The sequence below is a fragment of the Lampris incognitus genome, chromosome 4 (assembly GCF_029633865.1).
Source record: "Lampris incognitus isolate fLamInc1 chromosome 4, fLamInc1.hap2, whole genome shotgun sequence".
Lineage (NCBI taxonomy): Eukaryota > Metazoa > Chordata > Actinopteri > Lampriformes > Lampridae > Lampris > Lampris incognitus.
The window spans coordinates 34,180,906-34,469,263 of record NC_079214.1 but is presented as its reverse complement, the minus strand read 5'-3'; the positions used below and the strand labels follow the sequence as shown (position 1 = coordinate 34,469,263).

The 288,358-nt window shown below is 44.0% G+C and overlaps 5 protein-coding genes across 9 annotated transcripts in view; 3 read left to right on the top strand and 2 right to left on the bottom strand.

Annotated features, from left to right (window-relative positions):
• Positions 1–57,853: 57,853 nt before the first annotated feature.
• LOC130111721 (uncharacterized) lies at positions 57,854–65,423 on the top strand. Its single transcript, XM_056278988.1, has 10 exons — positions 57,854–57,953; positions 59,356–60,247; positions 60,688–60,829; positions 60,974–61,117; positions 61,819–61,877; positions 62,375–62,565; positions 62,746–63,146; positions 63,498–63,597; positions 64,518–64,707; positions 64,854–65,423. Exons 2-10 carry the CDS (start codon positions 59,458–59,460, stop codon positions 64,988–64,990), a joined length of 2,154 nt encoding a protein of 717 aa, XP_056134963.1. The 5' UTR covers positions 57,854–57,953; positions 59,356–59,457; the 3' UTR covers positions 64,991–65,423.
• A 21,822-nt stretch (positions 65,424–87,245) lies between these two features.
• On the bottom strand, positions 87,246–95,315 carry LOC130111801 (uncharacterized). Its single transcript, XM_056279089.1, has 8 exons — positions 95,214–95,315; positions 95,043–95,109; positions 94,899–94,931; positions 94,471–94,528; positions 89,729–89,941; positions 89,518–89,642; positions 89,166–89,432; positions 87,246–88,992 (listed from the first exon to the last, which is right to left on the bottom strand). Exons 2-8 carry the CDS (start codon positions 95,075–95,077, stop codon positions 88,617–88,619), a joined length of 1,107 nt encoding a protein of 368 aa, XP_056135064.1. The 5' UTR covers positions 95,078–95,109; positions 95,214–95,315; the 3' UTR covers positions 87,246–88,616.
• Positions 95,316–96,572: 1,257 nt separating this feature from the next.
• On the top strand, positions 96,573–196,999 carry ppfia1 (PTPRF interacting protein alpha 1). 3 transcript variants are annotated; one of them, XM_056279455.1, is made up of 29 exons: positions 96,573–96,933; positions 97,707–97,749; positions 107,852–108,118; positions 144,217–144,318; positions 148,421–148,585; positions 148,830–148,904; positions 150,033–150,134; positions 151,042–151,269; positions 153,060–153,206; positions 156,292–156,426; positions 160,005–160,088; positions 160,204–160,335; positions 161,617–161,679; positions 164,236–164,315; positions 164,691–164,841; positions 166,005–166,228; positions 171,038–171,269; positions 176,168–176,295; positions 176,763–176,935; positions 177,084–177,177; positions 179,038–179,119; positions 179,268–179,468; positions 183,329–183,391; positions 188,714–188,889; positions 191,202–191,299; positions 192,902–193,077; positions 194,241–194,309; positions 194,534–194,702; positions 195,331–196,999. In XM_056279455.1, exons 1-29 carry the CDS (start codon positions 96,920–96,922, stop codon positions 195,390–195,392), a joined length of 3,735 nt encoding a protein of 1,244 aa, XP_056135430.1. In that variant the 5' UTR covers positions 96,573–96,919; the 3' UTR covers positions 195,393–196,999. The 3 variants fall into 3 exon arrangements, with proteins under 3 accessions (XP_056135430.1, XP_056135432.1, XP_056135431.1); XM_056279457.1 differs by lacking the exon at positions 183,329–183,391; XM_056279456.1 differs by lacking the exon at positions 183,329–183,391 and having other exon boundaries at positions 194,241–194,345.
• A 13,009-nt stretch (positions 197,000–210,008) lies between these two features.
• LOC130111244 (src substrate protein p85-like) lies at positions 210,009–248,747 on the top strand. 3 transcript variants are annotated; one of them, XM_056278355.1, is made up of 16 exons: positions 210,009–210,098; positions 211,327–211,436; positions 213,461–213,534; positions 215,910–216,039; positions 218,136–218,246; positions 230,634–230,688; positions 233,250–233,360; positions 234,493–234,603; positions 236,404–236,514; positions 241,951–242,061; positions 243,556–243,611; positions 243,758–243,827; positions 244,120–244,400; positions 244,995–245,130; positions 248,159–248,227; positions 248,456–248,747. In XM_056278355.1, exons 2-16 carry the CDS (start codon positions 211,353–211,355, stop codon positions 248,590–248,592), a joined length of 1,647 nt encoding a protein of 548 aa, XP_056134330.1. In that variant the 5' UTR covers positions 210,009–210,098; positions 211,327–211,352; the 3' UTR covers positions 248,593–248,747. The 3 variants fall into 3 exon arrangements, with proteins under 3 accessions (XP_056134330.1, XP_056134329.1, XP_056134331.1); XM_056278354.1 differs by having other exon boundaries at positions 210,026–210,143; XM_056278356.1 differs by lacking the exon at positions 241,951–242,061 and having other exon boundaries at positions 210,026–210,143.
• A 24,773-nt stretch (positions 248,748–273,520) lies between these two features.
• The window catches only part of LOC130112029 (SH3 and multiple ankyrin repeat domains protein 2-like), a 195,137-nt gene continuing 180,299 nt past the window's right edge, over positions 273,521–288,358 (bottom strand). The window contains exons 22-25 of the mRNA XM_056279335.1: positions 288,231–288,343; positions 286,920–287,025; positions 283,638–286,146; positions 273,521–274,049 (exon numbers count right to left, since the gene is read on the bottom strand). Coding sequence (XP_056135310.1) covers positions 273,521–274,049; positions 283,638–286,146; positions 286,920–287,025; positions 288,231–288,343 — 3,257 coding nt within the window. The remainder of the gene's footprint in view (positions 274,050–283,637; positions 286,147–286,919; positions 287,026–288,230; positions 288,344–288,358) is intronic.

The following is a 288,358-nucleotide window of genomic DNA, read 5'->3' as shown; positions in this document are numbered from 1 at the left end:
GAAGAATGGATAAATGGGGATGTAAGCAGCCATGCACAGAACCAATTGCGCAACAACAAAAATTTAAAACAAAATCTACAAACATCGTGATAGCATAGCACACAAAAGGGCCGTTGGAGTCGCAGCAACCAAGCAAAAGCAGATTCTGCCAAGCAAGGTATTCGAGATCCATTCCAAGTGAATGGAAGAAACGGCAACTTCATTCAGATCCGCCTATATGGTGGCCAAGGAAAGGCTGGCTTATAAAAAGCTCCCTTCTTCGATGAAGCTTCAGGAGCTAGAGGGAAAAGAGATGCGGACAATGTATTTTTAGACATTGCAGACTGACACGGGGCACAGATGCAGAATCAATTTACAACAGCCTTGAGACAGCTTTCCCCACAAGGGATTAGATGAGTTTTGGGGGAAACGCCTCATCAGCGCCGCCACAGATGCTGATGTTCAGTTCTCACTGGCAAAACCACTGAAGTGACTGCAAGGCTTAAATGCGATTTCCCAAATATTCAGTACATACATTGCCTGGCCCACCGCCTTGAACTGACAGTCCTTGACTCTCTGAAAGAGGTTGCTGGATGTAACCACTTCGAGTTTTTTTATCTCCAAGCTTTATTGTCTATCACCAGTCCGCAAAGAACGCGAGATTGCTCGAGGAAGCAGCTGCAGATCTAAATATGCAAATTTTGAGACTCAGACAGATATTCAACATCAGGTGGGGGATGAGTAGTTTTAATACTGTAAAAGCAGTCTGGAATAACTACCCTGTTTTAGTGCGCCACTTCAAAACAGCAAGCAAGGACGCATCTCGTAGTGACACCAAGAGGAAGAAATTCCAGAGGCTATACAAACACCTCACAAATTCTGGGTTTTTACTGGATCTGGCTTGCATGAAAGACATACTCCATGAGCTGCAGGGCCTCTCACCGAAACTTCAGCAAAGAGAGATGTCTCTAGTGGATGTCAGTCGCCACATTCAGCAGACTATTGATATACTGACAGCCATGAAAGCGAGTGGATGTAAATCCACACTGAAGGCCAAACAGCACATGTCCCTGGGCCTGTTTAAAGATGTTGAACTCCTTGAGGGCAGGGGCAAGATTAACCGGAGTCAGTTTTATCAATCTGTGATTGACAGTCTCACAAAACGAATGCCAGAATCTGACTTTGTCCAGATCCTGAAACCTCTGGATAAGCACTTTTGACCACAGGACCACAATGCATTGATCCTGTATGGAGGAAACGAGGTACGGGCACTTGCTAAACCCTTGGCAAACCAGCCAGAGAGGCAGTTTAGGAGTTCCGTGATTGGAAGTTATAAAATAAAGCACCAGGCAAAACACTAAAAGAGCTTTGTACAGCAAGCAGAACATACCCTCCCACCTCATCTGAGTGTGAGAGGGGGGTTTCTGCAGTTAATAATACTGACAGCAAGACCCACAATAGGTTGTGTGAAAACAGCTTCTCATTGCTCCTTTTTGGGTATCTTAATGGACCCCTTTCGGAGAGATTCGACCCAACGCCCTTTATCACGTCTTAGATTAAATCAGGTCATCGCCAGTCCACATCATGAGCCTGTGGACAAACAGTAAAGGCAGCTGATCCCAGGCCTCTGTGGTCACTTCTGTTTTAAGGTAAGGGTTATTCCCAATTAACTGTGTTATTCACTGTTTGCACTGTATTGTATGTGATGGGCGTTGATTAGGACTGGATCCCTTGTAGGCAGCCTGGCCTATTTCCGTTGGTATTTACAATGCTCATGCAAGTGTGTGTTGTTATAGGCTGGTTTGCTGATACGTGACCCTTGCATTTGATGTCTTAATTGTACCAAGATAGTTGTGCTCATCTGTATGTGATGGGTAACTTTAACTGTTGTTGATGAGGACTCCATCCCTGGAAGGCAGACTGGCATGCTCTGTTTTTGATTTAATGCTCATACATGCGTGGGTTTATAGGCTGTTTATTTGACCTATCTGTGATAGGTGTCTATGACACGAGAAACTATGCAGAGTATACTGTGCCCTGCTTTAGTTGGCCATATTGTAGCATACTGTGATGTTTGGTTTTGATACCTGTGTGTAGGTTTGATGTGGTCATTAACTGATTATGGTGGATTACGTTGCTGTTGTTGAATTCATGGTTCACCTTATCCAGATGATATGGAACTACAAGACAGTAAAGCCAGGCCACATTACATGAGTCAAAATGAATTTATTTTGAGTGTTTTCAATGAACAGATTGCTCATAGATTGCTTTGTTAAGGCTGTTGTTTACATTTTTTTATGTGTCTAACAGGGCACATTCCTAACAAGATGACGCCTCCATTGCAACATACAATGCGGGTGATGTACCTTCACATTCCCTATATACCAAATGTGCTGACATAAAGCAAGTAGGCCTACATGCTTGCAGCTATAAATGTTTCTTTGCAACAAGAGTCGCAGTCAGCCCTTTCTTTGAGGCATGCGCAAGCACCCCCGGTAAAAGAGTGAGCTCCCCCGAAAGCCATGGTATAGTTCACACACTGGCTGCAATGAGTGTTTTGTGTGACATTTTTTCCTGCTTAAGATGCACTTGTATGAATGATCATTTGCTACAATCTTTTCCAAGTGTCATAATATGCTTAGAGAGAAGCACCTCACAAAGTAAAGAGGCATTGTAAGATGGATGTGATGGCTGTCTCAGCCTTAAGATTTCCTTTTAGGAAATGAGGCCCCAGGACTCTTAAATAGTCTAAAACTGGCAGAACCAAAGTCCACAAAGGGCAGCTATCTGACAGTTTGAAGCAATGTAGGAAAGTAGGTTAAGCAGTCCAGCATTAAACTGTGATGAACAGACAGCCAAGCAGAGATACACAAGAGACCTGAGCTTAGTTATGGAGCGGCACTATCCCTTTGTTTTTTGTGTAGGGTCCTCAGTATACTGAGTTAGACGTTTTTGTTTCAGCACCCTGCATGCATGAATTTGGATGGACCATTGGGTGAACACTTAAAATAGCAATTGCCTGCAGTGAGTAACTCCCTTGTAAAAGCGTAAAAGCTAATGTGTTTGTGTCTGGGCAATGGGGTTGTTGTGTCAGGTTGTGCTGGAGAGAAGCATGAGTGTGTGTTTGTGTGTGTGTGTGTGCGTGTGTGTGTGGTGGGGGGGGGTTAAGCGTTAGACTCCATCTATATAACAACTAAACATACTCAAATACATTTGAAAATGAATACTTTGACTTTTGTCAGCATGTTTGTGTGTGTTTAGTCCCTTGCTTTTATTGTAAATTAAGCATACTGAGGGGCTACTAAAGCTGTCTGCAGTGTCTAGTGTCGTAGAAACTGCAGAGTGGAGACTAGTTTTTCGGGGTAGTTAAACAGAGAGGCTTCTGGACACTACATATGATGAGGGGTGGATGTTATTTTGCGTGTAACATGCTAACTGAAGATTCACATGGTATAGTGCTGCCCAGCCTCTATGTACTTATTCAAATGTGCCATGGCCTGTTGGGAAACCTCAAGGTTGCGTGAAGGGTAATATAATAAAACGGGTAATGACCCTGGTGTGGACAGAAAAAAAGCAGGAGAAGGAATGTCCTTCTGTTTAACCAACTTCAATGTCATACCTGAATCTCTGACACACACATACTCACACACCAATGACTGAACTCACCATGGCCTCTTTTTGTCAATCATATTTGTTGAACTTTCTTGAGGTGTTGCGGGCTTAACATCCACAAATACACCGATCAGCCAAAAAAATTAAAATCACCTGCCTAATATTGTGTAGGTCCCCTCATGCATCCAAAACAGCTCTGACTCATTGAGGCATGGACTCCACAAGACATCTGATGGTGTCCTCTGGTATCTGCCAGCAGATCCTTTAAGTCCTGTAATTTGTGAGGTGGGGCATCCATGGATCAGATTTGTTTTTCCAGCACATCCTACAGACGATGGATTGGATTGAGATCTGGGGAATTTAGAGGCCAAGGCAACACTTTGAACTCTTTGTCATGTTCCTCAAACCATTTCTGAACAATGTCTGCAGTGTCCCAGGGTGCATTATCCTGCTGCAAGAGGCCACTGCCATCAGGGAATACCATTGCCATGAAGGGATGTACCTGGTCTGCAACAATGTTTAGGTAGGTGGAACATGTCAGAGTACACAGTAAAAAACTGAGTTTTAATTTAACTCTGAGAGTGTACAAATGGATCCTTTCGGGTCCATTTGTACACTCTCAGAGTTAAATTAACACGCAGGAAGTTAAATTAACACTCAGGATTTTACTGTGTAACATCCACATGAATGTTGGGTATTCATGTGGATATACATCTAATTCTGTATGGACAATACAGTGTCCCTTTAGATCTCTAAATCCCACTTTTTACTGTATGCTTGCTGAACCATTTCTTTTGCAACTTCCCATGGCTACTACTTTATATGGTACCAACGTAGGTAGATGTGGGAAAAATAGATGAAAGGGAACTTCTAATGCTATTAAATATTAAATAAAGTATCTTTGATTCTGATTACTCCTTACACTGCTAATGTAGGATAAATAAAAGATAAATACTTGAAGGGGGACTTGGACAAGGGCAACAAATGTACAAATATAACCATATACAGTGCTAATGTAGGACAAATGAGAAGGACTAAATCCATGAATGGGAGTTTATAAAATGGCTATTGTATATTACACTCTTACTTAACTGTGGTTTTTAGTGATGCAGATTATCCCATTCACCTGGATTTGTTGATGCGTTTAGATGTTGTAGCTATATTTGTTAATCCTGCAACAAGCCTAGAACCAGCACCTGTTCCGGCGCTGCTCGGCAGACAGAGGGCCCAATAGGGACACTGTTGTTACCTCCTGTTCCTTTTGAGGCTTTGAACCAGGGCTTGAAGTGATGTGATGACATTGCCTCTTTCTCTGTTGTTTATGTACTATTTTTAAGTGGTCTTTGTACAGTGGCACTACATAGCGCTCTCATGGGGCCCTTTTGACAGGCATCATGATAGTCATGCTCAATTGCATGCATCATGGTTGGGGACCCGGCGGCATATTTATAACCTTCCAAATAAACCACATCTAATCATGTCATCAGTGAAGCAATTACAGACATTTGTATTTTTAGATCCAAAGCACCTTGGGAACCTTGCTTCTAACTTGCTCACACTCACCCACAAACTGACATTTAGTCTTACATTTAATACTATCATCTGTATAGAGTCAGTGGGGGTTGTGACCCCCTCCAAAAATGTATGAGTGAGTGCATCTGAAATTGTATTATGGTGTAAGACATTAAAAATGTAGCTTTTTTTCCTTCTTTAAATCAACATTATAATCCTTGGTTAGAAATTTGGCAAAATATATCTTTCATCATCCCCCTCACTATACTCTCTTAGCCTCTCCCTCATGCTCTATCACTTGGTATTGTCTATGCTGTTTCATCCGTGGATTTCACAGAAACACCATCAACAGAGATGCAAATAAGATCAACTTTAACATGTTCAAACAAATCAGGCTTTTGGTAAATTTTTTGAGGGTTTCTGATGGGTCAGCATGCTTCTCTGGGTTGTTGGTTGGCTAAAAACATGATTAAGACAAGGTAACATCAGCTCTGTGAACTGGTACAAAAGCATTTATTTTACAATGTCAATGTTAAGCATTCAGTCAGTACTTTATACAGATAAGATGTAATGTTAACTACTCTGTTGAAAATATGCAGTCCATACTACATTTACTTGAGATTACAAATTTAAGACGATAATCCTTTATTATTCTGTTCACAACCAAGTCGCACAACAGTTGTACTTTGCATCTATGACATTGAGTCCTTGTTTTCAGGATTTGATGCTTTTATGTTGTTTCATTTATTTGGTTGTTTACTCCAGTTAGCAAGTTGTAAAATGGATCGTAAAATGCTAGCTTTGGGAAATGAGGTAAGTAGGGAAGCTGGTAGCATTGCTTGTAGCTTGGCCCTACTATTAACTGTATGGCTTGTTTGACTCTGTTACAATGGTGGAATGGCTTAAGTCAGCAGGTGGCTTTCTTTTGAGTCAATGTGCATTCTTTATTGGGATCACGTAAATATTTACAAAGATGGAAACAGGATAATCACTAAAGTGGCCTCAGAGTTGTCCTATCATGTCAGAATTGGTCGTAATAATATGATAACCGTGATTATAATATTTTGATTAGGGATGCACGATGATATCGGTATGACATCAGTATCAGCCGATAAAAACTGAAGAAGTTAATTATCGGCATCGGAAAATGACGTTATTTATGCACACGTGACGACGCTAAATCAGAATCAGAATCATGGTTATTGACCATGTAGGTGGAATTTGACTCCGGTTTCGTGGCTCTCTCAGTGTACTTAACATAGAAAAACAACACATCAGCACAACAATCTTCAGCTATACACACAAGGATTGACTTATACAGGTGAAATAAGAGGTGATAAAGTGAAATGGTGCAGAGAAGATATCAGAGATGCTAAAATAGAGTTTTGTGTAATGGATATGGAGATGTGTTTTGATCACTCTGGGCTTCCGTATTTTTCCTGTGGGGGAAGGGGAGCGTGTTGCTCGCAGCTGTTCATTACAGGAGGGTTTCCATGCAATGTCATCACAGAGATGCGTGCGCAACTAGGGGGCAGAAAGCAGCTACAGTGCAGAGATTTTAACCAAGATAGAGCTCAGATACAGCAGAGATGACTCGCGGTTGTTGTGCAATAAACTGCACAAACCGCCAAAAGGATGGGTGGGAAATGTTGAACATTTTCATTGTTGAACCGCTTTGGTAGCTCTCAAAAGATTATGCATCTCATAATCTTTTGAGAGCTACCAAACCAGTTTTGCCCCCTGGCTGTGCACGCACCCAGTACTGTTTGTAAACAGGAAACCCGACTATACTTTGGACTGGAAGCCAGCAACATCATGTCTGCCTCACTTCCTTTCATCTCCTCTTACAGGTAAAAATAACGGTTGTACGTGGCTGATCTAAGAGGTTTGGCTAGCTCATGCAAATTTGAGGCGTTAAAAGATGAAATGATCAGAGACCACCTCATATCGCACATGAACTGTGACAAGATTAGGGAAAGACTGTTGCAAGAAAACGCTGACCTGACACTGGCAGCAGCTCTACAAACTAGTGGTTCAGGTTGAATCGGCTTTGGAATGCACTGCTAGTTTGTCTGCCTCTTCCAACTCGCCAGCACAGGAAACAGGCGTGCACAGTTCACAGACGCAACCCCTCAGCGTGAGTGCAGAGTCTGCAGACAGCAGCAGGGAGAGGGTACTACTAGCCTCTCAGTCACGTGACCGCCTGCACAAGACATGTAGGAATTGTGACTCTTCTACACACAACTCCAGAGCTCAGACCTGCCTTGCCCATGGTAAAACATGCTCCAACTGGGGGAAACTGAATCATGTCCACAAAATCTGTAGGTCTGCCCTGGCTAAAGCCTCCCAGCCATCTACCACCATCATCCACAATGTCAGCTCAGGACGAGTGCCATTTAAAACATGAACACTGATGGTTGGTGATGTCACCCTGCCCCTCCTCCTGGACACTGGAGTCACAGTGTCCCTTCTGAACCTGGCCACTTGCAGTTCTTCTCCCACGAGCCACTGGGGCCACCCACCACCACCCTGCATGGTTATGCTAACTCTGAGATTGACATCGTGGGCTCCCTCCAGCTGCTGGTGAGATATGGAGAGAAGACACTGCCAGTCTTCAGGTTCAATATTACACGCCACGGGACCAACATCCTAGGCCTCGACCTATTCAACGGCCTCAGTTTCGCCCTGTTAGACACCACTGGCTCAGAGATTCACACCGTGGCCATCCCATGGCAGCAACAGTGGCCCGTGCTGTTCAGTGGTGTGGGCTGCCTGGAGCTCTTCACTCACCAGCCCCTGTTAGACCCGAAAGTGACACCTGTCATCCAGCCTCTCCACCGCTCTCCCCTGGCTCTCCACGACGACATCTCTGCTGAGCTACAGAGCATGCTGGACGGCGACATCATTGAGCAGGTGAACGCATCGTTCTGGATCTCCAACGTGGTGGTGGCGAAGAAGAAGACTGGGGGTCTGTGACTCTGCGTGGACTTGAGAGCTCTCAGCCCCACGGAACAGAGTTACTTGGTGGGAGAGCAGGGGGCCCTAGCTTGCCTCTGGGCATGTGAGCGCTGGCACATGTATCTCTACGGATGCTTATTCATGCTGAGGATGGACCACCAGGCCCTCACCACCCTGCTGGCCACATCTTGCACCGGCCACAAGCCACTCTGTCTCCACCGTTGGGCCGACCGCCTGCAACAGTACACCTTCCGCCCGCAGTTCACAACAAGCCGGGACAACATGGTGGCTGACCTGCTATCATGCTTGATCCTCAGCCCCATCTCTGGGCCCCGAATGGGACCAGGCCGAGCATGACCTCGTCCAGCTCCTCCACACACCCCTTCAGGAGATGGTGTCCCTGCAGGAGCTCCAAGATGTCTCAGCTGACGACCCCACCCTCTCTACACTCTTGACCTACATCAGGCAGGGCTGGCCGGCGAGGGTACCAGACGAGCTGCTCCCCTACTTCAGGGTCAAGGACGAGTTGTCGTGTTGGAATGACACCTGCATCGCTCTGCACTGTGGTCCCAGGTGCCCTTCAAGCGCGTATCCTTGCTATGGCACATGAGGGCCACTTGGGCATAGTCAGGCTCAAACAGCGATGTTGTGTGGTGGCCAGGCATCGACAGGGAAATCGAGACCCTGGTCAAGGACTGCACTGCCTGTCTCCTCAGTGGTAAGACCAGGGCCCCAGCCCCACCCCCACCCATGCAGCCATTGGACCGGCCGTCCCAACCCTGGGAACACCTGCAACTTGACATCTGCGGTGAGCTGCATGGGGTACCGCATCACCAGCGCTTCCTCATCGTGGTCTATGACCTCCACTCTAAGTGGCCTGAGGTGACACCCGTGGGCTCAGTCACAGCCAAGGCATTGATTGATATTCTTGACGCCCTGTTCGCACGTTAGGGCCTGCCCAAGAGGATCACGAACGACAATGGCCCCCAAATGGTCTCCCACGAGCTGTCCTCCTATCTGGCAGGGAAGGGGATCCGCCACATCTGCACAGCCTTTTAAAACCCTGCTGCAAACGGGGGTGTTGAACAGCTGAATCAATCACTAAAAAATGGAATAAGGGCCCACCTAGCACAAGGGTGCATGCTCACCAACAGCCTCCTCCAGGTGCTGCTGCATTACCGGGCCACCTGACATGCCACCACAGGAATCTCCTCAGCTTCCTTCATGCTGGGGCGGGAGCTGCAGCTACCTCTGGACAGGCTCCGCCCTACACCGGCTCAGGCCCCAGTCTACCTAGTTCAAGCCACAGTTGCCACACGCTAACGCCTGATGAAGAATCGCTTCGACAGAGCCCGAGATGCCAGACCATCTGCCATCGCCATTTCAGTCCGGCGACCCCACCATGACAACAAGCTACAGTCGTTCTGGTCGGATCCTGCTCAGGTCGGCACTCGCTGGCATGCTAGCCGCCTGCGTAAGGTGCAGGTCCCCCCTGGCCCAAGACTGAGTGTGCCAGCCGCACGGTTCGATGCCATAGCAACTCCAGCCCAGCCTGCCGCAGTGGGGCCACTGCCAGTAGTTGCTGTACCCGGTCAGGGCACGCCTCAGGCTCGGGCACCTGCGTGACTTTGAGACTGAGTACCACTCCTAGGTTATGGGAAGGGGGGGGGGAATGTTACATCTGGCACTGTTACGACAGTGCATCATTTTACGTTAATTTCAGTGTTGTGTTTACGTCATCTGTTTGCTTGATGGTCGGTTCCGTATGTTGATTAAATGGAGTAGGTTCAGCTCCAAAGACAGCTCCGGTTTTGTCTGTTATTTCAACATAACAGCGGACTCTTTTTTTTTTTCCTTTTATGTCACAGACTCGCTGAGGTGAAGTTTTGCGCAATGACCAAATCAGCAGTAGAGTAGTATGAACATTTAAAAGAAGCGGCTGGTGACTCCACATGTATCACAGGAGGCATGTGGTAGTCTGCAGCCCTCCCCGGATCGGCAGAGGGGGTGGGACCGGGATGGTCGGGAGAAAAAAAGGGGGTGGGGGGGAATACAAATTACACATAGCATACATTATTCAAACTGAGCGCAGGTGCCATAATATGGAGGAAGCCTAACAAATATGTGATGCAGTGACAATACATGGATGGGAAAAGAGGATGAGATGAATGAAGGATGAGATCTATTTGGATCATCTGCGCCTTTGTTAGGTTTGTTAGGTCTTAATAATAACTGTAGAGTTTACCGGTATCATAGATATTCCAGGTCTTCAGGTTTATCTGCAAAAGACAAGATAAGGGATAAGGATAAGGGAATTAACCCTGAATTTTGATTCTGCTAACCTCATTACCACTTTCCTGTTGCACCAAACAATATCAGAGGATTACATTTGACCTCGCTACTGAAAGTGTGGTACCAGCTGATCAGTGCTGACTAGCTGAAGTTGGGCGATGGGCTCCGGTCCAAACAGGCTGTGACCTTCCCACATCCACATCCAGGCCCATTTCCATGTTAATCCACAACCACTGTATTGAGGCTAAGTATGGCTATCATTCCCATGCTTGATTGTTGCTTTGTCTAAATCAATAGATGAGAACGTTTCAGGATCAACAAGCTCTATGACCTCACCTCAGAGCTGGAAAACAGTTGAACTCAGATTTTTTATTTTATTATATTATTTTTTTAGAAATAAACCAAAAAAATTACTGCTGGGATGGGCTCCAGCATCCCCGTGACCCTGGGAGCAGGATAAGTGGTTTGGATAATGGATGAATGGATAAAAAAATGCTCGTGTTTTTGTCACGACCCATGTCTTTTTTTCCCCTAAATATACAACAGGGATTTAGCATGTTTCACCCAAAATTCCCAAGACTGAATTTTTCACAAAACACGCTCAACAACATTTCAACTCGAGCAATAGATGCAAAACCACGTTTGGAGTAAAAAAAATTTTTCACTGAGAATTGCGACCTCTAATCTCAGATTCAGATAGGATAAATTTGATCCTGATATGATGAATACGCAGGTCAGCACCTCAGCATTTCCTTATCAGTGGGAAGACATTTCCTGAATTGAAGGTCCCCTCAATCAGTGCCATACCTAGACTCCTGTAGAAAGCATTGCCGTGTCCTGCAAGACGTAGCTGATGAAGATGGACCTGAAAAATAGCAGCCCTTGAATGTAAAGACAACAGTCCATTCAGGAATCTGTCTTTTCTGTTATGGACCTTTATTGTACAAGTTTGAATGAAATATACAATAACATCTTATTTTATGGACGCTTTTATGCAAAAGGCTTGGCAGTTCAATGCACACATTCATGTTTAGAATGGATTGCACCAGTGGCAGTAGAGCAAACAAATATGAGAGACAATTAAAGATATGGGGCGTGGATTGTGTGTGTGCGCGCGTGTGTGTGTGTGTGCGTGTGTGTGTGTGTGTGTGTGTGTGTGTGCGTGCGTGCGTGCGCATGCATCACAAACAATTGCAGAGCCTCACGGTTCCAGCTTGTGTGCTGCATGTTTCTGTAAACACTACAGACACACTGAGATTTGCAGGTGCTGTGAACTTATTAGCAGACAGATGGGTAGTAAATGGCAACGTGTGGCAACATATCCATGAATGGCCGTGGCTCTCTCGCGTTGAATGATTAATTTACTTGTTAGATGAATGACAGATTGAGTCTGTATCTAGACCCAATGGTGGGTATTGATATGCTTTCTTTTTTTCTTTTCTTTTTTTTGGGGACTTTTTTCCCCTCTTTACTTTCTAATTGTACTTGGCCAATTACCCCACTCTTCCAAGCCGTCCCAGTCGCTGCTCCATCCCCTCTGCTGATCCGGGGAGGGCTGCAGACCACCACATGTGTCCTCCGATACATGTGGAGTCGCCAGCTGCTTCTTTTCACCTGACGGTGAGGAGTTTTGCCAGGGGGATGTAGTGCATGTGAGGATCACGCTATTCCCCCCCAGTTCCCCCTCCCCCCCTGAATTGGTGCCCTGACTGACCAGAGGAGGCGCTAGTGCAGTGACCAGGACTCATACCCACATCTGGCTTCCCACCCGCAGACACGGCCAATTGTGTCTGTAGAGACGCCCGACCAAGCCGGAGGGAACATGGGGATTCGAACCAGTGATCCCTGTGTTGGTAGGTAACTTAATAGACTGCTACGCTACCTGGATGCCTTTTGATATTCTTTTTTAACTTGACAGTGACCCAATTGTCAAATTTACATACAAGAAAAATTCTAGGTTTTCTCTTCGTTTTTCTTTTGTTCTGAGACACCCCATTTATCAGGATTAAATTTACATCGGCGTCTGCGTGTGATTCAGAGAAACTCCCGGCTTTAATGCAACGTGTATAACAGAGTGCAGTGTTCCAGCACGTAAAGAGGATCCCATGGCCCTGTCAGGAAGCAGGTTTGGCAGAGGGAGGCTTTCTCATTTCCTTTGAGGATCTACTCAGCCGAGCACAACCAGCACAGGAAAGCTTGGGGTGTAAAATGCTGCTGACATTTTGCAATGATACACTATTATTTTCAACATTATTATTTTGGGGCGGCATGGCTCTGGAGGTACAACGGGTCGTCTTAGTGATCGGAAGGTGTCTGTTGCGATCCCCGGCTCCTCCAGAAAGTGAGTCAAAGTGTCCTTGAGCAAGACACTGAACCCCTTACTGCTCCTGATGAGCAGTTTGGCATCTTGCATGGCAGCCTCCACCATCAGTGTATGAATGTGTGTGTGAATGGGTGAATGTGAGGCATACATACACTGTAAAGCGCTTTGAGTTGTTAGTAGACTAGAAAAGCTCTAAATACATGCATTCCATTTAGCATTTATCAGCAGACAACTTCACTTCTGAAAGACGTAAAAAAAATCAATCAAATAATGACGTATAAGAGGATTTTCAAGTTGACTTCTTCTTGCTATCACTGCATTGCATGAACAGGAAATTTGGTTGTGACAGAGAAACTTAAATGTGCGCATGGAGTCAGTCTATAATATGAACCCTGATGCTTCCAAACTTAACCTGGGCTGAATGCGGATACTTCAGTTCCGCATTCTGAATACGTGACACCATTACTTGTATTCTGCTGCAGGAAAGCAGAACAGACAGCACAAGGTAACCAAACACCTTCATGGACAGATACTACAACATCAGCAGCTAAATCTCAACCATGTCTTTAAATTGTTGTTTAGTTCGGCGGTGGGGAAGGTACAGATGCAACAGCACTGTGGACTGATTCATGAATCCAAAATGTATTCATTTAAATGGATCATGTAACTTTAACACAGGCCCCACTGGGAAATCATGAGACAAAAATGACTGCATGAAGCATATGCGATTTAATAGTTACTGTTAAAAAGATGGAGTAATTCTATTTTACATTTTATGTTATAACTTTGAAAAAGAGATTTCAGTGATGATTTATATGTGGATTAAATTTCATGTCCCTTGACCTCTTAAACCATTTTAGACCTATTTGTAGAATTAAAAAAAAAATACACGGGTGTCAGTTAGAAAACAACCATTCTTGTCTTTGTTTGTATCCGGTAATAACATTTCTTGCAGGGAATGTTATTATTTTGTCATTATATCTTATTTGAAATTTATTAAACGCTGCTTAGGCAGGCATGTAGTGTGGGTGGGTGGGTGGGGGTGGGCAGAGATGGAGAGGCGAAGACAGATGGAGAGGTGATTTAAGAAACACAAACAGGTTACAGAGGAACATCTAAATCTAGAGAATCCTTATGTTTGGCTCGATACCTCCTGTAACACCTGAAAGAAACTTCTGTTGAGAGAAAAAGGGCAGTCAGGCAATAAAGCCTTACCAAGCCGCCACGGGTGGGAACTCCAGCTCCTTATTTAGACTCGTTTTGTTGTTGTTGTTTGTTTTGTTGTGGCTAGGGAGCACCTGATAAAATAATCCCCAGCTAAATTACACGCAGCCTGTCCCTCTCAGCCTTGGCAGTTTTGCACAGCAAGCACTGAAGATTATAGCTGCTATTATTTCATATTAAGAAAATTTCCTCATGCAGAGGAGGATACGTACAATCCCACTGAGGACAGCGGCTAAAGAGACGAAAGCAGACAGCAGCAAACAAACAAATCAATACTGATACTGAAAGGTCTTAATGAAGAAAATGTGAGTGGGATTAATCCAACCAGAGAATTTTTGGGTACACACTGACATTTGACTGACATTTGGCTATCACTCAAGGAGAACAATGCTGCCATTGAAGAAGAACGAAACTCATACCTACTTTCTTGCAGTTTATTCTTTCCCTTTCTTTCTAGACTGCAGTTAGCATGGTGATGTACAGCCCTAATTGACTCATTGGTGTGTTGGGAGCCTACAATGATTTTTATTTTCTCTTTATCCAAAAGCAGTGGTACCAATGGTTCACATTTCTGTCTCAAGTGAATATGCTTAATTTTTGTGACATTCAGGACATTTCCCACTAATTTAGCACTTTGGTTGAGCTTTCTTATCCTGATCGTGAAAATTTGTATAAAAAGAAATAGAAAAATAGCTCGATGAAACAAACATTGGAGAGGGATGAGGACAAACTGCTCCCATTTCAGCCAGGTTCGGAACAGGTTTACATTGGAAAGCTTTCGGCACTTTCCTGACAGTCTTATCTGGAGTGACCTCCAAACACTGAGCAGGAAGGGATTCACGGCCTTGCGTGAAGGCATTGTGACAAAGAGACATATGACTTCCTCTCTTGATGACAAGGTGGTCTCTCTTTCTTTCTCTCTCTCTCTCCCTCTCTCTCTCTCTCTCTCTCTCTCTCTCTCTAATAGGTAGGACGGATCACAGCAAGGGGGGTTTTGTTTGTTTTTTCTTTAAAGATTTTTTTTGGGCATTTTTCTGCCTTATTTGACAGCAATACTTGAGAGAGAGAGACATGAAAGGCAGGGGAGAGAGAGGGGATGACATGTAGAAAAGGGCCGGGCCAGATTCGAACGCAGGCCGCTGTGGTAAGGACGCAGCCTTATGCAGTACGCGCTCTACCAGGTGAGCCACCTGGGTGCCCCCTGCAAGGAGGGTTTTTAACAACCGGGCCCCGATTATCCCTCCCTTGCCCCAGCATTGGACTGTATTGTTTAACACATATAGCTACAGATGGACTTGGCCCCGTACTCTAAACCAGCCAACCGCCCTCTACACATACTATAAACTAGAAGGCAAAAAAAACCAAAAACGCTAAACTTGAATATCCTGATACTATCTTTCACAATATTGTCGCGATGTTCAAAACACTGCATCGATTCTTAGTGGCAGCAGCACCACTTCATTGTGTTGTTTATTTATCTGACCACTAGATGGCTTTGTCTGCTGTATTGTACCACACTAGCTCTGGCTCTAATCACTCTGATGTTATGCATATTGATGTTTTCTTCGTGACGTTTCTCCAAAATTTTGATGAAATGTTGCTTCGTATCGCTACATTTGTAATACTATAATTAATTACAATGTATTGAATCGTGACACTTGCATCATGATACAAATCGTACCGCCAAATTCTTGCCAAAACACAGCCCTAATGTGCACGCATTCACACGCGTGCTTTCTTACCCTGTGGTCGGTAAAAACTTGTTTTATTATTATTATTATTATTATTATTTTAGTTTGTTCACATTTAAATTGCATTGCATTCGGTCTGGTTTGTGAAATTTGCGATATGAACAAAGTTTTGATTGGTTAATTTGTAGCTACACTGAAAGTAAACTTATTTACATTGAAAAAAAACCCAAAACAATGCAATATGTACATTTGGGGTCGGGCTCATTTTTCTGAACTTGATATCTGGCAAATCCAAACTTTTTGTCATTTTGTCAAGCGAGGACTGCTCTCCTGAAACAGCAACATAGCCATGAAATGTTGGAAATTTTTTGCGGTACATAATGCCGTATATCTGTGTGTGGATGTCATTTGAGTTATGTGGTGCGGATTAGAACCAAACTCAGACGCACTCGAAAATGGAGGCAGGCTGTGATCAACCTCAGGGCTCAGCAGTTACCAGACAGGTTGCACAAGTCTACCAGCGGGCTTATCTGGGGAACCGAAGCCTCTGAGCTTTGTGTTGTGTCTTGTAGATGAAAGTAGGCTCGCCTTCAAACATGTTGGCAAGATGCAGCGCCCCCTGCTTGGAAGGAAGTGTTTAAACCAAAATCGGAGTGTCCGGTGGGGGTGTATGCTAGCATCACTATCAAGGCTTGCCAGAGAGATAACAATCTTTATGTTTGTCAAGAAAAGGAAGCACTGTCATGTGGAACAAAAGATTAGTTTGCTATATTATATCTATGTATATGTATTATACGGCTTTAATAATCCTAAATTGATTGTTTTTTTTAAAGTCATATCTCAGCTCTCTGCACCCATAATATGCCTCCTGCTTCAATACATACTATGAATAATACAATAATGTTAGCCCACTTGGGCTGGTAGTTGACACTGGCAGCAGAACCATTATCAGACATAATAGGGCCTATAACATGGATTCATATATAGAAACTGTAGCATGGCTGACTGCCCAGCACTGTTGCCTCAAAGTGAGAAGTTTGGATTCAAAACCAGCCCTTATGTGAGGAGTTTGCATTTTCTCCCAGTGTTTACATGAAGAACTATCCAAAGACACGTGATTGTGTACATTGTCCTGTAATGAAGTGACATTCTTTCCAGGAGTGTGATTCTTCTGCTCACTTCGATAGATAGATAGATACATAGATACATAGATACATAGATAGATGCTTAAAGCTCATGAATAGCAGAACAAAGGTAATGTTATAAAGTGTCTTCTCCATATGTATTAATAAAGGCCTATTGTTAACTGTTAGCTGAGAGCAGAGGAATGTATGGGAAGCTCATTTGAGTGTAACAAGGTCTGAAGGAACAGCCCTGGAGAATTACAACTTGGATGATACAGACGAGAGGAGACCTGGCCTATGAACTCTTTGAGCAAGTTCTGCTTACCATTAGGATGACAGTCCAGCAATACATATGAGCTACTTCCTCCAAATAGGATTAGGGAGAAACTCTGGGTACATACCATTGTGACCGGTACAATAAGCAGGTTTGGGCTGCAAGTAATAAAGGAGTGGCCTCTGAGATCAGGGCACACACTTAAGTATGAACATATTAAAATGTGAAAATAGTGTGGGACATTTTTGTCTCGCTCCTCATTTATTGTCAGTGGAACTAAATAATTGCCATGACAATAGATAGATAAATATACACTACCGTTCAAAAGTTTGGGGTCACCCAAACAATTTTGTGTTTTCCATGAAAAGTCACACTTATTCACCACCATATGTTGTGAAATGAATAGAAAATAGAGTCAAGACATTGACAAGGTTAGAAATAATGATTTGTATTTGAAATAAGATTTTCTTTACATCAAACTTTGCTTTCGTCAAAGAATCCTCCATTTGCAGCAATTACAGCATTGCAGACCTTTGGCATTCTAGCTGTTAATTTGTTGAGGTAATCTGGAGAAATTGCACCCCACGCTTCCAGAAGCAGCTCCCACAAGTTGGATTGGTTGGATGGGCACTTCTTGCGTACCATACGGTCAAGCTGCTCCCACAACAGCTCAATGGGGTTCAGATCTGGTGACTGCGCTGGCCACTCCATTACCGATAGAATACCAGCTGCCTGCTTCTGCTCTAAATAGTTCTTGCACAATTTGGAGGTGTGTTTAGGGTCATTGTCCTGTTGTAGGATGAAATTGGCTCCAATCAAGCGCTGTCCACTGGGTATGGCATGGCGTTGCAAAATGGAGTGATAGCCTTCCTTATTCAGAATCCCTTTTACCCTGTACAAATCTCCCACCTTACCAGCACCAAAGCAACCCCAGACCATCACATTACCTCCACCATGCTTAACAGATGGCGTCAGGCATTCTTCCAGCATCTTTTCATTTGTTCTGCGTCTCACAAACGTTCTTCTTTGTGATCCAAACACCTCAAACTTGGATTCATCCGTCCACAACACTTTTTTCCAGTCTTCCTCTGTCCAATGTCTGTGTTCTTTTGCCCATCTTAATCTTTTTCTTTTATTGGTCAGTCTCAGATATGGCTTTTTCTTTGCCACTCTGCCCTGAAGCCCAGAATCCCGCAGCCGCCTCTTCACTGTAGATGTTGACACTGGTGTTTTGCGGGTACTATTTAATGAAGATGCCAGTTGGGGACCTGTGAGGCGTCTGTTTCTCAAACTAGAGACTCTAATGTACTTATCTTCTTGCTCAGTTGTGCAACGCGGCCTCCCACTTCTTTTTCTACTCTGGTTAGAGCCTGTTTGTGCTGTCCTCTGAAGGGAGTAGTACACACCGGTGTAGGAAATCTTCAATTTCTTAGCAATTTCTCGCATGGAATAGCCTTCATTTCTAAGAACAAGAATAGACTGTCGAGTTTCAGATGAAAGTTCTCTTTTTCTGGCCATTTTGAGCGTTTAATTGACCCCACAAATGTGATGCTCCAGAAACTCAATCTGCTCAAAGGAAGGTCAGTTTTGTAGCTTCTGTAACGAGCTAAACTATTTTAAGATGTGTGAACATGATTGCACAAGGGTTTTCTAATCATCAATTAGCCTTCTGAGCCAATGAGCAAACACATTGTACCATTAGAACACTGGAGTGATAGTTGCTTGAAATGGGCCTCTATACACCTATGTAGATATTGCACCAAAAACCAGACATTTGCAGCTAGAATAGTCATTTACCACATTAGCAATGTATAGAGTGTATTTCTTTAAAGTTAAGACTAGTTTAAAGTTATCTTCATTGAAAAGTACAGTGCTTTTCCTTCAAAAATATGGACATTTCAATGTGACCCCAAACTTTTGAACGGTAGTGTATAATTAATACATAATTTGGGTTTTGACCAGATACTTGACTAAGAATTAAGATATGGGTTAGCTCTAAATGTCTGATAAACTTTCCTTCAAATCTAGTGTAAGTGCATCATGGGTGGGATTTCAAATCAGCTGATAGTTTACTTGGTAAGCAAGCTCGGGGGAATGGGAGAGAGCAGGCGGAGTACAGTACACTCTCAGACAAAGGAGAATAAAAGATGGATAGAATTTAACAGTTGAGATCAAACTTTTTGGAGGATAGCTTTTGCAACCACAGGGATCTTTATCCTTTTTAAGGATAAAAGCAATACAAGCTTGATTTGGTGAAGTCGGGAGATTACCTTGTCAAAAGCTTCACTGAACATTTACAGCATGAGCGGTGTAAATTCAGCTCAGTTACACTTGAAGGTTCTGCTGTAAATCCATCCTGGAATGGGACCTTACCTGCTGGCTCTGACACTATAGCATCACTTATCTCCTTCTCTGTAACAGGGCTGTCAATGTATTCATATTATTCCTCGATCTTTTTTTTAAAAAGATTAGATTTATAGATTTATAACTAGATTGTTTAACACAATCCTGGAAAGTGAGAGGATGCCTGAGGAGTGGAGAAGAAGCATACTGGTACCGATTTTCAAGAACAAGGGCGATGTGCAGAACTGTAACAACTACAGAGGTATAAAGTTGATCAGCCACAGCATGAAGATTTGGGAAAGAGTAATAGAAGCTAGGTTAAGAGGAGAGGTGACGATCAGCGAGCAGCAGTATGGTTTCATGCCACGAAAGAGCACCACAGATGCGATGTTTGCTTTGAGAATGTTGATTGAGAAGTATAGAGAAGGCCAGAAAGAGTTGCACTGTGTCTTTGTAGATTTAGAGAAAGCTTATGACAGAGTACCGAGAGAGGAGGTGTGGTATTGTATGAGGAAGTCAGCAGTTGCAGAGAAGTATGTAGGAGTGGTGCAGGATACGTATGAGGGAAGTGTGACAATGGTGAGGTGTGCGGTTGGAATGACGGATGGGTTCAAGGTGGAGGTGGGATTACATCAAGGATCGGCTCTTAGCCCTTTCTTGTTTGCAATGGTGATGGACAGGTTGACGGACAAGATCAGGCAGGAGTCTCCATGGACGATGATGTTCGCGGATGACATTGTGATCTGTAGTGAGAGTAGGGTGCAGGTTGAGGAGAGCCTGGAGAGGTGGAGGTATGCACTGGAGAGAAGAGGAATGAAAGTCAGTAGGAGCAAGACGGAATACCTATGCGTGAATGAGAGAGAGGACAGTGGAATGGTCAGGATGCAAGGAGTGGAGGTGACAAAGACATCTGAGTTTAAATACTTGGGGTCAACTGTCCAAAGTAACGGGGAGTGCAGTAGAGAGGTGAAAAAGAGAGTGCAGGCAGGTTGGAGTGGGTGGAGAAGAGTGTCAGGAGTGATTTGCGACAGAAGGGTACCAGCAAGAGTTAAAGGGAAAGTTTACAAGATGGTTGTGAGACCAGCTATGTTATATGGTTTGGAGACATTGGCACTGACGAAAAGACAGGAGGCGGAGCTGGAGGTGGCAGAGTTGAAGATGCTAAGATTTTCACTGGGAGTAACGAAGAAGGACAGGATTAGGAACGATTATATTAGAGGGACCGCTCAGGTTGGACGGTTTGGAGACAAAGCAAGAGAGGCAAGATTGAGATGGCTTGGACATGTGTGGAGGAGAGATGCTGAGTATATTGGGAGAAGGATGCTGAATATGGAGCTGCCAGGGAAGAGGAGAAGAGGAAGGCCAAAGAGGAGGTTTATGGATGTGGTGAGGGAAGACATGCAGGTGGCTGGTGTGACAGAGGAAGACGCAGAAGACAGGAAGAAATGGAAACGGATGATCCGCTGTGGCGACCCCTAACGGGAGCAGCCGAAAGTAGTAGTAGTAGATTTATAGATTTATAGATTGACATAATCCACAAATGAGATTACCTCCATGCTGGTTGCAATGCACTTTGGGGGATAAGTGTTAACATCACACTTAAAATACATTATTGATATCCTTGGGTTTGCTGAGAAGCATTCCCCGTTGCTATCATTTTATTCCAATGTATAGTTTATATTATTTTGGTTTAAAGACAATGTGAAAGGAAAATGTATTCTTTTTTCATTTCCTCAGTCATACAAAGCACCTGTTCAGGAATGTATGCCCAAAAAATGTACAATAAATTCTGTTTTTTTTTTTTACACCAAAATCTAATCACCCTAACTTCCATTAAAACATTTACAATTGCGTAACCCAGTCTGAGTGGCCAGGCAAGCAACTTTCCAACAATTTATGTCATAAAATGTTTTTTGCACAATTCAATCAAATCCTGAAGGATGAAATCACATCCCTCCCTACATTTTGTCTGGCTAATATCCTACTTGAAAATTATCACATTACTAACATGACATAGTTTTTGTTGAAGATGTGTTTTTTTTTCCTTTTTAGTTTCAGGAGTGACGACGGAGGACAGGATTAGGAACGAGTATATTAGAGGGACAGCTCAGGCTGGACAGTTAGGAGACAAAGTAAGAGAGCCAAGATGGAGATTGCTTGGACATATGTGGAGGAGAGATGCTGAGTACACTGGGGGAAGCATGCTGAATATGGAGCTGCCAGAGAAGAGGAAAAGAGGAAGGCCAAAGAGGAGGTTTATGGATGTGGTGAGAGAGGACATGCAGGTGGCTGGTGTGACAGAGGAAGATGCAGACAGGAAGAAATGGAAACATATGATCCGCTGTGGCAACCCTTAACAGGAGCAGCCGAAAGTAGTAATAGTAGACTAACATCACATCATTAAATTTGCTGATGACACAGTAGTGGTGGGCCTGATCTCCAGTAATGATGAGACGGCCTACCTGGAAGAGGTGAAGGATCTGTCCCAGTGGTGCCAGACCAACAGCCTCTCCTTGAATGCCAGTAAAACCGAGGCACTTGTTGTGGACTTTAGAAAGACACAGCCAATGACCTACACCTCTATCAATGGGATCCTGTAGAGAAGGTGAGCAGCTTCGGGTACCCCAGAGTTCACATCACTGAGGTACCTGAAGGACACTTTGGTGAAAAAAAGGCAAAGCAGCATCTTTATTACCTCAAGCAACTGAAGAAATTCAGTGTCTCCCCAGAGATCCGGAAAACCTTTTATTCTGGTACCATTGAAATTATCCAGGCAGGGTGCCTCACCATCTGGTATGGGAACTGTACCTCTCAAGACCAAAAAGCCCTGCAGAGAGTCTTACGGTCGGCTGAGCATACCACCAGGTCCACACTCACCCTCTTACAGGACTTATACATCAGGCAGTGCAGGACCAGGGTTAAAAGGATTACTATGGCTCCACATCACCCCAATGATCACATGTTTCAGCCTCCACAACCACAAGGCCAACAGAGAGAGACCCAGAAGACACAGTGCTTGTGGCAAGCTTTTCAAGTAATAACTGACAACAAGCCCCCACCCCTGCAGGCATGTCATAAAGATCCCTCCCTACCAGACAAACTAAATGACTTTTTTGCACATTTTGAGGTAACCAACAACAGGCAGACACAGAAACTTCCACCATCACCAAGCGACCAGGTACTCCAGCTGTCTACAGCCGGGGTAAAGAAGGCCTTTGCCAGCGTCAACTCATGCAAAGCTGCGGGGCCGGACAACATACCTGGGCATGTTATTAAGGACTGCACAGAACAGCTGAAATATATTTTTGCAGACATCTTCAACAGCTCGCTCAGTCAAACAGTAGTGCTTAACTGCCTCAAAAGTGCCACTATCATTCCCCTGCCCAAAAAGTCAAACCCAGCCAGTATGAATGACTTCCACCCTGTAGCCCTCACTCCCATAGTTATGAAGTGCTTTGAGCGGCTTATCATGCAGCACATCAAGGCCTGCCTCACTGCAAACCTAGATCCCCTACAGTTTGCATATAGAGCCAACCAATCCACGGAAAACGCAATCTCTACCACACTCCACCTCACTTTGTCACACCTGGAAGGGAAGAACACCTATGCCAAGATCCTCTTCATCAATTTCAGCTCAGCATTTTAACACCATCGTACCACAACAACTGGTGGATAAACTGAGGTTGCCGGATGTGGACACTGGTACCTGTAACTGGGTCCTGGGCTGTCTGCTGCCTACACGGAGGCAGCAGACAGTCAGGGTGGGCAGCCACATATCAAATTCCATCTTAGTGAGCACAGGTTCACCCCAGGGCGATGTCCTGAGCCCCCTCTTGTTCACTCTGCTAATCCATGGTTGTACTGCCAAATTTGACAACAACCACATCATCAAGTTTGCAGATGATACACCAGTAGTGGGTCTTGTCAGCAATAATGATGAATCTACATACAGGATGGAGGTGGAGCAGCTAACAGCGTGGTGTAAATCCCACAACCTCTCCCTAAATATAAGCAAAACAAAAGAGATGATTACTGACTTCAGGAGGGCCAGCAGGCACCATCACATGCTGCTGAACATTGATGGCACCACTGTGGAGAGGGCCAGTAACATCAAGTTCCTGGGAGTGCACCTGGTGGACAACCTGACCTCAACCATTAACATCTTGGCCATCGTTAAAAAGGCCCATAACCAGCTCCATCCCCTCTGTAGACTTAAAAGGGCAAGCCTCCCCATTCCAGCCCTCACCACCTTCTATAGGGGCACCATTGAAAGCATTCTAACCTATGGTCTCACTTCCTGGTTCGGTAACTGCAAAGCGACCGAACAACACCAGCTGAACAGGATCGTGACAACAGCTAGCAAGATAATTTGTGCCCCCTCCCTTCCTGTTTGAGATTTACCATCAACGCTGTGTTCACAGAGCCTCCAGCATCTTGAAGGATCCCCACCACCCTTCTCACAACCTTTTTTCCCTCCTGCCATCTGTGAAGAGGTACAGGAGCATCTGTACTAAATCCAGCAGAATGCTAAATAGCTTCTACCTACAAGCAGTCAGGATTATTAACAAACTGTCCCCCCCCCCCCATACACGGTCATGCCCATCCACCTACCCTCTAACCCCCCTGCATCAGTGCTGGTCACTTGTTGACAGACACCGGCTGTCAACATTTAAACTGAAATGGCTCTTTAATGGACTGTGATGTTAATTGTTTGTGCTTTTTTGTTTTTTTCTCTCTGTTTTTATGTTTTTTAGTGGTATTGTTTTTAGGGAATTTTTGGATGTGTATTTTTATCTTTTCTGCTGCACTGCAGTAGGCTGGGAGAAACTGCATTTAATGTTCATTTATGTGCACAGGTACGTAATGAAAATGACAATAAACTAAATCTTGAATCTTGAATTCTTTATATATTTTATAATTCTGTAACCCACATGATTACATGTACCCTGTGATGTATGTAAGTTCCACTAGTAGCCTCTAAGAGGCACACGAGCTACAGAGTTTAAACCAGAAAAACAACCGTCAACAATAGAGAAGAGAGAATGAATCTGACAAGAGAAAGACTGGAAGAGAAGAGAAATACGGATATTTTGAAATCCGGACAACTTTGACTATGGATACTTGAGTTATTGATATTTGAACTACGGATATTTGAACTACAGGACATTTGAACTACGACATAAAGATCCCTCCCACGAAGCTTCCTTGACAGATGATCTCCTGTTGAAGGAAGAAGGAAGACTCTTGTCTCTTGTACGCTGCTGGAATCCTGACTGGTTTTTTTTAGTACCCCGAACAACCCCCCCCTTGCTACACCTTTTGGAACCCTTGGATACCCCCTTTGGATTGCCCCCATCATCGCCCTGGATTTGGATTCATCATCATCGCCCTCTACATTAACTTGCCCCTGTGATTGTGGTAGGATCTGGACATTGCACCTTGCACAGATTGGAGGACTGAATCATTCCCCCTTTTCTTTTCTTTATTATTTTCTTTGAGTGCACTCATACTTTATTTTGGATTATTTTGTTTAATTTGTTAGTGTAGAATATGGCTGCATAAGTAATATATTAGAAGGGTATAAAATAGAATATAGATAGATATAGACAATAAATAGAATATTAGGAAGAACTTTTAAAAAGTATAATAGAGTAAAATATAGTATATATATATATATAATATAACACATCTCATTTAGTATTGATATTGATATTGAAATAACTTGACTTTGAACTGTTGAAATAAATTGTTTTTTTATTGTAAACTATACCCACGAGTGTGTGTGTTGTCTTTGGGGCGAGTACTAGAATCTGGTCTAGAAAAAAACCTACACCAAACTCCACTGAACTTAGACATTAGACTGTAAACTGTCCCTGCACAAGCATAGGCCCATTCCCCTGTCGTGCAGGTTACAATTCCATTATAATTCTGTTATCCTCTTTCCATGTTGTGTTCTGTAAATTGTGTAAACACAACATCCATTGCATGTTGTCCATGTTGGGAGAGAGATCCCTCCTCTGTTGCGCTCCCTGAGGTTTCTTCCAATTTTTCCTCCCTGTTAAAGGGTTTTTAGGGAGTTGTTCCTTATCCAATGCGAGGGTCTAAGGACAGGATTTTGTATTGCTGTAGAGCCAAATGAGGCAAATGTTTAATTTCTGATATTAGGCAATACAAATGAAATTTACCATTATTAGCTAAATCTGGCTAAAAAGTATTGATTCTGGTGGGGTAAATATTGTTGTTCTCTTCCTCTTCTTCTTTCATCTTCTTCTATGGGTTTTGTGTGTGTGTGTGTGTGTGTGTGTGTGTGTGTGTGTGTGTGTGTGTGTGTATACACAAATAAAATGTATTATCATTAGCTAAATCTGGCTTAAAAGTATTGATTCTGGTGGCGTAAATATTGTTGTTCTCTTTCTCTCTTCTACATTGGGTATGTGTGTGTCTTTGTGTGTAGCTATTATTGACTAAATCTGGCTACAAAGTATTGATTCTGGTAGGATAAATATTGTTGTTTATGAGACATTAAGTCTTTCATCTTATTAAAAATGTTCTTCATTAGAAATATGTGTTGCATCAGTCAGATATATCGAATTCATTTGATTGGTGAAGGGAGAAATATTTCATCACCTTTAAATTTGAAGCTGTAACAGAACAAAAGTGAAAAAGGTGAAAGGGTTGAACATGTTTTGCTGGCACTGTATGACTCGGCAAATAAAGTAAACTTGATTAAGTTGAATAAAAGTCCTTTGTTTAACAGTTATATGATATTCTTGCACCTCTACTTTTCATTTCCTGCATTATCATTTTCTTACAGTGGTGTTTTCAGGATTTTCACAAAGACAGAACTTTTGAAATACAAGTACAGCCCTGATAAATAGGGTTGCATTGCCCACCATCAAAGCCCATACGCTTAAGACGAAGCAAACTTCAACATTACTGTCGTTTCCAATGAAGCCATCCAGCAACACACACGTTCCTTGCTAATGATTTTACTGCCTCCAAACTAGTGCCCATGATGCCATTGTCCTCCTCAAAAGTGATATCATATGGCTACTACACCACATCATTCACAACACAACAAACACATTTGAACATGACTGTGAATGCCTTCAGTGCCTTTGCTGTATTGGTGAGTCTTGCAGTAATATATATTTATAATGTTTATTAGTATACACGTTTTTTTTGTTTTTTTTTTTAGAAAATTGATGCATCTCCTGTCAATAAATTTGTGGCCTACTTCCTCGGGTCAATCAATCAAGTTGCATTTTTTATAGCACTTTTCTAGCTGCAACAGCCACTCAAAGCACATATTTTGAGCAAACAGGAAGTATTGAACCAATAATGAAATACAGTAGGTTATGTTTTTTAATAAGTTCATTGCTGTACCTCTATTTTTTATTTGATAAAGTTGCAAGAATTTACTGTAAGCTTTTTTTTTATGTCATCCTCTGATCCAGCTTAAATATTTTTAGGCTCTAATACCATCAACTAGTATTATACTCTGTTCTTACCATGTGAGCATGCAGGTATGTCAGGGATAATACTGATCCAGTATAGAGAAGACTAGACGGCATAGATATGGTCAGGGTTTTTTTGTTTTGTTTTTTGTTTTGTTTTTTGTTTTGTTTTTTGTGAACTCCTGTAGCAAATTAAATCGAGCAAACTCTTGGGACAAAACTGACTCTCAGGAATCTCGAGAATGAAGGCAACCAGAGCTCATATATGGTGGCCTGGATTGGATAATGAAATAGAATATAAAGTGCAAGCCTGAACCACATGTCAACAGGTACGCAACACCCCTCCCCAAGTGTCAGTCTCACCTTGGGAATGGCCTGGCAAACCATGGACACGCATTCACATAGACTATGCAGGTCCATTTCTGGTCCAAATGAACGACAATGCCGATTGGAGTGAGGGATAAATACACACAGTTATTAGGGCCACATTTCTCTCCCCATTTCCTGTCTGCCTCCACTATCGCTATCTAATAAAAGGTATAAAAAAACCGAAAAATAATTAAAAACTGTTTTCAGACAATTCATTTTTAGAGTACAGTTGCTGAAATATATTTAAGATCGCATATACAAGTATTTTATTTTTGCAGCTCAACCTTTTGCAATTCTGTTGTGTCTTCATTATACAGAGGGCATATATACATTACTATATATGTAAAAAAATGATATAGATGAAGATGTATCATGAAGAATTATCCACAGTATCTAGTTATAGTTTTATACCCTTTTTTTTTATTCTTGAGAACTTAAATCACATCATAACATTCCTCGAACCAGGAAAAGAAACCAAAGAAAGAGAGATGTCTAAACCAACCCGGGTGGAATTTGAGTTTTGCATTGTTAACTCATTTTATAAGAAATGCATTCAGCAGAAACATCCGTGTCTAACCCATCCCTTTATTGGAAATGCTTCCTGGTTCAGAGATGGTTTCAGCTTGAGAACAATGCACGAAAGATATGACACAATGGGAACTGCCCAGATAGTGAATAGAATGGAATTGGATAGTAATGTCTAAAAGGTATGGTGATAGGTGCAGGTGTTTGTGATCATCTACTACTCAAAAACAGCTGAACTGCACTGTATGTTTCATCAGCAACAGGTGCTTTCAGTATATACGATTAGAACAGATGACAGATTAAAACCATATCTGGCATTCATCTAATTAGCTATAATTTAAGGGTCTACTTTGTGCAAGCTCTTAAGGATGAACAAAATACTATGAAAATAAAATAATTTATTTTGTTGGTAGCCAGTACAGCAATCTTAGTGCGAATGTAATATGTTCATATCTCCATGTTCTGGTCAGGCTTAGGCTGTTTTGAAGTGTGCCTTGCCATCAATATCTGCTTATTCCAATTCAGGGTAGCAGAGTGTCAGGCACTGGGCAGAGGACAGGGAAACACTCAAGACAGGTTGCCTGTCCATTGCACAACAGGCAACCTGTCCACACACAGTCACCATTCACACCTATGGATAATTTAGTCATCAGTTGACCTAACATGCATGTCTTGGGTGGGGGGGGGGTCCCATGAGAACAAGTAAATCCCACCCAGATGGACTTGGATTTAACCCAGGAACTTTTTATTTTTTATTTTTTTTGAGAGAATAGTGAGCTGCCATGCTGCTGTTGCTGGATAATAATAATAATAATCATTACATTTATATAGCGCTTTTCTAGACACCCAAAGTGCTTCACGGTGAAGGGGGTAACTCACTTCAACCACCACCAATGTGTAGCACCCACCTGGATGATGCACGGCGAGAACGGGGCCGTGCCTATAGTCCCCGGGTCCTATATTCCCCGGGTCCTATGTTCCCCGATCGGGGAACATAGGACCCTTTCGAAAAAAAAGGGTCCCATATTCCCCGTTTTCCCCTAAAAAGGTCCTATAATCCCAGTTGCAATAGACACCGGGGAACATAGGACCCTCTTTTGGAAAAAGGGTCCTATATTCCCCGCTGTTTCCAGGGGAACATAGGACCTTTTTCCAAATAAAGGGTCCTATATTCCCCGCTATTGCCAATCGAGGAACAAACCGGGGAACTTAGAACCCTTTTTGCAAATTATTTCCTTAACGGGTCCAAAATAATAAAAACTGGGGTCAAGGCTGAGATGTAGGCTACGATAATCTATTCCTCCGCTGATTAAATTAGGCCGTATTACCATTGTTGGCTGTTGTATATCGCAGGCCACCTTGAGTGTGTATCCAAATTCGGCCTATAGAGGAGGCTGTAATTTGCTTTATTGTTATTTCTTACCAATATTTACTGCAGTAGGCCTAGTTAGTTGGCTCTCCGGCTCAGCATGGACAGTCGGCAACCAACGCAAGTTTGTCTTGCAGTAGGCCCGCCTACCAGTATAACCTAGCCATTTCCACCTTCGCTCAAAGTTCAATTTGCACAGCACTGGACACTTCAGCCACTTTCTTGTTACTTTGCAGTTCGTTTTCCATATTAAATCACTTGGCAGACTTTCTTTCAAAAAGACTTTAATGATGAACTTTTTAGGCAGAGAACTTAGACCAGGACTTGAAATTTAGGACCAGCACAAAGTATCCATCAACGGGGGCCGCCTACCTTACACAATAGGCTAATTGCCCAATAATAATAATATGTGCTTCTCAAAAAACTAAAGGCTTGTGGAGGTGCTAAACCAAAAACAAGAATCAAAGACGAACATCAAAGGATGTAAGGTAACACTCACCAAATGGTAAGAAAATAACAGAGGCAGTCCTCTATTTCACCATTTTATTGTCTGGCATCAGTCATTAAGGTTTCTGAAGAAGACCACCCGGCCAAGTTAATGACTGATGCCAAACAATGAAATGGTAAAATAGAGAATTGTGTCTTTTTTTTTCATTTGATGAGTGCTACCTTACATCCTTTGATGTTCTTCTTTAATAATAATAATAATAATAGTAATGGTAATAGTAATAATACCAATAATAATAATAATAAGAAATAATACATAATAATAATAATAATAATAACAGCCTAATAATGATAATAATAATAATAGCCTAATTATAAAAGAGGCCTAATAACAAATAACAATTACAGGCACAATACTATCAATAGTAATGCTGATAATAGGCTATTAATAACAAAATGCTTCTAGTAAAAGCTTGGCTGAAAAAGGGTTGGTCTATGGCAGAAGCCCCCCAGAAAAGGCATGGTCTAAAACAAAAATCTCCAAGGCCTAACTAGCCTAACGTTAAGGCTTTTTTCTTCTTCAAAAAATCAAAATGAGTAGTCCTAGTCCATCAGGCTACTCAACAAAGAGGGGCTAAAACCCTGGATTTGACATTGCCGACGCTGCAGGACCCTTTGCGCATTATAGATCCTTCTGATTGGGACTGTTGGCTCCCTCGCAACTTCTGCAATCACCCCCTGTCGGAATTCTGCACGGTGCACCATTTCTCCGTCAGGGGGATGCACGTGTTCCCCAACATCGTGCACAATAATGTTAGCATCCACGTCCTCCACTTCAAATCTATTTGTGATCAGTGGCACTCTACAGTTCCACCTCCAGCACCTCCATCTAATGGTGTCTTGATTGGTGCGGTGCTTCTGATATCTGAAGTTCTCATGTACCAACACTTTGCCCCCTCGATCACCATCCATAACTATCGCCATTGTTTGTCTTCTTGTAGGCTAATAAGCACATGACAGTGAGTCCACGAGTTATCGCCGATAACAACCGATTGTTGCAAATTGTTGCAAGTTGGCGGGCGGTTTAGACATTGGTGAATTTTGATCATGTGGTTTAGAACGCCAGGAAACTTGCGTGCAGATGACCACACATCCACGACAAGTCTTAAATATTTCCAAACTCGAAATCATGTGTGCATTTGGCTATTTATAAATTATTTTTCGAGCAATATGTGTTTTGTGATTCAGCTTTAGCGTTGTTGATTAGCCTTTCATTCATATTTTGTCAAAAAGGCGTATTCATTAGCCTAGGCCCATGTCCCGTTATTTCTGTAGCATACAGCATCTTAGAATCTTAAGAGACCAGGCAGATATTGTTATTATTTTATTGTTATTACCATGCTATATTAGCCTACTTTATAATTATAAATATTTCAATTATCCAATTTTTAGCATTTCTAATATAAGGCTATATTGTTATTATTATTATTATTATTATCATCATCATCATCATCATTATTATTACGCTATTACTATTATCATTATTATTGTTCTGATCCGTTATTCCCACCTATATGCTTATTTAGGTGTCATTGATTATAAATGATCAGGCACACCGTTATTACACAATGCCTAACGTGGCTTGCTTTATTCCACCGTATTGCAAGACTGCCCGAACAATATTCCTCGCGCTTCTCCCCACGTCAACAGGTGACGTCACATACATACGGGTGCCCTTACATGCAGAACCGGTACATGACAATTATTGTCATTATTATTATGTTATTATTATTATCATTACAATTATGATGCTTAAAGGGCCTTACTGAGCAGATGGTTTCTATCTAATATCTGTCAGATGCTTTTCCCAATAAGCTGGTGTGGTTATAATGGGAACGACGGCTTTCAAGGGAACATAGAAGAAGTGGGTCGGAATTGGCCTCTTGTCGGTATCAGCCAGCTTTTGCAGGAGTCTATCCCTGGTACAATGCGCTAGACCTCTGGGAGATGGACTGCTGAGGACGGAACACAACACCTATCCTCAGCTCCCAGCACTTCTCGCACAATGTGCTACTCATACGCTGAGTTGGCGGCACCCGGGATCGAACTCACGACCTTGCGATCCATAGGCGAGAGCTCTACCGACTGAGCTATGCCCGGGTACAGTTGCTCAAGGAACATAGGCTTACTATATTACATTCAGACACAGACGAGCCAGCTCACCTACTCGGCGAGGCGCATTTTCCTTGATAAGTGACACATTTCACGCATAAATATCAGAGAACTACCGCGGTGGGTTATGCGCCCAAATGTAAGCTATAGCCTAATAAATTGAAATTGGTGTAGTGTCGAAAGTTTCCACATACTTTAGCCAACCTGGACTTTGTGAATTCGTTTTTGTGATATAAAAATAGAAATCATATGATTCATTGTCTTCTTAATAATCTGCCCTAAATAATGCATTATTGAAAATGCACTTTTTGCGCCAAACAGCGTCAAACCTGCTGACCGGGGAACATAGGACCTTTCTTTATAAAAAAGGGTCCTATGTTCCCCGGGTGCCCTAGGGGAACATAGGACCCTTTTTATAAAGAAAGGTCCTATGTTCCCCTGCACATACAAAACGGGGAACATAGGACCCTTTTGGGGAAAAGTGGGGAATATAGGGCCCTCTGTATACAAAAAGGTCCGATATTCCCCGGTCTCATACAAAGCGGGGAACATAGGACCCGGGGACTATAGGACCCGGGGACTATAGGGGGGACCCCGCGAGAACGCTCACCACACATCAGCTTGAGGTGGAGAGGGAGGAATTATTGAGCTAATTACATGGGTAAATGATTAGGTGGCCAGTTGGGGACAGCCAGGTTGGGAGTTTTGCCAGGACACCAGGGAACCCCCTACTCTTTGCAATAAGTGCTATGGTATCTTTAATGACCACAGTGAGTCAGGACCTCGGTTCAACGTCTCATCTGAAGGATGGCATGTCTACAACAGTGTCCCCATCACTGCACTGAATTTTTATTTTTATTTTTTTTTTAGGACCAGAGGGAAGACTGTCCCCTACTGGCCCACCAACACCACTTCTGGCACAAACTCATTTTCCCAGGAGGTCTCTCATCCAAGTACTAGCCAAGCCCATACCTGCTTAGGTTCCATCATTTGGCAGAGCCAGGGTATGTGCTGGTATGGCTGCCGGCATACCGGTTAAGGTCCAGTTACCACCCAATAAGTAAAACTGCCAGTTTCATGTCCACCAGGATGCCATATTTAATCAGTGGCCACTGCGTTACAGAGACAAATTCTGCTTTGAGACAGTTTTAGACTTTGACTTGGGATCCTTAAAACACTGAGTATTATGTAAGGCAGAAGCTAGGTTGGGAGAATTGAATACGAGTGATTATTTATCAGCTGTTATACACTCACTGGCCACTTTATTAGGTACACCTTGCTAGTACCGGGTTGGACCCCCTTTTGCCTTCAGAACTGCCTTAATCCTTCGTGGCATAGATTCAACAAGGTACTGGAAACATTCCTCAGAGAGTTTGGTCCATATTGACACGACAGCATCACGCAGTTGCTGCAGATTTGTCGGCTGCACATCCATGATGCGAATCTCCTGGTCCACCACATCCCAAAGGTGCTCTATTGGATTGAGATCTGGTGACTGTGGAGGCCAGTTGAGTACAGTGAACTCATTGTCATGTTCAAGAAACCAGTCTGAGATGATTCGAGCTTTATGACATGGTGCGTTATCCTGCTGGAAGTAGCCATCAGAAGATGGGAACACTGTGGTCATAAAGGGATGGACATGGTCAGCAACAATACTCAGGTAGGCTGTGGCATTGACACGATGCTCAGTTGGTACTAAGGGGCCCAAAGTGTGCCAAGAAAATATCCCCCACACCATTACACCACCACCACCAGCCTGAACCGTTGATACAAGGCAGGATGGATCCATGCTTTCATGTTGTTGACGCCAAATTCTGACCCTACCATCCGAATGTCGCAGCAGAAATCGAGACTCATCAGACCAGGCAACGTTTTTCCAATCTTCTATTGTCCAATTTTGGTGAGCCTGTGCGAATTGTAGCCTCAGTTTCCTGTTCTTAGCTGACAGGAGTGGCACCCGGTGTGGTCTTCTGCTGCTGTAGCCCATCTGCCTCAAGGTTCGACGTGTTGTGCGTTCAGAGATGCTCTTCTGCATACCTCAGTTGTAATGAGTGGTTATTTGAGTTACTGTTGCCTTTCTGTCAGCTCGAACCAGTCTGGCCATTCTCCTCTGACCTCTGGCATCAACAAGGCATTTTCGCCCACAGAACTGTCGCTCACTGGATATTTCTCTTTTTCGGACCATTCTCTGTAAACCCTAGAGATGGTTGTACGTGAAAATCCCAGTAGATCAGCAGTTTCTGAAATACTCAGACCAGCCCGTCTGGCACCAACAACCATGCCACGTTCAAAGTCACTTAAATCACCTTTCTTCCCCATTCTGATGCTCGGTTTGAACTGCAGCAGATCGTCTTGACCATATCTATATGCCTAAATGCATTGAGTTGCTGCCATGTGATTGGCTGATTAGAAATTTGCGTTAACGAGCAGTTGGACAGGTGTGCCTAATAAAGTGGCCGGTGAGTGTATATTAGAAAGGAAACCTTTCAATAATGCCTGACAAAAACTAAGCCAATCAACCCAATGTTGACACTGCTTTCTTGACAATGATGCAAGAAAGTGTAAAAAAACTTGTCCTGGGTACGAAGTTAAACTGCAACCGCCGGGTCGTCGGCGACTAAACCGGAACTCCCACTTCAACCCTTGGGTTGTTGTGAGGAGGATGTGGACACCCAGTAGGACTAAAAACAAAAGTTCCTCTGTGAACCAACGACCCTCCATACCTGGAGATAGGAGATAGGGACCACCAGGTACTCCCCCTCCTGAAACACAATGATGACTCAACCTGTTGAGGCATCAGCTGTGCTCCTATAACCTCCATAGGTTACGGAACTGATGATGATGATGATGATGATGATTTAATACTTAAGATCAAACCCTTATCTTCACATATATACAAAATAAGCTATCTTTGGCACTGAAGATAAAAACTTTATGGTTTTGGCTGAGGAATAAAATGGCTAACAGTGGGTGTCCGGGTGGCGTGGCGGTCTATTCTGTTGCCTACCAACACGGGGATCGCCGGATCGAGTCCCCATGTTACCTCCGGCTTGGTCGGGCATCCCTACAGACATAATTGGCCGTGTCTGCGGGTGGGAAGCCGGATATGGGTATGTGTCCTGATTGCTGCACTAGCATCTCCTCTGGTCAGTCGGGGTGCCTGTTTGGAGGGGAGGGGGAACTGGGGGGAATGGCATGATCCTCCCATGTGCTACGTTGCCCTGGTGAAACCCCTCACTGTCAGGTGAAAAGAAGCAGCTGGCGACTCCACATGTATCGGAGGAGGCATGTGGTAGTCTGCAGCCCTCCCCGGATCGGCAGAGGGGCTGGGGCAGTGACTGGGATACACACACACACACACACACACACACACACACACACACACACACACACACACACACATATATGTACTACCTTCGAAAAAATGTCATTAATTTACATGGAATTTCAATTTACAGTTTTAAGCCCTCTCTGGATGACAACTGAGTTCCCAGGGTGAGGTCAATGAATTTCATTTTGCGAATTAACATTGGCCATTTCCGGTAGCCTTGTGGCTGCACATGCACATGTAGCTTCATAGAAATCATGCCACAGTATGGCATGGATTATTGAGCATTGGATTATTGAGCATGCACAAAGACATATACCATATTTGTAATAAAAGTGCTGTACAAATATAGTTGCCCCCTTCCTGATTTCTTACATTTTAGTCTTTCATAATCATTTCAAACCCTTAGACAGGTGGTTCTTTTAGACAAAGACTACCCTAACGCAACATAAGTCTTTTGAATTATTATTTTATCTATGTCATGAAAAAGTGAAGACACACTCATATCACCCACGTGAAAAAGTATGTGGTTATGGTTATGCTTGTTGCTGATAAAAGTGGTGCATCAAGCTACTTTGTTCAGGGGGCAAATACTTATTCATGTGGGTCATATGAATGTATGATCGTTGTTTTCATTAGTTACATACAATTCTCATTTAAAACATGTATACTCTTTTGCCTCGGGAATGTCTTTTTCCAATATTACTTCTTATCTACACGTTTGTAATGATTCAATGAGATAACTATGCAATAACAGAGGAAACCAGCAAGGAGGAAATACATTTTGACAGCACTATAGTTCCAGTTGCTAGGTAGTGATGTGAACTATTATGCTAGTTATGCATTTTAAATATACTCGTTTAAAGGCATAATCATTTTACTAGCTTGCACTACTGCCCACTGGTATTCCACATGTACAATTCTACCGCACTGGCTGCACCTGATTACTTACCTGGTTACTTATTGTTTACAACATGCTCACATCACAGTATTTATGACACGATCACTGGCCAGAGGATCAGCAGCCAACAGGTGACATTTCCCTTTCGGCCTGCAATCAGCCTGTATGAGTGGCACCTGCGTACTGGTTGGCCTGTGATTAAGGGCACCTGTCATGGTCTGTGATCTGGGCTCTCCATCTCCTGATTGGTGCTGCGCCCAGTCTCCTTGATTGGCCTGTGATTAGGTGCCCCTGTGCTGGGGACTATTTGACTGGGTGCTTTGCAGCCATACGTCGTCGAGTCTTGGAGAGGCTTCGCGTTGGTTTGCGGAAGCCCGTGTCTCCTGAACCCTCTTCTGTGTGAGGGAGTGTTTCTTTTGTTTAGTATTGTTGAGTCTTACCTTAGTATTTTGTGTTTATTCTGGTTCGCATTTCTGCCTAACCTCTTTGGCAGTGGTTTTTTTGGTTAGTGTGTTTGCGGAAGTCCAGTAAAGCGACTTAGTACTTACCATCTGCCTCTTCTCTGCAATTGGGTCCAAACGCACTGCGTTACAATTTAAATGTATTTACTGCCTGTTTATACGCTGTTTACCAATCACAGTATATATTATCCATCTCCGTATATTTGATCCACCAGTGTACATATATGCTTATCTGTCTAGAAGTTCTCATATACTTTTACCACGTTACTGTACAAGCTGTTTTCTCTACAGTTTACACATCTTACGCTTACCTCGCTGTCACCTGTCTAGCACAACGATTTTATTATACTGTTTTTTTATACTCTATTCTTATATTGTAGCTGCTGTACTATTTCATGTCTTGTGATTCTTTCTCATGTCTTAGATTATAATGAAAATGTCCACTTGTGACTTTATTTATACATATTCTTTCCTATAGTACATATAAGAGCACTGTTGGAGGGAGCAGGCACGTAGCCAGGTAGGTGGTTTTCGTGTCTGAAACCCCCCCCCCCGAAACCCCACGGCCCGTCTGAAATGGCACCAATAATTATTTAGTTATCGTTTTGATTATTTGTCACCGCCCCTCTAGCCTACTCATACACTGCATCTATCGTGACTGACAGGCGTTAAACCTGTCAGTTAATTTGTTTCCAAACATGATGTATCTTATTGGTCTGTTTCGTAAAACAAATAAAATCACACGCTTTTGATTGGCTCAGGGGTCTGACGAGTCAGCTAAGCAACCTGCCACAGAAATGTGATCTCCAACCTCTGCTCCTTACTGCCATCTAAGGTCAGCATGCTGAACGACAGCTCAGCTCACGCGCTCTCCAACCTGTATCCTGATGAAGTGTCACCGCATCTGGAAGTTGTAAAGTCAGAAATTGACACCTGGCGGGATAAATGGACAGATGCAATTTATGTTCCACAAAATGCCATTGAGGCATTAAATGCCTGTAACAGTGAGTTGTTTCCAAGCATCTTCAAGCTTCTCCGCGTTTTGACCACGCTTCCTGTCACCAGTGCCCATGTCGAGAGAAGTTTTTCCCGTCTGGGAAGGATCAAGGACAAAATGCGAAATACAATGACGGAAAGACGGCTTAATGGACTGACATTGCTCTCGGAGCACAGAGACATTGTGGTGACGCCGGAAGAGGTACTGGACATCTTTTGCAGACAAAAAAGACGATTGGACCTGCTTTTATAAGGTAAGACCCACTTTTATTTATTAATGCATTGATGATTATCTATGGGCCATTAATACGTTGACATTTACCGTACGGTTGGGTATTAGGCTATAGTATACAGTGTGGGAATTTTATTTACCGGTAGCTTTCGGCAGTGTTGCCCGACCCCCCCCCCCCCAAAATATGTTTCTGGCTACGGGCCTGGGAGGGAGCCTGAGACTTGCCAAAAACTGCGCGCTGTAATTGATGTGAATATGACAAAGAATTCATAAACTTGTAAACCTCGTATGTCAACAAAAAATGTCTAGTCTATTCTGAGCTATGACATTATCATTCATGTCATGCAACTTGTGTAAGGATGCTAGACAACGTGTTACAATTGCATAATGATTTAAAATGTATGGATTTATGTATGGATCAAGATTTTGCGATTTCTTTTCAAGGTGGAGAATCGTTATACATGGAGGAATCGATGGATTCAGTTGAATGGTCCTGCTCCTCCAAGCTTCAGAAAACAACAGAAGTAGCACTGTGATGGAGCAGCTCGTTCATGCGGTTGATCGATTTGGTGCGTCCTCTACAGTAAGATATGACCATGGTGGAGAGAACAATGACGTTTACCTCTTCATGGTAGTCTTTGGAGGGCCAGCCCGGGGAATTGCATTTAGAGGGACGAGTACTAACAACCAAAGGATTGAAAGACTGGAGACGTTTGGAATGGGCTCTCTAATTTAGTCCTTCTTCACACTGCTGGAATATTGGACTGCAACAATCAAATGCACCTTAAGGCTCTACACTACGTGTACTTGCTGAGAATCAACCAAGGTCTGTGTCTCTTTATCAACCAGTGGAAACGCCATGGGCTCAGGATTGCACGGTACATGTCCCCGTTTCAGATGTTTGTGCGGGGATGTCTTCAACTACAGTCACGAAATCTCAAGGGTGTTTGAGGGGTTCTCGGTGCAGATAAGCAGTAACCCACTGATAAGGTTTTTCCTGTGGCGTTTTTTTTCATAAGGTTTAGGGTCCAAGGCGCAGTGTGTCATATACTGTTCTATATATAAGATCTGCAGATGGAGCCCTGCTGGTTATTCCCAGGTCTTGGTTTGTCACAAAGGGGGATCGGGCTTTTACTGTTAGAGCCCCTAAACTATGGACCTCTCCTCCTGTCGAACTAAGACAAAACAAGTCTCTAGCTTCTTTTAAATGTCTTAAAACTTTTCTTTTTATGAAAGCTTTTACAAATGTCATTTGGTTTTACATATTCATACTGTTTTTATTTTACTCTTATTTGGTCTTGCTCTTATTTTTGCCTTGTCTGGTTTTATTTCTTTATAAAGCACTTTGTAACATTGTTTTAGAAAAGTGCTTTAAAAATAAAAGTTATTATATTGTACTAATTGCAAAGCCCTTTGGGACTATCTTGTGAATTTGGGCTATACAAATGAACTTGACTTGAGAATCCAAATCACCTTTCTTCGCTAAGATACATTACATGCACTAGGAATTTTACTTGTTCTTCATGCAGCTCAGCACCAGACAATACAAGTCGTGCAACACCCTTAATATTGTAGCGAATCGGGGGGGCAACTACCGCGGCCGGAACGCGAACCCGTATCGCCCGCACCGCGGGAGACATCACCGACCGCTCGACTTAGCCAACGTGTCTACTTATCCATGCACGTTACATTACCCCCCCTCCTTCGGGAAAGCGCGTCCGCGCGTATCCCATTTCCGACACCAATGTAGCGAATTCGGGGGGCAGCCCGGGAACCGCCACAGCCGGGACGCGAACCCGTATCTCCTGCACCGAAAGCGACAACGTTAACCAGTCGACTAAAGGGTCCGACCCGTTAGCCAAGGACCGACGTGTCTACTTATCCATTCCCGTTACACTACCCCCTCCTTCGGGAGCATATCAGCTCCCTCACGCCTCTGGGCGCACGCGCTTCCAATGACCTCACGGTCTCACCACCCCACTTCTAACACGAAATGTAGCGAATTCGGGGGGGGGGGCAACCACAGGAACTACCGCGGCCGGGACGCGAACCCGTATAGTCCGCACCGCGGGAGACATCGCTAACCACTCGACTAAAGGGTCAGACCTGTTAGTCAAAGACCAACGTGTCTACTTATCCAAAGAAATTGAATCAAGTGCAACTGGACTGGGTATATATCCATGAAGACGTTTCGCCTCTCATCCAAAAGGCTTCATCAGTTCGTGCCTTTCTGACTAGACCAAGCTAGTCTGACTGGCTGGTGATGAAACTCAGATATTTATCCTCTTTGGAGTCGTTATCAGAGCTATTGATGTGCATGGCTCTTTGTGATCTGATGTTAAGCAGCGACGGTCGTTGGGGGTGTTAGTTTCGACTTCGTTAGTGCTCCATTCAGTGGTCATGAGTCGTTGGAGCCGTTAGTGACCGACTGTTGTTCTTGGAGGCTAGGCTTCTTGAGTCTCCTGGGTAGAGATGAAAGGACGGCATTGTAAGTGGGAGATAGGTGGTGTCACAGACCTCCTCCTCTGTTGAGGGATGGTTTTTCCAGTTTCGCATAGATGGCTTCCTTCACCCCTCTTTCAAACCATCTATCTTCCCTGTCCAAAATGTGTACGTTGCTGTCCTCGAAAGAGTGTGTCTTCTCCTTTAGGTGTAGATAAACTACTGAGTCTTGTCCTGAGGAGTTTGGCCTTCTGTGTTGGGCCATCCGTTTGTGTAGTGGTTGTTTGGTTTCTCCTATGTATAGGTCAGTGCAATCCTCATTGCATTGTACAGCATACACCAGATTGCTTTTTTGGGTGTGTGGTACACGGTCTTTGGGATGAACCAGTCTTTGTCGGAGTGTGTTGCTGGGTTTGAAGTATACCGGGATGCGGTGTTTGTTGAAAATTCTCCTGAGTATCTCGGAGACCCCAGAAACATACGGGATGACTGTGCTGTTCCTTCTGTTCCTTTTCTCCTCGTCGCTCACCTGGTTGGTCTTTTTGGAACATGTTGCAGTTTTCACAAAGGTCCAACTGGGGTAGCCACAGGTTTTTAAAGCTCCCCTCAGGTGTTTGTGTTCTTCCCATTGGGCCTGAGAGCTGCTGGGCACATTGTCAGCTCTGTGTTGCAGAGTTCTGATGACACCCAGTTTGTGTTCCAGAGGATGGTGTGAGTCGAAAAGTAGATATTGGTCTGTGTGTGTAGGTTTCCTGTAAACCCCAATATGGAGGCTCCTGTCTTCCCCAATGTGGACGTCACAGTCCAAGAAGGGCAAACTGTTGTTCTTTACATCTTCCCTTGTGAACTTAATGTTCTTGTCCACTGAGTTGATGTGTTTGGTAAACGCTTGCACCTCTTGTGTTTGGATTTTGACCCATGTGTTGTCAACATATCTGAACCAGTGGCTCAGAGGTGTTCCTCTGAAGGATTTCAGGACCCTGTGTTCTACCTCTTCCATATATAAGTTGGCCACAATGGGAGATACTGGTGAGCCCATTGCACAGCCATGTTTCTGTCTGTAAAACTGGCCCCTGAATTGGAAATATGTAGTGTTTAGGCAAAGGTCCAGTAGTTGGCAAATCTGGTCTGGGCTGAGGTTGGTCCTATCGTGGAGGGTGTCGTCCCATAGCAAACGTTGCCTCACAGTTTCCAAAGCCTCCATGGTTGGGATGCAGGTGAATAACGAGGTCACGTTGTAGGATACCATGGTTTCATTCGGTTCCAGTTTTACGCCTTGGACCTTGTTCACAAAGTCAATGGAGTTTTAGATATGGTGAGGTGTTTCGCCCACTAAAGGGGTCAAGATGTTGGCTATATGTTTGGCAATGTTGTACGTGACCGAGTTTATGCTGCTGACGATTGGCATGAGGGGGGTTCCAGCTTTATGGATCTTAGGGAGTCCATATATGCATGGAATGTTATCTCGTGGGTAGAGACGGTGGTATTGTATCCGATCAATGGTTCCTCCTTTCTGTAGTTTCTGTAGGTATTCTATTATTCTCCTCTTGTAACCACTAGTTGGATCGCATCTCAGAGGTTCATAGGTGTCGGTGTCACTGAGTAATGACGTGATCTTGGCGCGGTAGTCTGTTGTGTTGAGGATAACCGTGCATCTCCCCTTATCTGCTGGAAGGATAGTGATGTTTTCATCCATGCTCAGGGCTGTCACGGCTTTCCTTTCCTCCATGGTTAGGTTGGAAGGAGGGAGTTTTGCATTGGACAGAGCTGCTGATACATCGAAGGGTTTACAGTGATACTCAAAGTGTGGTCCGCGGGAGGATTGCAAAAAATCGTGTTTCTCAAATCACCTTCATCTGCGTTCCAATGCAAAGTTACGAGTACAGCTGTTTTCTAAATGTTTTCTAAATTAAAAGTGAATCAAAATGTAGCCTAAATAAGCCTGAGAATTTTGTTCAATTTGTCTAATGCAAACCTGCGTTTTGAGTCATGTCTCTTCAGTTAGCCTGTGTTACCTAGGTTACCTAGTTAGCTTCCATTCCAATAACAGGATTTTCATATCAAAGACCTCCTGACTATTGTGAAAATTAAGTAGACTCTAACAAAGAGTGAAGTGAACCGTTCAAAATACAAACATCATGGATCGGTGGCTGAAGAGAAAATCCGGAGAAACGACGAACAATGTAAGCAACAAGGTGCAAAGACTTCCTTCTCACATTGAGCGCGTCAGTGTTAGCATGGAGTCCCATAGTGCTAACAGTTTGCAGCAGGAGCTAGCTAGCACAACACTCTGAAAAAGCCACTGCAAAAGTGAAACGTAAATACAGTAGCGGTTACATTCAATTTGGATTTTTCTGGACTGGAGATGCTGAGGATCCAAAACCTCATTGTGTTGTGTGCTATGACATATTAGCTAATGAAGCAATGAAACCTGCCAAACTCAAGCGTCACTTCGAGTCAAAACGCAAGGAATACACCTCGAAACCTGTGCAATTTTTTGAGAGAAAACGTGAAGAGCTTGAGCGACACACGAGAAAGGAAGCCACACAGTTTTTTATGCCAGGGGAAAACGCGAAAGCTACCGAAGCCTCATACAAGGTCTCCCTACTCATTGCGAAAGCTGGCAAACCTCACTCAATCGGCGAGACCTTGGTTAAGCCAGCTGCAAAGGTTATGGCCAACATAATGCTAGGGGAGAAAGCGAGTGAGGAACTTTACAAAGTACCTCTGTCCAATGATACAGTCAAGCGGCGAATAACATCCATGGCTGCAAATGTCCAAGATCAGCTGGTGACACGTCTGCGTCAGAGTCTTTTTTTCTCTCTCCAACTGGACGAGTCCACGGACATCGGTAACGAGGCTATTCTCCTCTGCTTTGTGCGGTACATACATGCGGGTGCTGTTCACGATGATTTTCTTTTCTGTCAATCCCTACCGACCAACACCACAGGAGAGGCGATATTTGAGTCCCTTAATAACTTCACTGTGCAGAATAACATTGATTGGAAGAGGTGTGCTGGCGTGTGCACTGACGGTGCCACAGCGATGACAGCCAAACGCAAGGGCCTGGTTACGCGTGTACGCGCTGTCGCTCCCTCTGCCGCATCGACGCACTGCTGTATCCACAGAGAGCAATTGGCAGTAAAAAAAAATGCCACCCTGTCTTAAACAGGTTTTGGACGAGGCCGTAAAAATTGTCAGCTTAATTAAAAGCAAGGCACTGAACTCACGTCTTTTTAAAGTTCTGTGTGAAGAAATGGGGAGTGAGCACAAAAGACTTCTTTTCCACACAGAAGTTCGCTGGCTATCGCGTGGTAAAGTTCTCACCCGCCTCTTTGAACTGCGCGATGAAGTCAAGCTGTTTTTGCATCAAACTGATGAACTTTATGGCAGAATGCATGACTTTCAATGGCTCGCAAAACTAGCCTTTCTTGCTGATGTGTTCAGCATGCTTAATAACCTGAACTTAGCACTGCAAGGAAAAGCGGTCACGGTTTTTACAGTGCAGGACAAAGTTAAAGCCACTCGCATCAAAATGGATCTGATCGCCAGGAGTTTGACTGTTTCCCAACTCTAGCCGATTTTGTCCTCGAAGCTGAAGAGGTTCTGGATAGCAACACACTTGCAGCCTTCAATGAACATTTGCAAGGCATTCACACGCAATTGGGAAGATACTTTCCAGAATTGGATGTGGAGCTTGAATGGATCAGAAATCCATTTGGAGACCAACCTCACATTGAACGCGTCAGTTCCAAACTATCAGCACGGAAGGTGGATAGTCTTGTGGACATTGCATCAGATGGAACACTGAGAATGGCGTTCAGAGAAAAATGCTTGACAGACTTCTGGGTTCTTGTCCAACCTGAACATCCTGAGCTGGCTGAGTCTGCTTTGCAAGTGTTAATGCCGTTTTCAACCACCTACAACTGTGAAGTTGGGTTCTCCACACTGGTTGGTTTGAAAACCAAGCAGAGGAACAAGATCGATGTAGCCCCCTGTATGAGACTGAAACTCTCTAGCCAGACATTGAGTCAGTGATGCAACAGCAAAAGCAACAGCATTCCTCCCATTAGTTGTTGACTGCTGCTACCTGTAAAGCTGTTATGCTTATTTGAAATGTGTAATTTCATAGATTCATAAGAGCCAGTACAAAGATTTGATTCCTATTAAAACGAATTTTTGCTAAATTAACATTAATCGTTCACTCTTTTAACGATGAATTCACATTGAGTTCACCCTGACAGTGGTATTTCAAATAAATTCCCATGTTTTATTCATCACATCACAACCAAAGGCAATAGCTCTGAACAAAATTAATATGAAACAGTAATTACACATACATCTCACAAAAATCAAGGTCAAGGTATATGGTAGAAGCCTAGCCTAATTTTGCTAGTAGCCTATTTATTACATATTTTGTATTGTAATATTCTGCAGACATAATTTGTAATATAAAACAGAATATGCTATTGTAAACCTAATATACACTCACCGGCCACTTTATTAGGCACACCTGTCCAACTGCTCGTTAACGCAAATTTCTAATCAGCCAATCACATGGCAGCAACTCAATGCATTTAGGCATGTAGACATGGTCAAGACGATCTGCTGTAGTTCAAACCGAGCATCAGAATGGGGAAGAAAGGTGATTTAAGTGACTTTGAACGTGGCATGGTTGTTGGTGCCAGACGGGCTGGTCTGAGTATTTCAGAAACTGCTGATCTACTGGGATTTTCACGCACAACCATCTCTAGGGTTTACAGAGAATGGTCCGAAAAAGAGAAAATATCCAGTGAGCGGCAGTTCTGTGGGCGAAAATGCCTTGTTGATGCCAGAGGTCAGAGGAGAATGGCCAGACTGGTTCGAGCTGATAGAAAGGCAACAGTAACTCAAATAACCACTCATTACAACCGAGGTATGCAGAAGAGCGTCTCTGAACGCACAACACGTCGAACCTTGAGGCAGATGGACTACAGCAGCAGAAGACCACACCGGGTGCCACTCCTGTCAGATAAGAACAGGAAACTGAGGCTACAATTCGCACAGGCTCACCAAAATTGGACAATAGAAGATTGGAAAAACGTTACCTGGTCTGATGAGTCTCGATCAGACATTCGGATGGAAGGGTCAGAATTTTGCGTCAACAACATGAAAGCATGGATCCATCCTGCCTTGTGTCAACGGTTCAGGCTGGTGGTGGTGGTGTAGTGGTGTGGGGGATATTTTCTTGGCACACTTTGGGCCCCTTAGTACCAATTGAGCATCGTGTCAACGCCACAGCCTACCTGAGTATTGTTGCTGACCATGTCCATCCCTTTATGACCACAGTGTTCCCATCTTCTGATGGCTACTTCCAGCAGGATAACGCGCCATGTCATAAAGCTCGAATCATCTCAGACTGGTTTCTTGAACATGACAATGAGTTCACTGTACTCAAATGGCCTCCACAGTCACCAGATCTCAATCCAATAGAGCACCTTTGGGATGTGGTGGACCGGGAGATTTGCATCATGGATGTGCAGCCGACAAATCTGCAGCAACTGCGTGATGCTATCATGTCAATATGGACCAAACTCTCTGAGGAATGTTTCCAGTACTTTGTTGAATCTATGCCACGAAGGATTAAGGCAGTTCTGAAGGCAAAAGGGGGTCCAACCCGGTACTAGCAAGGTGTACCTAATAAAGTGGCCAGTGAGTGTTGACCGTTTTAAAAGGTTTTTTTTTTTGGGCGGGGGAGGGGGGGTGTTGGCCGGCTGGTTAGGTGGTCCACGGAAATTTTTTTTATGATCAAGTGGTCCTTGGTGTGAAAAAGTTTGAGAACCCCTGGTTTAACAGGATACCTAAGCAAGGGCATACTTATTGTTCTTCCCTGGCATTGTGCCCTAGGGTGTCAATTCACCACAAGCCAATGCATTGCAAAGTCAGATGACGTCACATCTGAGATCACGTGACATCAAGTAATAATGATAATAAACTTTATTTGTATAGCACCTTTCATACATAAAATGCAGCTCAAACTGCTTTACATTAAAAACAAGGGAAACAATAAAACTCAACAACAATACAAAGTAATAAAACACAGACCTAGGCAAAAAACAAAACAAGGCAAGAAATAAAACCACTGTGGTGACCCACATCTATATAACGGGAGACATTCACCTAAGAGGACGGTGTACCTTTAAGGGAAGAGGCGAGGGGTCAGATAATGCACTTCCGCTTCCGGTTCAGAGTTCAGTATCGTTGTCTAAATGTATGACATGCTAAGTTGGAGCTAGTAAACTACCTCGACTACGTCTACTCTCACATCTCCTGTCTCGTTGTTTTCTAACTCCACACCACAGTACAAGATAAAAAAATAAGAGTAAAAGAAATAAAATTGAATTAATTAAAAGCAAGAGCATAAAAACGGGTCTTGAGCTGATTCTTAAAACTATCTATTGATGTTGTTTCTCTTATTTTTTTGGGGGGGGGAGTCTATTCCAAGCCATCGGTGCATAAAAACAAAATGCTGCTTCGCCATACTTTTTGCAGTTCATTCTAGGGACATTGAGCAGGCCAGCACCAGAGGATCTAAAAGAGTGCCTCGGAACATAATCAGATAAGCAGTCAAACGGGTATGAGGGTGCTAAACCATGTAGAGCTTTAAACACAAGTAAAAGAATTTTAAAATCAACCCTCAATGCTACAGGAAGCTGGTGTAAAGATGCTAAAACGGGTAATGTGATCCCTCATCCTGGTTTTTGTTACGACCCTTGCTGCCGCGTTCTGTACTAGTTGCAACCTATCGATACTTTTTTGGGGGGTAAACCAGTAAGAAATGCATTGCAATAGTATAGACACGAAGAGATAAAACCATGCATCACCTTTTTGGCGTCTTCCAGGGAGATTCTAGCAATATTTTTAGGTGAAAAAGGGCACCCATTGTAACATTCTTGATATGTGATTTAAAATCCAACTCGGAGTCAATAATGACACCCAGGAACCTAATTAATGTAGGTTGATAAGTAAAACGTAGCCTATTATCGACTCCTGTATTTTCACAATGTGTCTGTGTGGGAGTCTATAAACGGCCAAACTAAAGCACCTGGGGCCTTGATTCTTTTTGGAGGTTATTGGGGATGATCAGGGGCACCTATAAAAAATAACAGAACAGTAAAAATATGCATAATATGCGGAATATGCATAAAATATGTGGAATCCCTTCAGAATCCTGAGCAGTTCAACAAGATGGCAGGCTCTGGCTACGTCATGCCTCGGCTCTTTCCGCCGTTCGCACAAACCTCGCGTTCTAAACGGGTTGCTAGATGGCGGTCGGAGACAGCGAGCAGCGTTGGAAATAGAAAGCGTCCGTGAAGTAAGTCACAACGTCAGTAGTATTTGCATGGGTCGAGCACGGGCATATATGGCGGCTGTCACGTGAAGTGAACTCAATAAAGTTTTCTGTTTTTGAATGGAAATCAGCGCGTGCGGGCGGTTCGGGTTTTGCCGGGTCTGACGAACAATAAAGTTGGCCGCTGTTGCGCGCGTGCAAGTGTCCGAGTGTCTTATCTGATGAATCAGATTTAAAGGCCCAAACATACTCGGGCAGAACGTACGCGGAGCGGACTCCACGAGGAATGTCCGCAGTCATTTGGGCTTCCATAGTCGAGCGCACTTCCGCGTTGTAGTTTCCTGTAAAACTGTCCGTGAAACACTACATTACCCACAATGCTTGCGTGTTGTTTACACTCTTCTGTCATGGCGTCCGACACTGACGACGAGGAAGAGATGCTCTTGCCTGCTGGCTCTACAAGAAAATAAACTGAAGAGACGGTGGTGTGTATCCTCTCTGTGACGTGTCGTACAGGTGTTGGTACTTTCGCACCTTCTACTCATATATTTTCGGAATGTGTGTGTGTGTGGTGTTAGTGTGTGTGTGTGTTAGTGTAGCTAGCGGGACCGAAAACTAAAGCATTTATGATCCTAATTTATTTTGGAGGTGGTAGGTATTGTTCCAGAGAGGACCAGAAAAATAGCAGGACATTAAAATATAATTATAATAATTATGCATAATTATGCAAAATATGCATTTTCTAAAAATGGCTAAAAACCACTTTTCTCGGCATTTCAAGTGATTCTGAGCATTTGGGGGGAGGGAGTTGGAGTGGGGGGGGTTTAGGGGCAGGGGGAAGGCGGTTAGCTGGCAGGATGAAGAGGAGGGAGATTTAGACGGATGGATAGCTGATAAACGTCATGATCACCGCAACTTGGTTGCGGGTCACTTACTAGTTCTCCTATAAAATGTTACAAGAGAGTGTTCAAGAGGATGCAATCAACTAACATTACACTGTTTTTCTTTATTTAATGCAAACAATAATACTGTAGCATATCAGGATTTGGTAACCTAGCAACAACTGGAGGTGGGCTTTTTGGGGGTGGTCTTTGAGCGGGAGTCGAGAGGAAGTTGGCGTCTTCATGTTTTGGTCTGCGCAGCTAGTGCGAGTCGTGGGTGTAATAAAAAAGGGCAATAAAACTCACCGATTGACCTGACATCGTGTCTTCTTCTATTGTAGCCTAATTGGGGGTGCAACCGCAAAAGGAAAATACTTCCATAATAATTGCCATTAGCATGCCTAATGTAAACAAAGTGTAGTTAAAATGTTAAAACATAATCTGCGCGCGTTATTGCACATTTTAATTGTAACAGAATTGGCAGAGGAGCCCAATAGAATGTTCATGCAGGCCACGTATTTTTGCTCATTATACCATCTATTTTTGGCAACTGTCCCCCCCCCCCCCCGATCAGAAAGTTAAACTATGTGGTTGGAATTCCCAGTGACATAGATTTATAACCACAGGCCTTATTCCAAAGCAATTTTGAAACATTGATAATCTTGGAAAAATAAACTGTTGACTGTGTGGTTTTCCCCACTGGGGTTTTGTCCATTTACCGGTGACCATTTTTTATTTTTAGTTGCCATCTTTAATTTTGTGGAAAAAAGTTTCACTTTGAAAACATGAGAAACAATAATACATACTTGCCATATCATAATCTGTAGCAGGGCCAAGGTGTTACACCTGTGGCGGGGGATACAAATTCTGTTGCGGGTGATGAGGAATGTCTAGGTGAATCAGTCAAGGCTCTGACTGTATTAGGGTGATGCGATTGTATAAATGAAATAAATGGTTGTAACTAACTACTGGCACAGAGCCACATGGTTGAGGTGGAATGAAAATTTGAGGGACTTGATTTGATGTCACGTGATGTCAGATGTGACGTTATCTGACTTTGCCATACCTTGGCTTCTGGTGAATTGACGCCCTGTCCAGAAGAGAGCCCAGCTTCTTCAGCCTTCAGCAACCCCCACAGATGTCCACTGTGACTCCAGCCCAGCTGGGCTGGTTTTGTTTTCTCCAAAACCAGCCCTGCAGGTACTCCAGAATATACTCAGGCCCTGGAGCAGGACGTCTCTGAGCTTAAGGCTCAGTGCAAGCACCTGAACGAGCAGCCAGAAGGAGCAAGATCCCTCAACACAGCTGCTCTAAAGAAGCAGGAGGTGAAAGTTGCACACCTCGAGTCTGCTGGCGCTGACCTCACACAGCAGTGCCATGCAAAGCAGGCTGAGGCAGAGTAGCTACGTTTGGAGCTGGCGAATTTGAAGAGGGTTACCCTCTTGAATACAAACCTAGGGTTTGTATTTATGGGAGGGGTGTTACGGCCCCAGTGCTGTGTGTTATGTATATGTGCAATTACCCTCTTATATACAAACTTGGTGTTTATTTTTATGGGAGGGGGTGTTACAGCCCTAGTGCTGTGTGTTGGGTGTCTGTGTAATTTTCCCTCTCCAGATCATTTTCCCTCTCCGCCTCCTGTGGAGCTGCTGGTTGAGACCAGGTGATATCAATTCTTCATCAGCTGGGTATATAGCCTTGGAGAGAGACGCCGAACAGTGCCAGTGGGCCAGCATTGTTGGCAACCAGTGAGAGAGAGACGGCCCGTGGGCCAGTGTTGGTAGCCAGAGAGAGACAGCCCGTGGACCAGTGTTGGTAGCCAGAGAGAGATGGCCAGTGGGCCATTGTTGTCAACCAGAGAGCGAGCTCTTGTGTCAGTACTCTATACTCCTTGAGAAGGAGGGTGAGACCTGTGTTAGTGTTCTTGTTTCTTTCTTTTTGGTCTGATCTGGGGTTTTTTTGTTATCCAAGCCTGGTTAGTTAAGAGCCAGCTTCTTTAGTTGCCCTTTTTATTATATATATTGATTTAGGGTTAATTTTTGACAATAAATCTGTTTGTTTTTACACCTGGTTCCGACTCCCACCTTTCTTATTCCCCCGGGACACTTTTGTTTTCTTTGTTACTTCCCCCTCATCCCCTGGACCTTTAACGGGGAACGTAACAGTGTGTTTTCTGTTCTATTTATTGTTTTAGATTTGTCTGACTTCATTTTACACTGGCCAATCATTCACTTTAAGGACATTAAATATTTGTTACATTGATGACATTTGTGTGTGTGTGCGGGCATGTGATACTTACTCTCTCCTTCTTTTTCATGAAGTTGTGAGTTTTGTGTTCTCACTAAATGAAACTAGTTTTGAAACTTGTTAAACACCTTCTTTGTTAAGCATTCAAACAGCCAACCAATCTTGGCCAAGCATTCAACGACACAAAAGAGTGCAGGTGTTTTGTGTCAGAGGTATATATACAGGTGCTTCAGGTGGATGAGAGAGACGGGTGACTCCGACGGGAACTGAGTTGTATCGGCCACCATGGCTTCCTCATCAGTGGTCCCAATACAGCTGCTCCTCCTGGTCTCCCTGACCGCTGCATCCCACTTCTATGGGGGCAGCATGACTTTTACTGCCAAAGGAAGAAACCCGGATGGAACATATTCAGTGAGGGATTTAAATTAACTAGACCCTAATTATGTCTCTTATGATGGCAGTGACTACACTTAAAAACTTGCTTTTATAGATTGACTGCTTTGGAAATTTTATCTGTAATTTTTTCTCTTTTTTTCTTTTCTTTTTTATTCCTTGTCCTCTAATTGTTATTCCTTTGGGTTATTCCTATTCTCATTTTACCATTACTCTTCGGTTGTTTATACATGTATTTTTGTGTTTCATAAACCATTTTGCGATAGTCATTTTAAAAGCGCTAAATAAGTTTTCATAATCAACTGTGTTATTATTATTATTATTATTATTATTATTATTACAGCCTATAAGTTATGCATGGTTAAATTTGGGCTGACTGTGTAATCTGGCAAAAAATACAGTCAGATATGAAGATAGGAAGGTAAAAGAAAAAGATGCAGACGTACGATGCGTCACCTGTTTCAAGGTCAAGAGTTTTATAAGGAACTTCTCCAAGTTCATTTGTCTATAAGTAGCAATAACACGTTAACAAGGACAAAACCTATAAACAATATGAAAATATATATTAACAGCAGTAGTACTTGTGTTGCATGTCTCAGAATGGTGTTATGTTGTTGTACCACAGGTGACTCTTCGCTCTAGGGCAACCTATAGTGGGTGTTTGTACCCCTCCTGGAGTTGTTACAGAGGTAACTGTGGGTACTCAGTCAGTTCTCAGAGAGGGAGACTTGACAGTAGCCCCAACGCACCAGGCTATAACAAACGATGGTGTGAAACCGAAATAGTCATGACAAGAAAGGTCCCGAATGACAAACCCTTTCAAATGAGGTGGGTTTCTTTATTCAAATAATGTAATGCTTTTTATATTTATTAACCTCTGTTTGACTGACAAAAAAAAAGAAATTTTGAGCAGTATGCTGTAGTTCTGATTCACATTCATTCAGTTTCACATGATCTTATATCTGTTAAAAGTAGCTAGAGCAGTTGGTCAAAGTACAGTAAGTCGTGATGTTTTGATGCAGTATTTTAAGGCTATTGTATTCATAACCCAGGAAAGCAGGATGTTGTTGGGTCTCAACAAGAAATAATGTTGGCTCTTGGAGACTTCTGACTCAAGTGGATTTGGGAACAAGATCTGATACTGGGAAACCAAACAGATCTCCAGATGTGACCATTCTGCCTTTGCTGCGGTAAGTCTCCAACTACAGCTTTTCTCAGGGCCGGTCTTCGATGACCATACCCACCGTGAGCTGTCCTTAAATTATCCTTAACTATACAGGCTCCCATACCCTGTATGACTGTGGCTGTCATTTATGTTTATTGTATGACACATCATTGTTCAACAGAAAAAAGTAAAATCTTGATATAATCCCCTTGTCACACTGTGTGAGTTGAAGCGAGACTAGTGTTACATTGTGTGAATCGAGAGGCTAAAATCTAAGTCAACAACATACTATTGTGGAAGAATACAAAGTTACTTTACGAATTCATTTAGCAATGTGTTTGTGTTGGAAAAAAAAAGATTACAAAAATCAAGCTAATATCGTGAATATATTATGATGTTGGGTAGGACGGAATGTACACTCAGAAAAAAATACTTATACAAATACAAAAATGCAAAAAATCTTTGATGACAGCTGTTGTGATTTCTCCGTCTGCCATCTGTGGCTGGGTGGTAATTCATTTGTGTAAAAACATTCCACAGCGTATAAAGGCTGTTATGATTGTAACTGCTTGCTTCCTGCAGTTCTTGATTTACCTGCCAGTTCACTCAGATATTTTTAATTACAGACATTGCTCGTTCTATTTTTTACATTTTATTTTCATTTTGGAAAAGCATTCATTTTACATCAACATCACTGTGAGGAGATTCAGATGGTGTCATGTATATTCAAAACAAAACGTTTTGCAGTATGTTTGATAATCATTTCACTGCCTGGCTCTTCCACAGGTTTTATTTTATAACATTAAGTTTAATTATCTACATTTGAACATGTAAAGCTTTCACCTTAGATATAACAAGGGGTTGAAGGGGAAAAGAAAGAATAAAGAACAAGCTGTTAGATGTAATAAAATAATAAAAGTTATATTACATTAACTCATTTATTCTAGCAAATCAACTAAAATCTGACCTTATAGGTTTAATGTATTCAGTCCACTTGTTTCAGACCCGATTATAATTTTTCTTTTTGAACTTTGAGGGAAAATTACAACCTTTCCATAATGTTTATTTCATATTGTGGAGTTAGAAAACAACGAGACAGGAGACGTGAGAGTAGACGTAGTCGAGGTAGTTTACTAGCTCCAACTTTGCATGTCATACGTTCGACAACGACACTCTACTGTGTACCGGAAGCGGAAGTGCCTTATCTGACCCCTCGCCTCTTCCCTTAAAGGTACACTGTCCTCTTAGGTGAATGTCTCTAGTTATATAGATGTGGGTCACCACACAGGCCCTCCCAGAATTCACCTACACAAAACAATGCAAAACAGCAAAAGCGCAAGTCATGAACATAAAAATAGACTCTACAACAGAACAGTCAATGACATAGTGCAAAGTCACGGGGAAAACAACTGACGAGTCGGGGGGCGGACCCTGCGGCCATAACGGCTGCGCTTCACAGGAGGGGAAACAGATGGGGCCGAAACCCGGGCCATAGGCGGGGCCGAAGCAGGAACAGAGGCAGGTGCCGGGGCGGACCTAGGAGGGCGTCCCCGCCGCGGGGGTAGGGCCAATTGCATTGGCTCCCCAATGTCCAAGTGAGCGGGCTTGAGACGGTCTATAGCGACCCGCTCCGGCCTGCCCCCCATGTCCACCACAAAGTTCTTATCCCCCGCCTCCAGGACGCGGAAGGGCCCGTCGTATGGGGGCTGCAGCGGGGACCGATGGCTGTCGTGCCTAATGAAGACGTACCTCGCCGATGGCAGATCCTTGGGGACGTAGGACCGGGGGAGGCAGTGTTGAGACATCGGAACGGGAGCGAAGGCACCGGCAGCGCTCCGGGACGCACTGAGGTGAGAGGCGTGGGGAGCCGTAGCATCCGGAAGAAACTCCCCCGGAACTCGCAGGGGCTGGCCATACACCAGCTCAGCGGACGAGGTCTGGAGGTCTTCCTTCGGGGCCGAACGCAGGCCGAGCATGACCCATGGGAGCCGATCCATCCAGTCGCAGCCAGTGAGGCTTGCCCGCAGAGCGGCTTTCATGTCCCGATGGAACCGCTCACAAAGTCCGTTGCTCTGCGGGTTGTACGCCGTAGTGCAGTGGATCTTCATCCCCAGGTGCTCAGCGACCGCCGTCCAGAGCTCCGAGGTAAACTGGGAGCCCCGGTCCTTCGTGATGTCACCCGGCGTGCCGAAACGGGCCACCCAGCAGCCGATGAACGCCCGTGCTACCTCTGCTGCCGTCGTGGAGGACAAGGGAATAGCCTCTGGCCACCTGGTGGCCCTGTCCACAATAGTGAGGAGGAACGTATAACCACGGGAGGGGGGCAGGGGACCCACCAGGTCAACATTGACGTGGTCAAACCGCCTCTCTGGAACCACGAACGGCGCCAAAGGGGCCTTGGTATGGCGGTGCACCTTGGCGCGTTGGCACGCCACACACGAGCCGGCCCAGGCTCTAACATCCTTACGGAGCCCAGGCCAAACGAACTTGATGCTCACCAGCTTGGTCGAGGCCTTCACTCCCGGTTGGGAAAGGCCGTGGACGGTGTCGAAAACTCGGCACCGCCAGGAAGTAGGCACCAGGGGGCGCGGTTGATCGGTGGAGATGTCACAGAGGAGGGTGGTGTTGGCCGCGTCGAATGTCACGTCCTCCAGCCGTAGCGTCGTAGGGGTCGACCGGTGGTCTTGAACGGTCGCGTCCTTGGCTTGGTCCGCTGCCATAGCGGCGATGTCGAGTCCCAAGTGAACGGCGTTAACAACCGCCCGTGAAAGGCAGTCGGCGACGAAGTTATCCTTGCCCGACACGTGTTGTATGTCCGTGGTAAACTCGGAAACCGCCGCGAGATGGCGCTGCTGACGCCCAGACCACGGTTCTGAGGTTTTGGCCATACAGAACGTCAGCGGTTTGTGGTCCACGAAAGCGGTGAACTGTCGGCCCTCCAATAGGAACCTAAAGTGTCTGGTTGCGAGGAAGACACCCAGTAGTTCCCTATCAAAGGTGCTGTATTTGCGCTCGCTCTCACGGAGTTGTTTACTGAAGAACGCCAACGGCTGCCAGCCCCCCCACCCACCCACTGCTCACACACGGCCCCCACGGCGTAGTCGGAGGCATCCGTTGTAAGGGCTATGGGGGCGGCAGGCGACGGGTGAGCTAGCAGCGCAGTGTTAGCCAGCGCGGTCTTGGCGGCCACAAAAGCCTCGTCCATCCCCGAAGACCAGTCCAGCTCGTCCTTAGACTTCTTACCCCGCAGGGCCTCATACAGGGGACGCATGATGTGGGCGGCAAGGGGCAGGAAACGGTTATAAAAGTTCACCATGCCCAGGAATTCCTGCAGCGACTGTACAGTGCGGGGGCGGGGGAACATGGTGACAGCCTCAACCCTGGCAGGGAGGGGAACGGCCCCCTGTGGAGTGATGTGGTGCCCGAGGAAGGTGATGGACGACTCCCCGAACTGACACTTAGCTGGGTTGATGATGAGGCCGTGTTCGCTGAGCCTGTCAAACAGCTGTCTGAGGTGCGTCATGTGTTCCTCCGCCGACGCGCTGGCCACGAGGATGTCGTCTAAGTACACAAACAAAAATGGCATGTCGCGGAGCACAGAATCCATAAGGCGCTGAAACGTCTGCGCCGCCCCTTTAAGGCCGAAAGGCATACGTAAAAACTCAAAGAGCCCAAAGGGTGTGATGACAGCCGTTTTTGGGACATCCAGTGGGTGGACCGGCACTTGGTGATACCCCCGCACTAAGTCGATTTTGGAATAGATGGCAGCGCCCGCCAGGTGGGTAGAGAAATCTTGTATGTGCGGTATGGGGTACCGGTCGGGGGTCGTGGCATTGTTTAGGCGACGGTAGTCCCCGCACGGGCGCCAACCCCCGTCTGCCTTAGTAACCATGTGAAGAGGGGAAGCCCACGGGCTGTCAGAACGGCGGACAATGCCGAGGCGCTCCATAGTCGAAAACTCCTCCCTGGCTATTGCGAGCTTAGCCGAGTCGAGGCGTCGGGCCCGGGCGTAAACTGGGGGGCCCACTGTGGTGATATGATGTTCCAAACCGTGCTTGGCCACCGCCGAGGAGAAGGTGGGTGTGGTGAGCTCGGGGAAATTGGCGAGCAGGCGTTGGTATGGATCCCCGGTGGAGAGTGTGTTAGCGAAGCACAGCGCTCCAGCGCCCCCAAGCGTGCAGGGGTATGACGCAAAAGAGACGGCATCAATCACGCGACAGTTTTTAACATCCACCAGCAGGTTGAAAGCACAGAGGAAATCCGCACCTAGGAGCGGGGTGGATACAGCAGCCATCACAAAGTCCCAGCCGAAACGTCGGCTGCCAAAACACACGTCCACATGTCTGATACCGTACGTCCGAATGGACGTGCCGTTGGCGGCGTCCATCTGGGGGCCGTGACTGTCGGTCATCGTGTCCACAGCTTGTGCTGGTAGTATGCTGCGTTGAGCGCCAGAGTCAACCAGCAGCCGACGGCCCGACAAGGAGTCTCTGATGAACAACAGCTTGCAGTCACGGCCGGCGCCCATAGCCGTTAACGAGCGCCGGCCTTGGCATTTCCCTGAACCCTGTAACTGCAGGGTTTGTGACACCGTTTTGCTTTTGCCCCAAACCTGGCATGGTAATAACAGAGCCCGTCGTCAGGTTGGCGGCGGGCTGTCACCGCAGCCGCGGTGTCCATATAGTCGTACACAGGTGGTGGTGGGGCGGTCTGGTGGGGTAGCAGGGCATGCACAAACTGTTGCCGGTTGGCCAGGAAAACCCTGTCTGCTTCAGCAGCCAGAGAACGGTAGTCCTTGGAGGCGGCGAGAGGAGAACTGGCCAGTGCTGTGCGTACAGGTGCGGGGAGCTGCCTCAGAAAAATGTGTGTGAAAAGAAAGGCGGGATCAGCCGATCCCAGCACAGACAGCATTTTTTCCATTAACTCAGACGGTTTGCCGTCGCCGAGGCCATTCGGGGACAGTAAACGGTCTGCCTTCTCCAGCTCCGACAGTTCAAATAGTTTCAGGAGGAATGTCTTTATAGTATCGTACTTGCCAGCAGCTGGCGGAGCTTCCAACAGTGTCATTGCTCGCGCCGTTGTCGATGCGTCTAACGCCGCCACTACGTGGAAGTACTGCGTTGCATCCTGCGTTATCCCTCTCAGCTGGAACTGGGCTTCCACATGTTGAAACCATGGCCGTGGATTATGCTGCCAAAAGTCGGGTAGCTTCACAGTAGCGGTGTAAATGCTAGCGTTAGCAAAAGCCATGTTGTTAGCACCGGCTTCTTCGTTGTCAGACATACTCGTATTAGTAGTTCGATCACGTCGGGGTCACCAATGTGGAGTTAGAAAACAACGAGACAGGAGACGTGAGAGTAGACGTAGTCGAAGTAGTTTACTAGCTCCACCTTTGCGTGTCATACGTTCGACAACGACACTCTACTGTGTACCGGAAGCGGAAGTGCCTTATCTGACCCCTCGCCTCTTCCCTTAAAGGTACACTGTCCTCTTAGGTGAATGTCTCTAGTTATATAGATGTGGGTCACCACAATATATTATTTCTAACCATTCGTCAATGGTGGGTAGCTCTGGTCTTAGCCACTTCCTCATGACAGTCTTGTTGCTTGCTGCCAGAAGTATTGGCAACAGTTCCTTATCGTTGGTATTCCACCCATCAAATGAGATGTCACCCATGTATGCAGTATCACATCTAAAAGGAATTTTGACTCCAAATACAATAACATGTTTATGGATTTTTATGGCTCATTTTAATGTCTGTGTTCAGAGTTCCACAGAACTGCCCAAGGTCATACAACCTGATGACCTCTGACCCTGATGGGGACCAAGTCCGGTGCAGATATGGAACTGCCCAAGCGACAGAGTGCAACAGGTGCAGCCAACCAAATGGTTTTCAGTTGGATCAGGTTGGTTGAAATAACATCTTTTTTTTAAACTGTTATCCAGCAGCAACTAAACTTCAGTGGCAATAACAAAATACATCAGCAACCAATTTAAAGGTGCTATATGCAATATTTTGGCTTGACTGGATAATATGACTCATGAACATCAGACGGGTGATACTGATTGAAACAAAACAAACAACCCGTAGACACACACACACACACACACACACACACACACACACACACACACACACACACACACACACACACACACACGGAGCGCCGGGTTTCACTCACCACCAAGGTTTTATTAACACAAACTGATGTTTGTGTTAATGAAGCCACTGTTAAGTGTCCAAAAGGTTGTTTAGTTCCAGCCACATTGCAATAGATAGAAATAGTTGTCAGATACACTTCTAACAAAAAAATTAGAGAAATGAGCCAATTCAATGTTTTTGAGGGAGGAAAATGAGCACACAAAAAAATCAGCTGTTTTTTCTGGATTATAAACATTCCACACAAAATTAACTTTACATACCAAGAGAGATGTGGGAACCTCAGAAATAGGTACTGGAGCAAATTAAGCAATGGTGATAATATTACAATAGCACGTTTTCTTAACAGTTATGTTGAGAATTAAGCAGTACTTGATTTCAATACTTACAAAAGCACTTATTTTAAGCAAAATCCTTCCGTTTCTAACAAGAGCCAGAAAAACCACCTCAGCTCCCTTTCACTTTAACAGTTTGAAATTAAATGAAGTATCGTTGCCTCCAGTTTGAGGCAGCTTGCACTCTGATCAGCAGAGCGGTGGATAATTTTTGGCCTAACAATACTTTTTCACAATTCTTCACCAAGTTCAATGAATAATCAAATACAATTCATTTAAAATTCTTGGTCATTCATTATGTCCTTAAATTTCAGAAAAGGCCAAGCACCCTGTTTCAAATATTTTACATTGTTTACAGATCTGGAGTATACTGCAGTGTTGCATAAAACAGACAAGATAATCTTTCTAATTCACATTCAGGATAACAAGATATTGATTGTTGCTGCTATGACCCTAGGACTCCTGGGCCCTTAATGCAAAGCAAATAAGCATTTGTTGTTCAAACATTTACATTCATGGCCATTTCTTTCTCTGCAATAAATGTTCTTGTGCAATAAAATTTCTGACAGTAAAGTTTTTGGTTATTTTTTTCTGAAGTAGGCTTAGTTTCAATGCAGTTAGCTACTTTTTTGAAGTAGCTTTAGTTTAGTTACCTACTTTTCTCTTAATGACATCTTTGCTGTAGCTTAACTAGTTCCAGGGGAGAGTGATTTGTAACTTAGTTAACTACATTTTGGGAGTAGCTTCCCCAACACTATTAACAACAAATTTAAGTAATTTCCTCAACTATCTACTAAATCTTCACATTCTTAGGGATCTTGTACTTTGCGCTATGGCAACAACTCACGCACTGGCACCTATGGATTAGAGTTGGTGGTGGAGGATTTCCCTGAAAGCCCCATCACCCTGGTCTACATGGATGGATCTAAATCCACAAGATTTCCACTGACTGCAAGAAGGGGCAAGCGTTCCCTATATGGCACAACGATAGCCTACCCGTGGTGGTGGTACAGTCCTACCACCATGCCACCAGCAGCAACTGCAAACCCATATCACACCACTCCACAACCAACTCCAGTCAGATCTTGGTGGTGGTGGCATACTTTAACAGCTACTCCACCCTCAACTATGACAACCACACCTCTACCAACTACAACCAGAACCCCGTACTGGTGGTGGTGGCATACTACAACAACAACAACTACTCCCCCCTCAACAACAACAACCACAACTCCACCAACTACAATCCCATATTGGTGGTGGCATACTACAACAACAACTACTCCACCCTCAACAACTACAACCACACCTCGACCAACTACAATCCCATATTGGTGGTGGCATACTACAACAACAACTACTCCACCCTCAACAACAACAACCACAACTCGACCAACTACAACCCCATATTGGTGGTGGTGGTTGCATACTACAACAACAACAACAACTACTCCACCCACAACAACAACAACCACATCTCTACCAACTACAACCACAACCCCGTGGTGGTATACTACAACAACCACTCCACCCCCAACAACTACAACCACAGCTACAACCACTATATCAACTCCCTGGTGGTGGCAGCAGCATAGCACAACTACCCACAGGCTCACTACAACCACCAGAGGCACCCGTAGCACCACAGGACACCCTCATGCTGCCACACCTCTCAGTAAACTTCCATTGCATTTCTCTTTTTCTGGTAAGTCAGCCAATGTATTCCTGTTCTTTTGTGCTTGTGTGTGTGTATCTATCTATCTTTCTACCTATCTTTCTACCTATCTATCTATCTATCTATCTATCTATCTATCTATCTATCTATCTATCTATCTATCTATCTATCTATCTATCTATCTATCTAGTATATATATATATTTGTGTATGTGTGTGTGTGTGTGCGCGCGCGCAACTAATGATGGAGAAAAATAGATGGATAGTAAATCAGAAACCATAGATCAGATAACACTGTATATGGATTTTTTTATTTTTTTGTATACTGGCAATCCTGTAGATGCTATATTTTGTATGAATTTCGTGCTCCTTTTCCATTGCCAATGTATCTTTTATGCTTTGTCACATTAGCTGCACGGCTGTGGAGGGTTTGCACTTAGCCATTAAAACCAATCTTTATTTAAACTGCAGTGGATCCACCTGCTCCATCTTGCCATGAAGGAGAGTTCCTGCCTCGATTTTTGCCCCCAACACCCAGACATGGAGAACAGCTCCATGCTGAAGTCAACAAAGAGATGCAAATCAGAATCAAAGCACAGGCTACACGAGCAACGTAAGGGAAAATGAAAATGAAATAGTGTATTGGTGAAATAGTATTGGAAAAAAATATGCCAGTCATTTAAACAAGCAACATTAAACATCGGTAAGTAAAATGAGATTGCTGGGAATGGGGTGTGTATGGTTTATTTTTACACAGGCTAGATAATGTCATCATGAGTGGACCCTTGAACATCAGCAAGCAAAAGACCACACGGGATGAGTTTATCATCAAATGGACCCCTGTCCCAGATGACCTGGGGGAGCGTTTCCCCGTTTGCTTTGCTGTTGAATCATTAGTTAGGTGAGATTTCTAATAAATTACATTATGAGACCTGTTAATGAAGCCACTAAATGGATTTTATTAGAGGTACATTCAACTTTATTATGCTTTATTTTGCGGGAACAGTATGCCCAGTCCATCTCCGATCTATCACCACCCCAACCATTTACAGCATCTCATGCAGAGCAAGTTTTTTTTCCTTTCTCGATTGTGTCTCGCAAGATACTTTTCTTAGTACCAACAATTACTTATCTGAGTTAATTACTTATCTGAAGTGCTAAACTAACCCTCATAATATAGAAATCTGCTTATTACCACTATATCAATATGCGGAATCATCTCAAACAGGAGCTATCCCAGGGCAAGAGATAAATCATTAAATGTGGTGACTGGATACTGTTCCCCAGTTTATTCAATATTTATTGAAATGTAAATCAAGCAGGAATAGAATATGCCTATAAAATGATTTATTACAGAGTTATAATTCAAAGGCTGACTTCTTTACCAGCAGCATCAGAAAAATTAAAAGCCCAAATGCATATTTTTTTTAAATATCAGTGAATTATATCAAATCTTTAAACTGTTTGTTGCAGTTGTAACTATCCTTTGTTGTTGTATTTAGCACTGACAAACAATTGCACTGTCACAATGTGTGACAGTGAATTCCTTGGTAAAAAAGTTAGACATTGAAGACATAGATAATCTTTGCGTATGATTTTCAGGACTCGTGTCTATCAGTCTGAGATGCGATGTGTGGTGGTGAGCGTTGGGCGGGGGCAGGGTGAGTCTTGCGGTTATTATAATATCTTTGGTTTGCAAATACATTATACACTGAACAAGCTATTACCCTACTAAATTTTGAATTTTCAATGTATAAACAAATAAGCAGAAGGATCGCTGTGTGAGGGTTGCCGCAGGACCAAAAAGACTCTGAACCAACACAGTGAAATACTAAATTTCCATTAGATATTTGATTCATACTGATTGGAAAACATCCACCTAACACACACTATAGGAAAGAGTCTGCAGTATAGATCCAGTTAGTGACTAACAACCTTTGGTCGATTAGCATTTCACGAGTTAACAGTCACTGAGGAACCAAATCAAAAGATAACAGCTATTATAGAACCAAGAAGAACAAGCAATTGACTTTTTAGTAGGGAATTGTTGTGGTAGCTAAAATGGCCGTAATGTGGAACCAAATACTGTCAAAATGGTCTTCCAAAATAGAGACCCTATGCTTCGATAAGACTGACAATCTCAAATCTCCTATTCCAGTTAAAGCTAATGTGATCTGCTATGAGACTTCAATGAGAGTAGAGGTGGCAAAGTCCTCACTGGAGGGTCTTAGTGCAGATCACCTACGACTCAGTGATCCCAGCAACACAGCCTGCAGCTTCCGGAGTCACTCCAACACAACTCACGTGGTTGCCGTCATCCCTCTCAATGCTTGCGGTACTCAGATTGAGGTAAAGGACTTTAAACTGGATCGAGCGTGGTGCTGTTTGATTACCACCTGTACACATTTTGACAATCATCAGGTTTTTTAAAATAATGCTGCACCAATCAACATTTCCTCAGTTGTTTAAGTCATTTATTTGATCTGATTTTAAGCAACAGTGCCGCTGACTAGACTTCATATTCCACAGGAAGATAACGAAAACCTCATCTTCAAGAATGAGATCACCACTTTCGACAACCCCAATGACATTATCACGAGGAAACACCTATTGGAGGTGGAATTCTACTGCCAGTACCCTAAGCGGGGTAATGTGAGCACGGGTTTCACTGCACACAGGAACAATGTCACAGTCAAGGAGAGGGGCTTTGGTACTTTCACTTACCAGCTTGAATTCTACCACAGCAACCGCTTCAGAACAGTGATTGATCCCAACTCATACCCACTCGAGTTTGACATAGGGGATGAGATTTACATGGAGATCGAGGCCACCTCTTCAGTCAACAACACTGAGCTGTTTGTGGAGTCCTGCAGAGCTGCACCTTATGATAATCCAAACTACCGGCCAACCTATTCCATCATTGAAAATGGGTAAGTGCGCTTCCTAGAGGCAACAGAGGAAAGGACAAGACTAGAAAGCCATAGTTCATACTCTTTTCCCTAGTATGTATGAACATATGTGTATACATATGTGGCTTGTTTGTTTACACATTCACTATCATTTGTTCTTAAAATTTTGACTGTTTTGGGTGTTTAAAAATCAATTTCTCTATTCCAACCAGTGTAATCAATAAGCACAATAATTTTTTTTCATCTGTTTGTTGTGATAGAGGAAAATCCCAGCCCAATTCCCTATAGTTTTATCTCATGCAATGCATGGAGTTACTGTACAATTGTTGATGTTTTTACTGTTTCTTTCGGTTGTATTTTTTCTCTAATCAGGTGTGCAGTGGACAAGACTGTGGAAATCTATTCACCAAGACACAATAACCATTTCATGTTTGGAATGGAGGCCTTCAAATTCATTGGGCTGCATGACCAAGTAAAAAGGGAACAAATAATCTAGAGTAGCACTTATTGCTTTATAAGATGTAAAATACTATGTAGGTCTTGTGACATTCTACATATTTGAATGGCAAACCACATCACAGATTTTCAGAAAACAAAATCAGAAATCAAGTTGTTTTATTGCCATGTGCATGACATACACTAGGACTTTAGCTCAGCATTGTTGGTACAGAGAATAAGATAAAATAAAACTAAGGTAAAATAAGCATGTGAAAAAATATATGTACAAAAGCATATATATATTTAAATAAATAAACAAATATACATACATACATACATACATACACACCCACACACACACACACACACACACACACACACACACACACACTCACACACACACACACACACACATATATATATATATATATATATATAAAACAGATCTAGAAAAAATAAAAAAAGGAAAAGAATAAGTCTTGTCAGTGGGGGTCAGTGGGGTCTGTTGATTAGTCCAACTGCAACAGGGAAGAAACTGTTCTTATGGCATGAGGTTTTGGTCCTAATGGACCTTAGCCTCCTGCCAGAGGGCAGAGTCTCAAAAGGGTGGTGGTGTCCATGGTGGGAGGAGTCTGCAACGATCTTCCCTGCCCGCCTTAATGTCCTGGAGAGATGGGAGGCAGCAGCCAATCAACTTCTCCACCGAGTGAAGGATGCACTGTTTCATATCTAATCTTCATAATGTATCTTATTTTCTGTAAGGTTTAATATCTTGTATGTATTTTTTGGTACTGATATCAGGTTTGGTTTGGATGGATTGTGTGGTCAAAGAGTACAGACTTGCATGGAGAAGCAAGTGGACCAGAGGGTGACTTCTGCATGGAGTATGATTACATTTCTGCTCCTCACCAGCTGAAAGTGTCTATTAATGACAGCTTATCCAATTGTCTTCAGGTGTACATTAGCTGTGCAATCATCCTATGTGAAGCTGGGAACCCCAACACCAGATGTTCCCGGGGATGCATCAACTCCACTTCACCTCTCAGTCACAGGCATATTTCGAAAAGAGAAGCTGTCATCCAAACCTCATCGCACTTTATTTCCCAGGGTCCTCTGCGCTTGAGAAGAGCGTCTGAGAGCACAGGTAATGCTGAACCACTTCTTACATTGATGATTAATTAAACAACAATAACTGTGTTGTATACAGGCTCTTGCAAGTTATTTGGGAGGTCTCTGAAACCTCTATGACAAAGCCATTGTTGGTTCAAACTGTGTTTTTCTTTCTTCCAGTAACCAGCATCAACCTTAACCTGGTGTTCATTGTGGGATGTCTTCTAGCAGCTGTTGCCATGGTCTGTGGGGTGGTCATCAGCAAAGGAAAAATGTCCAGAGTCAGTTATCAACGTTTGCCAAATTTTGAAACTTAAACAGCAATGTGTAGCTGTATCTAAAGTTTGTTGTGCGTTAGCTTTGAAAATCATGCACAGTATTGATTATTTTCTATGTGGCAGGGGCTCTGGTGTCTAAAGCAAGGCTTTTAAAATGCTTATCAAATCATAGGTGCTTTTGAAATATGATATTGGCTAAGAAGATAAACAATTATTTTCACATTTTTGGCAAGAGAGTTTTTTATTTAGTGATGGTCCGTACAGCTGGCCCTCTCATAAACCTGAAGGATTATCAATCAAAATGGGATAAAAACAGCTAAAAGTAAATGGTGTATTTGCTACTGGAAGGAAAGAGGTTGCTCAAAACAGCATGACTGCTGGATGCTGTTTTGCTACAGTCATTGAATACATCATAGTGGAGTCTTCGGTAAAGTTCAAAACTGCCTTTTAACAATAAAGTTATTCACTGCAAGAGTTGTTTCATTCTTACATTCAAAATCCTCAATGTGGTTCTCTCTCTGGCAGCATGGTGGCCCAGTGGTTAGCACTGTTGCCTCACAGCCAGAAGGACCTGGGTTCAAACCCCAGGCTGTCCTAGGTCCTTTCTGTGTGGCATTTGCATGTTCTCCCCGTGTCTGCGTGGTTTTCCTCTGGGTGCTCCGGCTTCCGCCCACTATCAAAAAGACATGCATGTTAGGGTTAATACTCCTGTCTGTGTACCTGACCTAGGCAATGGAAAGAAGAACTGGAGTTGGTCCCCGGGCACTTCAGCTGCCCACTGCTCCTACACAATAGCATGGGTTAAATTTCAGAGAACAAATTCATTGTAAGAACACAATTCGTTGTAAGAATACAATGACAAAATAAAGTGGCTTTCCTTCTTTTTTTCACTTGGTTTTCAACAATTTACTATATGCTTTTATGTTACTACTGCAATTTTTCAGTATGGAGGAATTTAATTATTTCAGATGATGAGTGGTGGTTCTGGAGGGGAAGAAAGGAGGACTAAAAACTAAAAGTATGACATAATTGTTTTGTTTTGTAAGGTGCGTGTGTAGCAGATTTGGAATGGCAAATGACCAATGACAGGCAACTTTTTCAGGAATCTGCCCATTTAATTTTGATCTACAGAGACAACAAAATGGGCAGAAACAGTTGGCTGGATATTTGACTATCTTTTAACACATAGAACCAATAAGCAACATTAACAACCACGGCACAACAACAGCAAACTCACATCATTCTGTTATTACAATTGATTTAGGCTACACTAGCAACCAAAACTACCTGCATGGCGGCAGCGCTACTACTAAAAAATATTAAAGAGGCCATATCATGCTTTTTGAGTTTTCCCCCTTCCTTTAGTGTATTATACAGCTGGGAGATGCATGTAAAATCTCTGCAGTTACAAGGCCCAAAGTCCATGCCAAAAGGAGTTATTCTCTCTGAGAGAAAACACTGCCTGAAACAACTCATTTGGAGTCCAGTGTATTCTTCCGTTACTTACTTACGTCACAGTGTAACACATTTTCATAATGCCTGTCTAGCGGCTAGTTTGGCCCGCCCTCAAACAAAGTTAGGTTGAGCAGAGGCCAGGAAGAGTTTCGTTAGTGTGCATCGCAATGTCTAGAAGATACTGTTTCTTTCGGTGCAAAGGCATATTCCCTTTGTACGGACTTCCAAAGGAAGATGGAATGAATAATAATAATAAACGACTAGACTAGCTTGGCCTAGCTTGGACTAGCTTGGTCTAGTCAGAAAGGCATGAACTGATGAAGCCTCTTGGATGAGAGGTGAAACATCTTCACAGATATATACCAAGTCCAGTTGCACTCGATTCAATTCTTTTGGATAAACATCACCTCCTCATCACCTCTGTTCCCTTCACTAACATGCCCATTGAAGTCCACTCCAATGACCACTCTCTCCTCCTTGGCTACACTCTCCACCACTTCATCCAGCTCACTCCAGAATTCTTCTTTCTTTTCCATCTCACACCCAACTTGCGGGGCATATGTGCTGATAACATTCATCAACACACCTTCGATTTCCAGCTTCATACTCATCACTCTGTCTGACACTCTCTTCACCTCCAGCGCACTCTTGACATACTTTTTCTTCAGCATTACTCCTACCCCATTTTTCCTCCCATTCACACCATGGTAGAAGAGCTGGAACCCATTTATTTTAGGTTTTGTTATTTTGTTATTTTTGATTTTGATATACTATATTAATCCCTGTGGGGAAATTCCTTTCTGCATTTAATCCATCCTAGATGTGTAGTTAGGAGCAGTGGGCAGCCACTGTGCAGCCCCCGGGGACCAACTCCAGTTCGTCTTGCCATGCCTTGGTCAGGGGCACAGACAGGAGTATTAACCCGAACATGCATGTCTTTTTGATGGTGGGGGAAACCGGAGAACCCAGAGGAAACCCACCACAGACACGGGAAGAACATGGAAACTCCACACAGAGGATAACCTGGGATGACCCCCAAGGTTCGACAACACTGGGGTTCGAACCTAGGACCTTCTTGCTGTGAGGTGGCAGTGCTAACCACTGGGCCACTGTGCCACCAATATTCTGTATTTTCTTGAAGAAATAAAGTAATGCTGAGAATTTGCTGTAATTATAATACAACCCTAATTAAACATTTCAAGTTGTATAAAATAATGCATGTACCCAGAGGCGATACTACCATATATGCAGGTAATGCAGCTGCATTGGGGCCCACAAGAGTTTAGGGCCCGTACGCACAGACCCCTCTTTATCTCGCTACTATCATATCAAAGCTCCTCAGAACCGAGTCTATAGTCAGTATGCAGTATGTTCAAAACTGTTCAAAGTGTGCCCATGCGCAATTATGGACATGAGTACTACTACATAGCAAAATCTACACAGTAGAGTTTGCTAGCTGGCGAAGTGTCAAGACGTCACACAGTGAAAAGCACGGCGAGTGTAACTATGATGTAAGTAGGAATTATTTATTAATTATCTGACTAATAATCAACCTACACACTTGCGTTGCCTGTGCGCAGAAATGAATAATATTGCCAATGTCACCAATAATGTTTTCATCTATGTCAAGTGCACTGTCACCGATCTGTTATGGTGCTTCCACACCAGATTTTGTTAATTAGGCTAGTCTATCACTATCTTGGCCTTGCTATTAAGACTCCTCTATAGCACGGAGGTCTCTTAGTAATCATTTCTTTTAGGCATCAACTGTGCAGTGCATTTCACTGTTGCTGGTCATGTTAAAGTTGTGCGCTTTCCCTTCTCTCATCCAATTTGCCCTCAAGGATGAATAAAGTATTTCTGATTTTGATTCACTACTTACATTATGTTATGTTACGTCTGATTGTGATGGGCAGGCCAGGGCCTGCTTTGACCATCTTGCATTTGGGCCTGGTGCTGACTTGTTATGCCTGTACATGTACCTATAGTTTGTGTTGTACCTAGAATGAAACCTAAAATGAAAAATCCCATTCTCTCGAGTCGGATTTTATGGATTTGCAGACTTTAAAGACATTTCTGGGACCATACAAGTAAACAAGTCGACAAGGGCTCTCTAAACTAATTTAAACAGCCATGTGGAAATTGGAATATGACTATGTACTAAATGATCATAAAAGAGGAATAGACTTTAAAAAAAAAACCCCGAGTTTTTCTAAGTAAGCGATCAGTGAATATTTAGGTTACCAATTTAATTAGCCCAATATTGGACTATTAGACTGTTGAACAGAGGGTGTTACGCGTCAGGAAGGACTCAAATGCAGAATCAGAGACCAAAGGCAGCAGTAAGTAAAGACCAGCAACTTTACTGAAGGGATTAGGCAGTTCACAACACAGTTTGTTCCAATGTTCAAAACCAAAGAGGCAGCGGTACAGAATCAAGAGGCAGAATACGAGGTCATTTACAGGCACGAGTCAAAACCAGGCGGGAGAGATGCGAAAACTGGCAGGGGCACAATGGAAGATCTGGCAAACAACAAGGGTGAGATAACTGGTATAAATACTAGAGAGACTAATTGGGAAACAGGCAACAGGTGTGTGGCAGAACTTGCAGGCTGAAAGGCGATTGGCAGACAAGTGGTGCAGAGGTGTGCAGGGGTTTGTAGAAGGAGTTTAGGAGGGAAGAGTTGACAGCAGATGACTGGTGAGCAGACAGGTGTGTGGAGTTATGGTTCGTGTGCAGGGCAGGGACACAGCTGGGGAGAGAACAAGGAGGAACTGGAGGCTCTGGCTGAGTACATGACAACAAGAGGGATTAGGGATTTATGTTCTAGATGTACTGGAAGCTAAAAACTCTTCAAAATTTGATTTTTGATTGTGATCACACAAACAAACATGATACAAAAAACTGAGAAAGCACCACCAATATAGCACTATTAGCAATAGCATTGCCATTACATTATATCCCTAATGAGGAACTTTTAAAACAGTAGCCAACATATATTGAAGAGATAATATAACTCTGAATATAACTCTGCCTGTGCATTGTGGACCTTGGTCACAATTATGATTAGGTCACCATACACCATACACTTGTTTTGGAGCTGCCCTGAAATTTATTTTATGTAAAGAATTTGCCCAGTATATTTGTTGTAACATTTCTGTTCAATTTTCATTACTATACAAAGATGTGCTGTTTGGTTTTTATGATGTCTACAGTTCAGAACAAAAACAGCATTATATTATAAATCTTTTTTTATCTTGGCAAAATTTCACATTCACGAAAGTAAATTTACAACATGAAAACACTCCACAAACTCCAAAGCCTTAAAAACTCTCAGTATGTGTAGTTGGCTTGCTATTAATTGACTTGCTATTGGCTGAACTTCTGAACCTTTTTTTCCTTGTATAATCTATTCACCTCTTAACCTTTGGCATATACATATATATGTGTGTGTGTGTGTGTGTGTTTATTACTGTTCAGGTTTGCAATAAATAATAAAAAAACAACTTTTGAATAAACCACGCTCAATTTCCCAAACCACGCCCAACTTCCGTGTGACGAATGCCCCAACAACTGCGTTCACATGGAAACCGCGCACGCGAGTACCACGAAAAATTAAGCCTTACCAACAATGACGCTGACATTAAAAGGCCTCTCCGATAATACAAGATAAGGTAAGAATTTATTTTCACTTCTTACTTTCTACTTCTACTTCACTTCTTACTATTTTTTTATCATGCTAGCAAACCACTTACAGCATAGTGTATTAAATATCAAAATAAGAAGTAGCTACTGCGTTATGTATTACCAACGTCTGTTCGCAATTTGTCGTGAAAAACAAATACGCAGGATCAACGTTAACATGAGTAACATAAACTTGTAGATACAAACGTTAACTGGCTAACAAACGTTTTGACATCCTGGAAAGGCAAGCAAGTATGTAGGCTATTACGTACAATAGTGCTACAAATTTTATGAACCCCTTTAGAGATTTCTTAAGAAAAACTAATGAGATCGGATCTTCATTCAAGTAATCACACAACAGTTGGGAGGAATTCTGCCCCATTTCTCATACAGAGGTCCTTCAGATCTGTAATTTTGGGTGGGGGGTCTTGCGTGACCCTCCTGCTTCATGTTTTGCCACCGACTACATATCATTTTGATTAATGCCCTATCTCAAAGGGGTTCACAAACTTACTAGCACCACCACTACTATTCCTACTACTACTACCACTACGACTGCTACTACTACTGCTACTTTCGGCTGCTCCCGTTAGGGGTCGCCACAGTGGATCATCTATTTCCATCGCTTCCTGTCCTCTGCATCTTCCTCTGTCACACGATCCAACTGCATGTCCTCCCTCACCACATCCATAAACCTCCTCTTTGGCCTTCCTCTTTTCCTCTCCCCTGGCAGCTCCATATTCAGCATCCTTCTCCCAATATACCTATTGTATTTAGAAATCACGTTAGGACACAGCGCTGTCGCTCGACACAACCGCTACGTTGCATTCTTTATTTAGACTGACACAGCATCACAGGCAGATCCGATCAAACAACCCAGAGCCCGCAGGCATCACCAATCGATCCCAGCACAATAGAGCAGCACCAAATCAAATGCAGCACTGTCGATGTGTGCAGACATAACATTCCCCCCCCCCCCCCGGCAGGATTTCAAACATGAAAGGTTGACACAAAGTCCTCTAGGTGGCCAGGGCGTAAACGTGTGCAAACAGGTCGCGGGGCGGCCTGAGGCTGGGCAGGCCGAGGTGGGGAGGGAGAAGGCAGGGGAAGCTGAGGCCCAGGAATGTATGGGGCCCGTGTAGGAGCTGCATGAAGCCCCGGGGCGTCTCGCCATGCTGAGGGAATGGCTATGGTTGTGTCACCAGCTGTGTGTGGCGGAGCTGACACCTTCCGTAGATGACTGGAGTGCCACCGAGTGCCATCGCTGAGGAGGTAAGTGGCTGGGCCCAGCTGACGGGTGACTTGGAGAGGAGAGGACCAGTATGAAGCCATTTTATTGTCCCTGTGGGGCCTGCGGACCCTGACCCAGTCACAGACACATTGATGTCTGGCACCCTGGTTCGTTTTGACTGGTCAAACCGTTGCTTCATCCGCATCTGCTGACGAGTGACTGAGGCTCTGACCCCAGAGGGAGGTGCCTGGGGTGTGGAGGGGCAGAGCCTGTCAAGGGGCATGCACAGTTCCCGGCCTAGCATGAGAGAGGCTGGGGAGACGCCTGTGGTCGAGTGCTGTGTGGCCCGATAGTGCAGCAGAGTGTGACGGATGGCCTGCGTGAAAGAGCACCCTTGGGCCATGTGTGCTTTGAGGCCGTTCTTCAGTGACTGGTGAAAACGTTCAACGCCGCCATTGGCCTGGGGGTGGTAGTACGCAGTGCGTATATGACGGATGCCCTTGCTTTCGAGATAAGCAATGAACTCAGCAGAGACCAGCTGAGGGCCGTTGTCAGTGGTGATGGTCTTTGGGAGGCCCCAGCAAGAGAAAAGAGAGTCCAGGAAGTCGATGATGATCTGTGAGGTCACAGTGCCGGAAGTGGTGAGTTCAGGCCATTTTGAGTGGAGATCGTAGGCGACCACCATGAAGTGTTGGTGGTGGGGAACTCCATGGATCTCACCACAAATGTCCAACTGCAGGTGTTCCCAGGGCTGAGAGGGCCAGGCGAGAGGTCGCAGGGATGGGGGAGCCTGGTGGCCAGTCTTGCCACTCACAAGGCAGGCAGAACAGTCCTTCGCCAGAGCCTCAATATCTCTTGTCTATCCCCGGCCACCACACCAGGTCTCGGCAGCGCTGTTTCAGTTTCACAATGCCCAGGTGGCCTTCATGCGCCATATTCAAAACACGTGCACGGAGAGCAGCTGGGACCACTGTGCAAAACCCACGTGCCACGCAGGTGTCGTTCCAGCAGGAGAGCTCCTGTCTGACTTGGGCGAATGCAGCCAGCTCCTCTGGGACCTTGTGAGGCCAGCCATTCTGGATGTAGGTGCGGAGCTGGGAGAGGACAGGGTCCTGTTCGGAGGCTGCCCTCAGCTTCTGCAGAGAGACAGTGGCCTGAAGGGGTGTGTGCAGCATTTGGACAATGTCCTTTTCCACTCAGTCAGTGTCCGTCTGTGGAGCTGGGGTGGAGACAGAGCGAGAGAGCAGGTCGGCGACAACATTGTCTCTGCCTGGGGTGAACTGCAGGCTGAAGTTGTACTGGCGGAGGCGGTCAGACCAGCGGTGCAACCTCAGGGGTTTGTGGCCTGTCCCAGATGTGGACAGCAGCGCTGTCAGGGCCTGGTGATCTGTCCTGAGGGTGAAGGAGCGGCCATAGAGGTAGAGGTGCCACCTTTCACAAGCCCAGATACAGGCTAACGCCTCACGCTCACCCACGGAGTACCGCTGCTCGGTCAGGTTGAGGGCACGGGAGGCGAAGGCGATGGGCTTCTCCACACCATTCTGGGTTTGAGACAGCACAGCCCCTATCGCTGTGGCTGATGCGTCACAGGTCACAAAGGTGGAGCTGGAGATGTCGAAGTGAGCCAACACTGGTGGTGAAGTCAGTTGAGTCTTGAGATCACGCACAGCGTCACTGCATGCCTTTGACCACACCCATGGCTCGTCCTTACGCAGCAGCTGGCGCAGGGGGGCTGTGGTCGCAGAGTACTGGGGAAGAAACCTCAGGTAGTAACTTGTCATACCCAGGAAGGAGGCGACCTGGGCGGCCGAGCTAGGCTCAGGGATGGCCTGAATGGCGTCCACGTTGGATTGTAGTGGAGTTACACCGCTCGCTGACAGCCGGAACCCCACGAAGTCGATGGCTGGCACAGAGAGGACACATTTCTCAGCATTGAGAGTTAGCTTGTGCTTGGACAGGGCTGCGAAGACCATGTTGAGGCGCTTGTTGTGGATTTCACTGGTGGGCCCGTGTACCACTATATCGTCCAGATAAATGGCCACGCCCAGTATGCCAGCCAGCACGGAGACCATGATTTTCTGGAAGCAGCTAGTCACCATACCCACAGAGGACAGCTGAGGGTGCGGACAGTGGCAGTGAACCGAAAAATTGACTGTAGGTATCAACATTCAGGAGAGACACACCTGCACCGGTGTCCAACAGCAGGGGTATGCACACATCATTAATGTTGACTGTGCATGATTTGAATGACACTGGCCCAGAGCTCACCTTGTGAATGACGGCGGTTGAAGACTGGGGGGTGTGGCCCTCTGACCCAGCCGGGGAAGATCGACAGACGTTGGCAAAGTGATGTTGCTTACCGCAGCTACGGCATGTCTGGCCACGGGCAGGGCAGTTCTGAGCCCTTGAAACATGAGACCGAGATCCACAGTTACCACAGGACTGTTGAGGGCGGGGCCGAGAACGCCGTCGTTGCAGTTGCAAGACGTCCCCAGTGGAGTCGGCGCCCGCCTCGCTCTGGCTGGGTTGCGTCCCGAGGGGCAGCCGTGAGTAGAGGGAGCAGTCGTTGGCAGCTTGACTGGAGGTGGCCACTTGCTGTGTATTTAGCATAGCAGCACACTCAGCTGCTCCCTCAACCTGTAGTGCGATGGCAATTGCTCTGGACAGCAGCAGATCGTCTTTTTCCAGCAGGAGAGTCTCACGCACCTTTGCGTTGTTGGTGTGTTCGATTAGCTGGTCGCGAACCATCTCGTCCTGAAGCACGCCAAACTTGCATGAGCTAGCTAGCCCTCGCAAATTAGCTACATACTGCTGCACAGACTCACCAGGCAGTTGGTGTCGCTGACGGAATATAAATCGCCGAAGGAGGGCACTCTGTGGAGCAGCGAAATGGGTGCTCATAAGTCCCACAGCTTCGTCAAAGTTTGTGACGTTCCCCAGAGTCCCGAGCACACGATGACCCTCTGCTCCCAAGCAGCGTAGCAACAGAGCCGTCTTCCTAGCCTGGCTCACGTCGTCGAGCCCTGAGGCGATGATGTAATTTTCAAAACTATGTAGCCAGCGAGTCCATGGTACCGGAGGCTCGCCAGGTAATGCCAGGAAGGGGGCAGGTGGTGGGAGAGAGATATCAGCCATCCTCGTCGCCAATATTGTATTTAGAAATCACGTCAGGACACAGCGCTGTCTTTCGACACAACCGCTACGTTGCATTCTTTATTTAGACTGACACAGCATCACAGGCAGACCCGATCAAACAACCCAGAGCCCGCAGGCATCACCAATCGATCCCAGCACAATAGAACAGCACCAAATCAAATGCAGCACTGTCGATGTGTGCAGACATAACAATACCCAGCATCTCTCTTCCACACATGTCCAAGCCATCTCAATCTTGCCTCTCTTGCTTTGTCTCCAAACCGTCCAACCTGAGCCTCCCTGGTGAGTTCATTTCAGTGTTTACGATTTTTCGATAAACTAACTTCCCTAGAGCAATCCGAGAGTCTGTAAGGTATTGATGTGTGGAAATCAGTTGTATAGCACATCGAAACCATGTATAACCATTGACAGAAATCAGGCAAATGTAAACAGAGTCAGATTGTCATATGGGATGGATTGAGTGACAGGCCTGAGCCTGAGCCGAGGCAGTGTGTGGGTAGCATTGGGATAAACTAGACAAGAGCCCCGATACAGAACTGATACTGCACTGGCTAAACCTTGAAACAGGTAGGCCTATTATTTCCCTGATATTATTGCTCATTATCATTCACTAGTTGTCACGTATCAGGAAAGAACCCAAAAGCAGACGGGACAACCAGGTAAGGGAAGAATCAAGTCTTTATTGAAGTAACCGATCTCAGGGGTAGAGCAGGAGTTGGCTCGGTGGCAGGTAGGCAGGCAGGCAGAAGTCGATGAAAGGCGACGTTCCAGCGAAGACTGGTCCACGGTGGAGGCTTTTTAAGGGTGCTGATCGCTTTGATGTCAAGGGAGAGTGGCTGACTGCTTTGATGGCCAGCTGGTGTACCAGGGTGAAGGGGGGGGTCAGCAGGTGTCAAGGGCGATCGTTTGATATCAAGGGCGAGAGGCTGTGACAGTACCCCCCCTCCGAGGGGCGCCACTGGGCGACCTACCAGACCCGTAAGGGTACGTCCTGTGGAAGTCCCGGATGAGGTTCGCGTCCAGGACCAGGCGACAAGGGACCCAACACCTCTCCTCCGGGCCATATCCCTCCCAGTCCATGAGATACTGCAGGCCGCGACCGCGGCGACGAGAGTCCAGGAGACGACGAACGGTGTAAGCCGGATGATCGTTGATCATACGAGGAGGTGGGGGCGGGGGGGCCGGAGAAACTAGAGGGCTGGTAGAGACAGGTTTGAGGCAGGACACATGGAAAGAAGGGTGAACCCGGAGAGTGCGAGGCAGCTTCAGACGGACCACATGGGGTTAATGACTTTGACAATGGGAAAGGGACCAATATACCTGGGGGACAGTTTTTTAGCGTCCGATTTCAAGGGTAGATCCTTGGTAGAGAGCCATACCTGGTCACCGGGGGAGTAGTCCGGAGCAGGGGTGCGATGACGATCCGCCAAGCGCTGGTAATGGCCGGAGGTCCTGAGCAGTGCAGCACGGGCTCGCCGCCAGGTCCGACAGCACCGACGGACATGGGCCTGGACAGACGGAACCGGAATGTCTACCTCTTGAGAAGGAAAAAGGGGAGGCTGATAGCCGTAAAGGCATTGAAAAGGGGACAACCCAGTAGCAGACACCAGACAGTGGAGAACAGTCTCCAATGCCTGGTTGGCCCTCTCGGCCTGGCCGTTGGTCTGAGGATGGAACCCCGATGACAGGCTGACGGTGGCACCGATGGCAGAGCAGAAAGCCTTCCAGACAGCAGAAGTGAACTGGGGGCCACAGTCAGACACTATATCACGGGGAAGACCGTGGACCCGGAAAACCTCCCTGACCAGCAGATCCACAGTCTCTCGGGCCGAAGGCAGTTTAGACAAGGGCAAAAAGTGAGCAAATTTACTGAAGCGATCAACAACAGTCAGTACAACGGTGTTACCGTCGGAGGCGGGCAGACCAGAGACGAAATCCAAGGACAGATGCGACCAGGAACGGTGTGGAACAGGCAGGGGGCGCAGCGGACCGGCACTGGCCCAAGTGGAGGGCTTATTCTGGGCACAAACAGGACAGTCAGAAACAAAAGACCCAGTATCCTCCGTCATGGAAGGCCACCAGAACCGCCTACGGAGGAAGGCTAGGGTACGGGTTACTCCAGGATGGCAGGTGAGTTTGGAAGAGTGAGTCCACTGCAACACACTAGATTTAACAGCATCTGGAAAAAACAAGCGCCCGGAGGGACCGTTACCTGGGTCAGGCTGAGTCTGTTGTGCTGCCATGACCTCCCTTTCAATGTTCCAGGTGACCGCCGCAGCCGCAACCACACAGGTAGAGGGAACGATGGTGTCAGGTTGGAGCTTGGGCTCAGACTCCTCCCCCTGCACATGAGACAGAGCATCGGGCTTGGCATTCCTGGAGCCAGGGCTTGACACCTGACAGGGGATAGACTGAGGCAGAGCAGACTGAGGCATATGGCATGACAGACGGGACTCCAACTTGAAATTCTGGCCGATGACCAATCAATATGGGGACTATGCTTAACCAGCCAGGGATGACCAAGTATAATGGGAACAAATGGAGAATTGAAAACGAAAAAACTTAACTCCTCTTGATGGTTCCCCGACAACAGGAGGCGCACAGGCTCGGTCTTAGAGGTTATCCGGGCCAGGAGACGTCCATCCAGGGCATTAGCTTCAAGAGGCTGGTCCAGACTCACAGTGGCAAGACCTAACTGCTTCACAACACTTGCATCCAAAAGGCTTTCATCAGCTCCAGAGTCAACTAAAGCCAAAAGTTTAGTGGACTGACCTTTAAAACTGATGGTAGCTTGCAACTGGGTACGTGGACAAGGAGACAGAGGGCAGACAGTTGGGCTCACGAGGATCCTTCCCCTCCCTCGTGAGCCTGCTAGTCTGGACGGATGGTGAGGGCAGGAGCCGAGAAAGTGACCAGGCTGACCACAATACAAGCAGCTGTTCTCAGTGATGCGGCGTTGACGCTCCTCCGGGTTGAGCCGGAAGTGGCCGAGTTGCATCGGCTCCGAAGCTGGGGAAGAGTCACGCCTCGGGCTTTCTCGGAGGACGCCAGCTTCAGTCGAGCGAGCTCGGCCCCCAGAGTTTGGAAGTGTGGCCCGTGGTAAGTTGTTGTGACCAGGAAAGCGGCGCGTCCTCTCTCGCCTCCGCTCCCGGAGACGGTTGTCTCTGTCATGTCTGTCAGACGGTTGTCTGTCATTAACCAGAGCCTGGAAGACGGCGGGGGCATTGGTGAGCCCGAAAAGCATCACCAAATACTCAAAGTGGCCGAGATGGGTGTTGAACGGCGTTTTCCACTCGTCGCCCTCCCTGATGCGCACGAGATGGTAGGCACTGTGGAGGTCCAGTTTGGTGAAGATGGTAGCGTGGGAGAGAGGCTCAAAGGTAGAGCTCATGAGGGGTAACGGGTATTTACTCTTGACAGTGATGTCAATCTATGCAGGGTCGGCGATCTCTGCCCTTCTTCATGAAGAAGAACCCCGCTGCCACCAGGGATGAGGAAGGGCGGATGATACCTGAAGCCAGGGACTTCATGATTTAGTCCTGCATAGCCTGCTTCTCGGGGAGGGAGAGGTTGTATAACCGCCCAGAGGGAAGAGCGGCCCCAGGGAGGAGTTCAATGGCGCAATCATAGGCTGATGTGGAGGAAGGGAGAGGGCGCGTTCCTTACTGAACCCGCTGGCCAGGTCATGGTAGATGGAGGGGACTCCACTGAGGTCAGGGGGGAGAAGGCTCGGGCTTGGGACCACTGGACAGGGAGGGAGCTGATCGCAGGCAGTTGGCGTGCCATGCAACACTCCACCCCAGGATCCTACCAGTAGCCCAGCAGACCTGGGGGTTATGTCTCTCGAGCCAGGGTCTACTTAACACGAGGGGCTGTGGGAGCGTGTAATACAAGGAGCAGGGTCGCCTTGACATGATTGCCGGAGAGAGTGATGGAGATAGAGTCAGTTCTGTGAGTGGTAGCCCTGAGGGAGTGGCCATCCAAGGCCTGAGCAGTGAGGGGTGTGTCCAGGGGAACGAGAGGGATACCAGCCTGCCAGACCAAATGGGCATCGATGAAACACTCGTCCGCCCCAGCGTCCAGGAGAGCGTTGACAGTGAGAGTTTGTTGGTGCCATGAGAGGAGAGTAGAGAAGAGCCTGTTGTAAGTAGGCCTGTTCTGGGGGAGTGTCGTCAGGCTTACTAGGGCTCCCCTAGCTAGTAAGCCCTGTCTTTTTGGGAGCGTAGGACAACTCCGGATGTAGTGCTCAGACTGTCCACAGTACAACCAGAGGCGGTCCCGGAACCACTGGTCGTGCTCTTCGAGGGAGAGACGTGACCGGCCCACCTGCATGGGCTCCTCCTCAGCCCTGGACACAGAGGGGACAGGAGGCAGCACGGGGAGACTACGGGATGTATTAGGAGAGCATTCACGGGAAAAAGGGGAATAAGGGCTGCTACTGGACCTACCTAACATGGGGGCTGACTTGTGAGGAGGGACGGAGGAACACTGACCAAGCTCACTACGCCACTCATGCAGGCGCTGATCCATCATAAGAGTCAGATCGACTAAGGCATTATAGGAATCGGGTCTATCGGCCATAATCCCGTCTTCACTGACTCACTAAGCCCTCGCCTACACATGCTCAGAAGCGCCTTATCCCCCCACCCACTATCAGCGGCGAGAATACGGAATTCAACAGTGTAGTCAGCCACTGAACAAGAACCCTGTTGGATACTACGGAGGTGTGTGGCGGCATCCTGGCCATCTACAGAGTGATCAAATACATACTTAAATTCCCTGTGGAAAGCTACATAGTCAGTAGCTAGCACACTATTCTGGTCTACCGCAGTGGTGGGCCATTTAAGAGCCCTACCAGACAACAGTGATGTAATACCTTGGCTCCCTCTGATCTGAATTGACTAGGCTGGTGAGAAAATGCTAACTCACACTGAATAGACCCATGACATAAGTCGAAATCTCCCTTGAAAGATTTAGGACTAGCTAGATGGGTTCCCTGCAATCTGGAGCTGCCGGAGAACTGGGGGCTACAGGGAGTACGTCAACTAACTGGGGGTCATGATCAATAGCAGGAGCTATGGGGGAGGTGCCACCTGGCGGGGACTGGAGGGCAGGGGCGGGAGCTTGAGCCGAGGTGTTGATGTTGAGGGAGGCTACAGCTCTGTCCAGCTGGTTGAGCCTCGCTGTAACCTGAGCAAAGGCTGTCTCGAGCTGAGCTGTTAGGCCGGTCAGGATAGTTTCATGTTGCTGGACCGTTGTGATGATAGCGGGGACCTTGGGTCTCGCTGAACCGTCTGAACTGCCAAGTTCCATCTTGGCCAGAACGTACTGTTATGGCAACAACCGAAGCAGAACCAAGAGAGGCAGTTCAGAGGCAGCGAATCTTTAGCCGCCGGGAGGGTGGACTTATTAACAAAATTAAACAAGGAAAAACAAGAATAGTGTATTGTGTATGGTGTGTTGGTCGTCTTGTTTGGGAATATGTGTCTAAACTATGTGTGATGACAAGCGGGTTGTGTATAATGAGTGACACACATGTCACTCATTATAAGGAGAAGGCCACGACCATCCTTCTCAATGCTGGGGAATTCGATAGTACTCCAGAAACTGCTCGCTCCAAGACCACCTTCAAGTCCAAGTCATATTGTCCCTTTTGTGACAACAAAGAACACTTCTTGAATGCCTGTGATGACTTCAAGAAGTTAACCACCAGCCAGGTTGTGAAGTAGATCCAAAAGGGGAAATGGTGCTGGAAGTGTGGCCGCAACCACTCCACTAAAGCATGTACTCTGAAGCACCCGTGCAAGACATGAAAAGAGCAGCACCTTACCATTCTGCAATGACTACATCCAGCAGGGTGAAACCAAAGTCCGCGTGGTCACTACACCACCCATCAAGGTCTTGCTCGACCAGCCCAACCGTCCGCAACAAGTGATGTTAAAGGCTGCCAAGGTCATCTTGAGTAATGGGGACCAAGCCTTGGAGACCTACGCTGTGTTGGACGACAGCTCTGAACGAAGTATTGTGCTCCCTCAAGCTGTGCAGTGCTTGAACCTTCCCAGACAGCCAGAGACTCTCTGTCTACAGACAGTCCAGCAGAATGTCGAACAGCTCCAGGGCAGCTCCGTCTTCTTTGATGTTTCTCTGCTGTGCACACCTTCCCAGAATTATCGGATCCACCAGGCCTTCATCCACCAAAGGCCTCATCCTGGCCAAACACTCCTACCCCATGGCTGCACTACAGAAATGCTACAAGCACCTCTATGGCCTGCCCTTACTGCCAGTTGGCCACGCCCAGCCGCTGCTTCTGATTGGTTCAGATATGCCACACCTCCTGATCCCAGTACAGCCCTTACATGCAGGCCCGCCAGGTGGTCCTGTCGGCATCTGCACCCGACTAGGTTGGTCACTCCAGGGTCCTACGAGCCTTGCCCAGACTAGGTCTTCTTCACTGTGCCTGCGCATCTCCACTTTCTCCCCTGCCACCGAGCTCTTCAGGAATGTTGAGCGCCTCTGGCAAGTCGACACTCTTCCTTACACCAGTAAGAAGGAAGCCACCCGCTCCAAGCAGGACCAGCAAACCATGGCCATGCTTCAAACATCCACCACCAGAGTCAAGGCCAATGGAAGCCAGCACTACGCTACCCCGCTGCTTTGGCGAGCAAACGCTACGCCGCTTCATGCTCCAAAGGAAGCTGTACTGCAGTGCCTCCGCAGCATTGAGAGAAGACTTGCCAAGGGCCCTAGGTGGGCAGAGGTCTACTGTAATGAGATACGGAAATTGGAGAAGGCTGGTTATGTGGCAAGGATAACCCCCAAAGAAACTGACCAGTCTGCAGAATTCTGGTACATTCTACACCATATGGTGACCCACAACAGTAAGGACAGGATTGTCTTTAACTGTTAGTTTCAGTACCAAGGCCTGTCCCTAAATGGCCTTTTGCTCCCTGGACCTGCAGTCGGGCCTACCCTGCTTGGTGTCCTCATCAGGTTCCGCCAATATGCTGTGGTAGTCAGTGTTGACATCAAAGGCATATTTCACCAGATCCGCCTGCTGCCTACTGACAAGCCAGTGCTATGCTTCATCTGGAGGAACATGGAGAGAGAGCAGTAGCTGAGCATTTATGATTGGCTGGTACTCCCCTTCGGGACAACATGTGGTCCCTGCTGCGCCATTTATGATCTCCAGCAACACATCCAAAACCACACAGAGGGCAATGCCATCTTGACAGAGACAGTCGAGCAGTCCTTCTATGTCGACAACTGTTTGCATAGCACACACTCTGCTGAAGAGGCCAAGTGTCTCATCGACGATCTCCACCAGCTCCTACAGACCGGAGGGTTTGAAATCAGCCAGTGAGCATGCAATGTGCCCATGGTCATCGAGCACCTCCCGCCTGAGGCCCACTTTGAAAGCAGCGAACTGTGGCTCTCCAAGAGCAGTAGCAACCTTCAGGAGCCTACCCTGGGCTTACGCTGGAACTGCCTCAGCAACTCCCTGGGATATAAGCATCACCCCATGGAGACCTCAGCACCCACCATGAGGAACCTCTACTGAGTACTTGCCTGCCAGTACGACTCCCTTGGGTACATCGTACCATTCTAGCTGGACTCATTCCCGGATGAGATCAAGGCTCTCAAGTCTGATTGGTCGCTTCCCTCGGACAGTCACTTGGGCTCTCTATCTCCAGAGTATGACAAGGCTACAGGTCTCCTCACAGTAGGCGGTAGGCTGAGCAGAGCCGAGAACTTGGAGATGGACGCCATTCACCCAAACGTCTTGAATCCACACCATCCCCTGACAAAGCTGCTCATCCAACACTATGATCAAACTCTTCTCCACCCTGGGCCTGAGAGGGTACTCGCTGATCTCCACCATAAATTCTGGGTTCTACGTGAAAGAGAAGCGATCCGCAAGCATCAGCACTCCTGCCGAGAATGTCAGCTGTGTCGAGCAAAGCCTGACGTGTCCAAGATGGCTGATTCTCCGCCTTCACGCCTGCGTCTCTACAAGCCCCCGTTCTATTCTACAGGAGTAGCCTGCTTCGGGCCATTTCACATCAAGATAGCGTGCCGGAAGAGGTGAGGGATCATGTACAAGTGCATGACTACGCATTGCATACACCTTGACCTCCTAGAAAGCTTGGACTCTGATGCCTTCCTGATGTCTCTGAGACGCTTCATCTCGCGCCGTGATACACCTTTCGAGCTTCTCAGCGATAACCGCACTAACTTTGTCGGAGGAGACAGAGAGCTCCAGGAAGCCTTCACTGAGATGGCACCCAGACTGAAGGAACAGTTGGCCAAGAAGAATATCACATTCCGCTTCAACCCGCTGAGCACACCTCACTTTGGTGGCACTTGGGAGAGGGACGTGAAATCAGTGTAAACCGCCAAGGTCATCTTGAAAGATCAGACAGTGTCCAAGAGACCCTCCTCCGCATAGTCCTCATCAAAGTGGAGGGTATCATGAACGCGAAACCATTGGGCTACCTCTCCTCAGATGTCACAGATCCAGATCTCATTACTCCGAACATCCTCATCATGGGACGCCGTGATTCATCTCTACCTCAAGCGGTCTATGGCTCCAGTGACCTCCTCGGGAAATGTCGCTGGAGACAAAATCAAGTGCTGGCTGACCATTTCTGGTCCACCTTCATTCACCACTACTTACCGGGTCTGCAAAAGAAGCAGAAGTGGAGGAAGGATGACAAGGAACTGTCAGTCGGCCAGGTGGCCCTCATCGTTGACCTGCAGCTTCCTTGCGCACTCTGGTCTGTTGGGAGGGTTACGCAGACATGCCCTGGAGCTGACGGGCGTGTCTGCACCGCGGCTGTGCAGGTGAAGGACAGAACTTACCTGTGCCCTGTGTCTCGGTTGGTGCAGCTCCAGAGTCTCCCGGATACAGAGGACCCCTGGGAGGCTTTCCTGTTTCATTTAAAAGGTCTAAGTAGACTTTTGGGGGCAGCTGTGTAGGAAAGCCCTTGTTAAGAAGAGGAGTTTAGTTTGGCTCCCGCTAGTATCACTAGTATTGTGCACTCACTTCAGTTTATTGGTAAGGATACTGGCCCTTTAAGAAATACAGAGACTTGCTGGTTCTGACCAGGGGATTTCCAACTGGTTCTAACCAGCTTGTCTCAGTCCATCTGTCTGCTAGTGAGCTACGGTTTGCCTTGCTTCCATTTCGAGGAAATTGTGTGTCAATGACAGATGAAAGTAGATTATTTATGTCTTCATTTGTGCCTGTTTCATTTACTGCGGCTTACTTGGAAATATTGTAGCGAATTCGGGGGGACAACGCAACCACAGGAACTGCCGCGGCCGGGAAGCGAACCCGTATCGCCCGCAGCAGACATCGCTAACCGCTAGACTAAAGTGTCAGACCCGCGAGCCAGCGGCCAGCGTGTCTTCTAATCCATGCACGTTACACTACCCCCCCCTCCTTCGGGAAGCGCGTCCCCGCGTTTAAGCGTATCAGCTCCTTCACGCCTCAGGGCGCATACGCTTCCGATGGCCTTACGGTCGCTCCATCCCACTGCTGACACCAATGTAGCGAATTCGGGGGGGACAATGCAACCACAGGAACTGCCGCGGCCGGGAAGCGAACCCGTATCGCCCGCACCGCAGGAGACATCGCTAACCGCTAGACTAAAGGGTCAGACCCGCGAGCCAGCGGCCAGCGTGTCTTCTAATCCATGCACGTTACAATATGTTTATATAAATCCGTTTTTTGTTGCTGTTGATTCTCTCTGCTGGTGAGATGCTGTTAGCTATGCCATGCTGGTTAGCTTAGTTGGGCGTTAGCTATGTTCTGTCTGCCACCATGCCTCACGCCAACGCATATGTTGTGTTATGTTTGTGTGTGCATGTGGATTATGATTGATCATGTATTGTTATTGTTTATTAATATAGATGTTGTATTGTATTTTACCGTAGACAAGCACATTCTTCTTCAAATAAATGTCCTCAAACTGAAGTGCTGCCTTCGTGATTCTGTAATCGGAGTCACACCGCCATTGTGTTCACCAGCTCTATTCAGCGCATCTGTAGAGGCCCTAGACCTCTGTTATGGTTAATGCTGGCTATGACAGACAGGTGTCAGAACACACAGTGTTTTGACATCTGTCTATCATAGCCTAGTATCTATCATAGTCTAACACAGCCCCATGCATATGGGGGCTGTGTAGCTGCAGACCGGTCAGAGTGCCCATGATGACCCCTGTCCACTGCCAAAAGTACCTACAATGGGCATGCAAGCGTCAAAACTGGACCATGGAGCAATAGAAGAAGGTGGCCTGGTCTGATGAATCACAATTTCTTTTACATCAGGTGGATGGCCAGGTGTGTGTGAGTCATTTTCCAGGGGAAGAGATGGCACCAGTATGCACTATGGGAAGAAGGCAAGTCGGCGGAGGCAGTGTGACACTTTGGGCAATGTTCTGCTAGAAAACCTTGGGTCCTCGCATTCATGTGGATGTTTCTTTGACACATACCACCTACCTAAACATCGTTGCAGACCAAGTACACCCCTTCATGGCAATGGTATTTCCTGATGGCAGTGGATAATGCAGCAGGATAATACGCCCTGCTACACTGCACACATTGTTCAGGAATGGTTTGAGGAACATGACAAAAAGTTCAAAGTGTTGCCTTGGCCTCCAAATTGCCTGGATCTCAATCCCATCAAGCATCTGTGGGATGTTCTGGAAAAACAAGTCAGATCTATGGAGGCCCCACCTCGCAACTTACAGGACATTAAGGATCTGCTGCGAACATCTTGGTGCCAGATACCAGAGGACACCTTCAGAGGTCTTGTGGAGTCCATGCTTTGATGGGTCAGAGCTGTTTTGGCGGCACGAGGGGGACCCACACAATATTAGGCAGGTGGTTTTAATGTTTTGACTATTCAGTGTAGCGGATTAGTGTAGTAGTGGCTGATCAGTGAGGCCATGGATCTCTACCGGAAAATGGTGGATTGCTCCCTCCGGGTTGGGGATGAGTTGTTGCCTCAAGTGAAGGAGTTCAATTATCCTGGGGTCTTGTTCACAAGTGCGGGTAGGATGGAGTGGGAGATTGACAGGCAGATTGGTGCAGCATCAGCAGTAATGTGGACGTTGTACCGGACCGTTGTGGTGAAGAGGGAGCTGAGCCGGAAGGCAAAGCTCTCAATTTACCAGTCAGTCTTCATTGCAACCCTTACCTATGGTCATGAGCTTTGGGTAGTGACTGAAAGGGTGAGATCGTGGATACAAGCGGCTGAAATGAGTTTCCTCCATAGGGTGTCTGGGCTCAGCCTTAGAGATGGAGCTTGGACATCCGGAGGGAGCTCGGAGTAGAGTCGCTGCTCCTTCATGTCAAAAAGGAGCCAGTTGAGGTGGTTAGGGCATCTAATTAGAATGCCTCCTGGGCGTCTTCCTTTGGAGGTTTTCCGGGCACGTTCAACTGGAAGGATACCCTGGGGTAGACCCAAAACTCGCAGGAGAGACTACATGTCCAATCTGGCCTGGGAATGTCTTGGGATCCCCAGGAGGAGCTGGAGGGCGTTGCAGGGGGAAGGGATGTCTGGAGTGCCCTACTTAGCTTGCTGCCACTGCGACCCGACCCCAGAGAAGCGGCTGATGATGAGATGAAATGGTACCAGAGGCAATGCGACGCAGCAATGAAAACTTGTGGGTTTTTTCCATTCATTAAAATAAATCAAATCAATGTCTATCCATTCATTAAAACGTTTTAGTAAGCATTTGCCACTTACCAGTTTCCCAAAGTAGCCTACTTGAAATCTCCTCAAAAATCATGGCTGGCATACAACCAGTTGGTGTAGCAGCTGCTCCACCTCGCCATAGGCGCCAATCCCGCGGGTGCCCCTGTGCTCAAGCACCCACCAAAAAGATTGAGCACCCATGGGGAGGGCCGATAAAAAAATAAATGACTAAAGAAATAAACAAGACTGTGTGCTGGTATGGTGTGGTCCGTTATAGTCCACGACAGTCTAGTCCACGACAGCAGCCTAGTAAGCCTACATCAAGGTTGTTACTAGAGCAAGTGCAATAAGTGATTTTGTGACAATCATCACCTTGGTGTTATTCACTCAACTTGGGCATCCACTGACACGATCAATGGCCAGAGGATCCGCAGCCAACAGGTGTGACATCTCCCTGTCGGCCAGTATGAGTGGCACCTGCCCTTGATTGGCCTGTGATTAGGCGCACCTGTGCTGGGGACTATTTGACCGGATTCTTTGCAGACATACGTGGTCGAGTCTTGGAGAAGCTTAGCGTCGGTCTGCGGAAGCCCGTGTCGCCTGAACCCTCGTCTGCCTTCTCTGTGTGAGAGTGTTTCCTTAGTTTAGTATTTTATGTCTAGTCTTGTTTGCATTTTTGCCTGCCCTGTTTGGCAGTGGTTTTTTTGGTTGTGTGTTTGCTGAAGTCCAGTAAAGTGGCTTAGTACTTACCAACTGCCTCTTCTCTGCGATTGGGTCCAAACGAACGGCGTTAAACCCACGGGCAAAAACGTAAATCTGTGGCTATGCGCCCTGCCTACATAATGCGTTGACTGGTCAACGGTTTGCGTCGCGTGCGCATAACTAAAGAATCATCTTATCGGCCTGTCATATTGGCATTTCGGGTCGATGCCGATATTTCATTTTAAAGCCTTTATCTGTCGACACTGATGACGTGCCGATATCATCATGCATCCCTAGGGTTAAACGATTAATTCATATCAATTTAGACACGCACAGAATCAAAGAGTTACGTTTAAGGCTCTCCAAGTGAAGTTTTTATTTATGACCTCATATAAGGTCACCAACCTCTGGCACATTACAGAGAGGGTTTTTTGAGGATGTAATTTGCTCGTTTGTGTGTGGATAAGTTTGTTAGAGTCAGGGAGAGACAGAGAGGAGAGAATGAAACTCCACTTGATTAATTCAAGTCATTGTCCTAAGAGAAAACATGTTTAACCTCGAATACACAACTCCCTTATTCACCAATGATGAGATGAGAAAATTCTTTCCTCTTCTGTGAAAAAGTTATTCTCTTGGGGGAGATGGGATTAACTCCTTATGATCAACGGTGACGATAACCTGAAAAGGTTATCTTCACTGTTAGAACATTACGTGTTCTCGTGTCCTGCTATATAAACTGGATCATCACGTCAAAAACATGATTCCTTTGGAAGGTCCTCTGGTCTGGTTGATGTCAATTTACCACCTTTATGTGGGAAGGGATGAAGGCCACTTTGCAAACCCAATTAGTACATGAAAAGAATGCTTACTTATCTCTGGGGAAATTCCAAAGGAGGAGAGAAAGAGACAGGAAGACAGGGAGTCCTCGCTACATTATGCAATTGGTTGTCTGCATTGTACATTTATAATTTAGTGGATTAAAGGAGACTCAAAGAAATATACAACATACAACAGCTTTATTATCCTGCATAAATTAAAGATGTCATAGATCTGGCGAGTCCTCCAATTAGCTCCTGGCACCACCTAAGACAAAGCCTACTGTAGCCTACTGTAAGTAAACATTAGATATTATTGTCTGAAATTACCAAAAATAGGTCTTAAATAATTGGGGCAATTTGAATAAATATGGGGACAATTAAAAATAGGGACAGGTAATTCATTGGATCGCTATCTATAATCACTAATAATTATACAGATATTAAACAGGAAAGAGGCAGGGGGGTCATAGGAATATGACGAGGAATTGTGCTGCACTTCTGCAACCTGACTGTCCAAACAAGCTTGACCGAGAAGCCTGAGGAAAGAATTGCATTAAAATCGCTACTTGTATGGAATAGAAAACCTTTATTGTCTATTATGTTTTGATGTGGTGGCGATTACTCATAAGTTTGTTTTTGCATGTGGTTTCCGGTAAAAAAAAAGAATAATATGCACTTGTGCACGCAGATTTGAGGGACAGGAACATAATTTCTAGGTTTCAACATTTGACACAAGACACACCTTGTGGCCTGATTTGGTATAAAGCCCACTCAACATACCAAGGTACAGGCCACGAGTGGCATGTTAGTAAGATGAGACAAAGACTGTTAGAAAGAAAAGAAAGACACGAGACACAAACACAGAGGGGGGTGGAGGGGCACTGTTGAACAATGTTCTGCCTCTGGGGAGGGGTTCATTAGTGCTTTTTGGCAAGGGTGGTGCTGAAAGCCACTGATGTACTCAGGCTATGACATTTCACAGGGTGCTCATCTGAATGCTGCCTCTTTGAGCCAGCACCCAACTTCCTGTGTGCCACAGCGGTGGCTTGACGTCTGGCAGCCCGCCTTAATGTGGCAGCTCTTTTGCTTGTCAGGCTGCAAGACTTTCCAAAAGTGTGGATGGCTGACAGCAGTTTGGAGGGGTTGGCCTTCAGGAGGTGGTACTGCTTAGCCATTGCTATTAGCCCTGCAGAGAAGATGGGATCCTGGCCGCGTCTTTTCAAGTCCTCTATCATGTCCTCCACAAGAGATTTTTGAGCCCCGTATTCTGCCCTACATACCTTGTGGAACAGTCTAGAAAAGACAGCCATAGTACATTAGGATACTTTCTGTTAACTCAGTATGTTTCATGCTTACATATACTGCATAATATACTGTAATTCCATTCATTGAACATATTACACTCTTTACTTTACAAATGTAGTTGGTGGTAGTCACTTGAAAGTGTGTCCAGATGTGATGCCCACCTTTGCACATAGGGAAGGTCTGGGCATATCTCCCTGTTTGCTGAGGCATACAAAAACCTTTCTCCATATTCCATCTGCAGATCATGTTTAAGTACTGCCAGGGCAGAAGTGGGACTGTGGCCAATTTCAAATAGCCCTGTCAAGATTTCTTTCGCCTTCTCTCCCACATCTCGGTGGCGGAGGGCATCAGCAACATATAAATTATGATTGTGCCGATTCACTATCCGCACCTCAAATGGAAAGTCGGGCATGTGTGGGTCTTTGGTCCTATGACATATATCAATATATCAGTAATATCAATATTGTGTCTAAGAAGCAAAAACATTATGAGTTAGTGGATCAATAAACTCACTTGCTCATTTGCCCACTAGCACACTTCAACAGGATATGAATCTTCGCTGGACAGCAGGTGTTTTTAGTGGATGTCCTGCTGTTTGCAGCTTTTACATTCACCCTGCGCTGGCACTTGTAACTTGCCTGAGCAAAATATAGTAAATTAACTGCAGTGTGCCCCAAAGGAAAAGGGTTAATGACAAGTTACCTGAAGAAATGTTGACTCTTACCTTTAATAGCACACGGCGTCCCAACCTAGGTCGGGTAACATCCACCCTCCATGTCACCCCCGATGATTCTTTTAATTTGATCAGCCACTCCTGGGCCTGTTCCACAGTGCCAACATCTACCCGTACAGTGGCATCAAAAGCAGTATGGTCTCCCAATGAAGGAACCACTTCAAAATGGCAGGCATGGTACCTGTATTGATTTGGTAGCCAAACCTTCAAAATAAGATTCAATTACCATTAAAATCCACCCACATAATAAATTTGTAGGCCTTAACAGATATCTAATAGCTTGCAGATATTTGATATTCAAGAAAATTAGCCAACTATATCACTATCCCCTACCATTCTAGCACAGTCACTATATGTGAGAATGAGTAGTACAACACAGGGGAAAATACAGCTGTGGCAGAGTGTGGTGTGGATCAGCTGTCCTGAGTTGGTCTAATTAACTCAGGGCAGATAAATTGGTTCCACATCCCAAATGAGGGTGCCAGAGCCAGAGCTCTCTCTCTCTCTATTGAAGAGACTTTTCATGAACGTTTGTTTTTAGTCTTTTCATATGGTTTTAACACTGGTGTTTTTAAATCCTTGTTTTAATAAATGGGCTGTTGTGCCATCATTTATGATCTGTGTATGTCTCTGTGCCGGGGAACCCAGGTAGTGGGCAGCATATTCCCACAGTGGGGGCCCATACAGTTGACCCGGCATCAGAAAGAGACACAGGCCTGGCGACCGAAAGGCATGTCAAAAAGAAAACCATCAGCTCAGATTGCAGCATCGGGAGAAGAGAAGACCTCGCTGCATCGCGGGCTGGTGGTAGTGAAGTTGGTGCCGGCCAGTTGCTGGAGGACAACATTGAATGCCTTTATTGTCATCATACTTTTTAATACAACGAAACTGGGAGTACAACTCCACTGTGGTGCAACAATAAAATAAAAAAAAGCAGATTAAAAAGACAAGAATGATTAAAAAAAGCAATGGGATAAAACAGCAATGGAATAAAGTACACAATAGCAAGACAAGCTTAATAAAAGAGCAGCAATGGGATAAAGTGCAGGCATTAAAGTGCGAGAGGTGGCTGTGAGAGGTTTAACTATGTTTGTTTAACGCGATTATTGCGTTTGGGAAAAAGCTATTGGTGAATCTGGTGGTTTTGGATCTGATGGACCTGAAGCGCCTGCCAGAGGGTAATATTTCAAACAGGTGGTTGCCGGGGTGTGAATTGTCCTTGATGATGCTTTTGGCTCTTGAGAGGGTCCGGCTGTGGGCAATGTCTGAAAGAGGAGGGAGGGGGCAACAAATTATTTTTTCTGCTGTCCTGGTGATTCTCTGGAGAGCCTTTTTGTCTGCAGTGGAGCAACCAGCAAACCACACCGGCATGCAGTATGTGAGGATGCTCTCGATTGTGGATCTGTAAAAGGACACCAGCAGCTTCACGCTCATGTTGTTTTTCCTGAGTAACCTCAGGAAATGTAGCCGCTGCTGTGCCTTTTTCACCACTGCCATGGTGTTTGTTGACCATGAAAGACAGTCCGTAACGTGGATACCCAGGAATTTAAATGAGTGGACTCTCTCCACACATTCACCATTTATGGAGAGAGGCTTGGGGGGGGGGGTTGTGTTTTCTGAAGTCAATTATGAGTTCTTTTGTTTTTGTGGGGTTTAAAATTAGGTTATTTACAGAGCACCACTAAGACAGATTCTGGACTTCCTGTCGGTAAGTGGACTCGTCACTGCCTGTTATGAGCCCGACCACAGTGGTGTCGTCAGCTAATTTTATGATGGAGTTTGAAGGGAAAGCTGGTAAACAGTCGAAGGTGTACAGTGAGTAGAGGAGGGGGCTCAACACGCAACCCTGCGGTGAGCCAGTGCTGAGTGAGATGGTGGAGGAGAGGTGGGGACCAACTCTGACTGACTGTGGGCGGTTTGTTAGAAAGTTCTTGATCCAGCTGCAAGTAGACGGGGGGAGGCCGAGGGTCAGCAGTTTGTTTATCAGGATGTCAGGAATGATTGTGTTAAAGGCGGAGCTGTAGTCCACAAAGAGCATCCTGACGTAGCTGTTCCTCTGTTCGAGATGGCTCAAGGCAGCGTGAAAGGTGGTGGACAATGCGTCTTCTGTGGATCTGTTTGGCCTGAATGCGAACTAATTGGGGGCCAGGGAAGGAGGGACACTGGTTTGTATATGTTTGAGTACTAGTCTCTCAAAACACTTCATAACCAGAGGGGTGAGGGCTACTGGTCTGTAGTCTGCTAGGCTGTTTGAGGATGGTTTCTTAGGGACCGGGATGATAGTTGCTGATTTCAGAGGGGTGTGGACCGAGGCCTGCGAGAGGGATAGGTTGAAGATGTTGCTAAAGACACCAGAGAGTTTGTGGCAGCATGCTCTGAGCACCTTTCCGGGTATCCCGTCAGGGCCAGCAGCCTTCCTTGGATTCACTGCTTTGAAGGCCTGTCTCACCTCATGCTGTTGAACAGTGAGAGCAGGAGTGTCAGTGACCAAGAGGGGTGGAGAAGAGACGCTCCTGGTCTCGAAGCAGGCAAAGAAGTTATTTAGCTCCTCTGCCAGCAGGGCTCCATTTGTTGTAATCACAGTTTTTTTGCTGCCTTTGTAGTTAGTGAAATGTTGTAGCCCCTGCCACACTCGTCTTGGGTTGTTATCCGAGACGTGGTCCTCGATTTTCCCTTTATAGGCCAGTTTGGCGGCCCTGATGCCCCTCTTCAAGTCAGCCCTAGCAGTGGCGTATAAAGCTCTGTCCCCTGACCTGACGGCCCTGTCCCGTGCATTGAGAAATTTGCGTACTTCTGATGTCATCCATGGCTTTTGATTGGGAAAAACATGGATGCGTTTGTTTACAGTCACATTGCTAATGCAGGTCTTAATATAAAAAAATACAGTTTCTGTGTATTTCTGGAGATCTCCTTGATCAAAAATGGACCAGTCTGTGTTTGAAAAACAGTCTTGGAGTTGAGACAGTGCTCCCTCAGGCCAAGTTGTAATGGTTTTAATACATGGCTTTGCTGTCCTCCTAAGGGGGGTGTAGGTAGGGAGGAGGAGCAGGGAGAGGTGGTCAGAGCCCTAGGTGGGGGAGGGGCACTGTCCTGTATGTGTGCTTTAAATTACAATAGACATTATCAAGGGTGTTTTTACCCCTGGTAGGGCAGTTAACATACTGAGTAAATTTGGGAAGCACTAACTTTAAGCATGCTTGGTTAAAGTCACCCGCGATCACATGGACACCGTCAGGATGTGTTTTCTGCTGCTTACTGATGGTTTGGTGGAGTTGAGCCAAAGATAGGCTAACATTTGCGTCAGGTGTAATGTAGACAGCTGTCAAAATTATTACTGTTAGCTCTCTTGGTAAGTAGAAGGGTCTGCACAGCACTGACAGAGACTCCAGATCACGGGAACAGTGGCCGTCTATAGCTCTGTGTGCATCAGTTGGAATTCCCAATGCAGCCCTACCCAGCCAGCTCTCTCCGTCCCCACCAAGAGCGTCAGCGTCTCACCCTGCGCTCCTTAGTCCAGCTGCCCTGTGACGGAGGATGTGACCACCTCACCCGGTCTGCGAGGGTGAACGGCAGGGAGCCGCCTTGTGAAGAAGACCAAAGGAGGGGGCATTGTCGAGGGAGCTGGGCCCTCCAGCGGGGTGGAGTAGAGGGTTGAAGAAAAGAGAGCCACTTCATTTGTCATTGTATTCTTACAATTAATTTGTTCTCTGCATTTAACCCATCCTATTGTATAGGAGCAGTGGGCAGCTGCAGCACCCAGGGACCAACTCCAGTTCTTCTTTCCATTGCCTTGGTCAGGAGCACAGAGAGGAGTATTAACCCTAACATGCATGGTTTCTGGGGGTTTTTTTTCTTCCTTTTTTTATGATGGGAGGAAACAGGAGCACCCAGACGAAACCCACGCAGACTAGAGGATAACATGTAAACTCTGCACAGAAAGGACCTGGGACGGCCTGAGGTTCGAACTCAGGACCTTCTTGCTGTGATGCAACAGTGCTAACCATTGGGCCACCATGTCACAAAGACATGGAATGGCCTGGGGTTCAAACCCAGGACCTTCTTGCTGTGAGGCAACAGCATTATCCATGGTGCTGCAAGGTGCCTCCATCAGCAGACTACACTGAGATTTTGCACTGGCGACGTGCTGGTTTGTAGCCAAGTGAGGTATGGAAACCCTGTCAGTCTGAACGGCTAGCCATCAGACATATCAGAACCGGTGCCCTGGACCGACCCTGAGGGAGAAGAGGAGCAGGAAGGCACTCTCTCACTACAGTGCCCTTCCGGGGGGGGGGGGTCTGCTGGGGTTTCTCCCCAGACTCAGAGTGAATGGGGAGGAATGTGGCAGAGTGGGGTGTGGACCAGCTGTCCTGAGTTGGTGTAATTAACTCGGGACAGATGAATTGGTTCCACACCCCAAATGAGGACACCAGAGCTTATTGAAGGACCTTTTGATTAACATGTTTTTTTTTAGTCTTTTTCATATGGTTTTAACTCTGGTGTTTTTTAATTGTTGTTTAAATAAATGAGCTGTTGTGCTCTCATTTACAATCTGTGTCTGTGTCTCTGTGCCGGGGGAACCAAAGTAGTGACAGTGTATTAGCACATCAGCATCTAAAATTGACACCTTCAGCTGTGGCTGTTGTGCTCTCATTTACAATCTGTGTCTGTGTCTCTGTGTCGGGGAAACCAAGGTAGTGACAACGTATTGCCAGAACAGCAGCTAAAATTGATACCTTCAACTGTGGGTACTCCTCTATGTTGGCTTGTCCTGAGCAGATCCAACCACCATGCCTGAAATAAAAGCAAATAACAGCGAGCCATTTCCAGCCAGCACAATGCAGTGGGCCTAGTGTAGCTGCATATTTGTCAATGTTCAATGACTATAAATATGAAGAGAATGTGTAGCTGTTTCTTTGTAATGTTTTCTGTAAACAAACAGCATTATCAAGTGTTACTCTAGATAGATAATATGAGTGATGTTAGATAAAATTGTCCAGTCCATGTAGGTGGTCAATATTTTTGTATGGAAAACGTAACATATATGCGAGACCAAGACCATTCAAGTAGAGTCCTTGAGTCAGCTAGACGGGTCACTAACGTTATCTATTCATAGATAGCCGTTAATAGCCCAGCTATTAACGTTAACTTAAACATAACTTACCTGATCGTACTGTTGTTGTTTGTGTCCGGCGAACTTTAAAAAATTAGAAGCAAGAATAAATGTTGGGACTATTAAATATTGTTTGTTAGTATATTCTTTTAACTTAAACAGTGGAGAAATAACACAACAGACCACTTAAATTACCTCAGAGTTGCTGCGTAAGTGTGATCGTCAGTCATCTTTCAAGAGCAGAGTATTGTCAACACAGTCCCTAGATACGATCAGTGAATCAGAAATTAGCGTTAATATTAATCACAATAAAGGCAAACTCAAACTTAACATGTTAACGCATTATAAAAACGCGAGTTTAGTAACCTCGCGAGTGAGTCCTGAACATTCTGTTGATGGACGCCGCCGCGAGTGACATTTTTTTTTCCGCCGCGAGTGACAGTCCCGCGTCCCATGCGAACGCTTTCGTCACACGGAAGTTGGGCGTGCTTTGATCTAAAATTGGTTGGAAAAACGATGGACGCGGACGGGAATGCTGGGGCGAGTGGAATTCTGTTTAACGTCAACGTATTTCCGGTAGACTTCTTTGTTTCCGGTTACACAAAAAAGCGAGCGCAGATTTTGGAAACAAGCAGTGTAATTAGAAGCGAGCGTGTAGCAAAAAAAGCGAAAGCGCACTTCTTGTTTCTGTACCCGGCAACATTTTGTGTGTGTTCGTAATTGTTGTTTTGCACTGTTAAACCTTGTTTTTGTGCTCTCATTTTTAAAGACAGTATATTCACTCCACATAAACATCCACGCTCATTCATAAACATTTTCTGTGAATGCGCTAATCTTATTTGTTTACAGTTTGGGTGCTCCCCTGACGTTTCTTAATAGATCCCACAGTTGCTAATAAAATATTGGTAATTTCCTCCGAGTCAACAAGTAAACAGTACATTCCCTTGAATGTAAAATGCTGTTGCGCAGATTAACCTTATGGTGGCGTTAAAATCATTTTAACTGCACAACGCAGGTTTCTGTACCAAACTATACTGTACAGTTTCACCCACAAACAAAAAACACTTCACATGACAAAATGTAGGTCATCGAAAGGAGTTGTCCAAACCATTAGCGCACGTAGAGGTAATGATTTGCTTGCAATGAATGTAGTGACCTTCCAATTTCAAATCCGACAAATGATGTCATCTTTATACCATCGGGATTGCAGGAAAGGATGGAACAAATGATAACCTACCCACCTTAAATGGTCTTAAACTAAAATCCAGATTTTAGTTCATAGATTTCCAGAATCAGGTCCAGATGTTGTTCTTTAAGAATTTACACCGCCTCACTAAATTAGACCATGGTCAGACGCATTTTGTATGTATATACAATTTGTAAATTGTATTGTTCTGCTTTACTAGTATTACATCTACTTCTACTGATATTGTAATCTATTACGATTAGGATTATTCTTACTATTCGAATTCATAGCAGTAGTTATTGTTTTAACGACTATTCAAACAGTGTTTATAATAATGATGATAATAACTGTTGCAGGAGAAAGAACACAGGAAACGAGTTTGCGTGAAAACCCGAGGTCCGGCTAAAGCTGAGTGAATGTTGTTGGCCTAACTGGATAGGACCATTAACGAAAAAGCTGCCAGAGGCGTCAAGTCTCGGCAGGACATTCCCCCCGCCCCCCCTCGCCTTTCTCTTGTCTCGGTTTTGCCATCTCGAGGACATTGGGCTCTGTCCACTGGAGATTTGAGAACTGCAGTTTAATGAAAAAGTGAACGCTGTACCGGTGTGCGCCCACGATTGGCTGTCCCGACTGCCGACGGAGGCAGGCCGTGGCGACGGGGAAGTACTTGACCGACAGACCCTCTGGAATATCGGAAAAATATCTTCGACGCCTGGATTGAAATGAAGGAATTATATATGTTTTTTATTCGGAATTTGAACCAGTAAACGAATAGGTCACCAATGTTACACGTTCGCTTGAAGTTTACAATTCAAGCCACTCTAAACTGTGATGTGGTGACGCGGCTCAACGCGGCTAACGACGGGAAGCTAATTTACGTTAGCTGATGCGCTATCTAATGTGAGCTACCGACAGTGGATAGAAAAGAGATTACACCAGAGCTTTGGATATCTGTTTGAGTTATTTTGTTGTTTAATCATTTACAGATATGGGGCGTTGAGTGTTGTAAGATATCTTTATATAATGCCTACTTTCAACCGGGAGAAGATATTCACTTTGTGAACTACCTATAACGTTGTCTTGGCTTACTTGGTTTTACTTAAGTCGCTAGCGTTAGCTATCTAGCCGGCTAGTAGCTAACGTTAGCCAGCTGGCTTTTGAAAACCCGACTTTAACCAAAGATTTATTTTTTTGTCAAATTACCTAAAGTCAGCGGGTAGTTTAATACGTTTTATTCCACGTCAGTCCAATCACCACACAAATATCCCGGCTGACAGTTTCCAATTGTTACTTAATAAGTTGAACTTCGCCATCGGCGAAGATGACCAATTGTTTGTTTTTGTAAAGCAAAATATCCACTGTATTTACCAATATAGCTATGCAATCATCGAATCACCAGCCCACCTAGTGCTAGCGTGCTAACGTTGAAATAGCCTGCTAAACTTGGATTATTGCCCTCTGCTCACGTAAAGTGGGTCTTGCTTCGAGGCCTTTGGGGGTTTCTCCCATTTCTCTGCAGAAGAGACCTTTTTTGCACAGCCTTAATGGATTCCAGCGCATCGGCGGATTTGCCAATGTTTTGAATGACTTTTGGATATCTGGAAAACTTGATGCATTGCTTAACGTTTTAATTGAAGGACTTGGATTTCGCTGACTTTCGTTTCGTACCATAGAATACAGTGGACATTGCAAAGGAACTCGGACTACATTGTAAAGGTGAGATGCAAAGTTAAAAAAATTAGTCAGTTATGGATGTGTATCTTTTAATCTAGTACCGAACAACCTGGAGTTCTTATAAATGTGTCTCAGAGCATCAGAATCTGGAATACTGGCTGATATTCAGAAGGGATGTTGGTCACATTGAATCTTAAATTATGCCAAATCTGATATTGGATCTGTATTCCATCGTATAAATTAATGCAGACTTTCAAGCACTTAGTAGTAGAAGATGAGGCTCACTTTAAGACGAGTTGCATGACTTCTTACATTCAAGCATCAAAACCACATAATTGAATAGCATTTTGAATAAGGGACATTACTGGTGTCCTGATTTGTTTTACTCCTGTTCCAAAAACTTTTTTATCATAACCTCAAAGCTACACCATCTTAAGAAGTGGTCTGGTACTCTTTTAGCACGCTATGTCTCCTTGTCTCCAGACCCTGATTGTTCATCTTTACTTTTTGACATATGGGATGTCCTCAGTAAGTTAGACTACACCTACCATCTGTCAGTCCTTCTGTAGATACTAACTAGCCCCTCCCCCTCACAAACATTGTTGAGCTTGTGTGGCTTGACCTGGATATGGAAGCACAGGATTTTATTTTTCCCGTGCCAAATTGGGTTAAATTTAGCATTACCCAGCATTTATGACATTGATTATTAAAATACATGCGATTTGGGTAGATGACTGGAGATGGTAGATGGTATTAGCTCTTTATTGGTCATGTAATGAACATAGTCCAGCACTTTGACATTGTTTAGATACAGTAGAGAATTGGGTTGTTTAACAGACCGCAATGCCATCTGAAAGCAAATGCTTTTTGGCTTTACAGGTGATGCAAAGAATGAAAAGGTGGCTGCTGGCTCTGTTCTTGCTCTGTTTGTTTTCGTTTGGTAGTTTCCATTCCTGGTAGGTATGTTAAATCCAGCTCACATGATTCTTAGCATTTCTGTTCAGCAGTCTGTGTTAAGGGCCTAAACCCCTTGGTGTGGAGTGTAGTTATAATTACACAGGCCTTCCCACCCAGGGTTTGACGGGCCCTGCAATACTGCAGTAAACTTCAGCCAACACGGCATTCATTGACCCTTGTGTAGCAAAATATGAGTCAGTTAGGATCTGCATTGACATTTAGGGGGTTACTTTATTTCCCTCATTTGTGCCCGATTTTTTTTGCCATGCAACCATGTGTCTGGCTCGGCAGCTGTGTTGAAAACCAGTCAGTGCTGTAGTTCAGGACAGCAGTTACACCTTATGGTCAAACAATAAACAGGTTCACTGACTTTGTTTTGACTGTTTCCTCTCCCCCAAGCTAGTAAGTCATCATAACAGTAGCCTATGTGTCCAGGTGATTGCATAGCATGTTAATCAGATAATTTAAGTGCTACCACTCAGCCTGGCCTATTGACAGTCTTAAAGGTCAAATCTCTCCTCTCTGTCCCACTGAAAGGAAGGGTAGACCCTGATTTATCAGTAAGGGAATAAAAGCATATCATCATTGTCACAGAAAGTTGAATGAGTTCATCTGGACACAATGTTTATTGAGAGAAACGTTTCATCACTCATTTAAGTGATTTCTCTGACTAGATGAGTGATGAAACGTTTCTCTCAATAAACATTGTGTCCAGATGAACTCATTCAACTTTCTGTGATTTCCTTACCTGGATTATTGGGCATGCATAAAGACATATGTCATCATTTTGGTTAAAGACATTCTTTTGAATGTGCCCAACTTTTTTATACAACTTGAACCTAAGTAACCAGGATTCTCAAAGGTGCTATCACAGATTTTTTTCTTTTCTTGAGGGACCATTATCAGTGACCATAGCACCCAGTAGCAATTGCAACAACACCAGCAACCGTCCCTTTGAGCGATGATGGCCCACAAGTGACACAGCTCATTCTAATAATGTCTTGTAATTTCACAAGCTACCTAACACAGAAATCCTACAGAAATGTCAAATGAAAAGGTAATCGTGTTCTTAAACACGGTACAATACTTGGGCTATAGCCTAATCACCCATGGCTATATATTTAATGGCATTGCTGCTTACCTGTCCTACAGTAGTGTGGCCAACTTGGCATAGTTTATGCCTGATAGTAATGAACTTTTTGCCACTTCTCAAAATAAATGCCTTTATCTGTTCTACTTTCGGAACAGCATTTATCATGTAATTTTTTTATACTGAATGGTGAGGCTTTTTAGATTCTTTACAGGCTTTTCCTGGCTCAGAATGGGCCTTTGGTGGTGCCCAGTGCACGCATTCAGTGCTCCCCGCTGGGATCCAGGACCCTCTCCAATTATGGCTCTTGAACTCCCAATAGGTTTCAAGAGGCTTTGGTTTTAAATACAATTAGGGTTGTGTTCAGAGGTTAGAGTAAAGATTTATTTTATTTTAAGGACTTTATTTTACTTTTTTTTTTTTTAATTTATTTCTGATTTTTCCCTTTTTTCTCCCAATTTAGTGGCCAATTGATCCCTATTTTAATTCAAACACCCACCCTCGTATTGCATGCGTTCGCCAACTGCATCTCTCCGGCCGGCAGTCTCGAAGGAAAGCGCCTCCCCACTTTCGTGACAAGGCGAATCCAAGCCGAACCACTGTTTTTCCGACACACACAGAGACGCATTCACATGACGAACACAAGCCGACTCCGCCCCCCTCCCGAAGACAGCGTTGCCAATGATTGCTGCTTCATCGAGTCCGGCCATAGTCGGATCTGACGAGACCGGGGCGCGAACCCCAGTCCCCAGTGGGCAACTGCATCGACACCAAGCCGATGCTTAGACAGCTACGCCACCGCGGACCGACTTTATTTTACTTTGAGTGTCCTACAACACACAGATCATTTAGAGAATATGCAGTAGACAATGTGAAAAGATGAAATCAAAACACTGTTTGCATGTAGGCTAGCTAGTACAGACTATGGGAAAGCTTTAAAATGAGTAACTAAATAGAGAATTATAAATAATAGGCCACTTTTAAGCACTTACAAAACATCCGTTAACATTAGCAGCTGTTCAAAAATATCAATAACGATCTTATTAATATGGCTTGGAATGTTGTTCACTCACTCCTCTTCGTCCCCAGTGGGTCATAAGACTTTTGTATCTTGTGCTCTCTTCCTACTTTTGATCTAACCCTTTTCCTAATAGCACTTATTAGACCAGATATTTAGACCAAAAGATTTGCCCTAACCTTAATCATTTATATTATGTGCCTAAACTCAACCTTCAGGTACAGAAGTAACTGTTATAAATATCAATATAATACAATATCAATACAATCAATGAGGAGTGAGGAGTGGAGCTGAGCATCCTGCCTGCCAGCATTGAAACCTCCTCTTTATAGCAGGTGTACAAATGAGAGCATTAGGGTAGCTGTCTAATGGCTAACATGTTATTGTACTGATCATGCCACTTAGAGTACTTGCCAGACAGCTAAAGTACATGCTTTAGTTACAGATTGTTACACATTATCCCTGGTTCAGTAAAACAAATGCCCTCAGAGGTTTTAACTTGGTTCCATAGTCTTCTAAGTCGCTTTTGATAAAGGCGTCTCAATGAGGAAATATACACTACCGTTCAAAAGTTTGGGATCACCCAAACAATTTCGTGTTTTCCATGAAAAGTCACACTTATTCACCACCATATGTTGTGAAATGAATAGAAAATAGAGTCAAGACATTGACAAGGTTAGAAATAATGATTTATATTTGAAATAAGATTTTTTTTACATCAAACTTTGCTTTCGTCAAAGAATCCTCCATTTGCAGCAATTACAGCATTGCAGACCTTTGGCATTCTAGCTGTTAATTTGTTGAGGTAATCTGGAGAAATTGCACCCCACACTTCCAGAAGCAGCTCCCACAAGTTGGATTGGTTGGATGGGCACTTCTTTGAGCAGATTGAGTTTCTGGAGCATCACATTTGTGGGGTCAATTAAACGCTCAAAATGGCCAGAAAAAGAGAACTTTCATCTGAAACTCGACAGTCTATTCTTGTTCTTAGAAATGAAGGCTATTCCATGCGAGAAATTGCTAAGAAATTGAAGATTTCCTACACCGGTGTGTACTACTCCCTTCAGAGGACAGCACAAACAGGCTCTAACAGGTACTATTTAATGAAGATGCCAGTTGGGGACCTGTGAGGCGTCTGTTTCTCAAACTAGAGACTCTAATGTACTTATCTTCTTGCTCAGTTGTGCAACGCGGCCTCCCACTTCTTTTTCTACTCTGGTTAGAGCCTGTTTGTGCTGTCCTCTGAAGGGAGTAGTACACACCGGTGTAGGAAATCTTCAATTTCTTAGCAATTTCTCGCATGGAATAGCCTTCATTTCTAAGAACAAGAATAGACTGTCGAGTTTCAGATGAAAGTTCTCTTTTTCTGGCCATTTTGAGCGTTTAATTGACCCCAAAAATGTGATGCTCCAGAAACTCAATCTGCTCAAAGAAGTGCCCATCCAACCAATCCAACTTGTGGGAGCTGCTTCTGGAAGCGTGGGGTGCAATTTCTCCAGATTACCTCAACAAATTAACAGCTAGAATGCCAAAGGTCTGCAATGCTGTAATTGCTGCAAATGGAGGATTCTTTGACGAAAGCAAAGTTTGATGTAAAAAAAATCTTATTTCAAATACAAATCATTATTTCTAACCTTGTCAATGTCTTGACTCTATTTTCTATTCATTTCACAACATATGGTGGTGAATAAGTGTGACTTTTCATGGAAAACACAAAATTGTTTGGGTGATCCCAAACTTTTGAACGGTAGTGTAGATGTATTGTAAATGAAAGTGAGTGGTGATCTCTGCTGCAGATTGCCTGCTGAATGAATGGTCCATGTTTCTCTGCAGGTAAATGTCATCTGACAAAACCATACCCAAACTACTGGGGCTGGGCACAGATTAATGAAACTGCACACAAATCATCATTTTAAATTTTTTGTGGGGACATGGCTTGGGGGGGCTCTGTGGGCTCTGGAGCTTCAAATTTGAATGCTATCGATTAGGGTTCGACTGATATGGGTTTTTTATTTTTATTCAGGGCTGATACTGATTAGTAATCAAGGAAAACTGATATTTGGAACCGATATATACATTTGCAGTTAAAATGAAATTCTTGGTGTCAGAATTTAGAATAACACAAACTCCAACACAGAACTTCTTTGAAATGCCTTTAAGCATATGTTCAATTAAAATAGAACTTTTCATTATCTTAAGAGTCTTAAAAAAGTGCAGAGAGCTTCCAGCAGCAAGAAATAACATTGTAGCCTATCAATTATTTTTGCTAGTCAGGTGGCTAAATTATTTATCAACAAAGGAACTTGTTAATGTTCGCTATCGCATTCAAGTTAGCTCTACGAGACTCAATATTAGCTTAAGTTATTATGACCATCAGCTACCTAAAATGGAAGAAGTCTGACTGTATGTATGTACTGTCCTAGGATTGTCACCTATGTAGAGAAATAAGGGACACTCCCCAAGCTCCCTGCCCTCCGCCACAAGTCCTACATTCTCCCTCCTGATGATGTAATGATTTTTTTGTGAATCCAATATGCCATTACACATAGTTTGAAGTACTATATTGCAAGACAAAATAACAAAAGCACTTTGAATTACAAGTGTAACAAAACTTTGTATTGTACAGTATAATAAAAAAAATTGTATTATACTTTGGATTTTTTATACTGATTGGTTTGACACAAACAAGACTGAAACATCGCAAATATGACATTGTGTCCACCCCAAACAAATGGAAGCCATCAGTAACTGCAAGTGAATGAGGGGGCTATTTTTAACTGTACAAGGCAACCACCAAGTTAGGGCTAATGGCAATGATGACAGCATTTTGTGATGTGCAGTCTCACATAGCACGCAGAGCTTGTCGGTCTGTAGGTCACCACTGAAATTGAACTTTTCCACTCCGCTTGTATAATTGGTTTGACTTTATTTGGTGTTATTCGTAGCACTTTGAAGATCTAATGTATATATGAAACGACGTGTACGAAATTATGGGACAAATTGCATCTCTTATTGATTCACTACGGGACACAGCTTTTTATTTTCCAGTACATGATGAACGTGTATTTAAGGGTCGGGTCTTTCTTTACAACTGTTCATCTGATTAACTTCACACATGGAGAGTGTATTGCTTAGAACCCAAGGAAGTGCAGTGTCTAGTGTGAAATTGTTTGGATGAGCGGTTCTTGAGAAAGCTGCAAGCAGTAAGGTTTTCCGCAAAGTTATTCATAATAAATTCTGCTTCTTCACTTCTCATGGAGTCAATGGCCGAAAACACAAGCAGCGCCACTCTGCCATTGAATGTCAGTGTGAAGTTTGAATGAACAGTCACTGCACTAGTAACATGGAAAAACACCAACTCATGCAGGCGAGTAGTGTTACCTTTACAATATGGTAGCTAAAATAAGTCCCAGTTGCACTGGCACCAACGTTACTCAAATATATAGCTATAGCTACATAAATGAAATCTTATTATCTCGTTATAGTTAACTGTGTATCACTGCAACAAAGTGCATTATTCGGGAATTTTCCGTGGTGTAACTGGCAAACTGGGCATGCTTGTTATCATAGAACTAGATCATAAGATTGTGGTGTTTTTGCAATTGCAGCATAGAGGATTGTGATGTTTATTGCAACTTTGGCAATATCTGCTGCCTTACCTTTGAAACACAGCTCCACTTGCTCACTGGAGCTACTCCATTCTGCAAAGGCATGTTGATTGGTTACATGTCATAAATAATAATCTATCAGACAGTGCTGTGGGTGGGACATTGCTCGAGACCAGAGTAGTGACTACACAGAGAGGCAACTGTATCAGAGCCAAAGTAGTGCATCTTTAATTTATTTTATCAGCAATTGGATTAAAAAAAAAATTCTGATAATTCTAAAAATGCTAAATATCCGATCCGACAATCAGCTAGGCCAATAACCGGTCAATCCCTACTACCAATAGCGCTCGATGTGTGCGTCTCTCCCCAGCAGAGCTGGAAGAACGCTGCTTTTTCTGTTTTCTGAGTTGCTACTATTAATTACAACTCACTCTGCTGGGGATAATACTGCATTGCCAAAAGTTAATTGTGATTTGGAGAGGATTTAATTGCCATTTTTTTCTGAATTGGCAGCTCTGATTTGGCTTTGGCAGCCCATACAACCATTATGGTGCCCGCCAAACATTTTCTGTGAGTTGTTGCACAGCTGGCTCCCACTGTTTGAAACCCACTGACAGATGAATGTGTGGGGACCTGTAGTTTTGTTGGATTTCTAAAGGACGGGGAACCCTCAGCTGGTTTGTTTGCCAAAGTAAAAAATCCAGGCCAGAATGCAGGTTTTGATAGCCAGAAATCTCAGCACCTGATTTAGCAATTAGTATTTGACAAGACTTTCAAACCCTCGACCCCTAGTACCTGATCATATATTTTACTATGATAAAGTCAAAGTTTTGCTGATAGTACCTTTTAAGATAAATTGAAACCCCTATTTAACACCTTTTGAATCAACCATTATAGTAGAGGGTAGAGCTGGGCGGTAGACCACAAATGTACTGATACCAACGTGTCTCGCGTGCATTGTGCTTGAGGAATTGTGCCAGACCAGGATATCTTTGAAGGCAATCTCTGTTTATTCTGACGAGGTTAAAATAAAAATAAAAATCCTCCGGTCAATAATAATATGTGCTCTTCAGCCCCTCTCGCATGTATTACACAAAAAGCCCATAATGTTGCAGTCAATACACCAAAATATACAAAACATACCTGACAAGGTTAAAATAAAAAGAATCAAAATCCTTCGGTTAATAGTAACATGTGCTCTTCAGCCCCTACACAAATTAAATGACATCGGAATATGTTAGCATGCTACACAGTAAGTTTAAGCTACAAAGAATTTAGGGAAAAATAAGTGTCGCTTACCTCTCGCTTGTATTACACAAAAAGCGCGCGATTAAGGCAGGCGGCATAATTTATAGAGGGGGACCCACGGAAGTGACCGTGGGGGAACAGGAGCTGAACAAACGTTCCGCACATTGACTTTGGAGGCATAGCATGTCAGATTAACAACACATAATACACATTAGTAATACACAGATTTTGTGTCATTATAATAACTAAAAATAAATGACTGCTACACTAAGTAGGGCACTCCAGACGTCCCTCTCCCCAGCAATGCCCTCCAGCTCCTCCTGGGGGGGGATCCCAGTTTAAATGAAATTGTCTTCAATTTATCATTATTGAGGTAAATGTGTGAAATTATCATGATATTGATTTGCAGTCATATCACCCAGCTTTGATTGTGGGTGGACAAAAATTATGAACACAATATATGCGGGGTTCCCGCGGATCCTTAAGAAGTCTTAAATTATTAAATTTGATATTTTAAAAAGTATGTAGCAACGCTGATCAGAATATTGCATATCTAATAAGGAGCAGCGCCACCCTTTGTCTTCAGAACAGTGTTAGTCCACACTGGAATGATGGTATCCAAGTTCTGAACAATCTTTTGTGAAATGTTTTGACCATTCTCTTATGAGGGAAATACCCCATTTCTTAGGTAGATGGAGGAGGTGGACATTTCTTATCACTTTATGCTCCTTAACTTCCGATAAAGGTTCAAATATGTTTGAAATTGTTGATTTGGGGAGTGGTGGAATTAATTTGTCCATCCTGGTTGATATGAAAACTATGGCTAGGAATTGGCAAGTACCTCTAGATTTGATATTTTAGTGCTAATTGGATACATATTGTGTGTGTGTTTTTTTAACAAGATATCATGATATTATAAATATTGTGATTTGATGTTATAATCATTTAACACTCAACCCCCTCTTATCTACAGTACAATGTGAAAACTGCAATATCCAAAGAAGATGTACATCAAAATACATGTATTTAAAACCCAATGTTTGTGTTGCAAAATGATAAAACATGAGTATGCTTCCCTGGGTAAACATTCAAATATTTAGATATGTAGAAATCATTACATCAAACCTCTTCACGGCATCTGTTTATTTTCTGTAAACATTCAGTTCAGGTGAAAATTTGAGATAAAATGGTCATTGCTTAAGGTCTTTTGCACACCAAGTGGACATTTTTTGTTTAAAAATTTCGCACATTAAAAAATAAATATGCCACATTTTCTCCATTAAGTTTGCTCACCAGCCTCAAAAAGTTGTCTGTCATGGATTTTTGTTTCCAGAACATGTTCGATTTCCCGTGTTTCTTTTTTTGAATCCATCAGTTTGGACTTTTGTACTGAATTGATCCTCCTTCACGTCTACCAAAAACAACAGCAGTCTTTTAACACTATTAAGGGCACCTGACACCCTTTGTCTTAATTCAAACACAAACCCGGATGAAAAAAAAAAGGTGATAGGCAACTCACCAAGATTGCTCAGGGATCCAGGTTTGTGCTCCTCAGTCTAGTTTTGCATTTGGCCTGTATACAAGGAGTTTCAATTCAGCAGCCCTGCAATACATAAAAGTATTATGAAGCACTCAAAATTAGAAGTTGGTTGTTCCTTTTGTTGAGAAAATCACAAAGGCACTGCTTCAGTTCTGTCAACTTTTGAGGTCAGATTTTTAGGTTTTGAACAACTTTACTTTCAAGTGTCCATCTCCGTATTGGCATTAAACTTTATGAATTATGTATTTGGCATTCTTTGTTATTTAGCTACTTTAAAAAATGTCACCTCCTGGGGTGGTCTGAGTTTGTTTTGTTTTGACGGGTCTGGGAGTGTTCACATATAATAATAATAATAATAATAATAATGATAATAATAATATGCACCAAAAACTGCGGAGACAAGGTATGAGTCAACTCTGAACCAAGTTTTTGAGTGCAGATGATAAAATATTTGATTAACAAAGGGCTTTTGTGTGTGTGTGTGCGCGTGTATGAATGCGTGCGCGTGTGTGTGTGTGAATATTTACTCTGCAGTGATTTCATCTTTAAATGTCTTAAGGCTAAATTGCTGCATATCAACCACTTCCTGCAATAGCAGTTCTGTCTCTCCTTTTCTTCTCCTCATTAACTATTTTCCGTTTGTTTTGCCTTCCCATCAATGTCCCCTCTCTCCATGGCCATAGATGATGTGCGAGGTTATGCCCACCATCAGTGAGGCTGAGGGGCCTGGCGGGGGAGGTGGGGGTGGCCGAGGCTCTGGCTCCCCCATGCAGTCAGACTCAGAGGGCCACTTTGAGTCACTGATGGTGTCCATGCTGGAGGAGAGAGACCGTCTCCTTGACACCCTGAGAGAGACTCAGGAGAACTTGGGCCTGACCCAGAGCAAGCTGCATGAGGTCAGCCATGAGAGGGACTCACTGCAGAGACAACTCAACACTGCCTTGCCACAGGTAAGGGAGAGAGACTTACTATTTCTTCAAGAAAACTTATAACTGACCTACTATGGTGTAAAGATACACTCAAAAGGACATTGTAAGGACAAGGCAGGAAAAAGACTTTGACCGCTGCTTAAAGATATCTAACAAGAGTCCTTGTAAATGACCCGATTTTGTTACATTCAAAGTTCCTCGCCAGAGCTCAATGTGTGTGTTCTTGAGACCTAACAAACACGTTGAGTGCATTTCCTACTTCAAAGGTAGGAAATGCACTCAACATATTTACAAAGCTTTTTTTTTTTTCCGAAAGCTGGATTGTTTATATTGGCTTGCAATCACCTTCATCTTCTCTTGGTGGACAAGGGATGAATTTCATTGCTGCTATGATGGCCATGGCTACTGATGCCCCTCTCCTTGACTGTACTGCCCCATGGGCCATTAAGCCTCCATGACCTTGATTCCCTGTCCACGTCCACTTAATCACTGCGCTTTCACACACATATGCGGCAAGGACTGGTTCTCGCACACAAACCCACTGGTGTGCGGACTGAGAGCAGAGTTGCCAACTCTCATGCTTCTGCCGTGAGACTCACGCTTTTGGGTCCTGTCTCCTGCTTCACAAACAAATCTCATCATCAGTCAGTGGTCATGGATACAAAACTCTCAACCAACCTACATACTCAGAAAAGACTTCCAAGCTATGCATAATAGGATGTGAACTGAGTCATTGTTACCTTAATCTCAGTGACGCATTCTGTTATTTGCTCATGTGTTTCCAGTGTCCAGAATCAAAGTGGTGCAGTGATGGATGTTGGTCATATTGTGATGTCATAGATTGGATGATCATAAACTGGTCTTTAGCCTACTTAAGTCAGTGAAGTCATCAAAAACTGTTTGTCTGAAACCTCCATAACATCCAGCAGACCATCAGGGCAGTTTTAATATTCACACAATTGAAAAATACAACAAAAAAAAAGGGCTTTAATGGTATCCAACACTGGTCAAAGTGAATTTGAGAGAACAAATGTCATTTAAAACCTGCAGATTTCAGTACAGACCACAATATTAATTTCTGAGAGTACCCCTGAGTTGTATGAAAAACATTAGGGCAATTTGTGCCATAATTTTCACTGAGTTGTGGTGTGTGGAACAACACGGACATGGTCAATCTGGACGGATTAAAATCATTGGGAATGTCTTGGATTTATGTAAAAACCTGACCTCCCTTGGAAAAACTAATTCATTCTAAATAGGGTTTAGGATAAGGGTTTTCATTTCATATTCTATCCTTATTCATTACAAGCTAGATTGTGAGATTAAACCTACGTCAGCACTCACCATGACTATGACAAGCTTGATAATTAAAGGCCAAGTTCTACATTGCTATCACCTTTGCAAATAAGACCTTAGTCAAGTAAATTCTTTATGAGACAGTACAAGTCTGTTTCATGCCATAAGCAATACCATCCTAGCTTGCTTGACCTACGCTGTCAGGAATCAGGAATCAGTTGCTGCCTGATCAGAGTCAAATGTGTGCGCACAACTCACTCTGATCAGGCAGCAATATGATATGAAAAGTTATTAAAAGAACTTTGATAATCCGAAAAATGTGAAAGTTATTAAATGACAACTTCCTCTAAGTTGCAGTCAAAACAGGAAATGTTGCATATTCTTGTTCCTGCCCGATCTGGGTCAACCATGGATGTGAGTCGCACTTGCATGAGCGTAAACGCCTTACCCAGCTTTATTATATTATGAAAATAAAGAAAGGGTTAGGGTCAGACCAAAATGGTTGCATAGCAATCCTTTTCTTTTTGGAAAGTTCAAGTTCATATTAGACTTGGTCGCATTCGTGTGAGGGTCCACTGACGCTGCGCATCTACACATTGATAGACAAAACTTTTTTTAGGTAGATTTTTTAGCTTGAACACTTGCATGTTAAAAAATCTTTTTTTTCTACATTTCTCATTCAGTCGACTTGGGCTGTGTGCAAAAGTCTTATAATGGCAGAAAAACACTGGTTTTTCTGTCTGTGTGTGTGTGTATCTGTCCGCTGCTGGTCTCTCATACTACAGGGCCTGTCAAACTAATAATTTTTGTGCACAGTTATTACTGTATGATTAAGGACCTCTTGTGGTTGCGATGATTCTAAACCTTTGAAAAACCTGTTTTATACCGCAACTGAGTGCGAAAACCTCAGCTGGTTTTTCACTTAAGTCCGAGCACCGGAGAAGAGGAGCTACGCCTGGCGGGGATGTGCACTCTACTGAGTGCACTCTTCTAGTTTTAAAAGAAATTGTGTTTTATAGACCCATTTAGAATTGTTCGATTCAGGACGTAACCTATTTATTTAGGTTAATAAAACTCTTGGAACTCTAAAAGCCAAACAATTCAATGAACACACTTGGTCAATAGTACACATTATCCACAGAGCCTCTAAAACAGCATTGTCCATAGCTAATTTTGTCTGTTGGAAAGTGTTTCGAGTGGCCGAGCATGCTGTGGAAAATACATGTAGGTGCTTGTGTCATGGTTCTACATTTTTAGTGCTATCAAGGAGCATTAATAGCAGAAAAATATTTGAAGGTTGTAGTGTAGTGTAGCATAAGAAGCCAGCGTTGCCCTTTGATGAGAAGGCTATATGTGAGACATCATATGCTTGCCTGTGTGTATTTGCTGACATTCTGCTAATAAATTAATAATATTTTATTTTATTTTCATTTAACCTTTATTTAACCAGGAGGATCCCGTTGAGATTACAAACCTCTTTTTCAAGGGAAACCTGGCCAAGATAGGCAGCACAGTTACAAAATCACGCAGTTGCAAAATTACACATTTTAAAACACAAACAAAAGACAAAAAATTTAGAAAAAAGTAAATTACAAGCAGATTATAAAAAACAAGTACATGTTGTGAAATCAGCTTCAAGTACTCTCAATTTGGATTTAAAACGGTTCTAAAATGGCTTTAATTATTATCATATATCAAATAGATACACTACCGTTCAAAAGTTTGGGATCACATTGAAATGTCCATATTTTTGAAGGAAAAGCACTGTACTGTTCAATGAAGATAACTTTAAACTAGTCTTAACTTTAAAGAAATACACTCTATACATTGCTAATGTGGTAAATGACTATTCTAGCTGCAAATGTCTGGTTTTTGGTGCAATATCTACATAGGTGTATAGAGGCCCATTTCAAGCAACTATCACTCCAGTGTTCTAATGGTACAATGTGTTTGCTCATTGGCTCAGAAGGCTAATTGATGATTAGAAAACCCTTGTGCAATCATGTTCACACATCCGAAAAAAGTTTAGCTCGTTACAGAAGCTACAAAACTGACCTTCCTTTGAGCAGATTGAGTTTCTGGAGCATCACATTTGTGGGGTCAATTAAACGCTCAAAATGGCCAGAAAAAGAGAACTTTCATCTGAAACTCGACAGTCTATTCTTGTTCTTAGAAATGAAGGCTATTCCATGCGAGAAATTGCTAAGAAATTGAAGATTTCCTACACCGGTGTGTACTACTCCCTTCAGAGGACAGCACAAACAGGCTCTAACCAGAGTAGAAAAAGAAGTGGGAGGCCGCGTTGCACAACTGAGCAAGAAGATAAGTACATTAGAGTCTCTAGTTTGAGAAACAGACGCCTCACAGGTCCCCAACTGGCATCTTCATTAAATAGTACCCGCAAAACACCAGTGTCAACATCTACAGTGAAGAGGCGGCTGCGGGATTCTGGGCTTCAGGGCAGAGTGGCAAAGAAAAAGCCATATCTGAGACTGACCAATACAAGAAAAAGATTAAGATGGGCAAAAGAACACAGACATTGGACAGAGGAAGACTGGAAAAAAGTGTTGTGGACGGATGAATCCAAGTTTGAGGTGTTTGGATCACAAAGAAGAACGTTTGTGAGACGCAGAACAAATGAAAAGATGCTGGAAGAATGCCTGACGCCATCTGTTAAGCATGGTGGAGGTAATGTGATGGTCTGGGGTTGCTTTGGTGCTGGTAAGGTGGGAGATTTGTACAGGGTAAAAGGGATTCTGAATAAGGAAGGCTATCACTCCATTTTGCAACGCCATGCCATACCCAGTGGACAGCGCTTGATTGGAGCCAATTTCATCCTACAACAGGACAATGACCCTAAACACACCTCCAAATTGTGCAAGAACTATTTGGAGCAGAAGCAGGCAGCTGGTATTCTATCGGTAATGGAGTGGCCAGTGCAGTCACCAGATCTGAACCCCATTGAGCTGTTGTGGGAGCAGCTTGACCGTATGGTACGCAAGAAGTGCCCATCCAACCAATCCAACTTGTGGGAGCTGCTTCTGGAAGCGTGGGGTGCAATTTCTCCAGATTACCTCAACAAATTAACAGCTAGAATGCCAAGGGTCTGCAATGCTGTAATTGCTGCAAATGGAGGATTCTTTGACGAAAGCAAAGTTTGATGTAAAAAAAATCTTATTTCAAATACAAATCATTATTTCTAACCTTGTCAATGTCTTGACTCTATTTTCTATTCATTTCACAACATATGGTGGTGAATAAGTGTGACTTTTCATGGAAAACACAAAATTGTTTGGGTGATCCCAAACTTTTGAACGGTAGTGTATATGATAATAATTAAAGATTGTTTTCTTTATTGTTAAATGCTATTCATGTTTTGGGTATGGTGATTTGTGTTGATAGTATTGTATCTAATTGAAAGGTTTTATTTACTCAGTATCGAAAATGTATGTCAGGGCCTCTGAAATGGATTTAGATTGTTCTGCTATGCTTGGATGTGCTTTTAGACTTTTCACTTTGACAATGCAGGTGCTCCTTGCAGGGAAAATGATCGCTACGAAAACCTTAAAAACCATTTGAAAGCAAAGTTCAAGTTCTTTATCAGTATTCTCTGAATTTTATTTTTTTTTGGCTGCAGAATATTCAGTTTTCCATTATGATTGAAAGACGTTTTTTAAGCTTGTAAGGTAGGGCCCTCTAAAAGAATTTTCCGTCCTTCATCAAAAGGTTCATGTGTTGTAGTGTGGGCAGTAATAGTTATTGCACTATCTATCTGCCTTCCTGTTTCTGTTCGGATAATGGCTCAGGTTTCTTTCCTTCTAGGTCTTATGTTTGCAATGAAGGGCTCATATTTCCTGTCTTTAATGATGCATTAGGAGCTAGTGTTCAGTCTTGGCAAAAGAGGAAGCAAAGAGACTTGTAGACCATGACATATAACAGTTTAGATTATGACCGATCAATGAATAAAAAGAAACTAAACTTTCCAAACTAAAACTTTTCCAAATTGATTGAGATATAATCAGAATTGTTTTTGGTGGAAAGCCTTTATCGCTATCAGTGGTAGCCTGGAGGGGATTATGCATTTGGTCGTGTGTGTGTGTGTGTGTGTGTGTGTGTGTGTGTGTGTGTGTGTGTGTGTGTGTGTGTGTGTGTGTGTGTGTGTGTGTGTGTGTGTGTGTGTGTGTGTGTGTGTGTGTGTGTGTGTGTGTGTATGTATGTTTAACTATCGTAATGTGGACCAAATGTCCTCATTAGGATAGAAAAACCAGAAACCACCTACCTTGTGTGGACATTTTAGAGGTCCTCACAAGTAAAAGGGTCTATTTTAGGGTTAGGACTTGGTTTTAGGGTTAGTCATGTAGTTTGCATGGTTAGAGTTAGGGTGTGTGTGTGTGTGTGTGTGTGTGTGTGTGTGTGTGTGTGTGTGTGTGTGTGTGTGTGTGTGCGTCCATGTGCGTGCGCACATGTGCATGCGCGCGTGCGTGTTCACAGCTAATCCCATAGACTACTGGAGCCATCAGTAAAAAATCTTTGTGCACAGTTATGACATGACTATCATGAAGAACCTGTTGTGGTTGCAGTGATTCAAAAACTTTGAAAACGTTTGTTCTCGTTTAGTGTTGGGTATCAACAACTGGTTCCAAATTAGAACCGGTTCCAAAATTCCGATTCCAATGGAGTCATTGAGAAATTTTAATTTTGATTTTGCTTATCGGTTCTCAAAACAAATTACACTCGCGCTAAGTTTCAGTTTCAGTACCAGGACCTAGCTATCTGTCTTTGTGGCTGTGACTATAGTCATGCTAATTGAATGCATGCATGTCTTCTTGTCTCCTAAGCTACACAGTGGTGCGCTTTCTGGACTGGACAACGCTGCGCAAAGCGATACATTTTGTTTTTGTTTTGTGGGAAGATCAATTAAGAGTAGCAAGCACACGAGTCTTGATAGAGCCATGCGCCATCATGGACCGCAGCAAGCTATCAAAAGCGTGGCTTCATTTAAAAAAATGACAGGTTGGCAGAGTACAAGACCTGTGCCAAACTTATTTCGTGCAAGAGAGGATGCATTACTAACATGACGAAACACCTTCGCCAACAATGATGCACAAATCAACGAGTGTACTGTGTTTGATGTTTTGTGCCGGTCTCCCTCTCCCGCACATGCCTTGTCCTCCTCACTCAACCATCAGCCAACAGCCAGCATCTCGTCGCAACCAGGAAAGTAAAAATTAAATGTTTGTCTTATTCTTGACAGTGAGACAGCAATCTAGCTATACTTGATCGAATTGCTAAAACTTGTGTCCAATTTGAAAATACTGTAATGTATTTTTCGTAGATGAACCTTTGCACAGATGTTCCTACTTCTCTCTTGTCAACACCTACATGGGTTGCAGCTCCCCAAACTGGAAATGAATTCGTTTTTAGACTGTTGCTTTGTTGTCATTTAGACGGGTTTCAGTGTTACATTTACAGTACAGTGAATGAAAAAAGACATAGCCATATACACTCACCGGCCACTTTATTAGGCACACTTGTCCAACTGCTCGTTAACACAAATTTCTAATCAGCCAATCACATGGCAGCAACTCAATGCACTTAGGCATGTAGACATGGTCAAGACGATCTGCTGTAGTTCAAACCGAGCATCAGAATGGGGAAGAAAGGTGACTTAAGTGACTTTGAACATGGCATGGTTGTTGGTGCCAGACGGGCTGGTCTGAGTATTTCAGAAACTGCTGATCTACTGGGATTTTCACACACAACCATCTCTAGGGTTTACAGAGAATGGTCCGAAAAAGAGAAAATATCTAGTGAGCGGCAGTTCTGTGGGCGAAAATGCCTTGTTGATGCCAGAGGTCAGAGGAGAATGGCCAGACTGGTTCGAGCTGATAGAAAGGCAACAGTAACTCAAATAATCGCTCATTACAACCGAGGTATGCAGAAGAGCATCTCTGAACGCACAACACGTCGAACCTTGAGGCAGATGGGCTACAACAGCAGAAGACCATACCGGGTGCCACTCCTGTCAGCTAAGAACAGGAAACTGAGGCTACAATTCGCACAGGCTCACCAAAATTGGACAATAGAAGATTGGAAAAACGTTGCCTGGTCTGATGAGTCTCGATTTCTGCTGCGACATTCAGATGGTAGGGTCAGAATTTTGCGTCAACAACATGAAAGCATGGATCCATCCTGCCTTGTATCAACGGTTCAGGCTGGTGGTGGTGGTGTAATGGTGCGGGGAATATTTTCTTGGCACACTTTGGGCCTCTTTAGTACCAATTGAGCATCATGTCAACGCTACAGCCTACCTGAGTATTGTTGCTGACCATGTCCATCCCTTTATGACCACAGTGTTCCCATCTTCTGATGGCTACTTCCAGCAGGATAACGCGCCATGTAATAAAGCTCGAATCATCTCAGACTGGTTTCTTGAACATGACAATGAGTTCACTGTACTCAAATGGCCTCCACAGTCACCAGATCTCAATCCAATAGAGCACCTTTGGGATGTGGTGGACCGGGAGATTCGCATCATGGATGTGCAGCCGACAAATCTGCAGCAACTGCGTGATGCTATCATGTCAATATGGACCAAACTCTCTGAGGAATGTTTCCAGTACCTTTTTGAATCTATGCCACGAAGGATTAAGGCAGTTCTGAAGGCAAAAGGGGGTCCAACCCGGTACTAGCAAGGTGTACCTAATAAAGTGGCCAGTGAGTGTATATATTATTATTTTTTGCCTTGTCTGGTTTTATTTCTTTTGTAAAGCGTGTTGTAACATTGTTTTAGAAACATGCTATATAAATAGGTTATTGTAATAATAATGATGATGATAATGATAATAACTTTGCTGTTTATATGGTTGGGGATACCTGCAGTCAAATGAGACTGATGAAGTCATTGGATGAATGGTGAAATGTTTCTCCTACTAAACCTTGCGTCCAGATGAACTGATTCAGCTTTTCTCGGATTCTACACCTGGATTATTGATTATGCATCAAGACATTGTTCTTGCAGATCACACTGAGTGGAGATGTGTTTTGTGGGTGCAACAGGGTTATAAAATCAGTCTCTTAAATTTCCATCCATTATCCAAGCTGCTTACCCCATCGAGGTTACAGGATGCAGGACCCTATCCCAGCAGTCATTGGGCGGCAGACGGGGAGATGTGCTGGACAGGCCACCAGTCCATCACACGGCCAACACATTCACACCTAGGGACAATTTAATATGGCCAATTCACCTGACCTACATGTCTTTGCAGAAGAGCTGAGGGGGCCATGGGAGTTTGACCAGCCAGTCTACATGTTTTGTGGACTTGGAGAAGGCTTACGACTGTGTACCCTGGGGAACTCTGTTGGGGGTACTGTGGGAGTATGGGGTACTGGGGCAGTTGCTACAAGCCATCCAGTCCTTGTGTAACCAAAAGTGAGAGCTGTGTCTGCATTCTCTGCACAAAGTCAAACAACATTTTCGGTGGGTATCGGACTCCGCCAAGGTTGTCCCTTGTCTCCGATTCTGTTTGTGATACTCATGGACAGGATCTCAAAGCGCAGCCAAGGTGAGGGAACCTCAGAATTGCATCTCTGCTTGTTGCAGATGGTGTGGTTTTGTTGGCTTCATCAGAACGCGACTTCCAGCGTACACTGGAGCGGTTTGCAGCTGAGTGTGAAATGGCCGGGATGAGAGTCAGCACCTCCAAGTCTGAGACCATGGTTCTCTACTGGAAAATGGTGGATTGCTCCGTCTGGGTTGGGGATGAGTTGTTGCCTCAAGTGAAGGAGTTCAAGTATCTCGGGGTCTTGTTCACGAGTGAGGGTAGGATGGAGCGGGAGATTAACAGGCGGCTTCTCTCAAACGTTCTGTGGTTGAGAGAATGTAGTTCCAGGTGTTACCACCCGACCTTGTCGTCTAGGATTAACAGTGTTGTATGTGATATTAAAATATGTTGTACATGATACCACATTTATATTTTTTAGGTGAGCCTTTTCTTAAAATGTGTTTTATCTGTGTCCCATTCCTCAACTTTCGTGCCGGCTTCTGCTGAATTTCCAAACTGGGAGCTCATAGACTCCCATCTACTTCAGGTAATACACTATCAATAAGTACCTCATACAACCCCACTTCAAAAAACCCAAACTATCGCTTTAAAGATAAGAGAAAGGGGAAATAATGACACTAATGTACATTTTTCCATTCCGTTCAGTCAAAGCCTGCTGGGAGCACTCTAGCCAATTTATGTGGAATTATTTTAATATTATAATTATTCAGTTTGATCAAAGTTTACTTTCTGCTGCCCATGCAGTTTAATTCATTCCATTTCATGTTTTGGAAGTTTTTTATCTTTAATTAAAAAATAATTCCACTCATTGTTATCTAGTGCCTTGAACATCATGCACTTTTTTTTCTGTTTTACACAAAATTCAATCAAACATATGTTCATTTAGAGGCAGCTTTTTGTTGGGGTTTGCGTTGCTGTAAATTTTGGCACAACATTTTTTACATTAGTGCAACTGAATATTGGCCCCAAGTATTGACCATTGGTCTCCATAACTTACCAAAGATCGGTATCGGTCCTGAAAAAAACATATCGGTCGACCGCTAGTTTGTAGTGTTACTTTTATGACATAAGGAAAATAACAAATTGATTATTTTCTTAACATATCAACAAGGATACATTGTTTATGAGTGGGACTCTAATAGAAGACTTGCTGAATGACCATTATCATTCACGTTAGCATTAGCACCATTGTATCCTTGCAAACTGCAGTTACCGTCATTCTGTTTACGTAAAACATATTTACAGAATAAAATGGGGTTTTTTTTCCAACTTGAGTGGAAACATAATCAGAGCAGCAGTCTGAAGCATCATTGTGCCAAAAATGTTTAAATTTCCCAACAAATGCACTTGAGTGACAGTTGATTTATTTGAGGCGGGGGCAGGAACTAAACACATGGAAAACACTGTGGTGCAATTTTAAACTGGATGTTTGTAATTCTTTTTGAATTCTGACCTCTTATCTTTGAAATATGTGTAAAATAACAACAAATCAAAGCTAGCAAGACAAAGTAAATCAAAGGAACAGAAAGATAGCAGTGTAGCAGCATGTTTGCCAACATCAGCTATTTTTTGAAAAACCCAGTCAATATTAATAAGAGATAGACCGATATGGTTTTTTCAGGGCCGATACCGATACCGATTATTAGTAGTCAATGAGGGGGATAACCGATATTTGGAGCCGATATTAATTTGCAGTAAAAGGGAAAATATTGCCGTCAAAATTTTGAATAATACAAACTCCAACACTTCACTTCGTTTAAATGCCTTTAAGCATATGTTTATTAAACAGCTTTTCAGATTTGCAACATGTTAAAGGTGTTTTTAAATCTTGGACAATAGACATCTTTGTTTTAAAATTCTAACAAAAAGTGCAGGGAGCTCCCAGGCTCAGCAGCATGTCATATAAAGTTAAATGAAAACTTAAACAAATAAATAGCTCCCTAAAGTTGTCTACAGTAAATAAAGTTGTCCAAAATTTCAATATAACTAAAATATTAATCTTTCACTTATCTTTGTTTTAAGTTCAAACAAAAACAAAAAGTGCAGGGAGTTCCCAGGGTCAGCAGAATCTCTTATAAAGTTAACTGAAAATTTAAATAAATAGTTCCCTGGAGTTTTATAAAGTAAATAAAACAGATTTAAATAAAAATTTGCACAGAAATGTGAGTCTAAAATCAATTAGTAGTCCCAATTGAGCAGCACCAGATTGTGGTGCAAAAAGCAGAGTTGTTCAGCGTGCTCTCCAGTGAGACGGCTTCTTTTGCTCTCATAAATTGCAGAGACTTCACTGAAGACGCGCTCACTTGGGACTGATAAGGGTGGTGCACAAAGAAAATTTCTTGCTTGTTTCGCAAGTAGCTTGAAGCGCCCATCATTGTCTCCACCACTGGAGTGGGTCCCCTTTATGACTGTCGATCACTGGCTCCTTGAGGTACAGATGTAGCTCATCCTCAACGCAGCTACTGGCCAGCAGGTCACCAGTGTGATGTGCCAGCAGAGAACTGAAGATCTCATCAACACGGCTGCGGAAGGATGTGTGTTCTCTCCGTTGCCTTTTGTGGGTGTTTCCGTCATTCTCGTGTGTCCCATATGCAGCTGCCTGCTCCTCCATACTGGCTCCTTCTGTGGCAGCCTGCTCCTCCATAATGGCTCCTTCTGTGGCAGCATGCTCCTCTCGAGTGGTCTGTTGTGTGGCAGCGTCCTCTTCCTCTTTCAACCATCCTTTGGCCTTGCTCAATGTTGTGGCAGAGGAGAATGCATGACTCTTATAACAAGGATCTAAGAGACAGGCCAGCACCAGTTTTTGTGTCTTCTACTTTTGAGAAACGCTTGTCGAGGCTCTCCCTCATGGCTTGCCTGAGCGTTCTGATGCCTTTTGTGGAGAGCCCCTCATCATCTTGAAGAAGCATCCTCAGCACAGTCAGGCATGGAATAATGCAGGATGCTGATGAGTTGCTGTGGCTCACCTGAAGTGTCACTTCCTCTATTGTGAGAAGAGTTTCAATTAAATTGGACACAAGGTCCCACTGGTGAGCATTAGGACCTGCAAATCCTCCATGTTCACCACAGTAGATGGTAAGCGCATGCTTTTGCTCCAGCATTCTTTGCAGCATGTGGAGCGTTGAGTTCCACCTCGTTGGAACAGCCTGGATTATGTTGTGCTCTGGCAGGCCAAGTTCCCTCTGAATGACTCGCAAACGCTGTTTGGCCAGAATGGAGTGGTGGAAATGTGTGGCACACTTCTTAAGCATTGCAATGACATCTGTGACGGCTCTTTGACTTGCCAGACCGTCATTCACCACAAGTTGCAAGGTGTGCGCCGTGCAGCTGAGGTCTGGGAGTTCAGCTAGCCTCGTTCCCTTCACAATATTGGCTCCGCTGTCTCGAAGCACTAGTGCTACACGGTCTTTGCTTATCTTCCAGTCCTCAAGCATATTGAGGAATGTCTCTTTCAGGTATTCCCCAGTGTGGGACCCATGCATCGCTCTTGTATTTAAGATGACCTGCTTTCTTGTCCATTCAGTGTTGATGAAATGGCATGTCAGGCTCATGAGAGACTCTGTCACACCAGACCAGCAGTCTGTGGTGAAGGAGAGAAAGTAGCCAGCATTCTCTGGTTGAATCAGCGCTTTGATCTTGTCCACAATCTTGTGGTGAACTTCTTGCAGCTTCTCAGTTCGGTAATACTTGTCACTTTTCAGTGCATATCGTGGCTCTGCTGCAGCCATGAGGCGCTTAAAGCCAACATCAGACACCACCGAGAACGGTTGGTTGTCAGTGACTATCATCTCTAGGACTAGTTTGTCCGTTAGTTTCGACCTGTCATCTGAGTTTGTCCACTTTCTTTGTTTCTGAAACATGTCCTCTATTGTTGGCTGAGATGAAGTTGCCTCATCCTGATGAGATTCAGATTCCCGTTTCTTCTGTGCTGTTTCATACAACTCAGGGTGATGAATCCTAAGATGGGACCACAGGTTTGAAGTATTTTTGTTTTTCCCAGTTGTTGCTCCCATGCTGACACCTTCATTGCATGTATTACAGACTGCCTTCCCTGGTGTTGGTTGAGTGTAATACTTCCATACTGCACTTTTAAACTGAAGTCTATCCATCTGCAATAAGGGTTTAAAAAAAAGAGAGTTAAAAGTGGGGCCACATGCTGACATATGCTCAACTCATCATGCTTCATTTATTACAACATTTGGGAAGCCTGTAGTTGATTTTATTATGTAAATGTTACATTTTAACAACGTGATAGCAGGGACCCTGTCATTCAAAACTAGGCTGCTACATTAATAATGATTAATGTAACTATATCTGAAAAAATAGTGCAATAGCAATAGGAGAGACTATTCATCCCTGAACACCATGCAGTTCATGTAGGCTTTATGATGCAGTTACATTATGTCTTAAACAGCAATATCCTGCTCCTTTCTACAAGAAACTATCAAAGACAGCTTAATCTAACAATATGTCATTTTCTGCTGCTTGGGATCTCTCAATCAACACAGAAAAAGGTAAAGTAAAATAACTTGGTAGTTAAACAGCCATTATTGCCTTAGTTTTCTCTCCGACAGACGGTGCTTTGCTTACTTTTATCACTATTTCCCTATCAATATTATCAGCAACCTTGTTTCAAGTGATTAAACCGTTAAAAACACTAAATAGCCTACAGCATCTTCACTTTAATAATCAGTTTATCATAGGAACAGACAGCTGCCGCTAACGTATTTGGCCTCACAGTAACGTTAGTAGTAGTGAATTGTAGAGTTTCTCATGTGGCTTCCACACAAACACACTATTCTCTACCATAACAGACATTCTCCCCATTCATAGTATTCCATGACGTCACTCAAAACGAACCGCGGCCAGTATAACAGCACATCGAGTGTGATATTACTTTTATACAATATTCTACAAGCGCCATTTATTAGTTAACAGTAATAAGCGACAACATATAATGATTAGCTAGTTTATTTAATCATTTACTCCGCCAACAAAAATACTGCTGCATAGCACTAATTTTGCACTGTTGGTGCATTTCTAACGTTAGCTTTTGAACGCTGGTATCTTCTTGCTGTTTCTGTCCCTGTTGGTTAGCTAGCTGGCTGGTTAACGTTAGCGCTAATGCTCCAGCTAGCATTCGCTAATTTACGTTAGCAGAGAGCGATCATTATCTTAAATGCATTTGCTATGGCAATGGCTGTATGTTTACTAGCAGCGTGGCCAGTGTACTCATTTAAGATAACGTAAGGATATCTCTCTGCTAATGAAAATTAGCGAACGCTAGTTGCAGCATTGGCACTAAAGTTAACCAGCCAGCTAGCTAACTAGCCGGCTTATGGCTTGTTACCCTGCTATACTAACGTGACAATAACGTTTAACGTTAGTTGTCAACACTGGCATTAATCCATTTGATCTGGCTAGATTATAAACTCAATGAAGGTGCTCAGAACACACTCTGCTGCTTTGTGAAGGCAGGAAAATTTTCCGGTTTATTCTGGCTAGCCTCCTGGCTTGGATAAGGAGATAGCGGACCGATGGGCTAACGTTACGCTAAAAGCTAATCAGCCTTCACCTCAACATGCTTCCCTGCAATAAAACTGGACTGAATTGAGTTCATTAGGTTTTTACTCTCTCTCTCACACACACACACAGACTTCTACTATCACGGACTATTTCCATATCGATATTATCAGCAACCTTGTTTCAAGTGATTAACAGGCATGTCTGGAGGGACTGCGAGCGAGCAGAGCTGCCGCTTATGTTTATATAACGTTAATGGGCTCACAGTAATGTTACTAGTAGTTGTGAGTTGTAGAGGACTGGGATGTTTATTACAATTTCGGGAGAGTCTGCTGCCTTAACTTACCTTCGAAACATATATCTGCTCTCCGAGTCCGGACCTTCTCCAGATTGGGCAAAACTTTTTCTCCTCTCCCCCGTGTGTGAGCACTGTGCATGCACAGCTATCACTGCTGATTGGCTGTTACCCGTGCCGTGGCTCTGCGTGTAACCAATCAGATAGTGCTGTGGGTGGGACAATGCTGGAGAGACAGAGTAGTGACAGCAGACAGAGAGGCGCGCCTGCATCAGAGCTAAAATAACCCCGTTTTAAATTGATCTCTTATCGGCTGTTGGATTTAAAAAAAAGGCCGACGCCGATATGCGTCAAAATGCCAAATATCGGCGCCGATAATAGGCCCGTTCGATAATCGGTCTATCCCTAATATTAATTTTGATTGCTGAATAGTTTGCTAAACACTTTGAGTGTAAGCCAAGTCTTTGGGGGACAAGGTGTCAAACAACAGCCAAAAGAATTCTGCTGTATGATGTCATCTATCCATCCATCCATTATCCAAACTGCTTATCCTATTCTCAGGGTCGCGGGGATGCTGGAGCCTTTCCCAGCAGTCATTGGGTGGCAGGCGGGGAGACACCCTGGACAGGCTGCCAGGATCAATTTAAGGCAAAAAGAAACAAACTATAAATGAGAAATCAAAACTTGAAGCAAAAAAAAAAAAAGAAGCTGTAAATGAGGAATGGAAACCATAAATGAGAAAAGCAAACCACAAATGAGAAATGAGAGTTACATGCGAGAGTGCAGTCACAGAAAAAAAAAAGAGAACATAAAGTAAGAGGTTCCTACTCCAGGCATTTGATTCTCTGCCATCCACATATTTTTACTGCTGAACCAGAGGAGCTGGGTGGTTCTTGAGCCTGCTGTTGACATGTGTCAATCACTTGCTTATAAGACCCAATAAGCCCACCCCCTACATCAAAACGGGGCCAAAATGTGAGTGAAAATCCTCAAACTAAGAGTGATGGTACAAGAAACATGTAAAGGAAGGCAAAGGATCTGACAGCGAAGATAGATAATAAAACCAGGACAACTGATTTGTGTGTGTGTGTGTGTGTGCGCGCGTGCACGTGTGTGTGTGTGTACGTGCATGCTTGTGTGTGTAGGTGATCTGTTCCAGTATCATTCAATATTATTATGCTTCAGGAAAGCAGAGGAGGTCCACTAATATCAAAGCTGTGGGTATTGATTTCATAGCCACAAAAGGTTCGTATCAGCTTATAAATTCACATTTAAACAGTTGTTTCAAATGTTATAGTTTTAGCTTTGTATGGAATTGTAAACTAACTGTGTGGAAGGCATTTCTTCTGTTATCTACCGATGTTATCAGTCTGAAACTACCTCACCTTTGGCCAAATAGCTTTGGGGTTGAGAAACTTCTTAAACAATGTTTCCTGTGCTTGCTATCAGGAAATCATTTCTTGTTTTTTTGTCTGGAAACAGTGTTTATGTAACTACTCAGTGCTAGAATGCACTGGCATGTAAGGGTTACAAACAAATAGAAATGTCAGAATGGGGCTGATATTTATATGAAGTGCTTAATTAGAGCATGCTTGGAACAATGTTAGGGTTTGGATCAAATACTGCTGGAGACGTATGGACAGAACATGTTGAAATAAGTATTCACTCAACACTGCTGCAAAAGAATAGGGACATCATCGCTTAAGTTTGTATTTCAGGCTTGTTTGGGAATGCACATCCTTAGTTTTGACTAGGACTGTCAAATAGTGCTTAGGTATAAGACTTGTAATTGGAAAATCATGTTTTTTAATCTCATTACCATGCATAATGCTTATTAAAACCAATGAGATGGATTTTTGTCAGAAGCTCAGTTTTTAATGTTTTTAATGTTTCACTTTTCATGGCTGGGCTATCTTTTTTTGGTTGCTTGCTAGACCAGACCTGCCTTTTTTTTCAAATTTTCTTTTTTTTACTTACCCTACTTGATTGCAAAGTAGTTTTATCTTTGGTGGCTATTTATCAATTTAAGCCTCCTGCACACTTGGACGCCTGAACCAGTCTTTGCTGACACCATCTGAAAGAATAGTCTTGGCAATTGGTATTCAGGAATCAGGAACACTTTGTCATTTCACCTCTTATACTTGTGCACATGAAATGGAATGAAATGCCTTTTCCCCCAGCCCACAGCAGTGCAACATACAGACAAAAACACATTCAAGAACTACAAGAACACATATTCAAACTAACACATGTATCCAAACTAAACCAAAAAAGAAGAAAAAAAATCACTGTCCAGGGGAACGAATGCCAGCCAGGACGACTGTCCGAACTGCCAGTCTGCATGGGCTAGCACTTAGCCTAGCCTGCCCCGATTATGCGTCCTGTCAGACCGCCTTCCGTGTTTCCTCCTCCGGTGCAGCTCCAGGCAGAGGCCGTGGTCCCTGTGGCAACCAAATGAAGCAGACCAAGCCCTCCCATCCGATCCAGCGCCAGCTCTACCAGCCAGACACCCTTGACACACTCCACACGACGACATCAAAAACACCACTGTCAACGCCAGGTGAGGCCACCGCCAGACCGCCCTCGGTGTTATCAGAACTGCCGGTCTGCATGGGCGAGCAGGTAGCTTAGCCTACCCCGCTTCCACGTCCTGTCAGACCGCCCTTGGTGTTACCTCCTCGGGTACAGCGCCAAGCAAGGCCGTGGTCTGTGGGCCCACAGCGTACCAGACCAAGCTCTCGCAGCCGATCCCACGCCAGCGCTCCCAGCCAACAAACGAAGACAAGAATCTAGATGCAGACATGGACAAAGACACTGTATCAACGGTACTGGGTGAGGCTGCTGCAAATGTGAATTCGCGCGGCCATCTTCCCACACCAGTACTGGGTGAGACTGCTGCAAACATGAATTCGCACCACCATCTTCTCACACCGGCGGTGCGATGATGTGAGTATTGCCTGCTGTGTTGATCATATTCACACTAGATAGCAGGGATCAGATTGAGGGTTTCATACATGAAGGCTCATTAGCCCAGTTCCTCATTTACAACAGTCACTCTGCTCTAAACTCAAGAAAAGCAAACATTAAAGAATTGCACATGGAGAAAGACATTTCTAGAGAGATTTCTTTGCCACAGCAAAGATTGTATACTCTATAGAAAGAGTGAAAGCAGCTCAGCAAGAGCCGTTGTCTTGTCCGTTGTTGTTAAATATGTTTTTGTGTGCCAGTAAAAGTAGTTGTTGATAAAGTGACTGCTCGTAATGCCTGTTCTATGTTCCAAAACTTCAGTCCCATTGGCTGTTGCCAGAGCTGCTCTCTGATTTCAGTCTTTGTCCCATTCCCACTACGGGCAACGTCGTGGCAAAATTAAACATGTTTTAAAAAATGGGCTGCTAAAACTGGTCTATACTTAACAGAGGAACAGCAAACTCTTGAGCCCTTTCATGCCAGAGGACAATCAGTTGCTGCTTTTGTCTTTAATCCATCTTTGTCGCAACCCGGCAACATTTGAAATCTATGAATCCTGCAATCTAGAAATAACTGCATAGTATATGGCAATGTACCCCATGAATGTGTGCTGAGCAGGTAATCAAAGGAATTCCTGGTTGCTGATCTCACTTGCCTCCACATTACTTTTCCCCATGTAGTTTTCAGCTGCCTCACTGTCATCCATTGCTAGGTGGCGCATTGGTGCTGATGCGGGTTGTAGTAGCTTTGAGTCTTGGTGAGACTCGGGTACTGAATTCTCTATGTGCTCATGCTCAGCATATTCACTCTTTTGGCTTACATGATCTGGTTCTCCAAATTCATTCACAGCAGCTGCTTTCAGAATTTTAGCTTCAGCGATGGCAGCTGCAGCTGCGCTCTCTAGCTGCAGTGTGTACAGATTGGCTTGTAGCTCAGCTTTCTTCCTAGCAGCCTCATTGCAGCCTTTTGTTGTTCCTCCTCAATGTATGCTTGCACCTTAATCATGTCTGCTTCTTTGTGCAAATGATGCTTGCACACACGGAGCCTCCGCCTTTGCATGTGCTCTGGCTGCAATGGCACTGGCTGAGGAAAACTGACTGATACGTGAGGTGCTGGAGCATTGTGATCGTGTCTCAAACGTTTCTTCTTTACTATCCATTGCGTTGACCTCAGCTGTAGGGGCAGGAGAATGCTGTGTGTTTCCACGAAGATCCACTTTTCTGTAGGTAACCTGTCAGGCATCTGTCTTTTCGCTATTGAAAAAACTGATGCCTGGCGGGTTTCTTTTTTTGTCTACCTGTGTTGTAATCTTTGATTCTGTAGAGTTTGATGAGTTTTTGAAATCCTTTATTTCCCTATTGCTTTGGTATATGTGTGTTGTATTTTTGGATGTTTTTTTTATAGAATAAAAGAGAAAAAAAAGATTATATATAATTTTTAAAATGACTGGGATTTCACTACTACCTAAAACGACCATGGGTGGTCAAAATGAATGCCGATTTTTAAACTCCATATTCTGTCAAGATAAATACCCAATTGAGGTATTAATGCATTGCATATGTTAGTATGTCTGTTAAGAAACGATTGACACAAAAATTAACATTTTAACAACTATAATACTATTTTTTAAACAATTTAAACTTCTGAGAGACATGGTCGAATTTGAATAGCAAAATTGAAAAAGTGAAAATATTACCTGAAAAACAAAACGGCAAACAAATATTGCTAATTTAACAAACATAACAAGGCCTATAAAATGTGAAATGTAAAAAAAGTACTGAAAATAAATATTGAAACAGTCCCAAACAACGACCCGAACTTAAAAACTAGAATGATCATGGGCGGTCAAAATGACTGCCGGTTTCTAAACTCCACATTTTGTCAAGATAAATACCAATTGAGATATTAATGCATTGCATATGTTAGTATGTCAGTTAAGAAACGACTGACACCAAAATTAACAATTTAACAACTTTAATAGTAAATTACAAACAAACCTGAAAAAAACCTGAAAAACAAAAGGGAAAACACATATTGCTAATCTACAAAAAATAACAAGGCCTATAAAAAGTTAAATGGAAAAAAAGCTGAAAAAACCCCACCTTGAAACAGTCCCCAACAATGTCATTCCCACCACATGCATGCACCCCAACATGAATTGGAAAGCTCCTCCACTACCACAACTAGGGGTAACAGTCAATGCAAACCCCACCTCTCATATGCTCACATTTGCCACACGGGTTTTTGGCATTTACAGCAGATTTTTAAAGTTTTGTTCTGTTTGTAGCCTCCCCGAACCTGGCACTGCCTCAGTCTCGTTGTCCGCTGCGGTGTTGTGGTCATCAGCTGCTGACTGGGCCCTTGTGCCAACTTCCCCTTCATAAACTCCACTCTCAATTCCTCCGCCAGTAGAAGCAGGAACTTCTTCCGGGTTATGTTGGCATCGATGGACTCCTTGTAGAGGATGTGGGCATTGATTCCAGCCAGGCCCAAGATGGTGTGGAACACCGCTACTGGCCATCTGCGTGTACTACTTTTCACCGAGTACATGCGTACCATCTGATCCAAGATGTCCATGCTGTACTTGTTGTTGTTATTATAGTACGTGACAGACTCCGACTTTGACTTCGGCCCATCCATGATGCCCACGGTTGTGTGCACGGAGCTCAATATGCACACATTCTTTTTTGGCCTCCCCTGGTAGATGGTGAGCGTGACATCGCTTCATTTCAGCACCTTGGTGCTGAACGGCGCTGCCTTCTCTTTTGCGGAGGTGGGTATCTCACGCTTCCTTTTCTCCAGGGTGCCAATGAGGCTGGTCTTCCTTTTCTGTAATATGTTAGCCAGCCTCAGAGACATGAAAAAATTGTCAGTAGTGATGTTTCTCCCCTTCTGCAGGTATGGAGCAGCCAAAGACAATGCCACATTCTCTCCGAAAAGCAGACCTGTTCTCCGTGTCTCATCTCTACCCAGATAAGGAGCCCTGTTTAGCATGTACTTGGTGTGTACATCTGCAGCCAGCCAGAATTTGATGCCAAGTTTGTCTTGCTCATTGCCCATGTACAGCTGGAATTTATACCAGGCCTTGGTGGACAACAGCTGCTCATCTATTGTGATGTTGGTACCAGGCTTGTAGCAGGCTATGCAGTTCTCTACAAACTTGTTCCTGGTGGCCGACATCAGGGCAAACTTGTCATCCTGCAGACATACACGCTGGGTCTCCTTTTTGTCAAATCGCAGGAACCGCATGATCTCCTTGAAGTGGTTCCTGGACATGGTTTCTCTGAAAAACTATATGCCCCATTTTTCAGACCACAGATTGGCCAACTCCACGCCCTTTGACAGTGCACCCTGGATAAAAAGCATTGCCAGAAAAGCGTCGAGTTCAGGCACTGTCAGGTCCCATGAGCCATTACCAAGCTGCTGACGTGCCTCAGCTACAGTGCATGCCACGATGTGAGCCAGCATGTCACTGCTAACTAGACACATGAAGGGTGCAAGCGCACCATCAACATTGCGCCTAGCGTGCGCCATGGGGCCAGCAACTTTGGTGAGCACATTGTGGGTCTTCATTTCCCCATGCTGATCAGTTGGAAGGAGGACCTTCCACACCGTCCCGTCTTTCCCCTTTTCCACACCTGGATCAGGAAGACCAGCTCCGTCAGCTCTGGGCAGGTCATCTGTGTCCGTATTCTCTGATGGAAGCACAGACCTTCTTTTACTCAGTGGAGACTTGCATTCACCCTCGGATGAGGATGAGGACGACCTGTTTTCATCCACCCAAGATGAAAACAGCTGAAAACCTCTGACAGCTCGCCTGCCTCGGCGGCAGTCATGGTGCATCTAAAATTGCAGCTGTACCCAAACATGTTGGAAATATTTCAAAAAACGTACTTTTTCTGGTGTTATTGTGCACTGGAGAATGCTAGTGTGTTTCTACGACGGTAATGAAAGTCGCAGAGGAAATGACGCGACCAAAACACATAGTGGACAACCAAACATGACGTGTGCAAATTATGCATGGTAATTTTGACCGGTAATGGTCGTTTTAGGTAGAGCTTATCATAACTTTTTTTTGTGTGCAATTGATCTAAAACTCATTTTACTGCAAATATATGCAACTGTAGGAGAATTCATGGAGCGGCAGGTCTGTATCTTTTGTTTTTCTTTTCACAAAGTTATTAAACTTTGAAAATCCAAAATGGTCATAATGACCATCTTGGTCGTTCTGGTATTAATCAGTGTAATCAGTTACTGTGTAGTTTTACTGTTCACTGATTTAAAAAAAAAACATTTTTAATTATCAAGTGTATCAGAGCCATGCATGAAATCAAATTATTAGGTGTAAATAAACCTTTCTGACTGAAACCTTAAAGCAGGGTTAGGATGTTAAAGGGAGGCTGTTTTCTTCTCTCTCTAGCTTCTGGTCCCTTCCCTCCAAGTGATAAAACCCATCTTATGGAATGCACAAACATTCCAGGGTAGCTTGTTCATGTATCGACAGCACCTTTAAACTCCAGAAGTAGTCTGTTACTAAGTTTGCTCATTATGGACTTTCTTTACCTTTACAGAAAAGTACTTGCCAAAGTTGTATGTGGCTCATCCTCCCCTCAGTGTATTTGTGTTCTTTTTTCATTAGACCAAGGCTATTTTGTTAATGCTGTTTCAGCCTATTTAAACTGGAGCATTCATTCACACCACTGCCACAGATTTGAAGTTACACTATTGTCATTATTTGTTCCAATGTGCAAAGTGGAACCTGTTTCATATCCAAATTCAGGGCTCATATGTTGTAAGTAAGCTGAATTTGCTGTGCCTCTGTAACACACTTGTTATGGTTTTATGTATGCAAAGCATTTCCAGCTGTGGAAGTGGCTGCACAGAAGATTCTTTGGCTGTTAAAGGAAGGCAATACATGTAAGATAGCTCTTGAGGATGAGGTGCGACACTTGTTCCACTGAAATTCTGAGGGGAAGAAGTGCTCTGTTTGACAAACAGGATGGGGAGATGATATAGAAGAGGGATCTCTAAAAGAGAAAATGAAACATTGGTAAAACGTGACAGAAATTAAAGGGGAAATTCCATACGGAACAGGCCCCCTTCCTTTTCTGTAAGCCTGGATATGGAAGCGTGAAGCAGCGTCACTCATCTTGTGACATACATACCAGGTCTGGCAAGAGAGTGTTTTTTTTTAATATAACAAATCTGTGGCTGTGCAGCGTTATATCAAGAGGAACTGCCTTGTTTTTGTTGTCTATGTGGAATGCTTTGTATAGTTGCCATTTCTGCCAGATGTTCCTCACTGCACAAGACCCCAGTAACACCATTCATGGCACCATAACAATATATGTTAAAGGACCACTAAGTGATTTGTTTGGCCAAAAATGAATATTTATATTTAGAAAAGGAATATATGTTTATTTACAGTTTACAATTTCATTTAGCAGACGATTTTATCCAAAGCGATGTACATCTGAGAGGTAGTTGGCTTGTATAGCATTAGGAGTCTAAGCCACGGACTCTCACTCTTATTGAATGTGTTTTGAATAATGTACACTCAGAGTAGCTCAAGACTGAAAATGTTTTGTGGATTTAGAATAAGTAAGAATAAACTATTTTGTTCATCATAGTGTGGGGTTCCCATCATGAAGGCTGCCAAGTTCAGACCATGTGACAAAAGGATTAGGGCTGCATGATATATTGTTTCAGCATCATCATTGTGATGTGCGTATGCGCAACACTCACATTGTAGGATGTGTAATGTGAAGTAAGGCAAATTAACTCGGAACACCTCATGCTTCAACTTTTTGCTGCTTGATACAAAAGGAAAATTCGCACAGTTCTAATTTTTCATGACTAATCTACTGATATACTAATCTACTGATATAACATAATTTACTCCAATTTAATGGTTGGAACATTGTCATTCCTTGCTGTTTGGACAAATGACACATTGACTTGTTCTTCTGCTTCTCGGCTAGTGATGCGTGGATCGCAGTTATATCCGCGGCACCTCAGTTAATCCATGGATTGAGCAGGCGAAATCATGAAAATCAACATTCTGATTGATAGTGGATGGATTGTGGGTGGATGGCCTGGTGGCCTGTCCAAGTTGTCTCCCCGCCTGCTGCCCAATGACTGCTGGGAAAGGCTCCAGCATCCCCAAGAGCAGGATAAGCGGTTTGGATGGATGAATGGATATTAATTACACTCTAAATTGTGAACATATTTTAAGCTTCCTTTTTCGTCAAGTGCAAATTAGCAGACTAGACTAGACTCATTTCGCCAATTGCAGTTTCATTTGTCTTAAGCAGCAATGGAGGCAAAAAAGATCTGAGAGAAAATTGAAAAGAGAATTAAAAACAAGATAAGGAAGGGCAGAAAAGCCCCATGTGGGAGCGGAGTAGTGCAATACTTAACCATGATGAGTCAAGTGCTGAGTATGTCATTTGCCTATCATATGAGTTTGATGGCCACAAAACTGGTACCTCAAACATGGTGTAATATGTTACCATATCATCACGCTTACATACATTCCACTGAGCAGTAATGGTAATGTGTGATTGGGTGCTAGTCTCTAAATCGGAATAAATAATTTGTTTGTGTGGGTGGCTGGTGGATGATTTCTGTGCTTTTAACATGGGAAGCGACACCCGTTCCCATGGTTACTTCACTGCATGACATATTGCTTCCGCAACTCTGGACAGTCTGTTTGTCTTTCACATGAGAGGCAGGAGGGTGCAGGACGAGTGGGGGATGGTTTCCCACCTGAACACGCCGTTATGCATACATGCGGATTCGGATGACGTTAAAGCCGATCCGCACATCACTATTCTCGGCTGTCGTGCTGCGTTGTCTTTCTGGCTCCATATCCTCCTCTGCCCATATGAATGGCAAAAAAAAAAAGAAGATAAAAGGCACCACTCACTTCACAATTAAAAAAAATCGCCCCAATTATTCTAGAATGATTAATTCTTTCCAAATAGGGCTATTCAAGTCATCTGATGAAAATTCCTGTATTTTTTCATATCGCAATATATATCGGAGAAAAAAAATATCACAATGGGAGCTTTTTCCAGTATCGTACAGCCCTACTTCGGCTGGCAGAAAATGAGGGTTAATATTGGTGTGGCCTTCTCAAAATGGAAAATGCTTTGGGAAATCGCCTAGTGGACCTTTAAGTGGCAATCCTCCAAACAGCCCTGTTTTTTAGGATATAATACCATCCACACATGCAGGTTGATATGTAAATCATAGGGTAATTTTACTTGTCAGGCTCACATGTGAACACAAGCTGGAGTTGATATTTCTGTAAAAGTTTACTCTGCAATTTGCCAACTCAAGACTTTGAAACATTTATTGAAATGTTTCTATGTTTCTGAATAGTGATAGTATGAGCAAACGCTGTAAGTCACTTGTACAGAAGCTAGCAAAAGTCAGTTGTGCCGGGAAAATCATTGCGGCAGTTATATAATGTACACTACCGTTCAAAAGTTTGGGATCACCCAAACAATTTTGTGTTTTCCATGAAAAGTCACACTTATTCACCACCATATGTTGTGAAATGAATAGAAAATAGAGTCAAGACATTGACAAGGTTAGAAATAATGATTTGTATTTGAAATAAGATTTTTTTTACATCAAACTTTGCTTTCGTCAAAGAATCCTCCATTTGCAGCAATTACAGCATTGCAGACCTTTGGCATTCTAGCTGTTAATTTGTTGAGGTAATCTGGAGAAATTGCACCCCACACTTCCAGAAGCAGCTCCCACAAGTTGGATTGGTTGGATGGGCACTTCTTTGAGCAGATTGAGTTTCTGGAGCATCACATTTGTGGGGTCAATTAAACGCTCAAAATGGCCAGAAAAAGAGAACTTTCATCTGAAACTCGACAGTCTATTCTTGTTCTTAGAAATGAAGGCTATTCCATGCGAGAAATTGCTAAGAAATTGAAGATTTCCTACACCGGTGTGTACTACTCCCTCCAGAGGACAGCACAAACAGGCTCTAACAGGTACTATTTAATGAAGATGCCAGTTGGGGACCTGTGAGGCGTCTGTTTCTCAAACTAGAGACTCTAATGTACTTATCTTCTTGCTCAGTTGTGCAACGCGGCCTCCCACTTCTTTTTCTACTCTGGTTAGAGCCTGTTTGTGCTGTCCTCTGAAGGGAGTAGTACACACCGGTGTAGGAAATCTTCAATTTCTTAGCAATTTCTCGCATGGAATAGCCTTCATTTCTAAGAACAAGAATAGACTGTCGAGTTTAAGATGAAAGTTCTCTTTTTCTGGCCATTTTGAGCGTTTAATTGACCCCACAAATGTGATGCTCCAGAAACTCAATCTGCTCAAAGAAGTGCCCATCCAACCAATCCAACTTGTGGGAGCTGCTTCTGGAAGTGTGGGGTGCAATTTCTCCAGATTACCTCAACAAATTAACAGCTAGAATGCCAAAGGTCTGCAATGCTGTAATTGCTGCAAATGGAGGATTCTTTGACGAAAGCAAAGTTTGATGTAAAAAAAATCTTATTTCAAATACAAATCATTATTTCTAACCTTGTCAATGTCTTGACTCTATTTTCTATTCATTTCACAACATATGGTGGTGAATAAGTGTGACTTTTCATGGAAAACACAAAATTGTTTGGGTGATCCCAAACTTTTGAATGGTAGTGTATGTTTGAAAGTGGTTTAGTACAATTTCGGCTCTTGAACTCTGCATTTAAATGTTACCATCTCCAGTTCTGTTCAGTGTATTGTTCAGTGCCCAGTTATTGAATATGACCTCATAACATTTAAAACAATATAAATTAACTTTAGATATAGCATTATTTCAAGTTTAATTGTTATTTATTTTATCTGAAATTTGTGGTCTGCAAGCTTTACAAGTTGCATCTTTGTCCGATGAACACGTGTGTGTGTGTGTGTGTGTGTGTGTGTGTGTGTGTGTGTGTGTGTGTGTGTGTGTGTGTGTGTGTGTGTGTGTGTGTGTGTGCGCGGACTGATAAAGCTCCTTAATTTGAGTGGCTTACGATAGGGGCGATTTGTCACTGTAAGGGTTCAGGACAGCATGGGGGAAAGCCTAATACTGATGCTCTTAACAGGTAGAGAAATGGCCCATCTCTGAAATATATATGAGGGCAGTAAATTCAGGCACTCCTTTTTGTCCTGGAACCTGGAATTAACAGTTGAGCTTTACATGTTGGTGTCTCCATATGTCAAGTTTTCCCAGCACTCTGATTGCAATGTTGTGGATGATTGTTTTTTCAATATATTGTGCAAGAAATGTTTAAAATAAGTGACTCTTCATACCAGTTGGGGTGATTCATTAGTGTCTTTTCAATATAGTTGGGAGAAATTGTCACTGTTGACTCCAAAATGTTTTTTCTTTTTTTTTGTTTTTGTTTTTGTGACTGGCGTAAAAATTGTATCCAATCTTTACTGTACCATTAGAGCTGAGATCAATTATATTTAAATTTATAATATTGTAAAGAGCACAGCTGTAGCATAGACCTACATGATCAAATTTAACTGCAGAACAGTAAGCTCATAATAACAATTTTGACTGGTTAGAGTGAGTAAATTCTAGTGGGGCTATTTATATTTCAAAGGGTCAGTAGCACAAAGGCCATGCCTGGTTCAGAGAAAGTAAGATGGTAAAACAGTGAGACAAAGGCAGACTTGTTCCAAGCTGTAGTGTTGTGGTGGTGGAGGGCTTGGTTGGCTCACACCAGATGTGAGTTAAATTAGGCGCCTTTAAAGGGTAGCAAAAAGGCCAGTGCAGACAACAGGCCAGGAAGTGTACACCATGCCCTCCACCTCTGTCTGCTGGTTGGCCTTATCAACTCTCTCCAAATGACCAAACCCTCTCAGGTTATTGCCACTGGGCCACCTGAGCATACCATAGTTTTATTATACATCGCAAACTCTTGATGCAGCTGACCTAACTACATACGATTCCTCACAACACTGCCTATATAACAAACTTGATTGGCCACATTGGGACATATATGGACCTTTTTTCATTCCAGTTTGAGCAATGACTGTTGGTTTTGCAGGGACCTGGTCTCTCTTCAGAGCCCAGCACCACGAGTAATCGACCTCTTTCCAAAGTTCAAACAATTCAACTTTTGCTAAAAGGGGTGACGGTGAAGAAGCTAAATTTTTCACAGGACAGACATAATATATGTATGATGATAAAAGAAAACTGTTTATTTGACAATAGATATTCTGATTATAGAAAAGAGGATCCCCCCCCTTTGTTGTATAACTCCCTTTATTGCTTTAAATGGCTACCAAGAGTTCTCTTTCCAGCACTCGGCACCTGCTTTTCACACAGCGCTATCCAAGTGCTCACCAGTCCTGCACTAGCAATGTCTCTTTGAAAGTGGTCTGCAGTGAACATTGCCTTTCTGAATTAACTTTTTAAGGATTTTTGTGCATTATACATTTTCTTGTGATGTTATTTTGCAGTGCCTGCCAGTCTATGCAAGTGTCCTTATTAGGGCTGCACGATATTGGAAAAAAAAACTCACATTGCGATATTTTTTTCTCAGCGATATATATTACGATATGAAAAAATCGAGGAATTTTCACCAGATGACTTGAATAGCTCTATTTGTATATAATTAATTGTTCTAGAATGATTGGGGTGATTTTGTAGGGTAGAGATCCACATCCAATCACACATTATCATAATTTCTCAGTGGGATATATGTAATCGGGATGATATGGTAACATATTACACCATGTTTGAGGTACCAGTTTTGTGGCTGTCAAATATATATATATATATATATATATATATATATATATATGCGCAGCAATCTGCAGCTGTTGCATATGACATACCTAGCACTTTACACGTCCCACATGGAACTTTTCTGCCCTTTTTTTTTTATTCTTTTAATTTTCTCTCAGTTCTTTTTTTGTCTCCAAGTCTTGTCTGCTAATTTGTGCCTGACGAAAAATGAAGCTTATAATATTGTGGTGAGCTACGTCATGAATGAATTGATGACCAGAGACGAGCTTACTTTTTTTTGGGGGCCATTTTCCACCTTCTATTAGATAGTGATAGTCGAGAGAGACGGGATAGGCAGGGGAGAGAGAGGGGATTACATGCAGCAAAGGGCCTGAGCTGGATTCGAACCCAGGCTGCTGCAGCAAGGATTCAGCCTTAATGTGGTACACGCTGTACCAGGTGAGCCACCGGGCGCCTCCGAGCTTCCTTTTTAATGCCAAATCTGCATCCCATACACCACATGACGAACAGGAGTGGCTTTTATTTATAACATTTAGCATTTGACAGAATCAACATCCACAATAACTACCCCCCCCCCAGGTCACAACAGGCAACGTTAGTCTAAGTCACAGTCCTACAGTCAGTCAGTAAACGGTCTTCTATTTAGTCTGAGTAAAACTCCAAAACAAACTACACATCCCAACATGAACCAAATATTTGAATACATAAAAAGTTAACATAAATCATAAAAATTTCCCGCCCCCATAAACCTTTGCGCAGAACAGGCGTTATACTGTGTCCCATCCCCTTGGGTTGATGCAGTGTGTTCACATTTTTGAAAATGTAATTAATATTTTCCTCATTAATTATGTATTATTTTACCCTCCAGCAACTCCGCTATTAATCAGAATGTTAATTTTTATGATTCGGCCCACCCGATCTGCGGATTAACCATGGTGCTGCGGATGCAACTGCAATCCGCACATCACTAGCTGAAAAAAGACGAACACGTTGATGTGTAATTTGTCCAAACAGAGCAAGAAATGACGATGTTCCGAGCATTAAATCTGAGTAAATTGTTATATCAGAACCGTGCAAGTTTTCCTTTTGTATCTAGCGGCAAGAAGTTGTATCACGAGGTGTTTGAGTTAATTTACCTTACTTCACATCACACATCCTGCGATGTAACTATTGCGCATGCGCGCATCGCAATGACGATGCTGAAACAATATATCGTGCAGCCCCTAATCCTTACATCTTTAAGTGTGAGTGAGTTGGACACCATCATCTGCCTTTTTGTATTGGACTCCACCAACTAGGAATCTTTCAAATAAGCATAAATTCATACTGTATATAATCAACAGACACTCCTGGGGTTTCATAATTTTGTTTATGTGTGATTTGACTAGAGGGAGGTTTTGTATGTCCCAGTCTCTCTGTAAATCATCTGCCTTCAGCTCAGAGGAGCCGCAAAGGATGTTCACCTAGGGATGGTGTAGACCTTTTGATACACAGGATACTCTTAAAGCCTTGCCACTAAACTATTGAAGCTGTTTTCCCTACATAATTAACTATGGATATTTTGGCATAAGCCAGTCAGTTTGATCCTTTAGTTTCTCTTTGTCTCAGTTTCACCATTTTGAAATTAAGAGCTACAACAATCCCCATCAAACCAGATGGGGTTTCTTTACATCCATGGAGTTTAAGAGAATCAGTAGTAATAGGACTTACAATTCAAGAAGTCAAGCTCACTCAGGTTTGTATATTTGGCCATCAGGCCAAGCAGGTCTGAATAGGAGCCATTGTGGCATCTAATTAGTTTTTAACAGTGAGTCCTCCTCTAGAACAGATGTCCTCTGCTGCGGTGTCAGATTTCAGCACACACCACAAGCTTTTAAGAATGGCTTAAGTCATTATGTAGGAGTGAAGCCTATTGGCTCTGATCTCAATTCGTAATATGGTACGTTGTTGTGAAGACGTGTTAAGCTGAAAAAGGACCCATAGTGACTGTAATGTCGTGGCACACCGAAACACCATGCTTGTAAGCTCTACTTTTGGCAAAACTTATCTATACATCAACACAGTGATGCTTTTAGTTGTAAATAAAAAATTTGCCAGCCAAAGGAAGGTAGTTGACTGTCCTTGGCTGATATTGAAGACTTGCCGTTTTCCGGTCAGTGGATTACCATTCCTTGTCAGTAGAACATTGTAGCAGATACATTTTTTCCCTTTATATTTCATCACTCGAATCTTCTATCCAGAGTCACTTAAAATTAATGTGACGGGCACCCCGGTGGCTCACCTGGTAGAGCGCATACTTACATAAGGCCGAGTCCTTACTGCAGCAGCCTGGGTTCGAATCTGGCCCGGGCCCTTTGCTGCATGTCACCCCCTCTCTCTCGCCCCTGCCTTTCCTGTCTCTCTCTCTCGACTATCGCTATCAAATAAAGGCAGAAAATGGGAAAAAAAAGAAGTGAACGTGACTATCAGATAACCTTTAACTCCCATATCAGCAATAGTTCAAATCAAACAATAAGACTATGTGTGGTCATTGTTCAAAAGTGTGGCCAGTTTGTTACAGGGATAGTCAGTGGTAGTATCTATAATATGAATTCCTGAATATGAAGTGTTCATATGCAATTTTCTGTAGCGGTCCCAGTAATATTTGTTGTTAAAGTGTACTGAAGTAGCATATCACATATCACATGACATTATTTAAGCTACATTGGAGTTAAAAAAAAAAGCTATAGGCTTCAATTACAAGATCAATACTTTCCACTCACGTCTTGGGATGTTTGATTTTAAAGAGAACCTAATTTAATTGTAATGATAACTATTATCTGTACACACCGCCTTTCATCTGTTTCTAACTGCGGATGTCTCTCGTTTTTCTAAGACTCACCCTGTATTAAGTGTTTTGTCAGAGTGACTGTTATTTGAGGTTCTTAAACTGTGCGCTCTCCCTCATGTCTCTTGGCGCATAGAGAGTTGTTTTCCCTCTTACTCTGCTCTATGCTGGACTGTTACACTGTGTAACCAGATGTGGAAAGAGCAGCAAAATATTCTGTTCTTTGCGTTTCAGTAGTACCTACAAGCAGCAATATACCGTTTGTTAGCATGCAATAAATGTGGAATGGGCTGGAACTGCTGTGTCGATTCATTTTTGAAGAGCAAGGGCAAAATGGGAAACTCCCACTTCTGTGTTTACCAGTGACATCATTGGTCAGCTGACCAATTGTGTAACTTCAGTGATGTTGTTAGTCACCTGATTAAGCGGCCCAATCACGTAACTTGTTCTCTCAGCCAATCTAAACATGATCACTCAGTCACTCTAACGTGGTCGCCCAGGGACATTCGAGTTTATAGGGCTGGTCTCGTCTAGCCAAAAAAGCCACAAGTGTGTGATCAAGTATTTAGTAGTGATTGGGTACAAATGGTTATCTGCTGGTCAGGAACAGACAAGATATCATAAGGTAAATAAAAATCTCGTAGTTGATTATGACTTGTCTATATAGTTAAGATTTCTCCATGAGCACGGTCATATTGACTTGATTTACAGTCTGACAACCCATACTTGATGCTAGATTGAATGGAAACTGAAATCAAAAGAGGCATCTTCAAATAAATTACGCATCAAAGCCATTGATGTGCAATTGATTGATGAATTGAATGAATTGATTGATGAATATTGATGAATGCAATTCTTGTGGTATCAATTGAACAGAGTGCTAGAAAGAGCTTAACTAAAGATTGGTTCAAGCAACTGGGGTCAGCGGGGTCAGCCCCCCCCCCCCATTTCCAAATCTTGATGGTCACTAAACTGCATTTTAACCTTGAATCATCAACACTGAAAGTTCCTAATGTTATGACGGTCAGATCCTCCTCTTGTAATTTGCCATTTTTCCCAACAGTGCAGTATAATGCACATTGATTATGTGAACTCTTGGTTATCCCTCAGGTGCTTTTGCATGGAGTGCTCCGTGTTTTGCAGTGCTGTTCCTTTAAGAAGTTGGCACACATATCCATGCCCCCCCCCCTAATCCTCCCACTGCCCCATGGCTTACAGCAGCCTTGTCCATTTCTAACCAGCATGCCACTCATCTCCCCTCACTGAGCCTCACTGACACCAATTTACCCTGCTACAGGGAGAGATGAGATCAGGCCCTCATGGCTCACATGCATCTATACTGGCTTATCTAATGTATTCAATCTGTACTGATAAATTATTAACGTGTGTTTATTTCATACTTAGAACATAATATTGTTTTACTGCTCTACGCAGGTGTAAAACAATGAAAACACAGATTCAGATCAGAAGCTCAACCGCAACACTCCCATTCCCCAACCCCTTTCTAGACTAAACCAAATGATCTCAGACAATCTTTAGTAACAGACATCTGTTCTGCCATTTTTCTCACCTCTCTGTTTGCAGTAGAGATGATTGGACATTTTGACCTGTAATAATAATAATCTCTTTTAGTAGTTTATTTTGCATTAACCTGCCTTGTTGCTGGACATTAACACGCTTCACTGTCAGGGCTACTATGTAATTGCCTTTTCAATACATTCACTCTTAATAGGGTGGTGGCCCTCCTGCTTGTCCTCATTGACTGTTTTTGGCTGTGTTGTAGAGTTGGCAGGCAGTGATAAGAGCTTGCTAGGTCTGATTTCTGTTGAGATGCCCAAAGGGTACTGGTGTACGCTATGACGTGATCTCCGTAGCTGTCCAGGGGGATCTGGCGTACCCTATGTTCACCTCCTAAAAATGTATCCACATGTCAAGGTTATGGGGGGGCTACGTGGACACAAGAGCAGCATTGGTTTGCTCTGACTGCTTAACCTGCTTCATGTTTCCAGTGACAGTACCTAGCAGTTCATCCATCTCTTGCATTTGGCAAACAACAACAATAAATTCCCCATCCTCATGCCTCATCATGTTCAGTGGTCTCACAGACAGTCTCATCTTCCATGTAATTTTCTTCCTCCCAATAGTGCCAACAAAATTAATTTTGCTCATCTTGCAAAGCCATTTCTATTGCAAATATTCTCTTCATTGCCTTTACTTGTGAATATGAAAGAATGTAAACACAATTATTTACTTAGTTCAGTGCCTGATTGGTTTGCATGCTCTGGTGCAGCATGCACAACACTGACATCTAGTTTGTGATGGTGCTAGAACAGTGTACGAGCTGTCTGTGTGGTAGTATAAATCAAATTGTATGCCATAGACACCTATAAAGGGGAGACCCCATGGCCACCTCGACGTGTAACCATAATTCTCATGTTACACCTGATATTCTCATTTCTCTCTCGCTCTCTCTCCCTCTCCACCCACCCATTTGGTTTGGCATATAGTCTTGCTTCCCTTTTTTTTGTTCCACACAACATCCTGCATAATACTCATGCAACCATGCACTTTCCACTAATTTTACTGACTGCCACCCCCATCTTCCATTTTAGAAATTTATTTATTATTTTTTGTAAAATACAGTTAGGACATCTTAAAGAAATTATTCATGATGCAAAAAGAACTCTTAATATGTTGTTATATTGTAAAATAATACCACTTGTGTTTTTATTTTAGTTGAAAAAATCATAGATTCATCCAATTTAATGATTAATATGGAGGATAGTAACCTTGGTCTTTGAAACAATTATTCTGTTTGAACTGAATTTCACTGACTAAAAGAGGAACCCCGAAAATTCCTGGAATGCGTTTTTTTTTTTTTTATCATCTTACAGCCTTGTTGGCTCCTTGCTCACCCACCAAGTACAGTATGCATCCTTTTAGCAATGCAGTGGTCCCAATATTGCAAGGATAATTTTTGTGGGCTTGTGTAAATATTGGAAATAATTTTGTTGCTGAGTTTAGTTTTGATTGGAAGGCTTACTTAGTAATCAGCAGGTGAATCCAGTGAATTGGGATTTTCCCATGGCTTAAGTATTAAAGACTAAAATAATTCATTCACACAAGGTTTCAACATTGAAAGTAATACTTTAATGTTAAGTTTACACACTGTAGACCTTTTTGACTTTTTAGCCTTGTTTGGACTGCCAGTCCAAATCTATTTTTTTTGGCATATCCAGATAGATTTTAGAAGGTCTGGACAGCAATAAATACATGAAATGCGATTTTTGCAAATCAGACCTAAACCACATTTGAAGCTGGTTTGAAATGTAATTCCAATCAGATTTCTACAGATGCGTCTCAGTCCAGATGCTCTGGCTGCCCAAATCAGATTTCAAAATGTCTTTTTAGTCACTCGCAACACGACACATGACGATGATGTCAAATCCAGAGTGCCCGCCATGACTGCAGCACAGAACATTGCAATTTATGCCAGCCTCCTTTGTCACTGAGTTAGTCTGGTGCAATGGAGGATTCTGCACTGCAATTTGACAGTGCAATAGTTTGGAGGGCGAGATGATGGATCTCCATCTCATGCTTCCGTGTTGGTAAACCACGCTGTCACCAGCATACGTAGTTACTCATGCCTGCGTTGTTACCACAGCAACCCATGCAGATAGGTTGGTCATGTGTGGACACACAAATCCGATGTGATCATTCACAAATAACAGTTCAGACAGTCTGTCGTAAAAATCTGATTTGAGAAACAAATCCGATTTGCTTGCAGTTTGAACAAAGACCTATGACTACCTCTACATTCTGCCCTAGATTTCAGTAAGCATGAATTTAAATTGTGAAGGGTGAAGTGAGGAAAGCCAACTGGAAGGAAAAGGGTCAGTGGGAGAGGGTGGGGGTGAAAAGGAAACCCTTTAGGCTACTCTTAAGATTCAACCTTAGCCTCTGCCCCTGGAATGTAGGAAGTTGTTCGCTCTGTAATTACCTCTGGGTCTGCCCTGTCTCCTCTCTCATTGGCTAGAGGGGAACCAGAGACTTTGGGCCCAGCCAATTACAAGCTACCCTTTACTCCTTCAGCAGAAGCACAGTCAGTGCCAGTCACTGAAGGAACCCAGAGGCCTTGGTGAAGGGAAGAGAGAATATTTGTGGCAGTGACTGAAAAGGACGATCAGTTCCAACAGCTCTTTCCTCTTCCCGCTCCCTCCTTCCCTCCTCCCCCTTTTAGAGATATATGAAGGAGGCCTTGCAGCTCAGGGGGGTTGTCCCACAGCGCCAAAAATCAGGATGGTACATTCTTTAGTACCTTTTATGCATTTAATCCTTGAAAGCATGGGCGTGTGTGTGTGTGCGCGTGTGTGTGAGTGTTAGAGAGATGTGCGTGTCATGTTGTAATATGACATGCACTGCAAACTTGTAGGCTCTCCTTTCACTGTCGCCTTTTCCTTTACAAAGACTACAAATGATCTTTTTGTTTGTTTTATTTTCCTTTTCCCTTCTTCCCTTTTTTAATAAAGAAAATATGAAAAGTCATTTGGGTTATTTAGAGTAGCTGAAAGGCAACTATGTCTTGATTGTTTTTTTTAAATCATTAATTTTGTAGTTCATTTTTTCTTTACCCTTGAGCTTGCCAAGTTATAACTTTTACAAATACTAAAGCCTTAAGCATAACTCCTACTATTAACAGATTCCCCTGACATTGTATTAAATTTAGACAACTCATAAAAAGGAAAGATGAAAATGTGTAAAGAGGTAAAAAAAACTAGTTAAAGTCATTATCTTCTCTTCAACTAAAGAACTGAGAGAAACCTCAAAGCAGGAGTCTCAAAGGAGCAGCACTGATGTCATTGTATTTGTCCCTTTGTGCTTTAGGAGTTTGCTGCACTGACCAAGGAGGTGAACATTTGTCGGGAGCAGCTACTGGAGAAGGAGGAGGAGATTGCTGAGCTGAAGGCTGAGAGGAACAATACACGGGTCAGTGAAACGCACACACACACACACACACACTATAGATTTTAAGCAGGTGTATTTGACAGCACAACAGTCTTATCAGAGTAATTTTCTAAGCTCTGGCCATTCCACACTTGCCAGCATTACTTTGTGTAGGCGAACCAATAATTAAGTCATTTATTTCTGATGTACAATTTTGGAAGTTTTAAATGTACACAGTTCTGCTCCCATACTCTTGGAGTCTGCAATGATGCAGAAGATTCTAAGGAAATCAAACTGAAAGAACTATTCAGACGCTACCCTGTAATTGAAAACACTGTATGAATTGTGGGCCCCCCTTGTAGATTTGATCAGTATATTTCTGGCAGTACAGTTGATTGCATTGCATTACATTTGCAGTTGACAGTATAAAAAAAGAAAAGAGAGGTAACAGCACCTAGGGCTGGGCAATATGATTTCAAATCAATATCACAATTATTTCAAACATTTACCTCGATTACGATTAATAAATGATTATTTATTTTATACGCTTTTTTTTTACACTGCCCTCATAGTTCTCTGACACGGTCTGTGCTGTAAATATGCTGAACTGCTGGGATATTTTTTTTCTAATGAAGCATATCTTATGTTTGTGATTTTTAAATAATTTAAGGAAACACACACAGATGAACTATTTATCGTTAGTTATTGAATATTTTAAACAGTTGAAATCAAAATCAGTTGAATCGCAGGTTCCATTCATCGTCAGTGTGGTGCAACGTAAGGCGCAAGTATGGCTCCATTGTTCTACCTGAACAGAGATCAGATGTGGCTGCAAAGTACCGAACAGATTTTAGTTCAGCAGCTACCTTCTCACGACATGTTTTGTACATGTTGGGCACCGCTGTTTGGGAAAAATATTTTTGCGATGGCACAGCGTATCTTTTGTCGAGGGTTTTAACGACATGTTTAAACCCACTATGTCGTCATGTGGCTGGGAGGTTCATATCCCAGATTCGCCGTAACCAGTCACGGCCAGAGCGTCCACGGGGTAAAGCATTCATTAGGCCACCCTTACCCGAGGGATAGTGGGTGTAGACCGGTGTTATGCCGATGACACCCAGCTGATCTTGTCCTTTCCTCCCTCTGACACACAAGTAGAGACACGCATTGCTGCGTGCTTGACTGACATCTCGGAGTGGATGGCGACACACCACCTGAAGCTCAATCTGGACAAGACAGAGCTGATGTTCCTCCCAGGAAAGGTTGCCCGCACCAAGACCTGGCCATCACCATTGACAACACCGTGGTGATGCCAGCTCGGACTGTGAGGAATCTGGGCGTGATCCTGGATGACCAACTCGTTTGCTGAAAACGTTGCATCGGTTACTCGCTCCTGCAGATTTCTCCTCTATAACATCAGGAGGATTCGCCCATTCCTCACTGACGAGATGGCACAGGGGCTCATCCAGGCTCTGGTCATCTCCCGGCTGGACTACGGCAACTCCCTCCTTTCTGGCGCCCCGGCATCAGCCATCAGACCTCTGGAGCTTGTTCAGAAAGCTGCAGCTCGTCTGGTGTTCAACCGCCCTAAGTTCTCCCACACAACTCCCCTTCTCGTGTCCCTACACTGGCTCCCAGTAGCTGCTCGCATCCAGTTTAAGACTCTGGTGCTAGCCTACAAGGCATTGAAAGGAACAGTTCCGTCAAGCCCTACACCCCCGCCCGACCACTTTGCTCTGCTGTCTCAGGACGCCTGGTTGCCCCATCGCTCAGAGGCCCTTGCTGCCGATCAACCCGGTCACGGGTCTTTTCTGTCCTGGCCCCACAGTGGTGGAATGAACTCCCCACTGATGTCAGGACAGCGGAGTCGCTGCCCATCTTTCGGCGCAGGTTGAAAACTCACCTCTTCAAGAACTACTACCCTGTTACTTGTTCTTAGCACTTATTGTATTCACTCTTTAAAAAAAAAATCTCATTCTTGCACTTTTACTTTAGCACTGGTTTTGCTCTTAGATGCTTGTTTAGATGCACTCATGACCGCTGGTGACTAGTAGTTCTCCTGATTTCCTACGTGAAATGCACTTAATGTAAGTCGCTTTGGATAAAAGAGTCGGCTAAATGATTGTAATGTAATGTAATGTAATGTAGTGTTCGGGTACTCGTCGTTCTCCAGCGACCCCTCTGGCCCATCCGGGCCCCTGCAGCCAAGCAACGGAAAACATTCTCCCTACTCCTCCTTCTAGGCCTGAAGGTAATGCAATCCATGCGAGGCTTCAGCGTGTAAAATAGCGAGAGCAGCTGACACGAGTTTGAAGGAAGTTGGTGCTACGGCTATCTCCTTCCTGTGGAAACGTGAGCCAGAGGAGTTATTCGACAAGAGTTCCGGCCATATGCCATTGGGTTAATCGGTTGGGATAAGGGGAAAACTAGAAATAAATTTATATATATCTATATATATATAAACCCACTATGTTCCACAGTAGCTATGGCAGCTATATCCTTCGCGATGTAATATGCAATGGCATCAGTTATTTCTGTCCATCTTCTTGAATCCTTTGCATATTGTGTGGCATTTGTAAATGCTTGTGTTAGCGACAGCTGCTTTGTGGAAACACTTTGGCGTTTGTCGGTCTCTCTTTTTTTGAGCCATGTATTTTTCATATTCGGTAATGTGATTGTGTTCCAAGCGATTAAACAAATTGGTGGTGTTACCTTTGGTTGCTGAAATTGTTTTTCCGCAGTGTTTACATTTGACTTCGTTTTGTTCAGTGTCGTCTTCACTGAAGCCAAAATGTGTCCAAACGACGGACACGGCATTCTTTTTAGGTATACGCTGCTCAGGTTGAGGTCTATTTGTTGGCTCAGTGTTAGCGCTTGTGTCATCCATGCTGCCAGCTTGCCTTGAGTGAACTCAGACTAACGTTAGTTTGGACGGGGCGAAGGCACGTGACTGAACACGACGTAGTATTTTTTTTAAAGGGACAGTAGTTCATGAACACACGTATTAGGGAAATTGTTAACCAAATTAACTGACATGAGCAAGATTAAGTCAGTGAGAGGTTCTTAATGTCAGTTTCGATACATTTTCGGTTAATTGCCCAGCCCTAACGGCACCCAGGAGAGCAGGGCAGCACAGGTGCCCAGTGCTGCCCTGGGTTCAAACCCCAGGCCGTCCCAGATCCTTTCTGTGTGGAGTTTACATGTTCTCCCCGTGCCTGCGTGTGTTTCCTCCAGGTGCTCTGGTTTCCTCCCACCATCAAAGACATGCATGTTAAGGTTAATACTCCTGCCTCCACCCTTGACCAAGGCGAGGACAAAGAACTGGATTTAGTCCGCTGGTGCTTCACTGTGGCTGCCCACTACTCCTAGTGTACATAGCTGCCCACTGTTTCTTGTGTGTGTATACAGGATGGGTTAAATGCGGAGAATGAATTTCATTGTATGTATGTACAGTGACAATAAAATATCTTCATCATAAAATATCTTTATCATTTTCAGCCAGAGTTCTTATCAATACATCATCTGTTTTTTTCTGCCATCAATGCTTGATTATTTTTTTCAATCAAAAAAACATCGATTGAAGTATTTTGTTGTTTTGATTTCTGTAAAGCATATGAGAACGGGTATCAAAACATTAGAGAACAGGAATTATCCAAAGGAAAGAAGAGTAAAAACTGTGTGTGTATGTGTAGTGGGGGGATGGGGGGTGCACAGGGTAGGAAGCAAGAAGAGTTAAAACCATTGATTTCCTGTTAGCTCACCGGATGGATCCTGCTGATCCAAACCAAGCCCAGATTTGAAGAAGCAGGCCGGCTTATCTTTGTATGTCAAGATGTTAGACTTTAGACGTGTGATCTTTATTGCCTTTTTGCCCTCCCAGTAACAAATACTTTGGGCTTACTACTAAAACTGCAGCACTAATCTACATCATTAGTGCATCATGGATCTGATCCAAAGCCTGATCACAGGTCAACCTTTTTAATATTACATTAGTTTAGTCTTACAGTTCATCTGTGTAGGCTTGAACAGCATCAGAAATGTATTTCTATGTTATCAATGTCCAATACTACTGCCCCTAAAATAAAGAAGGAACTTGTTCTGTGCTTGTGTATTAGCTTTTTAACAATTTGTATTGTGCTTCCAGCTCCTTTTGGAACATCTGGAGTGTCTGGTTTCTCGCCATGAGCGCAGCCTGAGGATGACAGTGGTGAAACGACAGGCCCAGTCCCCAGCTGGTGTCTCTAGTGAGGTCGAAGTCCTCAAAGCCCTCAAGTCCCTTTTTGAACACCACAAAGCCCTCGACGAGAAGGTACGAGAGTGTGGATATGCTTTTGTCCATCAATGTGTATCAGCATGTGTCTGGTTGTGGAGGAGAATGGGGGGGATTGATGTGTGTGATGGTCGTGCACATGTGCTCATTTATATAATAGCTGTCTGCAATCGGAGTGTAAAAATATGAGAATATTCTGGATGCCTTGATTTCTTGTTCTGTGTTGTTTATTCATCTGTGTTGTGCGTGTGCGTGCGTGTATGTGTGCATGCATGTGTTCCAGGTCAGGGAAAGACTGCGTGTGGCCTTGGAAAGATGCAGTGCATTGGAAGAACAGCTAACTATCTCACATAAAGAAGTAAGCAGACATTTTTACTTCTTCACACATGTGCAGATGGACGCACATTTGATGTGCAGAAGCAGAATAGAATTGTAAAAAATTTGAATTGACTATTGCTTTGAAACACGCATGCACAAAAGCTCAGGCTTGTGCATGCTTGTGCCCGTGCATATATTTGTGTGCACGCACAAAGGGAGGATCAATCTTGGGTCGCCTGTATATTGAGTGGGATTAATATTGACAAAAGACCCAAAGGATATTGGGAGTGTGGCCTAGATTTCCCCTCTCCTTCATGATAAAATCCCCCCTTTTATTCCTGGGAATCAGCCTGGGAACATAAGAACACACACGGGTTTCTTCCTCAGAAAGAGCAGCTTTCTGCTGTTGTGTTTTGCTGCCTTTTGGCTATAGCAGGGAGTGTTTTTTTATGTATTCATGTGTGTGTTTGTAACCAGAATAGCTGTAGTTCAACTTGAGTAATTCTACCCTCTATTCGTGCTACTGTTTCTGTCATATGCATGTATGCACGCACGCAAGCGCGCGCGCGCGCACACACACACACACACACACACACACACACAGTCTAAAGATAATGGTTAAAAGCTTGACAAATAATTAGAGGTTCTGAAAGCAGATCAAGGAAGCATATAGTTTGAATTAGTATGAAGGACTTCTTTGTTTATTGATTGCCACCAGCTGTTTTCTTGCAGGTGGCAAGGCTTCTAACCACCCTACTGCGGTTTGATGGTTAATCCCAGCAAATGAAGTCAGGCTGCCCCCTTAAAGTCGACAAGTGACATCCTCTGTCAAAGCCATTGAGCAAGTTTTTTGTTTAAGAGTGTCAGTGTGCCAGAAATTCAAATCACATACCATCTGCATGTTTTTTTAAAGCTCAAAAATATGTTTCGGGGGCTCTTGCATTTGACTGTCAAAATCTCATCTAAATCTGCACTGAAACTCATGTTTACATATTCATATAGACATATTACATATTCTGATGACCAGAAATTATCTTATCAATTAAACAAAAACAAACTGTATTTAACTGCCCAATCCAACTCGACTTAGAAAATTCTGAGTCAGTAAAGCCTTAGAATGAGTGGCTCAACGGCGTGCATGCTAACATGTTTGTTGCATTCTCTCCAGGTGGCATACCTCAGGGAACAGAGCAGCATGAAGAGAGGTCAAGCAGATGGAACCAGCGAGCTCAACCACAACTCTGAAAACACACCAAGCACTAATGGCAAGGTGAGACTGCGCAACCTGTGTGTGTGTGTGTGTGTGTGTGTGTGTGTGTGTGTGTGTGTGTGTGTGTGTGTGTGTGTGTGTGTGTGTGTGTGTGTGTGTGTGTGTGTGTGTGTGTGTGTGTGTGTGTGTGTGTGTGTGTGTGTGTGCATGCATGTGTGCGCGCGCATATGAGAGTGATGAGAGCATAGAATAGGAGAAAAGACTTCCGTTCCCTGTGCGTGACAAGCATCCAGTCAGACCACCCAGCAAGCCTTTGCAGAGAGCCTTGCATCAACTTCCTTTGCCCCCTTGCTGTCCATGACGGGGAGCTTTTACCTCAATTAATCTATTTGTAAATCTGTTCCTCCATTCCACCTGCTGCTCATTCAGGTTTTTGTGAGGCTAAAATCATGTCACTTACATGTAATGTAAAAACCATAGAAACTGGTTCTCACACTGGGCTCATCCCTATTTTGAAAACAGACAATTATTTTGGATAATGGGCATCTTTTACAACTGTATCAGAACTCTCTTAGGATGCTGTGTCCCCAGTGCAATATTTAAGTGTGAAGAATTTCATACAATCGTTATGTACTGTGTATTATATGTACAGTAGCTGATAGTCATGTCACTGAACTACTGTATTGGCAGAAAGCCTTATTGCTTCCAATACAAACCTGTTTTGTTGGCCAAAAACTGCTACATATCTCAGGCCTAATGAAGACTGCAATCCCATTAAATAGTGCTTTAGGGGCTAAATGGCACCTTGTATTTTTAGTTATTTATGAAGTTTTAGGTTGATTTGTAGAGAGCAGTGTTTTTATTAACGACATGAGAAACCCAAATTGATTGCATACTTTGTTTTTAAGTTGTGATTTTGTCCTTTATTGATAGTACTTCATATACTGCTCTGCATTTATAATATCAGCGGTCGTCTGATGGCTCACTGAGTCAGGAGGAAGACTCAGGGCCAGGGAAAGTGGGCGAACTCCAGGAGGTGGTGGAGCGTCAGACAGCCGACTTGGGCCAGATGAAGGAACGCATGGCTGCCATGGTGTCACGGATCAGTGAGCTGGAGGAAGACCTGGACACAGCCAGAAAGGACCTGATCAAGTCTGAGGAAATGAACACGCGGCTGCAGAGGGACCTGAGAGAGGTATGGAGTCTAAAAAACCAGACTAGAAAAGGGACACCTCCTATTTTAGTTCAAGGTATAGAACCAGGGTGGGACAATATAAATACTTTGGCAATCCACTTTGACTCACTTACTCTGTATAAGATTGACACTCCTGCAAAGGAATCTATATCCAAATCAAAACTGAATGTCACCCCCCCCCCTTCCAGGTAGCACTGCATACATACTCACTGAGCAACCAAAATGTCATTTTACTGTTACTATGTTTATATCAATACCAATCGTAGCCCTGACAAGAAAGCGCTGCATACCTTCTCTTCACTGCCAGTTTGTGTAAAAATGTTAATGGGTTATTTAATTTTAGCAGATAGCTTATATGCTATGCCATTTAACAAGTTTAAACGGCATATTGCTTAATATGAGTAATAAGTGTAATTTGTTAACTCTTTTTAAACAACATACTAAACATTTAGCGTATAGCGTATAATGTTATGATTTCATCCAACTTACCTGCACTGCAGGCACCTACACCATGCACTTGCAACATGATTGACAAGCAGGTTGGGATGCCACCTTGCAAAGAGCAAACTTAATTGACTTAAGATTCAGGTTGATTACATGGCCTGGGACAGTCACAGAGACTGGACCATATACTCAGCATTTTATTTATTGAGATCTGTTGGAATGTAAAGAAATTTACACCAAATATTACCAAAATGGTAAATACCAAAATGCCCGCAATGAATTGTTTTTCCTATTTTTGATAACAGGGGTCAACAACAAAAAAAATTGGAATATAACATATGAAGAGTTTATAACTATCCCTAAATCTATTGACAGGATTGCACGTTACTTTAAGGTAAAAACCTTATAAAGTTTGCCTTTAAGAAGTGTTTTGCATTACATAAATGTAAATAACCTTAGCATTCAGTGTACACTGTACATGATACAGCACGGACAACTACTGTAGCTTCCCAATTGACATGGCACATGTAGTCCTAGAGATTCAGCCATGGCAACGTAAGCGCAATAAAATATATATATTACAGAGGGGATGTATATGTAGGTTAGACCTATTAAAAATGCATTATGTCAGATTGACTATATTATTTATGTTGTAGTCCAAATTACTTAAGGGGTCTACCATGCACATATCACAAGGGTAAGTATTTTGGAAATAGCTGTTTTTTATAAAAAAAAAAATGTTAACCAGCTGTTATCAGAACACTGAAACACTTGCTTTCTCTTGTAAGCCAGGGATTTTTTTTGTACATATAAATTGCATTGCAACACATGAGCAATATCGGCCTCTTTTTGAATAAAACATGCCAGATCACACACATTATTTGTGTCATTTTTCAGCTACATGGGGGTTTTCTCTATCAGGGCTGTGTAAGAACTTTCTTCACAGTAATCCATCCTATCAAATTTGCCCACAAATTTGTTGGCAGACTTAAACACAAAACTTGAAAAATGAGAGTGTGTGTGGGCCTTGCCTTAGACTGGCAACCTGTCCATGGTGTCTCTTTGCTATTTGCATAATGCCTACTTGGCTAGGTTCCAGATCCCTGCAACCCTGAATTGGATTAAGCGGGTATAGATAATGGATGAATAGATGGGAGTTTCGTCAAGTTAGATCACCAAACAAAGATAATTTTATTGAAAACAAGATAGATTTATAGAAAAAAAAGGGGTATTTAAATGGAGAGACTATGTTTTCACTTTCAAAGCCTGAAGTCCAGGTCAGGGGGCCATTTAAGGTTGAATCTGATAAAAACTGTGTGTGTATGTGTGTTTGTTTGTGTTTACAGTCTATGGCTCAGAAGGAAGACATGGAGGAGAGGATTACCACGTTGGAAAAGCGCTATCTGGCAGCGCAGCGAGAGGCAACCTCCGTCCATGACCTCAATGACAAGCTGGAGAATGAAGTAGCCAACAAGGAGTCCCTCTTCAGACAGGTGGATTTCACACACACACACACACACACACACACACACACACACACACACACACACACACACACACACACACACACACACACACACAATGTTATTTGTAAAGTGCTTGGTGCTCTGTGGTATAGAGAGTATGGGATTCTGAGTGTGTCTCTTGGCCCTTTTTATCAGTAGGAATCACCCGCTGGCTCCTTGGCAGTTTTAGAACCCCCTCCTAATGAATTTTCGCTGAATTCACACACTGAGCCACACAGCAGGCACTGAATGGGAAGCCCCCAAGACATTGGCTTGTTTCTTTACATATGCTCACTGAGATGGAGATGTTTCTCTCCTCTTTTCTTTCTGGGTTTTCTTTTTTCTTGGTCCACCGTGAATGCTTGCTTCCTCTTTCCCTACCCTCCCCCGTCTCTCTCCTTTTTGTCTCCAAAAGACTATAGTTGCAATCTGTGACACTCACTTCCGCCCATGGAATTGAACGCTTAACTGCCCAGTAAGCGAGAGTAAGACAGATGAGCTCTAGGTCTGGAGATACGAGCTACATATCACATCAAAATATTTTCTAGCATTTCTATCATACAGGATTTGTATTACATTATTTTCGATTTTCATCATCTAAGGATATTTTCTAGCGTTTCTGTTATACAGGATTTTCATCATTTAAGGATAGGTTGCAAGTAAATTGGAAAAAACAGACTTGTGACATTTTAAGATTTTGATCATGACTATTTATTTGCTTCCTTTAATTTTTTTAATAAGTTGCACACTGTTAAACCAGTAGTTGTTGATTGAAATTGTCATGACCACTCCAGGTTCTGACCCCTCTAGCCCCGTTTCCTACATCTCATGTCTTGTACTGCTCCGACAACACCATCACAGTCCTGAGTCCTGTCCAGTTTTTCTGTTACCCATTTGCCCCAAAGCTGTTGTTGATTATTCAATCAAGTTTCTGTGTATTTAAGTTTGGCTGTTGAGTTTGTTTGTTGTCAGAGCGTATCATGTTACCACCATCATAGAAAGTTGAATCAGTTCATCTGGACACGTTTATTGTGAGAGAAACATTTCATCACTCATCTAAGTGACCGCTTCAGTCTCAACTGACTGCAGCTATCCCCACCCTTATAAACAATACAATGGCATAACGACTGAGTGACTTAGATGAGTGATGAAACGTTTCTCTTTCAATAAATGTTGTGTCCAGATGAACTGATTCAACTTTTTGTGATTTTCTTAGCTGGATTATTGCGCATGCACAAAGACATGTCACCACCATGTTACCATGTCGTTACCATGTCAGAGCGTACCATGTCATCGTCATGTATCCTTGTGTATTTCTGATATCCTTGTGTTTCCTGACATTAAACCTGTTGTTTCACCTGTTACCGCATCTGCATTTGGGTCCTCAACCCCTGTACCCCCCTGGTGACAGAAATTATGCAAGAGCTTTGAGCAGTAGCGAACTATGAATCTTAAACCTTGGTCCTCTCACCCCACTTTGCAGGGGAAAAAAAATAAACTACTACCCTAGTTTACTGTGTCCTCTCCTATAGTAATGCAAAAGTTACCTATGACAATTCCAGCTCTGAAACAAAAATTAAGATGCTAGTCCAGCCTTAGCAATACAATGAGCAAACAGCACGGAGAGAGTGAGTTATCGCCAAAACAAAAAACCGCTAATTTCTAAAGCAAAATCCAAATCCTCCTTAGAAACAATTGCATCATCACACAAGCTGTGTGTGCACTTCAGCGGAATGGACTGACAATGGGCCAAGGTGCAAAACACATAACAGCCACCCCCTCCTACCATACAAAACCAACAACAATGTGCACTCAGCCAAGCAATCATTAGCGACTCAAAGAAGGTTGAATCAGTTCATCTGGATACAACGTTTATTGACAGAAATGTTTCATCACTCATCTAAGTGACCTCTTTAGTCTAAACTAACTGCAGGTATCCCCACCCTTATAAACAATACAGTTGCATACTGACGGAAACCAACGACCAGTTTCATGTGCAAATATGGGCATGACCATTAACTACAGTTTCAGTGACCATGTTTACTATTCACAGAGGATTTGGGATTGTTTGCAATCACAGCATTGTAAAATGGCGATGGCATAAAATGGATTATTGAGCATGCATAAAGACAACCATTAGTGACAGACACTTCAGAACCATGGACAGTGAACAATGATCTGCTCAGGTGCAGGTCTTACTTTGCAGATTAACTCCAACTTTTCATTAAAAGTTAATCTTGAAAACGGCATAGATAATAAACCCTCAACGATGGCCTCTTCAATAACAGTTCTGTTACTCACAGCTTCCATCGTGAACCAACAGGCTAGCTAGCTCGTTTATCTGCGTTTTTTTCCCTCCCCCCCTTGCTTGTGATTCGTGTTCCCCGCAGTGGGCGGAACTTGTCATAAAGTTAGCGATAACAAAACCCACCATTTTAGAGTAGGAGCTTGGCGCTGCAAGTGTGGTAGAAAAGGGAAATGTCCGCCATAGTGAACAGCTATCCAATCAAACCTTTTTAAACGATTAACTTGCACAATGCTTAGTGGTATAAAGTATTTGTTAGGGTTGAAGCAGCTGTAAAGTTACAAAGTTTGGTGACTGTAGTGAATGTAAACAACTGTGGAGAAAATTGTGAATGGAAATATTGCATAGATGAAGGGTGCTTTAATAGTGTCTGATAGTACCCATAGCCTTCCTGTTATAATAAATTAAAATACATAGAATTGAGAATTGTATATAAGATAATGAGAAATGGAGTTGGGGTAGGAATAAATAAATGTATACTTCCTACTCCTTTTTGAACATATAATATTTAATTTGTGTTTATGAGAATTTGTTTTGAGTTTGTTGTATAGGTTTATTGTTGATTTATTATTTATTATTATTGTTTTGTTTTTATCTGTTTTTGTTCTTTTTTTTACATGTTCGAAATAAACAAATCAAAGTTGTGACATTGTAAACGGGGACAATATAAAATAATCATATCATTCACACTTAATGATTTTATATGATCTTTTTTATTGATTGCCTATCTTTCTGTCTTTTTTTTCTGTTTATCTCTGGCTGTTGCAGACTGAGGACAGGAACCGGCAGCTGCAGGAGAAGCTGGAGCTGGCTGAGCAGAAGCTGCAGCAGACCATTCGCAAGGCAGAGACTCTGCCTGAGGTGGAGGCTGAACTGGCTCAGAGGGTAGCAGCCCTCACAAAGGTACCGGCACCTGTCTGCATACGCGGGTATCTCATCATCAAACACAAACCTACCCAGTCCCCCTTAAACATTCTTCCTATTTGCCAACTCAGTTTAGTTTAGTAAATTCGTATCATAGCCATCAGTAAGGAGAAGCATTAACATGGGAACACATTGGATGGACTGGGAATTGATTTTCAGGGAAAATGGAATGGTTCCCAGGTGGCAGATGCTAGCAGGACACTTAGCAATATTTGATGGTGAAGTTAATCAGATTCCTAAGAAGTAGAGACTTTTGCTGGTCAATAAACTTAATAGAATACAGAAAACATGTTGGGTTTTTTCCCCCAAAAATCTTTTTGGAAAAACAGGGAAAATAATCCAAAATAGTTCTAGATTAACTAAAATATACAAGACCACTATTTATAAAACTCTTTACGCATAGACCCACGTTCTGTTGTAATAAGGTAATTTCCTTTACATTACACCAACCAGTGCTCTCGGAGGAAGCGCCCTGAGGAAGCCATTGTTTAGGTTACTCCAAATATCCACAGGAATCTATTTTTAGACATTTGGCTCTAGCCTTCATCCATTTATAGCTTGACTGTTAGTTTGGGAGAACACATACTGCTGGTCCAGTAGCACCATATTAGTAGAAAAACTGGCTGTTCCCTCACAGTAAATATCTAAAACAAAGATCACAGTTGTTTTTTCTCTTTTGGGTCTTTTGTTCCAGAGTTTAACAGCTATATGTCACCACAGTCATATCGTCAATAGACTGCAGCATGTTATCATTACAAACCCTACAGAGTCCCAGTCACTTCATCCACCAGCCTGTATCCCACTAATTGGAGCACTTATACCACCAGCCTGTCCTCCTGCTCAGTCTCTGCTAGACTTGTCCCAGTGGTAACATTTTACTCTGGCATTGCCACCTTTTTAGTACAGTTGATAATTGGTATTATTGCTATATGCCGCAAGAGAGAGGGGCATTGATCTTTTTAATGTATGTATTGCTAATCCTCCACCATGTTTAAAATTTAGAATTACCTCTGCTCCACCGATACTAATTGACCAGAGGTAACATAATTTGATACCAACAAGTAATGTTACATGGCTGGACAATGATACCAACTCTTTTACAATGTCTTGAACAATGATCAGCACAGTATGCACATCAGTGCAAACACTGATTCATTTAACCTAGTTGCCGACTGTGTATGCTTAAGCAGAAATAACCCCTTTTATTTTGTAATAACTATAATGACTTAATACAGAAGGTGATGTGTTAATGCTGTATGTCACCAGGAAAACTATCCAACATGACAACCGTCAGTTTCTGCCCACTAAATCCTTCAAGTTAACACCCCCATCCCAGCCCTTTCTTTAACTCCTCTTCCTTTATCTTTGTCTACCTGCTTTGTCTTTGCAGGTGTATATGGAATTGATAATGGTCACCGAAGCCTTGTCTGTTTGCTTTTCTGCTCTTAACACAGGAACAGTTCTTCCGCTGTTCTTCTATATTCTTCTCACTCTTCACCTCTCTTCATTATTTCTGCCTCCAAGGGTTAGGCAGTATAATGATAAATACCATGCGACAGTAGATATGTGTCTACCGGCAGAGATTTGACAATACTATTTCCACCTCAGTGGCCTTTCAGTTTAATTTGGGTGTTTCTCAATACCGAGTGCACCAAATATGAAGTCTTGTCTTGAGGAGTACATGCTTGACAAGCAGAGCTTGGAGTACAAACTGGACAGATTGCAGAAGCTCAATGTAGTTTTAGATCAGAGGGACTTTATTGTCTTGCACGATACCCCCAGCTAGCGGTGCCTCAAAATAGTATTACTTTACCAAATTTTGTTATCTCAGTCTTTCTCTACCTCTTCCTTGTCACCTGTTTTTCTGATTCTGATTCTATACCTATTGTTCTTTCTTTTTCTGCTCATCTCTCTTCCTTTTTTCTCTCACCCTCTTTTTCTCTTCCCCTCTTGTTCTTTCTACATCTTTCTCTTTCTGTCCCTCTCCACCTCTCTCATTTTTCATCTCCACTTCTTTGTTCCTCTATACTTCTCTCCTCCCCGCTACCTCTTGACCGCTCTACCCCGCCCCCTTCTCTATACCCTTATCTTTGAAAGTTTTAAAGCTTACTTTAAATGAATTCCCTGTTCTCTCCTCTGTCCCCATAATGTCTCCTCTCTCTGTCGTCCTGTCTTCTCTGGTCTATTTGTGTGGTCTTCACATTACCCCTATTACCTTGTCCTCAAACCTCTAGTCTGATCTATGTGGCTCTAAAGGCTCTAAGACACATAAGAAGGTAGACCAGTTTCACTCACAATGCTCCATTAAATCCACAATCCTTCTTCTTCTTGAATACTGGGGCATTTGAAAATGTTCTGTCATTTGATTACACCAGGCTTCTAGAGACCAATGGCAGTGTTTAGATTGCCATCCACACTTAATTCAGTGTTCGGGTTTCCTATAATGCTCTTTTTCTCGGGTGTTATCAAGCTGAGATCAAAGTAGCAATTCATTAAGAAGAATAGGTTAAAAAGCATGTGTTGGTAAAATTTGTTAAGCTGTATATATTAGTCGGCAGCTAAAATGCTCAAATCATAAGTATAGCTGTCAAGGTCTTACCTAAATTTGACATTAATCAAGAATTCCATTGTCTACTTGACAAGTGCTTCCTTGATTAAATGCAGTACCAGACAAAATTTTGAATTAATGTGGTGTCTCTTTAAGCCTGGAATCTGGCTCTGACCCAACTTTTCCCTGTTTGGCTATGTGTTTGTGTGCTTTGTGTATGTCTGCCACCCTGTGCTCCATGCTGGCACTTCTCCTCCTTTTTCCCTAACACAGAAAACCCTAAAGTTTGGTATCTAACACAAACAGGAAGTGCCAGCTGATTTGGTCAAAGGTTTGTGGAGAACTCCACCCTATTGAGCTAATGCAGAGCTGGAACAGGCTGGTCACAAAGGAAAGAGAGGCTGCTGAGGCTTTTAGCTCTAGAAATATATTTTAAGAATACCACAATAGTTTATATCTCTTAATTGGAAAATAAAAATTCTGAGGGTTCTTGTATTATGTCATTAGCCAGTCTCATTTTAATAAATATGCTTCCAGTCCTGAGGAGAATTTTGAATGAAATGCCATTTGGTTTTCTGGAATCCTGAGCACTTTCTGCACTGTGGGGAGGACCAGCTATCCCAGAGTTCTCTGCCTTGTAGTTTTTGTTTTTTTACTTTGCTGCTTTGCTATCCTCTCTTAGTCCTGCTGATGCATGATGTATGTTATATAGCCACTGTCCACAGGCTGCTGTCTGTAGATGTGTGCCTCTCAGGCTGCTGCTGTGAATGTAGGTGAACTGCACAAAGGAATCCTTTCCATCCTTTTGAAGGACTTCAGCTGCAATCCCTATAAACTCTGATGTTTAGTTGTGCCCTTGTTCAGTGAGGTCCTTCTCCAGGATCTTTGGCAGAGCACATTATGTGAGACATCTAATCCAGACGCTGTCATTTCAGCTCTGAAAGGCTGGTATATAGTAACAGAAAGGGCTAAATGGTTTGTTTTGTATCTTTCTTGTCCTCCCCCTCAGGCTGAAGAACGCCATGGCAATGTGGAGGAGAGGCTGAGGCAGATGGAGGCCCAGCTGGAGGAGAAGAACCAGGAACTGCTCAGGGTGAGAGGGCGATGGGAAGCAGTATCACACTGAGCCTGTTCTGTTCTTCTCTTACTCCTGTTGAGATGTAGTCCAAACACTTTCACCTTTTTGAAATTGGTTGTTGTTTGTGCAGGCACGGCAACGAGAAAAGATGAATGAGGAGCACAACAAGCGTCTGTCAGAGACAGTGGACAAGCTGCTGTCTGAGTCCAACGAGAGGCTCCAGCTCCACCTCAAAGAGAGGATGTCTGCTCTGGAGGACAAGGTGGGACACAGATAGACCAGACAGCCCAATCAGATTCTTAGTTTCTTAATCAGATTCCAAAGAATCTGTCTATAAAAACAGTCTGAATGTTTTAGGATGCCATGTTCCAACACAGGCCGAACAAGTCCAGTCAGGAAAGTCAAACTGACAGCTTACCTATTTGGCCTCCATTCACCTTACACCAATCACAAAGAACCACTTAACCCGAGAAACCTCCAGTGTGTGTTGCTCATTGAATTCTCTACTGCTGTTGTTATACATGCTCTGCTGCTGCTCACTCACCTTCACCCCACCTGCTACTTGTTTTAATCTTTTGTGCTGTAAAGGTGATTTAAATTCTCATTTGTGATAGATTAGCATACTGTAAGTACAGTCATTTAATAAAAGGAAATCCACTCATTGCCAAAGCTAAAAATCATTTTGCTATTCTAACACAATAAAATTTTAATTTTTCTTAATATATCATATTTTCTGACTGAATTAAGATTAAAGGAATAGTTGGGATGTTAAAGTATCCCTTTCTTATACTCACCACTCAGGTTGTGCATTGCTAAGTTTTATTTTTTAACTTACCCATCCTTTTTTCATACATGACACTCAGCTCCGGCTTGCCATTCATAGTTCAGTGCAATTTGTTCAGTGCAAAAGAGTACTCCATGGTTCAGCCAAAGCTAACATGATACTACAGCAGTCTGTCATAGCAAATTGGTGTGATCATTTTAAAATTGTATCATCGTTTTTGCTGTCAGTTACAATCTTTTGCTATTCTGCTGCTTCCTGCAACATGCCTACAAGTGATTGCCAACAAGAGTCACTTCACTGCGACATAGCAAAGCAAACAAAATAACCACTCAAATTCTCTATGATAGACAGCTGTAGGATCATCTTAGATTTTGCTCAACTGTGGAGAGGTTCTTTTGTACTGAGCGAGGATTGTGGATTTGTCTCTCGTTGATTGCATTGAACTGTAGATGGCAAGGCGGAGTTGGTTGTCCAGTATGAATAAATGAAAGGATAACTGTGAAAATTAAACCTCCCAATGTATTACATGAGCATTGAGTATAATAGGGATACACTTGAAAAAAAAATCCAAACTATTCCTTAAAGGTTAAAGGTTGCCTAGATTCCTCAACACAATATGGCATTGACATCACATGGAACAGTACAACCGAAACATCCCATCTGCTTTCCTTACATTCAAGTTTGGTCCCTCTAGAACTGTAAGCATGTGTCATTGTGTTTATTGAATCTCAAAGTGCCCCCCCCCCCACGTGTCCTCAGAATGCCTTGATAAGAGAACTGGAGCACACCAAGAAGCTTATTGAGGAGGCACACCATGAGAAGGTAAGACAGCACCAGCCCAGGTTGTCTCCCCAGGCAGCTGAGTTATGTTCTTCATCAGAGTCTCTTCTTTGGAGCATGTCTGTGAATGTTTTCGCCTCTTGGATGAGAGGCGAAACGTCTTCACGGATATATACCAAGTCCAGTTGCACTTGATTCAACTCCTTTGGATACTTCTTTGGAGCAGTGATAGTTAGTGTTTTTGGTATTTGTTTTTACATCCATCCATTGCATTTATCACAGGGGTGCACAATATATTGATCTGCTTATAGGCAAAACAATGAATGATCCAACTAAATAACTTATGGAAAGATCGCTCCATCTCAATCAATCTGAAAATGAAGATACTACAAACAGTCGTATGGCCAGTCATGATTTACGGAAGTGAGGGTGGACTTTGCATAAATTAGATGAAAAGAAAATGCTGCCAAAATGTGAACTTTACCACCGTTTGCTGAGAAAAGGTTGGATAGAAAAGCATACAAATGTAAGTGTGCTACAGCAACATGGAACAAGTATGATCCTTCTGTCGACCATTCAGAGACGAAAACTAAAATATTTCGGCCATGCTATGCGTCATAAGACCTGCAGTATTATAAAACATATGCTGCAAGTTAAAGTTGAAGGCAAAAGATGACGAGGCAGACCAGCAATCTCGTACATGCACAACATCTCAAACTGGACGAAAATGGGTAAAATGGAAGCCATCCGAGCATGTGAGGAGAGAGCAATGGCGGACTGTTGTTGAGCATGTTTTTCGGTGGCCAACATCATAGCTGAGTATGCCTACCAACCAACCAACCATAGGTATCAGCTGATAATTACTTAAAAATGTGTTATCAATAATCAGGACAGACATCAATATTGTGGTATGTCACACTGATATCATGATATACTAATTGTGTGCTAATGGTGATGACAGGCACTGATGGAAAGACAGGTTGAGGTACAGCAAGGTCTGCAGTGTGGGCTATTTTTGTTTCAGTGTGATAATTGCTGGCCTATTATGAACAGACAAAGTTGATATAGCTTTATGTACATTTCCAAAAACTTTTTGTGGTGATTGAGGGGAGCAGATTTGCCCCTTTTGATATTTACAAAAAAAATATTTTAACCCTGAAGCAAGTGTGAGGGTTAGCGTTTTACAGGGAAGCTTTCAAGGATTGACCTGTAGTAGGTCCTTGCAGGAGCTAAGATGTTTGAACATGTTTGGCCAAAACAAATCTTACATGTATTATCCATTTAAGTTGAAGCAATTTGTGCTCCTTCAATGAATGCGGACACTTGGGAACAGTGTAATGTTTAGTCATAAATCAGAACAGGTACTAATAAAGCAGTGTTTTTTTAGAAGGTTGCATCTGTACCAAAGATTACAGTTACAGTATAACAATAGGTAAACTCCACTGGTGCAAACCAGGACTCAGTGAAACAAAAATATTGGTTTCGCTAGAAGTATCTGCCAAAATGACCATGGAAACTTTCAGATATTGGCAAAAATTTCAATATTGTGTATCTCTAAAGCCCCTTTTCCACCAAAATTAGCAGGTATACCCGGGTTTTTTAAATGCAGGTGAACCCGCTAAAAATTGCTGATTGACACCTTTCCCACTGCCAGTAGCCGAGTACACTTTTCTGTTTGTTTTTTTTTTTTGTTTTGTTTCCTGGTGCGTCACATTCAACGTCATGAACGTGCGCCGGAAAAGGTTTTCAGTGTGATTGGGGAGTAAACAGTAGAAAGCAGCATGGAGGACAGGGAAAATGTTACAGTAGTTACTCCTTTTTTTATATCTATTACTTATTCTGCTGGTCGTTAATGGCAAGATGTTTTTTCTTCAGCGCCTTTAATTTGTTTATAACTTGCCTTGGGTTGCGAGCAATGCCTCTTTCACTCAGAATTTTCGATATATTGCTATATATCGCAGCATCTCTCACAGTGCCAGAAACCTGTCTCCTTTTTTCCTCTTCCCCTCGAATCAGGAGAAGCTCTCTCACCTCGATGTCTTGCCAGTGTTGCATCTTGCATGATATGAAGAACAAAATCGCCGTTGCATGTTACCTGTTTATTTACGTGACCACGTCCAGAAATTCAACGCACATCATAGCATCACGCCGGAAAAGGAGCGAAAATTAGTGGGTCTACTCGGGTGTCCTGTTCCCATCAATGCCGATCGGAGCCGGAGCCAATAAAAACCCGTGTCTATTGCGGAGTCATTTGACCTGGGACTGAATGCCGATTGTAACCTTTCCCGCTGGCCAAAAAAGCCGGATGTTAGCGGGTGTTAGCGGGTTTTTTGGCCAGTGGGAAAGGGGTATAATATCACAATTATATTTACTGGCAATTGCGCTAATTGTTGATATTTGACTTACTATGATAAGAATAGGATCAGTATTTATTTGTGTTTTTGGAGGAAATTTGACTCCATCCTATTACTTTTTAGTTATTTCTTTCCTGGGCAGTGGTGTGAATTTTTGGGGGAAATTCAGATGAATGACCAATGTATGATTAGAGAGGTTTTTTTGATCACCAGATAAAAAATTGTTTCCAATTGTCTACTTTAGGAGCAGCTCTTGATCCAGATTGAGACCATGAGGGCGGAGAATGAGCAGGGCAGGAGCAGGAGTAACTCCCTGCTACATGGGTAAACTAAGATAACCAGGCAATGTAGCCTCAGCCCTTCCCCCTTGTTTAGATAAGCCAGATTAAACTTCATTTTTGAGATTCCTCCGAAGTCTGTTTTGCATTCCATATCTCTGATTTACAAAAATCAACATCACGACAGTATACCAATGCTGGAGCATAGCAGTACATTCATAATGCAGTTCACTATTACATTAAACTTAATAGTTTCCTTATGACCCCCTTAATACATGTTGCACTGACCCATATATTGCAATAGCTGACCCTGTTGCACCTCCAAGAAATGCTACCTATTGCCCTTGTGACATTATTTCATATTTTTGTCTGTTTTTGTGCATGCATATATGGGTGCATGTCTGTGTATTTACCCATCCAGACGATCTCACCTCGGCAGTACCCCTGACTTCAGGTACCCAGTGTCAGCCTCCTCCATAATGGACAGTAACTCTGACCACTACAGCAGTGCTCTGGTGTTGAGGCGGCCCCAGAAGGGGCGGGTGGCAGCGCTCCGGGACGAGCCCTCCAAGGTGAGCTCCCTCCCTACCTGGGGTCTGTGTGGTTGTTGATAGAGTATACATGAACACTGAAAGTAGAGTATTTCTACAATGACTGGAGAAAAAAACAATGATTCTCATTTCAGAATCTCTATAATGTCCTGTGTGAAAAGTGCTATCAAGATGTTGTTGATTTATTTTAGAGGTAATACTTGGTATGGCTCCAAGCTACAGCTCAGAAATTCTAATGGGGGGAGGCGGTTATGTTATGATATGCCGAAGTTGTGATGGAGATTTTTCATTAGAGGTTCTGGGATAGCCTGCCTGGAAAAATTAGCCTCATCCTTTAGCTGCTTAAAATATTTTTTGCCGTTAACTTTTAACTTACTTTGGTTTTAAACATTTTGTTGTATTGTATTTACAAATTTAACTCTTAAAAATCCAGCTTTTGAAAAATAAAGGTCTTTTCCCATAAATTTTGAAAAAAAAAATAATAGAACATTTTTTTTTTTGGAAAATATTAATGGTAATCAGTTTTTTTGCTGTTTGCCATCTTATGCCTTGGAAACTCAAGGTTTAATTTATCAGTTTTTTTGCCTAGTATTTTTTTTTTCTTTCGAAAACATTTCAAATGCTGGCAGGTCATTTTCAGTCATTAGGGTCAGACTTCATCTTCGTTTTCTTCATTTATTCTTTGTTGGGGTTTTTTTTGTTCAAGGGTAGCCACCTATGAGTATTGCCCCACCCCCCTTCCCACACATACACGCACTCACCGTCATTTAATGCTTGGGCTTTATCTGATGATGTTCTTCCCTTGATCTCTTTCTATCTGCCTCCAATCTGGACAACAGCGACATGTAAGTCAGTGTGGTAGGGATGTCCGTGACAGTTAACTTGTAGTTGTCTTGCAGTGTTTTGATTACTAACTAAAATAACTTTTCTCCCTTGATTTTGTTCCCTGTCTCTGACATGCTTGCCCCTCTGCACTCTCTTTATCTCTCTTGGCCTCTTTGTCTTCCTCTCTTTTTTCCTTTGCTTGCCCTTTTTCCCCATCTCTCCTTCTTTCTCAAATATTTTCTACCTGTCCTGTCCTGTTCTTGCTCTTTCTCTTAATTCTGTGCTACAACTTTTCCATTCTCTTTCTCCCTCTCTCTATTCTTTCACTTCCCGTGCCACCCTTGTGTGGGTCGGTCCAGGTGCAGACTCTTAATGAGCAGGAGTGGGAGCGCGTGCAGCAGGCCAACGTGCTGGCCAACGTAGCCCAGGCTTTTGAGAGCGACATGGAAGCCTCGGACCTGGAAGAGGACCGGGAGACTATCTTTAGCTCGGTGGACCTGCTGTCCCCTGGTGGCCAGGCCGATGCACAGACCCTGGCCTTAATGCTGCAAGAGCAGCTAGATGCCATCAACAATGAAATCAGGTATAAGCAGCCAGATTAGTAAGTATGACCTGTAGAGATCAAAGGTCAAAGTTACTACTGCTTTTATTATTATTATTATTATTATTATTATTATTATTATTATTATTATTATTCCTTCAGACACTTGTATTTGGGTAACAGTGCACATTGCTGTTTTAAGGGGATCAAACACAAGGGTAGGGAAGATGCAAAGATGTTAAAATACACTATATGGACAAAAGTATTGAGACACACCTCTTAATCATTGAATTCAGGTGTTTCATTCAGACCCATTGCCACAGGTGTATAAAATCAAGCAGTTAGCCATGCAGTCTGAATTTAATAATAATAGTAATAATAATAAATTAAACATATGTAGCGCTTTTCTAACACTCAAAGTCGCTTTACAATAAACGGGGTGAAAGAAGACAACAGATAAACATAACACAGCCATTCAGGGGTAGATGGGAAGCGGGGAGGGAGAAGTGGCAGCCACACATGATGCCAGCAGTATTCTCTCACTTAAACAGATACAAAAGGGCAAGAAAAACAAAAAACAACAGCACTGTAGACATTGATTTTATGTAGGAGTTTACTCCCATAGCCTATTCCTCTCCCGAGGTATCCACTAGGCAGTGGCACTATTTAACCCATAGCTGGGGGCTGGTTCATGGGCATCAGGGAATATCCACACACCGGTGGGCCTGCCTACCGCACGTCTAAGGGACAGACCTCCTCCGAGTCCCTTGTTGTTCAGCCAGGGTCCAAGGTGTACCCAGTTACCATGTGTCACCACGAGGAGGCACTACATAGGGCTTGCTGTTGGAGAGGCTATGTACTGGCAGGGAGAGACTTATGTGTTTGGCTCTCCTGTTCGCATTTCTGCTAGCCAGCGGTGAAGGTTGAGAGTAAGACGTGACAGGCACAGAACACTACACCAACACACTAGATGCTTCACAACAACCCGACTTCTTACACAAGAATGTCAGACACACAAACATTTGTGAAAGAATAAGTCGTTCTGAAGAGCTCAGTGAATTCAAGTGTGGTACTGTCATTGGATGGCACCTTTGCAATAAGTCAGTTCGGGAAATTTCTTCCCTGCTAGATATTCCACGGTCAACTGTAGGTGGTATTATTGAAAAGTAGAAGTGTTTAGGAACAACAGCAACTCAACCACGAAGTGACACACCACATAAAGTCACACAGCGGGGTCAACAAGTGCTGAGGTGCGCAGTGCATAAAAGTCACCAACACTCTGTTGACTCAATAACTGCAGAGTTCCAAACTTCCTCTGTCATTAACATCACAAACATTGTGCGCCAGGAGCTTCATGGAATGGGTTTCCATGGCTGAGCAGCTGCATGCAAGCCTTACATCACCAAGCACAATGCCAAGCGTTGGATGGAGTGGTGTAAAGCATGCTGCCACTGGACTGTGGAGCAGTGGAAACGTGTTCTGGGGCATGACAAATCACGCTTCTCTGTCTGGAAGTCTGATGGACGAGTCTGGGTTTGGCGGATGCCAGGAGAACGTTACCTGCCTGACTGCATTGTGCCTGGAGGGATGGGGTTGTTTTTCAGGGGTTGGGCTAGTCCCTTTAGTTCCAGTGAAGGAAAATCTTAATACTCTAGCATACCAAGACATTTTAGACAATTTTATGCTTCCAACTTTGTGGGAACAGTTTGGCGAGGGCCCTTTTCTGTTCCAGCATGACTGTGCCCCAGTGCACAAAGCAAGGTCCATTAAGACATGGTTTGGTGAGTTTGGTGTGGAAGAACTTGACTGGCCCCATCAAACACCTTTGGGATGAACTAGAATGGAGATTGTGAGCCAGGTCTTCTCATCCAACATCAGTGCCTGACCTCACAAATGCTCTTCTGGATGAATGGGCAAAAATTCCTACAGACACACTCCAAAATCTTGTAGAAAGTCTTCCCAGAAGAGTGGAAGCTCTTATAGCTGCAAAAGGGGGGACCAACTTCATATTAATGCCTATAGATTTAGAATGGGATGTCATAAAAGCTCCTGTAGGTTTAATATAGTGTATATCTTGTTGGGTTGTGACCTGCAACACTGACCTCTTAACAAGTGGTATTAAAATGCGGCCTGTATCTGGATATCGTGTCTGGATGAGGAAAACGCTGTAATCGCGCACAGCCCTCTTTGTGGTCAAATTGCGGTTGGATATGATCTGAAAAAAGAAAAAAACAGTCCGACTCCTATTGGGCTGGATCTGACAGAATCAGCCAGGTATAATTATATTCTGTATGCTGTGCTTGCATTAGTGGAGAAAAAGTACTGCCTTGGCAGTGGAAATTTTACCCCTGTAGGATACAGTCAAACATATGACTCATTCTTAAATTTGCCATCATCTCAAAATCAGCCAAATCTCAAACATATTCACTCAAGATCACCTGCCTCAATGACTTCAGACCATTTGCCGTAACATCTGTGGCCATGAAAGCATTTGAACGCATCATTCTGTCACACTTGAAATCTTACACCTCCCCAATGATGGACCCATATCAATTTGCCTATCAAGCCAACCAGTCTGTGAGGATGCAGTTAGCATAGCCCTGCACCATGCCCTGCAACACCTGGAATCACCAAACACCTACGCACACATCCTGTTCATAGACTTTAGTTCTGCCTTCAACCCCATCAACCCACTCAAACTCTTTACCATACTCTTGGATATGAACATTGACCCAGCCATATGCCACTGGATTCGGAGCTTCCTGTGGAACAGGCTACAGAGGGTGAAGGTTGATGAGCACCTGTACTCTCAGTACAGGTGCTCCTCAGGGCTGTGTTCTCTCCCCCTGGCTCTTCTCACTTTACACCTCCCACTTTACATCCACGGATAGCTCTGTGAAAATAATAAAATACACAGACAACACAGCCATTGTAGGCCTATCTCCAACAGTGATGAAACCCAGTACCGCACTGACGTAGACCAAGCTGTCACTTGGTGCACAAACAACAGTCTTCTGCTTAATACAGCCAAAACCCAAGAACTCATTATTGACTTCTGATGCATTCCGAATCCCAAAACACCCATATAAATGAACGGAGACCCCATCATCACCACCGACTCTTTAAATTCCTTGGAACATACATCAGCAATAACCTGAAGTGGAAAATTAACACTGAACACATCATTGCAAAAGCTCTGTTTTACTCAGCCATTATTGAGTCCATCATAACATCTTCTATTACAGTATGGTACGGCGGCACGGACAGTCAAGCATGGAAAAAACTGCAGCGGATTGTCAACAAGGCATCTAAAATCATAGACAACCCACTCCCCTCAGTTGAATCTCTACTTACTAGCAGGACTGTAAAGCGAGCAAAAAAGATCATCTCCGACCCCTCACATCCTGCCCATTACCTCTTCCAGCTTCTTCCCTCAGGGAGACGCTCCAGGTCACTGTCCACTGAGACTAAATGCTTCACAGTCCCCCCCCCCAGCCATCAGGACTCTGAATTCCTCCCTATAGTCCCCGCCTCACACACCATTGGCATAAATACCACCATTTACCTAATTGTTATGCATGATATGTTTATTTCTGTTATTGTGTAACTATTGTTTGTGATAATATGTGGCGTGTCTGTTGTTGTCCATGTATGTATTGTGCTACAGAGTTCAATGTGTACCAAAACCAAATTCCACCAGCCTTGGTCGTGTGGCTAATAAAACAATCTATTCTAATCTCCTTTACCTCACCCACAGTGAACAACTTAATTTGGTAATTTTCACAGCAGCTGCAAACACAATTCACAAAATATCAACTTGTTTCTGTTTCTTCTCACTTTACAAAAGCTAGATTTAGATATTTCAGATGACAGTTTATCTGAACTTACTTGTTCATTTTGAATGGTGCACATGAAAAAGGAATCCAATCTAAATGTAGACGTAATGCAAACAATTATATGAGAACATTATGAACACATACGTAGATCACATTGGTAATATCAGGTGTTAATCAGGAACATTTATTTGTCATTTTATTCCATGCACCTGTGCACATGAAATGAAATGAAGTATCGTTTCCCCCAGCCCACAGCAGGGCAGCACAAAGACAAAAACACATATCCAAACCACAAGAACGCATATATGCAAACTACAAAAAAAATCTTTCACTGTCCAAGAGAGTGAATGCCAGGATGACTATCGGAACTGCCGGTCTGCATGGGCTAGCAATTAGCTTAGCCTGCCCTGCTTCCGTGTCCTGTCAGACCACCCTCGGTGTTTCCTCGGGCGCAGCTCCAGGCAGGACCGTGGTCCCTGGGCCCACCAGATGCAGCAGACCAGGCTCCCCCAGCCAATCCAACGCCAGCTCTCCCAGCCAGACACCTTTGACACACCTCCCCGCACTCCACATGACGACACCAAAAACACAGTCAATGCTAGGCAAGGCCACCGCCAGACTGCCCTTAGTGTTATTGGAACTGCCAGTCTGCATGGGCTAGCAGTTAGCTTAGCCTGCCCCGCTTCCACATCCTGTCAGACCGCCCTTGGTGTTTCCTCTTTGACGCAGCAGACCAAGCTCTCCCAGCTGATCCAGTGCCAGCTCTCCCAGCCATCAAACAAAGACACAAAGTTAGACGTAGACAAAAACACTGCACGGACGGTACTGGGTGAGGTCGCTGCAAATGTGAATTCGCGCGGCCATCTAAATGGAGCCATTGCAACATATTTATTTTATCGCAGACACTTTATATTATTGAAATGCTGTTAGTTGTAATGCACAGCAGTTTCCATTGTTCATCTCTGCAGTCTTTGTCTTCTTCTCTTCATTCTATCCTCCTCTCGCTCTGTGGCAGAATGATCCAAGAGGAGAAAGAGAGCACTGCCATGCGGGCGGAGGAGATTGAATGCCGGGTGGGTAGCGGCGAGAGCCTGGGTGGCCGCTTCCGCTCCATGAGCTCGATCCCTCCTTCGCTGGGTGGGGGCTCCTCCCTAGGAGGCTCTCCTCCAGGCTCTGGCCAGTCCACTCCAAGACGCATCCCCCGCAGCCCCAACAGAGAGATGGATCGCATGGGCGTCATGACCCTGGTAATACCTCTCGTTCTCTCCTCTGTCTCTCCTGTAACAGACCATGTGCCCTGTAATTCATACATTTCTTATCCCTACAGACTGTCTGTACTTTAGTGTCTTCTCTGAAGAGTTGCTCACAGGACTCGGAGATTAATCACACTTTTTGGTTCAGTTCAAGACAGTAATGTTGATTTGTTCCATTCGATCAGTCTAAGTCAAGAATAAGAATTGTATATTTCATGTTTATTAGGGTTTTTTTTTTTTACATTTTGGAGTTCTGATGTTGTTGGCACTTGTAGCATTGGTTTAATTTACTCATACTGTATATTCATGCTTTTGGCTATTCCATATTTATTTGCATAGCATGACCATCAGTGTGTTTATGAATATACTAACAATGTTTTTATGTGTATGAGAATATGTAACACTGTGTGTATATAACCAACCCCTGCCCATAGCACCATTGCTATGACCCCTATGTCACCCAGAGCTACTTCTCCCAGCAGACAGTTACTTACCTGCCATATGGTGCCACTAGCTTCCCTGGCCCCCCACAAGCCTATAGTTATGCACCATACCTCTTCCAGGTACCCATAGTGCTCTCCCTTGCCTGCTCCTTTCCTCCGTAGGTGGGTTGGTGCATTCTGCCTCATCTCTTCCTTTTATCTCCACAGATGCGCCGTGTCATGGAGTATCAGTTATTTCACACTATAGCCAGATATTGCACACTATATGTACACATATTTAGAAATTCCTTTACATTTTAAATGAATACGTTTTGGCCCATGTTAAGCAGTTATGAGTTGGGGTTTCCTGGTTGCTCAGGCAGTTAGGCATGTGTCATGCAGGCTTAAGCCTGATTGCAGCCTCTAGGTTCAAATCCAGCCACAGAACCTTTGTTGCATGTCTCTTCATCTTGTACATCCTATCTTGTCAACTAAAAGCTAAAAGGCCTAGCTTAAATTTAAAAAGAAAAGTGGACTTGAAAATTTCATTTTTTTAATCTCTGGTACATTATGCTGTTATTTTTTATTTTATTTTTTTTAGTGAAATTTCACCCCTCAATATGCACATCCAGGAAGTACTGATGTTCTGTATTGTCTGTTAAAACTTGAACTGTTTTGGTATAACTCATATTTACAGAGAACATGGTCTTTCCCCCTTTTGAGGAGCTTGTCCTGCAGTTAATATATGAACCAGCAAGCATTGTGTGACGATGCAATCTAGACACGCCACTACGGCAGTAATGCTTCTAATAAGCCCGCTCTCTGTCTCTCTCTCTGTCTCTTTCTCTCGCTCTCGCCCTCACTCAATTCCGTGATGCTTTATTGGCATGACTACATCAATTATTACAATGTTGCCAAAGCAGGTGACAGCAAAACAGGTCAACAGAGTACCAAAAAAAAAAAAAAAAAAAAAAGGAAAAAGGTGGCAGAAACATAGAACAGCACTTGAACAGCAACTGACAGTAATTGAGAATGTTTTGGTCACTCACTGACCTTTAGGCTATGGCATTCTGACACATTGTGGTGCTAGGTGTGCACTTTGGCCCTCTCCTAAAATAAGTGGCCATTGTTCTTTCTCATCTAGGAGTAGAAAATTTGGAATCTGATTTTCCAGTTTCTCCTGGTATTTTTTTCTCTGGAATTTTTCACAATTTAGGAGGAAGTGGATCTCTGTCTCGGCCTCACCTGCCATACAGTGACCACATATTCTTTGCTCTTTTGGTAGCCAAGACTTTTTGTGTCTGCCCTTTTCAATGGCTAGACTGTGGTCACTGAGCCTTGGTAAGGATGTGTCTCTGCTTACCATCTCTGACAGTGGAGAGCTAGTCAGCCAATTTGTGTTCTCTTTTTAGGGCCCGATAACATTCTGATTTGTGTTGTGATTTGGTTTCTATGTCCCAAAGTTCCAAATATGAGTTTTTGCATTGTCTGATGATTTGATTTACTCTAATCTGGTTGGTAACAGTGCTAGTCTGAAGCTCATCTATGTTAGTGGTTACGGGGTTAGTTAGTTTCAGAACCAGCTGACTGAGGGGACTCTTTCTTAGCTCTTGGATTTGAATGCTTTGAAATGCTCGCTGTCTCTCTCTCTCTCCCTCTCTCTCCATACAATACAATATGTGCTTTATTGGCATGACATATGTGTACATATTGCCAAAGCATGTAAAACAACAACACAGTACAACAATGCTTATAATAATAACAGCAACAACAACAATGATTATTATCTCTCTCTCTCCCTCTTCCTCTCTCTCAACAAAGTAGCATATAACTTGATTAAACAAAATATTCCTTAACCATGGGTCACTCCCATTCGTTGTTCAAGTTTATTTATGTAATGATGAAAGTCATGGAAACAGATTCAGTTTCTGCTGGCATGCTTACCAGTCTCTGAAGGCTTTCGGCAGCATCAGCAGCCAGCTACTTGGTACTCCCGCTTGCTGTAGCTGTCTGTACAGCCAACACAGCAGCCATACAAACAGCAAATTTCTTCGGTGCTGTATTCTGGACCATTCAAGTACGGCAAGATACTAGATTTTTCAAAACTAAATCATCCAAAAGGTTTTCAGTGGAGCCACACAGATAATTTTTCTGTCCCAACAATTTCAGGTGTATTGCCGTAAATGTGGCTGCTGTGCCTTTCCAGGAGACACAGGATCTGCTCTGGATTGTTTGAGAATCAAAATGATGAGCACTGAGCTCCTGCTCCATCCCACCTCTCTCCTTGTAGTCTCTTAATTTTTTACTTCCCAAGTATGTGATGTCATAGCACACTATCCTTGGGTGGTGCTAACAGAAAACAATGTAGTCTATGTACATGGAGTAAATTTGGTCAAGCAAATCACCATCTCTGTGATTGCACAGTGCTCTAATTACTGAGCCTGTTGTTGTTTTTGGGTGCAGTCTTCCCTTAACTTTCACATTTGTCATGGAAACATCAGTTATAAGTTAGTCAAAATTGTCATCCCTAGTTGAAGATGACATAGAAGGGGATGTTCTGTGACTTGTCTTTGACATGTCCACCTCATTACTCATTGCTCTGCGTACTTGTCTCCTACCTGTTGCCAGTTTTCCCTCTTATAGTGCACTAATCTCTTTTTGCCTTTGTCCCTCTGTCAGTCGAGGAGAGGAAGTGAGTGATTAAAAACCCGAAAGAAATGTGTCACGCTGATGGTTTGTTTGCTCTGCTAATGTCAGGTCTGTAAGGAATGTACATTGGGAGATGTCCTCCTCCTTTTTCCATCCTGAGTGGAAATTCTCACTGTAGATCAGATTTAGTTCATTGGTTCAGATGCAATATTCTTTGCCTCTAGCAATGTGCATAATCTCGAATTAAGCAAAGCCACTTTGCAAAGTGTTTGGCTGCTCGCTCAAGGTATTTGTAACCTGTGCTTTAAACCTGCTGATGGGACTCACAAGTAACCCCCCAGCTGCAAGGCTAACTACTACCTAACTTTGTTGAATCAGCATCTGCTGGGTATGACACAGTGAAATATTGAGACCAGGATTTGTTCTAAAGCTAGTCCCTCATTCCCTAAATGGACAACAAAAATTTGAAATTCTCTTTGAAAATGTAAACAATTCTTTGTTGTATTTTGTTGAGGCAGGGTGCACCCCACCTGCCCTGCCCCCATCCCAACCTATGGATTTGCCGTGTTGTTTTTTTTCCCCTTCTTCTTCTTCTTTATCTGCAAGGATGTGCTGTACAACACCTGAGTTATTCCAGCGGACCTCATCTTCTGATCCATCTTAATTACCAAGTTTTAACTTTCAACTTGAACTCTCTCCTGAACTTCTGTTTGCCTATGTGCAATCTGTGTGTGTGTGTGCGTGCGTGCGTGCGTGTGCGCGTGCGTGCGCGTGCGTGTGTGAGAGAGGGAGCGAGTGACACAGCATGTGTGTTTGTGTTCTTGTGTAGCTATATCTTGTCCTATCCTGTGTGTGTGTGTTTCTGTGCGTGGCTTGGTTTCCTTGGGCTCCACTAGCAGTGTGCCTTGCGTCTCACTAACTCCTTTTTTCTTCTCTCCTTTTTTGCCATGCTTCAGCCTAGTGACCTGCGCAAGCACCGCAGGAAGGTAATCAGGAGATCAGCTCTCACTGTCGCCCCCTGCCTCCCGTCTCATATACAATCCCCTCGACTATCATCTCCTAGCTTCTCATGCCCATCCCAACATATTCAGCTTCTTCATTCCTTCCTATCATGCTCCTTCTATCTACATAGATAGAGACATCCACTATAACCATATCCTTCTGCATACATAATCATCTACTGTTTCCCAAACATCTCAACATGTTGACCTAAAGTCATCTGAGATTGTAAGACGTTCTCTGGGGAAATATTATGTACTAAACATATCACCATGTCAGTTCTTCTCAGGGTAGGTTTCTAAGTTGTTTTTTTTTTGTAATTTGTTTCCCAATCAGTCTTTGCAGAATTTACATGATTATTTTAATTATTGCTCTTTGTGACTTAGAAACTTTTCATTAAAAGGGGATTGAAGATTGTGATTTGTTTTTGTAGAACTCTCAATGGATTGTGATTCTAAAAGATCAGTTTTACTTTTATTTATATTTTTTATTCCAAACAACATTTATTATGGCATTTTTGCTCCATTAAACAACCTACAGTGGGATCCATAAGAAAGATATTGGGGAGAGAAGGTGCCGTGTAAGGTGAGGTCAAAAGTCAGACTTTAACACACAACATGGTTTAATAACATAACTCATTTCCCTTGGAGGGAGATTACCTATCAAACCAGGTTTCCACCATCCACAGCCATGCATGGAAAATTGATCCTGAATGGGTTTTTTTTTTCTTCACATCTCCTGCAGGCATCTATGCGGTCTGAAAGTGAGAATCAGTTAACCTACAAACTTTGATCCCTCTATCCTTGATCTGTCTTTACCAAGCAGTCTGCTCAGGATGACAAGGCCACTATCCGGTGTGAGACGTCACCGCCCACAACCCCGCGCTCCATGCGGCTCCACAAGGGAGCGGGCCACACTGCAAGCCACGAAGACATTCGAGACATCCGGGGGTGAGACCTCTATCCTCTTTTTGTCTTACTCTGTCGAGCCCCTTCAGTTTATAAAATCTGTGCACAGCTGGAACAAAGGGTAATTAATAAAAATTGCTGCATGAAGATGAAACAAGACTTCATAAAAAGATACTTGTCACAGATGATGTTGAATGTTTTTTATTTCTTCTTACTTGAAAATGTTTTAATGTCCTTGGACATTTACTTTATGCATACTACCTAGACATATTCCTAATATGTGCAACATTACTTTGCCATTGATAAACTTGAACCAGGAATGGTCTGATTAGTTATATCCTAAAGTTTGACAAGAGGTTGGTTTGTCCTTCCCTTTCCGCCCTCATTTCCTTCCCTTCTCTCCCCCTGCTCTCCCTCTGTCTCTGTCCTCAACCCTCCACTCGCTTTCTATCCCTCCGCCTTCATCTCTGGTCTGTCTCCCGCTTGCTCTCTTTCCCGTGGTGTCTTAGTCTGACCAGCCTACAGGATGGCCAAGGCAGTAACCCCAGCAGTAGCAACAGCAGCCAAGACTCCCTTAACAAAGCAGCCAAGAAGAAGAGCATCAAGTCTTCTATCGGTCGCCTATTTGGGAAGAAGGAGAAGGGACGGCCCAGCCTGCCTGGCAAGGACAACCCTAGCCAAGGTCAGACAGCAGCCCTTGATTCACCCCAGGACACAGCACCAAACTGCCAACTTTGTTCTTACACTGGTTATTGAATTTGTCCTCAGCTTGTTACCAAACCCTGTCAGAGTTCAGATCGATGTCTCTGTCCATCTGTCTGTCTTCTTAGCTTGTACTCCTGAGACTGAGAGCTCTCCCAAGGATGGCCTGGGCATGGGGACTCTAGGAGGCCCTGCAGAGAAAAACAGGAAGCTCCAAAAGAAGTAGGTGTCCTCCAAACTGTCTCCGTCCTCCCAAAAATGTACATAAATGCAACAGTACAAAAACACAAACAGTAGTTCAATAACAATCGAATACTCATCATAGTCAAAAGACAAGAGAATAGGCCTACTAAAAGTTGAGAATTTAAATAAAATAGAAAACTGCAATTTAAAAACTTATAGATTGTTCTAATTGTGGTCCAGAGCCAGCTCTTCAATCTGATTCACTGCCAACTGACTCACGCTGCAATTCTGAAGTCCACCCCCACACACCCCTTCTATTTCACACCTGTCTGCTGCAATCACCCACTGCAATCAGTTACATTGTTTCATTAACAGTTTAAAAAAAACATGTTTTTTTTTAGCCATTGTACATCTCATAATTTGCTTTTAGACTCTTTAATCAGCATTAATTCATTCTTTAAATGTTTTGCCCCCCTCCTTTTTTGTGTGTGTTATCATTCCCCTTCCCATTCCATGTGTAGTCCAAAGACAGGGTAAGTTGGTAATGTCGCTCCTGTTTTGCATTGTCATCTTCCACACTTGGCTTCACTTAGCCCTCACAAGTAACTCCTAAGAAAGCAAACAGCTGTCCCTCCCTATGCCTGGTGGCTTTTTTGTGCTTATCTCTATCCTGCATTGTTCAGAGGAGTCTAACCAACAAGAATGTGTACCTCTTTGCTTTTTACCTAACTGCAAAACTGACTCTGGGGTTTCTCTACTAGTGCTTGGAAGTTAGACAATACAATCAGTAAAAAATAGTTATTTGAAGAGTCTTAATTTTTCCCCATCCACAACAGCAATGATTACAAATGTAACTTAAATTGCTCGTATTTAGGATCTCCGTGCTATAAACCTTGTAAGAATAACACTTACCCGAAGTAATTTATAGAAAATAAAGAGACTAGAGACAAAATTTTGACACTTTATAATGTGTTTTTCAGTTATAGCACATCACAGTCTGATGCGTGTGTTCAGATGTGACACACAGTTCTATCTAGCAGCCAAATACAGATTGCTCACTCATAACCTTACTGTGAGAGTCACCAAAGTTTAACAACTTGTATCTTTATCAATGCAGGTCACCAGGTTTAAAATATCAGCAACTTCTTAATGACAGTTCCACAAGCCATGAGATTCTTTGTTATATGACAGTGTCCAGACAAACCTCAATTTCAGCGTCACTGTATTGCAGATTATTGAACTTTTGATGGCAAACTCAAGTACCTGCATGAAATGAATGCAGTCTTTAGAAGGCTATTTCAAATGTTTCTCCTGTCTTAAATATTATTCCCCTATTTGCATGTCATCTGTCCTCTACTGATCCAGTGGTTAGAATGGAATGCTTCTGTACTAAACCCTCATTCCAAGAGGATCCTCAAAGCACTGGTTATAGGAGAGAGCTGCACTGCCAATTGTCCCTCAGCGCAACCACAACTGGCTGTGACCCCATTTTTGGAGGCTTGGCAAAGACAAAAAAAAAACTGGTTGAACTTTTGGTGGTGGAGTCTTTCATAAAGCTGGGGGGGGGGGTTGCCAAGCAGTTATGGTCTGCTAAGGACCATGTTTGGCTAATATATTAAACTAAATACATCTTTCAATAGTTTCCCAGAAGAGTATCTCTCCATTTCAGTGTTTATAAATTTCTGATTCTCTTTGTTTTTCTCTCATGTTCTCTCTTTGAATTTGCATGTTTCTTTCTGATTCCTGTGTGTGAGTTCAGAAGGCTTATTTTAACTCCAGTTTTGAGTGTGCAAAGGGTCGTACGGGTCTTGCTGTGTGTTAAGATTATGTGTTGGTATGTTTCTCTGGGTGAGTGAACTTCACCCATTGTATTTGTTAAATGCATGTTCTTCGTCTCAGGCATGAATTGCTGGAGGAGGCTCGCAGGCAGGGCCTGCCGTTTGCTCAGTGGGATGGTCCCACCGTTGTGGTCTGGCTGGAGGTAACACACAAGGACATAAATCCACAAAACTCGAATTCATTTACAAATGCCTTCCTTACATTATCTATTAACACATCTACCTGTTCTCTCTCTCTCTCTCTCCATCCCCCCCCCTCTCTCTATCTCTCTCTCTCTCTCCCTCTCCCAGCTGTGGGTAGGCATGCCAGCATGGTATGTTGCCGCGTGCCGTGCCAATGTGAAGAGTGGAGCCATTATGTCGGCGCTTTCGGACACAGAGATCCAGAGGGAGATTGGCATCAGTAACCCACTGCACCGTCTCAAACTCCGCCTGGCCATACAGGAAATCATGTCTCTCACCAGCCCCTCTGCCCCTCCCACATCCAGAACGGTACTGTCCTCTTTCTGACTAACTCAAGCTCACAAATACACGTGCATGCACACACACGTCCTTTGACATATTCCAAGTTTCAAACAAAATCCTGTTTGAAATGTCAATTACTTGTGTAAAGCTCTACTACCACAGTTGTAGAGCTCTGCGTCCAAAGATTTCTGTAAAATTCCTAAGCTGACATTCAAAACTCTACATTGAACTTCTGCAGCAATTGGCCAGGAATGCTCAGGTATAAAAATTGGCAGGCTTTCCCGTGGTCTACACATTTATTCTCTCTCTCTCACTCCCCTTTCCTCCCAGTTTGTCATGCCCAATTCCTTACTACCTCAAGGTCCTGCCACTGCACAACCGCTATGGTGGTAAGATATTCATACTCCAGTATACACTGAGCCACCAACCGCTTTCCTTTGCCTGCCAGCAGCAGGCTTCTCGGAGGGGGGCCTAACATGTGCAACGGCTCACGCTATTTCCCCCAGATGCCAGTGTGGCTGTAGAAGTGCCCCAACACTTGTGTAAATCACTATTTGTAATGGCAGGACACATTAGGGCTGCACGATATCAAAAAAAAAAAACTCACATTGCAATATATTTTTCTGCGATATCTGTTGCGATATGAAAAAATACAAGAATTTTCAGCGGATGACTTGAATAGCTGGAAAGAACTAGTGCAGTGCCTGTTTGGGTGTAATCCCCCCTCCAACTACAATGTGGGTTGCAATGGCAGAGTAGTACTGTCCATCCGGTCGCCACGGGAAGAGCCTCTCTGTCTTTATGGATGTCAAGTCAAGTCAATTTTACTTGTATAGCCCAATATCACAGATTACAAATATGCCTCAGTAAACTTTACAGCAACACAACATCCTGTCCTTAGACCCTCTCATCGGATAAGGAACAACTTCTTTAAAAAAAAAAACCTTTAACAGGGAGAAAAAATAGGAAGAAACCTCAGGGAGAGCAACAGAGGAGGGATTTCTCTCCCAAGACGGACAACGTGCAGTGGATGTTGTGTTTACACAATTTACAGAATACAACGTTGAAAGAGGATAAACGGCATTATAATGGACTTTTAAAATTTATGAAGAATATGATGCGCAGGATGCCAAGCAGTGACCAGACGCCACCGGAACAGCTCAGGACCCAAGCCACGCGACCAGCATCATCATGTTAAAAAAAAAAAAAAGTATGTATGTTGGATGTGTGCTTTTTCCTTCGAGTTTCTCGACAACTGCTCTCCCGAACAACTTCACACTCGACACTGCACTTCCTTAGGTCTTCAGCAATACACCCGCTAAGTGTGAAGTCAATCGGATGAGTGGTTGTCAAGAAAATCAAAGGACAGGCATACAGATATTCCTTCCATTTTAGTTCTGTTAGTCATTCTACAAAGATTGGGGTGATTTCATCTGCATTGAAAATAATAATAATAAAAAAAGAAAATAATAAAAAAAGAAAAGCAAATATAATAAAAAAGGATTCTACATAGAAAATAATTTAAAAAATCCTATGTTATATGGTCTGGAGACAGTGGCTCTGAAGAAAAGACAGGAGGCGGAGCTGGAGGTGGCAGAGTTGAAGATGCTAAGATTTTCATTGCGAGTCACAAAAAAGGGCAGGATTAGGAATGAGTATATTAGAGGGACAGCTCAGGTTGGACGGTTTGGAGAGAAAGCAAGAGGGACAAGATTGAGATGGCTTGGACGTGTGGAGGAGAGTTGCTGGGTATATTGGGAGAAAGATGCTGAATATGGAGCTGCCAGGGAAGAGGGAAAGAGGAAGGCCAAAGAGGAGGTTTATGGATGTGGTGAGGGAGGACATGCAGGTGGCTGTTGTGACAGGAAGATGCAGAGGACAGGGAGAGATGGAAACAAATCATCTGCTGCGACGACCCCTAACGGGAACAGCCAAAAGTAGCAGTAGTAGAAAATAATAATAAAACAAAGCCGAATTGTAGAGATTTTAGTTTTTGTTGGAAGAGTTGTGTATAAATATGTGGCCATCCTAGCATGAGAGCTGAAAACTTCTGTGTGCACCCAGTGCACGGCAGGCAGAGAATGATCAACAGCGACAAATAGGCATCCTGATACGGGTTGGAAATAAATGCTGCAAAATATGCATGGTCCAAAATTCTCAATTTGTAGTCTGCACTTCACCAAAATAAAAACAACAATGAACGAAAGAAGAAAAAAAGAACACCTGGTCTTAAAGATAATTTTAAATTCTAAAAATCCATACAACTGAAGTTGCTTTTCTTTTTGCAACCACATCGTTTTTTCGGTGTTGTTCTTCTGTTCCTCGCTCATTTTCAGGTTGTGGTCCATGACTAGCGGGGCCTGCTTTGGTTGTTTGATAAACTGATCAAGAAAGATTGTGATTGGTGGTTCGCTGTGCATGCAGAGCCTGATTGTCACCCACTAGCAACAAACTCTGTGTAGCCAAGAACCCTTAAATCGGAGTAAATTATATTATATCAGACAGACTTCTGATATAACTAAATGAGAACCGTGCAAGTTTTTCTTTTGCGTCAAGCAGCAAAAACTTGTAGCATGAATTGTTTGAGTTCATTTGTCTTACTTTACATCGCACGTCCTGTGATGTGACTATTGCGCATGCGTACATCGTGATGATGATGCTGAAACGGTATATCGTGCAGCCCTACAACTCATTACCCCTATCTGGGCCCCACAAATGAATTGTGTTCTCTATGACATTTGGCTTAGCTGGTGATGCGAACCCCAGGGTTTGGACGCTTGTGTATAAGTATGCTACGACAATTTCCATCTTGTTCACTTGATTATTTCCACAACTGTATAGTCTACTCACTGTTCACCATGAAGAGTGTTGAATAGAAACCCTCTGAGAGCATTCACTGGTCTCAGAATCTATTTCACTCTTCTTATTGCCATTTGAAAACCCCCCCCCCAAAAAAATATAGAATTCCTGAAGAGAGGTTGTGTAGCCTGTCATGGAGGGTGCAGCCCAGACATACAGATGATGTAGAACTGTTCACCCCACCTTCAAGTATAGTTGATTCAGAAAAGGTATGAAATAACTTGGTGTCAGATGTGTTCATACAAAATGTTACATGAACCAGTTAGTTTGAAATATGCTGAACCATTTTACACTCTCATACATGTTTATACCAAGCCACGTACACACATGAATATATACAGTTTTAAAGAGCTACTGTAGTCACATGGTATTCATCTCTTCTGCTAAACTGAAACTCATAGGAAGGTGTGGTTATATGAGGATAATGCCACACAGCTGCAGTGCATGTGCTCCAACCAATTCCTGTTAAATTAGGGACAGACTGCATCTGCAGTGACAAATAAACCGAATCAGAAACAGACCTGACATCCAAGCCCCAGCTTTATAATCACCTCAACTCCACCTGCTTTTGTGCAAAGAAACCCCATACATCACAAATCCCCAGAAATGCAGTATAGGTAATTTGGCAAAGAAACTCAGAAATACCACGTGACTTCAATATCTCTTTGATAAAGATGATCATGTTGTGCCATTTCAATTCAGATGAATCGAGCTGTATCAGAAGCTGTCTTTTTAATTCTTCCTAGCCCTCTATCTGACTAACCTTCCTCACCATCTGATTGGGCATGACTGCTGCCACCAAGCTAACACCTAAACAACACAAATACTTTCTAACAATGGGGTCAGACTGAATTTCTGTTTTGATTATTTCTTTTTTGTTGGCTAACCTAACTTTTTAACAAACTGCAAATGAACAAGTGCTTCATTTCCTTTCCCCTTTATTTCTCTTTATTCCTGTCCCCATGTCACTCTTCTCCTTTTACACGTTTCTCTCACTTGTGATTGGTTGGGGGGTGTTACATGATCAGTCCACGGGGAACGTTTGGGTCACGCACGAAGAGATGGAAAGTTTGGCGGCCACACCCCCCACGGTTAGTCTACTCTGATTGGCTGGCCCCTTGTGGCTGCTTGGCCCTGTGGTGTGACTATTGAGGCACGTTCCAAGTCATCCAAATCTTAGTAATTTAGTACATCAGTCTTATATTAATGTCTGCACAATGTTGCATTGGACAACCATTGGAAATTGTGTGATTTGGTTGGCAACTTGAAACGAAGCCTTTTAGATTTGATATAGCTGCTTTGCCTGCTTTTTGTATTAGCTCACTGTAGTTCTTAGTGTGTACGTTTTTTGTGTGTTGTATAACTGTTCAGTTGATCAAAACAAAATCAAATCATAACACATTTATTTAAGCTCTGAAAAGCAATTAATTTACACAATATTGAACCAAAAAAAAGTGAATGTGGTGTTGTTAGTCTGTGTGTGTGTGTGTGTGTCTGTGTCTGTGTGTGTGTGTGTGTGGTCTGTAAGTGTCACTGTCATGCAGCCCTGTTGTATATAACTTATTTCAATCAGTCTGAGGACATAGAGATCAGGTACAAAGGATCTTTTGACGATCAGTTGTGGAAAAAATGTACCAATTAATTAGTGACCACTGAGAAGGTGTTGTTATCTCAGGGAAATTAACACCTGTGTAATTTTATGGTACATCTATCTGGCAGCAGAAACCTTTAGTTTGACATTGTAAAGTTATCACTGGCATAAGCAATACACAATACAATGTCCACTCCCAACGTGGTTTAACTTTGATTTACACTTTGAGGCCTTGCATTGAGTTGCCATAGCTCTGTGTTGTGTTTAAATAACCCCGAATGTCATGGTGTGCACATGAAACTGCCTTAACCCAGCACTGCTGCCTCACTAACTCCCCGCCTCTCTTCTCTTCTCACCACGCTTATGCTAACCATGCTAACACCAGGAGGATGACGAGGGTAGCTGGGCCCAGGTTTGCACACATTCCCCAACACCCCCGCCCCCGCTACACACATTCTCACTCACTCTCTCTCTCTCTCTCTCTCTCTCTCTCTCTCTCTCTCTCTCGCTCGCTCTCGCTCTCTCTCTCTCCTGTGATTGTCCACCGTTCTTGCTCTGTCACTATTTGTAACTACAAAACTATATGTCCAGATCTCACAAAGGGAAAGACCTTAGTAAAGTCTCTACACGATCTAAATTCAACTTAAGGACACTTGTCATAATGGTAGAATTTCAAATTTTCAAAATGTTAAAGGCAGTTTTGACATTTCTTTTTTACCGAAGCATGAAATGACTGGTAAATATTATAAGGCATTGCTGAATGGTACTGAATGAAACCAAGTAAACGACTCAGATATTAGACACAAGTTAATGCCAGGGATAAAGAGGATCGTATTCTAGTTTATATTAGTTTGTTACAAAAATCCCTGCAGAAACGAGGTACAATCTTTGAGGAGTGCTTGAAGTGCTCTCTTTTCATCACAATTCCCATTCCTCCTATGTGACTTTGATTTGACTCAGTGTCACTTAATTGACACTGTAAGTGGCAACTGTGCAGTTTGATCTGATATTTGTGTTGATGGAACACAACGATAAAGTTATTAAAGGCCAACCTTGTGGCAACAGTGTAGTGAGTTAGGGTTCCAGTATTAAAACCACAGATACATTTTGAAGAATTCGACAGTTGTGCAAATAGAAATCTCTGCACAGGATGTCTTTACAGATTCATGAACTCATGAAAAATGTTATTGGATGAGAATACCTTATTTTTCTATTTAGGCATGTTGAGTAAAATGACAGTGGATATAAAAAGTCTACACACCTCTGCTAAAATCACAGGTTTTTGTGATATTTAAAAAAAAAAAGCCAAGATAAATCATGTCAGAACTTTTTCCACTTTTTAGAAATTGCAACCTACAAAAAAAGTGAAAAACAATTGGAATTATTTTAGGGGGGGGGGAGAAAAAATACAAAATGTATAATAACTTGGTTGTGTAAGTGTGAACACCCTTTTATAATTTGGGATTTTGCTGTGTTTAGAATTAACCAATCACATTCAAACTCATGTTAAATAGTAGTTAGTACACACCTGCCATCAATTAAAGTGACTGATTAACCCCAAATAAAGTCCAGCTATTCCTGTTGGATTTTCCTGACATCTTGGTTGCAACCAACTACAAAAGCCTTGGTCCACAAATAGCTTAAAAAGCATTAACAGGATCTCATTGTTGAAAGGTATCGATCAGGCGAGGAGTACAAAATAATTTCCAAGGGATTAGATATATGGGGTGGTCCAACCTTGGGGGTCGTCCCGGGTCGTCCTCTGTGGAGTTTATATGGTCAATTGGCTGTACTAAATTGGAGGGGGGTGGGAGAGAGATGATGGACTGGCAGCCTGTACAGGGTGTCCCTGCTGCCCAATGACTGCTGGGATAGGCTCCAGCTTCCCATGACCTCGATTAGGATAAGCAACTTGGATAATGGATAGATATATCATGGAACACAGTGAAAACACTCATCAACATGTGGAGAAAATATGGCACAACAGTGACATTACCAAGAACAAGACATCCCTCCAAAACTTTTATACTGTTATCCTCAATCGGAAACTGACCCATATTCAATCATTTAACCTGTAACTATATAATGTAAAATTCCTCATTAAATGCTAGTTGTTCTGCTAATCCTTTTCCCCCGCATTAAAAGTAACTTCAAGAAATGTGAATGCTTCTTGTGGGCGACACTGTTTAATTAACATAATGTAGGACAAAAAGGACCATCAGATTCAATCAATCAATCAATCAGAGTATAGTATAACACTTTTCATTCAAACAAATGTAACACAAAGTGCTTCACACAATAAAACAATTAAATCAATAAAATCTCCCCCCTCGCAAAATAAATAAATAAAAGTACAGGCAAGTTTTATAAAAGTACAAACAAGTTTAAAACTGAGTTAGTAAAACAATTAAAAGTGCCATAAACACTGATTAATTAAAAGTAACAACAGAGCAGAATATATAAAAATAGCAAAATATATAAAACACACACACACACTATGAATTTAGCTGTACGCTGTTATAAAAAGTAAGGTTTTTAACCGGCTTTTAAATGTGTCCAGATTTGGGGCCTCTCTCAGGTCCTCAGACAGGGCGTTCCATCTACTTGGGGCGTAAATAGAAAATGCAGCTTCCCCTGCTCTAGACCTAGCATGAGGGATGGTTAAAAGACCACTGCCATTGGACCTGAGAGTTCTTGCTGGTTTATAAGGAATTAACATGTCTTTTATATAGCATGGTGCAAGGCCCTTTAGCGCTTTGTATACAATTGAAATAATTTTAAAATCAGTTCTAGTTTTAACAGGGAGCCAATGCAGCGATCTAAGAACAGGTTTAATGTGCTCTTACTTTTTAGTTCTGGTGAGAACGCGTGCTGCCGCATTTTGAATTAATTGTAGTTTGTGCACAACTGATTTTGGGAGGCCGGTGAATAGTCCATTGCAGTAGTCTAGTCTACTTGTTATAAAAGCATGGATTAATTTCTCACAATCTGATATTGATAGAAAGCCCCTTAGTTTTGAAATGTTTTTAAGATGGTAGAAGGCTGATCTTGTGAGATGATTGATGTGGCTCTTAAAATTTAGATCATTGTCTATGATTACACCAAGATTTCTAGCTTCACCTTTGCACTGCAGAGACAAAGAGCTGAGATGAGCTGCAATTCTCTGTCTCTGAGTCTGCACCAAAAATAAGTATTTCTGTCTTGTCTTTGTTCAGTTGTAAAAAGTTAGCTGACATCCATAAAGGAATGTCGTCAATACACTGAACTAGGGAACATATGGGAGCTAGGTCATCAGAAGATAGGGATATGTACAGTTGTGAATCATCTGCATAATTATGGTAATTTATTTTGTGTTTCTGTATAACGTGCAAGTGGGAGCATATAGAGATTGAATATTAGACAAAGACCAGACAAATACTATATACTGTATTGAACATTCAATTTAAGATAATGTAAGGTTTTTAGGCTTTTCAATAGCTGTCGTTACTACGACAGCCACGGACGCAATCAGGTGAAAGTCAGCGGAACATGCTCACTAGTTAAACTGAAACACCTGCAAGAAAGCAGTTACGTTGTTACTGCAGTCAAACGGTCTCCAGCTCAGACAGGCTGCTGGGGGTTTAGTCCAATACGGTTGCGGCTCATTTGTAAACCGCGTCTCAGAGCCAATCAAGGACTCTGCTATTTTATCTAGCCCCAGGTTAGTCCTGCCTACATTAGTAAACCCTTCACTGGTTGTATTTGAGACCTTTTTGATGAGATTTGATCATTGCTATTGGGTAAAAAAAAAAAAGAAGAAAAGGTGATATCCTGCGATTAATCGACTACTCAACTTCTTTTTGAGAGTAGTTGACGACTATTGAATTGCAGTAGTCGTGAATGCATAAGTGCACTCATGCAACCAGGTTGCTGTCATTTTTCTATCTTTTTTCCCTAAAATATTTCTGATTATTTTTCACTTTATTTTAACAGGTTGTGATTAAAAAAAAAATGGGAAAAGTTCTGACATGATTTATCTTGGGTTTAATTTTTTTACATCACAAAAACCTGCCATTTTAACAGGGGTGTGTAGACTTTTTATATCCACCATATTTAAACTTGATAAACCGAAAATTGTAATTCAGTAGAATATTGCAGTGCTCACAGGAATATAAACTGCACACAACTGCCGCATAGTAGTGCACTGCTCCTAATTGCTAGCCATTTGGCTGTCAAACTGAAACTCCAAAACATATTTAGTTAGCCAATCATCTTAATCTCCCTGAGCAGGCCTATTCTGAGAGAATGCAGTGCATATCCAGCATGGAGTTGGGTTGAATCTACATTATTCTACACTGAAATGGTTGGAAAAATGAGAATCAAAATGACAGCTTTGCCCCCCCCCCCACCCACCCACCCACATACCAGGAAATCACTTGATATATTGCTCACTGTGACACTTGAACATGTCACAAAATAAAGGAAGAGAAATGTGAAGTTACTGAGATAAAAAAAAAGAAAGGCAAAGGTGGTATGAAAAGTAAAAACTAATATAAATATGTATATGATTGGTGGCCTTTGTATATTAGAGCACTGGATCTGTGTCTAAAAATTAGTACAAGACAATGTCAATGTAAAGTCTATGCATACAAGAACCAGTGAGAGGTCATCTCTACTTATTTATGCTTTTTTAGATTCTCTACTTATGTATGCGGGAACTATTATGGCTATTTCACTTGGCATGGATGAAATAGCTGAAAAATAGACAAAAAGATGATTTTCTGTTCAGCTGGTGTGGATGACGCTGTTACATATTTTTGAGCCATGTCATCTCTGACCACAGACGCTGGCATACGGAGACATGAACCATGAGTGGATAGGCAATGAGTGGCTGCCCAGCCTAGGTCTGCCACAGTATCGCTCCTATTTTATGGAGTCCCTGGTGGACGCCCGCATGCTGGACCATCTCACCAAGAAGGACCTTCGGGGACAGCTCAAAATGGTGGACAGTTTCCACAGGTAACAGACGGTACCCATACCCAATTAATTATCTGGTATACGTGTGTGTGTATGTATATATATTACACCCCCACTCGGGTCCTCTACCAGAGGCCTGGAAGTTTGAGGGTTCTGCACAATATTTTAGCTGTTCCTAGGACTGCACTCTTCTGGACAGAGACCTCAGATGTTGTTCCTGGAACCTGCTAGAGCCACTCTCCCAGTTTGGAGTTCACAGCCTTTGTGCTCCTATTACCACAGTGACTAATTTGGACTTCACCTTCCACATCCGTTCCAGTTCTTCCTTCATCCCTTGGTACTTCTCTGTCTTTTCATGCTCCTTCTTTCTGATGTTGCTGTCAGCCAGGATTGCCACATCTATCACTGCTGCTCTCTTCTGCTACTTGTCAGCCACCACTATATCTGGTTGATTGGCCAGCACCTGCTAGTCTGTCTGGAACTTGAGGTCCCACAGCACCTTAGCTCTCCTGTTCTCAACCACCTTTGGTGGTATTTCCCATCTGGCATACCACCCTTTGGTGGTATGCCTGTCGTGTAATTTGTCCCAGCCTGCATCTTACACCCTGCTATTATGTGCTGCATTGTCTCAGGGGCATCTTTGCACAGCTTGCATCGTGGCTCCTGTCAATTGTGGTAGCTCCTGCCTCTATGGATCTGGTGTTGAGTGCCTGCTGTTGTGCTGCCATGATCAGAGCCTCTGTGCTGTCATTCAGACCAGCCTTATCTAGTTACTGGTAGGATTTCTTACCATCAGCCACTCCCTCTATCAGCCGATGGTGCATCCCATGGAGGGGCTTAGTCTTCCACGATGCCTCCTCCTCTTCTTCCTCATCACTCTCTGTCCTCTGCTGCCTAAGGTGCTCACTAAGCAGTTTGTCCTGGGGGCCATGTTCCGGATGTACTCTTGAATGCTCCTTGTTTCATCCCTGATAGTTGCTCTGACACTCACCAGTCCTTTGCCCCCCTCTTTTCACTGCCTGAACAGTCTCAGGGTGCTGGACTTCGGGTGGAATCCTCCGTGCATTGTCAGGAGTTTTCGTGTCTTGACATCTGTGGGCTCTATTTCCTCCTGTGGCCAGTTTATTATCCTGGGTATGTAATGACAGGTGTGGCATACTTGTTGATGGCTTGGATCTTATTCCTACCATTGAGCTGGCTTCTCAGGACCTGCCCTACTTTCGGGAGGTATTTGGCTATGGCTGACTTCCTTGTCCAAAGGAGTTGAATCAAGTGCAACTGGACTTGGTATAGTATATCTGTGAAGACGTTTCGCCTCTCATCCAAGAGGCTTCCTCAGTTCGTGCCTTTCTGACTAGACCAAGCTAGTCTGACTGGCTGGTGATGAGACTCAGAATTTATCCTCTTGGAGTCGTTGTCAGAGCTATAGCTCTGACAGACATCTATAGCTCTGACAAGACTCCAAGAGGATAAATTCTGAGTCTCATCACCAGCCAGTCAGACTAGCTTGGTCTAGTCAGAAAGGCATGAACTGAGGAAGCCTCTTGGATGAGAGACGAAACGTCTTCACGGATATATACCAAGTCCAGTTGCACTTGATTCAACTCCTTTGGATAACCATGACCTGGATGAATGAGAACATTCACAGACATCTGACTTCCTTGCTTTCTTGTCGTGGCTCCCATTGGCCAGTGGGATACCCAGGTACTTGTAACTGTCCCAATGTCTGAAATTCTGCCTTCTGGTAGCTCCACCCCTTCAGTCCTGATCACCTTCTCTCTCTTTGTCATCATTTGGCCACTCTTGTATGGTCCAAATGACATCCTGATGTCATCGCTGTATATTCTGGAGTGAATCAATGTCTCATTCACTCTTGGCGTACAGCTTGATGTCATCCATGTAGAGGAGATGACTGATGGTTACCCCACTTCTGAACTTGTATCCATATCCACTCTTTGTGATGATCTGAGGTTATCAGTGTCCTGTTGGCCTTGTATAGTGCCAAGCACTCCAGTATGGGGCATTGAATCGTAGGCCTTCTTTTAGTCAGTCCAGGCAGTGCTCAGGTTGGTCTGTCTTGTCTGGTTGCTGAAACTCAGAAGGACATAGGAAACAACACCAGGGGATCAGAGTACCAGCTACTAGTTGATAAAGCAGTCACCCATGATATAGTCAATGTTTAAATGGGAATTAAGTTGTGCTAATTGAAAGACAAATGTGCAAGTTGTCATGTTAGAGAAAGAAACATCCATTAAATTGATTGTATGCATGTAAAATAAATTACAAAACTTGCTCTATACCAAAATAAGTCTCATGCCTGTCTGTATTTGACTGTGTGATTGTTTCTATAACAGGAACAGTTTTCAGTGTGGAGTTATGTGTCTGAGGAGGCTCAACTATGACCGGAAGGAGCTGGAGAGGAGAAGGGAAGAGTGTCAGCTTGAGTTCAATAGTAATTTGGTTTTACTTTCTACTGCAAGGTCTCTAAAAGTTTTGATGAAACAACTGTTTGTATCACACACTTGGGTCACAAGCCGGTCTAATTTGGTTGAAGGCCTTAGCTGCATGTTATCCTCCCCCCTGCCCTATCTCCAAGGCCATTGCGGGGGGGGGGGGTGAGGCCCTGTGTGAACTTGATGTGTGAGGTCCTGCTCATTGACATGCATGCACATGAATCATAGTCACACGCACATAGCTATTCTAGTTCTGCTGCATGCATAAGCTCTGTGCAGTACATTTTTAAAAAGTAGAATAATACAGCATCATCATGCACAGTCTCAGCTATGACTTTTTGCTATTATAGTCTTTCAAAGGGAAAAAAATCAACTGTAAAACTATTGGTTTTACATCATCAAGTCAGCTCAGTTGTCACTTTATTTTGACATGTTGAAGTATGACAGTACAGGTGCATCTCAAAAAATTAGAATATTGTGGAAAAGTTCATTATTTTCTGTATTTTAGTGCCACAGGCTCATTGCCCCCATGCCATGCCGCACTGATGCAGTAATTCGTCCAAAAGGAGCCCCGGCCAAGTATTGAGTGCATAAATTAACATACTTTTCAGAAGGTCAACATTTCTGTATTTTAAATCCTTTTTTTGATTGGTCTTCTGTAATATTCTAATATTTTGAGATACTGGATTTTTTATTTTCATGAGCTGTAACCCGTAATAATCAAGATTTTTAAAAAAAATTTTTTTAAAAGGCTTGACATATTTCACTTTATGTGTAATGAATCTAGAATATATGAAAGTTTCACTTTTTGAATTTAATTATGGAAAATAATGAACTTTTCCTCAAGATTTTAATTTTTTGAGATGCACCTGTATGTTACAATTCAATATTTCAGGTCTATAGCCTACATTTCATTCAGATTTTAGATCATTTTTTCAGACTGGTCATTACACGTAGCCTATGGTCACAGTCATGCATATAGCTATTCACCACATCACTGGAACTGTTAACAATGTTATCTAGGGATCCTCTCAGTGACTTGTTAAAGTCATCCTTTTTATCTTTTTACCATTTCTCAGCACCTGACTCGTGTTTATGAATTCGGTCAAGCTGTCATCTAGCTAAAATTGTTTCCCCTTCTTCTTCCTCGCAGTGAGCAGCGAGATGGAGCACATGTGACATAACGATGCACTATCAAAAATGAAAAGACCTGAATAATTTGCTAGATTTTTTTTCATGTGACCTTGACAATACATAATGGAATTGACACACAGGAATTTCATTTTAGAAGAATGTTGGGTCAAGAATAGTCATTAAAAACAATAAATAAATTATATATATATATAATTTTTTTTTAATTGCAGGCCAGGCGCGAGATCCTGTGCAGTCGCACACTTGGCACACCCTATGTGACAGTTCTGCCGTCGTTATATGATATGTCGTTATATGCCTTATGCCTTAGCTGAAATATTACATAAAGCCCTTTCAATAATCCCACTTAGTGTGTACAGTGTTTTCCAGAATGCTCAAAGTGATGAAAATTTATATTCTTCCATACGCTCCCTGAAATGTGCACTAACTGTGGTCTCCCACCATTTCAGATGTGTTGGTTTGGAGCAATGAGCGGGTGATCAGCTGGGTTCAGGCCATTGGACTGAAGGAGTACAGTAGCAACTTGTATGAGAGCGGAGTCCATGGAGCTCTGCTTGCCCTGGATGAAACCTTTGACCACAACTCCCTGGCTCTGCTGCTGCAGATCCCCACACAGAACACACATGTATGCAGAGGCACACACTTACACACAAACATGTATATTCATACACAGACACACACACACTCACCAAATGTATAGCATTTTAGTCAACTATTAGTCAACTGACTGATCAATCGATCGACTATGATATTGCCTTCATTGTACAACCCGAAGGGCTTAATAATGAATCTTAAAAATTCATAGATTAATTTAAAAACACTGAAATCCCAAGATCTTCTCCAATTATTAGGATGCAACAAATTGTAACATATTTCTGTTGAAATTTTATCAACCTTTTTGTAAGTCACTAGTTACCAAATTTACACCTTGTCCCAGTATTTAATGGCTGATCATATATTTCATTATTAGCAAACAGTTTTGTTGCGCTACGTGTTAAGACACATACTAGTATTGTAATTTGGTATCAGTTTGATTCAACCAAACAGGATTTAATGTCTCGACAGCACCAAGCAATGAAAAATCTTGTTGAATCCCATTTCCAAGACAAAACTGGAATAAATGCGTTTTGCAACAATGAAGTATTTCATAGTAGGGCTTGGGTGCACAATCACTTTTTTGGTATTCACTTTGGTGAGATAGAGATGGGTATTACTTTGAATGTAGATGTGAGTGTGAAGAGGCTTTGGGGGTGGGGGATTTGCCGCCTACATCTCAGGCAATACACCAGTAATTTGCTAGTTACTACAACAGCAGCACCCTGTACCAAATGAGCTAAATGACAACTTACACAGGTTGAGGTGAGCTGAAAGTAAGGCCTGTCAGACAAAAGGCATTAATGAAGAATGAATTCCAGCGATAACAGAAAAGGGTGTCAAACGCTTTAGGAAGATTGTATGACACCAGCTTCAGAAACTTAAGAACAATTGTAGAGTTTCAGGCAAGTTGTGTAAAGTAGCTTTGGTTGTATAATGTAGCTATCAGCAGCAGCATCTGTCAGTCTTGGGGCCAGTGTTGGTCCAGCGAAGATACTGAGCTATTTAGCGTACATAGAAATGGTTAATTATAATTAGCTGTAATATCAGCGATGTATTTCAAATGTAAGTAGCACTCAAATACCACAAAGTTTGTAAAACTGATTTAAGTTGAGGCGATCCTTTTTTTTAGTTGATGGACCATATCCTCTCTCTCTCTCTCTCCCCTGTCATCTTGTGGCTCCTCCCGTTCAGGCCAGAGCAACTCTTGAGCGAGAATACAACAGTCTGCTAGCCATTGGCACAGAGAGGAGAATGGAAGAGGTGACAAACTCACACGCACAGACTAGTAAACTGCTGGTCAGCACAATTATGCAAACTTTAAAAGATCATTTTGAAGCTATCTCCCCATAATTTTTTACCTCTCAATCGCTTATACCTCTCTCTTACTCTTTGTTTCTGTCTTTCGATCTGTGTGTATTTGTCTCTGTGTGGCTGTCTTTTTGTATTTGTCTCGCTAACCTGCTTCGTCTCCGCTTATCACCCAGGATGAGGATAAAAATTTCCGACGTGCCCCGTCGTGGAGGAAGAAGTTCCGGCCCAAAGATATGCGGGGTATGTCCCTTGGTTCATCAGACACCCTGCCCGCCAACTTCCGAGTGACCAATAGCAGCTCAGCGTCTCCCTCCACTCAGCCAAAGAGGAGCCCCATGGATGGTAGGCAGAGGAAGCAGTGGCACGTCACTGCTGTGTGTACTTATATGTTCTTGTGTATGCAAGAAAGAGGTGCGTGCATGCGTGCGTGCGTGTGTGTCTGTCTGTGTGTCTTTCCGTCTGTCTGTTTGGTTTGCATGGCTGGTAACGTAATGTCACTACTGCTACTTAACTCAAGTAGAAAGATTCTCTTGATAGGCGGTTAAACTCTATCTCCTCATTCTGCATTCTTTTTGAATGGCTTTGCTTCTTGCCTGTGTGTATGTGCTGTGACTAACGGCATGTCTTTGCATGTGGTAGGGAGTCAGTCTATACAGAGGCTGGACACCGCCACAGTCAGGACCTACTCTTGTTAGCACACAACGCAACGGTAAGATCACGCACACAGTGAAAAGTCTAGAGAATGTCAGACATGCACTCATTAGGCCTACGGCAAGCTTCTATTTTCCTCTTTATTTTCTCCAGGCACAAGGCAGCTGTCTGGCATTTTAGTTTTCGGCTTTAATAACGCATGTTTACGCCTCTCTTGTCTCTTCTTTCACCCCACGTTCACCCCCACCCGGCTTCTGTCCTGCTTTTCGGTGTCTCTCCCCTCTTGTGTTTTCTTAGTTTATCCTCATTATTTCTATAGGTAACCGCTGGTCAGAAGATGAGGGTGAATTCCCTGCTTTCAAGACCAGGATGATGAACTGATTTCTCCTGCAAGGACACTAAAGAGATCTTGGGGTTTTTGTTTTTGGTTTGTTTTTTTCATCATCAAAGAGAAAGATCTTTAGTCATGTCGTCTATAATTCTTGAGAGGACACGTTTTAGAATTATGTTTATCATATTTATGTAAGCCAATTGGACATTTAATTGATTTTAGAATAATTGTGTAACCTTTTTTTTCTTTCTTTTTTTTTTTTTGCCTCCATTCCTTGTTAATCAACCCTTTTAGAGAACATTTCCCCACTGTGCCCTTATTAAGCTTAACTCTACCAGATGTAATTGAATGTTTCAACTGTCTGGAGTTTGTATATTTCTATTGACAGACATTTTATCTAATCTTTTTTATAATCTTGATCTTATTGACCTGATGTATGGGTTATTTTTCCTGTTTCACTTTTTTTGATTTGAATTCTTATCATTGAATTTATGCTCAAGTGACTTTGATACGTGATATAACTTAATTCTGTACCCTTTCCCCTTTTAAACTGTTGCAATTTTTTAAGCTCATTACTTGTGATTATATGTAAATGCAGCTCTTAGGTCACATGGATTTGTGAATATCAGACGAATTGCTGGAGCTGTTAGGCAGATTTGTTTTGCAAACTGCTCAACACTGTGGTTTATCCATCACTGGACAGTATCTGCTGGCAAGCCAAGTGTTGCTGACAACAGATATCACCTGAAACGGTGCTTATTATAATTTTCTTTTATTTCTTATTTACGATACCAAAATGAAACTTTTGATTAAAAGCAAAGAAAAGCCATATCAAGGTAGCAAAAAAAAACAAAACAAAAAAAACAGAGGGCTAATTTCGGGTGCAAGTGGATTAAAAAAGAATTCCAGGTTCTCTCTTGTCGACGTTGCATGCGTAAACCTCTCTACCCGGCCCGCACTCCTGATCTCGACCCATCCCTGTAGAGGCCCTCCCCCCCCTTCACCTCCTCCGGAGAACACACAGGACTCGTGCGTACGTGCAGGATGAACTTCAATGTACCACTGGGTTGAATGTGTGGCAGCTCTCCTTCGATGGACCAACTTCACTGCGGCCTCAATTGATCCGCGCTACAACTAGATGTCCCTCAAGGCGGTGTGATCCACCTGCAAACCCTTTTAAAAAAGACTGCATATCAAGCCTTATTGTTCCTTAACTCCTTACTGTCCTTTGTTCTTATTTATTATTACTAATTCACTGCGTTTTCTGACAGTTTTGTGTTCAGAAGTAAATCCACAGTTTTTCCGCTTGAGTGTTACAAAGCTGTTCACATCCAAGTTTGTCTTGCCTTTGCTCAAAACACAGGTTCCACCATTGGTTTTCATGGCAAATGACATGGAACTGAAGACTTGTCCTTCACCTTATACATGTAAGGTGCTTTAGAATAGTAACGTCTCTTCTCTCTTTGTGATTTAGTCATTCATGTACAACACAAATCAATGTTGCTGTTTTTTTTTTCTTGTTTTATTCCCGCTTTCCTCCATGAAACTTCTCCTGATCTTGTAACAAAATGATGTACAGTCTGAGTACTTATGAACTATTTTTATCACAGTATTATTTATTGCTTACTTCCAATAAAATACTGAAATTTATTTTCCACTGGCAATAAAAAGACTTTGTTTTTCCTAGCACCACTCACCCTTGCTGACCTGCTTGATGCTTGTGATGATATTTTCAACGACAGTCAAATTACCCTGCCGCCTTACTTGGATGCTTTAGCACAAAGTATACATACCTACACTCACTGGCCACTTTATTAGGTACACCTTGCTAGTACCGGGTTGGACCCCCTTTTGCCTTCAGAACTGCCTTAATCCTTCGTGGCATAGATTCAACAAGGTACTGGAAACATTCCTCAGAGAGTTTGGTCCATATTGACATGATAGCATCACGCAGTTGCTGCAGATTTGTCGGCTGCACATCCATGATGTAAATCTCCCGGTCCACCACATCCCAAAGGTGCTCTATTGGATTGAGATCTGGTGACTGTGGAGGCCATTTGAGTACAGTGAACTCATTGTCATGTTCAAGAAACCAGTCTGAGATGATTCGAGCTTTATGACATGGCGCGTTATCCTGCCGGAAGTAGCCATCAGAAGATGGGAACACTGTGGTCATAAAGGGATGGACATGGTCAGCAACAATACTCAGGTAGGCTGTGGCGTTGACACGATGCTCAATTGGTACTAAAGGGGCCCAAAGTGTGCCAAGAAAATATCCCCCACACCATTACACCACCACCAGCAGCCTGAACCGTTGATACAAGGCAGGATGGATCCATGCTTTCATGTTGTTGACGCAAAATTCTGACCCTACCACCCGAATGTCGCAGCAGAAATCGAGACTCATCAGACCAGGCAACGTTTTTCCAATCTTCTATTGTCCAATTTTGGTGAGCCTGTGCGAATTGTAGCCTCAGTTTCCTGTTCTTAGCTGACAGGAGTGGCACCCGGTGTGGTCTTCTGCTGCTGTAGCCCATCTGCCTCAAGGTTCGACGTGTTGTGCGTTCAGAGATGCTCTTCTGCATACCTCGGTTGTAATGAGTGGTTATTTGAGTTACTGTTGCCTTTCTATCAGCTCGAACCAGTCTGGCCATTCTCCTCTGACCTCTGGCATCAACAAGGCATTTTCGCCCACAGAACTGCCGCTCACCGGATATCTTCTCTTTTTCGGACCATTCTCTGTAAACCCTAGAGATGGTTGTGTGTGAAAATCCCAGTAGATCAGCAGTTTCTGAAATACTCAGACCAGCCCGTCTGGCACCAACAACCATGCCACGTTCAAAGTCACTTAAATCACCTTTCTTACCCATTCTGATGCTCGGTTTGAACTGCAGCAGATCGTCTTGACCATGTCTACATGCCTAAATGCATTGAGTTGCTGCCATGTGATTGGCGGATTAGAAATTTGCGTTAACGAGCAGTTGGACATGTGTGCCTAATAAAGTGGCCGGTGAGTGTATGTCGGCACAAGGACATTTTGCTGCCAATGGGGGACTGGGAATGTGCCGAGTGTGACTGAATGTATGCTTGTGTCCTGTGAGAGTTCCTGTTTTTCCACTGGAACAGGGATATTTGAAAATCAATGTTTATGTTGCTTAGAAGAGTTAATAACAAAATATGACAGGAGGGCTATGATAGTGAGTTCTTTAGTTACTCTGACATTTTCTGTCAACTGGGTGAGCAATTATCATGTACCTCCAATACCAGGGTTTAGATTTGCTACGTTAAGATTCTTGTGCCGTTATTGCAGTGAAAACTGCAGTGATTGGTTCTCATGTACTGTTCCCTTAGTATATAACCTGTCTTTAACCGTACTACAGACGGATGACGAATTAAAGAACAAAACAACATAAAAGTGATTTAGTAAGGAGTTGGGGCACCACGAGCCTCCAGAACAGATTCAGTGCTCCTTGTTATAGATTCTACAAGTCTCTGAACTCTACTGGAGGGATGGAGACCATTCTTCCAAGAGATATTCTCTCAATTGGTGTTTTGATGATGATAGTGGAGAGCGCTGTCTAACATGTCCAAAATCTCCAATGTCGGTCCAAAATCTCCCATAGGTGTTCAGTTGGGTTGAGATCTGGTGACTGAAGGCCATAGCATAGGATTTACATCATTTTCACCCTCATCAAACCATTCAGTGACCCCTGTTGCCCTGTGGATAGGGACACTGTCATCCTGGAAGAGACCACTCCCATCAGGATAGAAATTTTTCATCAAAAAATGCAACTGGATTGATGATTGATTGATAGGATAAAGGTGATCAATCAGAATAACTTTGTATTGATTTGCAGTGACCCTTCCCTCTAAGAGGACAAGTGGACCAAAACCATGCCAGGAAAAGGACCTCCATAGCACAACAGAGCCCCCAGACCCCCTCACTGTAGCAAAAACATTTGGGTTTTTCCTTTAATTTATCAAAGCGTTTACAAATGTTTGATATTTGATATTTTTTGTGAAGCACTTTTTAACATTGTTTTAGGAAAGTGCTATATAAATAAAATTATTATTATTATTATTATTATTATTATGTGACTTGTAGATCCATGGGATGAATTTACCTTCACTGACCACTTGGGGGCAGGCACTACAGCCGGTACAAGTCCACCTAGAATCAGGATTCCTATATATATCTTGTAAAAGCTTGAAATTTATTGTAGTTTTCCAGTTATGGAAAACACCTGGAAAATGATCGAATTGATCAAATGTCCTGCAGCTGTACCAGCAAGAACCGCAAGGCGCTGGGGAGGGTGGTGTGCACGGCCTAGCACATCACTGGGTGTGAGCTGTCCAGTCTGTTGGAGCTGTACACCCAGAGATGCCTCAGGAAGTCCCTGAGGGTGATTACGGACCGAGCACACCCACACGACTGCCTGTTCTCCCTGTTGCCCTCAAGGAGGAGATGCAGGACTACAGGACTCTCAAAACATGCACCAGCAGACTGAGGAACGGCTTCTTTCCTCAGGCCATAAGACTTCTTAATGAATAACAGCGAGAAAAGCGCTATAAAAAATGCAACTTGAATGACTGAATAACACACGCACGCACGCACGCGCACACACACACACATCTATATATAAGTGCAATCTAACAATTTGTGCAATATCTGATTATTGAGTCTATATGCACCCTTTGCTGCTTTTATATCCTTTATTGCTGGTATACGTTATTTCTATTATTCATATTCAGTTTTTGCATTTATATGGCTTTTTATACACACACACACACACACACACACACACACACACACACACACACACACACACACACACACACACACACACTATATGGACAAAAGTATTGGGACACCTGACCATTACACATACAGGAGCTTTTATGACATCTCATTCTAAATCCGTAGTCATTAATATGGAGTCCCCCCCCCCCTTTGCATCTATAACAACTTCCACTCTTCTGGGAAGGCTTTCCACAAGATTTTGGAGTGTCTGTGGGAATTTTTGCCCATTCATCCAGAAGAGCTTTTGTAAGGTCAGGCACTGATGTTGGGCGAGAAGACCTGGCTTGCAATCTCCGTTTCTAGTTCATCCCAAAGGTGTTCGATGGGGTTGAGGTCAGGGCTCTGTGCGGGCCAGTCAAGTTCTTCCACACCAAACTCACCAAACCATGTCTTAATGGACCTTGCTTTGTGCACTGGAGCACAGTCATGCTGGAACAGAAAAGGGCCCTCCTCAAACTGTTCCCACAAAGTTGGAAGCATAGAATTGTCCAAAATGTCTTGGTATGCTGAAGCATTAAGATTTCCCTTCACTGGAACTAAGGGGCCTTGCCCAACCCCTGAAAAAAAAAACCATACCATTATCCCTCCTCCACCAAACTTTACAGTTGGCACAATGCAGTCAGGCAGGTAACGTTGTCCTGGCGTCCAGCAAACCCAGACTCGTCCATCAGACTGCCAGACAGAGAAGCGTGATTCGTCACTCCACAGAACACGTTTCCACTGCTCCAGAGTCCAGTGGCAGCGTGCTTTACATCACTCCATCCGACGCTTGGCATTGTGCTTAGTGATGTAAGGCTTGCATGCAGCTGCTCGGCCATTGAAACCCATTCCATGAAGCTCCTCGCGCACAGTTTTTGTGCTGATGTTAACGCCAGAGGAAGTTTGGAACTCTGCAGTAATTGAGTCAACCGACCTTTGGCGGCTTTTACGCACTATGCGCCTCAGCACTCGTTGACCCCGCTGTGTGACTGTACGTGGTCTGTCACTTCGTGGTTGAATTGCTGTTGTTCCTAAACGCTTCCACTTTTCAATAACACGACTTACAGTTGACCGTGGAATATCTAGCAGGGAAGAAATTTCACGAACTGACTTATTGCAAAGGTGGCATCCTAGGACAGTACCACGCTTGAATTCACTGAGCTCTTCAGAACGACTTATTCTTTCACGAATGTTTGTAAATGCAGATTGCATGGCAAGCTGCTGGATTTTTTTTAAATTCTTCATTTTTCACAGCAGTATATATTACAAAATGCATATCAAAACAATAACAGTTTAATTTTCTTCTGCCATTAGCTGCTGGATTTTATACAATTGTGGCAATGGGTCTGAATGAAACACCTGAATTCAATGATTAAGAGGTGTCTCCCAATACTTTTGTCCATGTAGTGTGTGTGTGTGTGTGTGTGTGTGTGTGTGTGTGTGTGTGTGTGTGTGTGTGTGTGTGTGTGTGTGTGTGTGTGTGTGTGTGTGTGTGTGTGTGTGTGTGTGTGTATCAGTGTTGATATTTAAACGTGCATGGATAAGTCGAGCGGTTAGCGACGTCTCCCGCGGTGCGGGCGATACGGGTTCGCGTCCCGGCCACGGCATTTTCTGTGGTTGCCTCCCGAATTTGCTACAACATTCCGCTCCTCATTAGTCGAGCACTCAATACAATTGACGGTTTCGAGAAAAAAATGCTAACAAATTTGGGGGGGGGGGGGACCACAGGAGTGGCCGGGACGCGAACATGTATCTCCTGCGCTGCGGGAGACATCGCTAACCGTTCGACTAAAGGCTTAGATTCGGGAAGCGCGTCCCCACGCTTAAGCATATCAGCTCCTCCACGCCTTTGGGCGCATACGCTTCCGATGGCCTTACGGTTTCACCATCCCACTTCTGACACCAATTTAGCAAATTCGTGGGGCAACCACAGGAACTGCCGCGGCCGGGACGTGAACCCATATCGCCCGCACCGCGGAAGACATCGCTGATCGCTCGACTAAAGGGTCCGACCCATCAGCCAGCGGCCAACGTGTCTACTAATCCATGCACGTTACACTCACCCCCTCCTTCGGGAAGCGCGTCCTCACGCTTAAGCATATCAGCTCCTTCACGCCTCTCCACCAGTCCGTCGCTCTGGGGGTGGAGGGGCGTTGTCCTAGTCTTCTTCACGCCCCCACTGGCAAGCTGTCTCTGCCATGTCGGTGGAGACCAAGGTCTACTTTTCCCAGTGGGCCACCTTGGCCCAGCGTGATGGACTGTGGTACCGGGTCTGGCAAGCGTTGGGCCGGGGAAGAAGTGTGTGGCAGTTACTGGTGCCCAAGGACTGGCGCCAACGAGTGCTACGGGCGGCCCATGGCTCGGTGGGGGCAGGTCACTATGGGGTGGCAAAGACGCAGAACAAACTACGCCAACGGTTCTACTGGGCCGGATGCAGGCATGACACTGAACTTTTTGTGCACTGTTGTGATGCCTGCACTGCCAAGAAAGGACCAACCAGGCGCTCCCATGCCCCTCTACGACAATATCCGGTGGGGGCCCTGTCACAGCCTCTCGCCCTTGACATCAAAGCGATCGCCCTTGACACCTGCTGACCCCCCCCTTCACCCCGGTACACCAGCTGGTCGCGCCCTCTCTCCCTTGACATCAAAGCAATCAGCGTCTCGAGCTGGTCGCGCTCTCTCTCCCTTGACATCAAAGCAATCAGCCTCTCGCCCTTGACGTCAAAGCGATCGCCCTTGACACCTGCTGACCCCCCCCCTTCACCCTGGTACACCAGCTGGCCATCAAAGCAGTCAGCCGCTCTCCCTTGACATCAAAGCGATCATCACCCTTAAAAAGACTCCACTGTGGACCAGTCTTCGCTGGAATGTCGCCTTTCATGGACTTCTGCCTGCCTGCCTACCTGCCACTGAGCCAACTCCTGCTCTACCCCTGAGATCGGTTACTTCAATAAAGACTTGATTCTTCCCTTACCTGGTTGTCCCGTCTGCTTTTGGGTTCTTTCCTGATACGTGACAGTACGTTCCAGCCACTATGGACCCAGCAGACCATTCCACCACAGACCTGGCCACGGTCTGCCAGGCTGTAGCCAACCAGGAATTGGTCCTCGGCCAGCACAGCCAGGTGCTACAGGGGATGGCTGACGCCCTCCGTGGGCTCAGCTCAAAGATCTCCGGAATCCAGACCCAACTTAGTGCCTCCGCTAGCCCGGGATCCGCCCCTCCAGCTCCGCCACCCCCAGCGCCATCAACTTTGGCTAAGGAACCAAGGGTTGCCCCGCCCGATAAGTATGATGGAGATTTTGGACTTTGTCGCCCTTTTTTGATGCAGTGTGAGATTGTGTTTAACCAGCAGCCCCAGTCATATTCCACGGATGGAGCCAAAGTTGCTTACATCATGGGTCTTCTCCGGGGAAGCGCCCTGGATTGGACTACAGCGGTGTGGGAAATGCGGGCCTCCACGTCCTCATCCTACGCTGAGTTCACCACTGCTTTTCGCCAGGTTTTTGATCATCCCGTGCGGGGAAAGGATGCGTCAAAAAGACTGATCTCTCTCCGCCAGGGTTCCCGCAGCGTCGCCGACTACTCCGTTGAGTTCCGTACGCTATCAGCGGAGAGCAGATGGAACAACGAGTCCCTCCAGGCCAGCTTTTCCAACAGTCTCAGCGAATCCATAAAGGACGAATTGGTTTCCTACCCCGAGCCTGGAGGGTTGGAGGAATTGGTTACCCTGGCCATTCGTGTGGACAGCCGAGAGAGGACACGCCGCTTTCCTGGTCACAACAACTTTCCACGGGCCACACCTCCAAACGCTGGGGGCCGAGCTCGCTCGCCTGAGGCTGACGTCCTCCGAGAAAGTCCGAGGCATGACTCTTCCCCAGCTTCGGAGCCGATGCAACTCGGCCGCTTCCGGCTCAACCCGGAGGAGCGTCAACGCCGCATCACCGAGAACAGCTGCTTGTATTGTGGTCGGCCTGGTCACTTTCTGGCCTCCTGCCCTCACCGTCCGTCAAAACTAGCAGGCTCACGAGGGAGGGGGAGGATCCTCGTGAGCCCAACTGTCTGCCCTCTGTCTCCTCGTCCACGTACCCAGTTGCAAGCTACCATCAGTTTTAAAGGTCAGTCCACTAAACTTTTGGCTTTAATTGACTCTGGAGCTGATGAAAGCTTTTTGGATGCAACTGTTGTGAAGCAGTTAGGTCTTGCCACTGTGAGTCTGGACCAGCCTCTTGAAGCTAATGCTCTGGATGGACGTCTCCTGGCCCGGATAACCTCTAAGACCGAGCCTGTGCGCCTCCTGTTGTCGGGAAACCATCAAGAGGAGTTAAGTTTTTTTGTTATCAATTCTCCATTTGTTCCCATTATACTTGGTCATCCCTGGCTAGTTAAGCATAGTCCCCATATTGATTGGTCATCGGCCAGAATTTCAAGTTGGAGTCCCGTCTGTCATGCCATATGCCTCCAGTCTGCTCTGCCTCAGTCTGTCCCCTGTCAAGTGTCAAGCCCTGGCTCCAGGAATGCCAAGCCCGATGCTCTGTCTCATGTGCATGGGGAGGAGTCTGAGCCCAAGCTCCAACCTGACACCATCGTTCCCCCTACCTGTGTGGTTGCGGCTGCGGCTGTCACCTGGAACATCAAAAGGGAGGTCATGGCAGCACAACAGACTCAGCCTGACCCAGGTGATGGTCCCCCCGGGCACTTGTTTGTTCCAGATGCTGTTAAATCTAGTGTGTTGCAGTGGGCTCACTCCTCCAAACTCACCTGCCATCCTGGAGTAACCCGTACCCTAGCCTTCCTCCGTAGGCGGTTCTGGTGGCCTTCCATGACGGAGGATACTGGGTCTTTTGTTTCTGCCTGTCCTGTTTGTGCCCAGAATAAGCCCTCCACTCAGGCCAGTGCCGGTCTGCTGCGCCCCCTGCCTGTTCCACACCGTTCCTGGTCGCATCTGTCCTTGGATTTCGTCTCTGGTCTGCCCGCCTCCGACGGTAACACCGTTGTACTGACTGTTGTTGATCGCTTCAGTAAATTTGTTCATTTTTTGCCCTTGTCTAAACTGCCTTCGGCTCGAGAGACTGCGGATCTGCTGGTCAGGGAGGTTTTCCGGGTCCACGGTCTTCCCCGTGAAATAGCGTCTGACCGTGGCCCCCAGTTCACTTCTGCTGTCTGGAAGGCTTTCTGCTCTGCCATCGGTGCCACCGTCAGCCTGTCATCGGGGTTCCATCCTCAGACCAACGGCCAGGCCGAGAGGGCCAACCAGGCATTGGAGACTGTTCTCCGCTGTGTGGTGTCTGCCAACCCATCCTCTTGGTCCTCACAACTCCCCTGGGTAGAATATGCCCATAACACCCTGCCATCGTCTGCTACTGAGTTGTCCCCTTTTCAATGCCTTTACGGCTATCAGCCTCCCCTTTTTCCTTCTCAAGAGGTAGACATTCCGGTTCCGTCTGTCCAGGCCCATGTCCGTCGGTGCCGTCGGACCTGGGGACGAGCCCGTGCTGCACTGCTCAGGACCTCCGGCCGTTACCAGCGCTTGGCGGATCGTCATCGCACCCCTGCTCCGGACTACTCCCCCGGTGACCAGGTTTGGCTCTCTACCAAGGATCTACCCTTGAAATCGGACGCTAAAAAACTGTCCCCCAGGTATATTGGTCCCTTTCCCATTGTCAAAGTCATTAACCCCTCTGTGGTACGTCTGAACCTGTCCCGCACTCTCCGGGTTCACCCTTCCTTCCATGTGTCCTGCCTCAAACCTGTCTCTACCAGCCCTCTAGTTCCTCCGGCCCCCCCGCCCCCACCTCCTCGTATGATCAACGATCATCCGGCTTACATCGTTCGTCGTCTCCTGGACTCTCGTCGCCGCGGCCGCGGCCTGCAGTATCTCGTGGACTGGGAGGGATATGGCCCGGAGGAGAGGTGTTGGGTCCCTCGTCGCCTGGTCCTGGACACGAACCTCATCCGGGACTTCCACAGGACGCACCCTGACGGGTCTGGTAGGTCGCCCGGTGGCGCCCCTCGGAGTGGGGGGTTCTGTCACAGCCGCTCGCCCTTCCTCTCGCCCTTGACATCAAGGCGATCGCCCTTGACACCTGCTGACCCCCCCCCTTCACCCCGGTACACCAGCTGGTCGCGCCCTCTCTCCCTTGACATCAAAGCAATCAGCGTCTCGAGCTGGTCGCGCTCTCTCTCCCTTGACATCAAAGCAATCAGCCTCTCGCCCTTGACATCAAAGCGATCACCCTTGACACCTGCTGACCCCCCCCTTCACCCTGGTACACCAGCTGGCCATCAAAGCAGTCAGCCACTCTCCCTTGACATCAAAGCGATCATCACCCTTAAAAAGCCTCCACTGTGGACCAGTCTTCGCTGGAATGTCGCCTTTCATGGACTTCTGCCTGCCTGCCTACCTACCTGCCACTGAGCCAACTCCTGCTCTACCCCTGAGATCGATTACTTCAATAAAGACTTGATTCTTCCCTTACCTGGTTGTCCCGTCTGCTTTTGGGTTCTTTCCTGATACGTGACAGGCCCCCATGGAGCGGGTCGGTGTTGACCTCCTTGGCCCATTTCCCACCACAGACAACGGAAACCGATACGTCCTTGTGGCCATGGAGTACTTTACCAAATGGCCTGAGGCGTATGCGGTCCCAGACCAGAGCGCTGCCACTACAGCCGAGCGGCTAGTGTGTGAGATGTTCTGTCGATTCGGTGCGCCCGAAGAAACAAACAGCGATCAGGGGCGGAACTTCGAGGCACGGGTGTTTGTCAACGCATGGGGGTGAAGAAGGCTAGGACAACGCCCCTCCACCCCCAGAGCGACGGACTGGTGGAGAGGCGTGAAGGAGCTGATATGCTTACGCGCAGAGACCCGCTTCCCGAAGGAGGGGGGTAGTGTAACGTGCATGGATAAGTAGACACGTTAGCCGCTGGCTGACGGATCTGACCCTTTAGTCGAACGGTCAGCGATGTCTCCCGCGGTGCAGGCGATACGGGTCCACGTCCCGGCAGCGGCAGTTCCTGTGGTTGCCTCCCGAATTCGCTGCATTGGTGTCAGAAGTGGGATGGCCATCGGAAGTGTATGCGCCCAGAGGCATGAAGGAGCTGACCCTCGTCGTACTGCATGCGTTCGCCAGCTGCATCTCTCCGGCCGGCAGTCTCGAAGAAGACACCTTCCCACTTAGTGACAAGGCGAATCCAGGCCGAACCATTGCTTTTTCCGACACACATAGAGACGCATTCATGTGACGAACACAAGCCGACTCCGCCCCTCTCCCGAAGACAGCTTCATCGAGTCTGGCCATGGTCGGATCTGACGAGCCCGGGGCGCGAACCCCGGTCCCCAGTGGGCAACTGCATTGACACAAAGCCGATGCTTAGACCACTACACCACCGCCGACCCAATATATTTTGTTCTTATTTCTATTTTTTGCTCTTATTTCTATTTTTTTATTTTATTTTATTTCTATTTGTTTCTGTTTTTCTTGTTTCTATTTTGTTGTTATCTTGTATGTTTGTTAGTGTTTAGTTTTTTCTTAATAGAGCATGCATGTCTGTAGTAGAACCCAATTTCCCCTCGGGGATGAATAAAGTGTTCTGATATATATATATATATATATATATATATATATATATATATATATATATATAAAACCCAGCCACTGAGGATGCCCAAGCCAGTACATTCTTAGTGCCGGTCCCAAGCCCGGATAAATGGAGAGGGTTGCGTCAGTGAGGGCATCTGGCGTAAAATCTTTGCCAAATCAAATATGTGTGTAGCCTCTTTTACCCCATAACTATAGAGGGCAGGACCCTAGGTTCTCTCACTGTACTCCAATTTATCTAGCCCGATTTTCAGAGTTGTGGCACTTCCCTGCAAAATGCCCACATAACAGTAGCAGAATTTCTCTTCTGTACCCTTTGTGATCTTCGGGGGTAACTGGAGACGGGTTTTGAAGCTTTCACAGTTGCGACTGCACTTGCAGTCACTGATTCAGTCACCCTATGGGCGACTTTCTGCTGTAGGTGCTTCATTTGCTTCTTCAAAGCTGCCAGCTCGGAGTCAGGACGGGGTTCACTGTGCGGAGATGCACTGAGGGGTGTTTTCTCAGCACATTCCTGTATGGCCTGGTCTGGCTTAGTCGCCAGAGATGCAACTAAGGACTTTAGCTCTTTTATTTCGGCTTTCAAGCTCTGAATTTCAGCCTGCTTTAAGTCAGCCTCTTGCATCGCATGTACACACTGCACAATGGAGCCGAGGTTTTTCCTTGAGGCCTCATATTCCTCCTCTGTACGTATCTCCTTCAACAGCTCAAGAAAGGTTGGCGGCTTGGCTTTCCTCTTTCTTAGGCGGAGATTACATTAAATCTGAGGCTACAGCACCTCTCAACAATTGCTCTACCCTATACACTCAGGCAGGATACCACCTCGCTGACTCACTTTATATAGCGCCTGCTCCAGACGCCTCAGGAAGTCGGTGAGCTTCTCACCTGACTGCTGCTGCATTAGGCGGAACAGGTCATCTCCAGACACTACATACCCAAAAACATGTTCAAGTGCTTCCAGGCACTGTTCAGGGCTGACATCAGGATTGCTGGCTCGGGCTGCTTTAACTACATCAAACGCCGACTCCGAGCCTTTAAGGCTTTCCATCAGGCTGCACCTTTTCTCCTTAAGAGAGCAGTCACACTCTTCTACCATAAGCCGTGATTGCTCTAACCAGCATTCAAACTGTTCCTCACCTGCAGGAGTGGGCAGGGTTCCAGAGAAGAGACGTAGGCGGTGATAACTACCACGCTCGCTAGGGGGCTTTGTAAGCAAATCACTAAGTGCGCGCAGGATGGATTCTGTTGGGCTAACGGGAGGGTCTTGGTTATTTAGGCATGGAGAGAGCATGCTCTGGAGGTCCTCCTCCAGCTTGCCCTCAGCCTGCAGCAGCCCTGCTAACTTCTTACTGAAATCATACACAGGTGCAGGTGGGGCTTCACCTACTATGACTATATAGGCCACGCCTCTTTACCGCCAGTAGGCAGCGCTTCAGGAGGAACGTTCTCTTTCTTTAACTTCTCCCGGCATTCACACAGGATCATAAACCTGTCACGTCGCATGATGAAAATCCTACCTCTGACACGCACACGAACCAAACATTTCACTGTCTGCAGGGTCTCTTCGATTTTAGTGACATCCACATCTTCTGGGATGAGGACCATAAGTGTATGAGCCTCATCTAAAAGCTCACCACGACACCGTCCCTAAACTCCGTCACTAGCTCAGCTTGACCTTCCATTTTCTCCAATGAGATTTTTCCTTATGCAACTTTAATTTGTCTTAGCTTCTAACTGATTCTATTTTTTAAATATTCAACTATCCCAGCGGTGCCTCTATTTTACCCCTTAACTATAGAGGGCAGGGCCATATATATATATATATATATATATATATATATATATATATATATATATATATATATATATATATATATATATATATATATATTTCAGTTTGGGTTCCCTAATTATACCAATTCCCATGAAATGAATAACCTTTAGATGAATAATCAAACAAGACAAAGTTGCAACTCGAAAATTTTAATTATTGTAAAAAAAACAAACAAAAAACCCCCCAAAATAAATAGTGCACTTTCACTATATCAGGCTCAATACAGTTAAAATACAGAATTAAAGTAGGTACCTTTTTCAATATTCCAAATCAAACACACGTGTCCTCCACGGTATACCCAGGGATTGTCGATATTCCTAAATATAGGAAAAACTGAGCTGAAAGGGCAAATCGTGTGTGATTTCTCCCCAGCTACCTACAATTTCTCCCATTTCATCGACTAGCGTCACGATGTGACGTCAGTCCAAGCAGGAAGTGGGAATATTGGGAGAGCCGGAAGAGCGGCGAGAGAGCAATCAGTCCAAGTAGCGCTACAGTCCTTCCCATCAAATCCTGTAGTGACGAGGGGGGTTTGCGTTCAGGTGGGATTTTAAATTCTCTTTCAGTTTTGTTTGGAGTCGTAGACGGTGAGTATTTGTCAGTCCCTTCATGACGCCTGTAAACAAAAAAAAAGCAAAAATCTGAATAAAGCAGAATCAGTATGTGTTGGGACAGAGAAGCAGAAGCTGTTAGCGCGGCCAGCTAAAACTAGAACAGGAAACGCCGCGGCCAGTTTCCAAGTCCCTCAGCGAAATCTCTGGATAAAATCGCCTTTCCGTTACTACATACGCTTTTCTATTCGTGACCGTACAAACACGCAAACGTCGTACAAGATGTTTTCGGTTTTGTTTTTGTAACCCGATCTGCTTGTCTAAGTAAAGCATATCGTGACATTAGGTGTTGCGGATTTCCAATGAATGCGGGTCGATTAATTCGCGGCTCTGCGTTGTCATTTCTTCTCTCTCTCTCGACAAGTTTGCTCTTCTAGCCGGGTTAGATTAGTTGATAATCCCGGTTTACATATCATTTGTCCTGGGTATCGCAAACTACCCGACAGGAGCCACGTTCACAGGGCTCATTTACTTAACAATGCGGAAATGTGTTGGGATGGGATTGGGGATAATGCTGCTATCTGGTACCCACACCCCCCCCTTTTTAAATTGTGGTTTTTATTCCACGTCCGTCCCGTCCCCCCCTCCTCCTTAATTTTAAATCTTTTCGTCTGACCGAATTGACAATTTTGGTACCAGTTGGACCAAATTGCTTGCTGTTGAACGTCATTAGCAAATGGGCGCGGTTGTGCTCCAGTCACCTCTCTGAAAGTTTGGGTGGGAGAAGGAATTTTACCTCGTCCTCCGACGTTTCCCCCTCGTTTCTGCCCGAATGAGTGGAGCCATGTCTCCTGGCCTTGGTGATTGAAAACAGATGCTGATCGGTCGGATTGTGTTGAGTCATGTATCAAGATTTAGTCTGTACAGGACAGAAACTCTTTGTGCTGCAGGTCACACAGAATAAATACGACGGACCAGAAAGGGAAGTTTGATGTTCAATCAATCAAGTTGCATTGATGTTGCCGTACAAATCTGTCAAACCGCAGTTAAGATAAGAATCACAATGTTGATGTAGGGTGGTGGTCAACATTGCTAGGACCATTAGGATAACCGGAAAGTCAAGGGACTTGAAATCTCATGTAATTTTGCACTGTATAATATAAATAATAACAAACAACGTCATCTTTACGAATCAAAAAGTTTTTTTTTCATATTTCAGCGTGTGTGATACAGACCTCGCTAAAGATGTGGAAGGCTGCAGCTGGACAGTCAGTCAATGTGGCTGTGGATGATGGAGGGGACGACTGGGAGACTGACCCTGACTTTGAGGTAACTGTCCTGCCAGGTTGGGGCCCACAGAAGCCTTATTCCCACACGTGTATCTCTGTCGCCAATTCCCCACCATCCCTCACAATCACTCCTGCGGTCAGCTCATGATGGATGAAGTGGAAGAACTTGATGAAATCTCCATCTTTCAATCAGGAAATATTCACATGTTTAGCTTGTTAGAAGCTTCAAGAACCCAAGTTTGCTATTGTAAGATCAATATTATGGATGTTACTGTTTTAAGTTTTTTTTTTAAGTAATGATCAACCAATAATGTTACCTCCTCCTGGAAAAATCTCACTGAGCAAAGGAAACTTAAAGTACCCCTCCACTCAAAAATGTGTTTTTCTTATGTTTCTAGTGTTCTTATGGAAACCTACAAGCGATAATATCCATACAACTCCATGGGATTCATAAAATGACCAACAATCACATAAAGGGAAAATAACAGAAAAAATATTCAGAACTCTCCTTCGGCACAGTTTAGATATGTAGATAGCCTCGTGTGTGTGTGTGTGTGTGTGTGTGTGTGTGTGTGTGTGTGTGTGTGTGTGTGTGTGTGTGTGTGTGTGTGTGTGTGTGTGTGTGTGTGTGTGTGTGTGTGCGCGCGCGTATAACACTGTTTTTATGTATTGTTTACATATTGTTGGCATGCTCTCCTCCTACATGCCTACATGTCCACATACTTTAAGGTGTGTTAATCTATGAGGGGACAAGTCTGATGCACTGTTGCAGTCTTGCTTGGCACTAGTGGTGCGAAATGATCACGACTTTACTGCATTACCCAAGGTGCATCCGAAGCCACAAGCAGCTTTGGCACACAAGTATTAAAGGCTGTTTCCAATGACATTCTTCTGAAGCGCACCGCCTCTCAAATCCCAAGCAGTACAGAAAGTGAGGGGGTGGGGGTTGGGGGTCGCCTCGCTCCGACATCCCGGTGGTTTTGAATTTAAGACTACTGCGAATGAGCCAGTTCCCAGGCAAACTTGGTTGGCTATCAAGGTCAACAGATATTATACATAATGTAAAAATCTCAGCCAGATGGAATATATCTTTCTGCAAACTTTGATTAGACATCTCGTATAGAATTATATAACAGCGATGTGATAATGCGAACACACTGTGACATCATAGTAGATATCATTGTCCGTTTCATAACCACTGCTGTGCCAGCTACTGCCCGTTAGAAGCTAGAAAACAAAAGACGCTAACTACACTTACTATTCTGATATGTCTGCTAGTCACCAATTTTGGTGCACAACAGAGTCTGGGTCTGACTGAGGCTCAAACATGTATGGCTGAATCTCTCCAATGTTTGCTCTAACGTTAGCCATCTTGAAGCACACCGCTCTTTCACTGGCCAACCTAGAGTAAACATGGGTCATGGGCGGGGTGTGAGGCCTGTGTTATTTGCATACTATTCATAGATCCTGAATTTCTGAATGAAGGAGAAAGAGAAGATGTGCTTCCAGCCCTTTTTCAGAGTTTTTTTTAAAACTTTTTATGTGGGAAAACCATGTTAAATAATATATTAATAATCTCAGAGAATATTTAAACTTTAAAAAAGTGTCTGGAGGGTTACTTTAGACCTTTACTGAATTTTAGTGGACTTGCAGTGCATAGCCTTGAAATCGAGGCATGCCAGTGCTATAATTTGATTAAAGGCTTATGTTTACATCATCGGTAGTTCTATTAATGGCCCTGTTTTTTTAGGACTTTTGTTGTTGACAACATTGTCAGACAACATCTAAGAATAAATTTTTAACACTAATGCAATCCATGATGATTTGTGTGAAAAATCAGGTTCTATCAAAAAAAAGAAAACTTGCGTATTAGTTCCCCTAAGAGGCTGAGATGCTTCTGTGAATGGTTGTTCCAGTCCATAGCTTGTTATTACAGCTCCTCTCATATGACATGAATACAGCACACATCCTCCTATATTCACCCTGTGTCCTTTGCTGTGCTAAACAATTTCTGTTGTGTTCACTGTCTATCGGCTCTCATCTTGTATTTTATATGGGTTCTAGAATGACCTGACAGAGAAGGAGCAGCGCTGGGGGGCTAAGACGGTGGCTGGCTCTGGACACCAGGCACACATAAAGTAAGACATAATTACATGGGTCATGTCAACATAGATAACAGTAATATGTGTAGTTTCTGAAATAGTTTTTTGGTAGTACATTGTTTTTGACTCTTGCAATGTTAAATTCTGCTTTGTTGCCTTTGTTTTTTTTAGTCTGCTGCTCAATTTTCCTATAGGAATGAATAAACGTTTGTGTTTATCTTTTTATTAGAAGGGTTCTGGTTATCAGTTTAAAAAGATGAACACATGTCTTTTCATCCCTATGGGAAAATTGGCCAGCAGACTAAAAAAAAAAAAAAAACCCCACACATCTGCCAACCTCTACGCATTCTGCGTAGTCACTCCGCATTTTGAGAACAAAATACGCGACTACGAGTTGATAGTCCAAAATACGCAAAAGAGCTGCCTTTAAAATAAATGCTGCGCCACTCTGATGTCCTAGCGGCATAAACCGCCGTTCTTGCAACCCGCTCGTCATGTGGCTGGGAGGTTCGTATCCCAGACTCGCCGTAACCGCTCACGGCCAGAGCGTCCATGGGATAAGGCATTCGTTAGGCCACCCTTACACCGAGCCATAGTGGGTGTAGATTGGTGTAGTGTTCGGGGACTCGTCGTTCTCCAGCGACCCCTCTGGCTTATCCGGGCGCCTGCAGCCAAGCAACCGGAAGCATTCTCCCTACGTCTCCTTCGCGGCCTGAAGGTAATGCAATCCATGCAAGGCTTCAGCGTGTAAAATAGCAAGAGCAGCCGACACGAGTTTGAAGGAAGATGGTGTAACGACTATCTCCTTCCTGTGGAAACGTGAGCTAGAGGAATTATTCGACAAGAGTTCCGGCCATATGCCATTGGGTTAATCGGGTGGGATAAGAGGAAAAACTAGAAATCTACTCATATATTTTCGGAATGTGTGTGTGTGTGTGTGTGTGTGTGTGTGTGTGTGTGTGTGTGTGTGTGTGTGTGTGTGTGTGTGTGTGTGTGTGTGTGTGTTAGTTAGTGTAGATAGCGGGACCGAAAACTAAAGCACTTATGATCCTAATTCTTTTTGGAGGTGGTAGGTATTGTCTCGGAGAGTAAGGTAAAAATCCCAGAAAATCAAAATTATGCATAATTATGCATAAATATGCAAAATATGCATTTTTCTAAAAATGGCTAAAAACCACTTTTCTCGGCATTTCAGATGATTCTGAGCATCTTTGATTTTTTTCACCTATATAAAAAAAATTTCTGGGACTTAGAAATGTTTTGGCATTATGCAAAATAAATGCATTTTTGCAAAAATGCACTTATGATCCTAATTTTTTTTGGAGGTGGTAGGTATTGTTCCAGAGAGGACCAGAAAAATAGCAGAACATTAAAATAATTATAATAATTATGCATAATTATGCAAAATACACATTTTCTAAAAATGGCTAAAAACCACTTTTCTCGGCATTTCAGATGATTCCGAGCATTTGGGGGTAGGGAGTTGGAGTGGGGGGGGGGGTTTAGGCGCAGGGGGAAGGCGGTTAGCTGGCAGGATGAAGAGGAGGGAGATTTAGACGGGTGGATAACCAAACCGCTACATTGAAGCGGGGTTCTTCTATCTACTCATATATTTTCGTAATGTGTGTGTGTGTGGTGTTAGTGTGTGTGTGTGTGTGTGTGTTAGTTAGTGTAGATAGCAGGACCAAAAACTAAAGCACTTATGATCCTAATTCTTTTTGGAGGTGGTAGGTATTGTTCCAGAGAGTAAGGGAAAAATCCCAGAAAATTAAAATTATGCATAATTATACAAAATATGCATTTTCTAAAAATGGCTAAAAACCACTTTTCTCGGCATTTCAGATGATTCTGAGCGTTTGGGGGGAGGGAGTTGGAGTGGGGGGGGGTTTAGGGGCAGGGGGAAGGCGGTTAGCTGGCAGGATGAAGAGGAGGGAGATTTAGACAGGTGGATAACCAAACCGCTGCATTGTAGCGGAGTTCTTCTAGTAAATGTATAAAAAAAAATGCTCGAGTGATTTTAGGCCTCCATAAAAATGTTTGTTTGTTTTGGGCTTCAAACTGAATTTTTTTTTTTTTACCCGATGCAAGCCTACTAACATTGTGAACAGTCATGAATATCAATGACTGGCAGTTTTGTTTTTTGATTTCAGTATTCAATAAATAAGTGTTTTTTCACAATGTACTGTGTGATGTCCTTTTTTCAGTGTGCACTTTCGGCACGCACGCAAACACACACAAAAAAAAAATCTTGTATGTGCGCACGCAAAAAGGACCACTCATTTTTATTCTTTAAGGTTGGCAGGTCTGAGTTTATACTATAATGTGCGGTGTTTTCTTGTTTTTCTTGATGTCTTGCTTAACTTGTAAAGGGAACCAAACTGCTCCCTAATCTTGCCCTTCCAATGTCCTAGTATCCATAAGCTGCGTGAGAATGTATCAACAGAGCATACCAGCTTGAAGCAGAAAGAGTTGGAAAGCATGCCCAAGGCTTCACACGGATATGGAGGCAAATTTGGAGTGCAGCAGGATCGCATGGACAAGGTGTGAAAACAGTACTGTTTACAGTTGTTGAGTTCACATTGTAAACAGAACTTTAACTGGCTTTTTGGTTTCACTTTCAGTGAATTTAGTGAGTTATTAAAGTTTATTTTCATATGATGTGGTTCGTACTGACAATTGTGACCCAACATCAGAAATTAGTGTTCAGTTTTGAAAAGTTATATGTGAAAGGGGGTTAATATGTTATTTTGGTTTTAATCTTTTTTTTTTCCATCAAAAAGGTGCGTTTTGATTCAGCTTTTCCTGAAGTAAAGTGGGTCTTCTGTAAAGTCAGATGAGCCAGAGTTTGTGCTGCTTGGTCACAAATTGATACACCAAGCAGTGTATCAAACAATTTTCATTACATCAGGAATAAAAACTTGTTTTGTCTCTGGAAACATACCTGGCAACATACCAAAACCGAATTGGAAGCCAGCAGAATAGGTCTATTGTACTTATATGAATACCATGTAATGTGTTTTTTTTTGTGGCTACGGTTCTCTTTGAATATGTGCAAAACCCCCTTTTTTTCCCACAAGGTTGTACTGAGTCGGGAATCATAACTTGGTGCATGATGATTATGTCTGAGAAACTTCTTTGCCAGACATCCAAAATCAATGGGCGTCCAGGTAACGAAGCGATCTATTTTGTTGTCTACCAACACGGGGATCGTCCGTTCGAATCCCTGTGTTACCTCCGGTTTGGTAGGGCGTCCCTACAGACACAACTGACTGTGTCTGCGGGAGGGAAGCCGGATGTGGGTATGTGTCCAAGTTGCTGCACTAGCGCCTCCTCTGGTTGGTCGGGGCGCCTGTTTGGGGTGGGTGGGACTGGGGGAATAGCGTGATCCTCCCACGCGCTAATCCCCTCAAAACTCCTCACTGTCAGGTGAAAAGAAGGGGCTGGCGACACCACATGTATCAGAGGAGACGTGGTACTGCGTAGCCCTCCCCAGATCGGCAGAGGGGGTGGAGCAGCGACCGGGGGCTCGGAAGAGTGGGGTAATTGGCCAGATACAATTGGGGAGAAAAAATAAGACATCCAGAATCAGACAATGGACCAAAAACACCACCTTCATGTGCTGCATCTTAGTTTTGAAGCAGGGTTTTGAGTAACCTTGTTGATGAGTTGTTTAACATGCACACCCGTATTTTTCATCAGACTTTTCATCTGATTATATTTATCTGGGTAAAGTCAAAATCAAAGTAGGTAAAACACCCAATATTTTTTCTCAATTTTTCAATTTATTGATTTATGTAAATGTAGATGTTTTTTTCCCCCTTGACTTTTGGTGCTAGTGGACACCTTACACAGCAAACTCTATGTTGTTTTGCACAGTACAAAGATAGATCATCATTAGAATCCATGTATGCATAAGAATTGGAGCTATAGGGTCATTTTGGCTTAAATCATATAAACACTTTAATGGAAAATTGTGCCCTTAAAAGGATTTACTCCCGGTAATCTGGGTATTGGTGTCCATGTAAAATGTGATCCCTGATGTGTCACAAAGTTGTAATACTTCACATGAGAAATCGTGATGACCAGAAGTACAAATGAACTGAATTTTCATATAACTTGGAGCCCCACGAAACAAGTTTTAAAGACCGAGGTCATTTTTAAGTGACTTTATACATTTTAAAGCAAAAGAAAAGTCTTTTACAGCCTCCAAAGCAGTTTCTGTAGTGCGTATGGTAGTATTTTATCTGATCCTGTGATTGTGTGAACAGGGTGAGCCAGCTGTAGCCATTTCACGCTGTACGATCTTACCATCTCAATGCCAAGAAATCTCTCCCCCCCTCCCCCATCAATCCTCTCAATTGTGTGTTCATTGCAGTTTGAATGTGATGACCAAGTGCTGTTTACTCCAAAATGTGCATGACTGCAATGAGTCGGATGTCAGCACTCATACCACTGGCTAAGCTTGTAGTTCTGCTGCCGTGTTCATACATCTCCCTCCCCTTTTTTTCTTTTCTTTTTAATCTCGTTGGGTTTTGCCTTTTTTGTCTCTGGGTTCTGATTTTCTGACTTTTGTTGAGATTTTTTTTTCTTTGTTGCTTTTTCTCATCTCTGCCTTTCTTTTCATTTGTTCCTGACAGTCTGCCGTAGGTCATGACTACCAAAGCAAGCTGTCCAAACACTGCTCCCAGACTGATACCTCCAAAGGTTTTGGAGGGAAGTTTGGAGTTCAGACTGACCGTGTTGACCAGGTATGCCCTGTGACCTGCAGCCTCTCTTGCTTTTAATAATAATAATAATAATAATGATAAATTAAACTTATATAGCTCCAACTTAGACAGACACAAAAGGGGAAGAAAAACAAACATCATAAATCACAGATGAAAGCAAGCCCTGATTAATGACTTTTAGATACATTGCAATAGCAGAAAACGTTGCCTCCATATTTAAAATGATTTTTGGCCATTTTTAGCCATGTATACTACTACTATCAGCTGCTCCCGTTAGAGGTCGCCACGGCGGATCATCGGTTTCTATTTCTTCCTGTCCTCTGCGTCTTCCTTTGTCACACCAGCCACCTGCATGTCCTCCCTCATCACATCCACAAACATCCTCTTTGGCCTTCCTCTTTTCCTCTTCCCTGGCAGCTCTGTATTCAGTGTCTTTCTCCCAATATATCCAGCATTTCTCCTCCACACATGTCCAAGCCATCTCAATCTTGCCTCTCTTGCTTTGTCTCCAAACCGTCCAACCTGAGCTGTCCCTCTAATATACTCGTTCCTAATCCTGTCCTCCTTCGTCACTCCCAGTTAAATCTTAGCATCTTCAGCTCTGCCACCTCCAGCTCTGCCTCCTGTCTTTTCGTCAGTGCCACTGTCTCCAAACCATATAACATAGCTGGTCTCACAACCATCTTGTAAACCTTCCCTTTAACTCTTGCTAGTACCCTTCTGTCGCAAATCACTCCTGACACTCTTCTCCACCCACTCCACCCTGCCTGCCATCTCTTCTTCACCTCTCTTCTGCACTCCCCATTACTTTGGACAGTTGACCCCAAGTATTTAAATTCATACGTCTTCGTCACCTCTACTCCTTGCTTCCTCACCTTTCCACTATGCTCCCTCTCATTCACACATAGGCTACTGACTTTCATTCCTCTTCTCTCCAGTGCATCCCTCCACCTCTCCAGGCTCTCCTCAACCTGCACCCTACTGTTGCTACAGATCACAATGTTATCCACAAACATCATAGTCCATGGAGACTTCTGCCTGATCTCGTCTGTCAACCTGTCCATCACCGTTGCAAGCAAGAAAGGGATCAGAGCCAATCTTTGATTTAATCCCACCTCCACCTTGTGTGCTGCTAACTCTCAAACAAGCCCCGCAGCTGAGGCGAGGATGAACAGGACGTCACTCAATGGTCGAAAATTTCTTTATTTTTAACCAACAGGTTACGAACCTTGAAAAAGAAAACACACAAAATACAAACATACATCATTCAAGTACCCTCAACTCAAAGCTAACACACAATACAACTCACTCACTCCCGCAATCACTCACCAGTCCGTCCTCGTCCCGTCATACTAAAGAGTCCCCGCTCCGAAGCTGCACCAACCTTCCCGACGTCACCCCCAGAACGCAAACCAGCCAATCACAGCAGCTCCCCAACTGAGACCCCGGATGCACGCATCTCTCGCCAATAGAACCTCGCAATAAAAGTCCTCATCAAGCACACAGAAATCACATACAATCGGAACTGGAATAAATCTCATTATTATTATCAATACTCAGATTCACCTATGTAACTAACAATTCAAACAATGCCACAATTCAACTACATGTGAACGAAATAACTTTCACAAGTTTGTACCCAAACCAAACAAAAATCTCTGACTAAACACAACTCAAATCCAACCACCCCACAGAAAGCAACACACCTCCCACTTGGTCTACTGGACTCTAGACCTAAGGAGACCACACTAATAATCACCGCTTTCTCTTTGGTGGTGTTTCTTCGGTTAACTCTTTAATTTCTTCTTTAAGTCTTTAACGACCCCGGAGCCAGGTCCCCCCGAAGAGGCACGGCCAGCATCACAGGGTCGCTCGCTGCCAGCAGGGTGCTTATCCATGCTCCATACGGAACCAGTGGCACTCCTGTCTCTCCTGTGGTCTGGACCCTTCCATAGCACAACAGTAGTCCTGACATCTCTTCTCTGACAACTACAAGCCTGTTCAATGTAGACTCAGGGAAAGCTACCCCCTCTTGGGCTGCCAAGCATAGGTCCCAAAAGGCAGCTCTGACCTCCCCCACATCGATAACTGGCTTGCCCACCTTCCCTCTCGAGTGCTTAGCCTCCCACTCTGCTCTCTCCATGGCTCTCCCGCGAATCATCCGTCTCTTAACAGCTCGGCGAACCCAACCGATCACCCCACAGAGCTTGGCCAAGCTACTGAACTTTTCAGGCTCAACCAGATCAACGATAGCCACGCCCCAGAGCCTCTCCTTGTTTTCAATCTAAGCGGAGGTCGACTCTTCCTCCTTCACCGTGTGCACAGGAGCCTCGTCAGTCCCATCCAGACGCCCCTGGACAGGATTTGCCGTCTTCTTCCACTGGGCTCTAGTGAAAGCCACTGTGAATGCCCTCCGCTGGAGCTTACGCACAGCCTCTCTGGTGCTGGCCGCCACCTCCGCCGAAGACTTCATGGGACACTCTTCTATCGGCCTCACTTGGAACTCAGGACCCTTTTGACAAATGGAGCCCTCATCCAGGTCTTCTAGAGGACCTCCTCGGGTGATGAGGTCGGCGACGTTCAGATCTCCTGAGATCCACCACCAGTCAGCTACTGGCCCAGCCTTCTGAAACTCCCCGACCCTGTTCGCGAATAACGTCTGATACCCGTAACTCTCCCTCTGGATAGCTCCCAGGATAGTCTGGCTGTCTACGAAATGGAACCATCTCTCCACCTCAAGTCGACCCTGCCTCTCCCAGAACCCTCTCAGCCTGGCAGCGAAGACGGCGCCGCAAAACTCTGCTTTGACCCCGTCGCCCTTCTGGTCAAGGGGCGCCAGCTTGGCCTTTGACTCAACAAGGCGGATGTCCGCCTCTGTAGACGTCTCCCACCTCAGGTACAGAACAGCTCCGAAGGCGTCATCACTCCCATCTGAAAACGTGATGCCCCACGGCCTCCCCCTCCATCCAGGAAGAGTAAGGCTCCTTTCGAAACTGATTTGACGAAGCCGCACATACTCTTCAAAAAGCTTGATGGCATCTGCCCAGAGGTCTGTCAGAAGGGGACTGTCCCACGTGTCTTTCTTGGAGTCTCCTCCCCCAGTCTCCTGGAAGGCTCTCCTTACCAAGATGGCCCCTCTTGCTTTGGCCGGGGTAGCTACACCAACAGGGTCGTAGAGCCCTGCTACCTGGCTTAGGAGCTCCCATCTGGTCTGAGGGTTTAGCGTTTTCTCCTTGATCTCCTTCTCTGAGAGGTCGACCCCCGTCCTCATCTTCTGCTTTCTTTTGGAGAAGTTGATTGAAACCATCAGGAAGAGTCTGTCGCTGTCCACGTAGTATCCAACACCAAGAGCCTTGTTGTCTTCCTGCCCTAGCTGGTTGGGCAACACCAGGGTTCCGGACTCTGGACTTGGGCTTTTAACAGCTTGCCCAACCTGACTACCCTCGCACCTCCCACTTTGACCGGACCAAACCCACGGTTTGAGCGAGAAGCCTCCGGCCCAGAGTATCTCCTCCACTCCTCTGGTGATCTTGTCCAGCTTCCCTGGGTCATTGTGGGACGTGAAGATGTCGTCCACATAGCTTTCCTCTTCAAGCACTCTTCTCTCGTCGCTCATGTGAGAGAACCTGGGCAGTCTCGCGGTTTCCCTCATGGCCAACTGCGCTATGCATCCCGCTGGTCTGTCTCCAATATTGACCCGAGTGATAGCGAAGTCTCTGATCTCTTCCTCGAGTGAGTCCCTCCAGAGGAACTGATGAAGGTGAACCTCTCTTTCGTTCAGCCACACAGAATTGTACATCTTCTTGATGTCTCCTATGGCCGCATGCTCTCCTGCTCTGAACCTGAGCAGAACCGCCCGGATTGGGTTTAGCACATCCGGACCCTTCAGCAGGATGTTGTTCATGCTCGTCCCTTTGAACTCTTGGCTACTGTTCCAGACGAGCCGCACTGGCATGGTGACAGAGTGAGGGTTCGGTGCGATTAGGTGACTTACGTACCAAACTGGCCCTCTCCAACTGTTGATTGTGTCCTTCTTTAACTCGATGGCTGCTCCTCTTTCCACCATCTCGTGTACTTGGGCTGCGTAAGCAGCTCTCCACAATAGGTCCTGCATGAGGCGCTTTTCGGTTCTCAAGAATGTCGCTTCCACCACTTTCCTGTCATTTGGAAGTGAAGCCGGGTCTTCAGTCCAGGGGTATCCCGCGTTCCAGTGCGGCGAGTCACTGTGGTCGTCAGTAGCCACATAGGTCAGGCCTTCCTTGATCTTTTCTAGTTCCTTCCCTTCAGCTAGAGTCATTTCCTTCCCCCCTGGCTGGCATTTCCCGCACCGGCATCCCCCACACTTCGGCTCACAGGCAGCTCCGATGCTGTCCCATTTCCACCACTCAAAAACTTCCTTGCTGGTTGTGGCCATGTTCCTGATCTCCTCACCACTCTCTTGCTCCAGGCCCAGCGTTTCCTCTCTGGAGCTATTTGGCTCTCTGGAAATCTCTTCGACCTTGATCACTTTTGCTCTCATTGAGCGTGCAAAATGTGTCTTTGAGTTGTGAATGGATACCTTCACCTCTTCGAACAGATCAGGGTGCGCTCCCCCCACAGTCTTGCCCAGTGGGCCGTCCCACAACACCAGGTCTCCCACTGTCTTCATCCGCTACGGAGCAAGCCTACCCTCTCGGTGGCTGATTAAGAGTTCGATTTTCTTTGGCCTGACCAGTTCCTCTGTCTTGACCTCCGGGAAGAACTTCTTGAGCTGCCGCGGGCTAACGACATGGTCTGCTTGTGCGATCTCGTCCAGTCCATAACAGACGATCTGGTGGGGACTCCACTCATTCTCTGAAGTCCACATTCTGACTTTGAGCAAGTACCTTTTTGTCTGGACTCTTACTTTCATTCCACCAACTCCATGCACGACCAGCATTACCTTCTCTCCTTTCAGTTGGAGTCTGTTGGCGGCTTGGTGGGTAATGTAATTAGTGTCAGACGCAAGGTCCATCAGGGTCCCAATAGTTTGTCCTCCATTGGTTGTGACCTCCATGATCATCATAAGCACTGGATGCTCTGTCAAACCCCTTTCTTCAAGGAGACCATCACCGTTTGTGCTCGCACTCATTGACACTGTTGTCTTGTTGGTAAATGCCCTTATTACCCTTTCCGCTACTTCAGGGGAGACATCAGCTAGGGCCTTCTCTTGTTCTTTTGAGAGCCTTCCTGCCTTTGTGTCTCTCTTTCCCCCTTCTTGCTCTTCCCTCTTTTTCTCATCACTTTTGTGCCCTCCTTCCACGGAGCACAAGAGGTAGTGGTGGTCTGAGCCGTCTCTTTTCTGGCAGCACTTCTTCTTGCAGAGGAACCTGTTACTACATTCTCCATCCACACCATGGGATGCCAAGCATCTCCTGCAGGCTCCATTCCTTTTGATGACGTCTTTCTTTTCGGCTAGGCTGAGCCCTTTGAACTTCTCGCAGAAGAAGATCCTGCCTCCGTGTTTCTCATCTCCACACACGCTGCACTCTTTTGCCAAATTCCTTCCTGTGGCCCTTGTGAATGCCCTCCTTTCCGGTTTGCTCGATTTCTCAGGCTCTTCTGACACTCTTAACTGCTCCAACCTTTCGAAAACAGCTTCTTGCTCCTTTAGGAACTTTAAGAGAGCATTAAAGCGACCATCAGCGGTGACACCGTTCTCGGGTTTGGTTTCGAATTTGAGCCAGTCCATCTTCACACTGTCAGGTAGTTTGCTCTCTATAGTTTCCATTGCCAGCGGATTCTTTATGGCATCAGTATTTCCGAGATCCGTCAGATCAGTCAGGGCCTTCTCCACAGCTTGAATCAGATCAGTTGTCTTTCTTGGTTGGTTTCCTTTCACCGCTGGAAACTTCTCCAACTCCCTGATTATCTGAATCGCGATGGTTGTCTTGTTCCCAAACCGGTTCCCTAGGACCCTGAACATTTCTCCTGCAGTATCATAGCTCGAAAGTCTGAGGTCTTTGGCGATTTTTTTTCTTCCACGCTGTCTAGGAGTTGGAATTTTTTCACTTCCGGTGACTCTGACGGATCTCCCTGCCTCTGCAGACGTTCCCAGTCTCTTCGCCATCGGTGGAAGTCTCTCATGCAACCGCTGAACGTCGGTAGTCTTGTTGGTTGGAGGCGCACTCTCGGTTTGGCTGCTGCTTGCGTGCCTCCCGCTCCCAGGCTTGCCATACTGGCGCTATGTGCTTCCTCCCATGCTTTCCGCTGAGCCTTAGCTAGCTCAGCACGCTCTTCTTCGGCAGCTTCTGCCATCCTTTGCTGAGCTTCAGCAGCCTTTTTCCTGGCCTCCGCAGCCCTCTCCTCAGACTCGGCGTTAACTTCGGCAGCCTTTAGCCTGGCCTCAGCGGCTCTCTTCTCAGTCTCGGCGATCTCATCGGCCTCCTTTTTCCTGGCCCTGCCGAATTCTGCCAACCACCTGATCCAGAGCTCGTTTCTCTTGTCCTCCAGCACCCGAAGCCGCTTACTCGTGTCGCACGTAACACCTTCAGGGATCCACTCTTCCCAGACAGCCAGCAGATTTTCTGCCTTGGCGATGAGACCTTCCAAGAGTGCGTTTTGCTCCTTACCGTTGCTGTAGATTACTCCTTTCAGGCTGACTCCTTCAGCGCTTTCATAGCTTCTTTCTGCCCGTCCAATGGCAGATATTAGCTCGGTCTCCGCATATCTCGACCAAAGGCTGGACTTGACTGCCCGTCTCACCTCTTCAACTTTGAGCTCACACTCTCTGGTTACTCTCTCTATGTCTGCTTTGAGCTGCCCATCCAGTGCCTCCGCGTCATCGTTCGCTTCAGCTAGCAAGCCAGCCTCATAGTCATCATTTGCAGAAAAAACCCTTTTTGCATCATCAGAAAATGATTTCCACTCAACTTTCAGCTCATCTCGAACCATGGTTGTTGCCATTCTAAGGATGTAGTTGGCTCTTTTCGTGAACGCCGTCTTCACTTTGGTCCTCTCTTTCTTTAGTGATTCCATTTTTATTGATTTACCTTGGATGCTAAGCCCTGAGCGTACCTGTATCGCCTTTTCTAACTGAAAGTCTTTCGCCCTCTCTAGCTGCCTACACTAGCTCAGAATCTTCTGCCCTGACTAGCTCAGCCTGACTAGTCTTCAGCGGCGTTACCGGGCTCACCAGGGGTCCCCCCGGGGATACCGCCCAAAATAGAAAGCAACACAAATAAATAAAGTGGGGAAGGTCTCACCTTCCCCCGCCGGCTTGCTACCCAGGTACGCTCAAAACTAAGCTAAAGCTTAGGCCATTAATTTAGACGGTTGCTAAATGTGATCACTGGCATCAGCAGGTAGCTGTTTAGTTAACCAGCTCCTATTCTACTGGCTGGGCTAGCTTTCCTTGCTAGCTCACGTCAGCTTTTGTTACGGTAATTACGTTAGCTTCCGATGCTAACTCACGTTAGCTTTCCCTTGCTAACTCTCATAATTGCTAGCTAGCACACTAGCTTCATAGCCTACTAGCTGTGCTTACTTTAGCTAGCAGCGGTAGCTTCCTAAACTGCTAGCTGAGCCCTTACGTTAGTCAGCTACACGGACCTGAGCTAGCATGCTAGCTACAAACAGGTACGTCGTTGAAAGGGAAATTTCACCACCTGCCCGCTGACCCTAGTGGCCTTATGTGCGGGTTTATTACGTTTACACCAACAACATGGATACCACAACCTTTCTCGTCCAGGCGACGGTTCAGCAACTCTTCTGCCGTCGTGGTGGTTCGTAACTGTGCTGCTAACTCTCAAACAAGCCCCGCAGCTGAGGCGAGGATGAACAGGACGTCACTCAATGGTCGAAAATTTCTTTATTTTTAACCAACAGGTTACGAACCTTGAAAAAGAAAACACACAAAATACAAACATACATCATTCAAGTACCCGCAACTCAAAGCTAACACACAATACAACTCACTCACTCCCGCAATCACTCACCAGTCCGTCCTCGTCCCGTCATACTAAAGAGTCCCCGCTCCGAAGCTGCACCAACCTTCCCGACGTCACCCCCAGAACGCAAACCAGCCAATCACAGCAGCTCCCCAACTGAGACCCCGGATGCACGCATCTCTCGCCAATAGAACCTCGCAATAAAAGTCCTCATCAAGCACACAGAAATCGCATACAATCGGAACTGGAATAAATCTCATTATTATTATCAATACTAAGATTCACCTATGTAACTAACAATTCAAACAATGCCACAATTCAACTACATGTAAACGAAATAACTTTCACAAGTTTGTACCCAAACCAAACAAAAATCTCTGACTAAACACAACTCAAATCCAACCACCCCACAGAAAACAACACACCTTGAACCCATCTGTCATTCCAACCGCACACCTCACCATTATCACACTTTCCTCCTGCACCAGTCCTACACACAGCGGTGGTTGAAAGTTTGTGAACCCTGTAGAATTTTCTATATTTCTGCATAAATGTGACCTTAAACATCATCAGATGTTCATACAAGTCCTAAAAGTAGATAAAGAGAACCCAATTAAATAAATGAGACAAAAATATTTTACTTGGTCATTTATTAATTGAGGAAAATGATCCAATATTACATATCTGTGAGTGGCAAAAGTATGTGAACCTTTGCTTTCAGTATCTGGTTGTCACCCCCCTTGTGTAGCAATAACTGCAACTAAACATTTCTGGTAACTGTTGATCAGTCCTGCACATCGGCTTGGAGGAATTTTAGCCCATTTCTCCGCACAGAACAGCTTCAACGCTGGGATGTTGGTGGGTTTCCTCATATGAACTGCTCGCTTCAGGTTCTTCCACAATATTTCGATTGGATTAAGGTTAGGACTTTGACTTGGCCATTCCAAAACATTAACTTTATTCTTCTTTAACTGTTCTTTGGTAGAACGACTTGTGTGCTTAGGGTCGTTATCTTGCTGCATGACCCACGTTCTCTTGAGATTCAGTTCACGGACAGATGTCCTGACATTTTCCTTAAGAAATCGCTGGTGTAACTCAGAATTCATTGTTCCATCAATGATGGCAAGCCATCCTGGCCCAGATGCAGCAAAACAGGCCTAAACCATGATACTACCACCACCATTTTTCACAGATGAGATATGGTTCTTATGCTGGAATGCAGCGTTTTCCTTTCTCCAAACATAACGCTTCTCATTTAAACCAAAAAGTTCTATTTCGGTCTCATCCGTCCACAAAACATTTTTCCAATAGCCTTCTGGCTTGTCCACGTGATCTTTAGCAAACTGCAGATGGGCAGCAATGTTCTTTTTGGAGAGCAGTGGCTTTCTCCTTGCAACCCTGCCATGCACACCATTGTTGTTCAGTGTTCTCCTGATGGTGGACTCATGAACATTAACATTAGCCAATGTGAGAGAGGCCTTTAGTTGCTTAGAAGTTACCCTGGGTTCCTTTGTGACCTGGCCAACTATTACATGCTTGGGGTGATCTTTGATGGTCGTCCACTCCTGGGGAGGGTAACAATGGTCTTGAATTTCCTCCGATTGTACACAATCTGTCTGACTGTGGATTGGTGGAGTCCAGACTCTTAAGAGATGGTTTTGTAACCTTTTCCAGCCTGATGAGCATCAACAATGCTTTTTTTGAGGTCCTCAGAAATCTCCTTTGTTCTTGCCATGATACACTTCCACAAATATGTGTTGTGAAGATCAGACTTTGATAGATCCCTGTTCTTTAAATAAAACAGGGTGCCCACTCACCCCTGATTGTCATCCCATTGATTGAAAACACCTGACTTTAATTTCACCTTCAAATTAACTGCTAATCCTAGAGGTTCACATAGTTTTGCCACTCACAGACATGTAATATTGGATCATTTTCCTCAATAAATAAATGACCAAGTATATTACTGTATTTTTGTCTCATTTGTTTAATTGGGTTCTCTTTATTTACTTTTAGGACTTATGTGAAAATCTGATGATGTTTTAGGTTATATTTATGCAGAAATATAGAAAATTCTAAAGGGTTCACAAACTTTCAAGCACCACTGTACTTCTCTGCCACTCCCGACTTCCTCATACAATACCACACTTCCTCTCTTGGCACCTGTCATATGCTTTCTCTAAATCCACAAAGAGACAGTGTAACTCCTTCTGGCCTTCTTTATACTTCTCAATCAACATTCTCAAAGCAAGCATCACATCTGTAGTGCTCTTTTCGTGGCATGAAACCATACTGCTGTTCGCTAATCGTCACCTCTCCCGTTAACCTAGCTTCTATTACTCTTTCCCATGTCTTCATGCTGTGGCTGATCAACTTTATACCTCTGTAGTTGCTACAGTTCTGCACATCACCCTTATTCTTCAAAATTGGTACCAGTGTGCTTCTTCTCCACTCCTCAGGCATCCTCTCACTTTCCAAGATTGTGTTAAACAATCTAGTTAAAAACTCCACTGCCATCTCTCCTAAACATTCCCCTGCCTCCACAGGTATGTCATCAGGACCAACTGCCTTTCCACTCTTCATCCTCTTCAAAGCTGCCCTTACTTCCTCCTTGCTAATCCACCACACCTCCTGATTCACTATTCCCATGTCATCCAACCTTCTCTCTCTCTCATTTTCTTCATTCATCAGCCCCTCAAATTACTCCTTCCACCTTCTCAGCACACTCTCCTCGCTTGTCAGCATATTTCCCTCTATATCCTTGATCGCCCTAACCTGCTGCACATCCTTCCCGGCTCGGTCCGTCTGTCTAACCAATCGGTACAAGTCCTTTTCTCCTTCCTTAGTGTCTAACCTCTCATACAACTCACCATACGCCTTTTCCTTTGCCACCTCTCTCTTTGCTTTACACTGCATCTCATTGTACTCCTCTCTACTTTCTTCATCTCTCTGACTATCCCACTTCTTCTTTGCCAACCTCTTCCTCTGTGTACTTTGCTGTACTTCCTCATTCCACCACCAAGTCTCATTGTCTTCCCTCGTCTGGCCTGATGACACGAAGTACTTTCCTAGCTGTGTCCCTCACTGTTTCTGCAGTGCCTGCCCAGCCATCTGGCAACTCTTTACTACCACCCAGTGCCTGTCTTAACTCCTCCCTGAGCTCCTCACAACAGTCTTCCTTCTTCAACTTCCACCATTTGATCTTAGGCTCTGCCTTCACTTGCTTCCTCTTTTTGGTCTCCAAAGTCATCCTACAGACCACCATCCAATGCTGCCTAGCTACGTTCTCCCCTGTCACCACATTGTGGTCTCGATCCTGTTCAGATCGTGCCTTCTACATAAGATATAGTCCACCTGTGTGCACTTTACTCCACTCTTATACGTCACCCTGTGTTCTTCCCTCTTCTTGAAATATGTATTCACCACAGCCATTTCCATCCTTTTCCAAAATCCACCACCATCTGTCCTTCCACATTTCTCTCCTTTACACCATACCTACCCATCACCTTCTCATCACCTCTGTTCCCTTCACCAACATGCCCACTGAAGTCCGCTTCAATCACCACTCTCTCCTCCTTGGGTACACTCTCCACCTCTTTATCGAACTCAGTCCAGAATTCTTCTTTCTCTTCTATCTCACACCCAACTTGCGGGGCATATGCGCTGATAACATCCATCAATGCACCTTCGATTTCCAGCTTCATACTCATCACTCTGTCTGACTCTCTTCACCTTCAGCACACTCTTGACATACTCTTCTTTCAGAATTATCTCTACCCCATTTCCCCTCCCATTTGCACCATGGTAGAAGAGTTTGAACCCACCTCTGATGCTCCTGGGCTTACACACCTTCCACCTGGTCTCTTGCACACACAGTATACCTATCTTGCATCTTTCCATCCTATCAGCCAGCTCTCTCCCTCTACCAGTCATAGTGCCAACATTCAAAGGTCTGACTCTCGCCTCCACACTACCCTTCCTCCTCTCTCGCTGCGTCTGGACATGCCTTCCCCCTCTCCTTCAGTAGCATAGTTTCGACTAGCACCCTGCTGGCCAACAGTACCAGTGGAGGTTGTTGGCAACCCAGGCCTCGACCGATCCGGTTTGGAAATCTTATTTATGATCCGCATATTTGTTTTGGCAAAGATTTTACACCGGATGCCCTTCCTGACACAACCCTCCCCATTTATCTGGGCTTGGGACCGGCACTAAGAATGCACTGGCTTCTGCATCCTCAGTGGCTGGTTTGGTTATTTTTAGTCATGTATTACATCTATTGCATCCTTTTAAAAGATTGTGCATGTTAATACTCCAACTGATTTATTTTCTAGCCTGGAGCAGGATGTGAATAAGACCATTAGAGAGTAATTTGTTTACTGTTTATTTGAAAATACCACAGAAGAAATATAGTACTATTAAAACATACCATTATATGCATATACCCACACCCAGGGTTTACTCAGTTGAATAACTGTGCCACCCTCTTCCCCTCCCATGCCAGTCTGCAGTTGGGTTCGAGTATGCTGGGAAGACGGAGAAGCATGCTTCGCAGAAAGGTAATGTTACAGTTTGCCTTATACCCCCCCCCCCCCAACCCACTTTTAAACCATATGCCACACCTAATTAACCCAGAAATCTTATCCAGGCAATATTACAGAAATGTACAACTAGAGCAGGAAATATTTATATATTTTTCTTAATACACTGTCAGTAGAACAAAAAAATCCCCATCTATTCTCAGTAGTTTACTTGACAGCTCAACTTTTTAGAAGGATTAGGCTGTGTTCAGACACAAGGCAACATATTGCTGAAATTGCTTATATAGACATTCTGTGGGTGTATCCTTGAAGCACTGATGTACTTACAACATTAATTAGTTCATATGTAATATATCAGTGCATTTATTGTTTGACTCACCTCTTTCCTCCATGTCCATTTTCATTTTATTGTGATAGTGCTGTAGATCAACACTATAATGCCGTGAATCCACAGACAGGTTCTCATCCATTTTTATATAAGAGTGATCTGGGAACCAACATTTTGTTTTGTTGTTTCAGTGTGGTCATTAATAAACGTTTGAATCTGATTGGCTATTGCGAGGCTATATATTGCCAAAAGGTTTAGCACTTTTGACTTTTTATTGGTCGCTGCCCTGTCCATAATGGCAAATTGCCCCATCTCTTGCGTTGCTCGATCTCGTAGAACATGAATCAATCTGGCAACAAGTTGCCTCTTGTCTAAATGTGCCTTAAGACCCTATACCCCTTAAACGTAATGTCAAAGTGAATGGTAGAAAATATTAACCTGCATGTGGCTGGTGATGTAAACCTTTCCTCATGGCCTGACAAATGTATTTCCAAATTTACTCCTGTTACATTGTTCAGTAGATGTAAGACTTCTGCTCTGTCTATAACAGTATCTGGACCTGCTAATATCGCTAGTTTTTTTTTTTTTTTTTTCCTGGCATTTGATTTTGTGTTGATGGTTGATGTGTTGATGAATGCGAACGATGCTGGGCTGTACACCAGCATCTCAGCTCTCATTGCTTATCGGCTACATTTTTGTCCTCATATTATCATCAGCCTTGCATTGTGTTCATCTCTCGAGTCATAGAGGTGTAGAAAGCGAAGCCCAATTCCAGTCCAATTCTTCAACAGCGGAACAGATTTAAATGTTACTCATACTTCTGATGTTACATCAAATGTTGATCAACCTACACTACCGTTCAAAAGTTTGGGATCACCCAAACAATTTCGTGTTTTCCATGAAAAGTCACACTTATTCACCACCATATGTTGTGAAATGAATAGAAAATAGAGTCAAGACATTGACAAGGTTAGAAATAATGATTTTTATTTGAAATAAGATTTTTTTTACATCAAACTTTGCTTTCGTTAAAGAATCCTCCATTTGCAGCAATTACAGCATTGCAGACCTTTGGCATTCTAGCTGTTAATTTGTTGAGGTAATCTGGAGAAATTGCACCCCACGCTTCCAGAAGCAGCTCCCACAAGTTGGATTGGTTGGATGGGCACTTCTTTGAGCAGATTGAGTTTCTGGAGCATCACATTTGTGGGGTCAATTAAACGCTCAAAATGGCCAGAAAAAGAGAACTTTCATCTGAAACTCGACAGTCTATTCTTGTTCTTAGAAATGAAGGCTATTCCATGCGAGAAATTGCTAAGAAATTGAAGATTTCCTACACCGGTGTGTACTACTCCCTTCAGAGGACAGCACAAACAGGCTCTAACAGGTACTATTTAATGAAGATGCCAGTTGGGGACCTGTGAGGCGTCTGTTTCTCAAACTAGAGACTCTAATGTACTTATCTTCTTGCTCAGTTGTGCAACGCGGCCTCCCACTTCTTTTTCTACTCTGGTTAGAGCCTGTTTGTGCTGTCCTCTGAAGGGAGTAGTACACACCGGTGTAGGAAATCTTCAATTTCTTAGCAATTTCTCGCATGGAATAGCCTTCATTTCTAAGAACAAGAATAGACTGTCGAGTTTCAGATGAAAGTTCTCTTTTTCTGGCCATTTTGAGCGTTTAATTGACCCCACAAATGTGATGCTCCAGAAACTCAATCTGCTCAAAGAAGTGCCCATCCAACCAATCCAACTTGTGGGAGCTGCTTCTGGAAGCGTGGGGTGCAATTTCTCCAGATTACCTCAACAAATTAACAGCTAGAATGCCAAAGGTCTGCAATGCTGTAATTGCTGCAAATGGAGGATTCTTTGACGAAAGCAAAGTTTGATGTAAAAAAAATCTTATTTCAAATACAAATCATTATTTCTAACCTTGTCAATGTCTTGACTCTATTTTCTATTCATTTCACAACATATGGTGGTGAATAAGTGTGACTTTTCATGGAAAACACAAAATTGTTTGGGTGATCCCAAACTTTTGAACGGTAGTGTATGTTCCTGTGAAATAACTTCACCCAGAAACTGATTGATCCCAAAAAGAACCTGAATTTGAATACTATAAAGTGATCTGATTGTGGAAACAAGTGTGGTAATGAGTGTTGATGGGTGGTTTGGATTTGGGCTGCTTCCTGATCACTGCTTACCCTGCTGCTTCACCCTGAACTTTGACCCTTGCCCCCTGCTTTGCTGTGTAGACTACTCCACTGGGTTTGGGGGGCGATATGGAGTGCAGGCAGATCGCGTGGACCAGAGTGCAGTGGGCTTCGAGTACCAAGGCAAAACCGAGAAACATGAGTCCCAGAGAGGTTTGTTTAGTGTTCCCACCATTATGTAAAGTCCTGTATTAACCGGGAAGAAACTCCGTGGGATACACGCTAACCCACACACACACACACACACACACACTTCTCAACAATTTGGCGAGACTGTATCAATGCATCTCCTTGCAGGTCCAGAGGAGTCACATGATTGAATTGTCTTTTCTCTCTCTGTCCTCATTCTTCAGCCTCTGCCATTCTGCCATTTGCTGTTTTATATCGGGCTGCAAACATGGCTTTATTTTTAAGTCCAACCTTATTTGTTGCTGTGTGTAACATTATTATTGCTAATGTTGTAGGTCGTAATATCTTTTTAGGTTGGTGTTTTTGAAATACAGCACACCACCCCTACCTGAGGAGGCCCGAATTACATGGTGATCTTCTCTAACCAGGATGACTTTCCATTGTAAAATGTTGTTCCTACAATGTTCCCTCCCTTTCTTTCCTTCCCATATTTCAGATGGTTGATGTGGATATTTCATCAACTTCTGGCTGTTGGGTTGTTTACACCAAGCTGATTATCTTGGGACTATTAATTGTATTTCTTTCTTCTTCTTTTTTTTTTTTACATTGGTACAGTTTATTCCTATTTAAATGTACATTTTGGTTTGAGTCAGCTTCCCTCAGACACACTTTCTCCACGATTGAGATTGTGCAAAAAAAAAAACAAAAAAACAAAAAAAAGACAACCTCAGGCAGATTCAAGTTTGAAAAAGAAAATGCAGAGCACTTTGTTATTGGATATGGTTTCTTACCCATTATTTCTGACATTAGGAGAATTTGTGGTCTGCCTTAGAGAAACTTGAAACCAGTGTGTAGCTTAAAATTATTTTAAGCACCATAATGCTTGAAACAACCATTTTTGGGCCTTAACATGAATAAAGTTGGTGCATGTTGCAAAGTTATACCAAATGATGCAATTTATACCAAATAGAAATATTACTGCAAAGGAAAATGAAAGATGCAGTATAGGAGGAAAAACGTTTATGGGAATAAAAACCCTGTCTGCTGGTGATAGCTGGTTGGACCCATCTGCCATGGGCTAGGTATAATCTGTCGCTTCTTGTCTAAACTATGGCTATCCCCCCCCCTCGTTTTTTTTTTTTTTGGACACCATCAGATTACACCAAGGGTTTTGGTGGAAAGTTTGGTGTCGAGACAGACAAGGTGGACAAGAGTGCTGTGGGCTTCGAGTACCAAGGCAAGACGGAGAGACACGAGTCTCAAAAAGGTTGGTGCTGCTGTTACCTGTGGATGTACTTGATAGAAAACACTCACTGACTAAATGCAGGTACGCTAGGAATCCACAAAAAAAAGTACACTTTAACACTTTAAATTTGGGTAGTGCTTAATTCTATTCACATTTGTAGATGTTATTGTAGATGCACATATTGCAATGAGACAAAGTTTACTCTGTTTCTGCCAATGGGTCAGTCTTTCAGTGGACTTCAGTTATTGCTGGTGATGTTAACAGACCTTGTCTGACTTTGCGAAAAATGAATTATAGTACCTTTTCGAAAAATTGGTATTTTTTCTAACCGCTTATATAGTTTTCTGTTAGAATTTTAAATTTACACTATTTTATTCATTATAGTTTGGATTATCAAGAGAAGTGAGCTGTTGACATGCTCTCCAATTTTCAAATGATATGGAAATTATCCTGACAAAATGTATGTAAGGCCAGGTTATTCCTGAAGGATTGACATTGTCCAAAAATGTTTTTTTCACATATCAGAGGAGGAGTCTTTTAATGTATATCTATTTTCTTGGATATTATCAGTGGTTCCTTTTTTTGTTGTTAATTTATTTGTTGATTTGGATCATGTGAAATGAATTACTCTTGGACCATGACTGGAGTTATCAGAGTATTCTCATGCAGTTACAGCCAAGTCTTTGTTGGAACATAGTTTGGTCAGTGGAAGGGTTCTGCAAGTGAAAATTTTTTATTGTTTTGACCAATGCCTAAATTTATCTTGACTCTTTAAAAATGTATCCACTTACAGGTTAATTTCGTTAACTTATTTTGGATATATTCTTGAGATAAAGAGGACTGAAGGCGCTGCAATTTACAGTGCGTTTTCCTTAAACAGTCACAGGAAAATCTTTACTGGCACAGAGTTTGGGCGGTAGTAATTTTGGATACAAGTCATCATCAATAGTATGGAGTCTAGAGGTGTAGTATGAGTCACACCCTCATCTCTCTGTAGGAAGTAGCCTGTCCTATCAGTTTCTACATAGCGGAGTAGTTCTGCCTGTTGCCACTTGTCTATCTCCCTGGTCTTAGCCAAAACAGGTTTTACTTTCTGGTTGTGAAGACTGCAAGTAATATGTAGATGGGGCAACGTTTTAGGGAAAGGTGAGCTGAAGAATTTCCCCACAATGCCCTGGGCTTTGTTGTTTGTTGCCCAGGTTAGCTTAAGTGGTGCAGGCTCTGATAGCAGGGTTACCTGCCCTGATAAGTGGACTGGCCTTTTTCACATGTTGTTACAACGAGAACAGCCATAAAAACAAAATATCCTTTAATAGTTTTCCCATGGTTAAAAAGAAAACAAGATACCTTTTATAACTGCCAAATCTTTTCTGCGATAAACTCTGATAATGGTCATGTCAGCATTTGAAAACATGACATCTTGTCAAACTATTTGAACTACAAAGAAATTGTCTTATTAACAGTACATGGAAGACTTAACAGGTGAATAGTAATTTTTCCAAAATCTTGTATCCTAGTGAGCACTTCTAACAGTTTTCAAGAGAGGCTGCATTAGTAGGACATTACATTTTAAGCCATGGAACAAACCCTTATCTAATTGCTGGCTATGAGTTGATTTTCATTTGAAAAGCTTGAACTTTCCAGGGATGTAGGAAAAGCAGTGTTTCAAAGCTAGAATAATGTGATATACTCATTTGACTTTAACCGCTGGTTATATCTGGGAAATGTGAAATTGTGCATCCGTTTTTCAATGCATAAGAAATGTTTGATGTTTTGTTGAACTGTGGAAATATTTGTGTGTGTGTGTGTGTGTTTTTACAGACTACGTAAAGGGGTTTGGTGGCAAATTTGGCGTACAGACAGACAGACAGGACAAGTCAGCAGTGGGCTGGGACCACCAAGAGAAACTACAGCTCCACGAATCCCAGAAAGGTATTGTATACCTACGGACAACCTTTTAACCCTCAGTACAAGCTCCATAGGAGGAGGAAATAAACGTCTTAAGTTATGAGGTTGGGCATTGTCTCGACTAAATCTATAGAATGACTACCCTTACAGATGTGGGCAGTATATCCTCTGCCATTATCTGTATTTCTTAGTATAAGATTTCAGTTTAGCAAATTAAGTGAATGTAACAGATGCAGCAAGTAAACCCAGCAAGCTTCATTTCCGTAGATGCAGCCGGTAAAAACCTGCTCTTTGAAGAAGATTAGTCAAAGGGGGAAAAAAAAACTTATTTCCTGAGGGAAGTCAATGATGGTTGAAGGTTTTGATGTCTTTCATCTTCATAACTGGGGTAGAAAATGTGTACCAGCCACCTTCCAAATGCTGCTCAGCTTTAAAAGTCCACCATCTACCTTGGCTCATAACCAGGTGTCTTCAGGAGGTTCTATATCATATATTTGTCTTGGGGAGCATTAAACTGGTAAATTCTTGAACTGCTGCTGGGGGCCACTAAATGAGGCAGTTGTGTCCCTCAACTGAACTTATTATTATTATAACTTATTATTAACTTAATAATGAGTATACAAATAATTTGAAAAGTTTAATGAGCAACTAAACCAGGGGTGAGCAAACTACGCCCCGCAGGCCACATACTGGGCTGTTTAATTCGGTCCGTCAGGCATTTAAATTAATACTATAATTAATTTAAATGACTGGTTATTCGCTATTTTTTTCCCTGCAATATGTTACGGTTGGTTCTACTATATGGCGCGCTGCAAATACAACCAGCCTTTTCTAATGTAGAGGCCAAGAGTCACTCATCTCTTCACCTGACCTGACCTTCACTTTTGCCTCTTGCATTGAGCATCAGAGTGGACCAAAGAAGTGAAAAGTCAACAGTGAGTGCCAGGTTTTGAAGAAAGAGTGGACGGCAAAATACTTTTTCACTGAAGTTCGATCAAAGGCCATATGTCTGATTTGTCAAGAAAACGTTGCGGTATTCAAGGAATATAATATCAGCTGACACTTTTCCACCAAGCATACTGTAACGTGCATGGATAAGTAGACACGCTGGCCGCTGGCTGGCGGGTCTGACCCTTTAGTCGAGCGGTTAGTGATGTCTCCTGCGGTGCGGGCGATACGGGTTTGCTTCCCGGCTGCGGCAGTTCCTGTGGTTGCGTTGTCCCCCGAATTCGCTACATTGGTGTCAGAAGTGGGATGGGTCGACTGTAAGGCCATCGGAAGCGTATGCACCCTGAGGCGTGAAGGAGCTGATATGCTTAAGCGCGGGGACGCGCTTCCCGAAGGAGGGGGGTAGTGTAACATGCATGGATAAGTAGACACGCTGGCCGCTGGCTGGCGGGTCTGACCCTTTAGTCGAGCGGTTAGCGATGTCTCCTGCGGTGCAGACGATACGGGTTCGCTTCCCGACCGCGGCAGTTCCTGTGGTTGTGTTGTCCCCCGAATTCGCTACAATACTAACTACACTAGCAATTTGTCATCCCAAGGAAGGGCGAGTACAGCTTTGAGGTTAGCAGCCAATTTATAGGCTCAGCAAAATACTTTTACCTGACAGTCTACAATTCAGGAGTCCAACACAAAGGCAAGTTATCTACTGGCATATAAATTAGCAAAAGCGAGTAAGCATTTCTCTGAAGGAGTTTTTGAAGGAATTTGTGGTGGAGACGGCAAGTCTTCTGTGTCCAGAGAACAAAAGCAAATTTGAAAACATAAGCTTATCCCGCAGAACAGTGACTCGCCGTATAGAACTAATTGACAAAGACTTGGCTTGTGGGTTAATCAAGAAAGCAGAGTCCTTTAAGTTTTATTCCTGAGCACTGGATGAAAGCAGGGACATAAGGGCCACTGCAAACCTCTTAATTTTTGTCAGAGGAATTAATGACAATGTTGAAATCACGGAGGAGTTTTTATCCATGGTGTCCATGAAAGCCACAATGAGAGGATCATATTTTTTTTTGTGGATTTTTTTCCCCCCTTTTTTCTCCCAATTTAGTGGCCAATCGATCCCTATTTTAGCTCAAACACCCACCCTTGTACTGCATGCATTTGCCAACTGCATCTTTCCGGCCGACAGTCTCGAAGGAGGCGCCTCGCCACTTCCATGACAAGGTGAATCCAGGCCGAACCACTGCTTTTCCCGATACACCCAGAGACGCATTCATGTGACGAACACAAGCCAACTCCACCCCCCTCCCGAAGACAGCGTTACCAATTATTGCGGCTTCATTGAGTCTGGCCATAGTCAGATCTGACGGGACCAGGGCGCGAACCCCAGTCCCCAGTGGGCAACTGCATCGACACAAAGCCGATGCTTAGACCGCTACACCACTGTGGACCAAGAGGATCAGATTTATACAGCAGGGTGTCTGGTTGCATTGAGAGGCTGAAGGTACCTTGGTGTAAACTGGCAAATGTCACCACAGATGGATCGTCAAATTTAACAGGAAAAACGTTGGGCTGCTGAAAAGAATCCAAGAGAAGGTGAAAGAAGAGGACCCTGAGTTGGGGGTAATTTTCCTACATTGTATTATCCACCAGGAAGCTCTTTGCAAGACTATTGCAGCTTGATCACATAGTGAAGCCAGTCATAAAACTTGTGAACTTCATACGGGCGAGGGGACTTAGTCATCCTCAATTCATTAAATTCCTTGAAGAAACTGATGCTGACCATCATGACTTACTTTACCACTCCAATGTCCGTTGGCTAAGTTTGGGGAAAGTGTGGCAGCGAGTGTGGCAGCTCAGAGGGGAGATCGGCTCGTTTTTGGAGTCAATACGGAAAGCTGACGATTTTCCTGAGCTGAGTGACGCAGACCAGCTTTGCGACTTTGTGTTCACTGTGAACATTTTGGCACACATAAACGAGCTGAATGTGAAGCTACAAGGGAAGGATGTATTTGTGCATGAACTGTATTCAAATGTGAAAGCTTTCAAAGCTAAGTTAACTTTTTTCTCAAGGCAAGTAATGAGCAAATCATTCACTCATTTCCCGACACTAGTGACGCTGGAAGAGGCGCCTCAGCATGCAAAGAAATACAGCAAATCGTTGAACAACCTGCATGGAGAATTCTGTCGTCGATGCTCTGATTTTGAAAAGATTGAGAAGTCACTGCAGCTGGTGTCATGTCCCCTGTTATTCGATTATGAGACAGCACCACAGGAACTGCAGTTGGAGCTGAATGATCTCCAGTGTGACTCTGTCTTGAAGGAGAAGTTCAACTCTGTTAAACTGAATGAGTTTTATGCCTCACTGAACGAGACCAAGTTTCCAAACATCTGACAGATGGCACAGAAAATGCTGGTGTTATTTGGCTCTAACTGTGTGTGAGCAAACATTCAGTGTGATGAGCATCAACAAAGCACATCACAGAGCCCAGCTTACTGATGAACACTTGAGAGCTCTGTCCTGCGAATTGCCACAACAAAATTCACACCAGACTTTGATGCGCTTGCAAAAAAGGGTGACCAGCGACACTGTTCCCATTAAATCAAGCACTTTGGGGTGAGTTTATTTTCATTACTTTTTGGAACAGATTTCACATTCATGTAATTTATGATAGTTTTTTCCCCTCATCGACTAGTGTTAGTGGCTCATCTTTCAATTTCTAAAACCCAGTGTGGCCCTTGAGCCAAAAAGTTTGCCCACCCATGAACTAAACCATAGGCTATTGTAGTGAGTTTGCTGATATCTATAGGTTAAAAAACACTTAAAAGTTAAACACATGCCAGGCTAGTCTTGGTACTCAGCAGGATAAACACAATTGTTGTTAATAACATGAATAATGGGTCTGTTGGATTTGGCTGTGCTGGCACACCAATCAGCATTGACAGACAGACAGAGCCAGCACCAACAATTGTACTGTCAATCTGTTTTTTTTTTGGTTTTTTTTGGCACACCTACATCCAACAGACACATCCATTATTAACTTCATCAGCTGCAGAGCTGTGTTTGTCCTGCTATGCTAACATCAGAATGTCAAGACGAGCCTGGCATGTTTTTAACCTTTTTAGGTGGTTTTAAACTTGTAGATATCAGCAAACTCACTAAAATGGCTTAGGGTGTAGTTACTCTTTTTAATGTGGAATATATGTTCAGAAAACCTGAATTCAGACTTGCTCCCATATGCCGGCTCCTTTAGAACATCTGGGCAACACTATTTCACTTTTGTTTTTTGTCTTTCATGAATAGCTGCCCATCAAACCATCATGTTTGCTGCTGTATCTGCTCATGTAGTAGGTTTTACTCAAGGCATATCTTTCAAAAACCAAGTTTTCACAAGGTATCTACTCAGTGTCTCACAGGCAATGTGTGCCTACTTGAAAACCCTCCTTCCTTGTCACAGCTGTACTTCAGCTCTTTTCATGTGGTCACACTGCGGCTTCAGGCACAGTCTTTGATGGTTGATAACTTCCTCTGTCCCCAGAGAACATGTCTACTACGGGATCAGATGGAGGAAGTGAGAGTGTTGCTTTGGTTTTCATTTACAGGCAGAGCATTCAGCTCACTCACCCATTCACAGGGACTTAAAATAGCTTGAGCTGTATCATAAAATAAAATGCTGGCCAACACAGCACAAGGCTAAAAACCCCAGCACCCGGGCAATAGATGTACTAGATATTTTTTCTTTGACATGACGAGAACTAAATCAGATGCAGGTGGTGGGGAGAGAGTTTATTTTTAACAATTCAACCTTTAATTTATACCCCAAGATTGGTAGTTACTCGTTAGTCCTGACAAGGGTTGGAAAATCATTCCACCAAATATATTACAGCAACACATCATCAGGAGGGTAAAACTAACCTGTCTCAAAATGGCCGAAACCCAGCACATGTTCCTCATTATTTGGGGAATAGTCTAGCCATTGGTGAATTTTGCCTCACAATGATGGGAAGAGCCAACATGGAATGATTAAAAAAGAGAAATTGCTGAAAAAAATCTGTGGCCAAAGGGCATTTGGTTAGTTAAAGAGGAGCCTGGAGGAAGTGGAGCCGGGGCTAGGTGAAGCGATAGCCAGGTTGCCGAGAGCTGAAACATTAGTCAATTCAATTCAGTTTTTTTTAATTCAAATGGCTTTATTGGCATGAAGTAACAATGTACATATTGCCATATTGCCATTAGTCTTTTATTCCAAAAGTAGAATAAATTAATAAGGAGCAGGCTGCCGGTATTATGACAATAACGGAAGTAGAGGGTCGTGCAGGCTGCATCTTCTCCCACCTAGATCCTTTTATTCAAATGTTAAACACAGTTTCAGTTCATCTTATCTTAGCACATACTGCTGAGTTTCAAGACACATGCATGACACATCTGTCCATAAATCTCTGTGTATCTTTACTATCTGTGTATCTATGTGTATAATGTCTATGTGTTTTGTCTGTCTATGTGTGTTTGTTATGTTTCAGACTATAAGCGTGGGTTTGGAGGGCAATATGGGGCACAGGTGGAAGGTCAAGACAAGTGTGCCCTGGGCTATGAGCACAAGGAGAGCCTGGCTAAGCACGAATCCCAAAAAGGCACAAATACTCCCCTAATACTTTTCTTGACAGCCTTCCTACAACCACTCCTGAACTCCCATCTCTGATTCCCCCACCCCGCTTCTGGAAATGCCCTCCCTACCCTGTATCCATCTACCCAACCCTGTACTGTGGTGCAGACACTATCTCTTGCCCTGATGCCCTCCCTCTTCATACTCCCTTGTCTATGTCTGATAGGCCTCCCCACAGCTTTTTCCTTTAAGGGAGAAAGATATCACCACATCTGCAGCATCGACTGATCACATTGTAGTCATACCCAAAAAGCTTGGGGGGGAGAAACCAGACAGTTTCAACCAAATTACCTTTCTACTTATTACTTGCGTACTTATTACCTTTATGCTGCTGCCATTGACATGTGGAATGCCTACAGTTTCAAATTAAAAATTCTGCTTTTGTCACCTAGAATATTTGGATCTCTGACTAATACTTTCCTTGGTCATTGATTAGGGTTGTCTGGTCTGTGCTGGCAAGGTGTGATTATAAAGAAAAATCCCTAACTTCCTGTTTTTTTTGGGGGTTTTTTTTTTAACTTCAATTTTCATGTTTTTGAATTGGCACTTTTTAAGGACTGTTGCAATTTGACCCCACACGTCCCATTCCAAAAGCTGTCATTTTGAGTCAGGCAATGTGAAATCGTAAATACCGTAGTATACTGTCTATAGATTGCATACAATTCAGCTAAATGGTAGTTTTGAAAAATGTGGGCAGCTGAAACTGATAATTGACATAAATTGACAACCTAATGGCATATAAACCTTTTACATTTGTAGATTATGAACCATAAATCCACTTTTGGCCTCAAGAGTTTGATCCCAAGACTAGTCTGAAGTCTGTTTTATTATACCTACACTTAAAATATTGCTATACATGTTTTGAATATACTTTTTTCTCTTAACAGTATATTGCCTGTCCTTCCCCCACTGCTCCTGTACCCAGCTCCACTGGCTCGCTCACCCAGTCACGCTGTGCATGATGGCTGAACAGTCACATTGCCACAAGTGCAATGATTCATTTGTTGCTGCAAAAAAAAAAAAAGGCTGACCAACATTGCGCAGTTTGAACCGAGATGGCTGCCCTTACCCCACTTTACCTCATTGCACCTGCAAGATGTTTGTGGCTTATGTTAAGATTATTTTTTTATCAGGCCCTCTGCTATCAGTCTTATGTTTGGCTCTTGTTTTTTGTTCCTAACCTCATACAGGTTTGCATGGTCTGTGTTTCAGAGCCTCATTTGATCCCAGCAGTGTTCCTGTTTACCAAGTCTGTCAACTTTTCTATAAATTTTTTTACAGACCAGAAAAGGGCTTCAAAACAGGTCCCCACTGTCTGGATGTTGCTTTGGTTTCTAAGTAAATCGATGTCATGGACTTGTGGACTGAGTGGTTCTTTTTAGGTCTGTCCTTTTAAAAGTGGTTGGGCCCTTTGCTCAACACCGAAACACAAAATTATCTGTTTAATCTCTCTCATTACCAGACTACTCCAAAGGATTTGGTGGGAAATATGGTGTCCAGAAGGACAGGATGGATAAGGTAACTGTGTGTGTGTGTGTGTGTGTGTGTGTGTGTGTGTGTGTGTGTGTGTGTAAAAAAGTGTTTGTGAATGCATGTATTTGTGTTTGAAAATGTGCTCATGAGAAGTGTCAGTCTAATGTCTCGATCTCACTGGTGCTTTGCAGAGTGCAGGGACTTTTGAGGATGTGGAGAAGCCAGCCTCTTCCTACCAGAAAACAAAGCCTGTGGAAGCTGGTAGGTGACCGCCAAAGTGTCTTTTGTATGCAGGCTTGTTTGTGCTTATGGCAATGAGATAATTGACCAATTAAACTTTATTCATGTAAAATATTTTGTATATAAAATTGTAATACGATGTGCTTTACATAATTAGTGTCAAATAAGTATTAAGCTTGTGTGTATGTCTGTGTCTGCGTGTGCCTGTATACAAGTGTTTTGATGGAGCTGTTTTCAGTTACCCTGTCTCACGACCTCCAGTTCCATCTTTTCCTCCTTTTTCCTTCTGGTCCTGGTCTCTGTGTCTCTACAGCGGGCAGCAGCACAGGAAGCATCAAGGCACGCTTTGAGAACATTGCCAAGCAGAAGGAGGAGGAGGATCGCAAGAGAGCTGAGGAGGAGCGTGCGCGCCGACAGGCCAAGGAACAACAGGAGCAAGAGGAGGCACGCAAGAAGATTGAGGAGACGCCGAAAGCCGCCTCGCCTGCACCCGCCTCGCCTGCACCTGCCTCGCCTGCACCCGCCTCGCCTGCACCCGGCCCCAGTCCCAGTCCCACTCCCAGCCCCACTCCACCAGTCCAGCCAGCATACCAGGTAAGCCACAGCACCAGTAATCGGTCAGGCTAGTAATGAGAGTTCATGGGTCACACAGGGTTATGGGTATTTTTTGGTTGAAGAGGTGATTTGCTTTTGCTTTTATTTGTCCTAAAGGCAATGCAGACAGAAGGTAGCAAATGGTGACTGAATTTTTAAAAATGTCCTATTAAGTGCAGCCACTTGTGGACATGGGAAAAAAATTGGTTTTCTCTCCTATTCGCCAAAATCAGCCAAAGTACAAACTCAGGGTTCAGGTTTACATTTTCCTTCAACAGTTATTAATTAATTTCTTACACTAAATTCCAAAAACGTCAAAACTATTTAAAAACAGGGAATACATCTAAGTGTCTGTAGCTGTAGATGAGGATCAACAAAACACTTGCCTGGTAGCATTGTTGTATTCCGCACTCATAGACTCCTTCCTAGAACCTCTCCTTTTCTACTTGGAGGGCAATAGAGGAAACGGATCCAGAAGTTCTTCCATTCAGATGTTCTCTAACACAATTTGAGAGGTCCTTTCCTTTTTAGTATGCCTGGCAGGCTTTAATCTGACAGATCATGTATTATGTCTCCTCCTTCTGGCCATGTTAGGAAACTGCTAAGCATGAGGAAGCCCACTACGAGGCTGTAGAGGAAAATGGAGAGGAACTGTACAAAGCAGATCTGGCCACTCAGCATGCCCAGGAAGAGGACCTTTACCAGAACCCTGAGGAGACCGCAGCAGGAGGTGAAACTCCCAGTCTTCTTCTTACACCAGGATTACATTCAGCTGTGCTGTTTGTAGCTGTTAGTTGCTTAAAGGTACAATCTGTAATGGTATGTACCAATGGCTTCTATGATATTTTATGATGCTTGCAAAAACACATTTTGTTGTTTGGTAGAACCAGCGGCTGGAGATCCCGTATCGTGGCGCCACCCACTTCAACAAATCTCTCAATGCATCTCTCCTCACATTTCATAAATGGCCATTTCCAGAGACAGAGTCCAAGATGGGATGGGGGGGGGGGTGGAAATCAAGTCATTACTTGTGAAGTAAAAGTGCTGCAAATGCAGCATCACTTGTGAATCCTATTTTGGTTTCAACATATTTTCATTTTTTATTTATGTATATTTTCATTTTTTGGCCTTGTGATGGACTTGCGGCCTGTCCAGGGTGTCTCCCCGTCCTGCCACCCAGTGACTGCTGGGATAGGCTCCAGCATCCCTGTGACCCTGAGCAGGATAAGCGGTTTGGATAATGGATGGATGGACATTTTCATTTTAGGAAACTGAATCTAATTTTGATACTATAGTGAGAGTGGTTGCAAGCTCGTATGCTCTCCAGGTGATGACAGTTCTTCTATCTGCCATTGTGAAAAGTAGCTTCCCCACACTCTCACACAATCCATGTCCTATGCGCACTCCACTCAAAACACTCATATACACAGACATCTGACCACAAAAAAAAAAAAACAGTAAGCAAAATGCATTAACCAAGTGGGGCTCATTTGCTAAGAGGCCACTGTCTGACATCATTACAGAGTCTACCTTTAAGTTATCCAAGGTCGACACTCATCAAGCATATCAACTACATAAACTGTCTAAACATGATGCCTCCACTTGTGTCGTAGCTGGTTCTGGTCTCCGTCCCCACATTCAAAAGTGTAAAGTCACAGGAAATGCATGTACAAAAACTTGGAAGAGTGCACTAAGTAGAGTGCAGATCTCTGTCAGACATATCTCCCCTTCACCAGTGATGGGACTTAGTGACAAACCACCCTTTTTTCACCTACTGGGAGGAGGGAAAATATGCAGGCACTGCCTGTGTATCTTCCCTTCTCCAGTGCTTGGACTTAGGCGAAAAACCAGCTGAGAAGTTATCACTCAATTGCAGTGTAAAACAGGTTTTTCAAAGGTTTTGAATCAGTGCAACCACAAGAGGTCCTTAATCATACACTCAGAACTATGCACAAAAATTGGTAGTTTGAGGGTGTCCGGGTGGCATGGCAGTCTATTCTGTTGCCTACCAACACGTGGTTCGCCATTTCGAATTCCTGTGTTACCTTGGGCTTGGTCGAGCGTCCCTACAGACACAATTAGCTGTGCCTGCGGGTGGGAAGCTGGATATGGGTATGCGTCCTGGTTGCTGCACTAGTGCCTCCTCTGGTTGGTCGGGGTGCCTGTTCGAGGGGGAAGGGGAACTGGGGGGGAATAGCGTGATCTTCCCATGCACTACATCCCCCTGGTGAAACTCCTCACTGTCACATGGAAAGAAGCAGCTGGCGACTCCACATGTATCGGAGGAGGCAGTGTGGTACTCTGCAGCCCTCCCCGGCTTGGCAGAGAGGGTGGAGCAGCAACTGGGATGGCTCAGAAGAGTGGGGTAATTTGGCTAAGTAGAATTTAGCAGAAGAAGTGAGGGGGGGAATGATTAGTTCGACAGGCCCAGTAGTATATGAGATTAACAGTGGACAGACACACGTTTGGACAGACCGAAAAACCAGGGTTTTTCCTGCCATTTTAAGACTTTTGTGCACCGCCCAAATCGATTGAATTGGAAACATGGAGAAAAAAATTTAATATGCAGTGCTCAAGCTATAAAAAAAAAAAGCTACCTAATAAAAACATTTTGCCTGTCAGTCTGTGGATGTGCAGTCTCTTAGGCGGATCCTCGCACAAATGCGACCAAGTATGAACTTGCACTCAGCAAAAAAAAAAAAAAAAAAAGGTTTGCTGTTTTGGTCACTGTCTAGTGGCTGTGCCTTCACTAATGTTCCGGAAAACCACAGTCAGGTACGTCTGGCTTGAGATGAGAGCGAGAGAGAGCAGCGGTGGTCAAGTGAGCTAGAGAGTGAAGAGAAGGAGCAGTAGTAGCGAGAATGAACATTTTTCAAAGGTTTTCATCACGGCCACCACATGGCAAGAAGGTCCTGGGTTCGAGCCCCGAGGTAGTCCAACCTTGGGGGTCATCCCGGGTCATCCTCTGTGTGGAGTATGCACATTCTCCCCGTGTCTGCGTGGGTTTCCTCTGGGTGCTCCAGTTTCCTCCCACAGTCCAAAGACATGCAGGTCAGGTGAATCGGCCATACTAAATTGTCCCAAGGTGTGTGTGTGTGTGTGCGTGTGTGTGTGTGTGTGTGTGTGTGTGTGTGTGTTTGTGTATGTATGTGTGTGTGTGTGTGTGTGTGTGGGGGGGGGGGTTGACCTGGCAGCCTGTCAGCCTGTCCAGGGTGTCTCCCTGCCTGCCACCCAATGACTGCTGGGATAGGCTCCAGCATCCCCGCAACCCTGAGAGCAGGATAAGCGGTTTGGTTAATGGATGGATGAATCACCGCAACCACGAGAGGTTCTTCATCATACATACAGTCATAACTTTGCACAAAAAACATTAGGCTGATAGGTCCACTAGTATGTGAGATTAGCTGCGGAGACACACAAACGCATAATCCTCTCCAAGCTACTGCCTGATGGAGATAACAAGAATGGAGACATAAAGTGACAGATCAGGTCACAGTGAAGTACTTACCTACACGGTAAAGTGGTATCTTCAGTAGCACTGGCTAATATGAACGCATTCTCTTGTCACTGCGAGAGACTGATGACTAAACAATGGGGCTGGTGTAGACCAGTGGTGTTTTTCCTTGTTTTTTTTTATTAAAACCTATAATGTAGCATAGAAAGCAAGGAACTCAATTGCTGGTGTTAATTGTTTCAAATCACTTTTGAAAGACAACTGGAAACTGCTTGGAGTGAGTGACCTTTGCTCTCACTTGCAGATGGACAGCAATTTGAGTACAGCGAGGATCTTGGGGTGACAGCGGTGGCCCTGTACGACTACCAAGCAGGTGAGACTGGAAGCCATCTTTGGAATTGACAGTGGCCCTTGGCTGGTGGCTTTGTGACGTGTGCACAGAGCCCTGTGCAGAGGCTCAGCTATTCTGCTTAATGTGTTGTGTTCTATAAAGGCTGCCTTGTATTTGATTCCTGTTTTTTTAGATGAGTGACATCGAGGAAGAGCAGAAAAACATGTGAAGTGATCCTCTTTGTCACCAATTTGTCTTGTCTCATTTCAGCCGGCGATGACGAGATCTCCTTTGACCCCGATGACATCATCACCAACATTGAGATGATTGACGAGGGCTGGTGGCGTGGTGTGTGCAGGGGTGCCTATGGCCTTTTCCCTGCCAATTATGTGGAGGTTCGGCAGTGATCCTGCCCTGCGCAGAGACTCCTTGTCTCCCCGTCCTGAAGCAAAAGAGGAAAGAGACATGATATCCCCTACCCCTCCTTTCACACACACACTCTCTCTCTCTCTCTCTCTCTCTCTCTCTCTCTCTCTCTCTCTCTCTCTCTCTCTCTCTCTCTCTCTCTCTCATCACTTCATCTTGGTGCTTCAACACTGCTAGACATCCTCAGGTCTCTCTGCTGTCCTTGCGTTGCTGCTTTTCTGCTCCTTTTTTACACGTAGCTCCCTCCATCCCCTCCTGTACTGTTTCTTTTCGGTGTGTTTGGTTTCTCTGTGTGATGAAAAGAGAGAGAGGAGGGGGGTTACTTTCAGACTGATCCCCGACCGAAAACTACTTCTTAACACAGAACCTGGACTTTAAAAGGCGTAAAGCTTTGCTCTGCACCAGTCGAGGTGTCCCTTGAGATACTATGTAAGATGTTTAACTTATGGTGTTGATCAGGTATTGGACACCTTGTAGCTTACTCAAACACTACACAAAGAAATTTTATGCTCGCCAAAGAAAAAACTGGAAGAACAGAAATGAGCCTGAGATGTCATCAAAAATGAGTTGTACACAAGTCTCGGGACGATCAAGGTTTAGCAGCTCAGTCTTTGTCTAGTAAATAGGTACACTTGGAAAGTGGAAGAATCCACCTTGGTATTACTAAGTAGCGCTGGGAAGTCGTTGTTGTATTCTGCCCAGTAATGTTCTCGGGAAGCCCATAAATCTGATACCGGGCCAAAAGCCAGTAGCTTGCTGTGCTACTCGGTCGGCCTGCTTAAAATTTGCTCTGTTGCACAGACGATAACTCTTTGACTTCTTCCAAATTAAGCTGCCCTTGTCAATTTTGATGGTCTGCTAAGCCTTGGTTAGAACGTAGAATAGTTTCCATTAAAGTATTTTCTTCTTTTTAGATGCATCGATTGTAAGGTAGATTTAAAGATCATTCGGTGGCTAAAAAGACTCTCTCCCTGTAGCTGATGTGCGTTACCGCCACTGCATCATGGGGCCAATAATGTCAGCGATTCTTCTCACTGTTCTCCTTGGGGCCACGACAGAAACCCAAACGGAAGCACTACAACTTGTAGTAATGTTTTTAATCCTTTTCATACCATAGATAATTCACTGATGCCATGCTTAAAACAATGTACAGAGAAATCATGATTTTATGATGCTATGAGAAATAATAGTGTTTGAAATGCAAATTCCCCTTTTTTGTGTTTTTGTTGTCATTGTCTTTGGACGTGGAAGACTGTTTGTTGCTGCCTTGGGCTGAGGTCCATGACATGTCCACTTGTCACGTCATGGTGTGGTCTTATGCACGTATATGGGGCATGGTGGTGTTTTATTGCAGAGCCCGACTGACATCCTTTAGTCATGACCAAACGGTGTGCTGTGATGAGTGAATGACCTTTTTGATTGCTGTTCTCTCTTGGGGGCTTCTACAATTAATTAAAATGACCTGTAAAAAAAAAAAATATATATACTGACTTTGTTGGGCTCCAAGGGAACTTTTGCTGTGGTAAACGCTTGGAAAAAAAAAAGCAGAACACTAAGTATGATTTGAACAGACGACTTGTAAGACTATCTCATTCTGTTGTCTGTTTATCTAAGGCAGTACCGTAGCGAGAAAAATTGAGTGGCATCACATCAAATTGATCCGGGCTTTCGGTTTTATAAAGAAAAAGTGACCTTTTCAAATGTTTTATTTTTTATCTGTATCTGTTTGCTTGAGTTACATTATCTGCTTGTCTTTTTTTTAAGTAAATAATTTCAATAAACAGACTGTATGGATAAATAATTGTCATTGTTGGTGTGTTTGTCATGTTTGTTACTCACAATTCTAAAAAAAATCAAACTCATCCAGAATAATGATGCCTGCGTCTCCCAACACTCGATCCCAGTTGACTTACTACCTTCAAACTAGGGCTGAACAATACATAATTTCAGAATCAACATTGCAGTAAACACATGTGCAATAGTCCCACTGCAGAGGATGCAATGCAAGGCAAATTGGGCCCATCAGTCATGTTGGCCTAAAAATCGTATTGCTTGATAGAAAAAGAAATCCAGCAAGGTCTGCATGGATGAGCATTGAAGGAAAATATTCTGGTGCATCTGATGAATGTAATTTAGTTTGATTTAATGGCTTGGTGGACAATCCTTATTAATTATTTGCAAATGGGGCTTTGAATGGTAAAAGTTGTATCTGGCGAAATTATGTAACTTTCAATCTAATGAAGTGTTGTGTTGCAATACATATCGCAAAAAACACCGCAGTACTGATTTTTTTTTTTATTCCCCAGTATCCCTCATCTCTGGAGAACTGGCTGCTCTCTTGGTCCAGACTTTTCTTGCACCCGACGCCTATACGGTGAAATGAACACCTGTCTTCTGTCAGGGATAAATATTGTAGTGAATTAAGGGGGGCAGCCCAGGAAACGTCGCCACAGCCGGGACGCGAACCTGTGTCTCCCACTCCGCAAGCGACAACGTCAACCAGTCTACTAAAGGGTCCTGCCCGTTAGTCCAGGACCAACGTGTCTACTTATCCATGCACGTTACAATATTTACTTCAAGAAAGGCCAAAAACCTTTCCTATTTCAAGCCTTCCTTAATCAATATAGGTCTCTAAGCATGACTGTGATTGTGATTTGTGACATTATCCAGTTAGGCTGAATGCCCTTTACTCTCACTATTGGTGGTCCACCTTTTGAGCAATGACACTAACCGCACTTGACACACACCCTTGTCTATGATATGATAAGGCTGTTGTTTGGTGCTCCAAGATGCCTGTAATGTAGATCGACACGAATACATCCAATAATTGGTAATTCTTCTAAGTTGCTTTGGATCGCGCATCCTATTCAATGTGTGTGTTTTATAAGGGATCGTGTGAATCTACTGGGAAACAAAGCACATAGAAACAACCAGGGTCTGATGTAGTTAGGGAAACAGCGTAATTAATGATGAACATGTTGTGGAACTACGTGTTTACAAAGAAGACTTGAATGAGCGAGCATATGTGCCCATGCATGTGTGCTGATGAGGGCCACGTGTGAGAAATTTAAACTCTGAGATTAAAGTCAGAATTTTTATGTTTAATCTCCAAATTCTTTCCCCCCCTCACATAACCCATATTGTCATATTGTAACGTGAAGCTGGTGTAGGTGGAGAAGGCCGGCAGCATTAGCAGGGGCTCCGGGATAGCTGGTTAGATCAGAGAGTCGACAGACAACGAAGTGGGATTTCCACACGGCAACTTTATTCTACAGTACTTAACATCGACCATACTGTAGCGAATTCGGGGGACAACGCAACCACAGGAACTGCCGCGGCCGGGAAGCGAACCTGTATCGCCCGCACCGCAGGATACATCGCTAACCGCTAGACTAAAGGGTCAAACCCGCGAGCCAGCGGCCAGCGTGTCATCTTATCCATGCACGTTACAATACAATGCCAGGTCTCCACGGCACTACATTCACTAATCATACATGAGCAGTGGAACATAGATAGCATAACCTGCACCAACTCGTTACTGATGAGAGTCCTCTTTGTGGCTGTCGGTCGGAGCATGTAAGATGGCGGCTCCGTGTGTACAACTCTCAGCTCTTAGTACAACACACCAAAACAAAAGGAGGCACCACCTTGTGGCGATATTCAGTATTGCAGTAATACCACATTTACCAGACTCTGGCTGTTACAATAGGTACATTGTTTGCATGGTATGCAATGTGGCCATATCATGTCCCCACCAACGTCCCAACAGAGCCTTTGCATTCAGACTACGCTGGATCTACCATATGGGCAACCTGGGCATGTGCCCTTACCTTTGCAATAGGAGGAAAAAATGTATGCGGTTTTTTGTTTGTTTTTTGATATATGACACAAAGCTCGATCCATTCTCTTGCTAATTGTCCAATCCGAATGAAATAAAAGTTGTTTCTGTCGTAAACGGTAGTCAACTGCTCTTGCGTATATACTGTGACCTCGGGAAAGTTCCGCAAGTTTGGACATGAGTGTTGTGTTGCCTGACGGTGATTCATTAAAACCGACAAAAGCTAAATAAAGCCTCCATCGCAATTATTTACATGGTGTCAGAAGTAAACAACGAGAGGAGTCGTGGCTAAATCCCATCCCCTGACAAACTTTTCCTTCGATAAACCAGGCGAGTGGCCAGATTGGAAGCAGCGTTTTGTAAGATCCAGGACCGCCATACACCCGTTTCACGCCGCGGCCATCTTGGATTAAAAAGAAAACCAAGCGGTGGCAATTTAGCCACGCCCCCTTCTTACTTCATTGAAAACACTGCTGGAAGCAACATGTCGTACTGCTGTGTACCACCCTGCAACTCCTATCAAAGAAGGGAAAGAGATAAATCGGTATATATATATTCACTAATCTTTCAATAGTGGATAGCTCTGTTCTGACACATCATCTTGATAACAGGAAAATGTGTGGATTTATATTGCTTCCCACATGTATGACATATCCTCATGTGTCCAGTGAGGTTTGGGCGACTCTACCTGATCATGACCATGATGTGAGGCCCCTTTCTGTGGAAGACCAGCTTGATGCAGTAAAGAAACGCATAACTTTCCTGGAGGACGAAAATAAAAAGCTGAAAAGTGAGTGTTTTGGTCTAGAACGCTTCCAGTGTGCGCCCAATCTGATCAGGTTTTACACTGGTTTTAAGGATTACCACACCCTCAAAGCACTCTTCCTAGCTTTACAGCCTACTGCAGAGTCCATGGTGCGATGGACTCAAATGCAAAGGAACAGCCATAACCTAGAACACATTTCTGTGTCTGGCTTCCATGCAGAGCATTTATCGCTGATTGATCAGCTTTTCCTGTTCTTGTGCCGTGTGAGGCAGGGCTTTTTTGCTCTGGATTTATCTGTACGATTTAATGTGTCGCCGGCCACAGTCAGCAGGAACTGTACGACGTGGGCCAACTATTTGCTCTTTATGTTAGGGACCCTCCCAATATGGCCTAGTAGAGCAGCAGTAGATGAGCTAATGCCACCAGTATTCAGGGAATTCTACCCAAACACAAGAGTGATACTAGACTGCACAGAGATCTGCATCGAGACAGCTAGTTCGAAGGTTTTTAACACGATGACATACTCCCATTATACAAGTAACACTACACTGAAATCCCTAATTGGGATCACTCCCTCGGGTCAGTTAGCCTGGTAAGTACTCTATACACAGGATGTATTTCTGATAAGGAGATAACTAAGAGGTCAGGTGTTCTGGACCTCTTAGAGTCAGGTGATGAGGTCATGGCCGATAAGGGCTTTCTAACAAAGACCTGCTCGATGAAATAGATGTAAAACTTGTCATCCCTGCATTTTTAGGCCCAAGTGGACAGTTGAGCTGTGATGAGCTCACAGACACACAGAGTATTGCTGGCTTGAGAATACATGTCGAACGGTCAATAAGACGCATAAAGGAGTACCACATTTTTGATGGAGTCATACCCCTTTCACTAAGTGGAACAGTCAACCAACTATGGACTGTGTGTGCTCTCCTAACAAATTTTCAGGGACCACTGTTTTAAACCTTTGTTAAATTCAGCTGACAAGAAAATAGTGCACACAAACCTTAGATAGATTGAAACATATTTAACTTCATTTCAGTACAGTCCCATTTTTTAGCCCACACCTTGAGATGAGCAATCACTATCTTAGTTTAGTAAACAATTGATGATTTGAGTTGGTAGCGAGTTCCAGTTTATTGCTACAACAGAATGACAGTTGACCGAACATATTTTAGTTTAAAATGAACCAACAGTTTTGTTAAAGTTAAAGAACAAAGAATGAAAATGTTGTAGATGGGACAATCTAATGTATAAGTATTGAATGTAAAGTAGCTCTGTGTGTGTGTGTCTCCTCACTGGCACAGGAGAGGCAGAAAGTACTCGAAAAAGAAAAGATCCAGCTTAGTTTTCATATTGTGGTAAATGACGGTGCTCGAGGTTGGTAGTTCAAACCATGTTTGCTGCTGGCCCCGGCTGCATTGATTTCCGGTTGAGTAAGAAGGAGGGGTGGCTAAGTTCCCACCACTTGGTTTTAAAAAAATCCAAGATGGCCGCGGCGTGAAATGGGCGTATGGGAAGTGAGTCGGAGAACATCTACCGATTGTTTGCATTTACCGATGAGGGACACAGAAATGGCTTTGATAGGGTGCTTGGAAAGTTGGATGAGTACTTTGTGCCGAGAAGGAATGTAATACACGAACGTGCATGTTTCCATCACCGCGTCTAAAGACCGGGAGAGGAAGCCGAGACTTTTATCAGGGCTTCTTACGAACTGTCGGAGCACTGCGACTTCGGTGCGAGCAGAGATGAGAATATCCGCGACCGAATTGTTGTTGGAATACTCGACAAAGATGTCTCACTTAAGCTGCAGCTGACGAAGGACCCGACGCTAGCGCTGACCCGAGAGACGGTCAGGCAGTCTGAAGAGGTTGCTGTGCAAGTCAGCATGCAAGGAGAGGCAAGTGGGGTATTACATGAAGTCACTCACAAACGCAGCAAATACACCAAATACAAATACAGCAAATACACCACAGTAAACCAAAAGGGGGAGATAATGGACAATGTGGAAAGTGTGGGAAACCGCAGCATAGTAAAGATGAAAATTGCCCGGCCAGAAAAGCTAGGCGACCTCGGGGAAGATCCGGGAGTGCACATGATTGTTGCTGTGTTGCCTGACAGTGATTAATTAAAACCGACAAAAGCTAAATAAAGCCTCCATCCAAATTATTTACAGTTTCCAAGAAAATTAAGTCTCATGATTGATTATTATATTGGTGAGATGGTTGGTGAAGTGGTGACTGGCGAGCAAGCGGCAATACACTGTAAAGATTGGCTAACAGTCAAGGTGGGTGGGCATAGAGAGCAGGTGGCTTACATTGCAAAGATTCAAGATTATTTTTTCTTAAGCCAAGTCAAGGTTAAAAACAGTGGAATTAAATTTTACCTGACCCACTATCAGTTAGGTTGTATCAGTGAGAAGTGTGCGGGAAAAAATTGCCAAGCAGCAGAAAATGGACGGCGTTAAACAAAAGCCCATGGGGGCTGCCGAAAGAAAGAAAGGGCGTCCGGGTAGCGTAGTGATCTATTCTGTTGCCTACCAACACGGGGATCTGTTTTTTTTTTTTTACTAATTTATTAATTCCCCTTGGGGAAATTCTTCCTCTGCATTTAACCCATCCTAGCTGTGTAGCCAGGAGCAGTGTGGTGGACACGTATTGGGGATAGAATTCACCCCAGGAACTAAGGGTTAAGTCAGGGTTGCCCTGGCAGGTTAACGCAGGGTTAAGTTATGGTTGTTCAGCCAGTTTTCTGGTTATTCTTGCCGCCTCCGCTCCGTCGAGCGGTGGTTTTGTTGTCTCTCTGATTTACCGTTGATTAAAGAAAGTTGCCTACACGACTAAAGTGTGAACCTACGGTCTTCTCCGTTCCTTCGGCTCTACACTGGTGACCCCGACGTCGGTTTTCGGATAAGTTTTCTGAAACCACACACATTATGGCTACGAACGCCGTTGCAATTAAACTGCCGGAGTTTTGGGAGTCTTCCGCGGCTACATGGTTCGCGCAGGCTGAGGCACAGTTCGCGCTCAGAGACATAACAGCAGACGAGACCAGGTACTACTACGTAGTGGCGGCGCTGGGGTGCGCTACGGCTTCCAGGATAAGCGGTTTCATAACCAACCCACCGGCCGATGGTAAATACGCCGCACTTAAACACCTCCTCCTTGAAACTTTTGAACTGTCAACAACGGAGAGAGCACGTCGCCTCTTCGCAATTCAGGGCTTGGGAGATGGCAAACCATCGGAGCTAATGAGCAGGATGTTAAATCTACTGGGTCAAGAAAAGCCATGTTTCCTGTTTATGGAGCTGTTTCTGCGCAACATGCCGCCCCACGTCCAGACTGCGCTCGCTAACTCCACCATCACTGATCCCCGTGAGCTGGCAAAGGAGGCTGACCGATTCTTCGTCGCTACACAACGTTCCTCCCATGCCGGGGTGCTGGCTCATACCTTCACTGGCCCCCCCGCCGACATCGCGGGCGTGGCCCGACGGTGGCGCCACAGCGTCAGACCGCTACAAGCCCTCTGGACTCTGTATGTACCACGCTCGATTTGGTGCGAAAACTAAACGGTGCCGTTCCCCCTGCAACTACAGGCCGACGGGAAACGAGAGGGCCAACACTCAGTAGTGGCCATGAGTGTTGGCGATACGAGCAGGCTACTCTTCATCCTCGACACCATCTCCGGTCGGCGATTTCTCTGACACGGGCGCACAGAGAAGCGTGCTCCCTGCTACTGACGTCGACATCATGGGCGGGGAGCGGGGCCCCCAGTTGGCGACGGCTGACGGCAGCCCTATCCACACCTACGGCGTGCGGTCTGTAGAACTGTGTTTTGGTGGACAACGTTTCACGTGGGAGTTCGTCATGGCCAGTGTAACGCTTCCCCTCATCGGAGCTGATTTTTTTGTGCGCTTACGGTTTGCTAGTGGACATTCAGAACAGCCGTCTGGTCGACGCCTTAACCTTCTCCTCCTTCGCATGTACGCGGGGGGAAGCGGCCTATGCAGGTCTAGCCAACTCTCTCTCAGAGGCAGACAAGTTCAACCGCCTCCTCGCTGAGTTCCCTGACCTTACCCAGCCTACCTTCTCTGCACCCACCGCTAAGCATGGGGTGGAGCATCACATTGCTACGAAGGGGCCCCCGGTCTACGCCAGAGCCAGGCGTCTCGACCCCGCCAAATTCGCCATTGCCAAGTCTGAGTTCGAGCACCTGGAACGCATGGGGATCATCCGCCGCTCTGACAGCCTGTGGGCGTCCCCACTCCACATCGTCGCTAAGCCTGATGGAGGTTGGCGCCCATGCGGGGACTACCGCCGACTAAATGACGCCACCACGCCCGACCACTATCCTGTCCCGCATATCCAGGACTTTTCTGCAAACCTGTCTGGCAAACGCGTCTTCTCAAAAGTCGACCTGGTCCGTGGTTATCATCAAGTTCCCGTGCACCCCTCGGACATCCCCAAGACAGCGGTGACTACCCCATTCGGCCTATTTGAATTCCTACGAATGCCATTTGGACTCAAAAACGCGGCCCAGTCCTTTCAGCGGCTGATGGATTCAGTGCTCCGTGGCCTTCCTTTCATCTTCGTCTATTTGGACGACATACTCATCGCCAGCGCCTCCGAGGAAGAACACCTTACCCATCTTCACGTCCTCTTCACACGCCTCAGCCAGCATGGGCTGATCGTCAACCCGGCGAAGTGCCGGTTCGGGCTGACGGCCATTGATTTCCTCGGGCACCGCATTAAAGGTGGAAGCGGTGGCGGCCTTTTCGTGCCCCCAAACAGCTCATGCGCTCAGGGAGTTCATCGGGATGGTGACATTCTACCACCGCTTCATTCCCCGAGCCGCCTTTATCATCCGGCCACTGTACGAGGTGCTGAAAGGCAAGTCCCCCAACCAGGCGGTCGACTGGACAGCAGAGCGGGACCGTGCGTTCACCGAGACTAAAGCTGTGCTCTCCCAGGCTACCCTGCTAGCGCATCCTTCACCTACAGCGCCTATTTCCATAACCACGGATGCATCGGACTATGCTGTTGGTGCGGTTCATGAGCAGTTGGTGGGGGGGGGCTTGACAGCCTTTGGCCTTTTTCAGTCGCCAGCTTACACCCTGAGAGCGCAAGTATAGTACTTTTGACAGGGAACTCCTCGGTCTCTGGCTCGCCGTCCGGCATTTCCGGTTCCTGCTAAAGGGCCGCGAGTTTACTGCGTACGTGTGTTGCCTGTCAGCGGGCTAAAATACACCGCCACATTAAGGCGCCCCTGGAACGCTTCGCAGTGCCGGAGAGACGATTTGACCATGTCCACGTCGACCTGGTTGGTCCCCTACCCCCCCCCCCCCCATGGGTTCACCTCTTCACTGTGGTGGACAGGACTACGCGCTGGCCTGAAGCTGTTCCCTTGGCATCCACGACGTCTGCTGATGTGGCCCGGGCTTTTATTGGGTCGTGGGTCTCACGTTTCGGTACGCCTTCCGACCTTTCATCTGACCGCGGGCCACAGTTTACCTCAGAGCTATGGAATGCTGTGGGTGAGGCTCTGGGCATCAAGCTTCACCGCACTACCGCCTACCACCCTCAGGCGAACGGCCTATGTGAGCGCTTCCACCGGTCCATGAAGGCTGCGCTTCGAGCTACTCTCAAGGACTGCAACTGGGTCGACAAGCTCCCATGGGTCATGCTGGGCCTGCGGCCCGCCCCGAAGGGAGACCTACAAGCCTCCTCTGCGGAGCTGGTGTACGGCACGCTGCTGCGAGTCCCAGGCGATTTCATGCCCAACGCAACGCGTCCCTGGTCAGCTGTGGACCAACGTGCCTCCTTACTGGACAGGGTCAGAGCTTTCACACCCGTCCCTACCGCCCAACACGGCGCTCCGGTGTCCCAGGTGCCCCCAGGTCTGCAGTCAGCGGACTACGTGTTCATCCGTCACGACGCACACCGCCCCCCTCTGCAACCCCCTTATGACGGCCCCTTCCGCGGCCTGGAACAGGGAATTAAGCACCTGGTGGTGGATTTTGGGGGCACGGCCGAGCATGTTTCAGTGGACTGAGTTAAACCCGCACACCTGGACTTGACGCAGCTGTTGGAGTTAGCCCAACCTCCTCGTTGCGGTCGTCCCCCGGCTCCGCCTCCTCCCCCTGTGGAGGCCCGCGCTGCCTCTTCTGCTCCTCAGGCCGACCTCCACAGGCCCGCGTCAATGCCTCCCAGAGACACTCCGGCCCCTGTTGTCTCCAACCGTCCAACTTGAGCGGTCCCTCTAATATAATCATTCCTAATTCTGTCCTTCTTCATCACTTCCAGTGAAAATCTTAGCATCTTCAACTCTGCCTCCTCCAGCACCGCCTCCTGTCTCTTTCTTCAGTGCCACTGTCTCCAAAGCATATAACATAGCTGGTCTCACAACCATCTTGTAAACCTTCCCTTTAACTCTTGCTGGTACCCTTCTGTCGCAAATCACTCCTGACACTCTTCTCCACCCACTCCACCCTGCCTGCACTCTCTTCTTCACCTCTCTCCTGCACTCCCCGTTACTTTGGACAGTTGACCCCAAGTGTTTAAACTCATATACCTTCATCACCTCCACTCCTTGCATCCTGACCATTCCACTATCCTCCCTCTCATTCACACATAGATATTCCGTCTTGCTCCTACTGACTTTCAATCCTCTTCTCTCCAGTGCATCCCTCCACCTCTCCAGGCTCTCCTCAACCTGCGCCCTACTGTTGCTACAGATCACAATGTTATCCACAAACATCATAGTCCATGGAGACTTCTGCCTGATCTTGTCCGTCAACCTGTCCATCACCATTGCAAACAAGAAAGGGCTCAGAGCCAATCTTTGATTTTATCCCACCTCCACCTTGAACCCATCTGTCATTCCAACCGCACACCTCACCATTGTCACACTGCCCTCATACATATCCTGCACCACTCCTACATATCTCTGCAACTCCCGACTTCCTCATACAATACCACACCTCCTCTCTCGGCACCCTGTCGTATGCTTTCTTTAAATCTACAAAGACACAATATAACTCCTTTTGGCCTTCTCTATTCTTCTCGATCAACATTCTCAAAGCAAACATCACATCTGTGGTGCTCTTTTGTGGCATGAAACCATACTGCTGCTCGCTAATCGTCACTTCTCCTCTTAACCTACTTTCTATTACTCTTTCCCATATCTTCATGCTGTGGCTGATCAATTTATACCTCTGTAGTTGCTACAGTTCTGCACATCGCCCTTGTTCTTGAAAATCGGTACCAGTATGTTTCTTCTCCACTCCTTAGGCATCCTCTCATTTTCCAAGATTGTGTTAAACAATCTAGTTAAAAACTCCACTGCCATCTCTCCTAAACATCTCCATGCCTCCACAGGTATGTCATCAGGACCAACTGCCTTTCCACTCTTCATCCTTTTCATAGCTGCCCTCACTTCCTCCTTGCTAATCCACTGCACTTCCTGATTCACTATCCCTGCATCATCCAACCTTCTCTCTCTCTCTCATTTGCTTCATTCATCAGCCCCTCAAAGTATTCCTTCCACCTTCTCAGCACACTCTCCTCACTTGTCAGCACATTTCCATCTCTATCTCTGATCGCCCTAACTTGCTTTATATCCATCACAGCTTGGTCCCTCTGTCTAGCCAATCGGTACAAGTCCTTTTCTCCTTCCTTAGTGTCTAACCTGTCATACAACTCACCATACGCCTTTTCCTTTGCCTTTGCCACCACTCTCTTTGCTTTACACTCTCTCCTTGTACTCCTGTCTACTTTTTTCATCTCTCTGATTCCCACTTCTTCTTTGCCAACCTCTTCCTCTGTATAATTTGCTGTACTTGCTCATTTCACCACCAAGTTTCCTTGTCTTCCTTCCTCTGTCCTGATGACACACCAAGTACCTTCCTAGCTGTCTCCCTCACTATTTCTGTAGTGGTTGCCCAGCCATCCGGCAACTCTTCACTACCACCCAGTGCCTGTCTGAACTCCTCCCTGAACTCCTCACAACAGTCTTCCTTCTTCAACTTCAACCATTTGATCTTCGGCTCTGCCTTCACTCGCTTCCTCTTCTTGGTCTCCAAAGTCATCCTACAGACCACCATCCGATCCTGCCTAGCTACGTTCTCCCCTGTCACCACCTTGCAGTCTCCAATCCCATTTAGATTGCGCCTTCTACGTAAGATATACTCCACCTGTGTGCACTTTCCTCCACTCTTGTACGTCACCCTGTGTTCCCCCCTCTTCTTGAAATATGTATTCACCACAACCATTTCCATCCTTTTCGTAAAATCCACCACCGTCTGTCCTTCCACATTTCTCTCGTTTACACCTTACCTGCCCATCACCACCTCATCACCAGAGGTGTAAAAACCAGGTCCAGAAAGTACAAGTCCAAACCATGTATTTGCTCCACTCATGCACTACACCAGCAGATTCTAGTCAACACCACTCCTCAACTAGGTAGGGAAAACTAGCTAATGAAATCAACTGGTTTAGTAACATGGTTGGAGCAAATACATGGTTTGGACATTTACTTTCTGGACCTGGTTTTTACAACTCTGCTCATCACCTCTGTTCCCTTCACCAACATGTCCATTGAAGTCTGCTCCAATCACCACTCTCTCCTCCTTGGGTCCCCTTTCACCATGTGATCCAACTCACTCCAGAATTCTTCTTTCTCTTCCATCTCACATCCAACTTGTGGGGCATATGCGCTGATAACATTCAGCAATACACCTTCGATTTCCAGCGTCATACTCATCACTCTGTTTGACACTCTCTTCACCTCCAGCACACTCTTGACATACTCTTCCTTCAGAATTATCCCTACTCCATGTCTCCTCCCATTCGCACCATGGTGGAAGAGTTTGAACCCACCTTCGATACTCCTGGCCTTACTCCCCTTCCACCTGGTCTCTTGCACACACAGTATACCTACCTTTCTTCTTTCCATCATATCAGCCAGCTCTCGGTGGACTTTATATAAAACGGATGGACTTTATATTCAAGTAGCCTAATAAGGTCAGCTGCCTAATTTTATTTTACTCTAAATAAAAGCTGGCATATTCATTTTACATATTGTGATGGTACTTCATAGCTGGTTAATACCACACTTTGCTCATGTAATGTTAGTATTATGGCGTAAGGTTTGGCATATTTTGCATATGATTGTATTGCGACTTTGCTCATGGCATATTCTGCATGTGAAGGTTGATTTTATCGTTATTTCTATTCTTTGCTCATGATGCTGCATGCTAGCGCTGTCCATGGTGATGTTGTAGGCCAGAAGCGGAGGTCATGTCATGTGCGTTTTCATTGTTTTCCAAGTATGGCGAGAGACAAAGGCTATTTGATAGTCAATGGATTTGATTTTGGTGGATCTTGAGGCACTGAGTTACTGGCAGTGTGTGTGTGTGTGTGTGTGTGTGTGTGTGTGTGTGTGTGTGTTAGAGCTGTGTGTTGGAGCTGTTCACATATTAGAAAATAACCCAAAAATTTGGCTGATTACAATATCATTGTGCTGTTGAAGGCCCACTGCAAGACCCCATGGTTTGCTACTGAGTCCTGCTCATTATGCTCTGCCAATGAAAGGTCAGTCAGTAAAGCATGTTATATAGCGTGCCTGGCACTTCTGCCGCAACAGGGCCCTAAGTCACTAGCTAAATGCTTCTCTTCTGTAGTTCCCTGGTGGTGGAACAAGTTACCAAACTCCATTCGATCCACTGAGTCCCCCTCCATCTTTTTTTTAAAAAATATTTTATTTATAAAATTTTCAATTACAGGGATAGACAAAACAGATCACAAAAACAGTGGCGAGCCTGTGTAACCTGTTGCAGCCATAGAGAAACATTATTCAAACATTATGTGACGCATCCTCATCAATAATAATACTGTCGGTGCATGAGCAGAGAGAGCAGAAACTCGAAACTCGAACAGAGAATAACATAACAAACCCTTCCCCTGCCCGCTTCCCCAAATGAAGTAAAGCGCAAATTCCCTCATAAACACTGAGAAACAGCTAAACACAGCAATGAAATAACACTAACGTTAACTCTGCAAAAGAGAGTGGCTGGCTACGTATACCTTATCGGTGTAGTTGAGGAGCTCTGTCCACCCTCATGTCCGTAACACTCACACGGCAAGTTCAAGTTGAGCAAAGTGGGGGATCACAGGCCCCCGGTATTGGCGAGAACGCAAGTCCCGGTGATTCAACATGGAGACACACTGGCAGCGGTGTTAGACGCGATCCTGTCTATGAAAGCTTCGGCATCTGCGGGTTTCTGGAATATTTTCTGTTCGTTTCTATGGGTGATGATAAGTCTCACAGGGAAAAGGAGGCCGTGTTTTATTCCTGCATCTCTCAGCTTCTTCTTCGCTCCGTCAAAGGCTCGGCATTGCTCGGCTACTTCAGGCGAGAAGTCTGGGTACACGTTGATCCGAGCTCCGTTAAAGGACCGAGGAGATTGTTGGCGGGCAAGCTTCAGGATCTTCTCCTTCTCCGGAAAGTGGTGGATTTTGGCAATCATGGTGTGCGGTCTTACAGGCAATGGTTGCACACCTATGCGGTGCGCCCGGTCCACTTTCAGTCCACCGGGGAAGTTCTGCACTCCCAGGAGTTTAGGTAAGAACCCCGCAACGAACCCCGTTGGTTTGCCGCCCTCAACTTTCTCTGGTACGGCCTTCTAGGTCAATCAGCTTACTCTTCGTGGCTTTGTTGGTTTCAGTCAGTTTATCACACCACTTTTCCGGGGCTGCGATACGGGTCTCGTAGTTAGTAGCACACTCCTCCAGGTCAACAATGCGACTTCAGTGGTCGGTTAGTGAAGTTTGGACTGCATTTAGTTTAGTGTCCAGCGTATTGAACCTTGCGTTGATGTCCCCATCTAGTTTCTGGATAGCGGTTAAGATGCTAGCCAGGGTAGGCTGAGGGCTCGTGGTGTCGTCGGTAGTGCAGGGGTTGCTAGCCATTTTGGTTAAGCTGCTAGCATCGCTGTTGGCGTCAGAAGCTGCTTTGTCGTCCTCTTCGGGAGACAATTTTTGGTTCGTTGTCTTATTCTTATTGTTATGTTGCCTCTTGGTCATATTATTTGTGGTGTGAGTGTGTTTTATTCTAAATTTTTAGTGAGGGTTGTGGAGCTTCCCTAAAACGCGGCTACTCCATGCGGTGTTCAGGCCACCCCCCCCTCCATCTTTAAGAAGCAAAAGACCCTGCTCTTTCTCGATCACCCCTGCACCTGATGGTATTAATATAAAAAAAGAAAGAAAGAAAGAAATTTGCTTCACTGTACCCTATGCATTGCCGTTGTGCACTGCCTTTTGACACCTATATCCTATCAGACTTAAACCTAGTTTTTTGGCACTTACTTGCGTTGTCACCTCCTGACTAGATCCTTGCTTGTGTTGTGTTAACACTCAGATGTACGTTGCTTTGGATAAAATTGTTTGCTAAATGAAATTGTAAATTGTAAATTCTATGTTATCAGAGGTCTCCGTGGACTATGATGTTTGTGGGCGACATTGTGATCTGTAGTGTGAGTAGGGTGCAGGTTGAAGAGAGCCTGGAGAGGTAGAGGTATGCACCGGAGAGAAGAGGAATGAAAGTCACTAGGAGCAAGATGGAATACATATGTGTGAATGAGAAGGAGGATAGTGGAATGGTGAGGAAGCAAGGAGTAGAGGTGACGAAGGTGTATGAGTTTAAATACTTGGGGTCAACTGTCCAAAGTAATGAGGAGTGTAGCAGAGAGGCAAAGACAAGAGTGCAGGCAGGGTGGAGTGGGTGGAGAAGAGTGTCAGGAGTGCTTTGTGACAGAAGGGTACCAGCTAGAGTTAAAGGGAAGGTTTACAAGATGGGTGTAAGACCAGCTATGTTATATGCTTTGGAGACAGTGGAGCTGATGAAAATACAGGAGGCAGAGCTGGAGGTGGCAGAGTTGAAGATGCTAAGATTTTCATTGGGAGTGACGAAGAAGGACAGGATTAGGAACGACTATATTAGAGGGACAGCTCAGGTTGGACGGTTTGGAGACAAAGCAAGAGAGGCAAGATTGAGATGGCTTGGACATGTGTAGAGGAGAAATGCTGGATATATTGGGAGAAGGATGCTGAAGATGGAGCTGCCAGGGAAGAAAAAAAGAGGAAGGCCAAAGAGGAGGTTTATGGATGTGGTGAGAGAGGACATGCAGGTGGCTGGTGTGACAGAGGAAGATGCAGAAGACAGGAAGAAATGGAAACGGATGATCCGCTTTGGTGACCGCTAACAGGAGCAGCTGAAAGTAGTAGTAGTATGTTGTCAGAGGTCTGTATATATACCGATCAGCCAAAACATTAAAACCACTGACAGGAAAATGAATAACAATGGCACCTGTCAAGGGGTGGGATATATTAGACAGCAAGTGAACAGTCAGTTCTTGAAGTTGATGTGCTGGAAGCAGGGAAAATGGGCAAGCGTAAGGATCTGGGCAACTTTGACAAGGGCCAAACTGTGATGGCTAGACAACTGGGTCAGAGCATCTCCAAAATAGCTGGTCTTGTGGGGTGTTCCCGGTATGCAGTGGTCAGTACCTACCAAAAGTGCTTCAAGGAAGGACAACCGGTGAACCGCCAACAGGGTCATTGGCATACAAGTCTCATTGTTGCATATGGGGAGCGTTGGCTAGCCCGTCTGGTCTGATCCCACAGAAGAGCTACTGTAGCTCAAACTGCTGAAAAAGTCAGTGCTGGTTTGATAGACAGGTGTCAGAACACACAGTGCATCACAGCTTGCTGTGTATGGGGCTGCATAGCTGCAGACTGGTCAGAGTGCCAATGATGACCCCTGTCTACCACCAAAAGCACCTACAATGGACACATGAGCATCAAAACTGGACCATGGAGCAATGGAAGAAGGTGGCTTGGTCTGATAAATCACATTTTCTTTTATGTCACGTGGATGGCTGGGTGTGTGTGCATCATTTGCCTGGGGAAGAGATGGCACCAGGATGCACTATGGAAAGAAGGCAAGCCAGTGTGATGCTTTAGGCAAAGTTCTGCTGGGAAATTGGGTCCTGGCATTCATGTGGATTTACCACCTACCCAAACTTCCTTGCAGACCAGGTACACCCCTTCATGGCAACAGTATTCCTTGATGGCAGTGGCCTCTTTCAGCTGGATAATGCACCCTGCCACACTGCACACATTGTTCTGGAATGGTGTAAGGAACGTGACAAAGAGTTCAAGGTGTGTTGCCTTGGCTTCCAAATTCTCCAGATCTCAATCCGATCGAGCATCTGTGGGATGTGCTGAAAAAACAAGTCTGATCCATGAAGGCCCCACCTCACAACTTACAGGACTTAAAGGATCTGCTGCTACAGTCTTGGTGCCAGATACCAGAGGACACCCTCAGAGGTCTCGTGGAGTCAATGCCTCAACGGGCCAGAGCTGTTTTGGTGGCACGAGGGGGACCTAGACAATATTGGGCAGGTGGTTTTAATGTTTTGGCTGATCAGTGTAAACCTCGATGCCAAGTAAAGTACAGCTTGCTTTATTTCCCTGTGTGTGGATGTGACTCATTGAAAGATGATGAGGCTTGAATCATGACATGGGAAGATGAGGCAGATCATTGTAAAACCATATAATTCAATACAAGGCTGTTCCCGGTTTGAAGGTTTTCTCAGAATATGACATGTAGGTCAGGTGAATCGATTGTCCCTAGGTGTGAATGTGTGTGTGTGTGTGTGTGTGTGTGTGTGTGTGTGGGGGGGGGTCAGTCCCGCTTGCTGCCCAATGACTGCTGGGATAGGCTCCAGCATCCCTGCGACCCTGAGAGCAGGAAAGCGATTTGGATAATGGATGGATGGCTCGATGGCAAGCAATTTTAGCATTTAAGCTCTGATTTTTTTCCTAAATTCAAGTTTTACTTGTTCAAATATCCATTTTTAATACCAGAAATTGGTACAATTCAGATTTAACAAGTGATGATACCAAAACTTTATCAGAAATCCTATTTCAACCACTTAGAATACCAAGTGTTGACATTACAGATTCTGTTGAACTGGTTAAAACACTGATCGGTACTGAAAAAAACGGAACTTTAACAACTGAAAATACAACTTTTTTCTCCATTCGTTTCAGTAAGATTTGGGATTTTTATCAAGTTACAATTGTTCAACACAAATTGCATTTTTAAGAAATTTAACATATTAATTCTCAATATCAAAAATGGAACTTCTGATATCAGCAACTGTTACTTTGGCTACTTCATTATAACACATTTTAGTTCTGATATCAAAAACTGATATTTTAACAAGGGAAGTCAGAATTTGTGATGACAAATAAAACAGATTAAAGAGATTACTGTTAACTCCCAGAGATGAGCAACTGGGGGCCATTGGTCATTTTAAGATGGATATACTTTTTCTTTCCACCCGCCTTTAGAAGCACCAAATATATAGAGGGCACAGCTGAAAGATCGAAAATATGGTGAGATTACCATGAAAACATCTTAAGCTATTGAGACTGTTAAACTTTAAACATTTTTGAATATCAATTCTGATTCTGTCAGGTACTTTGTCTTCTCTTAAACAGACTGGAAAATGATTTGAATGTGCTATCCAAGTAAAGTCAGTTCAGTTTGAGGCAAGTGGGCTCGAGTTGACACTGGCACAAGTTTCTCACTGTCTACACCAGTGATATACTGGTCTACATCAGTGACCACTGATATTCTGGTCTACACCAGTGACTAGTGATATACTGGTCTACACCGGTGACCACTGATATACTGGTCTACACCAGTGACCACCACTGATATACTGTCTACTGTAGTGACCAGAGATATACTGGTCTACACCAGTGACCACTGATATACTGGTTTACATCGGTAACCAGTGATATACTGGTCACTTGTAACTCAATACTAGTTAAAGATGCCCCTGGTCAGTTTAGCCATCCATTATAACATAATCATAAAGACACCAAACACACACAAATACACACTGAAAGGATTGATAAGGATCCAGCTGTAGTGCGATATTATATTTATTTCTTACAGTGAATTTTGGTTGCCATACAAGAAGTCTTGAGGATTTGAGGGGGCAGAGGGGGAGGCAGAGTGCAGTTATGGGATCTTCTCTCTCTTTTTCACTTCAGTAGTTAGTTGATTCTAAGATGATTGAGTAGCACAAAATTACAGCAACATATAAAACATGAACACAGTAGTCTTTGCACGAATTTACCGAAAACATCTTAGCTTCTATGTAGACTTAATCAAATAATAAATCTATCAACAGAAAAGAGAAAAAAGAACAATTACCCAAATGCTTGACAATGGTTAGGTGTGAATAGTGTCTGGGAGTGGGTCGGTGGGCCTAGTCTGTCCTCGGTGTGGCCATGTTGATGGTGTTTATAAACTTTCTACATCTACAGAGCTCTACGTTTCAATGTTAAAAAAAAGCTTAGTAATGTGTTGCTTTCCTTTTAAGACGAGACAACAGTTACCACTATTCTGTTTTTGTTGTTGTTATTTTGTGGAAGTGGAACTACATGATGGTTTAGCGTGGTTTTCTATCATGATGGCCTGTAGATGTATTTCAAATTTACAGCAAGTCAGATTTTACTCAGTTATACACCCATCTTACAGTACTCAGGAAATTTAATAAACTGAGACAATTCCAGACAGGCGGATGATGGTCAGATGAAACCTGTTTCTCCTTCACTTGATCAGCCAACATATTCTAAGTCTCTAACTGCAACAGAGTGTATCTAGCCAAGTCTTCATTAAACACTGACAGGTGATCATATCATGATACATAACTTCAGATTAAGGGGGGGGGACACAACCAAGGTGATTCAATCAGAATACATATTGCTTCTTACATAACCCATACATCTAATAGTATTCACCTTCTATCGATATAGTCCTATTTCTCTTTTCTTTTCTTTATTTGGCAATCCACACATAAGTGTTTAAACTTTTTTTTTAATAATTTTTTTGTTCAGTTAACTTCTATAAAATTTCATAGAACTCTATACAAATCTTTAAAAATACTGTGCTTTTATTTAATGCTCCCTCCATATACTCGGCTGTTTTGTTTTAAAATAAATTACACTCAAAAAGGGGAGAGATTATAGCAGCATTGTCCCTCGCGGGACCCTCTCTGCAGGGTCACATCTAGATGGGAACCCTAGATTTGCGGAACTCTTGCATATGCGCACTTGGCTTGACAATGGCAGAAAATGGAGCCTTCGAATAAAGCAACTGTGAGCTTAAATTTAGGGTTAGGTTGAGGTCGAGATTAGGTTGTGGGTTACCTATTGGTTAGGTTAAGGTTAGCTATGGGTCAAGGTTAGGCTTAGGTTGAGGTTAAATTAGCGAGAGTTACGCAAATTCGCAAATATAGAGTTACCATCTAGACACGACCCGCTCGCCGCCCCGCCTGACAGGAATTCATCGTTCGTTTCGATGATTCCCGGTATTCCAGACGGCCAGTCGTCAGCGACGCGGGCGCACACGGCGAGGGGAGAGGTCACCAGACAAAGGGCGGAGTGGGTTATAGTGCTCGACGAACTACAGCCTATCTAATCTAACACAAACATACAAGTAATGTTCACAGAACACAGTTTGTGGATGTTTCATCTTTTCTCCTCAGACCAACAAAACAGGATAGCCTATATGAAAAGAAAATCCCAAAGGGCCAGATTGCTTTAATCTGCGCTATACACTGGTCGCTACGGAGTATGACACTGAATGAAAACAGCATAAAATAAGATTTGTTCTGGGGTAAACATCTTCTTCCTTCAAAGTGATATGTTTTCAGATATTGGGTTGGTGTCGCGTACATAGCTACCACACTTCATTTCAAGTGTATCATCAAAGAAAATCTAATGAAAGATATATATAAAACTTTTTTAGTTCCTATTCAAACTAAACAACCAACAGAGGTGCAATGACCATTAGGAGGGGCGGGGTACTGTGCAGGGATTTATGACCTATATGAGGCTACAGGGTGATGGGGGCATATGAGGACAGCATCGCTGAACAAGGCTGTCATCAGCTAAGTCCCTGGCAACTATAAAATCATTTTCATAGTATATTCTTTTCAGAAAAAAAACAAAGCAAAACTGTAAGCACTATACATATAATCAGGTACTCTATTTTTATTCTTTACTAATCTCTCTTATATACACATTTCAGCATGATCTGAATTCTATTTCTACTGACATAATATATGTTTACTGGGGAAGGACTTGATATGAGCAGCACTTGGAGAGACTTTTGTTTTTCTAGTGAGCGACTCTTCCAAGTGATTTGAGCCCTCCATTCCAGATTGGAGGTTCATTTGAAAACAGGCGATAGACACCCTTTGTCTCATTCCAGTCTCAGACTGGGTTTTACGTTATGGATGTTTTGATTCGATGTACAACACTTGGGCCGCAGCACACCGACCCCCCCCCCCCCGCCACCCTCCCCACCTGCTCTTAGGCCTGGCTGCACTATCCAACACACAGATGTTGAGCCAATCCCAAAGGAGCTACGTAAATAGGCAGTTTTACTTTAGGCCCCATTTACACTTGGTATTTTATGTGACTTTCATCCCAATAACGTGCGAGTCTTATTCATCCACGCTGCATTTGCGCTTATCAAAAATGCATCTCTGGTAGTCCAGTAGAAATCCAATCAGGATAACGCCAGCATTTTACTGTGCAATATGAAAATACCTCTCCCTGAATGTGGCCCACTATATTACCCAACAATGTTAGGGATATAATGCTTTTGGAGGAGTAGAGAGAGTGGCTTGCAGAAACGGTGTGCAATGATATTTACCAAACTGAGGCTGCATTGCTGCTCAAAACGGTCTCCTGAGATGGTGTAAGCGATCAGATTACAATCGGTCCCCAATGCATTCACATCTGTTTTTTTTACCCCATCACCCAAGAAATAATTCAATGGCATATGTAAATGGGGTTGTAGAGAAACGTCTCTCTTAGGCTCAAAGAAAATGGCCTGGCCTGGCTTGGATGGGGCTGAGATTGTACATAAGTCATTGATTTCTTTGCAAGTGCAGAGTCACATCCCTGAGCCCTGCCGGCTGGATCAATCTCACAAGTCAATAACATTGATCTTTTGTCAGATTGGTCCTGGCCGATTTCAGAAAGGCAGAACCATCTAAAAAGTGGACAGTCAGGTCATAACTTTGGAGACTGATCCAAGGGGCTGTCTGCGTATTGTAAACAGGAATGGAGGCAGAGATCAGGTCATGAATCTTACAAACCAATCTCATGCAGGGTGTGACTGTATCTGAGTTATGAGTCTTGTTCTATGATATGATGAGGCTTGCGTCTCAACTACACAGCCCCTTGGATCAGTCCCCAAAGCTGTGATTTTACTGGCCACATTTTGGACGGACCTGCCACTTTGAAATTGCTCTCAAAGAGAATGATCAAGAGATCAGCTCACCAGACAGGTCTTTCTAACAGGACTATGTATCCCCAAGCTTTCTCATACAAACATTGCAGGCTGATAATGAAGGTCTCTTCAGACAGGCGCAGGGTCTAAAAGTCTTAGTTTTTCTTTCTCAGCACCATGTAAAAAAAACTTCACAGAGTTGTACTGGTTTCAGTATCCAGTCCATGTCTTCCTGCACCAATACAGGGCTGCAGTTACTCTCATCGCTTAATGCCCTCTTCATAAAAAAACAAAACTTCTCTTACATAGGTGTGTTTAAATTCACAATACTGTTGGGCCAAATGAAAACCTGATGTAGAACTGTTAAAACCAACGATGAAAGGAGTGAGTGGAGATTTGAAAGGCAATAGGAGATCTAGTTTTCATTTATGATGGCCTATTTCTGTTGTAAGTCCACCAATGTAGGTAACTGGTCCTGATTACACTGACAGTCAAGTGGTTGTAAACCCACATGTACACACAGAACAGGAAAGAATACCCCAGCAAAGGATGATGTCATCATGAGGACCAGAAACACAGGTACAACACTTCCACAGCAGGAATTCAAAACTGTCTTGTTGGTGTTTTTCAAACTGAGTAAACTGTGCCCCACACACACACACACACACACACACACACACACACACACACACACACACACACACACACACACACACACACACACACACACACGCGCACATGCACACACACGCGCACATGCACACACACACACACACACACACCGTGTGCTGTACGGTGTGTTCTGGGTGTGACCCAACATCAACTCTTGGATTTTGTGTTGATATGATGAATGGGAAGATGCACCTCAGGTGGGGGTGGAGATCGGGGAGGGACAGGGCTACCCCAAGACACTGGCACCTGCTACACTGGAGCTTCTCTAGTGACCACCTCTCATGACACTTTGCTTTTTCTTTCGGGAGAAGAAGGCCATTGCAGTAACTGTGTGTGTGTGTGTGTGTGTGTGTGTGTGTGTGTGTGTGTGTGTGTGTGTGTGTGTGTACATGCTAAGCGTGTTGAAATTTATGAAGAAAAAGTGTGTTATCCATGTCTGCTTGAGTAATCATGTGGCACTGTGCGAAATAGCTGTGTTTGTGTGTTTTTCAGGACATATGGTTCAGGCTTTAATTTAAAGATGGTCAGCTATAGGGTTCTTACTTTGACAACAAGTGAAAAGCAAAAAAAGGAGTCTGTCTCAATTTTTCTCTGCAACCTTAGGTGCACCTTGAAATATAACTCCTGTAGGACTCTAGTGAAGAAATATTATTCTCTGAACAAACTCTAGCAAAGATAGAAAAAGGAACAACGACCAGCTCAGCTGGTTTGTCATTCACCCACACCAGGGCGACTGCAAAAAGTCTTGAGTATTCCAAAGCAGTTGGATAAGTGCAAGTCTCATGCTTATTTCAAATAAGCATCCAGACCAGAACTGCTTCCAGTACTCCATAGATTACAAGTATTTCAGAGTCCCCGTCAACAGTCCTTCACACTGACCTCAGCTTCCCCTGGGTGTTACTGAGCAGCCATTCCTGCTTCACTCTTCATCCCTATGTTATTTCCCAGAATCCCTTGCTCCGCTGGTGCTTGGGACAGTGGGAAGGAAGGACGGGGAGAAGTGGGAAACACGACCGGAGCACTGAGACAAGGGCAACAGAGGGAGGATGAGAGAGGATTACAAAACAGCAAGAGGCAACATCGGGTTGGAACAGAACATCTACGCAGGTCCATATCTTGTGATCGTGTCCAGTCAGCAAATGAAGAGACTGGTAAAGGTGATCAGTGACCACCTCACTTTTTCCTGTGCCTCCGACTCCGCTCATCACCAACCTCCACCCCCACCCCCACCCCTTCCCTCCTCTCCCCTCCTGGCTTATCTATCCTGCAGCAGCTTGAGGGCCCTCTCAATGTTCATGCGATGACCGACCCTGGTAACACCTAAGTCTATCAGGTCCTCTTTCTGCAGAGAGGGGAGGTGGGCCCCCTCAATTTCATTGTCCAGGAAGGCGTCCCGGTGCTCCCCGAGGTTGAGCATCTCCAGCCAGTCTGCCACATCGTGCTTGCTCCACAGCTCCATGGGCTTGGAGGCAAAGGGCTTGCCTGAGGTGGCCACAGCCTGCATCAGTGTGAGTGGTGATGGTGAGCGTGAAGTCCCGCTGCCACCGCACGAGGAGCCCAAGCTGTAGCCACCCCCACTGCCCAGGGGCGGGGTGGGCAGGCCGAAAACGTCGGTCAGAGTGGGCGAGACGGAGGGCGGCAGAGACGAGCAGGGGGTCAGGGAGGAGGCGGAGTCTGGGGGGCTGCAGGGGTGGTGTTGGGGCGGGAGGCTGCTGGGAGGGGTGGAGGTGAGAGCAGCAGCGGCGGCGGTGTTGCTACGCATTCCTGAGTTTTCTCCCAGAGGTCTAGAATGGACACAGACACAATAGATTTATTCAGGGTCACACAGACTGCATCCCATTCACCCCTGGTAACTAATATACCATCTGTATCTGAATATTCATCTGGATAATGAATAATCCAATAACACCTTTAGCATTTACACCTGTTATTTCTGTACATTCTCGTGGTCTACACTGTGAGCATATTGTAATCCAGTCGTATTTCTCTTGCACATTATGCAGATTGGACAAGTTGCTGGATAAGTGTGGAGTGTGACGTTTGTCATTGAAAACAGATATGACATCTTTCCTTTTTCTTCTTAGGGATTGCTTTTTGTACGACTAGTTGGAGGTAGCAGAACAGACAATCAAGTGTTTTCTCTTCGGAACAACATATCCAGACACAAATCCCATGTTAATACCAGACGTAAATGAGCTCACACTGCTGGCATTGATGCTAAAGATAAACATGCAGCTGAACAATGTTGGCCCACATTTTATTTTTCACACAGGTGTCTCGAAGTACATCTAAATGTGTTTTTGTACATTATGCATATCCTTAATGTGAATTTTCTCACACCGGTAAAAAATGCTAATGGCGAGTTAAAAGACATGCACACCATGCCCCTGCTTCATGCTGATTAGGAGGATGTCCCTCACAGTCTGTGGGATGGTGTATTTGTGTGTGTATAGACGGTCTGTCTTATTACCCTAAAACAATGTGGGAAAGCATTGTGAATTTCATTCAAAACTGTCCTGTCATGAAATAATGGGAAACAATGCTCTTGGTGCGCAAATGCTTCTGAGCAGCAAAATAAAGAATGTAAAAGACTTCATCACCAAATCCATACAGAATTTTAAACCAGACAGCTCATTGCTGTATCGTTTCAAAATGAACACTAGGGGGCAATATTTTCATTTATTACCAATAACCCAACAGCAGAGTACTAGGGAGTAGGACTAGGGAGGTTCACAGCATCAGCGCCTGACATTTTTCTAATCTGTCAACTTCATATTTGCCTAAGCAAATATATAACAGCTAACCACAGTGGCCCAGTGGTTAGCACTGTCGCCTCATAGCAAGAAGGTCCTGGGTTTGAACCCCAAGCTCTCCCAGGTCCTTTCTGTGTGGAGTTTGCATGTTCTCCCCGTGTCTGCGTGGGTTTCCTCCAGGTGCTCCGGTTTCCTCCCATCATCAAAAAGACATGCATGTTAGGGTTAATATGCCTGTGTGTGCCCCTGAGCAAGGCAATAGAAAGAACTGGAGTTGGTCGCCGGACACTGCAGCTGCCCACTGCTCCTATACAATAGGATGGGTTAGATGCAGAGAACACATTTCATTGTAACCAAACACCCGTACAATGACAAAAAAATAAAGTGGCTATTGTTCTCTTTTCTTTAATGTAGTTTGCCTAGACAAATTCCTTGTGTGTTCTTCTACTTGGCAATAAATATGATTCTGATCTGATTGAATTTAATTTCCTGAACTTATTTCAGTGATGTTCCTATGAGGTTATTTACTTTGGTTTTATGTAGTTTTCTTATGAACATGAAAGTGGAGTCTCACATTCAACACATTTCCAAATGTTCTGGCCAGCTGAGCATTCGACTGTGAGTAAAGATAGAAGTCAACAGCAACACAGAAACTAATACCTTTAACACTACATTTATGTAACAACAGGTGCTTTGAAACTGTGAGGAAAGCTAACACATTTTCCAGCAGCAATCATTTAGTATTCAGAAACACCCATAAACTAATGTGAAATTGAATTCAAACAGCTTTATCTCTCGCTCTCATACACACACACACACACACACACAAAAGACAACACACTGAGTGGACTGAAAATGGAGGAGGGCCTGAAGCATTTGGTTCACCTACTACGTCTTAATGGATGTGTGCACAGTGACATGGATGGGGGGAGGTTAGGTACTGTAACCTTTTATAGCACTATGAGGGGGATGCTAGCTGAACTGGAAAATTAAGAGTACAGCAGACACGGGAGTAAAATAACCATAGAAGTTGGTAAATTAACATAAAAAGTTCTCATTCATATCAACCATATGAGCAAGGTCAAACCTTCTGTCCACTTGTGCGGTGGAGGCGAAATGTAAATTTAATTCCATGAGAACTTCAGTGTTAAGCATGACATTGTCAATTTATCAATCCTCTCCAGTCCAGGAAATTCCAAACATTACACTTTTCACACAAAAGAAGTTAAACGGGTCAGAAACGACATTTAGTATAAAAAATATGCAGAATAAACTGAAACAGAATTTGTCAGTTTATTCTGTTTTTTAAAAAAACTTGAGAAGGTGACAATCATATATATATATATATATATATATATATATATATATATAACTTTGTTAAAAGAAACACTTAATGGTAGGGAAAGTGTTCAACAAATAAGGAGCAAAATAATCCAGTGATTCAAGTAAATTCTTTATGAGACAGTACAAGCCTGTTTCATGCCATAAGCAATCATCAGCTGTCAATCTCATTGCTTATGGCATGAAACAGGCTTGTACTGTCTCATAAAGAATGTATATATATATATATATATATATATATATATATATATATATATATATAGCTCTTTTTTTCCGGAAACCATCAATGGTGTAGATAAAAGTGCATGTGTGCGTGTGTGTGTGTGTGTGTTCCTGTTCGGCTACTTGTGAGGACCAATTTGAGTTTCTAACCATAAGAGTGGGGTCAGTTTTGCTGAGTAAGGACATTTTGGCTGGTCCGCCTCAGTTGTTCAAGGGCCTCTTTTAGGGTTAGGATTTGGGGTTAAGGTTAAGTTTAGGGTAAGGGCTGTGGATGAGCATGTAGTTCTCATGAGCAAGGTTAGGGTTAGGGGCTGAGGACTGAATCTAATCAATGAGCGTTCTCAAAAGTAGATGAAACCAAACGTGTCAAGTCAGTCTTATTTGTATAGCCCAATATCGTGGGTGTGTGTGTGTGTGTGTGTGTCTGTGTCTGTGTGTGTGTGTGTATCATACCAACATTAGTATCAGGGACATGATGGGAGAAATGACGTGAAAATTGGATTACACACAAATGCACACACACACACACACACACACACACACGGGCACAGTTCCTCTCAGAGCAGAATAACCATCCTGTCCTTCAACGTCCCCCTGGGAAATTGTTCCTTGAATATTAACCTGAACATTCTAGCAAAAAAGAGCGATGAGTGACTTTGTTGGAGCACCAACAGGGAAAATTCCTGAGTGTGCTTTTAACTTTTTCTTTCCTACAGCAGAGATCTGATGGGCAATTCAAGCCACAACACAGTTCTTCAACTAGCTAGGGCAGGAAAAGAAGGTCAGCTCTGACCACTATACTGTCACATTTACTGTTCCACCAATTGAAGGGCACTACGTGTACCCTAGATCTCCTTCTTTCCTAATTCCAAAACATATGGAACAGCCTGAGGGAAGTAAAGGAGACCAGGGAGGGTCGTTCTGCCAAAATGGAACTGGGCCACGGTGAAAGCGCCGCCTTCAAAGAGCTTGGCAGCTTTGCACCATGGGTAAAACTTACAGCTTTGGTTTTCAACACCAGCTTTTCCACAGGATGTCGCGGTGGGGGAACAGGATGGGTGAGATGGAGTGAGAGAGAAAGACGATCAGGACAAAATTAGACATGATATGATGTGACACGTGGACAAATCAACAGTTTAACAAACATATACGCAAACACACGGACGCGGAAATGCAAACTCGGAAAACGTAGTGAGGATCATGCAGGCTTGCAAACTGACAAGTCTCTCCCACACATGGTAGTGCTATGGAAAATGGGAAGTGTTGGCCATTTGTGCTCATAAGGAGAGGATTTCTCACTGTAAATGCCCAAAGACTCCAAATAACAAACTTATTCAACATCCCGTCATTTTCCAACCACCCTGGCCTTTTTCAGCCAACCCTCGCCTCGCCCCACTTCTACAGCACATTGATGATAATTCTAGTAATTGTCCAAATCACAATTAAAATCATTATTATACATTACACTCCTCAGCCGACAGAACAGCTGTTATTGGACCTAAAATACCTTGAGATCTGTCAAGATATTATCAAACTGATAATTTGACATTTAATTATATTTTGCACTTGCTTTGTTAAATGAGTGAAGCTGAGTATGAATGTAAGTATGAAATCTAATAAGGCCAATGCCTCATTTAGCTTCCCCTTATTTATTATCATTTCTTGCAGCCACCAACGGTCACATTTGACAAAAGACAATGATTTTTTTTTTTTGTATGATGTGATTTCCCTTAAGGGAAGCATCACACTGCTGACAAGCTGTGCAGGTGATACGTCTTCTGAAAACTTAGCTGCACATAAACATGTTTTTTCCAAAAACCTAATGGAGCGCAGAGAGGGCAACAATGCAGGAGTTTAGTAAGCAGTCTGCAAAGTAACTGTTTACTGCTTACTGTCTGATTTCAATTACATGTCAGTGAACAATGACTTAAGAGTTTACTTACAAGTAAACACTCAGTGATTGTTCACTGACATGTAATCCATAATCAGCCCTTATGTTTTCAGTGTAATCCCCCAACAGTATAATCTACATCATGATGACATCAGGTCAATATTAACAGCTTGTGTTTAGGAGTAAAACACATACATGGACAGTGCATGGGTATGCATGCTGCAAGTGAGCCACATGCACTGACACACATGTATGCACACATAAACACATAGACAACCATTTACACTGACCAGCAATGAAAGTATGTAGGTGTCATTCACTGGCCTTAAGAGTTCTCTGTAAGCCAAATGCCATGGTTGAACAATGGTGCCATCAAATCACTTGTAGTTTTGTAGGAAAGTGATGCCGTGCTATGGATGTTTGTGGTGAGAGACCTTGTGTTCACTGCACCCCACATGCTGCATGACTCCCAACCAATCCCTTCTAAAACAAACAGACACACACAAAAGCTTTCCAAACGCATGCACGCACATACTGGCATTATTTATAGAAGCTCGAATGTTACCGCATGCACGCACACACACACACACACACACACACACACACACACACACACACACAGACTGACTTGGCGGTGCTGGGTTACATAACGGTGGCCTACTAAAGCAGTGTAGCACGTGACCCGCGTGAGATGATGCTGAACTCTGTTGAGGGTTAGGTTTGCCATCCTCTCTCCGTTTCTCTCTCTCTCTCAATGTCTCCTGCTCTTTCAAACACGCACACATACAAGCGCACACCCCTCCCCTGACTCTAATCAGTCTGACATTATTCCCATAGGCCTCAAGGCTGCTCTCATCAGCTGGTTGCTAAGCAACCGTTTCGTCCACAGGAACAACCAACGCACATTTTAATCTGGGAGAAGGGGGGGGGGGGGCGTCCAAAGAAGAAAATCTGATACCGTTGGTGATAAGGCTGATTCCAACACTGAGTAAGGGAGAGCAAAAAGGGGAGTACGAAATCAAATAGCAGCAAAAGTGACAGAGAGAGAGAGAGAGAGAGAGAGAGAGAGAGAGAGAGAGAGAAAGCATGTCTGAATCTGGGCCATCTTCTCTGTGTCTTTGTTGCCATATGCTAGGTGGTCTTGGACAGAGGACCTCCTATGTCTTCAGCTACCTTCTTTTCCAAGGTCTGCATAAAGAGGATCTCTACCTTTGTCCCATCTCCAATTAGCTAGGCCTTTTCTTGTGGAATGGTTGCTTGAAAACTTATAACCTTTTCAACCACACAAAATAGCACAAAATGAGAACTGGTCACGTCATGGTTGGTTGATAAAGATCTGGTGATTCAGTCTCTGTCTACATTGCATAAACACACGCATGCGCACACACGCATGCACACACACATGCATGCACAAACAGTGGACTGCAGACCAATATTTGAAAACACAACATAACAATTTTGCACAATTTTCAGCGGTAGCTATAAAACATGGGACAGGTGCATAAAATTGCTACAGTTTGGTTCGAAGTCACCATTTATTGCACAGTTAGAAGCACTTCTGTCAGATATATACATAACGGGTCACCTGGTAGCTCAACCAGATAAACCTGTACCGCGTAGGTTCATCTCTGACTGTGGACTTTAGCTGTATATCTAAATCACAAGTGGAACAATATGATTCACACAAGACTTCAGAGGATTGTAATAGCAGCCAATGAAACCTATTTGTGAAGATGGAAGACAGGTATGATTTCATCAAGCTATTTCAATACAGATTTTAAAGTTGCCAACATGATAAAAGTGCAAAATGTGGGAAAATAAATCCCAAATATTGCAACAAAGTTGGTGCATCACTATAGTGATTATATGAGAAAGAGACACGGAAACTGAACTGCCAAGGCTCTCAAATGCCAAGTAATTCAGAGAACTCTTCTCCATTTTCTCCTTAATGTCTTTGATGACATACTCTTGTTCTTGTGCACAGAGAAATGATCCTTTACAGATAAGCGAAATGCACCTGATTTGCATGTATTTCTTTTGACTTTTCGAAGGTTATGAATTTGCTTTACATCCAGATGGAAACGTGGTGATAAGGGACATGTAGAAGCAAAATCAGACAGGATGACAGAACGCTGAAGAAAATGGAGATGACAGAGAGGTGCGAGATGAAAATGAAATGAATGCAGGGTCCAACGGTCAACCAATGGGGATGAAGATAATAGCATGTGGCATAAACTGTGAAGGAGAGAACGAGAGGCCAGACATAAACAGCTGTCGAGCACCTCTCTGTAATTACCAAAATGGCCGCCGCGATAATCTAGCAGTATTTATTAGATTTGAAAGCATAACCACAGAGAGAATAATCTCTCTCTTTCTCTATCTTTATCTCGCTGCTTGTTCCACCTCTGATGAGAGATGGGACTGTTCATGTAAAATGTATGTGACTTGTGAATAATTTAGCATCCTTTTTATTTCCTTTTCATACAGTGGAGAGGTGAGTTTAAAAAACCATGAGATGAGCTGATTCAGGTGTGGGCTCCCATCAAAAGGTTGTCTCACTTATTCTCGCGTTTGGCCTCTGCATGTCCTGCAGAATCTATGACATGGGTAGGTGGAATATAACCCATCGCATTATCCAAACTCGCTTAACACAATCCAACTGTGTCAACAAATCAATCTCATTCACTTGTGATTCACTGATTATACAACGAGCACTCACCGATGAGAAAAGTAGCAGTTTATTAGTTTATCTTTAGCTTTCATCTGACATAACAGTGGCCACTTTATTGCGGGTACTTTGTCTCCATCCTGGACAACATATCTACACATTCGTGCACAAGGAGCAATGTGAAAGCCACCAACTACATACTGGGTATGATAATGACAGAAATGACAGCTAGATTCAAGATTCTTTAACAAAGGGGAAAATACCAGGAGTATGTCTTTATCAGATCTTCATGTAATGAGCAAATAGTTTATTTATTGACTATTAAATACGTTGATGACTTAGGGCCATCATATCTCATATCAAGAACAGCTACTGCCTGGAGATATTATTTCTGTGCTGAAATTATCTCGATCACTTTGTTTTTTTTCTTATTCTAGTATAATTGACAGATTCTTGCTACCAAGAGCTGATCAACACATATTAGAACACCTTAACTTCTGATACTGTGCACACTTGTACAGATATAGCATGAATGAACGCAACTCAACATACTACTGAATATGACTGTCTGGCAATCACTTCAATTGGGAAAACGTCCACCTGTATCAGACTTGATAATGGGAAATTAGGGGGACTCCAGGTTTGTAGTTTATAGTGACAATGTGGAGGAAGTAAGTAGAGAGAGATGTGTCGCCAGGCTCAGTATCTGAAAACTTGAAGTTGTAGGTTGAATGGGACAAGACAAAATGATTACACTCACTGAGCACTTTATTAGGAACACCTGTTCACCTAATTATTCATGCAGTTGTCTAATCAGCCAATCATGTGGCAGTACTGCAACGCATAAAATCCTTCTGATAAAGGTCAGGAGCTTCTGTTAATTTTCACATCAACCATCAGAATGGGGGAGAAATGTGATCTCAGTGATTTCGACAATGGCATGATCGTTGGTGCCAGACGGGCTGTTTTGAGTATTTTTTTAACTGCTGATCTCCAGGGATTTTCATGCACAACAGTCTCTAGAGTTTACTCAGAATAGTGTGAAAGCATTTATGTGGACTGAAATGCCTGGTTGATGAGAGAGGTCAATGGAGAATGGCCAGACTGGTTCGAGCAGACAGAAAGGCTATGGTAACTCAGATAACCACTGTAAAATTGTGGTAAGCAGAAAAGCATCTCAGAATGTACAACACGTCGAACCTTAAGGCAGATGGGCTACAACAGCAGAAGACAATGTTGGGTTCCACTTCTGTCAGCCAAGAACAGAAAGCTGAGGCTGTAGTGTGCACAGGCTCACCAAAACTGGACAGTTGAAGACTGGAAAAATGTAGCCTGGTCTGATGAATCTCAATTTCTGCTGAGGCACACAGATGTTAGAGTCAGAATTGGGTGCCAGCAGAATGAAACCATGGACCCAAACTGCATTGTGTCAACAGTCCAGGCTGGTGGCGGTGGTGTAATGGTGTGGAGAATGTTTTCTTGGCACACTTTGGGCCCGTTACTACCAATCAATCATCGCTTGAATGGCACTGCCTATTTGAGTATTGTTGCTGAGCATATGCATCCCTTCATGGCCACAATTTACCCATCTTCTAATGTCTACTTCCAGCATGATAATCTACCATGTAACAAAGAAAAAGTCATCGAAAACTGGTTTCAAGAGCATGACAATGAGTTCAATGTTCTGCAGTGGCTTTCCCAGTCACCGGATCTGAATCCAATGGAACACCTTTGGGATGTGGTAGAATGGGAGATTCATAGCATGAATGTACATCTGACAGTACTACAGAAATTTTGCTATGCAATCATGTCAACATGGACCAGAATCTCAAAGGAATGTTTCCAACATCATGTGGAATCCATGCCACGAAGAGCTGAGGCTGTTTTGAGAACAAAGGGAAGCCCCTACCCTCTTTTAGTATAGTGTTCCAAAAAAGTGCTCAGTGAGTGTGTATCGGTTTTAAGGTGAAGAGCACCTTGACTTGACAGCACTACTAGCATCAACTTTGATGGACGGCTGTGTGTGAGAGAAAGAGAACGTGGAATCTGAGCTGACATTGAACCTGACTTCCAATCTGACCTTCGGCTGCTGTCCCGCTGGATTCCTACATACAAACGTCAGTGTCTAGCTTTAGATCAAGGCGGTTGCCATGGCACACTCTGAAGCTGAAGCAGCATCAAGTCTAACCTGAAACCAATGTTATTTTCTTTAGCACAATAGTAAATTCCTCAATTTTTCACAAACTAATTGGTAATACCACAGCTGTGGTCAGGGGATGGCGAGGCAGCACAACTAGGACTAAAAGCCAAATCTCTGAATGATATGACCCTTTTTCACAGTGGTATTCGGTAATCTCTGATAACACTGCTCAACCAAAGTCATTTACTATGCATTTACACTTCAGTGCTCACGCACTTTATGAATATCAAAACCTGAAAAATGAATCATTCACATTAGAATTTCAGTCTTTTTCTCTTCAACAGATCTATCGATTACCTGTTTCCAAAGGCACCCCTGGTCCCTGTGGGGGAGTCGAGGCTGTCTCCTGGCTTGGGCGGCCTGTCACGGTTCATGTGCTGTAGGATGGAGCTCAGCTCTGTGATGACTGTGTTCTTGGGATCGGGTGTGTTGGGTGGGCTTCGTAGCTCTGGAAGTGGTTCTCCCCACAGCTTGGATGTCCTCTGAGTGGGAGTCCTGGGAACTTCGGCGGAAGAAGCAGACCCAGGGGGAGGGGGAGGGGCCTGGGGTGGTGACCCAAAGGCTTCTGGGGGCTCTTCAATGAGGGCATCATGATAAAGTGAGGTCCTGTTGATGATGGGCTTGACTTTGGGTTTAGGCGGCACGGGTGGCCGGTCCACTAGGAAAGCATGGCCATCTGCTGTGGCATAGAGGCTCTCGAGGGCACTGTCGCAAAATCCTCCCTCTGAGGAGAGTGTAGAGATGCTTGATACTGTGCTGGTGGTCTCCATGTGCTGAGGATCCCCACTGCTGCGGCTGTCCACCTCCTCGATGCCCGAGTCAACAACCCCTGGCTCAACATCAGAGGGAGGAAGAGGGTAGGCAGGGGGCATGCAGTTGGCTGCCACTGGTCGTCTGTGCTGCTCAGCGACTGAGGGTGGTGCATGTGGGTTGTAGGGGGGTCCCCCATTCTGCCTTTGCTGTTGGAGCATCTCAGCGATAGCAGAGGCCTGGTCATCAGGGATGTCGATGCTGTTGGCAAACTCGAGCGGAGGAGGGAGGGGCTCTGAGAAGACAAATTCCTCATCAATATCCACTGAAGCGAGGGGGGGAGGAGGGATGCGGAACGGCAGCTTGATGGGTTCGTCCATGGATTCTGCCGTGGGAATGCTCCGCCTCCGTGATGACGAGGCTGACTGGGGATTGGATAGAGGTGTGGTGGTGGGGGCAGGGTTGGGCTGATTGGGGTCCTTGAGCTCAGTTGGGTTGTTACTATCCTCCGCCTCGGGAGGGTTAAGTTTGGCGTCTCTGCTGGTATGGACCATGAGGAGCCCTGCTGACTTGGGCTGTGAAGAGTCTGAGATGTCTGCTGGCATACTCTTCCTCACCTCAGCTGCCTGGTGCTGCCTCTCCTCCCGATCTCCATCTGACTCATACTTTTGCTCTGTCATCTGTCGCCGTAGGCCTCCCCGGCCCGGCCGCCCCATGGTTGCAGTGGAGATAGCAGGAAAACCCCTTTCCATCCCAGAACGCAGTTTTGTGTCAATAAATAGTGGCTGGTTTAGGTCGGGTTTGTGGCTGGGTTGTACAGGGACAGGCTGAGGCTCAGGCTTGAGGACTGGCTGAACCTCTGGTGGTGGATTTGGTGACTGGCTCTGTGGATGGTTCTGCTGCTCCTTCATTGCCCTATCGCGTGCTGCCAGAGCCAGTGCCAGTGGAGAGTTAGGATCCAAGGGCTTGCCAGTGACAGGATGGAGGTAGGTCCCATTGGCACTGTAATGGGTCTTAGGGGGTGTGGCTGGGAGACTAACAGGACTGTCCAGGTGGGGACATTGGCCAGTTCTGGTACTGAGGGGCTCCCGCACCATTGTGGGCTCGGGGCTATTAAAATCTGTCATGTTTCCGCTCCCACTCCCAACTTGTTGGTCAAGCTGAGATGCAGGAGGGGGAGCCATAATCCTCCGAATCCGCTCATCACTACTGAACATGCCCTCGTCAATGGATTTGGATTGGCGAAGACGTGGAGTAGGAGTTGGGCTAGTCATGTCATCATCCCCCATGTCTATGGACTGGAAGGCGGGAGAGTTCTTTTTGGCTTCCAGTCTCTTCTCCCTGTCCCGCACTGCTCCTGCAATAGCTGCTGCGAAGGGGTTGCTTAGAGCTAGAGGATCCTCAGGACGCAGGCCCCCAGTTGCCGAGGGGACAGGCGTGATAGGCGGGTGTTCGGGTGTGGTGGGCTCAATTTCCATACTGCTACCCTGGCTGCTCTTCCCGCTACTGCTGGTGGAGGGCTCCTTGACAATGATGGTGGGTATGGGGATGGAGGAACACGTCTGCTCTGTGGGTGTTGTGGGCATGGAAACTGGGCCTGAGGGGCTTGTTGGCATGTGACATGTTTTCTCGGGGCTGTCCTCAACGTTAGGCTGTTTCACCAGCATGCCCTTCCTTCGGGCCGGTTTGGCTGGTACATACAGCGTCTTGTTGCCCACCTCAGAGTATGGGTTCTCCGGCACCGGTGTACGCCCTCGATTGCGTGTGTCAAATTGCTCAGAGCTCTGGCGATAATAACCACGCCTCAATGTGCCAATGTCTGTAGTCCGGCTGATGGTCGTCACTGCGTTGGATGCCAAGGTCTGGGTGAAGCCGGGCCGGGTGGTGCCATAGCCCCGGGGAGTAGGGCTTACTGCTGAGTTGTACGCTGGTGGGGATGGGGGTGAGATGGCTGGGGGAGGGGGAATGTCCTCCGAGGTGTCGGGCATGGAGAGGCTGCGAGAGAACTTGAGCAGAGGTGGTGTGAGGAATCCCTGTTTATCCTCCTCTGTCGTTCCTTGAAGAGACGGAGGAGGGGGTGAGAAAGGGAGAACAATGTGAGAATCTGAGAATTTTCAACCGAAGTATAGCTGAGGATGATGAAACCTCTTTTTAAATCCTTTTTTTATAACCTTTATTCATCCAGGAAAAATTTGTTTATGCAGGTAATGCCCTGATTCACAGTACAGTTCATACTTTTCCACCCTGAAACTGTCTGTTGTAACCACAGTCTTCACATACTGGCCATTGAGTAACACCATAAAGCAACTGGGGATTAAATGCCTCAAGCATACCTAGCTCCACAGTCAAATGACACCATTGTCATGATTGCAGTTTCCCAGCAGCAGGATTTGAACCAGCAAACTTTCAAGCCATAATCCCAGTTTTTAGACCTTTAAGTAATGGGAAATAATTAAGGGGGGATGGGGGCTTGACATAAGATGTTATAAATGCTTTTATTGCAGTTATTATACAAAGGCCTGCCTCAGGGTGACCAATGGCATGGAGAATCCAATGTTCTGTGAATAACATCAGCCAGCATGATGTCCCACTAGTTTAACATAAAGAACAGGACTCTAAGCATATGCTTAATGACCTCACTTATTATAGCCTGAGAGCACCCTTGGGCGACCGGATCACTCTTAATTTGTTCATAATTAGCTTTAAAAAATTTTGATCAGCATAGCACAAGTCTTCTGAGCACTCATAAGACATTATTGCAAGCCAACATTATCGTATGCAAAAAGTTCACATCTTTAAGATATGCAAGCACACACACAATAAACATACCTATGGACTTCTGTTTTTTCATGGTGCCCTTGGCAGGTATCCCGAGGAAGGCTCCTGGCACAGTAGGGGGCACCACTGCTACTCCCTGGCGTTCGTGATACATTGACTGCAAAACCAAATAGCCACGTGGTTAGAGGAAACTGGGGTGTAATACTCCCACAAACACGTCCTATCAGGCAGCAATCTGCTAGCTGTGTGTCGTAATAATAACAGCATTTGGATTTTTCTACCGTTCATCACAACAAGGCTCAAATTGCTTGACATAGTACAAGACAATACATTTGACAAAATAACATATATTGCTACATTAGAGGACATTATGCCTCACGTTTTGATTTGACAGTTTTTATTCTGGGTTTTGGGACAGGAAAATTAGACATATTTACTGTGGCCAAACCAAGTTCCTGCTTATCAAATCTTCCTTGCTCTGAACCAGTGTTAATTTTCTAAAGAAAACTACAAACAGAAAATGTTTGTCAACAATTTGTTTACACCATGACAAAAACAAAGCTCTAAATCAAAGTTCCCCGTTGTAAACAAAAAGTATGATCAAATATTTTTTTTACAATGTAGGTTTTTTTTTTTACATCGTTTTCACCTTGTCTTCCACAGGTCATTGACAAAAAACTATGATAGAAAAGGTCCATCGAAAGTAATGAAAATGAGACAATTTACCCTCTGGTTTACTTTGTTTGCCCCCCCCCCCTTCCTCTTTTTCTCCCCAATTGTATCTGGCCAATTACTCCACTCTTCCGAGCCATCCCAATCGCTGCTCCACCCCCTCTGCCACTTCTCTTCACCTGACAGTGAGGAGTTTCACTAGGGGGACATAGCACATGGGAGGATCACTCTATTCCCCCCAGTTCCCCCTGAACAGGCGCCCCGACTGACCAGAGGAGGCGCTAGTACAGTGACCAGGAAACATACCCACATCCGGCTTCCCACCCACAGACACGGTCAATTGTGTCTGTAGGGACGCCCGACCAAGCCGGAGGTAACACAGAGATTCGAACTGCCTTCCTCATGTTGGTAGGCAATGCAATAGACCGCTACGCTACCCGGACATACTTGGTTATTTAAAACAATATCGTCAATGCCTGTCTGACAGTCATAAATCCCCGTTAGAATCAAAGGTTAAATCATCTTTAAGATATTTGATTGTTTTCATCATAGAAAAAAAAATAATTGACATAAATTTAGTGCAAAGTAAGTTAGTTTAACAACGTCTATCTGTATGTCCGTGTGTGTGTGTGTGTGTGTGTGTGTGTGTGTGTGTGTGTGTGTGTATGTATGTGTGCACATGGCACTTACATTCACATCGCTTGGCGAGGCCAGACAGCGACTGGATGGACGTGGTTTTATGGTGGCTACCTTCATATCCACTGCCGCATTCTTCTGGGCAGCTGACACCTCATCCACTTTGTCTGCAAGACAAAACC

Bases quoted from the DNA above. Each gene is read 5' to 3' on its own strand.
- LOC130111721 (XM_056278988.1), top strand. From the start codon at position 59,458: ATGGATGGATCTAAATCCACAAGATTTCCACTGACTGCAAGAAGGGGC. The intron at 61,878-62,374 runs GTGAGTCTTGCG...CTCCTATTCCAG, and splicing joins GAGCGTTGGGCGGGGGCAGG to TTAAAGCTAATGTGATCTGC. The intron at 63,598-64,517 runs GTAAAAAGGGAA...AATTGTCTTCAG, and splicing joins TCATTGGGCTGCATGACCAA to GTGTACATTAGCTGTGCAAT.
- LOC130111801 (XM_056279089.1), bottom strand. From the start codon at position 95,077: ATGACTGACGATCACACTTACGCAGCAACTCTGAG. The intron at 94,932-95,042 runs GTAATTTAAGTG...AATTTTTTAAAG, and splicing joins ACTTACGCAGCAACTCTGAG to TTCGCCGGACACAAACAACA. The intron at 94,529-94,898 runs GTAAGTTATGTT...CTTTTATTTCAG, and splicing joins AACAACAACAGTACGATCAG to GCATGGTGGTTGGATCTGCT.
- ppfia1 (XM_056279455.1), top strand. The intron at 150,135-151,041 runs GTGAGACTGCGC...TTATAATATCAG, and splicing joins CACCAAGCACTAATGGCAAG to CGGTCGTCTGATGGCTCACT. The intron at 164,316-164,690 runs GTAAACTAAGAT...TTACCCATCCAG, and splicing joins AGTAACTCCCTGCTACATGG to ACGATCTCACCTCGGCAGTA.
- LOC130111244 (XM_056278355.1), top strand. From the start codon at position 211,353: ATGTGGAAGGCTGCAGCTGGACAGTCAGTCAATGTGGCTGTGGATGAT. The intron at 216,040-218,135 runs GTGTGAAAACAG...TGTTCCTGACAG, and splicing joins AGCAGGATCGCATGGACAAG to TCTGCCGTAGGTCATGACTA. The intron at 243,828-244,119 runs GTAGGTGACCGC...GTGTCTCTACAG, and splicing joins AACAAAGCCTGTGGAAGCTG to CGGGCAGCAGCACAGGAAGC.